Raw genomic sequence first — 272,906 nt, 5'->3', positions numbered from 1 at the left:
TAACATAACACAAGCCCAGTAGCAGGAAAGCTGGAACAAAGGAGCTGGCAAAAACAGACCCAGTGAAAGCAGCTTTTAGATCTTCAAGCTGTCACCCCTGGCAGCTACCATTTTCACTTTTCTGCTGTTCCCTACAGGTTCATGAGTGCAGCCAAAGCTTACAGCAATAGAAAACACATGAGAAACAAGCCAAAAAACCCATTAAAGAACTGCATGTAGTGAAGCTTTTCTTTCAGGAGAGAGAGTCTTCCTCTTATTTGCCTGGACTGTATTTTTTACCAGGTGACTGGTCAGGACCCAACTAGGTTTGTTTCTAAAGAACTACTACAGCGCAATGAACTTACTTTACTCTGACATTCAACCTCATCCTGTATATCAGGGAGATCACATACTCCTGCTGAAGGTAAAGCTAAAGACTACCACTAAACCAGCCTAAAGAGAGACTGATTTTTAGATAGGTAAGCTAAAATAAAATTAATTCTCAAAATAATTCTTAAGACCAACCCAGGAATTACTTGAGCTGTTTAGCTTTGATACAGTCAATAAGCACAAAAAAGTCTACCACAGCCGTACAGCATACGCTTAGAAAAGCTATCACGTTACCCAATTTCTGCTGCAAACTTGCAGGTCACCTGACACATCCTGTGTGATACACACATACACAAGATGCTGCTCTGCCAAATATCTAAATTTAAATAAGCAGTATAATGATAGAAGGTGGATCAAGTTACTTAGCAGGAAAGAATGTGTAAGTTACAAGATTGTTCGGATGCCTGACAGACAACAGATGCCTTTTTTTATACTTGCATACAAGCACTCTACAGTGGTATATCAAAGAACTTTAGTGATGGTAGTGACAGCATAGCCCAACAGGATCATCGCTTTTGTAAGGAAAGATCTTGCATTCATTATTTCACTCCTCAGTTTAGGCTAGTCAGGCTGATGCTTTTACACCTTTCAGACACAGCTCACATTCTGCTTGAATACTCTGCAACCCACAGAATTATCAGTACAAAGCTCTCATGATGATCTGTATGTTCTCTGAATATGCATAACATTAAGTCTCAATACCCTAACCAGTTATATACTTTGAGCATATGCAAGTACTCTCAAGTTTGGTTCCAAGTTTGGGACATAGTTCCCAGTGAAAGATTCAGCAGAGTACAGCTTTCTTGTAACATCAGTTCATCTTAAACTTTCCAACTGCTTTAAACAAAGTTTTTCCAAACTATGAGAGCAGAAATTCAGATATTAAGTAGGAATTTTATCCTTAAAAAACTGCATTTTTATCTATATTTGGCACTTCATTTTCTAGTAAGAGGTTTATTAAAGATGACATTTTTAAGAACTCCATCATATTTAACACATACCCTATTTTTAAAAGTGCTTGCCTGAGAAGATAAGGCTGTCACGTGGACAGTCGCAAACAATTAGTACATTCTCTTCATTCATTTCCTTTTGGGTAAAAAAAAGCCTCAGTTGGAGAACTCATTGAAGTATTTTGACCATTTATGGGCACTATCCACTTCTCAAACACAGATCAGAAGATAGTTCATTTTAGCAGATTTAAAGCGCAAGGGCTAAGACTGAAATGAGTGCTCCATGTACCATGTTTAAGAAAGTGACAATCTTTCAGTCAGTAGTTTTAGACAGAAGCTCTCAATATTTTCAGTTAAAAAGATGAATTAACATGTTAATTCACAATGAAATGAACACACCTTGAAAAGTCTGGTTTTTTTCCCTAGTCAGGATATTGAGTTTGACTCCTGCATGGCAGACCATGATAACTCCTATAGCGATTATCAGCCCAAATTTGATTGAAGACCATATGCATCTGTTTTCCATGGATGCCACCACTTTTATAATTATTTGCTACAATACCAACCTTCTTCTTCTATTGCTGAAAGACAAAATGGTAAGTGGTTACTAATTCAGTGCTCACTCCGGGACACGGGAAAAATTACCAGCTGTTCAGTCTAAGAGATCTAGCAGGTATCTATATATTTGGTCCAGAAAAAGTCAGGCACTGCAATAACTTCTAGACCACTTAAGAAGGCTAGAAGTTCCTCAGTGACATGAAACTAAGGAGTTAGGTCTTTTCCTATTTGATGTTTTCCCAGAAATGCTAGACTGCAGTATTAAGAAATTTCTGACTACAAACTTTCCTTAAATAAGGCTCTGCTTACAGAAAAGTGGACATCAGAAAGAAAAGCAGCAGCTGACAAATCCAACAGAGACACACAAAAACTTACTATTGAGTTCAAGACTTCTTTTCTCAAAAGGGCATTCACTACATACTGTTAAAGATAAATGCACACGATTTTTCAGACAGTGTGTGTGGAGTAGAGAAAAAATAAATGGATTGCAACCTAATAGCCTTCAATCAGCTTTTCCACCCCTGCCAAGTAATGCTCATTATGTTTCTCCTACTTTGGCAACACACACCTGTACAAGCTCCAGCTTGTTTGGTAATCTCGCAGTTCACAAGAGCAACTGTATTATCTTGTGACAGTATCAAATGCCTAAGCAACCAGTAGTACAATTAACTTCTTCCAGATAACAACCAGCAAACAACCCTAGCATAAACACAGGGGTAAAGGATTTCAAAGCCAGATGCTGAACTGATCCAGATGTTGAATTCCAACCGCTTTGAAAACAGGTGCCAGGCAGAAGAGGGAGATTCCACCTAATTAGACTTCCTCCAGCACAGAAGTCTTGAATCACCACTTTGCCTGGGAGAGAGAGGAATAACGAATAACATGCCTGAAGGCAGAGCTTCCACCACAGAGCACCAAGAGCTACTTTTGCTGGAAGTCACAATACTGTAATCTTGGCAATCAGTAACTGTTAAAACTACTGAGATTTCATCAGCTGCCTATGGTAGCTGTGAAAAGAATAAAATACAGTTAGATTGTTACGGTGTTCAAAAGCAAACACATACAGACACAGCTGAATGGGTAAGATTTCAGACTTAATAGCTGGCAGTAATTAAGTGCATGGCTGTTTTATTTTTTCACACAGAGGAAGTCCAAAAGAGCTAGAGAGTTACTGTTAATAATATTAAAAAAAAAAAAAAAAAAAGAAACAGGGATGGCTTCTGTGAGAAACAGCTGGAAGCTTTCCCCATGTCCAACAGAGTCAATGCCAGCCTGCTCCAAGCTGGACCCACCGCGGGCCAAGGCTGAGCCCATCAGTGACAGTGATAGCACCTCCCTGACAACGTGTTTGGGAAGAGGGGGAAAAACTACTGCCCAACCACAGCTGGGAGAGAGGAGTGAGAATATGTGAGAGAAACAGCTCTGCAGACACCAAGGTCAGTGAGGGAGGGGAGGAGGTGCTCCAGGAGCTGGAGCAGAGATTCCCCTGCAGCCCATGGTGCAGCCCATGGTGAGGCAGGCTGTGCCCCTGCAGGCCATGGAGGTCCATGGTGGTGCAGGTATTCACCTGCAGGCTGGGAGGACCTGACGCCAGAGCAGAGGGATGTCCAATGGAAGCTGTGACTCCATGGGAAGCCCACGCTATAGCAGGCTCCTGGTAGAACCTGTGGCCCTGTGGAGAGGCCCTCCTCTCACAATGGAGCAGGTTTGCTGGCAAGACCCCACACTGGACCCACGCTGGAGCAGCCTGATCCTGAAGGACTGCACCCCGTGTAAGGGACCCAGGCTGGAGCTGTTCATGAAGAACTGCGGCCCTGGGAAGGACTTACACTGAGGAAGTTTGAGGAGAACTGTCTCCCACAGGAGGGACCCCACACTGGAGCAGGGTAAGAGAACTGAGAAGTCCTCCCCCTGAGGAAGAACCAGAGGCAGAGACAGTGCATGTTGAACTGACTGCAACCCCCACTCCCCATCTCCCTGTGCTCCTGGAGGGGAGGAAGTAGAGAGATTGGGAATGAAGTTAAACCCAGGAGCAGGGAGGTGTTTTTAAGTTTAGGGTTTATTTCTCATTATCCTACGCTGGTTTGGTTGGTAATAAATTACATTATTATTTTCCCCAAATCAAGTGTGTTTTGCACATGATGGTAACTGGTGAGTGATCTCTCCCTGTCCTTATCTCAATCCATAAGCCTTTCATTATATTTTCTCTCCCCTGTCCAGCTGAGGAGGGGAGTGATGGAGCTACTTTGGTGGGCATCTGGAGTCCACCAGGGTCAACCGCCACACTAGTACTGTTAGCACATCTTACTTGGGTACCTATATGTTAATGTACATTCCCTGCACATAGACGAGAGTGGAAGCAGAGCCCCGATGTCTAGGGCTTGGCAAAAGTACATATGGCTATTAACAAGGCAATCTCTTGTCATGTGGGTGCTGTCTGGCCTGGAAACTAAACTCCCATTTCTGGACTGATAGGAGGAAGGATGGGAAGGGAAGAATGGTTTTGCCACTGACCCAACATTATTTAACTGACACATTTAAATAAGTTATGTTGAAGGATAATATAAACCCAATTCACTTCAGATCACCACAGGAGTTTCTTAAATCATTTCAGCTAAGATCTTACTTGTTATGGTTGGCTGCAATTAAAGCAAGGTATAACTTCAATTAAAGTTTCAGAAATAAGTATGCAAGTTTTTCTTTCATAAAAGATGTCAGTTTTCTCTGGACAGATGAACTTACAACTCATTTTATCCATCATTTCATCATTCTACAGCTGAAACTAGATTTTACTTAAAATAACTCAGCTTATGAAATACTTCTCTCTGCAACTGAAAGCCAGTCTGCTGACGAGAGTTAGCAGTGAACATGCAACTATTAATGGAAATTGGAAAACAAGCTCCCCTGAGGAGTGAACTTAATTCCTCTCATCCATCAACTCTCCCTTCCCTACGGGAACTTAGCCTATCTGGGAATTATCTACATTAGGAATTCATTCTTCGTCATGTCTGGATGTCCTGTTTTCACTGAAATCAAGGCTGAAACTCATTTTGCAAAGCCAGCAAGGCTTCCGGAACAGTTCCATACATTTCTATATAGTAGACACTGGTCTGCTTCAGGGAGGAACAATAGAAATCTCAACTTCAAGGGTTATCCCAAACATGACAGAAATATACAACACTAGTTAGATTTATTATTCTCTTGGGAGTTTTTAAACACTTGTCATAGTCCCAAGCGCTGTAGTTTCTGTTTGCTGATGACATCTCGGGGAGCTGAAGCTAGCATAAGATACAAGTTGGCTCATTTCTGTGATTTTGCTCTCAGAAAAAAAATACCTTGTATAAATTAGTAACTTAAAAATGGAATTATGATACAATGAAGCAGGTGTAACATTCTTAGTTTATCAAGAGAGTTTTATTAGAACTATAGAATTTCATAATATGAACAGTTAGCTAGAAGCAAAACCTGAAAAACACATAATTCATTGGAGAAGCCCAATTAAATTCATAGACCAAGAGGGAGTTTAGTTCACAGGGATTTACATTAATGGAAATTAGTAGAACTGAATATATTAATATCTCCATATTTTTAGTTAAACAGAAGCCAAGTGGACCAAAGTAATCTCTTTTTCTTCTTGGAATTCTGTTTGGGGTTTTTTTTAGGTGTAGGAGAGGACACTAAAAGAGGGTTACGATGCACTGGAGCAAACAGTGAGAAAAAGTAGCAGAAAAACATAAAACCAGACATGTTTGCTCCGAAATCCAGTACTTGGTATGTAAATTTCGAAGTGGCCCATGAGAGCAGCTTTGTGCAGTGTTGTAACCTGCCTAGTTGAGGCGGTTCTGCACAGACACCTGAATCTACATCCCTTCAAGAGATTTTTACATCCTGTTTGCCTTCATGGGAACACTGGGATTGAATAGGCCAAAACTGGATATTCATCTTAATATCATACTAAAAGCACTGTACTGCTGAAAAGTCTATGAGGTGATGTAAAAGCAGCTTCTACTGACCCTACTATATAAGACAGCTAACCTGTTTCATCTTGAGCAGAGTGAAGATTTTCATTTTTCTGGATTTGATCTATGATCTTAGTTTTTCCAATATGCTTCTTCTTCCCAAGAAGTACAAGAGTATGCTAAGGTGCTTATGCTTATCACAATCCTTGTTCAGCCTGTTTGATTGCTTCAAAGATGCATCACATATAATTACTAGTCTTGAACTTCAGCAATTTAGAATTGCTCACCAGGATGTAACATTTGAGAAGCTGTATTGTTTTCCATTACTAGCAGCTTCATGATGATGGTTAGCTTGTTTTATTTAGATGATGCCTGCTCTGAGGCTGATCATAGTGGACAAGGATTCTAAAGGACACAAGGTATAGTTGCTACAAGGAAATTGTAAGGCTTAATAGCATTATTTATATGGACGGTAAAACATGCTACCAAGCGAAGAGATGAAAGAGCAAACAACTCCAGCTGCTAAAAGCACACTCACACTTGCTGTTAACCCTAAAACTCCCAAGCATCTATCAAAACCACAGTGGACAAAACAGTGTGTTTCTTACCCCATAATTATATGCAGCAGGATTACAAAGCCCCAGATTTACAAGAACAATCACCCAAGTGATGACCAGAGAACAGATGAAACTCCTACCAGAAGCGGACCTCCCTAACAGAGTTGGTCCTTAAAAAGGTTCCTATTAAGGGTTCCTAGCTTGGGAAGGAAAAGATGACCTGGAAAATGAGATGCCGAAGAGCTTCCCCACTACCTCTCCCCAGCATTTTCCTCAAGAGATCACACCAAAAATGTTTACTCCCAATTACATATCATTATAGCTGCATACAATCGTGGACATGGTTATGTTTCCACAACACTTGGTTGGATGCTCACACCTGCAGAAGGTAAGAACATACTTCCACACACCATTTACAAAAATTGTCTAGTTTTTTCCAGTGCTTTCCCAGTCTTCATGAGTATATTTCCTCAAACACAGACTTAGAACTGTGGCTATGAGACTACCCAGCGGCTGCTGCTCATAAACTGGCTAAAATGGACTTCAGAGTTATTAGGTCCCTAGATAATTTAAAATATAAAACAGACTGAACAGGGGAGGGAGCTGCTCTTTATAATACAAGTCCCTTGATCACGTTAAAAACAAAGGTATATTTATGTAATTTCACCGCTTATCTGAACACCACCCTGTGCTATCTAACAAAACACACACTGCGCTTTCATGATCAAACACCCCGTGCTAAGACAACCTTACCTTTCCACCAGGATGTGAACACGTGTCCTGAGCCCTATTATAAGGGCCACAGGAACAGGCAATTCCAGTTTTTTGTACTCAGCTTGGATTTAATTGGCAGCTGCTTGGTAAAGCATCTGCACACCCACAAGTCTGAAAGGGTGCCAGCTGAGGAGCCAAGTGGTTTTAGACGGCTGCTGCTCACATAGCATACTAATACAAAATTAATCATAGCATATTAATTTGTATGAATATGCTTGCATAACATTCATACAAATTAGGTACTGTGTTTGAGTCTAGCATTTACTCTAATAGCCTAGATGACAATGGAGTTAAAAAAAACTTGATGATGGAAGAGACAGCCCAAGAAAAAATAAGGGATCCGATTGTTTGAGGTTTGTTTGTTAGTGCGGTTGGTTTTTTTTCCCCTTTTCTCAATGAAAACTACAGAATGAGGGCACACCATTCATATAGGAGGATGAAATGTTGTGAATGAAGCCGAGTTTCAGAAAAACAGGGTGGTTATGGGGAAAGCTTTATTTTTTGTCTCTTTCCATCCTACTTTCACCTCCAGTTGAGACAGGGGGGCGAGAGTGTGAGTGAGCGGCTGCATGGCTGTCTTGCTGCTGGCCAAATTTAACTTAGCATAAACGGTAAAAAAACACAAGACACTTATGATTTTCATTAATATCCATATGCTGCTAAATAAACTTTTTGTCCTTCAAACATAGCCTGTTTTTAACCTGGATTTCTCAGACTGTTATACAGCGTAGCATGGATGATCAACGCAGTAACAGTCACTGAGCTTAAAAGCCAATACAGGCCCTCCTGTGTGCTTTTGCTACTGGTGGCCAAGCAACAGACCCATGCAGGTGTAGACTTCAAACATTAATGCAGAAAATCAACACTTGCCAAGCACTAATGCTAGCTCAGTCTCAGTTCCAGGCCTCAAGTTGCACACCGCCGCTTTGTTTTTGTTTTAACTTCAGATTTTTGCATTCTAGCCTTTACATTTTTACATCAACAGCCATATTCAGTAGCTGAGCATCTTGGCTAAGAGCTTCCTATTTAGACAGCCAGAAACCATGCAGCAACCATGGACTTCTGGTCCAAATGAGGTCCTGAAGTCATCAAGGAAAGGGCCAAGAAACACCCACATGCAGAGCTGCAGTAAATAAACCTTGCAACATGCACAGTGGGCTTTAGAGTGCTTGGCAACAGTACGGAGGTGCGGTTAGGAGGCTACAGCGCTGATCCTCATTCCTGTTTTTCTTATTCTCAGGGTTTAGTGAGAGCCCTTTGCAAGTGCTTTTAATTTTAAAAGCAGAAGCTAGTAAATTATTCCTCATTTTATTCTGAAGAAAAAAAAAAAAAGAAGGAATTTGTTTACTACAGTGTTTGGTATATTTACAAGTGCAATTTCATTTCTTTGGCAGATCTCTCAAGTAAGTTTGCCAGTAGACGTTTAAGGTTACAATATTGAATTGTAATTGCTTGGGAGAAAAAGAAGAACTTGCTTTTTTGAGACACTCAAGAATGGGATGAAAAACTGAGATCTCAGCTCTTTCTGGCAGTAAATTCTCCCCTGCCCTAGCAGTGTTTCTCCATTATTGTAGGCGCAAGCTTTAATCTCTGTCCTTTTAAGGTGACATACAGAAGAGTCCAGAGAGACTGATCAAACATTTCTAGTCACTAGGTCTCTGAAGTGACCGAGGGTCTTTCTCTCAAATCCACCTGGAAGATCAATGCCTACTTAGGTTTGCCTGATCTGATACATGCAGTAAGATTTTTATAAAGTAATTGCAAAGACTATGCAGTATAAGAAAACCCACCTGTGTTAAAGCTTTGTCTGTATCAGAATGTTTAAACAACAGCAGTTTAGCTAGGAGGTAAAAAGGATTTCTTTTGTGGGTTGTTGTTTTTTTTTCCTGAGGGAAAAGGGGGTGGGTTTGTTTTCTGCTTTTGTTTGGTTACTTTTTCTCACCTAACCCATAGCAGCTGGAGTAGCCTATTTGCTCCTTGAAAGGATTACTTTTTTTTTTCCTCGGTCCTTCTGTCCTACACGTTTGACTAGGAAGTTAGAGAGGAAACGTCCTTCATTTTATTTGCTAGCAGTGGAGGGAAAGAGCAAACAGAAACAGATTTGCTCAAAAGCTGGACTCTCCTATTGGATTATGATTTAAACAAAACAAAAAATTGCTATAATGTGACAGTGCAAGTATTTTTGGAGGGGTTTTATAGTCTAAGTTTAAAAGCTTCCCTACTACCACCTGACTTGAAAAACAGAAAGCCAAGTCTTCATGAGACCTTTATTAAATCTTGCAGCCTATAATGGATAAGTTAAATCTGCACATTTTTCCCCCTCTCTTCCTCCAGAGAGAAGGGGAAACTTTTTTCCTGAAACCTGAAGCAAATAACAAAGTCCATCCCAAGAGGAAGATGACAGAAAGCTTTCCCTGCATTTCACCTGTGTCACTCATACATTCAGCTGCATGCTGACATTTCCTAAAGCAGCCAGGTTCTAGTGAACCTACAGAAGTTCACACAAGGTGAACCAGCAGCATCCACTCCATATCTCTGTCAGATTCCTTAAGTCGCTCACAGTAGCATCATTTTCCTACACATTCAAGGAATACAATATAGCTTGTAAGACGCCATCAGATTTCAGCAACAGGGAAAAGCCACCATCAAACACTTCGTTTTCTTTAAATACAGTACTGAGTCTTTATGCATCAAGCAACTGAAAACCCTGCAACTATGCAACGTGAAGGTGAACTTGGAGAGATAAGATCAGGTAAGATATACAGGTGCTTTACCGTGAATTCTGCCTGGAAACACTTACAAGCACTGGCAAGCACAGTCAGAGATTTGGTGAAAAATCGCATACAAATCATTTAAAGCTCCAATTTTCTGAAGTTAGACTCAGCTTATGTCCATGTTTACTTTTAGGCATCAAGCCCTGTTTCTCTGTGCTTCAAAACATGAGATTTCAGATACTTCATTCCCCAATAAAGTTGATTTATATTACACAGCACATAAGTAGCATGAAGAACACAACCTGATCTGTGGCAGCTGACAAACAACAGACAGGACATCAGCCCATTTATATATGCTATCACTATGGAACAGCCTCATAAATAAAGAACAGAATGGCATGAAAGCCTGCTCATCTCATCTTGCAAAAAGCCAAGTTAAATCCTTTCTCCAATGCTTTTGCAAAGCCAAAATAAATTCTCCACAGTTCCTGCCTAGTAACAGGTTCTTGAGGAACTTAAATTAATAAAAAAAAAAGCTGTCAGGAAGGAGGTTATTTGCCTAACTACGGTTCTTCAGTCCAACTCAACAGGGCTTGGAAGAGAGGCAGTTCTTCTCAAAAGATTGTTCTGAGGATTCAGAAACCAGGCAACACAGTATGCTGCATCTGCACAGCTTAACTTTTGCAGAAAGCATAGCCAACTTTATCATTCACAGTACTGTTTCTACTGCTTGCATTCTGGTAAACAAGTACTTGTACCAACAACCATGACTTGACACCTTTATTTTTCATACACCCTTAGGTTCCAATTAAACTCTAAGGCAGGGAGCAAGGCTGATTCCTGTTTACAAAGCATTCTCATTTATCATTTCACAGAATGAAACTACTAGGGATAATGGTACAGCGTAATAGAACATAATAATGTCCAATTTTTTTCCTTTTTCCATAAAATTAGTGCTGGGAAACAGAACTTGGACTGAAATTTCATATTGCCTTAGTTTTGATCCTAGATAAGACCTGTCAATCACAAAGGTGTTTGTCTCAGTTACTAACAGTAGTATCTCAAGTAATTATCTGAGAGACAACCAGGAATATACAAGCAGTTGTGTCCCATCCCTAGAGTCAAAAGGAACAGAAGGATAATACCAAGAAATTTCATCCTCAAGCACAAACAGAGAAAACATACATTCGGGAGCCTTCTTTTGCTAGAAGCTACCCAATGAGCAGCACTTCATCCCTCGCTTCAGGTATTTGATACTCTCAGGGGAAAATAGAGCTCCCCAGCTCCTAGACAGCAAAAGAAGAGAATGTTTGGAAGGAAACACCTACTTATTTTGAAAACAGAGATAAAAACCTTCTTGGGATCTCCATGGCTTATTTGTAGGTGTCCCATCTGCCTTTGTAAGGGATCATAGTGTGCTGGCAGGCTTCTCACAATGGTAGAGTTGCAAACCAGGCCACGGGACTGGAAGGAATAATCACAAGCTCCTGTGTGAAACACAAAGGACCAGACACCCCGTAAACCTCATTTCCTGGCTAAAAAAAAAAAAACATTTCTGAAATTGCATCATCAGCTCCTTCTTGACTACCTCATTCATGTAAGTGTCTCGGGTCCATGTCTTCCACCGAATCTGACCACTGTCTTGCCACCTTAAGAGTGACCTTTCTTGGGGAAGGGCAAGGGAGGAGTGGAGAAGTGAAAGTGAGCAAGTGGCTGTGTAAAGTAGAGGCACCCACACAGAGAACTGTCAAGCTAAAGGCAGCTGTTCTGCTTAGTTGGCCAATACACACATAAGTGTGTGTGCAGCAAACATCAGCTGCAGCTGGCATAGCACACTGTTCCTTGCCCAGCAACTAGCTGAGAACATAGGATAAGCTGGAAAATTAGAAGACTGTTTAGAAAATAAAACTTCGTAAGTTGCTTTCTATGAAAGAAATCTTCCTGCACATCTTATTTGTGTGTTTTCCCTTCCCTCTTATTTCTGCTTCATCTCACCAGACGATTTCAAATTAATTTTCCAGGAAATGCTGAAGGCCTAGCAGAATCTTTTGAGTTATCCAGCAGATTATACAGTACAACTTTCTTATCTGTTTTAAGCAGAAGGAAGTGGATCAAAACACGAAAGTCTGTAGCTCACGAAATGGCAGAAGTATTTGTTCTGCAGCAATCTGGACTCTTCCCATTACTGAATGAGAAGCTGTATTACCGTTTTAAATGAATACTAACACAGTGTTTGTCATTTCAGGCACAGCAAAGATCACTTTGCTTCACAAGTTGAATACCTCCTTCCTACTCCTTCATAGCCACACCCACATTGCAGTATTTAATTGGTTAGTCATAGTTCTCTAGGGCATTAAGCCAAATGATTCACACAAAGACTTCATTATCACCAATGCTATACCAAATCAGTGTGTTTAAGCTTGACCTGTTGATATCTACACTTTGCTGGATGTCATTCAACACCATTTGCTATTTAAGAATACCAAAATCATTGGACTTCGCAAAAGCAGCTATATCCCCAGCAGGACAACAGCAAGCCTCACACATCTCAGTTAGCTTGTCTCACAGTGCATTTTCGCAGCTTCAATGTAAAGACTTCACATTTGCCAAGTATGTCAGAGCTATCCCTCACCTCCTTCAACAGAGTATCTTCAAGGGTGTTATACTACCAAGCTGGAGTATCTGTTCTGTGTCTTCAAGGACTGAAATGATTAACTGGTTTAATACAGTGAGTGTTACATAACCCTCATGCACAGAAACAATTCTTAAAACGTTGGCAGAGACAGTAAAGATTTTGCTGTCCTGCAAGACAATGCAACAGCCACTCAAGCTACAATCAAGTTCAACATTAAAAAAATTAGAAAAGCTGACTTTCTGGTATACTTGCTTTCAACAACAAAGATGAACTCCAAATAGCACATAAGAATCTGTTACAGAATTACTGTGTTTGGCTAGTCAGGGATCTTCAACTCCTAGATAACTATGTAATAGTTAAATACTTTGTCTAGGTCCTATGCTGATCATTTTTGACAAAATGAGCTGAAGCAATTCATGCATACTGCATACACTATTTCTGTAACTGTCAATGAAAACACCACTCTCCCATGCTTTAGACAAGACTTTATTATGAGTAAACAAACTGGATTAATAATTAAGTGGGTGGTAAATAAAAGATGGAGAGGAATTTTATTCCTACACATAAATAAGGTACAGTTGCCATTTGATGTAGGAGATGGATCTTCAACCTGTAGTTGAATCTCTTCCTGTTCCATTCCCAGAGAGCTTTCAGTTTTTCCCCTCCTGAAATCAGCCTGATTGAAGAATCTGAATTCCCACAGCAAACAGCTGAAACACATTTAGATTGCAGAGTGCCCATCTCACTGACATATGGTCAGGCACTAGCACGCCAGACTCCAGACTTGATTCACTACACTTCACCAACTATCATGGCAGTTTGAACGTCTTTGTTAAGCCCATATGTAGTGTCTATGGGTGAATACACTCAAGACTGTGCAACAGCAACAGAGTGAGAAACCACTAACACAGAGCTCAATTTTTTTATTATCTCTCCATACACCAACCCAAGGGTTACTCTCCAAGTATCCCAAACTAGGCAGTAGTCCCTTTAAAGATGAGTAAATACAGCTTATCTTCTTCAACTGCCTTCTATTTTCTAGTTTATTTAAATACTGAACAAGAAGAACAAAACCTCAATATAGCTTCCACTCAAGTCATTCAAAAGATGATTTTTTAAAGAGCATCGCATCAGTACCAAGTTTACTGAACCCAGTCTGTTATTTCAAATGATATTATACAGATTAAATCTTGGTTTGACTTCATCTTGGTTATTTACTTACCATTCCCTTTCTAATTATTTCCCATCGGCTTTCTCTTGGCTGTCTTGTCTAAGTCAAAAATTAATTCCTACTTTTAAGAAACTTATTCCTCCTAATACAAATCCTTCCTATACTCTTCAGTTATACCATTAAAAAAACAGATTAAGCAACAGGGGTATTTCCTAATATCCAACTACTTAATTATGAGAACTTACTACATACTTCAATTAAATTTTGACCTTTATCCAGAATTTAACCACCTTCTCCAAGAAAGACAATAACTTGCATTAAGAAGAAAAAAAAAAAAAGAGAAAAGCCTTCACATCTTCCCTCTATATTGCACTATCATCCAAAATATTCTTCAACCTTGAAGTATGGTTAAATGACCAACTGCTATCTGAGCTGCTTATTGACTGACGGTATTACTTGTTATCATCCAAACATAAACATCTGTGAAGGCAGAATGTTTCCTATCACATATAGCATTACCCCAGAGATGCATATCAAAGGCTTCCACTTCAGTCCCCTGCCATTAAGTACACTCTAACAGAAAGAAGGTCACATATCTACATCACAGTAACAGCTTTCTGCCCTACCACCTCTACCACGCTGTCATGTGGTTATTAAGTGCTAATTTCCTTCTTAATGAATAAGCCTAAACGGAGGCATTAATTTCAAAGGGAGCAGTCTTCCGGATACCAGCTCCGCATCCTCTCCAATTAGACTTTATGGATAGCAGGATAAACTATAAGGAGGACTGAGCTGATTCGTGCCTAGCAAGCCTGGGATCCCTCAAGGAGTCCCACCACAAAGCTTCAGCAAGTCAGAACAGGATCAGCTCGTGCATTTACTGAACAATTTATCTTGCTTTGACAGTTCTGGGAGCTGCAGAAAGCCTTCCAGCCCTTCCCTTAGAACAGGGAGTCTCTAGTTTCCAAAAGTCCTTGCTCAAGTTTTAGACATTAATCAATGTTTTCTTGATGACACTTGCTCACAGAAACCAAGTAAATGTATTTTAAAATCAGAGATACAGACTTCCTTTTGTGTGGAAGATGGTCCTGCTAGTCCAAATGGTTAACTTTGGGCAGTATTTCTCTTTTCTTAATCAGTAAGGAGTCTACCAAAGGTTCTTTATGTCAGATCCTAATTAGCAGGCCAGCTTCATCAAAATTATGCCTTGAATTGCCAGTTTTCTATGAAAGCATATTAACTTTCAGGAAACAGCACAGCCTACTATACAAGTAATTAATTTGCAAGCTGGAGAAGAAAAATAGAAATCTGTCTACAAAGATGTCAGTTGTACAAGTAAATCCTCCTTTACCCTTCTACTATCCTCCGATTTTGCAGGAAGGGTCAACTTTTCAATTCAGTTAATAATGCTGCTGCTGCTATGCCTACAAAGAAGCCATTTTTGCACTCCAGAGTCAGTTTCTCCAATTTAGTAGCCCCCACTTGAGGAATACTTACAAAGAGTCTTAATTCTAATATATCAGCACTTCTCGGTTGGGTGGTTTGTGAGGTTTCTCTTCTTATTTTAGGCAAAGTGTATCAGATCTGAAAAAAGACACCAAACACTGAGACTCACAGATTCTGTGAAAGATAAGCCCTTGCCAATTGCACGTTAACACCTCTTTTAACTGATTCTGGCTGAATTACTGGAGTAAGGGAGGTTGTTTTCTTATAGAAACTTAGAGAAGAAAAAAAAAAAATTAATAAAACCCAACAACAAACCTGTATCTAGGTTCAAATTGTACAAAGGACTCAGGTTTAGTTAGCTTGTAGGAGAAATCATCTTTGGCAATTTGACTTCTGACAACAGAAAAATAGCGTGTGGGAGAAATGATGCAAATGAAGTCAGAAAGGGTCACCTATAATGATGACAATAAATAACCTGTGGGCAAGAACTGGTTTGCTGGAAGTGGAATGGCATTGAGAAGGCAATCTAAACACCTCTCATAAGGACGACCTGATGAATGCCATCACCTGGGCAACAAGAAACCAAGCTACACTGTATCAGTTGATTCTTTGCCTGTTAGTGCCATTATCACAGTATTTAATCAAGAGTAACACCACCTGTACCAAATTCATTTCCCACCGCCATTTTTTTTTCTCCTGCCCCCACCTATGAACTGAAAGTTATTATCCAAGAAATTACTATAGCTATGGAGAGAACTCTGCTGCAAAAGAGTAGGATAACAGTGAAGAACTAACGTTAGCTTTAAATATGAGGAATGCTTAGGGAGTTAACTCTTCTACAGATTTAGACCTTTCACATGACAGCAATGGATTAAATATTATGGCAGGTATCAAAAAACAATTTAGCAAGCCTGCAAAAATCAGCAAGAGATTTTGTTCTCAGTGACAGAAAGCAGAAGAGCAGAAGCTAGAATATTTGCAGTTCCTTGGGGAATGTTGCACAATCCGTGCTATTTGTTCCTTACCGAGAGCCCAGTCCAATGCTAAGAAGGCAGAAGCTGCTCTTTGCAACTCATAGAAGAGTTACTTAGGGTTGGAAAGGACCTTAAGATCATTCAGTTCCAACCCCCCTGCCATAAGCAGGGATGACATCTCACACTAAACCATTTCGCCCAACACTCTGTCCAACCTGGCCTTGAACATTGCCAGGCATGGAGCATTCACAACCTCCCGGGGCAACCCATTCCAGTGCCTCACCACCCTCACAGGAAAGAATTTCTTCCTTATATCCAATCTAAACTTCAACTGTTTTAACCCATTACGCCTTGTCCTGTCACTACAGTGCCTAATGAAGAGTCCCTCTCCAGCATCCTTATAGGCCCCCTTCAGATACTGGAAGGCTGCTATGAGGTGTCTACGCAGCCTTCTCTTCTCCAGGCTGAACAGCCCCAACTTGGACATGGACAGTGGGACTGAGTGCACCCTCAGCAAGTTTGCTGATGACACCAAGCTGTGTGGTTCGGTTGATACCCTGGAGGGAAGGAATGCCATCCAAAGGGACTTTGACACGCTTGTGAGGTGGGCTGATGCCAACCTCATGAAGTTTAACCATGCCAAGTGCAAGGTCCTACACCTGGGTCAGAGCAATCCCAGGCACAGCTACAGGTTGGGCAGAGAAGAGATTCAGAGCAGCCCTGCAGAGAAGAATGGACTTGGGGGTGTTGGTTGATGAGAAAATGAACATGAGCCAGCTTCAGTGTGCGCTCGCAGCCCAGAAAGCCAACCGTATCCTGGGCTGCATCAAAAGGAACGTGACCAGCAGGTCGAGGGAGGTGATCCTGCCCCTCTACTCTGCTCTCCTGAGACCTCACCTGGAGTATTGTGTGCAGTTCTGGTGTCCTCAACATAAAAAGGACATGGAACTGTGGGAACAAGTCCAGAGGAGGGCCACGAGGATGATCAGGGGACTGGAGCACCTCCTGTATGAAGACAGGCTGAAGAAGTTGGGGCTGTTCAGCCTGGAGAAGAGAAGTCTGTGTGGAGACCTCATAGCAGCCTTCCAGTATCTGAAGGGGGCCTATAGGGATGCTGGGGAGGGACTCTTCATTAGGGACTGTAGTGACAGGACAAGGGGTAATGGGTTAAAACTTAAACAGGGGAAGTTTAGATTGGATACAAGAAGGAAATTCTTTCATGTTAGGGTGGTGAGGCACTGAAATGGGCTGCCCAGGGAGGCTGTGAATGCTCCATGCCTGGCAGTGTTCAAGACCAGCTTGGATGAGGCCTTGGGTGATATGATTTAGCATAAGGTGTCCCTGCCCACGGCAGGGGGGTTGGAACTAGATGATCTTAAGGTCCCTTCCAACCGTAATGATTCTATGATTCTATGTCGTGTGGGACAGTGTCGAACACTTTGCACAAGTCCAGGTAGATGACATCAGCTGCTCTACCCCTGTCCATCGGTTCCGTAGCCCCATCATAGAAGGCCACCAAATTGGTCAGGCAGGATTTCCCCTTAGTGAAGCCATGCTGGCTGTCACCAAGCACCTTGTTGATTTTCATGTGCCTTAGCATGCCTTCCAGGAGAATCTGCTCCAAGATTTTGCCAGGCACAGAGGTGAGACTGACCGGTCTGTAATTCCCCGGGTCATCCATTTTCCCCTTCTTGAAAATGAGGGTTATATTTCCCTTTTCCAGTCATCAGGAACTTCACCTGACTGCCATGATCTTTCAAGTATGATGGACAGTGGCTTAGCAACTTCATTTGCCAACTCCTTCAGGACCTGCAGATGGATTACATCAAGTCCCATGGACTTGTGTATGTTCAGGTTCTTAAGATGATCTCGAACCAGATCCTCTCCTACAGTGGGCCTAAGGTCTTCACTCTCACAGTCCCTGCATCTGCCTTCCAGGACTTGGGTGGTGTGGTCAGAGCATTTGCCAGTGAAGACCGAGGCAAAGAAGTCATTCAGAACCTCAGCCTTCTCCAAATCCAACTGTATTACTAAACTCCTCCTTAAATGGACCAATAAAACAAACTAAAAATACACTCAGCCAACCATACCTCCCACAACAGAAAATCCCTTTATTTTAGTCACAAATGGCAACTATGACATATTTCAAAATATGTCATGTTTTTTTCCCAAACTGTAGCTCTGCTAGAATACCACCAGCATTGCTGCTTCTGATACACAGGCAGATGCTACCTGGCAGGAAATATGTAATTCCCTACCTAGACTTTGTTCTTGAAAATGCTAATGTGTCAAGGGAACAATCTTGCAGTATTATAAAATATTATTACTACATCAGTGATTCAGTCTGGCAGTCTCTCCAAAACCATCAATGTAAAGAGAAGAGGTCTTGTGCACCAAGCAGACATGTCAATAAAGGTATTTAACACTGTTGCTCCTATTACAAAATAAATACTAGCTGAATGCACCAGAACTAAGTGTTTTCAAATGGATGGAGACCAGGCAATTTTTTTCTTTTGGGGGAGCATTTATTCTCAGGCATAAAACTCAGGCTAACAACTTAGTCAAATACTAGCATTTAGAACTATAAAGTCGGAGCAATATGTCACCATCCAATGGATCCTTTTAAAATACTTTGAAATGACTCCAATAACCAAAGAGAAGCACGTGAACACTCTAGGGGAAGAGACATCATTTCTAGAATAAATTACTAAATTGATATACATGCATGAAACACTCAAGAGATCACATTATAAAGCTTATGCATATATTGGGTGAGAAGTTTTATTACGGATCAATTCTTAATAAATCTTTCTCTGATCCTGAGTCCTGCCTCTTTGAACCAAACGGCATTACTAAAGAGGCTCAAAATCTCAGCGGAAGGGAGACTTAAAAAATTTAAGTGTCTCAGCAATCAGTCAAAAGTCAGAGTGCATCTTTGAATCATAGAATGGGTTGGGAAGGGACCTCAAAGATAATTTAGTCCCAAACCCCCTAGTTTCAAAGCCTCATCCAGCCTGGCCTTGAACACTGCCAGGGATGGGGCAGCCACAACTTATCTGGGCAACCTGGGTCACTGTCTCACCACACTCACAGCGAAAAATTTCTTCCTAATGTCTAAAAACTATCTACTTAATATCTAGAATCTATTGTCTTCCAGTTTAAAGCCATTTCCCCTTGTCCTATCACTATATGCCCTTGTAAAAAGTCCCTCTCCAGATTTCCTGTAGGCACCTTGCAAGGTGTAACACTTCCAAGGCCGGATGGGGCTTTGAGCAACCTAGTCTAGTGGAAGCTGTCTTTGCCCATGATAGCAGGGCTGGACCCAGATGATCTTTAAGGTGCATTCCAACCCAAACCATTCTATAATTCTATGAGTACTACCCCGAGTAAAGCACAGCTACAGCAAAGTTACTGCAGAGCTGCCAGCAGTTGAGGATGCTTCCCTGTGTCTTCACTGCAAAGTAAACAAATCTGAACAAGAGCTGGAATGCACCTCATGCTCCAGCCTGCACCTCTAAGTCTCAGGGCTGGTCTGAAGGCTTTCCACAGCAGTGCTTCAGTGTAATGGATGAGAGCTTGGGTTTAGTGGAAATGTACACTCAAAGGAGGAGTTGAACCAATGTACTAGGTCTGAGGATTCCAGGCACCCACCCATACACAGCCAGCAAGACAGATGCCACCCAGTCGGTCTCCCCGCTGGAATACTGGGAAGACAAAGTATGCACAGGGGTGGAAATAAGGTAAGTGCACTTTCATATCTTTCTAGAGGTATGAAAGTCTTATTATCTTCCACTTTCATACAGCATCAAAACAACAATGTACTTAAGCCTAAAAGAACTTTGATGTGCTTACTCAAATGTAAAGAACTAGGTTACTTTAATTTGGAACAGGGGAGATACCATGCTGTACTTTTCCTCAGAAATATCTTAGTTTCACAAATTATCAATGTCACCCTTTAAAATCAGAAGGCTCTTCACCTGAAGTCTAATTAAAACTGTCTTAGGAAGTGATGTTGCTGTTTCTCAGCATGATTTGTGGTTAAAATGATGACGAGAGGGGTACAGGAGGGAAGAAAATAGTCTGTGCTTTATTCAATCTTATTAGGAAGAAACTAAAGGAAAATATCCTGTATGTTCTTTTCCCTTAAAACACACACGTGCTCCAAAGCAGAGGCTAGCACCACCAAACAGCCTGATCTGACTACACAGTACAAGTGTATCACCCAGGCTTGTACTGACAGTCATTCAATAGGGAAATTCAAATTCATACTTTCACAATTTACCAGTCAGATGTTCCCTACAAGTTACAGCCTCTGAGGCAGGGAGGAGAAAATGCATATCCTTTAAGGTTCACATTTTGCATGTGCACTGTAACTCAATACCACACAGAAGGCAGGAAGAAGGATGCACAGCAGCCGAAACTGCTGCTAGCATTCACCAACAAAAGTCCCCTTCCAGGTTCAAAGTGCTGCCAACATTTTGGGGTTTTGTTACACAACTGCAAGAACAGTTTCAGCTCCCACTGTGTGCAGATTTTCTCTGCTAGCAATTGTTAAAGACTGCTTTTCCCGCTGTGTTATGGAACAATAGGAATGATAAATGTACCCAAGAGCAATATTTGAGTCAAAGATTATTGATATCAAGTGCTGGCGTTTGGCATGAGATGAACTAAGTTCAGTTACGTTACAGACAACTCCCCTTTGCCAAAACCCTAACCTCACTTTTTCCAGAGGAAACAAAATCCTCAACGTAAGTAAAAACATTTTTAGGAAGGTTACCCACTTGAAACGATATGGCTAGTCCCACTTTTTGTTATGGGCAGTAAAATGCATAGAACTAAACCCAGACACATTTGATGTGATGTTTAGAAAAATTCAGTAGCATGAAGAGCTTAGCTTTACCCATAACTTGTCTCTTCTAGTACAGGGCAGTAACACCAACAGTCACTACCATGTTTCAGTCCACTTTCTTTTTCATCAAGGTTGTTTGTTTATTCAGCCATTATGAACTGAGTGAAAGTACGTTTTGCTTAGGTACACTTTGGTCACCATCAGCTCCCCCCTAGGAATCATTGTTCACGATCACAAAATTTGCTTATCTTAATATTTCAGCATATTCTCCTATTTGTACTGAACATCCTTCTTATCAAAAGGTACACATACCACTGGGTTCTTTGAAGGACTTCAAAGCTTCCCTTTTTGAAAGCAGCTACACAAGCACATACCCAGCCACAGCTCACCCTTGAGAGCAGCAGCCTCAGACACCTCTTTCATACAGCATGGAAAGCGTTTTGTGAACCCAGGCCTTGCACATCCAGCTCTAGACATGGATATTTCGGGTGGACAAGACACACCTCACAGGAGCGGTGACACCAGGATGTTGCAGCAGGAGACGACGTAGAATCAGAGCTCTGCTTTAGGAGGGTGCTCAGAAGCAAGGCGGGAGACGGAGGAAGTCAGGAAAGAACATTTTCCAACCTAAGTGAAACCGTTAAACTATGAAACTGTTTAATGCATTAATGATAAATGCAAGCAGTTGAGTAGTGGAATACTAAATACATGCAGCTTCTCAAAAGCGAGGTGCATAAGTTCAGAATGTGTTTCATCTCAGGTTTTATCACTTTTGATAAATGAAAGTGCAATTGGGGGCTGAAACCCTTCTGTTTTTACCACTCTGTAAAGTGTGTTAGAGTAGCCAGGTTAGATCCTAGAGCATTTATTTGTACAATAACTATGCACAATTTCAGTGCTCAAGTTTAAAAGGGAATATGTGGAAGTTTGGCACCCATTTCATATGCACATTGCTTAAGGCACTATGAACATTACAAGAGAAGAGACATAAAATTAAAAAAAATAAAAAGCCATCTCCTGCCTTCCTGGAGATACAATCCTTGCAATTCAACTGAAAAACACAATGAACTGACACAGGATTAAAAGGACGGAATAAGATTAATTTTTTTAGTAAAGTTTTGTAACATAGCTTCAAGACTCTAGAAATGAAGTAAGAAGAATGCAAAGATCATCCTTCAAACACATTGATGCAGATTCTGCCCCTCCAGGACTATTTAGTCTCTTTCTGCAATAACAATCCTTCTGTCCCCTTTATCTCCTCTAGCTTTGTTCTAGTGCAAGAACCTTATCATGAGTTTTACTGCTGGACCTCTTAAAACCTAAGCTTGTGGATGAAATACTTCTATTTACATTTCTTTAAATGAAATTGCTGGAAGAGTGGAAGGAGTCAAAGCAGCGTGGTCAACAAAACAAATACAGCTTAGGTTAAAGTACGCACTCCTTTGGGAACCGGTGGCTGTAATTGTGGTGTACCAGATTATGGATAGCAGAAGCATGCGTCCAGGAAGCTTGTATTTGTGCAGACATTATGTGCCCTCTTAACCACAGAAGCGGCATGGACCAGCTTTGCTGTTCAGGGCAGCCAAGTGGAGGAATAAGCAGCAGGGCAAAACATGCAATTCAGAACTGTAACAAAGCAAAGGAGAGAAAGATAAATGTAGGAAATAGTGCACGTTTTACCTGACTCTACTCTGATTCTACTCCCCCATTCCCATTACTATTCCATTTTCTTAATTTGTGCCTGTAGCTCAAAACCAAGTGCAGTTTGTATCAATATTTGTATGCTACGTTCTTAAATGACAGCTTGGTTTCAATACTTTACCTTGTTACTCCTGCAGAACACTGAGCCTCACCTCAATTTATTAAATTGAGCCTCACTTTACATCACAATCAGGTTCTACTATTATTAGAGAACAATGTAGTTCTAAAGAAGTGACGGTCTCAAAACAATATTTTGCTTTGCTGTAATTTCATGATCAGTGATGTACGCATTCCTTTTTGCATGCTATCAGAAACGCGCATCAGAGAACTAGGAGGCAAGTACCTGGCATAACTACAGCGCATGCCTATCTTTGCTACTGTTAGACAATTACCTTCTTTTCAAGTAACATACTAATATTTAAGAGGAAAATAAATATTTAATAGCAAAAAAAGCTCTGCTACATACTCGCTCAGCAACCATACAGAATAGAAGAACATCAGCACTGTCAGCAATCAAATGCCATAATAGTACCCAAGCATACGTTATGACTTCAAAGTCTGAGATTTCATTTTAGTCTGGCATAAAAGCTTTTTTGTTAGCAATATGAAACTGCAGTTCAAAATTTCACAGATCCTAGCAGAACAGATTAACATGCGTTTTTCATAATGACGCTTTTAATCACTGAGCAATTCAACAACCCTATTGTGGAAACATTTCCTGATACTATTAAGGAAATACTTCTGGCTCTGATATTCAGAGTCTAGGGTTTTTTCTCATTAGTTAAACACAAAGGGCGTGAAATCCAAGTGTCATATAAGCATTCAATCATGAATTAAGAGAAGCATTGGCAAACTCCTGATTTGACACAAAGAATAATCCAAGTAATTTACAGCACATAACATTTGTCATACACCTGCATAACAGGTTATAACTTAACAAATGGATACATAAATTTTCTTTAGGAATAGTCAATTCATGCTACTTAAAGATGTGTTCTGCTAAATATAAATGATAATTCAGAAAATTCTATTTTGTGTCAATGAAATGAACAATTTTTTAATGTCCTATTTTGTGCATAAACGGAAAGGAAATCAGACAGAAGAATGGACGCTGAGACTCCCACATTCATCAGAACAAGCAAGATGGTCGAGCATCACCCATTTATTCTCTGCAGGAACTCTTTCTTCTTTGAGAAGAAAACTGCCTCTTTCATTTATGTAGGTAAGTTGATGCAGTTACTGTTAGATGTGACCAGGCTGCAACATCTAGCTTCATGTGCAGCTCCTCCCACACACCCAGAAACATTTCTGTGACTAATTCAATCCTTTGCTTCTCATATGACCAGTCTGAGTGGCTACAACTGCCTTTGAATTCCTCTAGAGTAATGCAGAAGTCAGTCAAAAAGGTCTCCTCACACCTGCTTTCCTTTAAGAAAACCCAAACCTCCTCACCAGTTTACCTCTTCATATTGTTTAGCAGCTTTCTCTTGTTTACAGTGGATAAGTAGCTGGTCAAGTATGTTCACTGGTGCTCTTAAAGCCACCAAAATAAAGTCCCTTGAGAAAGATACTAAATGCTTTTCAGCCTGCCAATTTGCTTCCAATTTCAGTCTAAAGCCCTGCTTGCTCCTCCCATGCATACAAACTCACTCCCAAGCACCATGTTGGCTCTCATGACCCAGTTGGTTTGCTAAAACATGAAACATGAAGCCAAGTATTATCTGCTGCAGAGCACCTTTACAATAAGGGAAAACAGTGCAACTGCATCAAATCAGATCCTTTCTCTCCTTGTACCTCCAACACTTACCCTCAAGTGCTGCCCTCCTCACTCAATCACTCCCTACCCTCCCTTCAGCCAGCTCCCAGGACACAATATGATCACTTCAGCACAATCCCATCATTTCAGTCCTATGGCTGCCAACTCCAACCTCATGTCTGAAGCACTCTGAACCATGCAAAGTGCCTACCTATCCTCAGAGGTCTTGTGACTGCTCTACAAGAGACCCAGATAAAACCCCAAGCAGATGCCAGGCAGTGTGGACACAGCCAGTATCTTCTGAGGGAGCCAGCAGGGCAAGCTCAAACACAAGATTCCCATCTGTCGGGTGCTGGAGTCAAGAACCACTTCAACAGAGCAGATGCCTTTACCAGGATGTATATCAATTCAAACGGGAAGCTCTTCAAGGACAAGATCATGCCTTCATTTATGCTTGCACAGCTCCCACTGCAATGCAGCACTAACTCTAGCTGTTCAGTTGTGCAAGAGAGATTGCAACTGTTAATGCTGTCAGCTTCACAGTAATTAGATTAAATTCACCACTCAAAACTGTACTTCACACGAAACACTACAACATCCACCAAGGCACATGTCATTATCCTTCAAGAATATTAGAGTTAGTGATGCCTTCAGATGCTCCTTAGTATCAGTATGTTAACACCTAGTGTTTCAGCAGTCTTGCTCTCCAAGAATGCCAGGACTCCACCATAACACACTGAGTTTAATGGGAGTGGGTTCATAACAGACCAAGCCCCTCTCTTATCTGAAAACTGAAATGCTCTTTTGGTGAACATACACACCCTGTATCACTGACAGAAGTGTCATGTCAAAAAGGTAGTATTTTGTGAAACACAATGCACAGCCTGAATCTGAAACCCCAGCTACTATGAGTGAAGGTACAAGGCAGCTGCAATTTGGATACAAGAAGGTAGCAGCTGGATGCAGAACTGGGTACACTCTCTCTACTACAGTGGATTTTCCTAGCTTTAGCTTTTGTCTTCTGTGAGTAAAAGAATATCAAACCTAGCTTCCACCTCAGCCCAAAATATTTGGGGAATAAGGCCCAATGCCCAAAGCAATCCTCCTTTTCTTTATCTCTCCCATCTTCATAGACCTCTGAAGTACTAATTCCACAGCACTGAAGTCTCAGCTCTACCAGATACAGAAACTCATACTCTGCCCAAGCACCTAGTGACCTCCGTATTTAAGCAACTTGTAAATCTATGAAGATACATATGCTATAGTTTTTGCACTCCTCCAGCGCTTTCTCCTCACCTCCAGCCAAGATTTATCCAGTACAAAACCAACCAAAAATAAGGGATGTCCCAACAACACAGCTATTCTAGTTGCTTTCTTACTGAAGGATAAACTATTTTAGAATTGCTCTCCAAAGGGACCGTTACAGCAGACATTCCAAGTACAACTCACATGGCAAGCTGTTCTGAAGAGCCTAGCCTACCATCACTGTCCTAAACAGTTTTACTATCAAGGCAACACCGCAGAAGTCTCACAACAGCGTAAGTGCAAAAACAAAGGCAAACAGGGAAAAACAAGGAATAATAAACCTATGGCTAGAGCACAGATTTCGCATGGAGAAACAGGAGCTCCAACACAGCAGACACAAATCATCTCTGTGGCTTTAGGACAGGCACATTTTGTAGCTCCAGTCCCTCACTGGAGCAATAACAGTTTAGACAAATCCCAAGCACAAGTGCACTAACATTTGTGGATTTGTTCTACACAAGAGTTTTTGAGATGCACAAAACCCAAAAATGAGGAAAAAACCAACTGTTTGTATTAAAAAAAAAAACTACACAGATAAGGGGAAGGAGAGACATGCAACACTGACACATTATCAAAGAACTTTTGGGGGAGGAGCCGGGCAAGAGAAAGAAACAAGACATCATATAAGTCAGCTCTGGAGACATTCTAATAAACTATTAGAAAAACTTAAAGTAGGACAATTACATGATTACCTACTAAAACCAAGTAGTTATTTTGAGTCCTTTCATTACCTTTCACAGCTTTATAAAATCTGGTAAATTTCCTTAACTGGTCTTCTCACATTCTCAGAATATTATATGCCATTTATGTGCATTACTACACTTTGCTTAATTGGTCTTTTGAACTTCTAAGTGCTTCCAAACAATACGATATGAATTTACTTATACCTGAAGAAGTCTAAAAAATTTCCTCCTAGAGGTACTCCAAGTGTTCATTTGCTCAAAAAAATATCTTGCTGCTACTCCTACAGCCCCGTTTGACACATGTAGCTCATGTGCTACTAAACCTCATGAATAACTATGACCAAATCTCAATGCTTTCTAATAACCTGCCTATCAAGCTAGAACATCTCCTTTTAATTACCAGCAAAACAGTTGCTGTGATATACATTAATTTCTCTCTACTCTACAAAATCTAGCTCTTGTAAGCTTATATCGGTCCTTAAAGTTTTCTCAATGACAGTACACGATCTTGTATCAATAGGCTCTGGTCCCATTCTTTATTTCTTGACTTGGGACCCCTTTGCAATCTATGCAACAATAGGAGAGACACTATAGTATCCCAATTTAGGTATAACAGACCTGGAGAAACATTTAAGGCTAAGCTACTACACACTTGATCATTGTTTCACAGATACAGTGTATGTAAAACTCTAGCTTTGAAAAGATGATTAATATTTTTATTTGCTAGGTACCGGGTTTTTGGGCTAATTCTAACACTGCTAAGTAACAGATTGAGGGTGATCAAGGTCTTGCTATCTACAGCTTTGCGAAGGAAGACTTAAGAAAACTTAAAGCTGAAGATAAATAACTGGAAGTGGGAAGAAAGGAAATTTACACTGAAAAAATTATCTTTCTGGACTGATGTGACAAAAAGTCAGGTAAGAGAGATACCTCAGGTGTTACTTAGAATAATGTTTAACAAAAGTATCTTTTGTTCTATCCTGCTTTTCTAGAAAACTAACTTCAGATTTGGACACACAATTTAAAATACTGTGATTGCTGCATCGGTTTTGTGTTTCTTGAGGGGTGTACTTTTTTGCTGACAAAATCTAACAATGAACTTCTGCCTTCAATTGCACAATGTTTCCCTATAGCTGTAAGTTTTATTTGGAATTTCATCAGGGTTAACTGAGGGCAGAGTGCAGGTTGAATGCAGCTAATTCTGCTGATCTGTGAGGCAGAACAGGTCAAGGGGCCATCCCCTCTACACGGACAACTCAAATAGAAGCATGTGAATATGGCTGGTTAATGGCAAAACATACAAGGGCTTCGACCATGCTTGATGAACACAGTGGCTGATGAAGGTGTTAATTTTCTCAGCCACTGCCTCCCAAGGAAAAACCTATGCCAAAGTTTCCGTTATCTAATGAAAATGGTAATCAGCCTTTTCAAATATTCAGCAACTGTGAGCTGAAGCCCTGTCATGGTTTAAACCCAGTCAGCCATAAATCAGCCACACAGTCTCTTTCTCACTCCCCCCCTTTTCTTCCCCCTGCTCCCGGAGGGATGGGAAGGAGAATGGAAAGAATGTAACTCCCACAGGTTGAGATAAGAACAGTCCAGTAACTAAGGTATAACACAAATCACTGCTGCTACTACCAATAATAATAATGATAAGGAAAATAACAAGGGACGAGAGTATGATACCACCCACTGACTGAGCCCGACCAAGCAGTGAGTGCCCTTCTGGGTAACTCCCAGTTACATCCTGGGCATGATGTGCTGTGGTATGGAATACCTCTTTGGCTAGCTTGGGTCAGGTTTCCTGTCTCTGCTTCCTCCCGGCTTCCCCTCCTCCCTGGCAGAGCATGAGGCTCACAAAGTCTTTGGTCAGACTTGGTCCTTTGGGCAGTAACTAAAAACATCGGTGTTACCAGCGCTGTTCCCAGGCCGAAAGTCAAAACACAGCACTGCACCAGCTACTAAGAAGGAGAAAAAATGACTGCTATTGTTGAACCCAGGACAAGCCCTTAGTTAATTTAAACTACATTTTAATTATTTTGCTTTTGCACCCACTATCTGAGACCCTGTCTGGTATGATCTTTTCAACGTAGGGTGAGGTAAAGCACTGCTGTAGCTACAACACAACGAAAAGACTACAGGTCTGTTAAGATGATGTCCCAGCTCAGAAAAAATAAGCTTAGATTGAAGGTGCTTAACTATTTAGCATTTAAAAAATAAAAAAATCTAGGCATGAGACACATCCTACAGAAACACAAGAACAGGTGAAATAATGTAGTAAAATACAGCTAGCTATAAAACCACCCTCAAGGCTTATGGTTAAAGTTAGGGAATGTTAGCAGCTCCTGTGAAGAGAGGTCTCAATTTCCCTTAGTCCGTAGCTTTCTTTGTGGAGAGCCACAGCAAATCAGTCACTGGGTACCCAAACTCACATAGGAACAGCCCTTGAACTGCTTTTCCCTTCTGTAGCTGTTCCCGAGCTGTTTCTGGCAGTTCCTGGTGCCATTCACCCAGCTCTTTTGCAGCACATGCTGCTTCTCCCTACAGTTCAGTTTCCCCCTAAGAAACATCCAAGTTGGTTGGTTGTTTTTTTTTTTTAATAAAAGCACTATAAAAACTTAGTTTTCTCCTTTTTTCAAAGAAATATTTTCCTAGATTTCTTTTTCAAGGTAACTAGCACAATGCATGCTTCTGTAGCTTGCTCAGTTATGGCTATCAAGCCGCATTACAACACAACTAGCTAACAAAGCTGAGAGTTACTCTTTCAGCATTTTCTGATCTAATAGGAGAAAAGCTTTTCAAATCATGGAGACACAGTCAAAGGCACAGAAGGTGGAGAAGCTTTCAAACAGTCTTAATTTGCAATTCATAACACATGTAATAATCTTCAGATTCTTCAGCAAATATGCACATTATTTTTTGTTTTTTTTTCAACCACACTGCTTTAAAGCTTACTGTCAAAATTAATCCTGCCTGTAACTATGGCAAAATCTCTCCGATATACTAATTTTTCCAGGAAAGAACAGCACAATGCTATTGCTTAAAAGCATCATATGTCATCTTGTAGCTGCATTTCAGCTCTAACTTAAATTGCAACATAATTAAATATAGAAGCAGATGAGGTATAAATAACTTCAACTGAATCACTATAGCAGAAACATCTTCACCATTTCTCTCCATTTTATAGGATTTTGGTTTTAAAAATGTCAAGCTACCTTCCAATGTACCTAGCTGATCTGACATCTTCAGCCAGTTTGGGAATCTTTCTGACAGCCCTTGAACAAGTAAAATGAAAGTTAAGCAACTGAGAGAAATAGTCCAGAAACAAATCCAAAATATCTAGCAGAGGCTTTTGCTGAGATGCAAATATTTTATCTGTGCAATAAACATCGCTGTTAAACCACGTTTAGTTTCTGAAAAACCCTGGAGGAATCCCTCAATAACTGACATAGTTCACATTATTCCGAAGAAGAAGAAGCATACAGCTTGTGACAGCAGAAGATTTAAATATAGGTAAGGGTAGTAAGCTACACAGCACATGCTTTACATGGTTATCTCTTCTACCGATGGTGCTGGACAGGGAAAAAAGTCCCCAGAGCCTCTTTTAAGTACCTACTACCCTCATTTGTTTCTGCAAACTAGTTTTTGGTGTGTTATTTTACATATAAATAGTGAAGGAAAAGGTGGTCCTGGAAGTGCCTGAATTGTGTGCCCAGGTGGATGAAAAAAAAGTCACAAAAGCAATCAAAACTTTCTGGCATTTAAGGGAGGCTGCACATGAGTGGAAAAAGTCTTATTATTCTGAGCCAACACTAAAGCCTCTCTAATGTATGCTAAGGAGGAAGGTTACATTTTATCTCTTCCAAGAAACCTCAGGAGTGCAAATGACAATCTCCTACCCTCCTTTTGAGAGCTAGAAGCTTATTTGGACTGAGAGAGAACATGTAATAGCTAATCATAAAGCAGAGATGCTGACAGCTTGAGCAAACTCCAGAAATAAGCATACTCATGGCTCCTGTCCTGTGAGATGCTAGACACAGCCGAAGAAAGATTCAGCAGAATCAAGTTGTCTCGCACCATGGTTTCCTCAATTATATGTGATCTTTTTCTTCTAGTTACAAACCATGTGAAATCGCTGAACTTTGACACTTCAAAAATTACTGAAAGTTATTTGGCAATCTTATGATCATGCTTCCCAGTCCTCTTTAGAGAAAACCCTTGATTATCGCTTCACTGGTATTCTTACTGCTCATCATCTCCTTTCTGGTTTATGTGCAACCTGGTGTAGTGGAAGGTGTCCCTGCCCATGGCACGGGGGTTGGAACTAAATGATCTTTAAGGTCCCTTCCAACCCAAACCATTCTGTTATTCTATGTGCTTTTATGATATTTTGTAACAAATGTAAACTTGGATCAGAAAGCGAAATTCATGGGAACCAAAAAATGCAAATTAATATTCCAGAATTAATAACAACGTTGTTTCTCAGCCTATACAATGCTGCAGATGTTAAAGAATGTCCGTTAGTCAGTGTTTCCTTAGATTTTGGGTTCTTTTCTCCGTAATAATCAGGTGTCTCAATCCACCCCTAAAAATACACTGTGTTTTTTTTTCTTAGTCCAATTTTTGCCTATTTAATTAACTGTAAGAAAAATGGTTTTGACATTTTCAGTCCAAGCAGCAATGTCATATTTTTTTACATACTACTGGTAGAATACACTATTCTGCATATGTAATTTTATGTTTTTTTTTAATTCTAGACCTTTAGTTCTACAGTGACTTACCTATGTCCATACTGAATTTTACTAAAGCCAAGCTTTAGCTTTAAATAAATACTTGATTTAAATAAACATAAAATATGCTAGATAAACTGAAAAATAAAAAAACCCAACCAAAACCAAAAAGTGCACAGTTCATACTTAAAAGCACTGACTTCAAAACCAGAAGCAGCAGTGTTTTTTAACAAATAGATCCGAGGCAAATTTATGCTTCCTTTAATAAATATTTGCAATATTAACTTAATATTTTTGAGATTAATCAATACTTTTATCAGCATGAATTTACCTGTGCTTATGACTAAAAGTGCAGCAATAGAAAAGTGAAAGAATACATTTACCTTTTTTATTTAATAATGAAGATAAAAATTCAAAGAAGAAAAGGTCGCTGTAACAATACAGTTCTTAAAAAAAAAAAAATTATATTCCTGACTGCTCCATTGACCAATATTTGGCTAAAAACCCCAAGCTTTGATCTAATTTGGGAACTCTTAAAATTAGGAGTGATTATTAAATGCAGAGTGATTTTTACTTTATCAGCACAGGATGATGATTAACTTCTACATAGACGTTAATCTTTAATACATTAGAAATAGCTCTTGCACAACACAGTACATGTCCATGGTGCCTGGAGTTTACGTTCCACAAAGTATTTTGGTGTTTCTAATAAAGGCTTAAAGTACTGTATGCAATTAGGAACCCTAAAACAGAAGGTGGTAGGTACATGGTTGACCTCAAACCACTGTAAACTGAGAACATATGTAACTTCTTTTTTATATATCTATTGTAACACAGGAGTGATGGCCTAAGGAAATGCATGTCAGGAATTCTCATGTTGTGACTCAGTGCTCAGGGGACAAGACCAGTGCGTGGGGGACCAGCCTCAGCTCCAGCTAACCAGCAGATCCAGGATGCAGTTTGGATCTTTCCAGACTGGGAATCTGGGAGTGGCCAGCTGCCAAACATCTGCTTTCAAAGACAGGCAGAAGAAAAAATGTTCTGATGAGAAAGCAATTCCAATTTCTGAAGAAAAGGGATTTATTTTGGTATGGCTGGTTTCCAAAGACGTATCCTGACCCTGACAAACAGCTCTGACATGGCAGTGTTAACATTGCAAGGGGGGTTAGTTCCATGACACCCTTTGAGCAATGAGGTAGGTTTGGTCTTCAGACCGAGGAGAGTTCTGGGGTGCAGCACAGCTTTCCTCCTGCTCTGCAGTTATATGTCCAACCAAAAAAAAAAAAAAAAAAAAAAAAAAAATGGATGTAAGAAGTGATGAGAGCCTGGACCTTGTGTCATAGGTAAAGAGTAAAGCAGAACCACGAACTGAAAAACTTTCCTGGTCTCTCCCGCATTGGAAATATCAACTAAGAATCTATTTTTTCTGACATTAAAAAAAAAATCCCTATGGATTTCTCCTTGTAAAATCAAGTCTGTCACTCACCTTTGATTTGAAGACTAGAATACCCCAATTTGTGCAGCTTATTTGTGCAAAACAGAGCAATTTTGCTCAATCTACATTAAAGCTACATAAAACTTGTACTGAGCAACTAAAATAGACTGATATTCTGCTGGGAACATGAGGCAATCTCAAATGACGTGCTGGTAAATAACTGTTGAACACTCAACTGTTCCTATCACACAGTCTGTTGCAAAGGTTTGCAAACCTCATCAGGTCACTATCAGTCTTAAATAATCACTGTGAGAGAGTCTTGATGAATGAAATGTCTCCTCTCTTTATATACCACACCAGGAGCTTGTACGTATATATAGGAATCCAGGAATGAGACTCATGACAATTTTTGTTCCAAATCAGTGGCAAGATTCTTGCTGAAAGAGTGAAGATATGGTACTCTGGATCCTAGTTGGATGCAGGAAAATTTGCTGAGCCATCTTGACATAACAGGACATGCTCCATGGCACAATTTCATCCTGAGGGACTGTCCTCCATCAATTCTGTATTTTGCTGTGCTGGTTTGGGTTTTTTTTAATACAGTGCTCACTCTTTGCGGCACTGTGTCAAAAAGAGTCAGACTCCATGATGCTCTCTCTGTGACACAGTCACATGTCAGCTTATTTCTGAATTTAATATGTTTGCATCTAGGTAGGTTGGATATTTTAAACTCATTTTCAAGTGCAACTCAGCTGGTTACCTCTAAAGGTACATGATGAACTCCTCTTGAGAGAAAAGGCATGTTAACAACAGACATCAAATAAAATCAGCTGTTTCTGTAAAGCCTAATTCTAAAATAAAGTATAAATGGACAATATTGTGGACCATAAAGCGTTAATGTATTTTAACAGACTTCAATCTGTTAGGCGCATTTGCCTCAGCCCACAGTGCGCAAAGAATTTTGATCTTTGCATCTTAGCTCATACTTAAAAGTAAATCTGTGTATTTTAAATCTATTAAACAAGTTCATAATATTGAATGGATACAGGGCACCAAACTTGCTTCTGTCTCAAATTCAGCCTCTCCAAACTCATTGTTTCAAATTCAAAAATACCTGATAGCAATGAAAAATCATTAGTTTATCTACTCTATGTTGAGAATGAAAAGAGACCAAGCAGCCATTACCAATAAGCATAGTTGAAAACTTCAAAGGGAAACTGAAGTATGTACAGAAAGATTGCCCTGTCTTTACAGGTAATCCAGGTGTTAATGACCGCAAAGCTGAGAAAATCTGAAGACATGATAAAAAATTGTTTCAAAATATTCCACATCTGTCTCAAAGGAATATCAGAGAATTACAGATAAATGGAGATCTTTTCAGAGCTGCCAGACTTCTCCTCACAGAGAGTCATACCTGCCCTTAACATACGTTAACATGTTCTGCTGTATAAAGCAATTACTAAAAGTTAGGCTATAAAAAGCTGCCCTTTAAATTTAGTAAATGAGTAATCATTTTCCTCCTGAAACTCTATTTGATAAGCAGATGTATTTATTGGGAACCATCATCTCAAAACCGTTATCAGTTACTCTCAACTACACACAGACCAGTTTAACCATCCTGTCTGGAATGCAAGTGTTGCCAAGACCAGTTTTCACAGATGGCAATAAAAAGGGTAATGCACTCCTTACTACAGAGGCATAACTGAATTCATTTAAGCTGTGAAATTACTTGCAATGCTACTGGAAGGGCTTTCTCTTAAAAAAGAAATTACTTTCACTGAACTACATAGGGAATTCATTAACTCCAGCATTTCCTAGAATCTCTAATTTGCCAGTTTTGCTGGTTTGAAATATTATGTAAATAGATCAGATTTTCATCTACCTTTTCCATAACATCAGGGGAACATTGTCACGCCCCTGACTAGAGGTGCTTATTGCTAAGCCATGCAATTGCCTCTTAGGTCTACTCTGACCTGAAAAGCATCTCTCTAGAGCTATCTTGTTTCAGAAGTAGACTCAGCACTGGACCTCACATATACAGGTTTCACCAGCTCTCCCAGCCGCACACAATACATAACTCAAGTAGTATGTCTTTACTGTTTGCTCTTAAGGTACAAGGGATGACCACTGTGTCCACTGAGGTTCACTTCTTCATAACACTAATACTGCTGTGCCAAGAAAACGCTCTGTTCCTGTTCCCTGGCATCTGTTCAGAAATAAGGAGACAGCAGGCAAAAGATCAGCTAACTGCATCACCATCTTCTGTCCTTCCTGAAGATCATCTCAAACAGAAATCTCCATTTTTAGAGCCTCTCCTACCTGCAATGGCCAGGGTTCCTATCTAGTTCCTCTTACTGGTCTGCAAGTCCATCTGGAGGGAAACTACAGCGCTCTGGTGCTTAAAATGCATCAGAAAAAAAAAAAAGTTCTTGTTGAAAATATGAATGAAAACACTTCTGAAGAGGTCAATTTCAGCAGAAGTAGAACTGTGCTGCTTGAAGAAAGCTGAATGTTTGAGAAGTCGGGCATTAATTCTCACCCAGCAAAACCAGCTGCAGCTGTTACGTGAGGAAGGGCCAACGGTCTGGTGAGCTCAAAGGAAAATGCCCTCTCTCCACTGCATTTAAGAATAACTTGTGTTTTGTATTTTAGGAATACAAAAGGCATCTGTGGATTTCAGTATTAAAAAAAAAATAAACATCTTTTAAGTGAAGAAAAAAGAAAAAGCCAGTGTGGTAGATTTTTCTGCCTTTGTTTTCAAACACAGGGAGCAACCATACCGTATCTCATGCCATACCTAGCAACAGTCAACAGGGTGTGAGCATGTGCCTCTTTCCCACATCTAGGAAAATACACCTCATCTTTGCCTGGATTAGAGTGAACTGCCACTGTATTTCTCACTCAGAGAATCAGCATCAGAAAGCTGGGCACTGGTGAGATGCCAGAAAGGTAAACTATCCATCTTCTCATCTCTTCACCTCTTTCTGGAGGCCCACCTCACACTTGACATGTGTATTTTAGAATGAGCTGAAATTCTCACCCTATGTAACCTGTGTCCATGGGACAGACGTTCTCCTGTAGAGGACTCAAGCTTTCGATTGATTTTGATAAGCAGAATTTCAAATAGTGATTTGTCATTCTGCAATATAGATTTGTAAGCACCAGCCAGGGAAAGACATCCATTTACTAATGACTATTAGCACAAGTTTTGCATTAGAGATTAAATCTTTACCTAAAGTTCAAAGTAATAATAGGAACTAGTAGGGCTTTAATTTCTCCTAATCCCTTCAAAAATGTTTTCTTCAACTATAACAACGTCAAGTTAAATCCGAATGTGTTTTTAACATACATAATTGCTCATTTCCACATACCCATGCCTAAGACTAAATTAATTCATAACACATTCAACTTCATGCCTTCCCCATCCCCCACATTTCTGGTAAAATTCTCATCACTTCAGAGCTGGAAATGTCTTATGGAAAAAGACACCTCTCAACACCCCTAGCCCAGAAATCTGTATGGAAAAACTTGTTGACACATTTGACAATTCCAGTCATGCCCACTCCTCCATGGAAGAGCATCACCTTGGATTGTTTTCCCCCAATCAACAGCTATAGAATAAAAATGACATGTGTTTCCTGGAACAAAAGGCTGCTCATGTGAGCCAACAGTTAATGCCATAAGGCTCAGGTTTTAGATCACAATTCTGCCAGGCTTTTTGGACTGACATCTCCAAAATAGTTCAGTCACTGCTAAGAAACAAATACACTTCTCCTTGCATTTTGGCTCCTGTAAAAAACCAATATATATATATATATATATATATATATATATATATATATATAAATTTGCAATTCTTGTCTACAACAAATCTATCCAAATTATAAATTCCTGCAAAATACTGGTGAACATTCAGTAATAAATACGAGTGGTCATATCCACTGGATGCTAACTAGGCCCTGAAAGCACTTTTATCCAACATTCAGTAATTTATGCCTGTAAATACAGCTCATGGTAGATTTACAATATGCTAGAGTCCATAAATTCAGGAGTGGGAAGGAAAGACTGAGTTCAGATAACAAGCTAGGGAGGAGAAAGAAGGAAAGATGGGGACCAGAGAGGATTGACAGAAGGGAGATAACTGCAGAGGGAGCTAAAAGAGTAACAGGGACTGCTGCCAAACACATGATATAAAGAAGGAGGTAAAAGCAAACGAGAGATTGATGAGGACCTGTATCAACCCAGGGACTGCCAATACAAAGACTGCTAAAACACACAGATCAGAGAAAGACCCAAGAAGTGAAAGTCTGAGTGAAAACGAGCACAGCAGCAGCAGCCTGCAAATGGGGAGAGAGCTGCAGCTGCAAATAAATGGCATTAGGCAAAGAGGAGCTGAGAACAGAACGCAGAATTTAGTCCCCACTATAATTCTCACTGCAGCATCCAAAATGTTTCTCTCAATAAATGTGTGAGAAAACACCTTTTGTTTCTTTTTTTCATTAGCACTGGAGGATGAGTCTTCTATTGTCATCAGTTGTCCAATTAGCTCAAAAGGGAAAGAGATTTGCAGTGGATACAGTGATGTCCTTGACAATTTCTGAGGTTAAAGACTGATGCTTTTTTCTTCACAAGACCCCACTCGTTCACATCAAAGAAGGACACGGTCTGACAACAAACCAGAGCTGCGGTGGAAGCCAGTCTGCCTGCTCCATTTATAAGAATGATTGTCATACACACCTGAAGAACAGAAACCCAAAAAGGAGGATGACTTTGCTTTTTCCAACTCACCCCAAAGTCAGAGGGCCACATAAAACTGCTAAATCTACTACAAAAAGTATTTGGAAGAAAGATCTAATACCAGGTTCCTGAGTACCTCAGTTTGAGGCAAAACAAGTAACAGCTTCTTTTTAGAATACTTTGCAGTTATTTGAAGTTGATACTTCATAGTAAAGTGAAACATGCCTGCTGGAAAGGGATAGGTGACATCCTAAATACCTTCCTAATAAAGCACATTCCAAAACAGCTACCAAATAAATAAATGAACATTTGTAAACATCTGGGTAAAAATGAGGATTTACAAAAAGCTTTCAAGTGGAAACAAGACCCAACTCTGGTGCTCTTCAGATTAACCATAGAGCCAAGAGGAAAAATACCACCAAAAGGAAAAAAGACAAGAGATTACACAGCTAGTGGGAAGTATTGGCATCCAAGAAGGTATTCAGACAGTTATTTACTCTGTAAAGTTGCAGTGCTGCATCTGTAAGCAAACTGGCAACTAACCATGTTTGGTGTAAGAAATACCATGATTCAACAAGTGGAAGGAACATATTTGTCAGAGTCACTGGTTAATTACTCAGGAGCCTGATTATCATTCAGGACACTAGAAGCTTCCCTTTACTCCAAGCTGCCACTAATCATTCCTCCAGCAGACCTCATGGAGAACATGAATTGCTTCCTCTTTTTCCCCTAGCTTTAACCTTCACTGCCAATCATCTCAGCTCTGAAATTTTGTTATACGCAGTTGCAAGTCCTCTGAACTTCCCAGCTTCTTTCAGCCCAGGGAAAGAATGAAGGGCCTGCTAAAAACCAGTACCTGCTCACCCTCTGCCACCGTGCACAGGGGCAGGGGCTTGTGAATTATTTGTGATGCCCAGTTTTGAGTCTGCTTGCTTGAAAAAAGGCACCTGGGAGCTGGGAAACAAAGGCATTATTAAGGAATGTAGAAGCCCTCTTTGTCTTAAAATTAAATTCCAAACAGTACCTTATATATATGAAAATATTTGATTGATGGTTACCAGAATGTCTATCATCAGGAGTTAAAACATACTTTAAAAATTAATTACCAGCAACTAACCTGTCAAAATAATCTTCTAAAGGAGATGATGTTCCAAGACCCCAAACTGAATACACATTTTTGAAAGGATTAATTTTACATAGTTGCATAGAAAGCATACTCTGAGGCTCACGTTAAACACATTCAAACCTCATTATGTAGATAAAAAATAAGCATAGTGATCTACAATAGCAGCATTGTACTATATTAAGGTGCAGAAAAGTAACGGTCGGGAAACTTTCAAGGACAGATACTAAGTTTATCACTTGATACATGAACCATAACTGTATTAACAGTAAAAAAGAAAGTGTCCTCTGCTACTAATACTAGTACATTCATAAGGAAGACTAAATTAGAAATCGGTAATTATATCAATGTCATGAATATGTTTGCACATTTGAAAACTTCAGGTGCTAGAAAATGCTGCTGAACCAATTAAATGTTCCAGAGATTAAAGCGTGCTTATCTGGAGCATACCTTTTCTACCAGGCTCAAGTTTACTTTGCTCTTAACAGGCAACCTACCAGCTGTAGCACCAGCCATGCAATAACAAGCTTCCTTCAGCATCAATTTGTCTACACCAGCCACAAATGACTCACCTGTTCATGTCATGCTCCAGGAGTTACTTTGCTAAGCTTACAGCCTTCTACCGTACAGGGCAGTATCCATTCCCTCCATAGGAGGGGCCGGGTTTGAGGGGCGCTTTTGTTTGTTTAGGGCTTTTTATTACTCATACCTTCTTCCTGAAACATGATATGACTGCCTTGATCACCAAAGAAGTTAACTTTCACTTCTCACTGGCCATACACAGACATGACTGAAAAATAAGCCTGTGCCAGGTTGTGTTTTAAAAAAGGACATGAAGGTCAATGCAAAGGAACTTTGAGCAAGTAAAAACATTAGAAAGCTCTTAACATTACATGGTCATCACGCATGTTCATTCTGACATAAAATTTCCTGTTTAAGTTTTTATTCAGGAAACTGCTGTTATCATAACATATATATATATATATACACATATACATATATAAAAAGAAGAGATGGGAGCTAGCCTTGGTGGCATTTCTAAAATGTGAAGCTTGGAACTAGCAATATAAACAGGCATAAAGTGAAAATGTTTATAATTCTGATAGCTATATCTGAAAAGATCAGTTCCTGGCAACATGCAATCAGAAGAATGAATGGCTTTTTTTCTTTCAAGTTTTAATTTGGGGCCAGTGAGCTTGCAGGAAGCAGTAGCAGTAAGAGGATTATTAGGTTTTTTTCCTTAGGTCAAAGTCATCATTCATCATGATTAATGGTACTGTATGCAGTATAGATTACTCTTGCAAAAGAAAAGATCATAACCCTGGATTGGGACAACTTCAAGGAGCTGAGAAAAACAGAAGAGCAAGAGATATGACATGAGAAAATAATAAGCAGCAGACTTGTACACACATATGGTAAAAAGATTGGAAAAGTCTCCTGCATATTTGAAAACCAATGCATCTGTTGACAAGCAGTAAGAGACCTTTTAGTTATCCGTGTTCCTTACTGCTCTGTGTGAAGATTTCTGTAGCAGATTCCCCACTGCCTTCATGCGGCAGCTCCTAACCCTAACTTCATCATGGTCATTCACAGGCATCAACTAAAGAACACACCCCTTTGAGCAATGTGCTCCCCTGGATGAACTCTCCCAGTGCGTTCAACAAATGAAACCACAAAATCTACGTGCCAAAAAAAAGAAATTGTGAGGTTTCCCTTGGTCTCTGCAGGGCACCAGATGACAGCAGCAGCAGGTACTGAATTCTGAATTAGAAACTTGTCACATCCTTATCGACCTGCTCACCAACAGAGCTGAAAGGTATTTTGACATTTTAATATGAACAGTAATAGTAGAAACAGGAAACTTAAAGATTATTATTTTTATGACACGGTAATAGCTAAAGACTGCTGTATTTGATAGGATGACACCTGAAGCAGTATAAAAACCAAAACGTGCAACAGACCAGTAAAGCAGTACAATCTTCGAACAACTATAGGAAAGCACTGTGCAATCTGGGCCAAACAGCTTGTGTGACTTGGTTCCTATTGAAGAGCAGGGCTCTCTGGAGGGAGTCTGAAGTTGTTGATTGAATAGTCCCCTGAAACCGATCCAAAGCAATTAAGCTGGAATGAAAGCACGAAGCAGACCCTCCATAGTTTCATACAGGGCTCTTGTGGGTACATAAGAGCCACCCTTCCACGAGAAGTGATCCATTGCAATTTATGTATGCTGCTCCCTGTAAAATGGCAGGGAGCCCACGTGGCAGCAGCATGCCCAAGTGAATTAACTGACCTCTGTAACAGGACACCATGAAGACAAACTGACCCAGTACAGGGTTGAAAGCATTTTCTATACGTTACATAGGTAACAGACTTAAATACTTCAAAGCTGATGGAAAGAAGAGTATCACACAGAAATAAAGCCTGAGCTTCCTATAAAGTGATCCTAAATTTAAACCTTATATGCTACCTGTCATTACTTGAAATTAATAATCCCACTCAAAAATATGGTGTAGATGCTAGCGTGCTTCAAGTCATTACGCAAAAGTCTCACATACATGGCAGAGTCGAGCTATTCACCAGCATGCTTTTACCTTAGTAGTTGTTAACCATTATGTACATGGCTGCGTAGGCATGTACGAGCTGGGTGCTGTGTTCTACAAGGATGGAACAATCTGTGAGACTCCACAGAGTATTTTGAGTTTCCCACAGAGCTACAGCAAGAATTTTCAAATCTGCAAAGTGACGGTCAAAGCCAGTGGAACTCTGCAGCAGTTTTTCAGGTGGTGGGATACTATGCATAGAAAATCTAATAGTACAATTGCAAAGCATAACAGCAGGAACTAGATAGCTAAAACCACTCCAATATTATAAGGTGGGTTGGCAAACACTGAATTAGCACTGTCGTGTTTCATTCTGATACTTGTCTTCAACTTCAGGTTCAGCATAACAGAAAAGCTCCTGATATTCCAACTTATGTTATTCTTGAAGATTTATTACTTGATAGATAATAAGCACCAGAGTATACAGACACATCCCTGGCTTGCCTGAGGCTGACACCTTCAGAAGTAACAGAATTCAGTTGAAGCACTACTCACTACTATTAATTGTCTTCTCAAGGTTTGACCTTTCCGTGGTAGTCATGTGAAAACTCATGGAAGTGTATCAAATAGGGTGTCAAATTTGAAAGATTTAGACTGAGATAAGAAATCAAATGGCACTACAACTAAGCTTCTGTTCAGCTTATCGTTGATACCGTTAAAAAGGATTGCTGAAGTTTTAACCTCTAATTTTCACTAAACTCAGAAAGTTCCCTTTCAAATTCCTATACAACAACTAGAAAGCATATGATATTAAGTAAAACAGATGAAGTGCAGCACAGTGAGTGAACATACAGAAACAAAATACTTAGGTTATATAAAGAAACATCAAGCCCATTAACCTAGCAGAGTCTGGGCTGGTCTCCACATTTCTCACAGTCCCAACTGTGATGCTGTACATTTTAAGGACATATCCATATTGAGCAGAAGGGGAGACCACAATAAACCTCAACATTCTGATGTGCTCTATATGATTTTTATACATTGCCGCCTTCTGTGATGATTTTGCAGACAGAAGGTCACTATGGAGGAAACATTCATTTTGTAAACTTCAGCCACCCCACTAAACTGCAGATATTATTTTTAGTTCTCCCTAGCACTAAGCAGACAGGGAATCCAAGGCGCAGTGCCAGCATGTAAACCCACTCCTTCTGAGCTGGCTTTAATCCTGTTGCCTTGCTCCCACTCTGCTCCCATGTCTAGGTCAGCAAATTTCCTCAAGGCTAAATCTGAATACATGCACACATATGCTGTGGATAATCCGGGTACGTTTCTTCATGAATAATTCAGATAACAGTGTAATGTGCTGCTCCTACTGAAAGGCCCCTTGATTTTCTCTTTTGGCAAGGTTTGCCCAAAAAAGTGCTGCTGAAAAGTAGCCAACATCTTGCCTCTATATATAATGTAGTTGGTGTACAAAGAAAAGTGGATCCTCTCTACAAACTGTTCTGTACTGCTCAAGCTTGCAGTCTTGCTGCACAGAAAATCAGGGGACTCTCATTGAGTACAACCACAAAGTCAGGCCAGAATTTTCTACAGAAGGGATGCTTGTTTAAAATCTTTCTCCATAAAAAACACAGTGGTGTATACAAGCCTAAAGTAAATGTTATGGGAAGAGCAGTATTTTCCATATAAAGCTCTCCTAACAGATGCTACGGGATTTGCACATTAAAGCAACATTTCAGCATCTTAAATTATGGTTCTGTTTTGTTTTAACGTGTAGTTAAAATAGCTTGTTTGGCAATTTGTATCCTAAACGGCTTAGACTGACACAAAAGTACCATGACACTGATGGCAGTTTGGTGTTCAGTATGGCAGCAGGTTGCACACATGACCTCTTCTCTTTTTAATCTGCACATTAGCAGGAATTCGTTTTTTCACCGTAGACTCCCGAAGATGTAGTTTTGCACGCTGTGACAGAGCTGGGGCAGGCAGGAATCACAGAGCTCTGTGCGTGTACTGCAGCCTGCTGCGGACATCAACCTGAAGGTCATACACCAGCTTTTGGCACAGGGTTTAGCTGGAGTTTATGTGCTGCTTTGTTTCTGCCCTTCCAGCCAAGCAGTCCTAAAGAAAGCAACTGGTTCTCCTCTGGCAAATACGGCTCTGTTAAATATGTACTACTCCTATTTTTATTTAGAAATCCTAGTGGAACTTGAGATCAAGTTGTTAGGAATAAGCAAGCCAAAGCAAATACAAACTAACTATGAGAAGGCATATAAAAATACGTTTCAACGAGTTAGCATTGCACGTCCTAGTCCTTCACTGCTCTGTTACTGAATATTTACTCTAGTTCTGAAACACTCAAGAGCCCAGACCATTCCCAAAGTTCCTGGTACACTGGTCTTTTTCTCTCTATTATTTTCTTTTTTAATGAACATAACAGGAAACCCATATCGCCCTCAGAGAATGCATGAAATATATTTAGCATCAGCATTCTAAAAAAATAAATATTTATTAATGTTACTGGAAAAAAACAAAATTGTGAACAGTGTGGAAGGCAGTCATTGCTGTGCCCCAGAGGATAATATTCTGACTTTCCACAGCATGTTTTTTTTCAATGCATCATGGATCTCTGAACAGCACTGTGCAGATCTACACATTCTTGCCAAGAGTAAAGAAATAAAACATAACCCCAGTCATTTTAACAAAGAAAGTTGCTTGTTAAGGTTTATCAACATGCAAAAATGAATTTTACGACTGAAATACACCTCAAAGTTAGTTGTAATGGGAGGAAGAAAACCACAGAGCCAGGGATGGTTGAGTTAGGAAAAAGCCACATTTCTATGATACTGGGTTTATCTTATCTAATAGGTTCTACAAGTCTTGCATACAGGCTTTGAACAAGGATCTCTCTTGTGTTAGCATTTTAAATCAATTTAATCCTTCAGGAAAGTGCCACGTGTCCAATACTGTAGAATCCTACCCATCTTCACTGGTTCCAGAAATGCAGAACAAAAAAAAAACACCTTACCATTCTGCAATTCCAAATTTTCAGAAAAGATCATAAAAGCCTGTCTAACTCTGAAGAGATAAAACGATTAAGGACATTATGGATTCCATGACAAAGCAACCAAATTTAACTGAAGATGAAGACAACTCACTATTACAAGCAAGTTATAAATTGAGGAAACATGGTTTAGTAGATACAATTCCTCCTAAGCACTGAACAGAGTTTCTTAAGGGCAGTGCCTCAACCGAAATATTTTGCCTTTCTTACAAATAAACTAAACTGGAATACATCTAGGTAACTGCTTATTGGTTCATGACATCTTTCAGAGGCTCTGAACTGAAAAATTTTAAGATGCATTATACTACACATGAACTTACTATATGCCATATACTCCATCCAAACATTCTTCATGGCATGACAGACTCTGAAGAACATGCTGGAGGTTTTTGTTCAGTTGACTTAAGTAACTAAAACCACACGGAAAGACAGAAAAGCCACGTTTAAGCACTGTGGCTGAAGCCAACACTCAAAATTTCACCTTGGGATGGTGAAATGACACCTCAAGGCCCCGCTGCTGCCATGGTTTATCTTGCCCAGAGACTGCATGCTCAGGGAGCAGCAGAAATCCCAGCAGCATCATCCTCTCCAGAAGTGGACCAACTAAGGACCAACTAATTAACTTCTCATTGGAAGACCTAATTCCCTGCAGCAGGGATAGGGAGGACTAAGCAGGCAATTTCACTTAAGAGAGGGATGGATTTAATCAGGCTTCACTTCCAGCAGCAGGCCATAAGGCTGTTCATTTCAAGTGGTATGGCAGAGGCAGAGTGGAGAGGCAAGAGGCAATAGAATACAGCTTCAGACCGTGGCAGGTTTTGTGCTGGTGAAGCACAACTCTGCTCAGAATGAAGACTAGCTGAATTTTTCATGATACACACTTAACTTGTATAAAAATGCAGAAATTAAGACTCTAATATGAGCTACAATGAGCCCTTTGGGGTGAATGCACATGTTTCTGTTTACTTGAGTGAGGGAAATGTTGTATCCTTTTCCCTGCAGTCCTAAATATATTACTAGAACTAATCCTCTACAGCACAAACAGGCTTACCCCTGACCAGTGCTGAGAGGAAGATTGAATTACCACAGTGCTTTCAGATCTACAAGACTGCCAAGAACATTTATTTTCCCACCTCACTGATCTACCAGTTGTCACCTAATTAATACACCTGAGGGAGACAAAAAACAACCCTTCAAGCAAACAAACAAAGAACAAAACCAACAAACTATGTCAATGGATGAAAACATGCATATCCAAAATGGATGCACGTTCTCTGGTACACAAAACAGATCACAAAAACGGAGGTCACTTAGTTACCCTAAAGTAAGCACTTCCAGGCATTGTGCTTTCACCCTGCCCTCTGACATCCAGTATTGTCTTTTTACACTTTGAAGACCTCTTCAGGGCAAATACAGCTGTTCATGACATGATCATACCCTATCTTTCATTAGTAATGTCCTGCTTTATCTTGGAACCCATGGTTTTGCATGGCCTTAGTGTACCTATTTGTGTCAGAACGTTAAGGTGGTAAGATATTATATTACGTTCTGTACAGACCAGAATAGCACAAATCCTGTATATGAATTAAGTCATTTCACTTTTTGCTTTGAGTTTGCTTTCCAGCTGCCCTCAAACACCACATTTAATACAAGACTTACAGTGGGTCTGACTTTTTACCCAGCCATCTCCTTGAGCACTCCAGAGGTGCCTCAGACATACAGAATGTGAAGTTAGATGATGCCACAGTTCACGTATGGGATAAATGATAAAAGCCACATGGAAATAAACTCTTCTTTTTTTCTTGTCTCTGAACTTGAAATAGTATCTGAAACCACAAAGGAAACTAAACCAGGTGGCAGAGGACAGCTGGTGCCATGAGAGGACCATGCCAACACTGCTGAGAATTCTGCATGACCTACAGCCTGGACAGCAAACTCCATGACCGGTCTGCGAAATTCATTGAAGCATCTGGATTTTACCTTGGAGACTTCACCTTGGAGAAACTAAAGATGCTCAGGGAGTTCTAAGTAAATGGGGAAGATGGATGGAAGAGATGCAAGGAAGGCGAGCTGTGCACATCAAATGCTATACCAAACTCTAGCAAAAAGCAGAGACTGGTAGGAGTCAGCCACACTACTATTCTGCAGTGGCTACTTAGAAAATGAATCTTTTTTTTTAGCATTCATCTTAATAAACACTACCTTCAAGCATTTTGGTCCAACATTTTTACCATCTCTAATAATCAGACTCTCCCTGTTAACCAAGACATACATAAGCTAGCCAAAACTTTTGGAAGTCAGTTTTCTATCTAATTATTTTTAAAAAGAACTGCCTCTATATTTTAAAAACAGGACAAAACCACAGAAACACATAAGCAGAAGAGGAGCCCTGATTTGGTGTGCACAGATGCATACAAGCTCCTTTCTTTCAATAAAATAGTCTTATTATCTGGTCACTGTGTTACCTACAGCCACTCTCTGTGAGCTTATATCATTTCATATATTTATCATTCTATATTTTATTTTGCCTTTCTGCAAATACAGTCCTCTAGAAGAAGTCTCCTACACCCCAAATAATGGGGTGGTTTTCAGGAACTGCAAAAGGAAAAATGAATGAAGTCTTTCTACAAAAACAGCAGATAAGAGTATTTAAAACTATTCCTTTTCCTCTCCTAAACATTAACCAGGAACAAAGAGGCTCCATACCACCATCTACAAACACTTAACTTTAATATTTATACTATTTCTTCTGTTTGGGACACAAAAGAAAATTATTACGGACAAGATGTTCAAAACTGGAACTTAAGGATAGCTTTGCAAGCCTAAAACAAGATGCACTCTCATTTTCAGAAAGACGGGCTGAATCAATCACTAAGGAAAATGAAAATGAAACACAAAGCTCATTTTAGTTTCGTTTCCCAAACCTGTCAAAAATTGTTAAAGAGAAAAAGAGAATGCAAGACTTTTCATGTGAGGCCATATAGCCCATGCCCACGTAGGCTGGAGATAATGAGGCTGCTCACCAAACAATTCTGCATTCATTGCAAGCCTTTAGCATCCACTCTTTGTTTTGAGTCATTGTTTCTCAGTCCATGAATGGATTTGACCCACACAAACAAATTTTCTTTTGGTCTCTCCAAGACTTGTTTTCTTGATAAATCTGGGGCAACCTGTCTTTCTCAGGGAAAACAGTGTTACCCCTTCCTTTGCAACCAGTGTGAGCTCAAGTCTATCCAGCAACCAAACTGTGAAACATTCCCACTTCCTGCAGAATCCTTCAAAACCCAGAGCCCATCTTTTTTATCATATATGTTGTATCTATTAAAAATGCAGCTTATCAGACGACTCAACCTGTGCAATATTTTAGCACAAATTGAAACGATGCTGTACATATATTTACTCACGCCAAAACTTTGCTGCTATTTAACTCATGCTCCTGACACATAAAAATGAAAGCACAGAAGAAATACGAATGTAAAGTTCATAAATATTCCTCTTCAAATGTTTCTAACTTACATTCTTCAATAAGAAGCCTTACAGAACGAGGTATTATTACAGTATAAAAGCCTCCTTTGAATAGCCAAAATGAAACATTTTGTACCGACGCCTTTTTTCTCAGAATAAACTTATGGCCTTGCTTTACTGAAATACATTATTTAACAGACAGTTACCACACTCTTGGAATAGACAAACGTTTTTGACTTTCAGCCCCTGCAGCAATGACAGAGCAGGGATCTGGGTTACAAACAGGCTGCCTCCAGGGCTCTTGTCTCTGAGATTCTCTGCTCCTCTAACTCTTATCACAGCTTTACGTTGTCCGCAAAATACTCCTCTATTTGGTTGTGGTGGTCTAAACTTTCGGAAGGGGAAAGAGTTGACAAGGCATTTAGTTTTGCCATTAGATATAAGGAAGAAACTATTTACCGTGAGGGTGGTGAGACACTGGTACAGGTTGCCCAAAGAAGTTGTGGATTCACTGGGAGTATTCAAAGTCACGTTGGACAGGGCTTCAAGCAACCTGGTCTAGTGGAAGGTGTCCCTGCCTATGACAGGGGGCTGGAACTATATGATCTTTAAGGTCTCTTTCAACCCAAACCATTCTATGGTTCTATAATACGATTTTTGCTTTGCCTTGAAACAGCCTAGTCCTCTCAACACACGGCTGCAGCAGAATGCCACAGCTACAGATTATAAACACAAGAGCTAAACCCTACTCAGGTCTGAGCACAAAACCACTTCTCTTTCACAGCCAGTTGGGCTTCGTTTTGAAACCACCTAACAATACACTTGGATCATTGCTTATCGGGTTTCTAAAAGAAATGCAAAACGCAGCAAGTAAGTTCTTGCTTAACTAGAGAAGACTTCACTAATACAAATCAATTACAGTATAATTAGATTTTGGATGCCAGTTCAGAACAAAAAACAAAAATAAATCCACAAAACAGGTTTATTAATATTTCAATAAGAAAACTCACAATCTGAACTAGCATAATAATTAAACAAAAAGTGCAAAAAGAGAACAAACCATAACCCTCTCCCCCAGAGAGCAGGCAACCCAAGGCAATTGTCAAACAGCATTGATTTGTTTCACGCAATTAAAATCTGCTTACAGAATAAAAATCAGCATTTCATGGTAGAAAGGGCATTTCTTGGTGGCTGGGAGAAGGGTATGCCTGCTATGTTTATAAACTGTAACTTCTGGTTTAAATAAATAAATCTGTTCCTGGGGTTGTGAAGAAAATCTGCCAAAATAAGAAAACACAGTCATCTAATTTCTACAGACAGACTCCATGCATCCTACATGATTCTCCAGTGACAGCAATAAAAACTAACAAATCTCTGGCTGTTATTCAGAAGCTACTAGCCAGAACTAAACAGTAAACTACCCTTATCCACTTCAGCTGGCTGCTGCTATGAAAAGTTACAAGCAGCTGCAAACACAGTAATAACCGGGGAGCAGGGGGGAAAGTCAGAAACTTCTGTTCCTGTCCTCACCAGTCAGATGGCTCCAGATGTTTTTTCTCCTCTTGTAATTAAATGGCAAAAGAAAGAGACACCCCCCCCCCCCCAATAAAAGGAACTGAGCATCCACCCCCATACAGACAGCTGAGCTCTCTGAGACACCAAGCCGAAGTACTACTCCAGAACACAAGTCTAGCCACTGGCTCCTACTTTTCAGCTCTGCCTACAATTTGCAGGCTTTCAAATAAAGGTGTCTTGTACCCCCTCACATTCTCATTTTTTATTCAGTCACGACAAATAACTTTCAAAGATGTTATCTTCCCACCTGGCGTTAACAAAGCACATACTGCATGGGGTTTTACTGGTCATCTGCTAAAGAGATTTGCAGGGACTGTCAAAAAGTATTGTTTTTTTCTGCAAATAACAGCCCCTTTTGTGGTCACAGTGAATGCAAGTGTATTGCTGCTGGTGAACAAAGCAACGGGCCCAAAGCCAAAATTCTCATTCTCACCTACATTGTTTTTTGAACTACTGCACAAGCATTAATCTCTTGGAAGTCAATTATTACCCTTTCACTTTCATAGATTACATCCTCTATTAAAATCATGGCTAGCTGCCTTCCAACTTGACCAGAGGACATCTCACATACCCTTCCTTCATTCCAGAGTGACTCAGTGTGGCGCTGAGCTTAATATTGCCAAGAGGGGTAACACCATAACACCACAGCTTTGCAGTCATCTCTGGCTAGTCTGAAATCAGTATAACTTCTGGAATGGCTATCTGACCCTTCCCGTTCTTCACCACTCATTGCTGCCTTGTGCCTCCAACCTACCTGTCTTGATGTAACTGGTATTAGGGTTGCATAGCAAAGCGAACAAGGGAAGCAGATTGGGACTAATCCAGCAAAGGAGAGGGAAAAGCAAGTTTAACGCCAGTCAATTCCCTGATCCTGTTTGCTGTGTGGCTGCACAAACAGTTGTGCTGCCACGAGGACAAAGCTGAGAGGAAGGAACGAGCGAGAGGTCGAGGCTGGAAGAGAACAGGATCACTTCTCAGTAGTGGTGCCAACTGACATTGGCTGGAAATGGCTATGGCCTAAGATGGAAAATGAGGTTGTCTTAAAATAACAGCTGTGAAAAATACTTTCTATAATAATATGCACCACAAAGCTCACATAACCAATACAGAACAGAAGCACATATTTGAAGATCTTGAAAGTGTGTAACAACAGCAGCTATTTTATAATAAACAATGAAAAGATGCAGAAGACTGCCAGAGCTAGCAACCTGCAGCCCAATTTCAACCATTCAGGACTAGGCTTAAGCACAGATCAACAACTTCAGACCTGCACAGACCTAGCCAACAATTGATAACAAAACCCAGGAGAGGAATGAAAACATTCCACCTTCTTTTCTTTTTGATACCTTAAAACACCTGCCTGTTAGTCAGATATTTGTGAATCACATCTCTAGCTGTGCATCTACTACCCTTGTTGTAGTTTTCTTCCCTGGAAATCAAGTGTTGAGCAACCCTTGTGCAAGGGACTCACTCTTTATTAATGATAATGAGGTTAAAAAAAATCTTGACAGACAAAACTTAGACTATCTTGTCAGAACAAGATCAACGTTTATAACAGGGAACCTGTTCACACTGATCACTTTCATAATAAAGTTCTATCTACAGTATCGGCTTGGTTTAATTCCATGCACACAAGGACGTTTTCCTATACGAGGAAAGAAGGAATGACATGTGGATAAAAGGGTCAGCCACAAAAAGCCTCCCAAATGTAAACATATACAGAATTTTGCATATTCACAATAGGGACCCACTATCTTACAGCATGAGTTTGTCTCACAAACTCATGGTAACAGAGCAGACCTATCCCAGAAATAAATCTGATTCAGCAACTTCTGCCAACAGCAGGAGCTTTGGTTCACTTCAGTCCATATGGCCAAACTGAAAGGACATTCTGGCTCCTCCCTTGCCAGACACGATCCCCTCCATTTCATGCTCCTTCTGCATGCTCTTTCCTGGCAGAGCCCAATAGGGGTAGAAGCTGCCAACCAGTTAAGTGCCGTTACCTCCACTCAGGATACTGCCTACTCTATCTTTGATGATGGCTCAAGTCACAGCTATGTACACAATCTAAATCCTTCCTGTGTTATAATCTCTGGCAGTATGACGGCTCAAGTAAAAATTACTATACTGAGAACTTTTCAGTCACTTTCCTGATACTTCCTACCCTCTCCACTGAAGGAAAACAAACAACTGGAGTAGATCTAGTAAGTCAGCTAAGTTGTTTCAGCAAAATCCAGCACTTTTAACAAGATGCATTTTTCCTCCATACACGTCTGTGAAAACTGGGGAGAAGGTATCTTAACTTACTCAACCAAATGGCTGCTACTGAAAGGTCTTTTTCTTGCTGTCACCGTGCTAAATCAATGATCAAACCTGCTCTTCAAACTGCCATAGCTCACATACTCTATACTGGGAGGAGAAAGGAGTCTGCTGCACATCTGATGCATGAGCCAAAGCCGGTTAGGCAGTCGGGAAAATACAGTCTTAGGTCTTTTTTTCCAGTTGGCACTTTATCAACAATGTCTCCACCCAAACCTAGGATTGTTTGTAGCACTACTAAGTGGGCCTTAGCAGGACCAGGTGTCCTTAGCATGACCTATGAGCAGGACACGGACCACTGGCCAAACCCGGCGGATTCCACACCACCAGGATCTGCGTGAAAGCACAAGCCTCCTCACCACTCTATTTCTTCCCAACGCTTAACACCACCGTAAAGGCGGTTTACTATGAATTCTGCAGTCTGCTCACTGAGAAGACTGTGTGCTTGCTACCGAGCTGCTGCAAGATTTCAGACCTCCCCGCGGAACGACTAAAGAGCGGGACTTCGTCTCCCAGTGCACCCGTGTTTCGCAGGGTCTGGTGTCCTAGGCCTGGCAGGGGTGGGCCCAACACCCCAAGGCAACTTGGGACCGTGTGCCCCCTCCTCCTTGCTCCAGCCCCCCGGCTGCCGTCCGAGCAGCCTGGCCCAACACAGTGCAGGTGCAACCTCGGTACAGCCACTCCGAGAGAGCCTCGCGGGCAGAGCTGGGCTGCAGCTGCCCGCAAGCGCTGCGCTGCCCTGCCGAGTCCGAACACTCCGACCCCTCCGCGGCTGCAGGCGAAAGGCAAGAGAAGGAAAGCGGGGGAACCCCGGTCAGCGCCCCCTCCCCGTGCCCCCGCCGCCACTCGCCTGGTTGGGGTCGGTGGCTCTGAAGACGTGGCAGGTCATGGGCGAGTCGGGGTTGTCCGGCTGCGCCTTGATCAGGTAGGCGAAGTAGGTGAGGTCGTGGCTGTTGTGAATGAAGCGGACGATGTGCTGCGCCTTGTGCTCGAAGATGAAGACGGCTGGAGCGGGGCTGGGGGGGCAGCCGGTGCCAGCGGGGCGGCCAGGGCTGGCGGGTCCGGCGGGCACGCAGCGCAGCGTAGGGGAACCCAGCAGCAGCAGCACCTCGCGGGCCGGCACGCCGCTGCCTAGCGCCCCGCTGGCCTCCTGCCGCTGCCCGCGGCGGCGGATCTCCGCCATCAGCCAGGGCAGCATGGGCTGCGTGGTCCGCCTGTCCAGGCAGGACGAGCCCACGTACCACAGCCTGAAGCGCTTCTCCCCTGGCGGCACAGGCTGCGGATCTGGATCGGGCTCCTGCTCCAGCGGGTGGGAGAGCGGCTCGCCCTCCCCTCGTTTCTCCATGGTGGGTTCCCGGGCTGGAGGATGCGCTGCTCTGCGGCCGCTTTCCCCAGGCGCCAGGTGCAGCCGGCGGGGCCTGCGCTCGGCCGGGGCCGCCGCTAGAAGTGCATCCCGCCCGGCGCGTCCCGACCGACCCCAAGGGCGGGGAAGGGCGGACGAATCACCCCCCTCCTCCTCCTCCTCCTCCTCAACGCCCCGGGGAGGAGCGGGCAGGCTACGCCCCCAGCGGGCTCCGCGGCCCGGCTACCGCCAGCCGAGGGGTGGGATGGGACGGCACCGCTCCGGGCTCCAAAAATACAACGTGGCCTGCACTCCCCAGGCTGTTGCCGGTCCCGCCACTGCTGGCGGTTGGGGGGCTGGTCTCTCCTTGCGCCCCACGACGCTGACCGGAGGAGGAGGAGAAGGAAGGTCGCCGAGCGGCAGAGGGAAGGAGGTGGGGAAGCCACCGGAGCCGCCCCCCCGGCCCGTTTGTAACAGTTCCCCAGGGTTTTCTGAGTTGATTTTGATTTTGGTGAGGTGCCCGCCGCCTGGCTCTGATCCCGCCGCTACCTCTCCTCCCTTCGGCTTCTGCCCTGGGGGAGAACCAGCCGTGCCGCAGACGTGTGGAGGTACTGCTAGGGATGCAGTTGCAGCAGCGCCTTCCTGCCGAGTCACCGTCAAACCAGAGTTTAATTAAGCCTGATTTTTATTTTTTTTTTTCCGGTTTCTTTTTCCTGCTTCAGTTTTCAGTTGCGGTTTGTGGTGGGTTTTTTTCCTCGCTATCGCGATAACATTTCTTGACAACGAAAAATCCGCCACCTACTGTAGATGCTAGTAACTAGTTTCCTCTACCTGAGAATACTTTCTGGGCAAGGCTTTTCCCGTTCGTACAACATCCGTAATCCATTTTGCAGTTGTCCGGTTTGGTGACTGTCCTTGTGTTTACATCTGTAGCAACAGCGGTGGTAATTCCCACTAATATGCTGTTATGTCAACCCTGATTTATCCTGGCATAGGGAAAGAAGAAAAAGGTCTGCAGTTTGAGCTGAGGAGCTATGCGGTGTAACAGGGCTACTTGCTAGATTTGGGCAGGGAGGGATCATATAGCACAGCAGCTATCAACCTTCAGTAGTCTGAACTGACATAAAACCTGTCATCAATATTTTAATAGTGTTACAAACAACTGTCCTCATTTCCTGAGCAAAGTGTTTTGCTCTTCTTTTTCCCAGTTCAATCATCTGGTCTGTGCATTTTGGTTACCAGTTGTAATCTTCAGTTTTTGTGTTCTGACTTGGAAAAGCCTCAAACACACCTCCTCCCACAGCATTCTATGATGATCCATTCTTAGAATGGGACAGCTAACACAGGATGTCTCACGTCAGCTTTAATATCTGCTACAACTGTACAAGTCAAAGTCAGAATGCAATTGCTTTCCCAAGCTGTTTTCAGCCACTTTTAACATCTGAACTGCATTGTTGTACAGTAGATTTTACAACTGGGGTAGTCAAAATAATAAAGGCCAGTTTGTTGGTTTTTTTTTTTTAATTACAAATCTAAAAGTTTCTCATTCCTCAGTCTGCACAGTGAGTATTAACCCTTTAGCTGGGAACGCTACTCGACATTTTGGGCCCTGGCACTGTAGCACTGGCACCAGTTTAATGCTGCAATGGACTGCTCGGTTTATGCCAGTTCAGTTCTGCGAGCTGCCTCTCATTGAACTGACAGCACTCATACAGATGCTGCTGCTGGCATGAAGGAAGAGGGTGAAGAGGGCAGTGAGACTGCTCACTGCTTTTGGGAACGGTTGGTTAGATGATTCATCCAGAGCATGAAGCTTAAATGCAGTCACTTGAGCACAAAGACTGATGTAAACTACCAGGGAAGTGAACTGAACACTGGGCTTGCACTAAAGCAGCAGTAAAACCACCTCAGACATTCTGTTGTGATGATTTTAGACGGGCTGATCATGAAATGGCTCTAACGAAGCAGCCTAAGGGGGAGGCTGCAATATCCTGAATTGCTTCAGCTACTTACAAATGCCCTCTCAGAGGCTATTAGATCATTTTGTATTATGTTTTATACCACCTACCAAAACCAGGTTGCAGACAACTACCTACGTTTTTAGGTGCTATGGCAATACAAATAATAAATAATAACTATGAAATGTGAAAGCATTCATGTGAACACATTTTTTAAAATACCAAAAAAGAGGCTGAAACTCATAGAATCATAAAGTGGTTTGGGTTGGAAGGGACCTTAAAGATCATATAGTTTCAACCCCCCTGCCATGGGCAGGAACACCTTCCACTAGACTAGGTTACTCAAAGCCCCATTAATTCTTTTAAGCAACCACAAACCCACTGATGTTCTCACATTGTTCAAATGGAAGCCTTCACTTGAAGATGCTACAGAGCTCTGTTTTCAGCTGCTAAGGATGCACTTCAACATTTGAAAATTATTTTGGTGGGTAGAACTGCAAGGAACAAAGTGTGTTAAATGAATCTGAAATTCTTACGTTGTCACTCTTGTGCCACTTACATAAAGCTGTTCAGTTTCTCCATCAGTTGGGTGATTTGTTTAATATGGTATGAGATCTGGTTATTTTGACCTCATTACTCTTTATACAAATTTCTTGTAAGACAAACTTAATCCATATGAACTCTACCACTAATATTTTAACCACCTTCAAAATCAAATTCTCAGATGTTAATCCAAAGTTACTCTTCTTGCTTCAGCTTTTTATGCCTCTCTGAACCAATTCTGCACAGTAATCCTTCTTAGCTGTTATCTTTATCCACTTACTTCATCATTTCTTTCTTATCCTTTAATCTGCCTACCACCTTTTATCCGCCGATCTCATTAATACTGCTTCATTAGAAACTCAGTCCTTCAGTTAGAGAACTTTTCTTCTTGATTGGTCCCCTTTTCTCACTTCTTTTCAGTTGCAAGATTTCATGCATCTTTAAGTTAAAACTTCCTAATTTCTCTCATATTGAGCACAGTATTCTTTTGCCTGTGACCTCTGACATGCTCCTCATGCTATTTCTCCCCTAATGTTGAAAACGATAATGGTAACAAAAATATCACCCTCTTAATTCTTTGCACAGTCTAGTTAGGAATTAGCCTGAATTATATAATCCTAACAGCTCAGTTAATGGGAAGCAGAAACTTTGGGATAGAGAAGGAAGCAACTTTCCATAGTCCTTATCCAGAAAGCTTTGACAATACATGTCTGTTCTTGATGAAAGAGTGGTTTCTCTCCAGGTCATCCCAAATAGAAGTATAAACGCAGAACCAATGCAGAGACATGACAGACAAAGCCTCTGATGAGAGGACACAATTATTTAAAAACATTTTTTTTTTTTTTTTTAATTCTAAGCCAAGCTTCTTAAAATAAATTGTAAAATTCAAAATGAAAACTATATTGGAAGATCTGAAGTACATAAAGTACTCTGCTCAATAATTACCACAGCATGTGCAGCAAATACATGCTCAGCTGATCAAATAAAACCGACAGCATTCCCAGTCAGGCTTTTTTGAGTTGTTGATAACCTTCCATTGATTTCTGTTGACTAAACAGCCATTAGATGCAAAATCTAATTGAAATAAGGTATATTATTGAAGTGACCAAGTGATAATTAGTTAGCTAAATATAAGTAAATGCCTCTGAACATTTTGGATTCGATATGTTTGTCAGTGGAGTACTACATGTAAAGATATTTTTTTCCCTCCTGTTTATTAAAGGAAGTATGTTTTGTTCATTAAGAGAATGCCTTAATGATGTATACTGATAATATATGCTGCACCATAGCAGCCATTTCATGTATCATATCTGGATCATCAGTTCATATTCAGTGTTAAAGGATTTAAACCTGCAATCCACAGTTCTCAGTAATTTCTTAAGGAGCAGAGAGACCTCAGCAACTCACAAGATCAGACTTTTAATGGCTAGTAATTATCCACCCCCTTAAGCTTTCTAACCACAATTTTAATTGCAGAAAAAAAATATTAAGTTATTAGAGGAGCTGTAGACTTGACTTTATGCATAACTTTAATTACCTTGGACTAGAGCACTTTATTTCAGTAATATGCCCTGTAGCTGGAATTGCTTCTCTTCCTATTGCTTTTCTAAGAATGCTGTCACTCAACTCTGGGATTTCAAGGTCCACTACTGTATTTGCATTAAATTTAACTAGTAAATTTTTATTTTACTCTCAGATTGTCTTTAGAAAACATTTTATAAAGCTATCCAGTCTTATTTGAAGACTAACAAATTAACTTTTGGAAATATAACTGAAGTATTAGAAAGGAAGCTCAGTAGACCGGGCATATTATCAAGGTTTTAAAGTTTAGCTGCTAGAGAATCTCTGGTGCCTCCTCTATTAAGTATGTTAAAACATCGCTAGAAAGAATGAAAACCGTATCTTTTGCAGGATGTACAGAGGTCATTATAGTTTAAAATATAATTACAAAGGTTTGAGTAAGACATAAGCAGTCTTGTAGAGGCACACCAATAGCAGGAGACACTCACTGCAATTTGTCCACAATAAAAATGATGAAAAATTTGATGGGGGCTGGGTGGTTTGGGGCTTTTTTTCTTCCCAAATAGCACTAATCTTTTTTGATCATAATGACATTAGAATTTGTTCTGCCAAATAAGAACCACTCCAAAACGGATTTAGGTGAACTGGAGTAAGCAATCAAGAGAATAATCCCTAGCTAGAAATTTCATAAACATCTCTAGAATTTAAGGCAAACCACCACGTTTCACATCTCTGTTCAATGTACCATTATTCAATTTAATGTAGCACTGATTAAGATGCAAGAATTCAATGAATTTTCTGTTTCTCTTCAAAGCAGCACTTGATTGTGGAAAAATTCTTTTTTGCTCTTTTGACATTTAACAGTCATCCTTTCAAACTTTCTGGCACAGCAGACTTTTAATCCAGTAAAGAACAATGCTTTTTGTTTAAAAATAGGTTGTAATCTCCAGTCCTGTCAGTCCTGTTTTTTTAAGGTTTCTCCCCAAAAGAAGGACATCAGATCAGCTCACTAAAATCCCTATTGCTGAGGTAATAGAGTCTGGTGGCTGTTAGCAGCTCAGGCCAGTTGCAAAGCTAGTTATTCCAGAAGATAAAAGAACTTCTTCCTCAAGAATTTCCACATTCCCAATTAGTTCTCCTTTTATATAAAGGAGACATTTACTTCCCTACTATTCCTTGACTACTGCAGTAACATACCAAAAAAAAGAAGAGTACCGCACCTGCTGGAGCCTACTTCTCTCTCTGACAGTGCCCACTATCTCCACCTCATTGTGGGGTTTGGAAAGGATTCTGGTCCCCTCCAACCCTCTAGCAGTGGAAATCATGACAGAAGTTTTGGTCATTGCCAAAGCTATATGGAACATCTTTATATTATTCCACAAATATATTATTACAAAGGATGAACCACAGGCTAGAAAGGTTAGCAGACAGTGTAGTGGAGTGCAGAAATAACATGGAAGAGAAATGCCTTGGAAAGCAAGAGTACTTCAAAGTAACAAACTGTATCTGTTCAAGAGGAATAGGAAAATAGAATCATGGAATAGTTAGGGTTGGAAAGGACCTTAAGATCATCTAGTTCCAACCCCCTGCCATGGGCAGGGACACCTCCCACTAAAATACTATTAGACTTCAACAGTGTATCACTATTAAAATGGTATTGCAACTTCACCACTCAGTACTGTACCTCTGGTAGGAGAAGGTACAGCTTACCATGAACAACAGGGCACTTGTCCCAACACAATACCAGGAATGGTGCCAGTGTAGCTGCCAGAAAAAAAAGAAAAAGAACAGATGGGAACCACATAATCCTCTGTCTCATTGTCCTTGACTCTTTTCTAGGTAAACCGACATCTGTTGTCTTGACTCTGTTGACTACTGAGCATCTCGTCTTTCAACATTGCCATCTGTAAGAAGCATCATACAGCACACCCGTGTTTTGTGCACCACACTCCTATTCTTCTACTCATTTTAAATGTATACTTTGGTGTCCTTCTCAAACTCCATGTCTGCTTGCAGCATCCAGTACTTGCCAGTTCAGAAACATCACTGGGAAAGAAGCTTGTCTTGCTTTCATTTGGCCACTCTCTCAGATGAGTATTTTCTTTTAAAACAACTGTAAATGGCCTAAGACACAGCAGTGATGACATTCTTGGGGAACAGAATAATTCTTTGCAACTTCAGTTGCAGAACACAGGAATATTATTTTTCAGATTCAGAGGTACTTCACAGGAGAATTAAGCTACTGGGCCACTTTCAGTGGCAGAGAAGTGTATTCTTAAGTGTGACATAACCACTGAAAACTAGGCTGCAAAACAAAATATGGAAGAAGGATTTTAGAGTGGTTAAATTGCATTAGAATCTTGGCTAGAGAAATTCAAATACTTGTTCTATGAACAAGATACAGCTCTAGAAAAACCTACTTGAGAGATACATAAATGGGAAAAAAAATGTAAATCAAGGATAGGCCCCAACAGAACTGTAACATGATACTATTTAAACAGCAAGTCATAATGCAGAAATGTTAGTATAATTAAGTAACTATTTTAAGATACAGTGAATATACAGTGTATGATACATATTGTTATCATTAAAGTGCTGAATGTTAAGAAATCTTTATGCTCTTTTTAATAATTAACATAGAAGTTAGAATCATAGAATAGTTAGGGTTGGAAAGGATCTACAGATCATCAAGTTCCAAACCCCCTGCCATGGGCAGGGACACCTCACACTAAACCATGCCCCCCAAGGCTCTGTCCAACCTGGTCTTGACCACCACCAGGGATGGAGCATTCACAGCTTCCCTGGGCAACCCATTCCAGTGCCTCACCACCCTAACAGTAAAGAACTTCTTCCTTGTATCTAAACTAAACTTCCCCTGTTTAAGTTTTAACCCATTACCCCTTGTCCTGTCACTACAGTCTCTAATGAAGAGTCCCTCCTCAGCATCCTTACAGGCCCCCTTCAGATATTGGAAGGCTGCTATGAGGTCTCCACACAGACTTCTCCAGGCTGAACAGCCCCAACTTCCTCAGCCTGTCTTCATACAGGAGGTGCTCCAGTCCCCTGATCATCCTCGTGGCCCTCCTCTGGACTTGTTCCCACAGTTCCATGTCCTTTTTATGTTGAGGACACCAGAACTGCACACAATACTCCAGGTGAGGTCTCAAGAATGCAGAGTAGAGTGGCAGGATCACTTCCTTCGACCTGCTGGTCACGCTCCTTTTGATGCAGCCCAGGATACGGTTGGCTTTCTGGGCTGCGGGCACACACTGAAGCCGGCTCATGTTTTCTCATCGACCAACACACCCAAGTCCTTCTCCACAGGGCTGCTCTGAATCTCTTCTCTGCCCAACCTGTAGCTGTGCCTGGGATTGCTCTGACCCAGGTGTAGGACCTTGCACTTGGCATGGTTAAACTTCATCATGGCATGGTTAAACCTCCTGAAGTTGGCATCAGCCCACCTCACAAGCATGTCAAGGTCCCTCTGGATGGCATTCCTTCCCTCCAGGGTATCAACCAAACCACACAGCTTGGTGTCATCAGCAAACTTGCTGAGGGTGCACTCAATCCCAGTGTCCATGTCACCGACAAAGATGTTGAAGCTCAAGACCAGTCCCAACACCAATCCCGGAGGGACACCACTCGTTACTGATCTCCAGCTGGACATTGAGTCATTGACCACAACTCTTTGCGTGCGGCCATCCAGCCAGTTCTTTATCCACCGAGTGGTCCACCTATCCAACTGATGTCTCTCCAATTTAGAGACAAGAATGTCACATGGGACAGTGTCGAACACTGGTCCAGGTAGATGACATCAACTGCTCTACCCTGTCCATCAGTTCCGTAGCCCCATCACAGAAGGCCACCAAATTGGTCAGGCAGGATTTCCCCTTAGTGAAGCCATGCTGGCTGTCACCAAGCACTTTGTTGATTTTCATGTGCCTTAGCATGCCTTCCAGGAGAATCTGCTCCAAGATTTTGCCAGGCATGGAGGTGAGACTGACTGGTCTGTAATTCCCTGGGTCATCCATTTTCCCCTTCTTGAAAATGGGGGCTATATTTCCCTTTTTCCAGTTGTCAGGAACTTCACCTGACTGCCATGATTTTTCAAGTTACAGTTTTTCTCTACAATGTAAGAACATGTAAGTTATGGCTACATGAATGTGTACAGTTCCAGATACAAGCCACCTGGGGTAGAAAACTGAAAGTCCTTATTCTATTGTCAGACACTCTCAGAGGATCACCCTTTATGAAGCACTGCCACCTGGTGACTGAAGCTATCAGAAATTCCTCTCCAAATGCTATACAGCACAGGAATTTAATATATGAAATTAAAAAACTACTTTCTTTTTTAATATGTATACTAAAACTTACTGTCCCAAAACTCAGTATGTGAAGATGATCAGAGGGCTGGAGCACCTCCCCTATGAAGACAAGGCTGGGAGACTTGGGCTTGGTCAGCCTCGAGAAGAGAAGGCTGAGGGGAGACCACAGAGCAGCCTTCCAGTGCCTAAAGGGACTGGCAAGAAAGCTGGAGATGGACTTTTTGCAAGGGCCTGTAGTGATAGGACAAGGGGGAATGACTTGAAACCGAAAGAGGTAAACTTAGATTAGATATTAAGAAGTTCTTCCATGTGAGGGTGGTGAGGCACTGGCACAGGTTGCCCACATAAGTTGTGGATGCCCCATGCCTGGCAGTGTTCAAGGCCAAGCTGGATGGGGCTTTGAGCAACCTGGTTTAGCAGAAGGCATCATGCCCATGGCAGGCAGTTTTAACTAGATGATTTTTAAGGCCCCTTCCAATTCAAATCATTTTATGAGTTTATAATTCTGATTCTGAAACCAACACTGAAATTCCCAGTTCACAAATCTAACAGTATTTGTAACGTAAACACTAACAGAGTATGGCACCTACACATACCGAACAGAAATGGTTCTGAAGCTAGGGAAGCTAGACTGTTCATTAGCCCTAAGAGGAAAATGTAGTAGAACGAACCCAGAGGGAACATTAAAATTAGCCTTCACAGAGAATATCAGGAATCTAAGCTTCCTTACTTTCTCAATGACACAATCTTATAAGTAATTAAAAGACATATCCCAGTAATTTCAGTTCAAATGGCAGGTGCTTTAACACCTTCCCTCAGAAAAGCCTTGGAAACAAGAGTTTGAAAGTCTTTCAATGCATCCAGGGCTAGGTATGGGGACCATCCCTTTAACATGCACGCTTCCTCATGCGACTCAAATACAAAAGTGTAACTAAATGAGTACATATGGACAGTGCTGTATGGTAGAAGCAAAATGTAAAGGAAAAGTTTGGCTAAAATTGCCCAGTGACAAGCAAAAGCAGTCATTTATCAGGTGACCAAGCCTTAGGAAGCATGTAGCAGCATACCATACAAGCTGAAACCACGTTGAGGCATTTGTTATGTCATGTACTGACCTGCACAGATTCAACTTGCTAGTTGAGTGAATGCCCAGTAAGCCAGCAGCCCAACCGATGCTTTACTAAAAATCTGTCTCAGAAACAAGCACTACCATGATCGACCACAGGGATAGGCCATAGGCTGCTGAATTTGAAGTCCCTCCCCCTGTTGCAGAGGTTTTTCAGAGCCAGGGCAGTTTTTGCTGCAGGTAGATTAAAAGACATTCGTACTTTGTGCATTGTTTTAGCACCCCCAAGGGCTAAGCAGAAGAACCCTGCATGCCTCCGCAATGGAGTTACAATTACCTTCTCATTACACCTACAGTTAAGATTGAGTGCAAAGGCTTGAAAAGAGGGTTAAAAAAAAAAAAAAAAAAAAAAAAGGCTTGCAGGTTATATGCCTTTTAAATGTTGCTAAAGAAAGACAGTACAATTTTGTGGAAGCAGGAACAGAAACATACTTTTACACTGTGGCCATGACTAGGCCAAAGCACGCAGAAGCTAAATATGTAAAACACTAGCACCCAGACATGACTACAGCCATTTTTTGCACTCTTCCTCTGGACTTTTATCCATTTTTCTACAAATCAGCTTTCTGCAAGTGGGCCAGTATGTTTGAAATGAATGCAAATAAGGCAGAATAGAAAAGGTCATGTGATGAAGATGACAGACTGCTGCTATCAGGAGGTTCCTTCATTATTCCCTCCCCTGGGTTTGTTTACTGTACAAGACCCCCCTCCACCTTCATTCCTCTTGCTCTGTTCCAGGTAAATGTTGAAAAGAAGTATTTTTTACTTATCTCCTAAAGACAGTGAAGGAAAGAAAAGCACTTGTATGCAGTTTCCTGCAAAATGTCATGAATTTCTTCTGTCCTGTCTTTTCCTGGTTCAGTACATTTTGTCACCTGTAATTGATATAAACATTCCTTGCAGCCTGCAGTTATTCTTTGGTACCCTAGCACAAAGAAAGACTGCAAATGTCTGAACTTCATCCTAATTTAGTGAGGAAAGAAGTTTAGTTATAGTTCAGTCCTGAACTTTACCCATTATAGTATTTATGAGACAAACTTTCATGCAGTCAGCTTAGAACAAAATACAGACCATCTTCACCTTTGTTACCTGTATGTTTAATGAGCTTACAAAAATATTAATGTTATACAACTTCATATCAATCAACAAGTAGAGTTCGAAACACACAAGGACTCCTGATTCTCTCTGAAGACGCCTGGTTTCTGCACATACAGAAAAACAATTTAGCAGTTTGTTTGAACATGTTAATATGGCTACCCTGAACACTGTTAGGGTTTTAGTTTGGTTTTATTAATAAAGTACTTAATTCTTCCATTACTCAGTATGGCAATTTCAACTGATTGTGATCAGGACAAATCTCAGAAGTCTGAGTACATGTCCAACTTTTAATCACATCTCCTAGCTATCCATAAACGCCTCTGAAAATTCTCAGGCAGTAAACTGGTATAGCACACATGTCCAGGCATCTTCCAGCCACAGTTACAACATGCTGGAGTTCAGGGCCATTTCAAAAATATTCACTAATACATCTAGAACATTTGACTTGACAAAATATAAGATTCTTGAAAGGCTGCCAACTTTCTCCTCTTAGTGATGGATGAAGGTAAAATGGTAACTTGAAGTTTCCTCATTACCTTCTAGCATCTACTAAATTGCTGTAAGATACAATTAAATCTTCTCTTCCATCCAGTTCCTATGAAGGCACAAATAATTCCAGCTATATGAAGAACTTGAGTGCATTAGAACACATGCAAAGTATTTTTAAGGCTCCAGCTTTACTAAAAAAAAAAAAAAGTATTCTTTTTCTGGAACTCTTGCATTAATGTAAACCAATTAATTCACTAAGCCAAAGCATGACAATGCTTTCCAGTTCTAGCAGCCTTGCACTCTGACTTCTGCAAATTAACAATAAAAAATAAATCAGCTGCTCACACTACTTTTCCATATACCTAGAGGCTTCTTTTAGCACTGTGTTCAGTCCTGAGCCCTTGAAGACAGGAAAGGAAAAACGCAAATGGGAAGCCTGTTCCCCAAGACCATTTTGTGACATTCCACTGAGAGGATTCCAGAAAAGAGCAACCTGTTCTCTCCAGCCACAAAGCAAACACCTCAGACTTCAGCAGCACAAAGAAAGTATCATCCAAACCAACAGCCACAGCCTTCACTATCTCCTGTTAAAGCCAACACTTTCTCACTGATTTGGGCTTTCAAGCAACTCAAAGTACTGTTTTTATGCACCATGCATAATGCCCAGACAGTGGTGGTGCATCTGTTGAAAAGACTGCAGTAACGCAGCATGCAGTGTGGTGCCATTTATTTTCATGACACAAAGACATGCATAACCTGTGCCAATGGGTTTCAGCCAGCTTCTAGAAAAAGTTAATAATAAAAGACAAAGAAAAAAAAAAAAGAAAGAAAGAAAAAAGTCTTTAGAAAGGTACATGTTCTCATTTAAGGGAGCCTGAAATCCCTTGAGGATCCGTCCTTGCAAAACTGGTTCTCAGTTTCTACCACTCTGCAGCATAAATTTCAGTCTACTTATCAGTACGAATTGCCTCTCTTCATAGTTACCTGCTCTGCTCTACTACACCACACCACATCTCAAAATGTGAAAGAACTGTTTTTATGACATCCCACTATGTTTGCAATTTGTGTTTTGTATATGGGAAACAAGAGGAAAGAAAGGGGAAAAAAAAAAAAAAAAAAGGACTAGAACAACAATAACAAAAGAGCATTCAAACACATTGGATTTATCACTCCCCCTTTGGAAATGCCCCCGTTCTTCAGACTCAAAGTAAAAATGTTGTTGGTCAGGACATTCTCTGAGAACACCACAGCCCAATGGACTCCTGCCACACAACAGAAGAAGTCTTGCTGACTTTTAGCATGGTCCTTTCTCCAACATGCTTGGCTAACGCTCCAGCCTGAATTTTCATGTTTCCTCTTGACTTTTCCAGTTCAGAGCCTGAAGTGAGGCAACTATATCAATATTCTAACTTTATAATAAAGCAGACTGCTAATCAAAGCATCAAGCAGAGTGTCACAGATTAGAGCTGGATTAAATGCAAAGGCAAAAATATATTTAAATGCTTCTGAATTGAATTCACCTTTCTACCTTTATTTAAAATTAGCCTGTGAGCTTCATTTCAGAGAATAAATTTTGGGTCTCCAGAAAAGCTTACTGCATTAACTCAGTTTTTACAAGCACAGGTGATGGGAAATAAGTATTTGAAATAAATACGCTATTAAAGACAACTACTACAGTTATGAAAAAAAGACTGAAATCCAGATCTGCAAATACCTGCAACTATCTACTTGACATTGCTATTCTTCAACAGTAACTGTATGCTTGTTACATGTAACTTCATATACTCCTTATACTTAATATTACTGTTGAGTCAAAGCGCACCTCAATTTTATAGACAAGTGTTAACACTGCATTTACACTTCTCTCAGCATCTTCCCAGTCAACATTTTCTGGTGTCTTTCTGCATTCCAGAGTTCAATGTGTAGTTTCTTATTGTTGGATATTAGAAAGTCTACAGTGACGTTTCTCCATACACATCCTGATCTTTTGTCTACCAGAATGAACAAAGCTGAACACATTTTCACAAATACTGCAGAGTTGCTTCAAGTATTCAAAAGTGAAGAAATCTTCACAGCAATGCAAGGATGATGCTGAAAAATACCTGCTGAAGAGACAAGGATACATACCTTGCTGAACAATGGCACTTTATTCCCTGTGCAAAACGGAAAGTTTGCCTGATCTAAGTCTGTCCAAAATTTCAGTGCAAATAGAAGTTCTCTTCAAACTGTTTCAAGAACAGCTGCCATTTCCTTGAACTGTCTGAGGAAGTTCTAAAAAGCAAGAAGTAAGATAAATTTCAGTTGCTTGAAGAAAAGCACAAACTGTAGTTAAGACTAGCATGTTAGACAAAAATCACAATCCACATTTCTCACATTCCCTCTTTCCTCCAGTTAGAATTTGCAGCTTGAACTGGAAGTTTCTGCTTTACTTTTTGTGGGCTGGTTGGTGTTTTGATACATTTACTATTAAATCTACACAGGTGATGCCTCATTTGCATTGATTTGCCTATTAATAGGAAAATCGGCTAAGAAAAACAAAGTAGCTTGCTCACCACAAAAAAAAAAAAACAACAAACCCAGAAAACCCAAAATAAACAACCAAACAAAACTGCACAAAAAAACAAGATGACCACCACCAAAAAACCTTTTCTTACAAATATTCCCTGCTGAAATAATCCAGGATTATCAAGTATAGAGTCCATTTCTTACAGCAGTTGAGCACCAAATTACTGAGTATTTTTCAACCAGAATTAGTATTTCACAACACCTAAGGATTCAGAATATCCTTCTCAAATTTCTGCCAGTCCAACTCCAAGGATTTGTTTGTAAACTTGTGCAAGATTCTAAGTTTTGTATTTGCCCTTTAAACAGGAATGACAAGTGCCATAATTATGCAAAAATCAAAGTTAGATAAGTTAATAGATGAAGGCATAGCAGTTAAAAGCCAGTGGTGACAAAGCAGACTGATCTCCATTCCTCATCATTAGCAAGTGTTAGACTTAACCCAAGTTTTAGATTGTGAGGTTGGGGAACAGTCCCCTAGATTTAAAATGTTCTATCCATTTTTCATAAGGTAGAGCGACAGCTGACAAGAAAGATCCAAGTGTCTATGTCTTCAGTTGTTAGCTTATTCATAAAAGAACAGATTAATTACTGCTAAATTAATATTTCTGAATAAGCGACATAAAACTAAATGCTATGAAATAAGTATTGAGCTTTAGTGTTTCAGATGGTTTAATGCTTCATCTTTGTAAGACAGTATTAGTAAATTATCAACACCACCATACACATGAAGATATATAGCTGCTCTTTCACAAGAACGTGACTGATTCAAACAACACTGATTACAGACCTTGAACTGGGGGATAGTCATTTCAAAAGTTTTGTCTGTTAGTTGTCCTGAAGGGTCTGCCACTGTTAGCGTCACTGTAACATAAGGATACTTCAGAGACCTGCATGTGTCAGAGCTCATTGCAACTCCCAGTTTCCATTTAATATCTACAAACTATAAAAAAAAAAAATAAATGTAAAGAAAGATCTAACCTACCACTGCTATTCTGTCAGATGGATTTTTTCCAGACAATATAGAACATCTAGAGCTTAAATACAAATGGGAAACATACACATTCAGATATTACTGCAAATACAAAAAACATCCTTTTAATACTGACAAAAAAAGCAGTAAGTTCCTTCACTAAATCTATTTTCCTTATTCAAGTACTGTCAGTAGTCAAGTACATTCTAAATTCTAGTAAGAGGACCTTGAGCCATAGAGTTCACCTGGCTTGTATACCATGCATGTTTTTCTAGGTTTTTTTTCTTTGTTTTTTTTTGTCTGTTTGTTTTGTGGGGTTTTTTTCCTCTGTGTGGTTTGGTTTTTGTGGGGTTTTTTTTTTTTTAGATGTTTCTAAATCAAGTGGCAACATGAGCAAAACCTCAGATAGTACACAAAAAATTTTATAACAGCACTAGTGGAGAAAAAAATTAAGGCATTTTGTAAGTTAATTTTAGATAAATCAAAGTACATTATAAAAACATTTAAGGCAGGTAAGTTACCATTTTTAACCTTTTATGATAGGCAGAACTTGTATAAAGTGAAGGGACCCTTCAGAAAAGCTTACTACTAAAATTCAGACAAAATATTTTTTTCCCTAATTCTGTACTCTTAACTGTTAGAAAAAAAGATTTTAAAGTGTAAATACACTCCAGTTTTTTCAAAAAGGGGGAAAAAAAGGAATGCTGTAATTTGATAGAAAGTTACCTTTAAAAAAAAATTAAACTTACTTAAGGAGACAAAGAATAAAACAATCAAATGCCGATGTTATCAACTCAAAAGAACAATTAAAATTAAAACAGATTTACACAAGCAGCCAAAACAACAGACTGCCATACTGACTGCCACTCACCTTCCCCAGTAGTACTATGAAAGCTAATTTTTAAAGAGGTATAAAAAGTAACTTTATTGTACAAGCAACAGTGTTAGAAAACTGGTCAGCATAGCCAACCTTTATTTTATAATAACCTCATTTATCTGGGTAGGCATTTAGCAACATATATGAACATAAATGTATACATGTGTATATATGTATGTATGAATGAAAGCTTTTAGCAGTCAAGATACTACCATGTCCTTGACAATACAATACACACAACAAAGCATTGACATATCTGTAAAGTTAATAGCTCAGCTGCACTGTGTCATTTAGTTACCTGCCCCACCGTGGCCATATTTCCTGCATCTTCTGACACACTAATGGATTTGCCATGCTCATTCCACACATGACGAATAACCTGAAGCGCATGTTTTGGCAGTGCACTGACTGCATTGCCCAAGGTGGTGACGAGTTCTTCTGCAGAGAGACTGTTTCTGGCTGCTGTGCTATAGGTATATCCAAAGAACACCACATCAATTTCACTCTCCACAAATTTAATAAAACATCTCACTTCATGCCAAATAGTCAATTTATTCCTGCCTTATGTGTCTATACATTTTACAATTATTAGATACCCCATCATATTTTTTTCCCCAGAATACTTTACTATTCTTACAGATACACATGCAAAAAAACATGAACTTAACATGCAGAAACCAAGCTTTGGAGGGCTTGCACAATATGCAACATTAAAACAAAAATGATCACAACCTCAAAGTGCTGCTGCAACTGAGAAAGGGAATGATTAGTGAAAACTGTGCACACAGAGCAGTTAAAAAATGTTATTACTTTAGAAACAAGGCACTTTCTAATTAAACATTTAGGAGAGGTAATTTAAGCATCAAAGGCAAGTAAGAACTTCTAGGTAATGGTATAATTGGTACTAATGGAAATCAAATGACACAATAAACCCTCAACTGAAAAGGTAGCACATCTAGAGGAAAACTGCCACTCAACTACCTCTACAGAAACAGGTTAAAAAAACATAAAAATCCCAGCCAAGATTTGATCACGCAGATCCACTCCTCAAGAGGGATTAATAAAAGAGGAAAAGAGTTGGTCCTTCAAGTAGCATGGTCTAACATAATTTAAGGCTTTATATTTTATAGAAGGAAAAAAGTAGTATGTTGGATTTCTACTGGTATGGTTTCTTCAGTTATATTAACCTTACAAAGGCCTAGCTGACTTAGCTTACTCTTGTTTTGCCAGTAGTTCTAAAGCTTGCAAACGGGATCATAGAACAATTTTCTCTCTTTAACTTCTTTTTTTTTTTAAAAAGTGAGACAATATATTAAGTAACTACATATTTTTAAGAATATAAGCTAAGGCCAGAAGTTCTTTCTTTGTGTACTGAGAATTACAAATGTTTGCCCTTTTCCCAAATCAGTTCTTTTATACCCATATTTGATGTCACTTCTTAATGCCACTATTAAGTTGGGGTGGAGGGGGAAAAAAAGAAAAAAAGAAAAGACATGAGGCAAAGTCAATTATTTTGTGCTTACCTAAACAGAAGTGAAACAATGTTAGCTATTTTTGCCAGGTCACCAACACCAACGTCAGTCCCAGATGTTTGAATTCTCTGGAAACAGAATGTTCAAACAATTACAATTAATAGTAAATTATACCTTAAGAGTTAATTATACCTTAATAAAAACCTCTTGTATATCCACACACACAAAAAAAAAAAAAGACTTGGGGAATCTATCCTTTACAGCATATACAGCTAATATAATTGCTTGTAAGTGCTAGTATCCAAACTTACCTGACACAGTTCGGCTGTATTTACACCAGGGATCTTATGGTTCAGATGTTGAACTATTTGTTCACACTGCAAAGAAAGTTTGAAAACATTCTTAAATCATATTTTAATATACAAGACAAAGATAGCTTGAATACTTGGAGACTACAAAATAAAAATAAAACTGGTTAATGCAAAGATCACAACAGAAGGTTGCTTTAAATGTGAACTCAAGAAAAAAAGTCGTTGAAATGACTGATATTAAAACTGTATCAGAAGTAAGAAAAGCAAATAAATTCAGTCAAGAATTCCAGTTACTGCCTCACTAACTATTCCTACTTAACACATCATTTGCATAGTAATTGAACAGGCATCCTGTACACCACAGTAAACAAGCTGAATGTTCTCTAAACAAACTAGCTTGATGTCTCATTTAGATGAAAGACAAAAATACATTTTTAAAAGTCTTTCATGATAAAAACATAAATGTAAAGCAATCCCATTGCTTTTAGCAGGACCGGTCCATTTCCTGAGTCACATAAATCTGAGCTAACACATACATAAGAACCCCTTTGTAACAGTCAAAAAAAACAGAAGAGGTTAAACAAAAGGTTTCTTTCCACATCCAATTTATTGCCCTACTTACCAGCTCTGCAAAAAAGTCTTGAGGTATTAAACTAATCTTATCTGCTGCACCACCACCATCTAAAAAACACAAGCAACAGCGATCAGAAACAAAAAGTGTTACAGCAATGAATCTAACCCCTCCCTGAAGAATTCCCGAGTCACGATGCATGCATTTACTTTTACAGCAAAGCTTTCTTTAAGGGAGTTTGTCATGAATTACGTTAACACAACCTGCTCAGCATCCCAAGTCAAGTCCAAGAAGAGAGACTCCTTAAGACTTCAGTCCTATGCAGTCGCACGGTTTGACAGCTCCGCCTAATTCCTCCGACCCCGTTGAGCAATACCTGCACCAACCCCATCAGTTTGCCCTCCGACACCCGCAGTGCAAGACCGCTGCTCTCCCTAAGGATACGCTGGTACGTCTACGCCACCTCCCGGCCGCCAGGCCCCGAGGCGGCCGGCGAGCAACCCAGGAAAGCCCTCCCCCGTCACTCAGAAGCTTTCGCCAGGACCTATTAGGAACGGGTGGCCCATGGCCCTGAGCGAGGCGGCTCCGCAGCTAAGCTTTCAAGAATAAAGGCTAGCAGTCCGGAACGCCGGAACGCCCGCACACCCGCACACACGACGGGCCGCATTACCCTCCCCTCACACACCGCTTCAGCACCCCCGCCCACACACCAGGGCCCCCCTCACCCAGCGCTTCCAACGCCCGCACCACAGAGGAAACGGCAGCCATGACACCGCTCATTCACCAAAACCCAACCTCCGCCACACAACGCTGAGCACCCTGATTGGCTCCGGACACACCAGAGGTAGAGCCAGAGGCTTCGCCCTTATTGGCTGACGAGTAGGGAGCGTGCGCTTTCCTCCTCATATGCACCACCTCAGCGCTGGGTGGGTGTGAGTGCTGTCAGGTGGGGTGGCGTGGGTTTTGTCCTTCTCAACATTAACAAGTAAAACCAACGCTGACTTGTAAGAGATTACTGGGCCTGCAGCTGTGGGTTGTAAAACACTATCCGCGGGTGGTGACCCTGAGGGCCTCCCCTCAGGCAAGCTGTGCTCTATCGGTGCTTGGGAAGTGGTGCTAGTGGGAGAGTCCTCCGTGGGAGGCTTCTGGAAATGGAGGTTCAAATCACATCTGGTTTGTGCAACAAGTTATTTGCTGGGTTTCTGTTAACTGGTGCCAGGGTTTTCTTGGTGCCTGCTGTAGTCTTCTGTACATAGGCCACGTGCTGCTGTGCTGTGTGCACACTGCATGCTTGGTATATTGAACTTGTATGAATACATACAGGAACTGTACTTGGTACGGGTACATTATGGAACCAGCCTGTACACCTGCAAATAAACTCTGTGGTTCGTGGGTGATTTGTGTAGATCTTCACTTTTTTTATGGGAAAATAGTTTTTGCTTTGTTTTGTTTTGTTTTTTTTTTTTTGTTTGGTTGGGGTTTTTTTGTTTGGGTTTTTTTTTTTTAGTAAAACCACAGCTAGAACCATGTTCAATAAGCTTTCTATACAGAACTTGGTTAAATTTAGTTTGGGGTGTTGCTACAGCCCTAAACCAGCGCTGATCCTTTCCTGTTTCACTTTCAAAAAAAAAGAGCAAATATTCTTATATTCTTAGATTTCTGTATTAATCAGTTTTACATTTGTTCTTTTTTCGGGTGTTTTTTTTTTTTTTTCTTGTTTTCTGTTTTTTTTTTAAATGTTATAATCTCAGCACCTCCCATATGAAGAAAGGCTGAGAAAGTTGGGGCTGTTCAGCCTGGAGAAGAGAAGGCTGCGTGGAGACCTCATAGCAGCCTTCCAGTATCTGAAGGGGCCTACAGGGATGCTGGGGAGGGACTCTTCATTAGGGACAAGGGGTAATGGGTTCATACTTAAACAGGGGAAGCTTAGATTGGATATAAGGAAAAAGTTCTTTACTGAGAGGGTGGTGAGGTGCTGGAATGGGTTGCCCAAGGAAGTGGTAAATGTCCCATCCCTGGCAGTGCTCAGGGCCAGGTTGGACAGAGCCTTGGGGAACATGGTCTAGTGTGAGGTGTCCCTGCCCATGGCAGGGGGGTTGGAACTAGATGATCTTAAGGTCCTTTCCAACCCAAACCATTCTATGATGCTATGAGCTATTTTAAAACTGTGACTGAGAAGTAAAACAACTTTCCATGCAGTAGTGCTGGCTCATTCAAAATTGCGTATTTTCAATAAATGTTAATGAAAGAATTGTGAATGTGTTTCAAGAGAAAGGTAATATTATGCAACATGGTTCATGTTTATGAGCTTTATACATTTATGGCCTGTCTGATCTTGGCCTCTCCCTCTTAAAGTATCTAATTAAAGGTGCAAATGTTTTTGACTAGCATGTATTTTTATGACCTCATGGTTGTCAAAACACTAGCTAAGTACGTACTGGTAAGATCTGTCTCTGATAATAAAAACTTAAACTCTTTGTTCTTGGGTAACTATTACATATGTTGTTATCTAGAGAACTTTACATGTTATTTTGTATTACAGTTTCATCAAGTCTCCTAGAAGTGCCTTCAGCGCTATGACTAATATTTGTTATGTTACTTTTCATTCTTTCTCCAGGAAGTGAATTTGAATATCTTGGTGGTTTGGTAATTACAGAATTGTTTGCTCAAATTTGGAATTATTTTGGAATTATTTTCCTCAGCATGCAAACATGCTTTTAGTTCTTTTAATTTGGAACAGGAGGTGGCGAAGCACAGAATTTTGTCATGTCTGCCCACTCACAGAGGTAAATTGTGTATCTTTAGAAGATTCTGCCTTCTCTGTGTGTGCTCTGTGACAGGAGAAGGTAGATGCATACTGTGGTGGTGTTATGACAGTATAGGCTCATCTTTTAGCTAGTCAAGTACTGAAAACTTAAATTGAGGAGACACTTGGTATAGAAACTAGAAAACAAACCTCATGAGCTACAGGTGGACTGAATTGCTGAAGAGATACACACCAGTATTGTTGGTATGTCAATACTGAAGCTTCAGGCACAGGCATGTGACATGATCAGAGTCCTGCTAGGTGATACAAAGGGTAAAATACAGAGGGAATTTACTCCATTTCATAAACTCAGCAGTTACGGAATGGAGTGTAATTTGCATTGATACTCTGAAGAACTGCGCAGAGTTCTTCAAAAAGTTCTTCAGGCAGTGAGGAGAAAGTGTGTCTTGGTTAGCTGGGTTTTTCTGGTGCCTGGCCCTCAACTGTATGGTACCCTGACTCCCCGCCCTTCTGGCTGCCTGGCACCTTGGTGAACCCTTTTCTAAGTACCTAGAAACACTATTTCATAGAATCATAGAATGGTTAGAGTTGGAAGGGTCCTTAAAGGTCATTTAATATAAACCCCCTGCCATGGGCAGGCACACCTCCCACTAGACCAGTTTGCTCAAAGCCCCATCCAACCTGGCCTTGAACACTGCCAGGGATGGAATATTTACCACTTCTCTAGGCAACCTGTGCCAGTGCTTCACCACCCTCATAGCTAAGAACTTCTGTACCTAATCTAAATCTACCCTCTTCCGGTTGGTGGTAGGTTCCTTCATGTTCAGGTGTTCTGCATTAACTTGGAAGAAGGCATAACACAAAATCTACAATGTGTATATACATGTGTATTGCATTGTATGTGATACATATTACACATGGCTTGATCTTAGCCAGAAGGCCAAGAAATTGTATGTATATGCTCCTGAGGTGGGAAAACACAGAATCATAGTATCAGCTAGGTTGGAAAAGACCTTTACGATCATCAAGTCCAACCATTACCCAAGGACTGCCAAGACCACCACTAAACCATGTCACTGAGGACCTCATCTACATGTTTTTTGAACACTTCCAAGAACAGTGATTCCACCACTTCTCTGGGCAGCCTGTTCCAATGCCTGAGCACCCTGTCTGTGAAGAAAGTTTTCCTAATTTCCATTCTAAACCTCCCCTGGTGGCAGCATGAGGCCCTCACCTCTTGTCCTATCACTTGTTACTTGGGAGAAGAGACTGACCCCACCCCACTAGAACCTCCTTTCAGGTAGCTGTGGAGGGGTCCCTCTGAGCCTTCTCCAGACTAAACACCCCTAGTTCCCTCAGCCGTTCCTCATCATACTTGTGCTCCAGACCCTTCACCAGCTTTGCTACCCTTTGCAGCACCTTAATGTCTCTCTTGCAGTGAGGAGCCCAGAACTGAATATAGTATTCGAGGTGTGGCATCACCAGTGCCGAGTACCTGAGGGGATTTACCGCTTTAGAAGAGAAATGTTTTTTGTTTTTTTTTTTTATTATGAGATTCAACACGTTTCAGTAATTTTTTGGTAGATCACACAAGGACCTCACCACCCGTGTCCTCGGCTGCTACACACACTCAAGTTTCCTCAGGCACCGTGGAGGCAGCTCACTGCCTCAGCTCTGGCCTGTCCCGTTCCCACGGGTATATCTTCCCGACACCGCCCGGGAACGTCTGTGATCCCGGTGCGCCGCTGAGGCCCGCTCCACATGTGCCCTGTGGGCCTGCCTCCCCTCCAGCCCCTATCCCCGCCGCAAATCCCTCGGCCGACAGCAGCGGCACTTGTGTTGGAGTGGCGGGGCGGTACGGTACGGTACGGCTCCCCCCCGTGGCTGTTCCGCGCCACGCAGACCCCGACGGTTGGGAGCAAGCGCATGGCGGGGCGGCCGAGGCACCACCCCGTGCCCCGTTGGGAGAGCCCATTGCTGGGGGGAGCCGGGAGGAGTGAGAAGGGAGAGTGGGGAATCTTCCCGTTGTCGTTGCCTGGGACGGCGTTCGTCGCAGTGTGCGCCACCGCCAATCGCAGCTCCAGACTGGGGGGGACTTGTGCGTTCTGGCGCTGGAGGGTGGGTTTCTTCTCTCTCCTATCCCCCCCTTTCCCGGCTTCGCGGTGGTGCGCTCACGGGTCAGGCCTGAGGCGTGGTGGCGTGAAGCGCTGTCAGAGCTGTGTTGCGAGGTTCAGCCTTGTGCCGGTACCGGGAGCTGCCACACCGCCATCGCCGCCGCCATGGAGCCTCATCGCTGGCTGCCCCTCGAGGCTAATCCCGACGTGAGTGCCCGGCTAGGGGGTGGTGAGGAGCTGCCGGGTGCGCGGGAGGGCGGGTTGCCTGCCTGTCTGCCTGCGTGCCGGCGGGAGGGAACGAGGATGGCGGAGGGGAGAGAGCTTGGGGCCGCTCCGCGCTCAGGATCGTGGGGTGCGTGGTGGCTGGTGGGGGCAAGGAATGGGGAAAGTCTTAGCCAGCGGATGTCTTAACTCTCTTCTGTTTTCTGCTTGCTTTTCAGGTCACGAATCAGGTAAGCAGCTTTTATTTGAGGTAATCTTTAGTGTCTCCGCAGCTTTAGGCCCATCTCCTTTCGTTTTCATGTATTAAAGGCTCTTGCTTCTCCAACGAGAGTAACCCCTTCCTAGCGTGCTGGTATCTGCTATCAGTCTTCTAGTATTGGACCTCTGAATCCTCCAACTGCATAGTGTCATGTAACGATACTATATGAAAGAGAAAAACAGTAAAGAGAATAGATGTGGTCTGACTATTAATGTAATCTCTGATGTGTTTCAAAGTGGGTTTCAATTCATTAATGAATTATTAAAACGTTATTATATATTTATATATAGTGTATGCCAGCTCTGGACCTGTATGTGATGGCTTTGTACACTTGTATGGATCTACTTACATCACTGTACCATCACATCACAAGCAATCTTGAGGGTTTTTCTTTTTTTTTTTGCCTAACAATAAAAAATAATGTAATTTTACTACATTTGTGCTTTGCCACCTCTTTACAACAATATCCACATGATTTGTTGTTACTGTTTTTTTTTAGCATAGTAGAATCCACACTAGAGAAAGGAAGCTTGTTCTAGTCCACAAGGTAGTGTAAGTACTGGATAAACTCTAGCTGAAAGGAAATCACACATCAACCCTGCCTCATGTTCTCAGTGGTAATCTTGAGTATCTTTAACAAGCATTAGAGGTCAGATGTTGGTCCCTGCAGGCCTGTTGAAAATGCTAAGAATGATGTTTAAGCCAAAAGACTCCAAAGCTTCCAGCAGTAAGATGACATTCTTAAAGTTATATTTTTGAAATATTTTGGAAATTAGGTATTTCTTTGTGTGCAGAATGTAACTTTTTTAATTGTTGTTGCTGTAATATACCAGTTGGGTCTGCAGTATGGTGAAGGGCCTTTTTGATGCTGGGTCATTTTGAACTTGGCTTTGTAGTTTCCTAGGACAAATAATATTATAGTTCTTGCAGTATTGCTGCTGTGGAGCAATCTGAGAAGTTTTTAATCCTGGTCCTGAATTAAAATTGACAGCCTTTACTGGGAGCTTTCCTAGAATGGGTGCTATGATTTCCTTAGGGTTTAGTTCTGTTTTTTTTTTTTTTTTTTTTTAATTCAGAGGCTAAATTCCAGTTTAGAAGAATAAAAATGTGAATAAACACTAGTAGAATTTCAAATTTTCCGACTTCTTATCACCTTCCAGATGTTGAGATGAGTTGATCATGGTACTAATGAAGTCCTGTCAGCTGCAAAGTAAAATTGAGGTGGAAAAACTAGTGACTTTTTTTAAATCTGAGTTATCTTGTATCCATACATATTTATATTGTATGGAGAAAATCCTAGAATAATATTAAATGAACAATTCTGTGGTCAGAAATCTCTCTCTTTTGCCCACTGGCTTTGCACTGATAATGGATGATATATGTCAGTTACGGTTGATCATGGATTATAGGAACTTTTACTCCACAAGGATTTTTTTGTTAATATTTCTGTACAGAAAAGGCCACTTTAGACCAGTTGGACTTCCTCCTGCACTGTATTTTGCCAGTCTTAACAGGCAGTGGTTGTTGTCATTATTTAGATTGAGAGATGTATGTTTAAAAAGATGGGAGGGAGTGGTCAGTGTTGAATATGAATACACCTTGCATTATTTAGTCATTGTTTTTTTAATCTCATCAGTACAGTGGTAAACTGTGTAACAACAGGGCTGTTAGTCACTAGTTATTCATATCCTGGTTAAAACAACACTAATAGTAATTAAGATTCAGATGAAGTTGCAAAAGGGTTTTTAAAAAATCTTGTAGAATTAATTGCAAGGACAGACTTTTTTGTGGTGCTCTGTGCTGTGCTCTGTAAAATATGTAGAGTTCTTAAGGAGGAAAAAAACCCCAAACAATGTTGTGCCCCTAATATTTGCAATATATGTGTCTAGTAGTAGTTTAATACATGTATCTCTTTACACAGACATCTTGCTATGTTGGGTTTTTCCTATTCTTTAATTGTATTTTATTTGTCTAACTTGAGTATAGGGGCATACTACTTCTGTTAAATGCTAATGTTATTGGTAAGTGAGGTAGTGAACTCCTAAACCCCAAAAAATTCCATGCACCTATAAGATGGGTGGATTTTAAATATTAGATTCAAATGAGAGCTGTCATTGTGATTTAAAAAATTCTTAGCCTATTTTTTTTCTAATAATTTTATTCCATTATTTAATAGTAAGTAGAAAGTAAATGTACTAAATGCACGGTCTTTTGCTTTTCCTGTGTTCTTACCATACTGTGTACCCTCTAGTTTTGAAATGTATGTTGTAAATTTGAGACTCTTTCAACCTTTGTGGTAGAAATTCAGGTGATCCTGGAGAAGAACTGGTATTTTTCAGTTATACGATATGTGAATTTTTTACAAAATACCTTGAAAGTTTTTCTCTGTCTGAAAGTATTTATGTTCTAATACAGGTCTAGGAATTTCTAAATCCTAAGTGCATATTGGACCTTTCTTTATATGTATGTGTTAGAATTATTTAAAGGTTCAGAAACTAGCTGCTGAGGATAAACAGGAATGTTCTTTCTTAGCATGAAAGATTTCCAGTGGCACTGACTCACTCTGAATCCTGCAGCCAGGTGTCTGTAGTGATGTTTTTTAAGAGAGAAGTCAGCGTAGCTAAATGTGCTAATAGAGTGCTAATTTATCACAATACTTTCCTTTTTTTCTTCCCTTCACTTTCACAGTCTTACAGAATGAATTGTTAGTCCACTCCTGATACAGAAAGATTTGATGATTCATCATTTAAAAAGCTCTACTTTGTGTACAGTGAGGACAGAGAATGGTTTCTTCACTTTGACCTGGGTGGGGTTACATGACCAGTGCTACTCTTCTTCCTCAATCTCTTATGAGACTTTCCTTGCTCAGGGGAGAGAGAGGAAACAAGAAAATGGGTTTTGCCTGTCCCCTGGTGGTGTTTGGCTGTTTATCTTGTTCTCAGTTTCTTCTACCATGAAAAAAAGAAGTCAGATTGCATACAAATTTTTGGAGTCGAAAAATCAGACATAAACTGCTTGTTCTTCATCATGATGTCGCTTCAGTCTAGCTTGCAACCCACAACTGATTCCCTAGCAAGCACAGATAAACAAAAAGGTGGTATTGGTGAATATCTTCCTTGTTCTTCCACCTTTCTTCATTCTTTCTCGCCTTTCTTCATGTCATGCTTTCCAGGAAATATCCTTAGTTCATAGCTCAGGTACAGTTTAACTCATGCCTTCGTAATATCCAGATAAAGGTAATTGACTGCTTTGGATTATGAAGCGTAAACACTGGCTTCAGGTAGTTCAGAGTTGAAGCATTGGGAGTAGGCTGTGGCTTGGGTTTCTGTTGCGAATACGGCTTACTTGTTGGTTCTTAGTTACCTCCCAGCATTCTCAGGCATGTGATCCTACTATTTTTATTTGTTTGTTTCAAGCCATTAAGGTACTGAGAGTCAGCTACAGAAAGAAATTAATTTTATTCCATGGATGCCGCTGCCAGCTGTGACTTTAAAGTCACAGGAGCAGTAAAGATCACAAAACATAGAACAAATGGCAGAAACCAGATATGAATACAGTCAGTCTTTGCCCAGTTGGGAACACATTTTTTAATGCTGTCAGGCAGATACAGAGATTAATTATCCCAAGGAAACAAACTTTACTCTTCCTAAATAGTCTTTCCATTTTATGAACTCTGTAACACTATCACACAACTTTCCCAAAAAGAAAACCCTACTGATCAGAGTCATTGAAAAGGTAGTTCCCATAATTCCTGAAATCCTTTGGGTTGTAGCACTTCTAAATGAGCTACGGTATTGAAGTGAAAGGATGTTGAATATGAAGAAATGGAGATGGCCTTCTGAAAATGCTCATAAGCTTGCTTATTTTTTTTTTTTAGTTGGGGGTGGGGGAGTGAAGCTTAACTGTTCTGTTGTAAGGAGAGTGAAAATAGCAGAGATAGTGTGTATGCTTGGAAAACAGCCCGTTGTTATGAGTGTAGCCTCAGAAAGTGGAAGACCAAGACTCTGTCTCTTTCTGTAAAGAGAGTACACCAGGAAGCCTTCCACAGAGCCAGCAAAGGGAAGTGTTGAGACTATGGCACAGCATAGCAAAGAAGCACAAGGACAAATATGATGGGATTTTAGACATCCCTTAAGAGATCACTTGTTGAATGGCTTCTTCTAGTTTAAAATATCTCAGTCTATCTAGACCTCTTACTGAGTTTATGGAGGTAGATCTGTTGCAAAGAGAAAACTAATTTATTTTTGTGTTTAGAGCATTATTTATATGAATAGTTGAATGATTGACCTACATCCATCTTTGTATGGATCCTCAGTGATTGAAAGATAAGAGAATCATGTGTTTAATTACTCTGCTTGAGCTTGCCACTTCTGTCCTTTTATTATGCTCTTTTTTTTTTGCTCAGTTTCTTATTTCTGTTTCAATGGCATAAAATAGAAAGTGTAACAAGGAAACACTGTCTCAAAGGCTGCTTAAGTGAATAGGGTACTACTGTTTGGAAAACAAGTGTTAGTGGTTCATGTGATAGGTTATGTTGTTGCACTGAAGATGCTGTTCGCTGCTTGTGTTTTCCTTTAGCTTAAAGGACCAGCAAAATTGGTAGAATCCAGTTGGTTTAGTATACTGTAGAAATAATCTGCATGACAGAATGTTCCGGAGAATAGATTGATCTGGCTCATACCTATTATGAATGATTGTTTTAAGTCATAGAAACAGGTCTGTAAATGTTTTCCACAGCATAATGTGGTGTCCTGTTTTGAACCAGTGGCTCAGTAGCTGCGTGTCAGAACTCTTGTTTGGAGCATTCACAAGCATCATGCTCATTTGGAGCATTCTAAAGCTCTCTCTCACTGGGGCAATTTTTGAGTAAGCCTGGCTCAGATGATTCAATATACATGTGCCATGGCATACTAAGTATTAAGTTTTGAAACTGCTTGATGGATACGTTAAAGTATATACCTTTCATTGTGACGATAAGGAGCACTAACTGTAAGTTAGTGTTGCTCTTGTAGACATCATGAAGAAACTAATACAATTGGAAGGATAAGAGTTTTGTGAATGTAAGGTTTCTCACATTTTTTTTTAATGAAGTTGAAAGTCTTTTGTCCTTCATTGCAAATTAAAGAAAATTGTGATGCTAAATATGCTGCATTCCTTGAACTTTATTATGAGGTCCTGAAGTACAGTGCTTGAAAATATTAAAGAATTTGTAATAAATCTTGAATTTCCAAAGTAAGTTTATTATAATGAGCATCTTTTGTTTGAGCAAGACCATATTGCAGCCGCTTTTAAGTGAGGAGGAGTTGGTATAAGAAGAATAGTGCACCTTATGTAATTTACAGCCATATTACTTGCTTCTGGTATGCTTTTTGATCTGCTGTATAGAACAAAGTTTTCTACAGCTACTGCTTCTTATCACATAAGTAATTTTGAGTTAATGGTATGAAAAATGCCTTCTCTAAAATATATTGAAAGACTAATCTCTTAATTTTAAATCTGTGAATGCAGTAATGAAAGAATTAAGAAATATTTCTGTATAATGCCCAAACAGTAAAGGAATTTAACTTCTGAAACAAGCAGGTTTTTGTAATATACCTCTAGAAATGATGTATTGTGCAGTTATATTTGTAATATAGATTAGTTTAATAAGAAGTGGATACTTAAAAGCATGAATACAACCATCTATTTGTGGATTTGTATACATTTGTATAAATGTTTTTCTGTTGTTTTTTTTCTTGGTGATAATTTCATTAGACATATTTTATGCAGTGTTTTACTACTTTCTAGTGAAAAAATGAGCTTCAGTTTAACAAAATGCCAGAAAATCTTATGCTTTAATGGAACACAAAATTTTGATCTTCTTAATCGGCTTATTTAGATGTAGTCTCTCTGGTTTTTAAACCCATAGGCGTATTTTGTTTTTGCAGAAGAGAGTCTTAACTGTGGTTTTGCTGTGATACAGTGATGCTCTAATCCACTGAGCCCAAGTACAATAAAATGTAGATTCTGTTGGTGTCTTGGTTTGCATTTAGAAGAGGATTGCAACACTTGGTTCTTCCCACAGAAGCTCTTTGACTTTTGCATCTGAGTGTCTGGAACTGTTTGTGCATTTTGCCAGTTTTATGTTTACATGGTCCCAACTGGTATACAAGTACCACAGTAAAATGTGGGAAACTTGACTATAATGCTTTAGTATTTAGACTGTGGCATTCTTGAAATACTTGTGTATGCCATCCAACTTTAATTGCAGTTAGATTTCAAAGGCCATTTTGTTTCAGTGTTTGTCCTCAATTTTTTACATGCAAGTGACAAGGAGGAAAAGATCATTGCTACTTTAGACAATATTTAAATTGTGCATGTAACTTCTACTTACAAACTACTTCAGAAGTTTTCTGTTAAAATAAAGCACATCTTACTTCTTCTTACCCTACTCACCCTTTCCACATCTCCCTCAACCCTGTAAATCATATATTCCTTCTGGCTGTGTAACAGTTGGCAGAAGTACTGTTTTGAACTGCTGAAGTCAAGTCCCCTGGGTCAAGATGTTGCTAGGCTGCCTGTGTGTTTCTATCCTACTTTTGAGGCTCATTTAAAAATAAGTAATTAGGCATGATTTTTTTTTTTAATTAAATAAATTTAATGAACCCTAAAGGTAGGTAGTATGTATCAGAATAGAATCATATTTTAATGATAACCACTCTCGGCTTTTTTCAGTGCCTAACAGTAGGTTAAAGTAGTCATACTGAACTTGAAAACAGTATGGGTTTTCATAGGTAGCATGCCTAAATGTGCTTATTGTAATGTTTTTCCTGTTAACTATCATTTAGACATACAGATTTGCAGTTTGCAGAGATTTAGAATAGACTCAGGTAGGCTGAAAGAGACCTCCGGAATTCTGTAGTCCAGCCATCTTCTGTTGGAAACAGGTTGCTCAGAAACTTGGCCAGTCCTGAATTCCTGAAAGGATGAAACTCCACAGCCTTCTGGGCAACTTGTGGTAGTGTTTAACCATGATCATTATTTTTTAAATTTATTTTTGAACACTTTCTTTATCAGGTTCCAATTTCCTATGTTCCAACCTCTGTCCATTGTTTCTCATTGTTCTATTGTTGTACTGTGTATTGCTGAGATGAGTTTGTTGCTATCTTCTCTGCACTCTTCCTTAACTAGCTGAAAAGAGTAATAATCAGGTTAGAAGGAAGGGCCTTCTGGAATACTGGGGAGGGGGAAGGAGAAGTTCATGACCAGTGCAGAGAAGGGGTGTGTGTGTAAGGTAATTTCAAAAAGTGACTTTGTGTGGGAAGAAAAAACACCAACAAAAACCTGGTGAAAAAAACTGAAGTATTTTTCAGAAAGGTATTTTCATAAAAGACACCAGAAAGTATTGCAGCAATCAGTAAAAACCAAGTTCTGAAAAAGTTAATAAGCTAGATACAGATGTGTGGTGGTGTTTGCTGCTACTGTTCTTCCTGTGGCCTTGTAAGACTCCTGTGATGTAGCCAAGCGTATTTTATTTTTTTTTTTTTTGTTAAGGTAAGTGTTCAAAGTCATAAATTGAGAAAAGGCAGCAATGTGATGAGCAGCAGCTGAAAAGCTAACACTTGTTCAGATCCAGAGAAATACAAAGTGACTATTTTATGTTAACTGAGTATGTAGTATTAGTAAGCTAAGAGAAAGTAAACAGCTGAAAGCAAGTGAGCCGTCAAATACGGTATAAAGTACCCTAACTGCTCTGTCCAGCAGGTATATGTAGAACAAAATCAGTGGGTAATTGTAAATAACTGGAATGCCAAGCAGCAGAGGTCCCTCTCTGTGAATGACAGTATTTGAGAAGCATACAGAACTGCCTGCTGTCCTAAAACAGGAATGCTTTTGTCAGTGGGGAAGGGGTTGCTTCACCTCATGGTGCATAACTGGCTCCTTTTTGTACTGGCATCTTTCTCTGCCCTAGAAAAGAGCTAGAAAAAGACTGAGGGAGGAAAAAAAGGAGGTTTAATTTAGTTATTACAAAGATATTTGTGTAACTTGCAAAAATTAAAGGTGTTGCTTGTGACATCTCTTTTTCTGACCTTCTTGTATCTCATCTAATATGGATTTTTGTCCCCTTAAATGACTTTCCCTGGTTCCTAACAACTTGTTTTTATTCCCACAAAATTTCTTCTCCCTGACCTTGCTAAATACAGCCTTGCCTTGCTTTTATCCATGCAGAACACAGTTGGAAAAGATTACTTATCTTGCTGTGTCATTGATTGAGCTCTTTTTTTAATTGCGTGCCTCCACATTAAAAATAAATTCCAGATATTTGTTTCAAGGGTTGTTCCCATCCTGCCATCTATATTCATCTGCTGTCAGTCTCTTTTACACAGAGGCATATGCTGCCAGCTTCTATCATCTACTTACTAAATTTTCTGAAGGATGCATCTCATTTTTTCCCTAGGCCTGAATTAACCCCTTGTGATACACAGAGATTTCTTCTTTGCCTGTTTTGGTTTTGTTTTGTTGGTGTTTTTGTTTTTTGTTGTTTTTTTTGTTGTTGTTGTTGTTTTTAAATGATGATTCCATAATTATAATTAAAAAGTGCTAACAAACTACTAAGCCTACTATTGTTAGGCTTCCTGTGTATTAGGATCACTGTTAGTCAAACTAAGTCTGTGCTCTTGCTGTTCCATCACTTCTAGTCATCACTCTCATATACCAAAATCGATAATTTCTTAGATTGTGAAATTTCTAGAGGTATGGTACTGTGAGAAATGAAAGGCACCCTATATCTGTTGTTATGTTGAATATCTAATTGAGAAGTTTGAGTAGCTGTTCTTGGGTTTAGGGAGCATTTTGTTATATTGAGGTTTGTGGGTTTTATTTGTTTATTTTGCTTGGTTGGTTGGGTTTTTTTTCCCTAGTGGTGTGGAACAGGTCAGGAAAGCCAAAAACACTTATCTGTCTGGTAGCTGAATGTGATCCTTGTAGCATTTTCTCTTCTCGTTATGGGGTCTTTTTCTAGGTGCTTTTATTTTGTTGGGGTTTTGTGCCCTTATTTCATGTAATCTTGCAAAATAATGTTGTGTTTTTTTTTTTTTTAGTTGCCATACTTTTCCCTCAGTTTAGAATAACAGCAATAAAAATGATTGAAAGATTAGTAATTGGCTTCATAAGAAAAAGTACTGGAAGTGTAATTTATATTTTAATTCACCCATACATGTATTCCCTCCCCCTTCAGATATTTTTTTGTTTCTCACAATGTAGTAATCCACAACCTAGAGAGTTAGTTAAAAATATACTGTCTTCTCTGTCATCAGCTAGTAAATACTTAAGAGTATTAAAAGTTTCCCTTTTTCCTCATTTTCATTAAAAGATAATAATTTGGCCTTTTTCACAATCTTGACAATACTTAAAGGTGGTACAGAACCAAAAGAGCTTGGGGTATTGCATAATGAATCTTCGGAATGTATTTTCTTACTGTACTTCAAAACTGTTACCTTTGTTTTTAAACTAGTCAAAAAGGGGAGGTTAAAATTTAAATCGCTTTTACTTGCTCTTAGTTTTGATTTCATGTCTTGCAGTATAAAACGGAAAGGGAATAATGGGTTGTGTAATCTTTGTGTCATGTCTGTCCCATCCTCTGTCCCCCATCCCCAACAGCAGCTGCAAATTGCAGCTACGTTCTTCTAATAAACTTAAGCGTATGTATATTTTCTGTGGTTTTGCCCCTTGTAGAAGATATTCCTAAGTGTTACTAGCAAAAATCTTCTTTACTCTCTATAAAATACCTTTTTCCATGCATTTGGCTTCTATATAAACTCTCCTTTATATTTCTAAATAGAGTCATCCCCTTGCCTATGTCTCTTGAAAGACAACCACCTTGCCTTTTGCCCAGAACAAGTTAAAACTGGTATTTGAAGGGATCTCATGTTAGACCAAGACGCTTGTGTTTTTTTGCATGTTCGCCATGTTGTGTGTTAATAAAGTATTCCTATTGGATATTTCTGACAGGTATATCTATGTAGGTATGAATCTACCCAAACACGGCGTAACTGTTACTGAATTCTTGTGTGGATGTGTAAACCTGCTCTCTAGCTGGATTATGGAAAGAAGAGAGAGTCATCTATGCCTTTCATTTAGGCTTTTCTTACATAATTCTTAAGCATCTTTATTGCAAATGTATCAATAAATAGATTTCCTCAAATAGCATTTGGCAGGAAGTATGATGAAGCTTTTAAAGTAATCTTTCACCTGTAAGAAATATAATGGGCAAATTTCTCTGGTCTTCTACAGCATCATTATTGGGAACTGCAGAGTTAAGTTTTGTTAAGAGCTGGCTAAAGAAGTGCATTAGGAGTTCATTGGCTTTCCACTAGAGAGACTAGAAGAATATACTTGCTGCATGATTTTTTTCAGACATTTAAATTTGTAGCTGTTTATCAACAGACTTTCTTTATTTTAAACTTGAGAGCCCCAGGTGACTAAGATTTTCTTATAGATTTCCTGTGTTCTTCCCAACAGAAATACAGAAAGTTGTGGGAGCACTGTGTATTGTCCAAAAAGTTAATGTTTCACATCTTTAAGTTTTACCAGTAGAAGTAGTGTTTCAAAATAGGATTTGTGTATGCCACAGTGGACAATTAGCATTTTCTCACAATTATGAGTAGTCAGTGTGTGTATAGTAGCAGTAGTTTGTAAATTCAGTTAGGTGGCTCTTGACTCTGATAACACAAACATTTCAAATTATTTTAGATCACATATTGGTGTACCACAAAACAGTTGAAGAATTAATAAATCTTCTTGGAGTAAAAGAAGAATATCTAACTAAAAACTGAGCACCCAATTCTAGGCTAAGGTTGTCAAAGCTTATTATGTACTATGGTTTTTTGGGGGGGGGGGGGGGTTTGGTTGTTTTGTTGTTTTTGTTTTTTTTTCCCCCTTAAGTGGCTTAATGTTAGGTAAAACTGTAGAATCACAGAATGGTTTGGGTTGGAAAGGACCTTAAGATCATCTAGTTCCACTTCCCCTGCCGTGGGCAGGAATGCCTTACCCTAGACCAAAGGTCAACCAAGGCTCTGTCCAGCCCAGCTTTGAGTGCTGCAAGGGATGGAGCATTTACCACTTTTTTGCACAACCTGTTCCAGTGCGTCACCACCCTCACAATAAAGAAATTCTTCCTTATATCAAACCTGAACTTCCCCTGCTTAAGCTAAAACCCATTACCCCTTGTTCTGTTGCTACAATCCCTGATGAAGAGTCCCTCTCAGGTATCTTTGTAGGCATAGCTATAGTATAGGAAACATAATCGGACAGCTTTTGTCTTAGACGCCATTCAGAAGTTCTAACAAGGCAAATGACAATTACTTGAAGATTCGAGATCATTGTATGGTACTTAACCTTTGTCTACTTCAAAATGTGTTGCTCTATCACAGTTTGAAAGGATTGTTGTTTTTTTTTTTCTTTTTTGAAAGAACATCTTAAAAGGTGCACCTACTAAAATACATATCTTGTGTCTCTCTGCTCAAAAGGCCAGAGAAGATCATAATTTTTTTGAGTTGCTGAAAACTAGCATTTATAAATAAACCATGGGGATTTTGTGTGGCTTTTTTGCACTACAGTTTATTCACTTGTGTTTATTAAAATTTGAACCTTGTTTATTCTCCTTAAATTTTTGAAAGTATGGGTTGTTGCAGTGTATTATATATTATAAATACTCTGTTATGCTTCTAAAAAGATAAGTATATGAGGCTACTCATTTAATATTATCCTATTTTTTTCTTTTGCAGTTTCTCAAACAGTTAGGTATACATCCTGACTGGCAATTTGTAGATGTTTATGGTATGGAACCAGAACTGCTTAGTATGGTGCCAAGACCTGTCTGTGCAGTGCTACTTCTCTTTCCAATAACAGAAAAGGTAAATGTTTGTTTACTAATCAGCTAATCACTTCTGTTGTAAATGAAATGGACATGAACAGTTCAAATCTTATACTTTTGGTATCATAATAGAATCAAGATGAGACTCAAACTTTATTCAAGAGACTTCTTAATTAAAAACAACAAAATGCTTCCTTTAGAACCTTCTTTTGATAATCTTGCATGTATGTTTCCAATTTCTTTTCAAGTTGGAGTGGGAAAAGCTGATATAGAAGCACAGAGAAATGTGTTTCAGGTTTCTGTTACAGTCAGTTGAAGACTATTTTTTGCTAAATATGCACTGTGAAATGGCTCAGTTTGGCTACTTATAGCAGAAAGCTACAATAGCATAGGCAAAATAAGAGGGAGGATGTAACTAGCTATATCAAATGCAACTGTGTTTTGAGGTTTTGTACTGTTGCACTGACCAAACGTCAATTCACTTTCAGTTCAGTCATCATTACCAATATGGCTTTTGCTTCTTGGGCACATGGGGCATATTTCTAAGATGAAAGAGAATTCTCCCCTCCCTTCCTCCTCTATGTTAAATTTTGAAATACTTGATTTAGGTAGATCAAGTCTGTTTATTTTGTCTTCTCGTATGCTTCTGCAAAGAGAAGACATCCATCTTGCGTATCTTCTTCAAGTATTACATAGGTTGAAATACATGATTTATATTGAAATTCCAGTTTATAAAACTCTTAACATGATTGTAATAAGGTCTTCCAAAGAAGTGAAACTGCTCAAACTTCTTCCTTTGAATATATATCTCAGAAAGACTTTATGGCTTATAAGGACAAAGCAGTTAGCCATTAAAGCTTAACTTCTGTAACAGACCCCATTTAAATAGGGAGAAGAGTGACTCTTGCTCTTTACGTCCTGTGAGGTTTTGCATTCTCAGTTTCTCCAAAACAGCAGGCAGTCCCTTTCAGGCTTGATTTCAGCCACCTTGATAGTTTTAAATTTAAGCAAACTCTTAACTGTCCTCACCTGTGCTCAGGAAATTTAATTTCTGTCACCTTTAAGGTGGTGGTTTGTGTGCTGTGGTTTCTGTCTGGCTTCTTGAGGTACAGGTCTGAGGTCCTTCTGTGGCTGTCATTTTTCTCTTGCTTTGCTGCCTTGCAAACTTCCTTTCTTGGATCATACCATGGGATCATCATCCCACTGGAAAGAGCAACCATCCTCTTGTTCCAGAGGGTGTATCTGATTTCATCAAGAGGCGTATGTCAAAGAGAAACAGAAAACCAACATATGCTCTGTTGTGTTAGTCAGTCAAATTTGACCACCAGCCAAATTTTTGAGGTTTTCTCCAGCAAGAGAATCTAGCAGAGACATAAAGGACATGTGTCTCTATCAACTGTGCAGCCTGAGTGTGTGAAGGCCAGATCTTTAATGTGAAGTCCCAGTGTTCTGAAGCTTTTGTTGTTCAGTATGAACTCCACAAGACACTATCTAGGGCATTATTTTATTTATGGAGTATTTTTTCCCTCCTCAGTCTCTCTTTCAATATAACCAGTATATTCTGCTCTTATTTAATTATTATTTGTTTTTCTTGGCTGTATCTACTTTTATAAAAGTGTGTCTCAATTAATTTTGTTGCCCTTATGAATACTTTTCTATCATGTCTTTGTTGGTCTGTCTAGAAGTTCATTTTTTTCCATGATTCTTATAAATCAATTTGCTTAAACTTGCATTTAGGGCAAAATACTCTTCTTAGCATACGGATGGTCTTAGGGTTACTGTGTAGTTTAAAGGTCAATGACTTTCATAGTCTATATTGTAGGTGAATGCTGTGAGTGTTGAGCATTTTGGGCGTTGTCCAATATATGCATGTATGATGGGATAGTTTGGGTTAGGAGGGACCTCTTGAGGTGATCTGCTCCAATCCTTGCTCAAAAATGTATTTTCAGTATTCTCAACATTTACATATTTATTTTTTGCCGTGGGGTTTATTTTTGTTGGTAGGGAGTAAATGGCAGCTATATTGTGTATATTGTTTACAGTCTCTAAACTTTGGTTTAATTTCATAGACATCAGAATTTTTTTTCTCAGTTAAGGCTGTTTAATTTGTAGTTAAGTGCTGTCAAATTAAAATGCTTTGTAAGTGCTCTTACTATTCCTTAGACCTTTCAGGCCAGCTGCAAGCATGGAATCATGACACTGGAAAAATTTCTTGCTTCTCTTTGTCACTGATGGTACACAAAGTCTGAGAAAAAAATTCTCATGGGTTTTCAGGGGGAGTTCCTTGATAACAATTCGAATTCATGGTTAGCTTTTGTCATGCTTCTGTAAAAAGCATATCTGCTTCAATATTTTTATTGTCTCCAGAAGTACCTAGTAAAAGGTAAAGGAGGAAGAAAGAACAACCCTGGCTGGAATATTTGCAGTTTTCTTTTTTCTTTTTTTTTTTTTTTTCCTCCTGTTTGAGATGAAAGTCTTTTAAATAATAACAAAAAACGAGCAAGCAAAAAAAACCAAAACTGCCCCTCTCCCAAGAACCACAAATCAACAGAACCATAATCAACAAAAAACCCCACAAAACCAACACACTGTTGTACAGTAGAACAGATTTAAGTCAATTATGATCTTTACAAAACAAGTACTTTATATTGTTCAAAGTAAATTCTTTTACTAAGAACAGAAACATTCACTTTATGAATGTGGCTTTCAAGGGGCCTGTTTTGGGGCCTTGAGCTTTACATAAATTTTATTTTATATTCCTGGAAAAAATGAAATGTAAAAATGGAATTTGTAAGAGTGCTTCATGCTGATTAAACACCTGAAGTATTATGGTTTGCTAGTACTTTGAGACCTCTGTCCTTAAAAGCTTTTTGTTGGATTGAAGAGAGGCAGTGACAAGTGCTCAGATCAAAGAAATAGTTTGAACTTTTTTGAAATCATGCTAGAGAACAAGTGTTAAAAATGATATTTCAAGTGTGACTTGGTTTTGGCTAGTGACAAGGCACTGGTTTGAGAAACAGTATAGAGCTGTTCAGTTGAGTAAGTTTACATAAACTTGTTAGACCACATGTTAAGTGTTTCAAGTTACAGGTTGAGTTTTGGTTTTATTAGTTAGCTGGTGCTTTGTTTAATTTATTTTTGCTTGAATAATGTAGCCAGTATCTATTTGCACTATTTGTGAAATGTCTGTAACTCTCCTTCTAGTATGAAACCTTCAGAACAGAAGAAGAAGAGAGAATAAAAGCTAAGGGCCAAGATGTCAAATCATCAGTGTATTTCATGAAGCAGACCATTAACAACGCTTGTGGAACAATTGGGCTAATTCATGCTATTGCAAACAACAGAGATAAAATGAATTTTGGTAAGTTTGAGTTGGGGATTGTTAGTTGGTTGGGATTTTTTTTCTCGGCTGGCTTTTCCCTTTTTTTTCTGTTACCTGTGGGGGGGCATGGAAGGAAGGATACATTTTGTACTGTTTTATCTGAATATAACCATTCAAAAAGGACAATCTCTGTTTAAGGAGCATTTCTCCCTATAATTATAAAACCAGTATTTCATGCTAATCCACAAACTAAAGCACTCAAAAAATTGCAAACTGCAGCTGGTAGCAATTCCTCATGCAGTCAGCCTTCAGGGTCTTAAAGATACAATGTAATTCTGTCTTGTCTTCTTTTGTTGGATATAAGCATTCTGTAAACTTTGAATGAAGTTGGAGTTAAAGCATGACTCATAATTATGTCCTTCTCTTTTTTTTTTTAAGAAACCAATTCTTCACTGAAAAAGTTCCTAGAAGATTCATTATCTATGACTCCTGAAGAGAGGGCCAAATATCTAGAAACTTACGAAGTTAGTATCATGTGTTTTTACTTTTATTTAAAATGGTGTAAGAACTACTTGCATTAGCAGATACTGTCCTTAGGACTTGATCCAGTGAAGCACTCTAACAATTCGTTTTTACATGTGAGCTTCTGATCAGTTGCTACAAAGCAAGCCCTGCTTTGGTAGTTTATAGTGTTCCTGCCTGCCCGTAGCTCAGTCAGCAGAATGGATTTTGTCAATGTTCCTCATCTATATTAATTCATTGGCTTAGTTTAAAATTACTTTGAAATGGATGAGAAATGTATGCATAACCTTTTGGAGGTTCAGGATGCAGTTTAATGGTCAGTTTAAGCTGATACGGAGCTGAAAGGACGGTCCTTCTGCTGCCTCCCTTCGTTTGTACCTTCTAGTCATTTCCCTTTGGCTATAGCTATTTGGGGCACACAAAGAGCTGATGTGGCTGAAATACAATCTCTTTCCCCCACCACCCTAGTTAGATGATCTAGCTGGTAGTGTGGTTAGCCAGATCATTAGTGCTGTTTGAAAGGATGTGGCAGAAATATCTGGTCAGTAGTGGAAGGGGAGAATGCTGGTGTTGCTGCTGATGGTAATGATGATCCTCTCTCAAAATGAAAATCTTAATGATTTTCTAGTCTGAGTTCCATTTAAGCTTACTGTGAAGCGCTCAGGAATATGGATGTTACCATGTGGTTGAGTGAAGTAATAACAAAAAACAGAAACAACAGAGGTTTGGTGACATCTTCTGTAGAAATGTTGGGACACAAGATGTCTAATCAAAGCATCTGCCTCAAGTATTTTGTTTGCTCAAGAAGTAATACATACCAAAACCACTTGCCTATAATAATTTCTGTGTGTAAAAGTGCCATTACAAACTGTATTTGATTTGAATAGACTGTAATGAAAATGAAATATTAGTCTTCTGAGATCCTTGGAAGTCGAGTTTCTTTGTTTATTAAATTATTATTTATTATAAGAACTGAAAAAAAATAGTTACATCTATGGTATTTGATCAAATGAAGGGTGTACGGTGATTCTTAAACCACTGAAAGTTTCTCATTTAAAGTCTGATTGAAATATATTTTAATTTTAGGCTATTCGTGTCACTCATGAATCCAGTGCCCATGAAGGTCAGACTGAGGTATTCATTTTTTAAAGAAATCTTTGTTAATAACCACTTTAAGTTCAATATAATTGAAATGAAAATAATCTTGTATTAAAGGTTTACACTGAAATGGAGCTCATTGCTTAGTTTGCAGTATTGTGTCATTAGTCAAAAAGGAGGGCACAAAATCAAATGGCATAGTTGGGGGAGAAACCAAACTTTAAGCTTGCTTATATGTTTTGTTTGGTTTTTTTGGTTTGGGGTTTGTGTGTTTTGGGATATTTCTTAAGATTTTACCTAACATGGATGAGCTTTTCAGCCTTCATTTCAAACAGCCAGTAATATTATTTTTAATGAAAGCTGAGGTTTTGGTATGGCAAATCTGTAGGTAGGACTAAGATCCATAGTAACCATACAAGGGGAACAAATGTTTTCTGAGGGTCTGAAAAGTTTTTCTTAAGGAAAAGAGATAGTACAATACTTGGTGTGCCACTGTGTGTGTGCTGTTTGTATACAAATACTAATTCAGATAAATTCTCGCTAATACATATCTTTATAAGCTTTTATCCTCCAACAGACTGGGGGATAAAAACCCCCAAGCCCCACAACACAACAAAAAAAAAAATCCCAGAAACAATGAAAAAAATGTAGAATAAATATAAACTTTACAGTCAGTATTGTTCTGCTTCAGTCATGCTAAGGCAGGTTTCCATCTTTCTGGTTCAGATTTCAGTATTTGTTCCAAAAAAAGAAAACTTACTAGATTTTGTTTGCAGTGCTTTGTTTGACAAAGAGAGGAGCCCTCCTCTGTTTGCCTGAGACTCCAGTGGCTCATCTGCTTTCTTTTTTTTTTTTTTTGTGGAGTACAGTAAGTGAGATTTTCTTTTTTCATGTGTCTTGTGCAGCGTTTTCTAAACAATGCAGGAAAAAGCAAAGCAATCCTTTCTGTTCAGTCTTGCCGCACCATCATGAAATGAAAAATTGTTTTAACCATTTCTGTTACAAATACTCCACTTTGTGTGTGATGTTTTCTTTAAAAAAAAAACACCACTCTTTTTAACTCTTTCTCCAAATTAATCAAAGGTTCTTCATTTCAAGAAGAAACTTCAGAAGAAATTCTTACTTCTCTTCCTTTTCTAAGGGAGAGACTCAAGAAGAAAATCTGGTCTGTTTTCTCTATAAATGAGTCCTTTTCTAGCTATTCTTAGCAAGCTCATTAAGAGGGAGGCAATGGAGATTATTCCCACAAGTTGCTGAAGACTGAATCTCTTCCTGAGATCTTTGTGAACAGGAAAAGCTTCTTTAGTTATTTTGATGTACTGTGACATTCATCCATGGAATGGTTTGTGTATGGGTTCCTTTGGCAGAAATTATGGAATGACTGGGAAGAGAAATGCAAGGACTTTGTAGTTCTTTAGAGTCTTCATAAAGATTCAGGAAGCATCTAAGTGGTGAAGGGACAGTTAACTTCTTGAACTTCCACAAATTAATTTGTTTCCTGATCAAGATAACCACAATGCAAAAGACTAATAATTGTGTGGAAAGGTGAAGACTTTTTTTTTTTTTCATGATAAAAATTTACAAGATTGTTTTAGCAACCATGTCTAAACACAAATATTGAGTAGGTAGTTTTCCTGCCAGGCATTTATTATTCCATTTTGCATAGTTGAATCTGAAAGTAATTCAATATGGATATTCCTTAGACTGGTAAAATAACTTTTTCCTGTCTTTCTGTTTCCAAATTTCAAATAGTACAACCACTGAATACATGTCCTAGGAATAGTTCTGAGCGATGAAAACAAGGAGGGAAGAAACAAACAAGTTATCTCACTGGAATATCTAATTGCATGAAGATTCCGTCCTACCACACTGTGGTTAAATTGACATCGAGGCCTCCCCTTTCATCTGTATAGGAGGAATTGCTTTACTTTAGAGTTCTTCTTAAGCAAAACAATCTGAAATGTGAATATGCTGGGAAGTGTATTTGACTCCTAGTCTTGTTCTTTCTAATGGTGCACTTTAAATGTTGCTGTACACTTCGTCATGTAGTGGTAGAGGGATTGATGAACAGCATGCCCTTGAAGATGCTGAGGTCAGCACATGCAGGTCATGCAAAGATGTTAACTTGTCCTGCAGGGTAAGTTGATAATTTCTAGTACTTTTGGTGCGAGAGATAAGAGAATCCCATTCCTCCTGCATACTCATTACTGCTAGGGTTACTTTCCTGAGAATTCTGATTTCCTGTCAGACCTGGAAAAGAAAGTGTTTGACCTTCTATGACTCTATTGGGTTTTTGTCCTCTCCCTTCATCTGTGACTCCTCTCCCCCCAGAGCAGCAGGGCATTTTGCATAGAAATCTTTCCTTTTCTGTTTTTTTTTTTATGTAGTTGCTTAATGATAGTAAGTGCTGTATCTATGTGAGCAAAAAGTCCTCTTACAGAATTAAAGATTAAGAAAATGTTCAGCCTACTCTTTTAGGATGATTAACTTGGCTTGTGGGCTTCCTAAGGATAGCCTGCTGTGTGGATAGTTCTGTCCCTTGGGTAGGTATTGCATAGTCCTGTCCACTCGAAATCTTCTGAAAATGTTGCTTAAGCTCAACTGTTAGAGTAACTTCCAAAAGCGGAATGTATGGCAGTCAGCTTTGCTGATTTGGCTAAGAAACTTTAACTGCTTTCAAGAATTTATTTTTTCTTTCCAACATGCAAAACACGCCATCAGACCACCAAGGTAAAAGTAAAATCTTGTGGAATTTTGGGATGTAGAAGGTTTAGAAATAGCAAAGAATGCAGAGAGTTCTGATACCTTTTTTTCTTCTTGGCTGTCATTTCTCAGATATCTGAGGGTTCAGCCTTCAGTGCTTCTAAGTAAAGCCCTTATTGGTTGATTGTTCCTGGCAGTTTCGCTAAGTCGTCTCTTTTTTTTTTTTTTTTTAATCATCTCAGGGATACTTGATTTGTGTAATATGGTAGTGGATTTTCTGCTTTTGTTCTGTTCCATGTGTGTGAGTATTTCAAACCTCAAAATAAAGCAGGTTTATCTAGAAATAAAAGGTTAGAGGTAATACAGTAAAGCAATGCTATCTTTCTGGTATCTCTGTATTTCATCTTTTTGTCTTGTCTGGTTTGTAGGATTTGTTTCTATTTTAGGATAATCTGTAATAAGTTTTTTAATTATGTTTTGAAAAAGAGTTATATTTAAAAATATTTAACAGGGTATTTATGTAACTTTAATATTTGTGGACTGCTAGATTCTACATTTCAGTTAGTGATTGCTGGAAGAGAAGAGCTACAGTGATCAGTTTGCTTCTGGGATTTATCGTTAATATACAGTCTATTTAGATGGAGCATTAAGATGAATTGCTAAGAAAAGGGGTTAAAGCAGAGAGCTGTAGAGTGTCCTGCCTTGATGGGTGCTTTAACAGCCTTCCTAAATTTTATAGCTGCAATTAACTTACCTAGTTTCAAAAAGCAAAACAGCTCACACCCCACAAAAAAATCCCAACCCAAATCCCCTTTTATGGGCCATCTACAGACTGGATTTAACTGAGTATTTTGGGGAGATTTTTTTTGTAGTAAATTATGTGAGGTTTTTAATGAAGTTTACTGAATTTTTATTAAATTACTTAAATATTTTCTTAAAAATAGAGAAAGTTTGGGTTTTTTTTCACCCAAAGAGACTGAATTTTAGGAACAGTTAAGCAGTTTTAATTTTGCTAATTCATTTCAGGTTTGCAAATTAAAAGGATTATAAATTTGGGCTTCTGCTACAGGCAGATTTTGGGCCAGGTTTGTTTAAGTTTATATGTTAAGATTTACAGATTCTGTGGCTCCGTTTAAAATTAGTTTCATATCAAGCGATAAGATCTGGGAATAATTCCACTGAAGTGTGGTGTTAGTTTCAAGGGTGGGTTGATGCTGGTCCTATGCTTGATTATCATAATGAGGGCAATTAATCTAAGACTCTTGTAGCAGTCTTTCTGTTAAATTTCATGCTGCTAAAGCGTACGCTTTCTCAAGTGACAGGTATTTCATATCCAAAGTTGCCAAAAAAAGGGTCTAGATCTTTACAATAAAGCTTTGTGGATCCAGCTTGCTCTCCTTACCGTGTGATAGCTCATGAAAGGCAGCTATTGCTAAGACTAGAATAGTTGTCAGCTCCTCAAGGCCCTCTTTATTTCGTAGCACTGTTTCATGTAGGTTCATGTTTTTGGTGTTTGTTTGTTTTTTTTTGTTTTTTGTTTTTAATTTTTACTTTATTTTATTTCTATCTTAGGTTGCTTTCTATCAGAACAATCATAGTAACTGTTCTCAAGTAACAGATCAAAAAATCTGAGGGTTGAGTTTTCTGAAAACAGGAAAAATATCATTACATGAGAGACTTTTAGGCCTAGAGTTTTTTGCAAAGCAGGTAGCCCTTTTGAATTTGAAGTTGTGGAAGAAACTTATTTTGCATCCTGCCTACCAATTTTCATTAATTATAAAAAGTTACTGTATTTCTTGAAAGAGTTGGAAAGGAAGAAAATGCAAAGGCACAGTTGTTATAGAAATAAAGCAGAAATTGGTAGAAATTGTTTAACTCAGTTAAGCACTGATATGCTTTGATATCTTGAGGGAAGTTATTCCAGTTAGAAAATATTATCTGTACTGATTCTTGAAATAAATGACCTTTTTAGTATGTGACTATAATAATGTGAGTAGCAAGAGTTTTGCTCTGCTCTTGTATTACTGACATCTGTATTCACTGCTTTGCAACTATGCTTTATTATAGCTCAATTCTACAGTAAGGAAAATGGAGAGCTATACCGTATTAGTCTTTAAAAAAGTACTTTATTGGCCTTTAGTCAAGGAATTAGATCTAGAGAATAACCTGTATTCAATTTCTGCATTTCTAATGGCTTTGACATGCGTAAGTCTTGCTCAAGTACAATCCTGGTAATAGTATCTGAAGTTTTAGCCAGGTGTATGTGTGTGTCTGTGGTTGTTGAAATCATTCTGAATTGTCACACTATCTACACCACTATCTACACACTATCTACACTGCTTCTGTCTTCCATCAGCTTCCCAAACAGCTTCCTGAAACTGTTCATCTTGTATGCTTGTAGGAGCTATTGGTGGCGCAGAACTGTTAGGAGCACACTCCTGCAAAGAGAGGGGAAGGCTTAGCAGACTATAGTTAGATCAGCTTTTGCTTCTGTGCACAGCAAATACTCAAAATAGTTGTGGTGCTAAGTAATTGGCAGGCTGTTTGTACAACATCAAGATACTGCTAACTGCTGACAAATGGCTTTCTGTATCACTTTTTGTTATAAAGTTCAAATGATAGAGTGAACTTTTTATTATATCTTGTGGTACTTGCGGCATATGGAACCGCTTTTGTGTTAGTGGTTAAAATTTTTTTGGACGGGAGTTTTAGCATGGTTTATGCATTACTGCTTAGCAGAATATGATTTATGGTCTTTGGGAAGTTGATTTCTTTTAAATGTTACAACACAGCTCAAAATAATGTTTCAATCAAGCAAATAAATATAAATGAAATGGCCACTTGAAATACCTGTGTTAAATGTTGGTTAGAGGAATAATAAGAGTTTGATTGTGTTCATGGCCTAAATTTGCAGGAGAAAATTAGGAGTTCTCAAATTCCTGGTTTTCCTTTCTTGTCCTTAGAGGCTATTGAGACTGTGCAACTAAAGGAAGTTTAACCTACAGTATTTCAGTTACTGGTTACTATGGAAGAGAGAACTGCAATATAAAGTAAATCGACTATTTCAGGGAGCACAGAGAATACTGCCTTGGGTTCTGTAACTCCTGTTTGTTTTTTTTTTGTTTATTTGGTTTGGGTTGTTTGGGATCTTTTTTTAATACACTTCATACGTCTATTTACCAACTGACAGCTTTGACTACTAGAACTAAATGTTGAGCTAAATGAGGCTCAGAACTGAGCAGACTGAGGTGCTGCATCTGAGCTGCCACTTAAATTGAAATAACATTCTTGCACCTCATTAGACCTCTGTCAAAAATATTCATGGTGGAAAAATTAGCCTTTGAAAATCAAAATTGGTGTTTGACAGTATAAAAGTCACAAGAAAGAACTGGTCTCAGATGTTCACAAAAACGTGAAGTACTTGTGCGCATCAGTATGTTTACTTAGATAAACTTTTTGTTCACAAGTATTATCAGGAATATTATTAACATGGATTGAACTTGGCAGCCACTAAAAAAGCTACCACAGCTTGATTCCTTCCTTAACTCAAACCATAACTGCAAACTCTAGTCTGTAAACTTGTTTAGTGTGTCTTGAGAACTGTAATCTTCCTTGGAATGCACCAAGTTAGACTTTGATCACAGTAACAGTCGTTAACATTGGCAAGAACTTAGAGTCAGTGCACTCTGTTCTCAACTGCTATAAAACTTGAACTTTCAAAGATCTCTGCTTCCCTGGGGCATTACAATTTATTGTTAGAGAAGAAGCATAAAGGAGCTTCCTTTTCACTCCTGCCAAGAACATATGGTGGGATTTTTTTTTTTTTCTAAAACATCCCATATTCATCAGTGTTTCTTCTGAATAACCCATAGTCTTGTAAAGAAACATTTGCATCTCGGAAGAATATCAAATCAGTTATATAACTGTTTCTGATTTTTGTTTAGCTTAGCATTACAGAACAAGAATGTAATCTGTCCTCTAAAGGCAATGAAGTTGCCTAAAAATGTTAGCTTTAGCTTTTTCTCTTTTACAGCCTACACATTAGAAGTATAAAAATGGACTTACTAGAATTATGTGAAGCGTTTTGGAAATGATACTAGATTAGTTTTTAACTCATTGCATTACTATGTTATTTAACGCATCAGGGTTTGATACATGCATCAATCTGATTTATAAGCAGTTTTACTGAGCAAATAACTAATAAGGTATTAATACAGTGTTTCTCTGAATTGTTATTCTGGGTCTTATGCTTTACTGTAAAATCTGTATGAAGTAACTCTGATTCCTAGGATGCAATGTAACTATAGAGGATATTCGCACCCATAAAGCAGCCCATGAATTTAAATAACAAGTATATAAGAAATAAAAAGTGAAAGGAACAAAACGTTTCTGCAGTTTTGCATCCAACATCTCTACCAACCAACTGCCATAAGTTTTGGGTTTGGTTTGTGGGGTTTTGGTTGTTTGTTTTTTTTTTTTGGTTGTTTTTTTTTTGTTGTTGTTTTTTTAGGTGTTTTTTGTTTTTGTTGTTTTGCATCTCTCCAGTCTGTAACACCTCTAGTGCTGTGTTTGCACTATTTGTGTAAGAGACTGCAGGCAGCAGGCTGTAACCATCTGTTTGCTGACAGGAATTTTAGCAGGCTGAGTGTGACAGGCGATGGTTGACTTCACACTCAACCCCCTTTCCTCAGGCAGAAGAGAATCTGATTTGGCTCTCTGTTTTATTCTTTAACCAACCACTAATTTGGGAGAATAAAAATTATAAGAACTTAGAATCCTTAGGACTGCCCCAACATTTTAGCACTATGGCTGGAGGTAGACAGTGGGCTAAAACTACTTGGAGCATTGATGTTCCATCAACAGACTTTGCTCAAGGAAGCATTCTAAAAATATACACTCAGAGTGATTTTGAGTTGGAAAGGACCTTAACATCATCTAGTTCCAACCCACTTGCCATGGACAGGGACGCCTCCCACTAAATTGGATATGCAACAGTGCTGTTCATTTATTCAAGGAAAACAAACCTTGCAGAGGGAAAACTGTTTAGAAAAAATCCAGTTAATTTAGGTTTTGGAGAGCTCCCTAACCTTTGGAACTTTTTTTTTTTTTTTTTTGTAATTTCACTAATCTTTGATCACAGAAGTCACCATTGTGATAATCTAGCTTGACTTTTGCCTAACATAGCCCATAGAACTGAAGTTTAGGTCTTCATAGAGAGAGAAGTTATCACGAATTTTGATAAGATTTCTTTTTTCCCCTTTTTTTTTTTTTTGGGTACTCTGATCTCACCATTTTTCTCATCCTAAGCTCTGTCTTTACCCATTATGTCTAGCAAAGTAATAATCTTGGGATACTGTCTGTTCTTAATCATGGTTTAAACTGACATGGAGAATACTGTAAAGCTTTTCTTTTTACCAGCTGCTGAAACACTGATCAGACTTAATGGTGCAGCAGTTGAATGGCTAGCAGATGTAGCCCAGTTCAGTTTAAAAACTGTAGTCTCTGTTTCAATACATATTAATGCTGATAATTGTATTGTTGACAAAAGTTGCTGTGTGAGGAGTGGAGTTTATGAACCTTAACTTCCTAAGAATGTGCATGTTGTGCAGACTTTTGTTGCATGTAAGGAAGTTCTGGGTAGGAACAAGGCTTTTCTTGCAGTTGAAATGTCTCATTGGTGTGAATTCTGGGGTGTTGGAGATGAGCTCCTGAAGCATCTTCAGCCTCTGTGGAATACTTCCTTTATCTGGCTGCTTATCTTTGTAGAAGAGCTTGAAGGAACTTAGTGTGTCTCAAGATTTCACCACCACCACCACCACCAAAACAGGCTTCAAATGCTGTTAAAAGATTAAAACACTTGTGAAGGAAGGAGGGAATTTTCTCAGACCATTTGATGCGTAGATTTAAGTTGCCTGTGAAAAAAACTGCTAAGGGTAATGACTTCTAAGGAAGAAAAACACTGTTACACTTCGAACTGTAATACAGACCCTTTAAAACACTATTGAATTCAATAATGAGCAATTACTTCAGCACAACAAAAAAAGCCTCAAAAGGTGGCGGGGAAAAATGATACATATCAAGTACATTCTCTCTGATTATAATCTTAATAACTTACTGCTTATTTGTCTGGAAAAGTTGCACTTTTTATTGTCACTTCAATCCTCCCCCATCTCTGCTACAGGGCTTACTGTATGGGAAGTGTATAATGAGGCCACAAACACTTTGTTGGGAGGAGTTACTGCACACTCACGGATGACTCAACTGACCAGCTGCAGAATATGTGGCAGGGCCTCTAGTCCCAGTACTGGGCATATGAAACAAAGTCATACCTAAAAGTATTGTATCTCCTTCCTGTTTCCCAAGTTTCCAGTGGTGTTGGTGTACAGTTAAAGCTCATTTGATCTCTGTCCCATTCCAACTGGCATTTCTTTCTACACAGTGACACAAGCTCAAAATGGAGAAAAGAAGAAAGCAGCAGTCCCAGCATAGTTTGTCAGCTGATAGACAGGGAAGCTTCCTTCGAAGAAAGAACATGGGCTTGAACTTTCCATTGAAAAAAGTTCTGAACTTGAGCTTCCAGATAGATGAATTTTTGTAACCACTAGCAAGTTAATCTAATGAATATTTCATCTTTGGAAAAAATGGCCATGCAGTACCAGACACCGCTTTGTCCTGTCAGGTGTTCAATGCATTAGACGTGGACTAAGGTACTTCGCTGTATTGGGTTCCCCAGACAAGATAAGCAGACAGATCACTGTTTTTAGAACCTGACAGGTTTTGGCATGAGCCAAATCATGAGCTACTCGGCACAATCAAACTTCTGCACTTTTAGATATGCTGAAAAGTACAGCTCTTGGTGCCTATCAAACTTTATAGGTGTTTCTTTTATATCTTAGACTTAAATGGCTCTAGGCCTTAATAATAGCTACATATAGGATTGAGTTTTAGATTGGGGCAGATAATAATTGCTTGAACATATTTTTGGACCTACTCCATGAATCTTTTAGCTTGTTTATAAAGTATTTTTTGCATTACAAACCATAAACGTAATGTGCTTGCTGGTTTATAGGACAATAATACTTGACTCTATTTCAGGGATTTTGTTTTACCACTTCAGATACTTGACCTGCTGCAATTTTCCGCACAGAAATAAGTTCCTCTGATCTTTTCTTCTTGTGAAGTTAGTCCATTTCTCTCTTCTCTGCAGTTTCTAGTTGTTAATAAGTCTTGCTTAAATAATTCTCAAGTCTCTCATGATTTGTCTTCCACATTTTTAACTAAATGTGAAATGTATGACTGTATCCTTTATTTGGAGATGTGTATTCAACATTAATTTCATATTAATATTGGCATGTAATTATGTTTTTTATTTAATATTCAGTTAAAAACTTCAATTGACACAGCTTAATTCATACTTATTATTAAAGCAATGCATGGAATTTTATGGCTATTGATTGCAACCTTGTTAATTAGACATTATCAAGTATTAACTCTGCTTTTCCAGAATTCCTATATACAGTCTGTTTAAATTTCACTCATACAAATATGTATGAGTGAGCAAAAGTGTATTTTCAGTGTGGAGGAAATTTATATTTGTCTTGAATTCACTAGGGGACTTACTAATACAGGAAATAAAAAATAAAGAATTTAATAAATTGAATTTAAAATGGGGACAAATACTGACCTAGAAATACTAAAATATTAGTTGCCTGAAACTGCATTTTAGATTATAAATTCAGTTTTGAGAACTTAAAGTATTTCTGGTCTCATTACATTCACACAGGAGGTGTTTTTAATATATTCTCATTATTTTAGCAATATTAGCCAGAAAACAAGTAAGTGCAATCATTAAGAATGGTAAAAGAATTGTGATAAAAATGGTAACAAAGGTAAAAAAGGCTTTACGAAAATATCTTCCAATATTCTGGTCATCCCTGTACCATCAAAGAAATATTAAATTTGATAATATTCAAAGTCTTATTAATGGCTTTGTAATAATTACATCAGGAAGGTTTTTAAAGACCAGAAGTATACAGTTTAACGGCTTCCAGTCAATGGAATGCATCAAAGCCAGAGTAAATTCCTAATCTCAACAAGTTTTTTAGTTTCAGTATTATAACTATTTCTAAGTAAACAGCTACTATATTGCAGATTCCAGGAAGACCAACAATCTGGTCTGTTCTGACAGCAGCAGCTTACAAAATCGTAAAATATAACGTAGTCTGTCCTGCCTTTTATCGTGAACTGTCTAGTTTGCAAAGCTCTTAAATTTCTGCCCCACAGCAAGTTCTGATTTTAAGCAGCAGTGTTTTACCAGTCATCTTTTGGAATTTTCTTAGGCAAGTTGAGAATAAATTGGTTTTAAAGCCATCTGATACATTATCTGAATGTAAAATGTCTCATTTTAAATTGGTTCTTCAAGTGCAGAATTCGAAAAAAAAAATAAAAATCAGTAGTACAGAAACTGTAATAGCCATTAAACTCTTGAAGCATCTCTGACTCATAGACGTATTGTCATTGCTAAATTCCTCTTTCTTTTATATAGTTACATTTTGGGGTTGGAGGTTTTCTGATTTCGGCCTTTTTTTATGTGGAGCTGCTGAGATTTAGGGATGGATCAGAATGCTTGAAAGTCGGAAGCTAATTGGAAAAATAACAACTGTGGCAAACCTGTGGAAAACTCTATCCTCTGGACAGGTTATGAGACTTGGTAACTTTCCGTGCTTGTTTCTGACCTCTACAGTTTCTACTGTATTTGATGCTTGCTATTCATGAAGAATTTCCATCCCTGTCTTTGTCTTTAAGGTCAACAATATGGGAGCAGAAAGAACCAGTTTCCTACTGGGGGGGGGGGGGGGGGGGGGGAATGAATGAGAAAGAAGATAAATAATACAATGAAAGTAAATGCTTTTGACTGGTACTTATGCATTGATTAAAGATTGAAAATACTTTTTTTCAGAGAAGCTATCTAATGCTCAATTTTTGCAGTCTACTAGAATCATTCCATTGAATGCATAATGTGGGGCATACCTTAAGGAACTGCAATTTCTGTTCTGCTTGCGTAACTTTAATGGATTCACAAGCAGCTGGCAGATCTTAGTAAGTATGTTTGCTAGTGCAGTTCTGCAGGGGTTACTTTGAAGAACTATACTGTTGAACAGCTTATATCAGTGACATGGAGGAAAACATAAAAAATGTACTCCCAAACCTACAGGCAGTGTAAAATGAGCAAGAGATAGTAAAGCACAAGACATGAACACAGGACAGCCTGGGTTCTGAGACCAGATAAAAGCAGTGTAATTAGCACAAAAGATAAAGTTTAGTTCATGACACAAGGTGAGGGCTTCTCTGAAAAACTAAAGATTACATTGGGGGGTTTTATATGTGCGGACAGAGGAAATGAATGGTGGATGATAAGCTGAAGAAGAGCCCCTGGTTTGCCATCATGGCCAGATGAACTAATGTAATCCGTTGATCCATGTTCATATCATCATTAATCAGGACTAAAAAGGTTGCCTTTTCATTTAGCACTGATGTATTTAGTAAACTGTATGAATATGTTATTTACTGTCTCTGTAGCTATAGACAGGATTGATTTGAATTTTGGTTTATTTCAGTAGTAAAAAAAAAAAAAAAAAGTTTGAACGTTTGTTTTTTGTTCTGTGAGTACGTTCTGATCCAAACAAAACATCAACTTGATTGGTCCTGTGGCCTGTGTGGGACAGAAGATCAAAACTAAATCATCACAATGGTCCTTTCTGGTCTTAATATATTTACTGTAACTTTGTCAGCTGCAGCTGAGAGTCATTTTTAATACTTCTGTGGTCTTTCTTCTAATAGTAACAATTTGAATGGTTTAACATAGTCCTACTGCTTCCACGGATACTAAAGGGATCCTGAGTGTTAATGGCAATACTGCCACTGGCCTGCTATTTTAGAAGAATAGGTGAAAAACTTAGGAAGTTGCATACCTCACCACGGTAAGCTTCCCTTTTCCTTTGCTTTCCTTTTATGTTAGACATGGAACAGTAAAGAAAATCTGGGTTCTGTTACAGTAGTTGCTCGGTTCATTTTAAATCCCAGAGTAGCGCCACATGATTTTACTAAATTATCAAAGAACTGTTGCTCATGGTTTTTGTAGCTGTAGACAAAACTGATCACACGCTATTCTCAACTATTCCTTCCATGAGATGATACTTAAATCCCCTCCCTCCACACTTTCCAACAGTCTGTCTCTTGAATGAGTCAATTAATTCATGTTCATATTATAAAGTTCACTGGGTGTGAATAACCTCTAGCTTATCTGGTGATAAACTTCAGATTTGGACCATGTCTTTGGTTATTTTCATTGTTCTTTTATCTTCTCATTCAAACTCCACACATTCTTGATTATTATCTATGTGATTTAATCCGTTAAAGGACAGTATAATAAGCAGTGGATACCTTTGCAGTTGCCTTTTTAGATATGTTACTTCAAGTTTAAGTGGGCTAAGTATGTTCTTTTTTAATGTTTATGTAGTCGTCATCGTCCTCGCTGTCTTCACCACCATCCTCATCGCAGCCTCAGGTTAGCCACAGCAGAACGAAGGCTTCACCATTGTGTCACTCTGCATCCCTCTCCTGGGCCAAACGTAATCATGTAGGTCCTGCAAAGGCTACCAGTCCGTCAATCCGTCTTCGTCGTTGGCGGCCCTTGATACGCCTTCCATCTGTTGGGCTTCATTCTGTTGTAAGTGTAGTCCATCTTCAGTCTTTTCTTACTCTGACACGACTGGCCTTCAGCCATGTAACTTCAATCTTCAAGGCATCATTTTTTGTTGGGGTCTTTTCTCAACCATTCTTAGGCTTTCTTTCTTCCTTTTTCTTTTTTTCTTTATTTTTTTTTCCTTTCCCCCATGTCAGACAGCAAAAGTACGTCACTCCATGCTTTGCTGTCCAGGTATTTTTTTATTCAGTACATGTGCCAAATCATTTTCAAAGCACAGATGAAATTTGCCTTTCATGAAGTGGCTTTTTTAATTTTTGCCATGGGCTCTACATCCAGCCTCTTCTTTTCACCTCATCTTCATGATCTTTCATTTGGATGTGCTAAACCAAGGAGCTTCTAATTCTTTGTCACATGATATTATTTCTTCTGTGTTTGAGACCTGGTTCATGTTCTCATATCCTAAACCTAGTCTCCTTTTCTTTCATTCTAAGTCTTGCTTAATGGTCCCTATATATTTCAGTAAAGATGAAATGTTTCATGTAAGTCCACAGGGCTAGCTTATTTTGTCACTTGGCGTCTGTTCCTTTATCCAGTTTGTAGGCATACATTCTAGTTGAAGATGAAGACGTCCTAATAAGAAAAGCTTGTCATCAAATAGCATACTTAGACTTTTTTCCTTCTTCACTCACAGGGCACAAAGGTATCTTGAAAACATAGAAAAACATTATATGCACACAACAGCCAATATTTCTAAACTGTCCTATGACCACCATCAGAAACACTAAACTGAAAGAGTGGTTTAGTGTGAACTTCATCCTGCTTTTAAGGAGTGATCTCACTTCTAGTACACTCACAAAAAAAAAAATAAATCTTGATACATAGAAGTGGATAGTCTTAAATAAAGTTGGGACAGTGTTTTTCTTTTTATCATTCTTTGGCAATGACGATATTTTACTTGTGTTACTACAAATTCTTATTTGAGTTATGTGGATTTTTTACTGAGGTGAAATAACTATTCTGACTGTGGTCCAACTATTTTCCTTTTTCATACAGAGCTGTCTTTCCAGGTGTGGAAATCTTTCTTAATGTTTTACTGCTATTAAAAATTAGTCCAAATGCTTCCATTCCTTTATAGCTTTTATATTTTTATCCTTATAAGTATCTTAATATGAGACCTTTCCCGGACTCCTTTCTCTTTATGTGAATAATAATTGCTATTATTAAATATCTAGCTCTCTTGTAATCTTTAGAACTAAGGAATGTTCTAGATGTTACCATTTGGAGCTATTTAAATACACTGAGGAGGCATGGAGTTTAGCACTGAGTTAAGTTCTCCTGAACTCATGCTTCCTACCCCTCATTTAGTATTTATGCCATTAACATTGGCAAACTCTGGCATTTTACAGTGGGGTTGTTTTTGTTTAGCAGAACTTGGAAAATTCTCTGTCACTTCTGTAATTTGACGCTGTGATCTTGTTTGAATTTGACCTATATAAGTTTGTTGTTAACAAAAGACTTACTGAGGAGGACTTAAGCTTGCATGTGCCTGCCTAGAACAAAAACATTAATTGACCACGAGTTTACTTCAGTGCTAAATAGATCATGACTTATCCAAGGACGGCCATTACAGCATAATCTGCTGTGAGTATACCAGAAAGCCACTGTTAGTAAGTTGAGGGTTTTATTCAGAAAATTTCTAAAATAACTCCTTGTCCATTAGCAGCAAGCATTTGCTTTGAAAATGTTCAAAAAATTAATTAAAAAATAAGTGGCCTTAGGTACAACTCTTACCTGGCAAAACTGAACCTTACTGCTAAAAATAGTTTTAAATATTACTTGTTAACTCCCCTGAGATCTTTAGTTTCTCCATCTGACAGATGAGATTATAATTCAAAGTCCTATATGCAAAGACTTATCACTTAGTCTGATACAATATAGTCTGATATTTATTGCTAACTAAAATGTTGGGGTTTTTTGTTGTTCACTTTTGTATAACATACCTTTCCAAGAACATTCAAGAACACACAAGCTATATGTAAATTAGTTTAATATGCAGAAAATCACACAGTATTTTTGGCATTAAAGCTCTCTCAGTTGGCTTGCTAATAAACGCTACCTTGTCTTTCAAGTTTTGTCCTGTCAATGCCTGTCAACAAGTATTATTAGTATACCACTGATCGTTCTGTGTACAAAAGATGTGCAAAGAGGCTGAAATAGTCTCGGCATTGTATGAAAATGTTCTAGTATCGCTTTTATTAAGAAATCTATGCACTTAAATTTAAAGGAGGTGGAGAAACATCCTGTATATTTTGTTTAAAATACAGTTGAATTTTCTTGCAATTCTAAATACATTTCTACTGCTTAAACATTGAGAAATAGAAAATAAATTGTTTCAAAACTAAAAGCAAAAGTTTTAGTTATGGGAGACAGTATTTATGCTCCTTAAGTAAACGTACTGTGCCCACTTGAAAACTTCCTTTGACCTTTGTTGGGGAGTTGAGTTTGTCTGGACACTAGATGCCCACCAAGCTGCTCTGTCACTCCTCTCCTCAGCAGGACAGTAAAGAGACTATAAGATGGAAAAAAAACTTGGGAGTCAAGATAAAGGTAGTTTAATACAGCAAAAGCAAAGGTCACATGTGGAAGCAAAGGAAAACAAAAGATTTATTCTTCACTTCCCATCAGCAGCTAATGTCCAGCCATTTCCTGGAAAGTAGGGCTTCAGTACACTTTGTGATTGTATTATGATAAAGACTGCCCCCTTCCTCCCCCTGCCTTCTGTTCGCTTTTATTGCTGAGCAGATATCATACACTATGGAATATCCCTTTGGTCAGTTTGGGTAAGCTGTCCTGCCTGTGTCTTTCCACCCCTCCCAAGATCTTTCCCAAGCCCAGGCTGCTGGGTGAGATGGGGGAATGTTGTAGATACAGCTTGATGCTGTGTGAGTACTGCTAAGTAGTAGTCAACAGTGGTGTGTTATCAACACCTTTCTTGCTACCCATTCAAAGCACAGAGAGAGCTCTTGTGGGGAAAAGCATCTTCATCTCAGCCAGACCCCATACAACTTTTTTATATAATGGGGAAGAAGAGAAAACAAAAAAACCCCAACAACAAAACAAACTGATAAATTGCAGTACAGTAGATGTAGCAAAATTTTAAACTACAGATAACAATGTGCTTGATTACTAATGTTGAATTTTCCTCAGTCCTTGTAATGATCTCTTATTCTTCCAGCTCTTCTCCTCTTTTAGTGTCTCTGCTTGCCTTTGGATCATTTTGCAGGCTTTTATATGTCAAGCTATTCTCCCAATTCTTTTTCCTTTCCTGTGCTTCTCAAATTGGAAAACATGCTCTTTGTTTTCTCCCATTTACTTTCTCTCAGACTAAAGTTCCCACTCTTTAAAAAACAAAACGGGAGTACCTATTTAGAGCAGCATACTCCTAAATAATCCCTTCTTGCTTATGGATCTAGATGGAGAGTTGTGTTTTTATAAACATTCTGTATGCTGATACTCTGGTCATCGATAGAGCACATCTCTAAATTTCAGTTTCTTGCTTGACATCCTCTCACTCAAAATCAGATGCTACTATCCTGCATCTTGGAATTGTAATTCATATGACACTCACATATTTCTAGCTGTAGCTGGGGACACAGAGTTAGTATAACTTGAGACAGCTTGTCTACAATGACAGCACAATAGAAAAATACATAAGGCAATGTTTAGCAGAGGATCTTCTTGTCCGTTCTTGGGTCTGTACTCAAGACAGTCCCTCAGCATCTTTCCTATAGAAATTCTTTTTCATTATTCTGGACAAAGGATACCTTGGACTACATTAAGCTATGTTCAAGTGTGAAACGCTCTGCAGTATAGAACAGAGATGTTGCTGTTCTCTGAGAATGAGCCAGAAATCATCTTGCTGAAACCTGTGTTCATCATTCCAGTGGTCTTTGTTTTAATAGAAGTGTTTTAACCAGGATTCAAATGCTTTTACAGGCCTCCACAGTACATTTGTCCAAGCATGTTCTATGGTTCACAATGGAAATTAGAGATGCTTAATCTACCCAATAGCAGTTGCATAACTTTTTCCCCTTTGAAATTTACTAAATCTAAACCTAACATTCTGTTGTATAAACTTCATTTTTTGAATACGTTTTCCTTTGACTTCTTGCAACTCCTTGTGAGTGGAATTGTATAGTTAATCCCCTAAGTGGTTTTTTGGTTTTTTAGATTTCAGTTACTTTTCTCATGATCTTTCAGTTGGATGCATCTGAAACTTTTTATTCCTCAGGGTTCTGCAAAATTGTCTTTTCCCTATTGGTCATTACCGCTCTTCTTCCAGAACCCAACAGACTCTTGATGCCAATTTCTTGACTTAACATAGGTGGTGCTTTCTCCCTTCCAAGTCACTACGTGTAATGCAAAGCATTCTACTAAACTGGTTCTTGCTTCACTCCTTTCTCTCAAGAGCAAGTGTAAGGAAACAGTAAAAATACAAGATTTAGTTGCAAGAAGTAATCTGAAATCTGTCATATAACATTGAACCTGGTTTTATAATCCCATCTTCCAAAAACAAATTTCAAGCAGGATGCAGTGAGGACTTATTCAGTGTGTCCAAGAGAATAAGACAGTTCTTCTTTTCCAATTCTGTTTGTTTTGGAGAAAAGAAACCAGTAGCAAATCAGATTTGATGAACAGTTCTGTTCAAAGTTAGCAACATTTGAAAACCAAAAGATTTGAAATGGATGAAAATTTAATAGACTTTTAGATTGGGATAATGGTCTAAGTGCGTTAGCAAGATAAACTGTGTAGGTAATGGAATGTACTTTATTAGACCAGCTGATACGATTGAGCAAACAGTGGTATAGGAGGGTACCACTAAGTTTCTGCAGCTCAGTGCAACAACAGGAAAGAGTAGTGTTGTAGTTTGTGATGAGAGAGCAGCTTGCAGTGGTGAAGGGTAAAATTAAGGCATTTCTTAGTACAACAAGAGGAAGTAGGAAGGGTTATTTGTATAGTAAAAACTTTGGGAAGTGCCATTTTAAAAATTACTGATTGGAAATCTGGTAGTGAAGAATAAAGGAAGCAATGTAGAGGTGCTTTTGTGATAGCATGAACTAATGGGTATTGACCTGAGATAAGTCAACTGAAATTTACTTCTCACAGCAGTAAACAGTTATTTAATTTGAACGTCCAGATTGGTAGAGAAGGCAGTCAAATCCTGTGAAAAACTGGGGCTTGGTAATTTAGATGCTTTTATTGTGGTATCCAAAATTAGTGGACACAATAACCTTGGCTGTTAGTTTTGTATGTGAGACTGGGAATATGCTATATTATTACCATTGAGCATTATCTTAATACCTTGATACCACAAATTACAGCTGAGATGTTCTCAGAACCATCACGTGAGCAGTAAACTTTTTGCATTTTTCCTCTTCAAATCAGTTTCAAGTGTACTGATCATTATTACTTTTTTTTTTCTACTAACCCTACTATTAAAATTTGTTTCTTATGCTAAGGTTGAAAGGATAACATAAATGTATGTAAGCTCCCAAAGATATCTGGTATTTGTCCTCATTCTGTCTTTTCTGGATGGGAAAGAAATAGAAATTTTCTTCACTGTGTGCCCCAGCTCTTCAGAATACTAGAAAATGAGTCTTGAATCCCATAGCTTAGTTCCAAATCCTGATTAGACAATTATTTAGACTCCTGTCTTTCTCTTCCCTTGTTTGGATGTGCGGTCATTTAAATATGCTATTTCCTTTTGCACATTGTGTGATCTTCTAAAAGAAAAAAAAAATCTAAAGAACAGGTCATTCCAACACCTGACTGATGTTCATGTAACTGTGGCCTTTGACAAGAAGGACAATCAAGAGAAAATACTCTGTAATTGTTCTGAAAATACTACCTAGTGATGAACATGCAAGCAGACTTCTTAAAGCTAATTTTAAGCATGCACACAGACTGTTTATTAGGAGCTGAAAACTTAGCCAAAGGTGTAGCTTTTCAAGGAGGCCACAAAAGACATCTCTCCAAAGCTGCCATTCCCACTTTCTAGACTTTGAAATTTAAAGTCTTCTGTTTCAGGTGTTAGAATTTCTAGAGCTTCCCAGTGAAGTAGGAATTGGCCTGACTAGGCTTCTTTTCATGTGTGTGTTTGTGTGTGCATGTGCGTCCACACATGTGCAATGGATGTCCTTTTTTTGATTGTTTTTCCCCTAAGGAGTGGTGTGGGGATTTTGAATCAGATTCATCACAGGGAAAAAGTTTTTATTTGTAATACTATTTTTAACATTTTTATAACAAAATTTTAGGTCATCTTGACTATTCAGACCCTATTGTTTCTCTGTTCTTATGGTTATGCAAATAATTGTCAAAAATTATTGAAATCCAAATTGTCAAGCAACATAATAGATCTGCTTTGTACATTGTATGAAAAGAAGTCACAAGGAAAAGAGACTGTCTGCATTACACCATGTGGTAGAAGCTTTAAAAGTGGCATGGCACTTTTGTTCTCTGAGGTTGGGGAATTAAAAACGTAAAACCACATTTCTCGCGGGTTGTGGCAATGGCACCATGAGAGCACGTTATTTAGATTAGGCATAAACAAAAGCTCAGCAGGATTCTATAGGAGTCTGTCTCCAAGTAAATTCTATGAAAAGTTAATCATGCTTTTTTTGATGGCTTCCCTATCCATCTTCTAGCTGTATGTAGGCTTGACATTCCAAGCATGCCAAGTATTCCTCCCTATAGAAAAGGTGTTTATTAGAAACTGGCAAAGAACACAATCCAGTCTTCAGAAATGTTCCAAAGGGCAACTGTATTTTATTATAAATATGATCAAAACCAAATCCTGAACGCAGAATTATAGAATCATAGAATGGTTAGGGTTGGAAAGGGCCTTAAGATTATCTAATTCCATCCCCCCTGCCATGGGCAGGAATGCCTCACCCTAGACCATGTTGTCCAAAGCTTTCTGACCTGGCCTTGAACTCTGCCAGGGATGGAGCATTTACCCCATCTTGAAATCTTCTGAAACAGTGGTATTTTGAGCTCTTCTAGTTAATGACAGTTTGAGCCCAGGTAGCATATGTTCAAAGCTTTTAGATGCTAAGCCATTTCCTTCCTAAAGTGAGACTAACTAGCAGTGGTCTGTCCCCTAACCCTGAAATTCCTTGAGCCCAGTTGTTATGTTTAATTGATAAGTGACCAGCCATGAGGTCATATTTACAAAGGGAATTAGGTGGCAATGTGGGATGTGGCAAGGACTCTCAGTTATGCTTGACTGCACACTTCTGTAGCACCACACTTTAGATGCCTTGTAAAAACTTGGTTGATTGATGGGAATAACAACAAGGTACCACTGATTGTCAGCTACTTTCATGTGATTTTCAGGAAGTTATGGAAAACTTTGGTCCTTGGAAGTTTACAGCTAGGGTAGGCAAACTCTTGAGGCTGCTTGATCTACTTGTTTGTTTTCTAAGCCCTGGTTCTATTTGGCCTTCTGCAATACAAAATTCTCAAAGGCAATTCACTTATGCCATAAGGCAAAGACTCCTTGGAGTTTTGGTGGAAAGGTCCTCTTATTCTGTTGATAGCTGCCTTCTCCACGGAGGCCAGAATGCACTTTCTCTGCTCTGGACCCTCTGAAACAAAGATAAACCAGGGTATTTACACTTGTCACGCTTTAACTGGTCATGGAGATGTATCTCAAATGAGGGTGATGGGAGGTTTTGTGGATTTTTTTGTTTCATTCTTCTTTCTCATTTTTGAGCTTGCTACATAGAATTTCAGTAAGATCGTGGCTTACTGTAATGCTCTGTTCTTTGGCGTTCTTGGTGTATTGAAGGGCTTATGGTGACTTTTTGTCTTTTGCTATATTGTGTTCTGGTTGTTTGCTATGTATCTTCAGTTTAGACCATCTTTTAAAGTCTTTTCTCATGACCATATGAACAAAGGAATCTTTTAATCCGGTCTTGAAAGCATGATATGACTGTAAGGTTCTACAACTCATTTTAATCTGTTTCTGGCAAATTCTTAGGTTTTGGGGTGCTTCAGGAAATTCACATAAGGCTAACAGTAATTACAAGATGGAAGAAAATTGCATGAAATATATTGTCACAGGAGTCAGATTCTTGATGATTTAAGAAAAACTGAGGTGCTTTTCCCATTCCCTCAAACATTATCTTCTTAAATTGTGGTTTGAGGCTCAGCTGCAGACTGGAAAGATTGATGAGGAAATAAACCATCAATTTCTGTTGAACACAGCAGTGGTGATGTGTTTCTTCTGAAGAAGCTTTTGCTTGCTGTAATTAGCAACACAATACTGGGCTGGATAGCTCTTTATCAAGTGTAACCATTCTTTGTCATGTCACTGCACTTGTGTCTGTTCTTGGTATGATGGCTGTAATGCCACTTTGAAATTTCAGTCTAGGAATCTCTAGTTATTTTCCTTCCTGTGCACCTAATATTAGCAAACTTCTTCTTTTGACTACCTGTGAAGAGGGAACAGTAACTGTACTGTATGTGGCTTACCACATGAGGAATAGTTTGACCAAGTAAATATTTTGGGGTTTAAAATACTACTGGTTCATAGTTCAGCCCTGCATCACTTTGTTATGGGAGATGATTTAATGAAGGAGATGCTATTTATATGAAAATCTATTTTTAATATTAATGTATTTGAGTTGATAATACTTCTAATTCAGTAATGAAAAATAAAGCTTTTATGTAGAGCTATAATTGGAAATACTTGCAGATACTTTAGCTGTGCATTGCAGAAAGCTTCTTTATATTCCAAAATGTTCTGCAGTGTGACTTCTGCCATTCTGTGTAGATCCAGAATGTGCTTCTCACTTGTTGTTTGTCTTGCCCAGGTGTTTTGCATATTGTGAAGATCACATTAATCTTATTATGATAACAGTTTTAGTGAAAGCAATTTATTTTTATTTTGTTTTGTCTTGCAGGCACCAAGTATAGATGAAAAAGTAGATCTTCATTTTATTGCATTAGTTAATGTAGGTGGTCATCTCTATGAATTGGGTAAGAACACTTTTTATCTGCTTTCTCCATTTGTTTGAAACAAATACAAGTAGTAATGTTAACTAGCAATGTTTGAGAGAGATTGCTTGATCTAAGGTAGAGCTTTGGTTCTTTTCAGGCACATCATAGGGTCTGGGCTGGGAGGGGAGGTTCTGTCAAACTGTTGCAGCCTTCCTCCCATTGCTTTTTCAGATTCTCCTTCTCTCAACTCCCTGTTATTAAGATAAAATGGTACAGAATACTAGACTGCCTCTGAGTTTCCTTTATGATTTACAAGGACAAAGAAAGAATTGACAAACACTCAAAAGTTTCAAAGAGGAAAATCTTATTATATTTCTGTCCCCAGATTGCTTGTGGCATTAATAAATGAATTGTATGCCACTTCAGAAGCATTACCTATATAATTAAATAGCATGATGCTGTTTAAACTAAAAGGATGTAGTCATAGAATCATAGAATGGTTAAGATTGCAAAGGACATTAAGATCATCAAGTTCCAACCCCCCTGCCAACCCCCTCACACTAGACCGTGTTGCTCAAGGCTCCGTCCAACCTGGCCTTGAGCACTGCGAGGGATGGAGCATTTACCACTTCTTTGGGCAACCTGTGCCAGTGCCTTATCACCCTGGTGTCCTTAACATAAAAAGGACATGGAACTGTTAGAACAAGTCCAGAGGAGGGCCCTGAGGATGATCAGGGGTCTGGAGCACGTCCCGTATGAAGACAGGCTGAGAAAGTTGGGGCTGTTCAGCCTGGAGAAGAGAAGGCTGTGTGGAGACCTCATAGCAGCCTTCCAGTATCTGAAGGGGGCCTATAGGGATGCTGGAGAGGGACTCTTCATTAGGGACTAATTAATTATATAATAAATAATATTAATTATATGGTACTCCAAGTGGAGTCTCACGAGCAGAGTACTAGTCAGGATACTAGCAGATACAAATAACTCTGCAATTCATTTGTTGATTTTTCTTCAACCTTTTTGTGGTTACTAGACAAGTTAACTGTAAAACAGTAGTCTCTGTTTTCTGAATTCCAGCTATTTTTTACCCCTCTTGAGATTGTGTAGCACCAAGTTCTGTCCAGATATTCTCTAATGACTCCAATCTTAAACATGTTGCTGGGCAACTAGGTTTTGCTGCAGGCTCTTCAAAAACTATCAAGTAGATCAGGATTTGAAAACTGCAAGTCACTGGTCTTTCCTAATGCAATTTTTCAGTGTTTTCTGCTGAGAACATTTTCATCTTTTGAAAATCAGAATTAATTAAGCAATGCCCTTATCAGGTGACAGCTATTCATAACCTGGGGTATAAGCTGTATGTAAGAAGTGTTTATGTTAGTATTAAGGTGATCTAAAGAGTACTATCAGTGGTAAATCATGAACAACAGGCACACATTTCTGTAGTTTTATGAGGCTGGCTGTCAGCAAATTAGATCAAATAAGGAGGAAACTACTGTAGGAAGCGATATAAATATTTTATTACTCTGAATTTCAAGGTGTGATGGATGGCTCAGTCTTCTTTTAGTGTGTGCTTCTATTATGAGTCTTTGATTTCCACATTACTCTTCTATTGTGTGTTAATTTACTTAAAAAGCACAGTACAAACTATGAGTATCATGTTTAACTATTTTCCAGACAAATGATAAAACCCACTTTTTTTTCCTCTTATTAAATTAAAAGAAAAAAAAAAGAATCATTTAACTCCTCTGTAATGTAGTGGCATGACAATACTATAATTTCCTTTTGTTCTTAAAATAACTTCTGTATGTACCAGCAGAAGAAAGCAAAAAATACTTGAAAGTAGGAAAATGAGGGAAGGCTTTTAAATTGATTCAGCAGCTTCAGTCACTGTGGCCAACATGTGGGCTTTGGCAGGCCGAAAATGCTAAGAAAGCACATGGATGCAAAACGCTTATGTGTTTGCCATAGAAAACAAGTTATTTATAGTCACTTAAAATTAAAATGCTGTTCTGCCAAGATACATTTTTAAAAAAAAAAAAAAAAGAAAACTTGTAATAGCAAAGGGGCATTCAGTTCTGTTTTCCTGGCATGTTCTGAGGGCTTTGCATGGTTGTAGCTTCAATCATGGCTGTTACAATAATGAACAGCCTCTTGTTCATGTAAATCCAAAAGTCTTCCAACATGGATCTATTCTTAGTTATGAAAAAAGTAATTTGGAAGTGCTGTCAACTTCGGTGGAATCTTTGGGCAGGGAAGAGTCTTTAGAGAGGAGGACAGAGCCAGAAGGGAATTTGGTCTAGCAAATACTTAGGGTATCCTGACAGATGTTCACAAAATGTTAGCTCTTCACAAGTAACCTGAAACATTTCTGTGAATTTTTAAAATGCTGAGAAAAACATTGTTACATTGCAAATGGCAGAAAATATAAATCATTATGGTAACCGTTTTTAAATTATGTGAAAGTCCTTAATACCTAAAGTTGAGTTTGTTTGCTTATTTCTTTTAAATGAGAGTAATATTTCAGTTATGCCAGACTTGTCAAATTGATGGGTCTGGTATTCTGTTCTGTCATGGAGTGCCTGATCACAGCTGTCAGAGATCACAGATGTACAGCTGTCTGTCTGGGTATATCCATTAAGTGTAGCTGAAATGGTTCTTCTTTACTTGAAAGCAAAGTGCTAGGCCACCACTAAAACAATTGCAACTTACAGCCTTAGAGTTTTCAAATGAAATATTAAAAAGTTGGTTTGATTGGATTGTGTTTTTCTAATGTAGCAGACTGATGATACATAATAACACATGTTGAGGCAGTCAGAGGTGGAGGGAGAGATCAGGGAACAGCTAGCGGCATGTGCGATTCTCTTATGAAAAATGAGGTAGCATTTTTATAAGTGAAGAACAAAAAATCTGTCCAAATAGTTTTAACTGGAAGAATTCAGCTTTTCTAATTTTATAAATGTGTTGTTCAGTCTTGCTTTGTCTTTCAACAGATGGGCGCAAGCCATTTCCAATAAACCATGGGGAAACTAGCGACGATTCTTTTTTAGAGGTAGGAATAGAAAACCTTGAATGCTGTAATGCAGAATTCTTGTTAATTTCCACAAAAATTATTTTTAAAAATTATAAAAATATTTGTATGGCGTGGTTGTACATTATGGTTGAATGAGGAATACAGAGAGTGGGATGGTGAGACAAAATTAGGTTTACTCAGTTTTAAACCAGTTATTTCAGAACGCTGATGTTGTAACTGTGGATGACAGAGTATCATAACATGATAAGAAGAAATGTCAGAAGAGTTGACTATGACAGAAGACCAGACTGACTTTCCTTCTGTGCTGAGACTTTCATATACCCCGATCCTTTCAAACTGTATGTGAGATGAAGTCAGCAGAATGAGAATTTTGGATAATTTTTCATTCTCTTTAGTTATAGTTCAGTAGGTGCCATGCTAGACAGAAGTTAATTTCCTTTGTGACACTTTCTAACAATCATTCTTCTCCAGTTTCATGACTTCTTTTGGGTGATTCTTTGAGTCCGGAGTTACTGAGTTGAGAAGTTAATTGGAAAGGAATATACTGAATTGGGAGGATGAACTGTCATCCCCACAGAATGATGCAAAGTTTAAGCTGAGAGAAGGCAGTGCATAGATCTGACTTCTATGGTATCCAGACCGGATTAGCTTTACAAAAGGAAGAAACCAGAGAAACTAAAAACCAACTAAGCAAAACTTTTTATAGTTTAGTAGCATAGACCAATGTCTGTAAAGCTTGCATACAGTTTGTGCTTTTTGGGGTAGGGGGAGAAGCTGAATAAAGCCTTCCTTTTTACATATGTGGCTTTTTTCTGTTTCACTGATAACATGTGTTCTCCAGATTGCACCCTAAAGCTAGATGAAGGAATTACTTACAATCTTTCAGTTACCCCCCACAGCTTAGATTCATCTTGAGACAAAGGGAACGTTTCTGAATACAGCAGTACTAGTAAAGGCAAACTTCTGAGATGCATTTAGAAAGGCAGACAAGCAACACATCTGTGACACAAATATTCAGCCACAAAAAGTCATTGTTGCTAAGGTTCTGCATAAAATGTTTGCTCTTATGTTGCCCATGTGAGCGCTGTAAATAATCTTGAATAATAGTAACACGTCAGAAGTGCAGTTTATGTATATTTGCTACACTGTTTAGTAATCCTTTATGGAAAAGCCCATTTTGAGCATAGATTGTATGAAGCATATCTTTATAATTTAGTTGGGGGGGGGGGGGGTTGATAAGTATGATTTATAGTGGTTTTTGTTTTGTTTTTTTCTGTTTTTTACTTTTTTCCTAGGATGCAATAGAAGTTTGCAAGAAATTCATGGAACGTGACCCAGAAGAATTAAGATTTAATGCAATTGCACTGTCTGCAGCTTAAAAGCCTTTCCCAGTGGGGCTAATGCAATGCATTGTAACAATAAAACCGTTGCCATATGTTAATAGTACAAATTTTGATACTTCCCTAACATGTTGATTAATTGTTGCATACATGGAATAAACTTTGCATTTGTCCTTGCTATTTCTTGCTGCTTGTTCCTAAAGCAACTTTGGGTATTTATATACACGCATGCATTTTGTGCAAGACTTCTGTGTGGTGGATTTTCCCCCCTTCCACCCTCTTAAAAGTTTTGGGAATTACCGTCTGTTATATTTTATCATAGTAATGATGAGCTAGTTCAGAGCAGGATTATCTTTTGTATCATTCACAGATAACATTCTGAGTGGAGTATGTGGTATGTTAATGGGTAAAAACTTGAAATGCGAGGTTATCTCCATCTTCTAATTATAATGATGAAAGAATATTATAAATAACTTTTACAGGTTACTCAAAGGCATTTTTTCACTGCATTATTTATAAATAAATATGTGGAGGAAAAAAGGCAGAAAAAGGACTGTTTCTTCTTACTGTTGGTGAGCACTGACATAATTTTAAACTTACCTTAATCTGCATTTTGAATAAAACTTCATTTTGTTTCTCAAGTCTGATCATGTTAATAAACTGTCAAAAAGCTTTAGTTAAACCAGTGTTTGCTGTTTATATATATGGAAACTCAACATGGATCTTTTGCCCCAGAAAAGCCACACTAGTAATTAATGCTAATTCAAATGGTAGGATTGTGGAGGGCATACCCAGGTAAATACAGCAATATATTTACCTTACTTAATTGAAATAAATAAATGATAGAAAAATAATGATTGTTCTAGTTAAGTTTGGTGTAACAAGAACAGAAACAAGGTATAGATTTTAAGATAGCCATGATGGTCATATACCTTTTTTTCCCTTTAGGAATGTCTATAGTAAGTTTGTCAGGTGGCATTACTGAATGCTATGTGATACTCTTCCCCTGTGCCATCCCTCACACCCCACCTACTGGATCTTAAGGTACTGTTGACCAATTTCTACACTTGAATTAATAACAACTTGGTTCGGGTTTGGTTTTGGCTAAGCAATCTTATGCTATAGGATTCTTGTCAAGGTTGGTTTTGGCTAATGTGCATGTTTTTTACATTTAAAAAAAAAGAGAATTAAATCCTGATTTGTTGCTTTGAAATTAAATAATCCAGGTTTGCTTCCACTCAAGACTGCTGCCAAAGGAAACTGAACTCTCCGTGTCCCAGAGGGTGCTTTCATTCTCTACCAATTGTCATTGCAGGAAAAATGAATGGGGTTATGCCAGAACAATCTGGCAGAGTTTTCCTTCTTTATAGAAAGAGGCCTGGGAGTCTGTCTTATCACTTAAGAACATCTTTTGTACTCTAAAGAAAAAGTCGGAGTGTCTGTCTAAAGCATGTCACCTGGAGAGTCCACTAACAACAAGAGTCTGTTTCCTATACGTGAATTGGTTGGAAAATTGAGGGGGAAGAACACCACTAACAAGCTTCTTATTTTTGAGCACTTTTTCACCCCAATAAAATACAATATCTTTAAGATGTGCTTTATATTGCAATGCTCATTAGTAAAGCCCTGAATCTTGTTTCTAAATAAAAATCAAAGGCTTTAGTAACCAAAGCAGATGCATTGCTTTACTGCTAATATCAGAAAAATCAAATAAAAGTTGTCATAATTTAATTGGGATATTGCATATTTTATACTAAAGGTGACTCGGAAGACTACATTTAAAGTAAGCTATAGTTAATATAGATAAGGTGCTTTTAGGGGAGAGAGGTGGGTAAGGAAAGGGAGGAAGAAGAAATGCAGTTTTAAACTATTAAACTAGCTACAAGAGTTGTCTGCTTCAGCGAAATATTCAAACCGTGTATGCTCTTCAATGCTCAGGAGATTTTGGTGGGTTTAGGTAATAAAGGGAGGGACTCTTGTGCAATTATTTATTGCCAAATCACCTTAGAACTAGACTTTTAATTGAGTGTGAGGACTGATTAAATGATTGATGACAAAGGAAATCAGGGTTAGAATAGTCAGCTTGGGGTAGGATTTTTTCATGGTCACAATGCAAAAATACATTTTGAATCTTAAGTAAAAACTTACAAATAAGAATTCTTAGCAATTTTGGCAATATGATAGTTTTGCTCAGTGGTTTTTACATAGTCTTCAAATCAGTTGTCCTGCAGGGTAAGGTTTCCTTTTTTTTTTACCTTCAGTGTTAATTTCCAGTTTATTAACATGTAAGATGGTACTTTTTAATGAACATTGCTTTTGGAAAAGTTCTCAAAAGTTTGAGATGACAAAGGAAGAGAAACACACCAGCTTTTATGCTGCACGTTCCCTCACTAGATTGAGATTTTGAAAGACTGCATTGCAGAAATACTACCTTGCCAAACACATATGGTGCAATGCTTCCAGTGTTTGCAAGGCCATGCTTTGGCACAGGCATTGGTGACCATCTTGAGGAGCACAGGAAATAAAGGGATCTACAAGATGCTGGAAAACCTTTGGCATTGACAGAACCCATGTAACTTTGTATAAGGAGTGAGATGTAATCCAACAAGGTCCTGAACAGGGGCTCAAAACCACGTGGGGCTTTTGGCTCCGCAATGCCCATTCCGACGTTGCCCGATCTGTACAGTCTGTGCTTATTAGCTCAAGCTCTGTGGGAAAACAACACGGTAATTTCAAACTTGTGCAGCAGCCCTGCCAGAGCCTCACCACCTTTGTGTGGAGCGTGGTTTGGCTGCAGGCATGCAGCACCAGTGGCTGCCAGGAAATCCCCTTCAGCTCCTGCAGTCCAGGCTGGCTATACACATCTCATGGAAATGGTGCATTTAGGAGTGAAGAAATGATGCATGCTCAGTGCTTATATTAATTGTAGTTGAGTGGAGCTGGTGTGCTATTAAGCACTGATGATTGTTCAAGCTCTTTTAAGTATATTGGTGTAAGTTTCCCATGTTATTACATGCATTTCGTTGAGAAACTGTAAGAATTTAATAAGCAGTGCAGTGCCCTTTCAGTCATGGCTGCATGATTCAGCTAAGGAAAGAAAAGGGTTTTCTGTCACTGAAATGTAAGTTTTAGAAAATAAACATACCTAACAGCCTACATTTAGAAAATAAATATGGTCGTAAACCTTCCTTGGTAGAAAATGTTATTGTATCCAGTATTTGTAGAACTCTCTATGAAAAGAATATGATGTCACCTGGAGAGTCCACTAGCAACAAGAGTTTGTTGCCTGACTGGTCCCTAGGAGCACACAAATTCAAAGGTTTTATTTTTGCCAAGTAAAACAATCTTGTTTGCTACTTTTGACACCAACAGTTAGCAGTCATACCTGCTGTATGTAGGCTTTTTCTGATCTAGGAGTCTGGTGACTTACCTTGCTAGTGCAAAGGAATATTGAGCTGTTTTGGTTGGTAGCCTTACATAGGTAAGTTATCTGTGACAGTTGATTTAAAATTCACTTTGAGGAAGGAATTTGCATGTTGGAACTTTTTTTTATTTTGTTAATAACTTTGACTTGAAAGCTGCTGTGGTCCATGTAGCTTGCTAAAATGAGGACTTGATCGAATTACTTGACAAAAATTATTTGATCTAAAATGTTACACGCTTGATACATAGGAAAAGTGATTGGCCATTAAGCAGAAAAAATAAAAGTGTCCCTGCCCATAGCAGGGTATTTGGAACTAGATGATCTTTATAGGTCCCTTCCAACCCAAACCATTCTATGAAAACAACCAGAAATAAGTGAGAACTTGGAAGCTGTTTTCTTTTTAAACGTGGCCACTTTTGAAACTTGTTTCATGGAGTTCTGTTCTCAAATCTAAAATTTGATGGTATTCATAATTTCTCCTATGTAGGGGCAAGCACTGTATTTTTATATGAACTGAAAGGCAGTCCTTAAAAGTCTGTGAAATGCTGCAGTAGTTCTCAGAAAACTGTTCAGTAATGATGGCTAACATAAACTGATGTCAGCCAGCAGCACATACATGCTTTATTTAGACTGGAGCTTTAGCCTTTGCAGGCATGAATATTAAATAATGAGACGAGAGGGTTATTTTCTGATGTTCAGGCCTCCCACTTGAGAAAAATGCAGATTCTTCATTTGTGTTTGGTCTCGTGGCTGATCTGGCTTGGAACAGGAAAAAGGAGCAGGGAAAAAAATCCAAATTATAGCTTTGATGATTGTTTCATTCATCATGGACTCTAATAGCATAGATGTCTCATCTCATACCACTGTGAGGAGCTAACTGCATCATTTCTGTGCATTTGTAACTTCAGTAAATGTCAGCATCTCCTGTGAAACTCATTGCAGCCACAGTCACTGAAATAAGTTGCTCCCAGTCAGTTTTCCTTCCTGTGTGTACCACCAGTAACACTTAATTTCCATGTACTGCAGAAACTGATGGCAAATAGCTTCTTGGTACGTTAAACTGATCTCCTAAAATCTTCTTACCTGTTCTAAGAAGGTTGCTTACAGAGCAGAAATAAGATGTGCTCTCAAGCAAACATCTCAGGAGAAGCTAATTTTGTGCAGTACAAGTATTATCTTTTCTCAGTAGTCCTTAAAAATTACATACGTTCTGCTGTGGAACCCATGCAAAAGATGTGTGCAGCAACCCAGTTTTGCTTACAGAAAAGAAGTGGAAAGAAGAGTATTATCAAGAGTTCAAGTAGGAAAAAAGCATCTTAAATAAAATGTTAAAATGGAATCAGGTGCTTAAAAAAAGAACCAAAACCAAACTGGTGCTATGCATTCCATATTATTCCAGAAAATGGCTCTTTTTCCTGATGTTTCATTAATTTTTCTGCTTAGCATGAGTCTGCTCCAGTATGGGAAGAAAGGCTTTTGCTGTGCCTAGTCAGCACACCTGCTCCCTCCAGCTCGTGCCTACCTCAGGCGTAGCATGATGCCAGCTTGCCCAATGTTTGTGGTTACCAGAGGGCTCAGAGCCCAGCAGAGCATCCACCCAGGCTCAGGAGTCGGGCATGGCCTTACCAAGACAGAGCTTTAGCTCTGAGCCCAGCACAGGATGGCGTGAGGAGTGGTCACAGAGAAGCCACTGCAGTGTATGGGGGGCAGGGACACGAGTGGAATAAAGGAACGGGCACTAGTGGGGGCACTGTGAGGAAAACCAGAGTTGACGCAAGCAGTGCTGAGGGCAGGGGGGCAGGATGGAAGCTGAACAGTGGGCTCCAGCCCTGCCCCAGGCATCCCAGCTTTGGTCGTTCTGTGTGACAAGAGCTCAAAACGAAGCGTGGGTCCTTCACGTCTCCAGAAGCACCGGGAAAGGCTCCTAATTTCGTCCCCCAACGCTGCAGAAGAGCGCGGAGCCGCGTCCCCCCTCACGGATCCCGGCCGCAAGGGCAGACCCGCCGGTGAGGAGGTAGCCGGGCGTTCGCTGCCCAGGTGGCGGGAGGTGCCGCCCTGCAGGGTAGGCCCGGCCGGGCGGCAGGTGTCGGGGCCCGGGTTGGAGGTAGCCGGCCCTGAAAGGTGCGATTGTCCCCAGCTATTCCTGGTATGCGTCGGGGCGGGAGCCGCTAGGGGCGGCCTCCACAGGGCGGGAGGGCGAGGGGCGCCGCGGCCCGGCGGGGCAGAGGAGCCGCCGCCGCCGCGGGGGGCGTGGGGCGGTGCAGCTCCTCCCGGGCGTCCGGCTGCCCCTGGCTCCCTCGGATTCCTGCGGTGGCTGAGCGGCGGCGAGGTCCCGGGAGGGGGAGCTCCGCGGGGAGGAGGCGGAGGGGAAGGAGGAGGAGGAGACGGCGCGGGGAGCGTTAAAAGGAGGCAGCTGAATGACAGCGGCTACTCCCCGCGCCCCCGCCCCGCTAAGCACCGGCCACTTCATCACTGACCCCCTTTTCACTGCGCTTCCGTGCCCCGCTCGCTGCCCGCCATGGAGGGGAGAGAAGACGCGGAGTGCGACTGCCGGGCGGCGTTCGCCGAGGCTCGGCGATGGGTAGAGGTGAGGCGTCTGTCGGTCGCGTCGGGAGGCATCCCCTGCCCGCGGGTAGCCCCAGTTCCCCCATACTGAGGTCTGGGGTCCCGTCGTGCCCCTGGCATGGGCGGGTTCGGGGGCTGGGACAGGGGCACGCAGACACGGGGCTGCCCCCGTCGTCGGACAGGAGCTGCGGGGACTCGGCTCCCAAAGTTCGCTCCTTTGTCGGCGGCTGCTGCTGGGTGCTATTTTTAGAAGGTATCGTGGAGATCTCTCCCTGCAGTATCGCCGAGGCCCCCCTCCCCAAAATCCAAATTAAAGGCCAGTGTGGCAGCCTTCCTGTCATTAAGGCTTATGATTTCTTGCTATCTTATAAATTACTTCTCCAGCGCTTGCTCTGAGATAGTCTGAATTAAAGTCTGAATCGTCTTCTTCCCGTCTCGAAAGAGTTCGGGCAGAGAGTAACCTGAAATTACAGTCATTTGCTCCTCTCCTGTTTTTAAGCATGTCTGACTGCACATAGCCCTTGATGTAAACATCTATGTTTCTGTGTCGTTACGTAGTCACACAGGTGCGGTACGAGCTAATGCATGGGGAAAGAGGTTGCTCCTGGATATATCTGTGAGCCTATGTGTGAGCATGGCCAGGGCAGTGTGTGGCTGGCTGGGTGAGAAATGCCAGTGGCCTCGAAGGCGTTCTGTGGAGCGTTGGAAGTATTGGGCAGCCTCATTTAGCGTCTTTGCTCTTAAAATGCGCTTTAGCCTGCTGGGTTTTATGAATTTTGACACATGAAGCTTATTTCTTTGCACCCATTCACTTGAGATGAAACTTCTCTTGTCAGAAATGCTATCCCAGTAACTTTGAAAGCAGTGAATATTAAGAGAAGGGTGTTCGCTACTTTTTACCCCCTATCTTTGTAAGCTTGTCAATACCCAAGTCTAGGCTTGTTTCCTCTGTAAAACAATGACATCTAGTGCTTAAAATCCATTGAGAATTCTGAACCGAGAGCACTGTAGGCAAGGGTTATCACAAGTGACTTCCACAAGTGCCAGTTTTTGCAAGTGCTATCCGTGATTGTGGGTAATTAAAGCAGTCCTGGCTTCCCCAAGTGTCAATTTTGTAAGAGTAGCTGTGAGTTTAGGTAATTCAAGCATTCCCCTCTTGTGTATGCATTTGTTGTATTGCTTTCTTTAAACTGACAAAGACTACTTTAAATAGTTTCATTAAGGTGTTGTAATGTCATCTTTGAAAATCCTATTTTAAGGGTTTGGGGATTTGTTTTAGTTATTTTTCATTTGATGCTGTCTGTTTGTACCATTCCTACAAAAGGTTTCCTGTTTGCCTCACAGTAGCACATGGGAGCCCTAGCAATGCGATGTAAGTGTAATGTGTGCCCTATATGCATAGGGGGAAAAAAATACACACTCAGCTTCCCCCCTTCCCCATCTAATTTTTGTGGCTATTCTTTTTCTGACACATGCAAGCTGCTCTCATTTTAAAGTAACTTTTAAACTTACCCCTTGCAGAAATGTTTTACTGTAAATGAAACAACTTTAAAACCTGAAGGTATTGATAAACAGGATGTTAAGAATGCCGTAATGCTGAAGGAAATGTAAATATTTATTTCCTCATGAAATGAGGTTTGTGTTTCAGAGAGCCCACTGTGTTTCTGTACTCTTCAAATCCAGATGGTTGGTCTTGGCTTTTTAATCCACTTTTGTTGTTTGAGAAGAGTAAAGATGCTTTTGGAGTAATGAGACATCTCCCAAGGTTTTGTGAGTCTTGGTGAAACACAGTGGTGTATACATGATTGATGTGAATCCTAATGATTAAGCAATTAGTTTTGAAAAGGATGTAGACTTCCAAATATTTATGAACTTGAAGTTCTTATGTTTTAGTAAGGTTTTGTGTGTCAGTTTCCCCCTAACATTAGAGGAAGATGAAAGCATACAAACACTAGCTACTATGTATTTAAAAGAACAAGCAAAAATCTCCATATAAACTGTTACTAGTTCCCTTTGCTAATGCAGTCTGTTAGCGTCTTTCTGTATTTCAGTACAGAGATTTTGGGGCTCTGAGATTAGAAATCAGGTCTTCTGAGGCTTTTTCAAACCTTGAGGCTGAGGGCCTTTTGTAATGGGAATGAGCGGCTGTATTTGTCAGATCTTGGGGGGGAGCCCACCCCAAAACATCAAACATTTTCACCTCATTTGTTGTTAAAGCTTTTGTGGAGAGAAAATTGTGTCCTGGTCAGGTCTCTCTTCCACTTGTTCCCAGCTGGAGTCTGCACGTTGTATGACTACCACTGGCTGGTGGGAGCTCAGTCATTTGATCCTAGTGCTTATGCTGCAAAAAAGAAAAAAAAACGACCAACCAAAAGAAACCCAAAACAAAAACCAAACTTGATTAAGAGTAACAATAAAAAATTGCATCTGATCTCTGGTGCTAGTTACTGAAAGACTTTGTTCTTTAATTTACATTCATATTGAGGTGCAGTTTATGATAATGCAGGCAAGGCAGGTCTGTAGTCTTCACAGTGCAAAAAACTCTTCAAGTGTGGTCCCCAACTTCTTGTATTTTCTGTGAACTGGGAGGGGAGATCATATTGCTTGTCCCGATATGGGTTACTCCAGCTGGTTGGTCACCCTGGGACAACTGGCTATTGAGGACATTTACTTCTTTTGGGGGAAAAGGTAGTTATTTTCTGTGAAATTCAAGCTCTTCTCATGTGTCCCTTACCCAGAACACAGCACTCGTTAGTGGTGTTGGGTTCTTGCATCTGGGACTTTTGGAGTCTCCCGAGCTCTGCCTGTAACAACTGGTGTTGGTCAAATTCATGTGCAGCTCAGGCTTAGCACCTCAGATGGGCAGATGTGGCCTGCTGAGACTGGAATAAAACTCTGAAACACCATAACTTGGAAACAGTTTCTCTAAGGTAGAGCTGTGTTTGCCAAAGCTAGAAATAGCTGGGTTAAAATTGTTTTACTGTGTTCTGTTCCATATTATAACTTAAGCAAGCCAAAAGCTGTTCCTCCAAACCAAAGCATTCTTCCCCCAGCTATTAAATATCCCAGACTGCCGAGTCTGTTTTCCTGCTTCAAGATGTGGGAGGGCAGTCTGCCTCTTCCTCTCTTCAGTCCACCACAAAGTTCATCCTTGTGGATGAAGGGGAGACATGGTTCCTCTGCCCCCAAACACCCTTCATAGTTTTAGGGGTGATGCCCCTCTAAGAGTTCAAGAGGCAAGAAGAGTGAGTGCTTTTTTCCTTGTAAGATGTTTTGGCTTTTGATTCCTGTTCTGTGTCTTAAATGAACCCTAATCTTCAGGTAAATGTCTATGGCTTGAAATTGTTTGCTAAAGGAACTTGAAACCTGACCCACAAAGTCTGTAAATCTTTAGAGTGCCCCGAGGCAAATAATGCTTGAATTACTTATTCCCGCCTCCCCTCCAAGCAGTAGTCAAAGGTACAGATCCTGTCTGAGGGGAGGGTGGGCTGTGAGCGTGTGCCTGAATGAATTTTTGGAATGAGCAGCAGAGCTGTAGGAAAACACATGGAGCAACCTTGACAAATTCACTGAAGTGAGAAGAAGTAGGTGTTTGACCAAGTAACTCTTAATACTGCAAGCTATTACGAGGCCTCTTGGGATCTGAATTTTCTTCCCCTTATAACTGATCTAGAGTTGTTAAAGTCAGATGTTCTGAGAGTGACTCATTTAATCTGATACTGTCACTGTGAGTGTTGGTTTAAGAGTCACAAGCAGGACCCTGTAGTCATGGGGCTGTTCCTCACACAGGGATGCTGCAGCAAAGTCTGTTCTGTTTTTTCTCGTGTGAACACTACCCAGTGTTGATGGAGAGGGGTGTTTCACCATTAGGATTTCTGTAGCAAGATAAGGTTTTTTATCATTTTCAGTAGGCAACAATAGAGAGAGAGCCCAGCGTGTCTGGACAGTAACTAAAGATAGCTCTCCTGCTTTTATTTACCATGACCATGAAATAGGTAGTGAAATATCCCAATTTATCTGAATGCTGTTGTGTGTGCTAACAACTTCATTCATTACTGCATTACAGAGTGCTTTTCAGAGCCCAAAGCTACCTTCCTTTGTGATTTAAAAGTATCCATTACATTTTGGATGTTGGAAAGTTTTTTGTTTTTTTTTTTTTTCCAGGAAGGAACAGATGTCTGTGTATAGACACTGCTCCCCTTCACCCCGCTCCATCACCGGCTCAGAACATTAAAAAAGCAGATTTGCAGAGTGGCTTGGTAGAAAGAGTCAGCTTGAGGATAACACTTGAGAGCCACGACTACTTACCAAAATCTTTTGGTTTGGACCCACAGTATAGCAATCATATCCAGTGAATGGTCTCTGACATGTGGTCACCAAATGTTTCTATTTGTTGAAACTGTTCAAAGTCTGCATTTCTACTGTATATTTTTATGGCTTCTGCAGATGCAGCAAGAAGTCTAGCAGTGATGTTTTCCCTGTATTTGCATAGACAACTTACCTCAGTGACTTTGTTTTGTTTTTTCCCCAAGCATGAATCTAATGCATACAGTCTGGTGTGGCAGATGGGAGGAATAACTGTAGAGATAGAAAACTCATCTTGCTGTTTAAGTCTTCTTCTCACAGGACCCTTTATTTCAGTTGAACTAATCATTATGAATTTTTTTTCTCAGTTCTGGGTAAGGAATTCTGGGATAGTGCTCAGAGAGCCAATCAATGTCCTGGATGGTGTCAGAATGAAAAATGTGTGAATGAAAAGGCAAAAATCTATATATCGTGTTGCCTAAACCATGTCTAATACTGAGTAATTCTGTCAAGTCATAAAACCTGGGTGGGCTGGTTTCTGGAGAACTTCTTACAGCACAGCTGCCAAAGTCCTGGCTTGTGTCTACATAAGGGATTATTTAACCCTTCTTTAGGTGGATGCATCAATATTTCATTATTATATGTAGATTCTTGGCAGCAAGCTCTTGCATAGAGTAAATCCAAGTATGCCCAATTAATATATAAATATGAATTGGTACATAAATAATACATGCTGTTCAGTAAATACTGGGGGAATGCAAATCCTAGAAACAATGTTCTCTACTGCCTGCAGACTATGAAAGGGCTCTGGCAAAATGTCATATAACAGGGCTAGCAATAATGTTTTAGAAGGAGAAGGTGACAGTAATATTGTTTCATCTGGCTGAACATTATTCTGTTACCTTGTCTCCTTCCTTCTGGACCTCAGGAAAGGTATCCATGGTGTATTTGGTGATGTGTTTGGGGGAAAAATTGGACCAATTCTTGCTTGGGAGCAAAATCCATTTCCTGGTTTCTGTAATATGGGTTTCTCTATTATCAAGCAAAGTTTGTATCTGGATTTCTTAGACATCCTCAAAGTCTATCTTCACACAGTCCTGTGCAATGGGCATGCATAGCTTTGAGCTGAGTTCACAGTGCAGCTTCCTTTGTGGATGGTTTCTCTTTGTAGTTTTGAGTGTTGTTTTAAAATTTCATATGAAAGCAGCATCTGCAGGCACTTTAAGAGGAAGAATTAACTTCTTGACTATAGAAACAGGTATTTCTTCTATAATGGGGAAATGCATTGCAGCTTAAGGGAACCTACAAACGATTCTGACTGGACATTTGTTTTCTTCTGTTCTGTATTCTGTGGTTGCCAGCTACAGTTAGTCGTGGTGTTACTTTTGTTCTTTTCCTCCTGGCTTTCTGTTTCTTTGAACTGTGTCCTGGTCCTTTCTCCAGTTTTGTGAAGTAATGCATTTTCTTTTTGTGCACAATGTTTGGAGAGGAGGTGGGGTGATAATTTCTACATTTAGCATGCTCTCCCTCTACTATGGACTCCCTTTTAGCACCTTTCTTTGTCAAATACCTTTTTGGGGGTCCAAATTTTGAAGTTTTCAGTGAGCGCTTGGCTGTATTACATTAAATGGTGACCTTGCTGAGCTTTGGAAAACACTTGGGTTTTACTGTGTTATAAGAACCAAATACATTCCAGCTGTTTCATGTACTTACCACTCCTCCTCTTTAAAGTTCTTTTATCCACTCCTTGAGGTGTTTGTTGATTTTTTTTTAATTTTTTTAAGAAGTTTCCTTTTTCTTTTTTAAAGGAAAACAAAACAACCAAGACTTTTTTCTGCTTAACAGGACTAACATAACTCTTAACTATCTTTTGTTTTTAAATGGGATTTCCATGTTCAGTAACTTAATGAAAACCAGCACATGCTCTCAGACACAGTGTACTAGAAATGCTTCTGCTGGTCTAAGGTGTACTTGACGTGCCTAACATGTTATCCAGATTATTTTAGGAGAAGTGTTTTGGTTTTGCTGGTTTTCATATTTGAATACTGTCAATCCAAGTGAAAATCTAACTCTAAAGGAATATATCGAATAAGCTACTTTAAAATGGGCTCTTTGGTTCTTCATGCTGTGAGCTTCTGCAAGCAGCTGTAAATTTAGCAGTTAAGAATAGTGCTAAATTTTTATTCTTTTCCAATGAAAAGAAAGATGTATGGATCTGACTCACAGTGTGTTAGCTTCCAGTTTGGTATTTAGCTGTAAAACTTTCATTTGTGTTACACTGAATGGAGAAACTTAATTTCAGTGGTGTTTTGCATTTGTGGCACAGAACATCTGGGATTAGAAGGACTGCTTTGGGTTTTCTGCCAGTGCTGGGCGTGTTAGTACTTTTCTTTTTTTTTGTACCAGCTCATGCGAAAGTCCAAACTTTTGTTTCTGGACATGATTCAGCTTTCAGTCATTACTATTGGAAAATAAACCTCAATACTAACCTTGGGAAATAGTTAACTGCTATGTTGATAATGATTTTGACTATTTTAGCCATGTAACACAGCTTTAAAGGAATATCTGGGTTGGGATCAATTCAGCTAGTGAAAACTGTTCGTTGGGCCAAGCTGTCCTCCTAGGGTAGGTTCCAAAACAACATGATTTTTGTTAGTGCTGGGATGTTATCATAGAAGGATGTCATTGAAACTCCCATGCCTGGCATGTTCTTCTGACTCCTTTTCTGGTGGCAGCATCGTTTGTCTGACCCTCCTGTGATTTGGCTTAGGTAGTTCATCCAATGATGGAAACAGCCTCTTTTGTGTTATTTGGTACTTGATTGGCTCCTGGGAAGCAAGATGAGCATCAGCATTCATGCCAAGGAAGAGGTGTTGGCAGAGTTGGCTGTTGGGTTGCAGCTGAGCTAGTGGGATGGAGAGGCAGATACCTGACTTTAGACAAGCCATCTCTTTCCCTGGAGGCTTCTCAAGTCACCTGATCCTCCTCATTGCCTCTCTCTCTTCTTTACATGACTCCGAGCCATTTGATAGATGCCTGGGGTCGAGGTATAAACTAGACATCTGAATTAGAGAGGCTGGCTTCCAGCCATAAATAACTTATTCAGGATGAATTTCATAAGGCTTTTAAAGACAGTTGAAGCTGTTTTTAAATAGAAACTCTGCCAGGAGTCTCTGGGCCAAAACATTTGAAAGTATGTGATATGCTTATACTCTGACTTCTGCTATGGCGGAAGCAACCTTGGGTCTCACTGGAGTTTTGTTGGTTGAGAGATGGTCATTCAGAGCTGTTGGGCCATCTGGCCTAGCAGTTCTGTTGTGATCATCACCTGCCTTTCAAGGGGAAGATCTAATCCCAGATCTGATCTCCAGTGTTATTTGCAGATTCTTCCCTGGAAGTATTTTACTGTCCCTGCTATTTGTTACATTTCCTTCAGGAAAGAATTTGAAAACTGTAGCTTGTGGAGCTTGATCTGAGACTTTCTATGTGGTCAAATGACCATGTCAGCTAGTAAATCACAATGTGATAAAGAACAGAAGCAAACGAAGCCAGAGGTCAAAGTGGTTGTGGAGAAGAGAAAGAAAAATTAAGATCCGGGTTTGACACTGCAGGGGTGGAGGGCTCTGTAGCAGCAGTTGTTACACTACCTTGAAATGCTTCCTTGGGTACGATTTCAGGTTAGTTGAAGCTGGGAACAAAGCTATGCATTACTGCATTTCCAATCTAGGGAAAAAACCTTCCTTGTTTTGCCATAATGTACTTGTCTAAAAGGTGCCACTGTCAAAGCGTACCTTTTTGACGAACCTGAAGATGTAACCCAAAGCCAGACTTTGACTGCAAGTTCTTCTTGCAAACAGAAGGGGCTGTAACCAAGTGACATTGACTGTCTTGGCTAGCTACAAAGGTTGTTTCATTTTTATTCTTTTTAAATGTTGGGTGAGCATTCTTATTGTGAGTACTCAGCATTCATGGACTGGTTTGGGTTGGAAGGGATCTTAAATCATCTGGTTCCAACCCCACTGCCATGGGCTGGGACATCTTCCACTAGACCAGGCTGCTCAAAGCCCCATCCAGCCTGGCCTTAAACATTGCCAGGGATGGAGCAGCCACAGCTTCTCTGGGCAACCTGTGCAGTGTCTCACCACCCTCACAGCGAAGAATTTTTTTCCTAATATCAAACCTAAATTGACCAGTTTAATAACATTTCCCCTTGTCCTGTCACTGCATGCCCCTGTCAAAAACCCCTTTTCAGGTTTCTTGTTGGCCCTTTTAGGCCAACAAGTAGGAAGCTGCTCTACTGTCTCCTGGAGCCTTCTTTTCTCCAGGCTGAATAAGCCCAGCTCTCCCAGCCTGTCTCCGTAGCAGAGGTGCTCCAGCCATTGGACTCAATTGAGCAGGTCCACATCCCTTGTGTGTTGGGGCGGTTTGCATCAATTTGCTCTTATTTGGGTTGAATGAAAATGGGCTGAGGATGAAGGCATGAGCTCCAGGTGCAGATAGATATCTTTCACAGACATTTGCCTGACACTGTGGAAGGGAAAAAAACCCTGATGTAATAAACATTGACTTGATGATTATTCCAGAGGATATTGCCTCACAACTATGGGTGTTACATGTCGACGAAGGTTTTCAAAGGCAAATCCTCATTAAGATGCACAGACTGGGTTCCTCACTAATGACGTAGCTTGCATGCTTCTGATAAAATCCAAAAGCCCTCTCTGATGCTGTAGTAGGTCTTGCCGACACTGGCTGTAATCTCATTTGAGAGCAGTGTTAAAGACTCTGGGAAGTTCCGTGTATCAAAGTGTCAATGGATGCAGTGGGGAGCCATGTACTGTGGAGAAATGACAGAGGGGCTTGGAAAGGGAAGGGGAGAAATGTGCACCCAGGGGTATTTGTAAATAACTACTTTTTCCTTCTTTCTGGAGCAAATTTCTTACCTTGTAAATATTTGAATTACAAAATTTTGTAGAACGAGCTGGCTTTTTAAATCTGGGGGTTTTGCATTTTGGTCATTTGAAAGTTGGGGGAATACAGTCTTACTGTTCTAAATTTCTGAATATGCTATTACAAGTTTTAATTTTTTCACTTATATATTTTTTAAAATCAGCATCTTATCTGCTTTACCTGCCATGGGCCATGGAAGCCTACTGTTAGACCTGGCTGAAAAATGTGTGTACTGGGGATTATTTATATATACATATATTTTTAATGTGGCAACTAAAATCTTGTGTCATTCCATTTTCCGGTGAAATTTTTGCTCTTTCCTTGTGAAAACTGTCTCCCCTTGAAAATTACAGTAAAAGGTGAATGTGCTTTTCATAAAAGTGTTTGGATATACTCTAGTTAAGAAGAACAATACCATTAAATTATGTGTGGTTCTCAACATAATGGTTAATTTTGTCAATACAAAATACTTAACATGCATGTTTTGGCAACAAGATGGGGCCTTTGCATGCGGGCAAAGCTCTTGCAAGAACCATATCTAGTGGTAACAAAGCATAAGGTTGGAGCAGTGTTTTCCAGCATCTCAGCAGACATGGTTGGGAGGCTGGCAGCAATTCAGTTTCCTGTCTGGTGCATACATCTGTTAGATGCGATTGAGCCATGCAGATTTCCAGTGGTGACTCATCTGATTGTTTTCACTTTCCCCTGTGATCAGTGGAGGAGGTAGGATAGAGGAAGGAGTCTCTCAGGCAGTAGAAGACATCTCCACTGTCACGCTACCTTTCGGATACAAGGGAGTGAAATATGGAAAGAATATTGGTGTGTCTCTGCTGTTTTTAAAGGTATGCCAGCCTTCCTCACCTCAGTCTTACTGTTCTTGTTTCCTTAGAGAGTTATCCCTGTAGCTAAGCCATGTCTTGCCTTTATTCTTGTGCTCTTGTACAGTCTGGGAATGGGTGCACCTGGTGCAGGCTCTGTTTAATAGACATTGCTCCTGGGGGTGGGAGGGGGAGATGGAGAAGAGATCTGGATCCTTCTCATCCCAACCTCAGCACACGCTTCTCCACTCAAGTAAAGAAGAATACATGTCTTTGTTTCTTCTTGAGGTAGCAGATATATGTTCCCCTTTGGGCAGGGGCACTGTTCTGTAGACTTCTAGCAGAGGTAAATGTTTCATGCATCAGATTTACTGTTTTTTTTTTTTGTTATCATCTACCAATGCATAAATTGTTGCTTAGATTGTACATAGTGGTTTTAATTTTTGGCAGAGATGCAGGCTAAGACCTTTAAGTGCTTTGACTGTGTCAGCCTACCTGATGTAGGCTGGGAATTAGAAGCAGTGTGGCTGTTGACACAGAAATCCATGTGAGTCAGTTTAAGTCTGGCAGGAATAGCCACAGTGTTGTGCAAAATAAATATCCTTTGAGATTAGGATGCTATGTGTTTATTGCAGCTAGACACAGCTCATCGTTTTCTTCCTCTAAAGAGCCTGAATAGCGCTCAGCTTTTTATTTTGTGGGAGAAGATTTAAAGTATGAAACTTGCTTCTATGCAACTTCTTTTGTCTGTTGGGAACATTGCTTCCCAGAGTACTACTAATAGAACATAGGTTCTTCAAGTATTGTAAATACATAATAGCTGTTCATCTTTGTAAAGGTTGGTAGTCTTTATAGAATACATCAGCATTACCATGAGAAGTGTCTCTTGAAGATGCTTCTCTTGGGAAAGCTGCTTCAAATCCTCTTGTGCCTAGATGAAGGTATGTGAATTTCCTATGCCCCTTTTTTCTTGTATTAGGTGTGTAATACCATGATATAAGAGCTAAAGTATCTGTGTAAATGTTAGCATTACATATCCCCTCCCCTCTACTTTTAAATTAATTTTAATCCTGTTATCTGAAAGGGAAATCCATGTTGTGTTTGGGACCAGTCTGATGGGGCAGCATGGTGCACTGAGGATCTTAGCATACAGAAAGGAACTCTGGGGATCGAGTGTTATTGTAACGTCAGCAATCAGGTACCAAGTATTGCTGCACATGACACATGTGGTGGTGTCACGTTCCTCAACTTAGTGAGGGAAGCTTTGGCCATCCTCTCGAGTTCCACGAGTAGCTCCCTTTTACTGGTTCAGTTTAAATTATGGTGTCTTTTTTTTTTTTTTTTAAGCATGCATTTTTATGGCCGTGATGGTTTTCTGCTGAGAAAAATCTGGCTTTAAAACCAGATTTTCAATCTTGAATTCTAACCTGCACATTTTTGGGAGTGCTCAGGAGTAGGCATGAGTCTTTAGTGTGAATGAGAAGTTTGATTGTTTCCTGGATATAACTGCCAGGACACTTTCTACTTTACACTGAATTTGAGCAGGGTCTACTGCAGCAACTCACTGGCCATTAAAATATCACCTCTGCTGCTGGTATTTCATTCATACATAGAATTAAACTTGCATGATTTTGAACATAGTGCACTTACGACATAATGTACTTCTTTCTATTTAACTTTTTGGCATAATTAGCCACAGCACGCCATGAAAACAGAGTTTTGGTGAAACACTACAATGAAGTGCAGTCTTTAATGACCCCTGGAACATCATATAAGCACTGTTAAATCACAGCTGTCAGGCTGGAGTTGCAAAAAGGATCTCAGAGGCAGTGGCTGTTTTCAGGGAAAGAGATCTCCAGCAGTCAGAAAATTAGAATAACCCTGTTTTAGACTTCGAGTCCCTTGCTTCTATTTATATGTAGTGTCAGTGGGGGCTTGTTAATGATGCCTGTTGCAGATACCACTTGTACAGGCTTAAGTGATGAGGAAACTGCTGCACGAAGCAAACAAGCAGCTCATACTCCTTCTGCACAGACTCATTACTCTAGCCAAGTTACTCACATACATGCAGTCTGGAAATACTAGAGGTCTTTGATCTTTAAAACTTAATGTTTGAAAATGTAAATGATGCACTTCTTTGATCTGCTTCTTAAATGGTAATTGTGAAAATTACATTAGGCAGCTTTCCATTTAAAGGTTTGTATTTTTCATTTCACACTACGTTAATTTTAAGCCATGTGTCCTTGCTGTTTTTTCATCATTGAATTCTGGTGAGGGGGAGATCCTTATGTTTATACATGGCCTAATTATCAGCAGTGTGTCTATTTAGCTATTAGGTCTTAACATGCAATTCCTTTAACGCTGACACCAGGCATTGTCAGTTTTGCCTGTCTGCCCGTATATTCATGGTGAGTGTAATAGGAATCATTAAGGCTGAGCAGTAGGAAACAGAGTTGGAGCTTTGTGTGCCCAGGGTGAGAGGCTCTGAGTTCTTCACTTCAGGTGTCAGGAAGTGCTTGGGCACATGCCTCACTGGGATCTGGTGATGTGTGCTCCCAAGCATCTGCTGATAGCAAAGCAGCAGAAACTTTGTATCTGGGTCCTCCTTTTGTGCTACTGGACTACTTGCTGTTGCCTTTCCAAATTACTGTCATCTTTTAATCAAAAAAAACTACTGGGTAATTTAGGGCTCCTAAAATGTCGATGAAGCTCATGCAAAATTCAGTCTTTTCCTTACATCACCTTTTCAGTATGTAGTGGATTTGGCTATCTTGTTTACCATAAATGATGATAAAGACTTCTCTGCCTTTGTCTTGTTTCCTTATTAAAGGGGCCTTTGAAGTCTGAGGGCCGCACCAAACTGCTAACTGGTAACTCACAAGGTTATTCAAAATCTTATCCGTGTGTAATATGTTCTTTCAAGCTCCTGTTGGTTTAATGCCAAGTAAGAATCAGCTGCTAAAGTGAAAAGAGGTTGTTAATTGCCCCCTTAGTAAAATAACTTTGTATACTTTTCAATTATTAACATTTGTTTAACTACACAGAAATTAAGCTTGAGGAGGAGAAGGTTCAAGGTAGTTAGTGCTGTATGTCTGCCACAACATCTTTAAGATGCACTCATGGCTGGGGGAGGTTTTCTGTGGGTTTTTTGTTTTGTTTTGAGGTTTTTTTAGGAGCAGGTAAAGATTCTTAGTTCCAGATCAAAAACCAGTCTATGAAGTGGGATTTTCTGTTTTGAATATCATCATGCAGACCTTCTGCTGCAGCTCAAGCTACAGTTCCAAAATTTGTCTTGCTTCCTATCTCCTGTGGATTTCCTTTAGTGATGTTTGTATTAAGTTCAGCATCATGCTGAATTACCATATTGCTGCTTTTTGCTAATTTCCATTTGTATGTGTGCTGGTGGATTTGAGCATTCATCTCCAGTAATTTGCATAGGATGCTGAACAGGCTGATTGCCTTAGTGACACCCATCAGAGTTTGGAAATTGCGCAGCTGAGGCAAACAGGAACATCTCAACTCAGAGCTGCTTCAGCAGCCTGCATGTGTATTTGAACTTTTTTTCTTTAAGCATGAGAAAGAGAGAAGATATTTCCACCCAGGGATAAAAACAGTTGCCAGGGAAAAGGAACTTGAAATATGTTCTCCAAAGTTATGGAAATGATTTAGCTTGGATTTCAGTGCTTTGGTGTGATACCTTCCTTTTTAAAATTTCTTTTAGGTGGATATGGACTTATAAGACTTCCAGATAACTGTTAAAAATGAAAATGGGTTCCCAATTACTTTTTTTAAGTTAGGATTCAGAGGCTTAAATTTTATTGTCTTCAGTGTGGAGGAGTCTAGATCACTCTTTCTCAAAAATTCTCTTCCCCAGTATGTTTCTTTGGCTTCTGCATCCTTTTGAATGTATCTGTTAGAACTATAAAAAAAAAAAAGTAGTCATACATGTGAATTAAAATTATCTAATTTAAATGTTTGGACTGGGGAAGAAGAGGTTCACAAGAGCCCTCTGTCCTCTCCTGGTGTGAGGACAGACCCCCACCAGAGAGAAGCTGGCCAGGAGCGGGACAATGTGGCAGGACCATTCACCACCACCTGTGAATCTTCAGCCCCTCTTGTTAGTCAGGTCTCAGTTGTGTCAGTGTGATCGCTGCTTGTTTTTTTTTCCCTTGAAGGCTCATATGAAGGTCCTATGCCTCAGAGTCACGGCTGATTAAACAGTAAAGTACCATATTAAAGCTGTTACTTAAAAATATCACGTGAGGCTGAACTCTTGTTGTTTTGTGTTTGTTTTTTACTGTTTCTTCATAGTGATTAAACTCAATTAAAGTCAAGTCAGAGCAAGTCACTAATTAAAGTATGGAATTTTTGAAGTCCAGATTTTTTTCTCAGACTTGAAGAACTTGAAACAAGTGTAGTCTGTAGGAACCTAAGAGCAGATAACTTGTATTTCCTGGTGAATAATGTTGTGAGCTTTAAACCTCTCTCACTGCTCCTTTAAGAGTAGCCCAGATCTAAGTAAAATAAAAGACCTTAAACTTCAGACCAAAGCTCTGACTTTGAATTAATTGCTGGGGATGAAAAGAGAAGTGATAGGTGTGTTCTGTTTCTTGGATTTAAAAACGAAACAAATACAAGGTACTGTCTGCAGCTCCATTCAGAGCAGTTTGCTGTCGGGAGAGCTTCTTTCCTAGAGCCTTTTCATAATCCTTCTGGAACTCCCCACTTATCCCCATATAATTTCACTTTTAGCCTCCTTTGGGGAGTCTTATAACCTCTTGAAAGTTTAAGGCTTTTCCAGAGATCAGAGCTGCCCCTGCTGTTATGGAGCATGCCAGCCAAGGACTTGCTATTTCCCATAAAACTCAACAGGAATCTGGTACTGCAAACCTCTTCCCTCTTCAAGGTGTGAGGCTGCTGTTAAATACAGGAATCACTTGTAAAAAGAAAAATAGATATTTAAATGGCATTATGCTTAATTATATTCTTCTTTGCTTACCCTTCTATTGATACTATCTCAAGCTAAACTTGCTCCTCAGGGCCTTTGTTGCCAGCAGAAATGTAGGCAACTAGTTTGAAACCCTGAGAAACTGAAAAGGCCAAGCTTTAGGCTTAAAACAAAAAAAGTTGTTCTTCTCTTCCTGTAGGTGTATATAAGGCTTCTTTATCAATTTTATGACAAATGGTATATGTTGTGTTTTGGCATTAGATCTTGAAGTTGTGTTTAAGTTAAATGCTAGTAGTAGTATAAAATGGGCTTAGACATGCCTTTCTCTGTTTTGGTGTTCTAGAGCTAATCATTTACAAATAGCTGAGCTAAGGGACACAAATTAATGACATTCCAGTATCTTAAAATAGCCCTCGCTGTCATACTGAAAAAATGTGTATTCAGCCTTCAGATGTTACGAATTTCACAAATGTTTCATTTATATGAAAAAATAGGATCAAGACACAGAAAGGAGTTGAGTTCTGTGTCAGTTCTTTTCTGTTAATCTGAACATCTGAATTTCTGTTAATCTGTGTGTATCTGAGTAGCACAGAAGTCTTTACAATGTTTAAAAATTACTTCAATGTGAAGGGCTACAAAAAATTTGCTGCTGTAGTATTTTTCACATGTAGTTTGTAGGGATTTTTTTTTTTTTGTCATCAGAAATGCCAGTATCACAGGTTTGCTCACAAAACCTTCATTAAACAGCAAAATATTTACCACTTAATCCAGTTTCTCTTTGTGAAAAGTTTTCAGATTTGATTAAAATAACAATGTCTTCCATTGCAGTGTAACTTTCCAAGGAATCAGAAGGTATTTTGCAGGAATTCTCAGCCTGGCATTACAGTGTTTATAAGGGAAATCTTTCATTCCAGAATGAGCTGGTTTTGAAAAATGCTAAGTATTTTTTTCAGAACTGTTCTATTGTACCTATTTTTTGTTTTGGTAAAGTGTTTTGGGTAGTTATGTCCTTCATGTAGACAAGAATATTAACAAACTTTAATTTTAGTTTGCTTCTTCAAGGCCATTGAATGAAAGATGGGCCATTCACTTTATTAATCCCAAATCTGTCCTTGGATCTGTACTGATAAAGTTAATGCAAAGACTCAGTCACTTTTCATAGGCGTATCTTTTGACAGACTCACATATCTGTTTGAATTTGGCACATATTAAAAGTGTACGTGGCCTTGACTACTTCAGATCTTGTCCAAACAAAACCTCTGATCTACCAGCTTTTGGCTTTAATATTTGGGATTTTTTTGAGGTTCCTGTCCCCACTGCCATTACCATGAAATATTTGGTCACTGGGCCTTGGGGCTGTCTCAGCTTGCTGGCTTTCCGTGAATTCCCCCAAATTCAGTGGTAGCATTGCACAGGGCTGCTGGAAGCAGCAGAGGAACTGTGAAATTACCCAGACTCGTGCCTTCTCCAGTGCTGGGTATTGGTGAAGGCAGAAGACCAAGGTGTGGCGAAAGTCATGTCCTCACTGCGGACCTGAGGCAGGTTGTGCAAGGGCTGTGCTGGACACTCTGTCAGAGCATGCTGGAGGGGATAGGGCAGACAACAGCACTAGCCATTTTCATCTTTCCAGTCCCCTATTTTCAAATGCAAACACAAACAGCGTATCTCTCGGGGCTTTCCATTTTTGTCCTGTGTTTCTTCTAGTCTTACTCTAGCAGCAAGGCTGTGTGTGGGTTTGCATCTTTTTCCTTGAGGTGGCAAAAACTTTTTTATTTGTTTTTCTTTTTAATGTGTGTTTCTAAAATTATGCCTTGAGCAGGTGAATTCATGTAGCACCTGTGACCAAAGCTGTGTAATGAAGTCCAGACCTGCTTGTACTTTGAACATGCCCTTCCAAAAAATGTTTGTTATTTTTCTTCTGTGGTTTCTGGAGGTTCTTCAAAGAAAACACTGCAATAGCTGTAGCTGTTCTTTCCACTGGTACCTGCCCCATTCCCATGTAACTGTCGTTGGAGGTGCCCAGGAGGACCCTGTTGTCCTTCAGTGCTTGTAGGTCAGTCACTTCTATTACAGCACAACAATCCTCCCTCAAGGAAAGGGAGATGAGGTTTTGTTGTTGTTTGACACAGTCACGTAATCTGTGTGGAAATGCAGAAAGTGCTAATGATGCATAGGTCCTCAGCACTGCCATCTTGCACTCTGCCATCTCTCTGTGCTCATCTCCAGTGGTTTTAAGGCAGCAGGCCACTAGAGGAGCACAGCTGGATCACCAGGAGCCTCACTAAGCATTGTAATGCTAATAACCATGCACATAAAGACTAGTCAGTTCCTTCCTCCCCATCTGCAGCAAATGATTAGAAGAAACAGGCTGTACAGAGGAATTTATTTTTGGAACAGAATTCATTAGAGAGCATAAATCAGATGCAACCAGTACCTTAGCTTTTAAATTCTAATCAATCGTAGTTCCCTACGCAACTTTTACTGTAGCATTAGAGTTTGGGTTATATGTGATAATGTAAGTGCCACTTAAATTGTGTCTCTTCAGAGTTAACAATTATCCTGAGTAATTATAGTTACTTGAGGGGGTAGTACTTGTGTCTGTCCTGCTACCATGAGTACACAGTTCTTCTTTTTTGTCCTTTTAACTATGTCAGGTCATAGCAGGCATTATAGGTTTGAATTTCTGACTTGATGCTTGGAGCATACATCCTAAAATAAACTGATTTATGCGTAGGCATTTTTTGTGTCTAGATTATTATGTTTTTTGAGCAGTTGCTGTGAAGCACCTCATTTCCAAAACAACACCAAAACTCCCCTCCCGAAACTTACTTTGTTCTGTCTTATGCCCTAAATCCTGCAGATGCATACATGCTTAACTAAGAATTTTCTCTTGGTTTGGTATTCAGATGATGAGACATGAATGAGTAATATGCCCTTTCATGTGGAATTTGCATATATGGCTCAAAGGAGCTTAGAGGTCATGTAGTTCATGACTGTTCTCTTGTAAAACTGGATATTCTTATACCTAGACCATTCCTGGCATTTTTATTCTTTTAACCTCTTAAAAACAGGCAAACTGGTCAATGATACATAACTTTCATTTCATGGTTAGTTTTTCTTCCCTGATACCCAACAATCCTTTTTTTTTTTTTTTTTTCAGCAAGTTAAACCAACTAATAACTTTTTCATAGCAAAACTCTAAAGTTTTCCCTCTCAATCTCACCTGTTCTCTATAATAAGTAGTCCTCATGCTCTTAAGTTGCTTCTCTGTCTTGTCTTGAAGTGCAATACATGCAATAGCACTTACCAAACTGAGTAGGACAGCTACTGCAGCAATGTAACCTGGTAAATAACCACTTAAGATGGTGGCATTGCATAAAAGGGTGTGGGGATGACTGACTACAAACTGAGGTCAAGTCTGTTGTAAATAAAAAAGTTAATATTGTTTTGAGATGTACAGGGATATCCTATTTTTGTGTTCAGTTGCCCTGTTTTAAGAATAATATTTTAAAACTATGCTGGATTTTTTTCTTTATGAACTTTGAACCAGTGCTCTGATTTAGGACTAGAATAGTGAATTCTCATCTACCCCCATAATGCTCATGCAGCATCTCATCTTGGGTTCATAAATAATCTGGTTGTAGTCTGTCACCTAATTCCGTAAAGAACACGCTAGAGTGTCCTGGAATTTGAAATAACTTTTCTTGGGTCCAGTTTAGTACCTTGTTGTGTTAGTAATCTGATGTTGTGTCTTAGAAACCTGCTTTTTACATGTGTGGTCTTCCTACTGTCATGTAACGGTCTTATAACTCCTTGACTAGACTGTATTTTCACAGTCTGTGTGTCTTTAAATAAAATAGCAAGTCTTTTTGCCAATTGCATAACTTAAGTCCATCAATAGCCCACTTACTGTTTTGCTTCTTGTGGATCAGACCAGTTAATTTGCCAAAGGAGGGAAGGAAAAAAACACAACCAAACAATATTTATATGTGACTTTTCAAACAGAAGTGTTATCTCCCTTCCAAGCAGCTATGGCTTGTGGTGGTGAGGAATCAGCAATATTTAATCCCCTTCAAAAAATCAAGTTGTGGAAAACAGTCATAATGTCCTTCTAACTCCTACTCTCCTTTCTTATTGTGTCGTCGCATCCCTGAAGAGTATCTTTACTTTTACTGTTTCACTCAACGAGACCTTTGCAGCGCTTTGAGTTGAAGATAATTGCTAGTGGCTCAGAGCATGCTCTAGCACACAGAACAACTTTAATTAAGCAAATTCTTCCAGGCTTTGCCACCTTAAGTACTTTTTTTCTGCTCTCAGTGGTTGTTTTCCAAGTCCCAGGCTTCTCTGGGGAATCTGACAGCTGTCTAACCAAACATCAGAGGAGTCATGTCATTAACTATTTATTCCCCTTCATCATACCTGATCTATCCTCTTTTTTCTTCTAGCATGGCCAGAGAATGTCTTCTACATTTTACTTTTAGTTACTTTTCACTTTAACTTGCCTGATTCTCTGTATTATGCTAGTTGTGTCAATTTTGTTCACTTACTTTTTTTTCCAATTGCTTTCTCAGAGTTCCTGTCTAATCATATTCCTGTTTGGTTTAGGCTATTCAGTTTCTCATCATATTTTTGAAAGAATACAAAGTTAAGCTAACTGTAGCACTCCAGTGATTTGATTGAACACCTGCCAGATTCAATAATAGCCTTTAAAACAATGGAGTTTTGAGCCCACTTGGAAGGTATCGCAGGGTAGTCTTGATACACAGCAGACTGAGGCTTCCTCTTTCCATCATGCAAAACTGTTGTCTTTAACGATAAAAATTCTGAGTGGGAAACTGAGGCGCCCTGACATGACTTATTTGAAGTAGTTCTGTATTTTAAAGTATCGACTGCAATGTTAAAACCTACAGGACAGTCATGGTAGTCTGTATAACCCATGGCTTGACATCCTTGCTGACAGCTGAGATACTCATTACTGCAGTTGCAGTAACATTTTGGGGCACCCTTTGTGGTGTTTGCAGTGGAAGGCAAAAGAAACATGAGGATGGTTATTAGAATGGTGTGTGTAAGCTGGCAGGTTGTCCCCTGAACATCTGTGTGATGCAGTAAGGTGCTGTGCTGAGTTTTAGTGACTGGTTGTTCTGTAGTTATAGTGAGGGTTCTTTAAGATTCAGTAGTTTATTCATATTAGGCTGCATTTCCTGCTTTTACTCCAGTAGGAGTGTTATGGCAAACTTCAATATGTTTGTTACAGCAGAAGCAAAACAAAACCAACCTATTTTCACCTTCATGCATATAATTGTTATGTGCAGACAATAAAAAAAAAAACAAACCCAAAACTATATTTCTGGGGAAGAACACAGTTATTGGTGAAAACAGACTTGTAATGAAGAAAATATTGCCAAATAACTGAGCAACACTATTTCCTGCCTGTAGCCCTAAAACAGATAGGTCCTTGGCATAAAGCTGAACTTGCAGGTTTGAGATTAGGGTGTTTCTTCTTAGTTAAACATGAGAATAAAAAGAACATTTGGTGCTATAACACTTATTGGGAACTCTGCTGCTGTCCTATTCCTTCCAAAAGTGTTATCCAACTTGGAGATGCAGTCTTAAATTCATACTATAGATAAATATTTGATCAAATACTTTATTATCTCCCAAGCAATGGGAAATCAGACAGTCTGGCACAAATAATGCAAGCTGTAGGTGCAGTTTCATTTCGAAGTATATCAGGCATCATGATGGGAAAGGAAGAGCAAATGTTCTTTGAGCATTTGTGATAAGTACAGTAAAGGCCCATGCCTTACTTCTCAAGTTCCAGGAGGGAAAGAGAAGTTTGGAAGTAGAGCATCATGATGGAAACCTCCTTGTGTCTTCTCTTGTCCTCTAGGTGCACTTGTCACTTAAAATGTGGTGTTCTGCTGCTTTCAAAATCTTGACAACCGATACAGTCATAATAATTCAAATTTACACTTTATGAATGCCAATTTCAGGATACCAAGAGTGTGATTACTAACTAGTACTGTCAAAATTCATTATGGAGTTCTGGACTCGTACATAATTGAGAGCTTGCTAATCTATTATAGAATATTTTTGTAGTGAAAATGCAACTTCAGCTGGAAAGAACACAAACAAAAAACCTCAGAGTGGTGCCTAAAACTAGTTGTTCGAATAGTTTCAGGTTAGTTATAGTCTGTACATTGGTGTGCTTGGTGGTTCTGCTGGTATCTGTCATAAAAAGCCTAAACCAATACGGTTTTAGAAAGAATGATGCTGGGACAGTTTGGTGTCATACAAAGAGTCCAGATGATAAAAGAACAGGGTATGTGTGTTTATGTAGTAGTAAAAAATGCAGCTTATAATAAATAAGAGGAACATGAAGGGAAAAGAAAATCTTGTGCACTTCTTGTGCTTTATGATGTAAAATAAGTGATTTTTTTTTTTCCCATCATTTCTTTACCTTGTATAATTTCAGATATAGAAAATTCATATTGAGCTGAAGGCAGGATCTTAAAGGAAAAAAAGAATTGTCAAAATAAATTCCACTTTGTAACAGCAGAGGTCAGAATGTATCAGGAGATATGGGAGAAGGAGATTGCAGTGGCACCCAGATTCTGTGTGAATTCTCACCCTCTATCGAAGTGGGCTGTCAGGCTGAGGCACCACTCTTGGGGAACATTGGCTTCCATAAAATATGGGAGTTTTTAATAGCATATTCATGGTTACATGCCTTAGTTAAAAGGGCATTGTATGGATGTAATGCTTTAGAATGAAAACAAGTTAGACTTGTGTCCAGCTTTTTCTGGATACACTTTTCCCTATCTTGCTGTATATTACAAACAAAAAAATCTGTGAGCAAGCAAATGGTAAAAAAAAAAAAAAAAAAGAGAAAAATCATAGTATATGGGGCAGGAGAAAGTGGTGGGTGATATTTTTTTTCTCTTTTTCTAACAATTTCTGATGCAAGAGAACTCTGAAAGCATGTGTTGCTCTCCCTGTCTGTGTGGTTTTTACCAGTTAATAATAGAGAAGCCTAAAACTCCTCTAAATATGAAAGCACTGGTATCCTCTCTCCCCACCTTGCGAACGTGCTGACTTATCTGGTGCAGATCACTGTCAGACTGAGGATGCTGGGTGAGATGGACAATCAGTTTAACTCATTGGCTAATTCCTTTGTTAGTCTGTAAACATTGTGCAAGTGATGTTGGAATGCTTCAAGCTGAAGTTACATCCAGCTTTTTGTTCTAGAAGAAAATACTTAAGAGGATGTGTATCCAATAAAATGCATAATTTTGTGATGCCCCCAAACAAAATTAAATCTTGCATCTTAAATAACATCAATGATCCAAAGTACCATTCCTTTCTTTCTGGAATTTCAAATATAAAAAAAAAACAAACCCAAAGACATCATTCTGCTTTGATAAAGCAGTGACCTAATGTTGAAAGCACTTCCCAATTTTGTTTTTGTTATGGTAGGAAAAATGTCTTCAGCTGCAAATAAAATGGTAAGAATTTTCATGTGGAGGTGATAATCATGTACCAGATCAAGCAGCAGAAATTGGCATAACCTCATGCAATATGTATGGAGGAAAATGTTTAAACTGGGGGCAGTCTATGCTTTGTCTCAGTTGCTAGGCAAAATTTCAGACATTCTTGAAGCCTTCATGCCCTGGAAGGCTGTTGGTCATAGAAAACATTGTGGCTCAAACCTGAAATGCTTGAGGCATCTTGCCTACAGTAGAAGAAAATCTCAGTCTTCCAAGACACAGATATTTTGCTTATGAAAAACTGTATGGATTAGTGATAATATCTCTCCATTTCATGCATTGTTATTTTTAAAGACAAAAGAAAGCTAAGCTAGAGACAAAAATTGCCCAAGGTACAAGCATCTGTTTATAATCCAAAAAGTGCATCTTTTCTGTCTTTGCAAGGTAGAAGCATAATCATATTGAATGAATGGAACATAATAATCTTCCCAGGCTGTTTTTATACCTCGGGGCAGAACATTTTGTGGTGCAGTTTGTGTGCTTGCATATCAGTGCTTTTTTTGTGTGCATTTTGCAGGGCTTTTTTAATCACTCTGGCTGTATCATTATGGGAGATTATGTGAAAATATGTGAACCAGCCCTCTATGGGCTGGAACCACTCTGTTTTTTCTACGTAGGACTTAAGATCAGTGTTTCCTTTTTGAGAAAGGTTCTATCAGCCACATGCAGATAAATTCTTTAATATACCATTTTCCTTTATTTTCCCAGAGAAAAAGAAATTCTTTTTTTCAGCAACATGGAAAAAATTGAGGTATTGAAGATTCACATTTTACATGCTAAATGGGTTGAATATGGAAACGATGAGGTAAATTTCTGCCTCTCCCTTGCAGGGTATGAAATTGGTTACAAGGAGTCATGAACGTTTCTGCAAGGATGTCATAATAAATATAAGCAAATTATAATTGTCTTCTGTAATAAGGGGGGAGATTGGCTGCTCTTGACTAGTAATTAAATCCTACCTCTGGGCAGTGTACACAACAATCTTGTTTAGCTGCTGACAGTCAATCTTGTCTTGGGCTCTTAACACACCCAGTTGAGGAAGCAAGAACTCTGTCAAACCAGTCTGGTTCCTTGGATAATTAAATAAAGCTGCATTTTGCAGAGGAGCAATAAAATGGCTGGAGGAAGTGTCATGCTAGAGGTGGCTGAGTTGGGTTATGTCAACATGAAGCCTGGATCAGAAGTGGAGCGGCAAGTGATGGTGTTGAAGAGCAAGGAGAAAGCATTGGAAGAGTCTGGAAGAGCAGCGGTTGTCACTTGTGGCTTCCCTTCTGGACTACAATCTCTCCTCTATGTTCTTCATCTTAATTCTTTAATTGAATTGTGGCAGTCATCCTTGCACAGGGCCACCTATGACTTTGAGAACTGCTAATGCTGCTTCTATCTTTGGTTTTGCAAACCAAGAAGAATAATCCCATGGAGAGTAGGAGTTTGCTAGTGGTATATTTGGCTTAACAAATACTCAAATTACTAGACCAATGAGTTCAGATAAGAAAGCCAAATACCAGGGCGTAAGGAAGAACCTTTTTATGTCATCTTTAAGTAGGGTGAAATTCTAATTTTAAGGTGGATGGTAGCCTGATCCCTGATTTGTGCTAGCACTGACATTTTATTTTTGTAAAGGCAAATATATCTTAAATAGTGAAGGACTTGGATCTTCTGGGAAAATGATATATATGGCCATGAATAATGGGTGAGTAGTGTAGCCTGCAGTTTAGGATGAAACCATGTCTGCTGTGAGATGATGGAAGGGTCTTGGATGAGGTATAGCTGGAATAGGATACCCTGAAAAGTGAAAAGCCTTGTGATCACACACAAGAACATGTTCATTTTTTGGAGTTCTCAAAGCATAAAGACACGGTAACTTGCTATGTGTTCATCAAATATTCCTTTATCTTAGATTCCTTTAAAAGGACAGCATTCATATTTTATAACTCCTCAGAAACCTAATCAGAGGCAAAGAATTGGTTAGCAAAGCTTACTAAGCCTGAGCTTCCTCATTCCCTTGCCCAGACTGATATTCACCTCTTCTAGATGTGCTTCTGTCATCTTTTCAAATGCACGCGATCCTTTTGCAGCTCCCTTGGACTTCAATTTCCTCTGTAGCCATCCTTCCTCTTCCGACTGCAATTATTTAATTTATTTGCCAGAGGCAATTTCTTTCATCTACTGTCAAGGAGGGGGACTGCATATAAGCACAGAGCCTCTGGTCATATGTCGTACCCAGTGTATCTCATTAGATGGTGCTGTGAAGCACTGACAATGTCCTGTGCTGTCCAGCACTATAATGTAGGAGCTCATTACCTGAATGCAATGTATGGCTATGAGCCTTAGGAAATTAAGCCTTCAGAAGTCTCACTTCCAGCTTAGTAACTTGGTGCATGCATAGTACATTTCAAATATCCCAATATAATTATTTTTATGTGTTTATATTCCTTTAAATTTAGGATTTAAAAAAAATAAAAAAAAGACCCAGAAACAAAGCCAAAACACAAAAAACAAACCACAACCCCCCCAAAATACCAATTTTCTTGACTTTACAGTTCTGTGTAGCTTCTCCTTCTGTTTACTCACTATCACCTCTTGAAAATGAAATGTTATTTAAAAAGCCCCCAACTATTGAACACAATAGCATTCAAGTGCTTTACACTCTTGCTTTTATTTTGATTGACCAGGTCATATCAGTGGAGCTCTCTTAAGCTAATCCTTCCCTCTGAATTATTCTAACTCCAGGAAAGGAAGAATATTTCTGCAGCTGAAATCAACATTTATTTCAGTTAATTCTGCCTGATGGTTTATTTCTACATAACTGTTGCTAGATATTATTGAAATTTCTAAATGTTGTTTAAGCACTACAGTTAATGCCAAATGCCATAGTGGTGGTGTAACTGTTTTTTCTGGACTCTGTACATGATGTTAATTGCCTTTATGGTGTCTTTTGACCCTGTTAAGTGTTCGTTTTCACACAATTTCTTTGCTCTCTGTCCATCTGTTGCCTTGTTAATGAGCAAAGTAAACCTGGTGAAATGGGTTGGAAATCTGTGGGTGTAGAACGAGATATAAAAGTTAGGGGATGTGAGGACAGGAGAGAGGATGCAGTGAGAAGACTGTTGGTTATCCAAACCTTTATGTGTGCACACATGAGTGTATGCATGAGGAAAGGGGGGTTGGTAAAGGTTTTCAGCTGAAGCTGACTCAAACCATGTCTCAGTACGTATGCTGCTCAAAGTACTGCTTCCAGTAATGGTTGAAAAGTTTGAGAAGATTGACAAATCTCCAGTAACAATAAGAAATTACTTCCACACATGAATAACCTCACTAAATATGCAAAAGCAATTGTAATTGAAGCAGTTCCTTTTTGTGTGCATATTCTTTTATCTGATGCCTTTTTCATTCTCCTACTGAATGTAGTTCCAGGACCTTGTGGTTAGATTCCTGGCTCCCTCATGGCACCAGCACTGCCTTTTGGAGAATCTTGGATATTTAAAATAAATGTAAAATCAAAGTGTTAAATACACCCAGGATCAAAGCAGTCACTTTGTAAGAGATTGCTGTAATCTAGGGCAGAAGTGTGCTCTGGTTTTGGCCATTTCATTTCATATCTCTGCATTTCTCTGCCACTTACATAAATAATCCCAACAGGGACCCACGTGCAAACAGCAGCAGAGTTTAAGCGTATTTTTCTTCATCGGTGTAAGCAGAGATTATGTTTTCCTTAAGGTCCTTCCTCTAAAAATAAATACTAGTGAACTGACAGTCTGTATTGAAACTTGCAACATTATACTCTCTGACCTGAAATGACAGTAGTAGTAAAACTGAGCTATAAACTTAGGAAATACAAACACGAGAAGGCTTTTTATAGTTTGCATTTATCTTTTGTTCTAAATGAACAAGAACAAACTATTTAAATATTCAATTACAGTGAAGTGGAGACATTACTTAAAATACTAAATATAATAGATTAAAATGTTAGACAAATGTGATTTTTAGTACCTCTACAGCAAAAATGGCCAAGTTTGTATTTGCTTTAATCCTATCTTTACATTTGCCCTAGAAAAATGTGATTTTAGTATCACTAACACTTTATCTGTTAATATTTCAAGCAATGCCTCCATTTTAAGTGAAGCTTGAAAAAAAAAAACACCTGTGTTTTAGCTAGTTCCCCTGAACTGAAAGTCCTGCAGTTGTCATAAACTTTGTATTCCTCATGTAGCAAAAGCAATGGTATAAACAGATTTTGCATGGAGGTTTTCAGGGTGAGATTGTGGTAGCTGTCTGAACTTGAAGTTCTTTGTGAAGGCACATGGCCATCCATCCCATTGGGCACATACTGCCTGTCGTGGTGCTGCATCACTGGATCTTTGGGTGTACTAAGCCTTTCAAGAATCTGCACTAAGTCCAAATGTTATTTTCTTGTCTCCAGTGTGCTGTTGTGCCCTTCTCTGGTGACTGGAACACCTGGCTCAATTGCTGTGGTCAATTTTGTGGTGGGAGAGAGGTAGTGGGATGTATAGAGGAGTTATATGAGGATGAGGGTTTTAATTTTTTTCAGTGGGCTTGTTCAGCTTGGAGAAGAGAAGGTTCCAGGGAGACCTTAGAGCAGCCTTCCAGTTCCTGAAGGTGCCTACAAGAAATCTGTAGAGGGACTTTTTACCAGGGCATGTAGTGATAGAATAAGGGGGAATGGCTTTAAACTGAAAGAGGGGAGATTTAGATTAGATATTAGGAAGAAATTCTTTACTATGAGGGGGGGGGTGAGACACTGGAACAGGTTGTCCAGAGAAGTTGTGGCTGCCACATCCCTGGAAGTGTTCAAGGCCAGGCTGGATGGGGCTTTGAGCCGTCTGGTCTAGTGTGAGGTGTCCCTGCCCATGGCAGGGGGGTTGCAGCTAGATAATCTTTAATGTCCCTTCCAACCCAAACCATCCTATGAATGTTCTATGAATTTTTAGCACTATAATAAAGCACAAAATAGCGTGGGTGGTTGCAGGACACTTCCTAAAAGTAGGCCCTTCACATGAGCATGAGAAAGAGAGTGGGGAAAGAAGGCTCTGGTGCCATTTCTGGGTAGCAGGAAGACCATGGTTTTCTCCTGTGACTGCATTGTTCAGCCAGCCCTATAAAACCTTCCATCTGTGGTGTTTAGGTCTCCTCCCAAGATTGTGGGGTTTTTTTTGTGTTTGTTTTTTTTTGTGTTTTTGGTTGGTTGGTTGGTTTTTTTGGGTGTGAGGGTGATGTTGTTTTTTGTTGGGTTTTTTGTTTGTTTGTTTTTTGTTTGTTTGTTTGTTTTTTGTTTTGGTTTGTTTTTTTTCCTTTTAAGCTGTGTTGTAGCTGAGACTTTTCTAGTCTTTTTATTTCAACATCCCAAGGGAGATGTTGAACATACTGTTTTTTCTGCCCAGAGCAAGCTTTTTGTATGCCTCAGGTGGACACTATGTAGGTGTCCAGCTGAGACATAGCTATGCAGGGATTAGTTTATCCTTTGATCACTTTTCCACAGCTCGGAAAGGCGTTAACATTAGTCAGGTAGCAACCAATGAGTGTTAAAGAGGTAGATATTAGAGGTTTCAGAAAAGAGACGAAGAAATTCTGTATGGAGTGACTGACTTTCACAGTGGGCAATTTCAAAATTTGGCTAGCGTGAGAGCTCGTATGTTATGAAACATGATCATTAAAAGATATCTGAGAACTGAAACTGGTGTCTCTGCTCACCACTTCTTTTATCTCAGTCAATTGCTTTTTTAGAGACTGTTCTTTCATGATTCTTGTTCCCAGAGTTTTTTGCCTATTTATGGAATTCAGTTGTTGCTTTCTGGCTGTATCAGGGGTGAACTGAATGTTTGGGGTTTTCTCATGACTACTTTATCTTTCTCTTTAATTAGGAACGTTTATGGGCAAGAGGCTTAATACCACCCTTCTTTTATGACCAGCCACTGAGCTAGTATGGAGCTCAGCTGGAAAATTTTAAAATAATATTATTATTCTATTGTCTTGGGAAGGTGCATAAATATCTACTTTTATTTAACTGAAGTTAATTGCAAATGCACTTGAGAAAGTAAATGCATGGCCAAAGTTAGGTTAAACATTAAAGCATGCATGACTCAAGATGGCAGCTGTTGAAGCTGTGTGCACTTAAACTGTTTATGGAATTAAGAGTTTTTAATAAATTGGAATAGTTCCTGAATAAACTTATATATAAAACCTATATTTATATATAACAACAATAATTGTCAATGATTCCTAGCCGTTCAAAATTTGCTTTGCTTTTGCAAGTTTTATGTCCTACTGAAACATTTAGCTTCATCTAGTTTATGCTGCCTATCTCTGCATATACAGTAGGGCTTTTTTGTCACACAAAATAATGTATATTGTTTTTCTTAGTTTGATACCTGTGAATACAGTCAGCAGTATAATCAACAGTAACGTTATTCATCTGGCTGTATTGTGGGATGGCCTTGTTTGTGTAGGAGGAAAAAAGCTTGACTGAATTGATTGATCCCAAAAGTGTATCCTTGCTCTTTCTGCAGTATTGTCCCCCTAAGTCAGGGATTCTCTTAGATATTGGAAGAAAAACTTCAGTCTTTCAGACTGTGTCCCTATATGCAATTTGACAGAAGAGCTGAAACAAACAGGGCATAAATAGCTGATGTATAGAGATCTGTTTCTAGCACCTACCACACCAGTAATCATGTCCTTTCTTGTTTGTCCTTTATTCAGTGTTTTCTTCATCTTTTGTAAGAATGTAGTTGTATGTTAATTCTGGAGTTTTGGCATGTCTGCCCAGAAGGCATACCACAGTAAGACCCCATCATTATGTTGATGACAGAAAATAGCAGTCAGGCTTTTTCAATAATCAACTATTTCCTTTCATAAATGTCTGTTCTGGTTTGTTATGAAAGGCAGTTTTGGCTGAAGAATGAAAAATTTCCACATTCTCTGAAATGAAATGATGTCCAGGGATTTGGGGTAGGGGGTTAAACGGGAGAGTATAGCTTTGCATTGAGCAATAGAGTGGGAGTTATTCCAACTGAAAAACACTATTGTTATGGATATAAAGGGCAACATTCACAGCAGAAGTGATCAATGGCAGAAACATCCATCTCCTTCAGCCCTCTTACTTTAGCTGTGCACACAGCTAATAAGCAGAATTCTTGGTAGATACTTTTCTTATTTCCAGCCACCCCAGCTCTTTTCCTCAGTAGAGTTGTGACCGTCTTGGATTTTAGTGATGAGGTGCGAGGGCTTGAAATTGGGAGCTTCCTTCTGTAGAAATCTGGGCGTTGCTTTTGACTCCTGTGAAGCTGTTTGGCTGGGGCATGTCATAAGCTGGTTGCTGGACAGCTGACCGGGAAAGCCTTTGTAGGTACCAGCTTCTCGATCACGTGTTGACCTCTCAGGAGTTTGTTGGACCATGAATTAAATTGTGATCAGAAGGGAAGATAGCAAGATTGTGATCTTGGCTGCTTCAAACCTGGTGTCCCTCCTGCTACCAGATGTGAAATGCCAGGAATGTTCTCCCTGGGTGGAAGATGGGAATGCCCACACTTTTTTTTTTGTTTTTTTTTTTTGTCCTGGGGCTCAAAATTCAGGGATACCGATCCTGCTTGCCTCAGAAATGAGTCACTCTTTTCTACTGCTTGACCTTGAGAAATCGAGTGATCGCTGTGGTTGCTGCAACATCAGAGGCTTTCGACCCAACTGGCTGATTTTGCCATTTGTGTATTCAAATTGAGTGCAGCAACCCTCTGAATATGGTTCCTACCAACTGCCCTTTTGGGAGGCATTTGGATCAATTGATGTGACTAGAGCAAATTGTGACAATGTTAGGGGGGTTTGGTTTGGTTTTTGTTTTGTTTGTTGTTTGTTTGTTTTTGTTGTTTTTTTTTTTTTAAGAAGAAACTCGGAGAGAAAGAACTAGTAGGGAGGAGAAAACTGGATGGGAAGTCTGCAAAGGGCACAAGCTCCTCACTTTAAAACTTAAATGGCAGCATTTTTGACAGCTACTGCATATGCCATTCAAGAAGCTCGTATCCTACATGGCATTTAAACAGGAGTACAAATAGCCATGAAACAGGGAGGCAGGACTTTGGGTAGTGTGTCTGAAATGTCCCACAAAGCAGCTACTCATTGTCACAGTGCAGAAGAACCACCAGTTTCTGCAGCAGCTCAGGAGAGATGAAAAATCCCTTCTGCTTTGGTATTTGGTCTTCTGTTGTGACAGACTCTAAATGATAAAATCTCTCAAGCTGAGGTAGAGTATGTACTGACAGTTGTATATAAAATGCAGTGGACTCTAAATACCTTATGAAAATGAATCTGCTTCCAGGCCTTACCAACTGTACAGATACCAGAGCATTGGGATTTTTTTGAACACTTTCACGTTTGCAGTGTCTGTAGCCAATATATCTCCTGGTGCGTCTTACAGTAACAGTACTGTTGGGGAGTGATATATTGGGTGAGGGCAGTTAAAGCCAAACAAGTGCTAGGAATGGAGATATATAATGCTGGAATTGTGTAAAGATGGAGCCATTTGCAATGTAGTCTGATTCAGATTTTGGGTAATTGGTGCAAAAAAGGAAGGCCATTAGCAATGTAGCAGTTCAGACATTAGTGTGTACATGAGGAGATCTGCTGAGGCAGGCACTGTGACACAAACTGGCAGGCATAGTCAAAATTCTGTAGTGGGAATGGTACTGTAGTGTTAGTTTCTTATCGTTGTCCCAGTTCCTTACAGCACCTGAGAAGCCCTCTGCAGCATGGTAAACTTGGCTTTTCAAGCTGTAGGCTGAGCTGGGGACCTGAAGTTCATGAATCAGTGTAGTATCCTTGAGGTTGCTGTCTAATTGCTTGCCCTGTGTGATCCTTGCATGAGCCTGCATTAAGCCTGTTGATGTCATGTGTGGTTTCTTGAATATTCCAGCCCAAACCTATGGCCTTACATCAGGAAGCTGCAGCCTTTACGCTGGTACAGCTGGTCTTTGTCTCAAATTTGTGTGTGGGGTTCTTGCATGGTTTGAGATCATGTAGCCTATGTGGAGCTGTGGCAGAGGAGCTCTGAATGAGATGGAGAGAGCAGTGCTGGCCAGCATGAACTGTAGAGCCAGCTGGATGGCAAGTACCTGGCTCCTCTGCAGCAAGACATTGTTCGGGTCACAGGCTGGTCATGATGCAGTGTTGCCTCCTTGTTTCTGAGCAGCTAATGCTTTTGTGGTGGAGAATAAGTTAACCAGTGTGCCTGTATACACGGTGTGAGTCTTGCATTGGATGGGGAGAGTCTAGTTTAGGTATTTTTACCACAGCAAAATAAAACTGAGAGACCTGCCAGTCCCTTGCAGTTTGAGTTGCATGTTCTGGTATTTATAGGAAACCCACTTGAAGAACCTACTGTCCTGTGGTAGTGTTGCTTTTCTGCTGAAGCCATTCAAACCCATGTGGACCATGGAAGTAACTTGATGTAAACTCCCTTAGTATTTTTTATTAACACTGAAAAATCTTTCAGCTGTGACTAGCTTTTAAGGCAAAGAAGGCCTATTATGATTAGTTGTATTTGGCCTCTAGTAGGACAAGTCAAAGAAATGTACTCAGTGTTAATTTTGGTACTGAGGCATATAATCAGTGTATTCTTCTGCACCATGTGCTTTTAGTTCAGTCCTTTATTTTGATGTCATGCCATCTTCAGAGTGGTTGACCTTTGGTTATTTCTTTTTGATTTGCCTCTTTCTACAGGAATCGCAGCAAACCTGAAATTAAACTAGCCCTCTGTAAGCATTTTTTTTAAATGTCTAAATTTAAGTGAAGACTGGATTTGAATATTGTTTGAAGTAAATTGCTTGGACCTCGCAATTGCAAGTTACCAAAGTATTAGGGGACGCTGTCTTACAAAAATAAAATCAAACTGGTTTATAGCAGCAATTTGTGATATAGCCTTTAATTATGTCATAGCTCTCTATCAAAAAACAAGCAAAATACTTTCAGCTGAATGAAGGAGAGGAAAGAGGCATAGTTTGAAATGAGATGTTGTTCATACATAAATAAAACCTGATTTTTCAAGCTAATTCCTTTATTATTTGGCACATAGCCTAAGTGGTTTGAAAAATTGTCCAAAATCAAGTATGCCTTTTACATAAGAGTACCACACCCAGTATAACCAGTTTCAATGAATAAACAGTGACTCACAAATAGTAGACATTGTTTGAAGATGTAATATCTCTGGTTGGGATTTACTTTGTCTTAGTCAGGTTCTTAAAAGTCAGGGAACTCTCAGCCAGTCTATGGCTTCCCATTTTGATGGTTTTTTTTTGATACCTAGATCTTATGCAGGCTGTAATAGTTACAGCTGAGCTTGATGCCTCACAGTGAGTATGAGCTGGATGAAAGTGCATGCTGAAAGAAGTCCTCCCTCTCTGTACAAAAGGAGGTTTTAAAATTGAGTGCTTACTTTTATGACCTCAAGAAATTCAAGGTGTTGTGCAACTTGAGAAGTGTTTCAGTTTCAAGCAACCAGTGTTAAATTGTTCCTTGAGAATACTTCTTAACTACTTAATTATTAGTTATCCTTTAAAAGTCAATATTAATGAAACCTAACTTGGCAGTACCGATGCTTTTATTTTAGTGTCAACAAACCACATAGTCACCAAAATCTGTGGGTCACAAGATTGGTTTTCCAGCTCCATCCTTTATATCAAATCAGTGGCTGCACAAATAACTTAGTCCAAATGCTTCCAGTGTGATGTCCTCTAATTTTATTTTAAGAGGTCTGCAAATGTAATAGTAGCATTTACAACCTTGTAGTCCAGTTGGGTTCTCTTGTGGTTCAAGGATGGCTTGTAGTTACTTGAGGTCATGTGCTGAAAGACTTTGTAGCAGTCAAAAAGGTTCCACACAGGCACATGCTTCTTGACTTCTTGAGAATAATTTCTGAGGAGTGACCTCCTTAGCTACATGCTGCAGTTCTAGGCTTTTTTTGGGGGGGAGGATGGGCCCAACTCTGTAGGTACAGGAAACATCTTGCTATCTGTTGAATGCATGACTTACAAGTAAACTGTCTATATAAACCTAAATGCTTGGACTGTGTAGTCCTGCAGGTATCAGCACCAACTCCAGAATGAGAATGACTTTTCGACTCTCAGAATTGATTGGGGTTTGAAATGTTGCCATAAAACTAGACCCCAGTCCTACAGCTTCTATTACAGTACAATTCTGCTGTATGACATGCAGACTTCAAGCTTTTAGCTTGTAGAATGAAGGGTTTAATTTATAACCCATATCCCCTATTACCTAGGAAACACAAATATTTATGTTAAAACTTTCAGAGCTGTTATGTTACATTGACTAGTTTCCTCAAAATTACTATCACTGAATATATGAATTTAAAAGCAAAAGGCCATATTTTGAAATGAGGGTAATTTTCAGATGCTGTATTTTTAAGTGATTCTTGAAAATCATATTGCTGAGATGCAACATCTACTCTTCTGTTAGAGTGTTGTTACAGGAATATTGTATAAAACACAGTTCTCCCAGGGGGATCAGTATCAGCCTTTGTTGTTGTTTAACAGTGATTTGTTTTCTTTTCTCTCCCTGAATTTTGATTTATTTTTTTTCTCACCTTGAGTTGGTGTACTATCCTTTTTTTCTCTGTTTGTTAAATCCTAGAAAAAAAAAAAAGCCCAAACCTTAAACCCAACAGAAGATTTTTGTAACATCTAATTTTGTCCTCAATAGGGAGATGGCAGTTACAGCTTTTGAATTAAAAGATAACCTACCTTAAAACTATGAAGTTACAGTATTTCTACTGTTAGTATACATGCCTTTTGCAATTTGAAAAGAATAACAAGATGGTAATGTAATAGCTCCTTAAAGAGCTACATCCTCTCCTTTTGCTCTTTTACCAGGCACAGCTCATTTGTTTCGCTACTAATTTCTTTAATTACTGTGGTAATCAGTAGCTTTGGTCTGGATGCATGCAGGTTCCACAGCACCTTAAATTGTGTGCCTGTAGTCCTGGGCAGTGTCAGGGATGGTTAAGATCCCCAAAGAGAGGTTTGTAATTAGTTGGTGACTGAACCCAATGACCTCTAAGTTTGAATAAATGCTCTTCCTAGTGTTTGGTTTCTATGCCCAACTGGGATAAACCCCTCTTTTGGACTGTTTTAGGAATATTGGCCCTTTTTCTAACTTGTCTGTGGGTTACTAATCTGGGTGTTTAGAATAAAACTGCCAAATTTGGTCCCTTCAAGAGACATGGGTAATGTAGTAGGAAGAATCCAAGTGAGTTTAGACGTGTGCGGGGTGCTGTGTTGGTGGTCTCGTTTGAGATGGAGTTAATGCCATGAGCAAAATTTTTTTTCTTGTTGGAGAACGACTTTGCTGAATACATGTAGGCAATGCTTTTGACATTGGGTACCATGTCTTTTATAAGACATTATTCTTGTTCACTGCTTTTCACTTTGAATAGTCCCATTAGCGTAGTCCTAGCGCTTGCCAAGTAATGGGAATTGGTGTGCACGTGGTAATACAGACTTGCCCGAGTGGTTTCTTAGTCACATTGCCTTAGGTGCAAGTGGCAGGAATAAAACCCAAACCAAGCCAAACCAAAAAAAAAACCCAAACAACCCTATTAAAATACTTTTGTGCTGGATATGCGTATACGTGCTGTAACATGAAGTAGGAGATAAAAGACTCTTCTCTCTTTTTCACTTATGCTTCAAATTTATTTTATGTTTTTCAGTTTGGCTTCTATTGCTTTAGGAAATGACAAGTATTCCCACAGCATGTAGCTGAAGATTGATTTACACAGGGGGAAACTACTTGAAGATGTTTGATCTGACTTTTTTTGAGGCATAAAGAACTATGTTTTGAATACTTTTTTCTTTTGAAATTAGTATGAGAAAATAACAGTATGAACTAAGTGTTGAATTGAAAAGTTTTGTTGGTTTGTTTTTTGGGGTTTTTTTTGTTTGTTTTCAGTACTTAGATTCTCTGGCTACTCCTGATCTTGTGTGCATGTCCAATTAACTCTCAATTCTTATTTTTATAGACAGTTACTGGGAAAAGCTTTGGAACCAAAGACTTTCGAGCAGCTCTGGAAAATGGAGTCCTGCTGTGCGAGTGAGTATTGACTTACCTATATAAAAATCCTTCAGGCTAACATGAGTTGTCAGCTTTCAATCCTGGCCTCAGACGAAGTACCCAAAGTATTTTGTAATAAGTAATTTATTTTTTCTTTTAATACCTGTTGTTTACCCTGGGAAGGAAGAACAGCTTTCACATGTTCTCTTTCTAGATACACATGTTCCATGTGTTGTCCCACACACTCCTTTATGTGTTACTGTGAGGATTGTGCTGATCCCCTGTCCAGTTGATTGGTTTTATTGGTCATAATTCTCATTGTATCACTGGGCTTTATGATCGTCTTGTGCAAGGTGATGTGGCTATGCCTGGGATCAAAGCACTCACCTCTACATACCCACTGGTGTTGTTTTGGTTTAGGTTTTTCTCCTCAATCTCCACTCCCTTGAAATAAAAAATTGTAAACACTTGTGTTCTGGATCTAAAATTCTGAAAACTACCTATTCCTACCAGAGGTCTTTTTACACTTAAAGAAATTCTTTTTTTTCTTTACATTTCTGATTTGAACCTTACAAAACTGTAAGTTTAAGATAACAATCAGGCATATGTTTGTTACTTAATAATATTGCTCTTATGGTTCCATCCAAGTATCTCAATAATGTAGAATGTATTAAATGTCATTTGGCATACTTTATAAAAGCATACTTCAAAACCAATGCAAAAAACAAACCGAACACTCTAGGATGATAAAAGTAAAGGGACTGGGTCTCAGCATAACATAGAAAATGTCACGTGTGTGAACATGCAGTCCAGGTTTCAGTACTTTCTGGACGGACTTACCCATTGCTTTCAGCAGCAAACTCTGACTTCATCTGTTTTTTGAGTGCTTTCTCTGAAATGCTTCCTTGAGCTTATATGTTATAGGCTTGGCAGTAATGGGACTTGTCTGGTTTCGTTGCTAGATTGAGTCAGAGGTGTAGTATGTCCACTTGCCAGGTCTCTTCCATATATTTGTAACTGGTTTTGTACTTACTGGAACTGGTTTCCAGGACTGAAAGTGGTGCTAATCCCTTAGTATTTTAAGGAATGGCAGTTGTAAATGTCATTTAGAACACTAGTGTGAGAGAAATCTTGTTAGAGAACTACCTGGGTCATTTAAAAAAATCTCAAATCTCAGAGCAGCTCTTAAAAAATTCAGACTTTTTTTACTATTAAAATAACCGAAGCAAATGCAAAAGGGCAACATTGGTGCATTTTCCCTACTGTGAATATAATTGTGTTTTCCTGTCCTTGACTTTTTTTTTCCTTTGGGCCCTTTGTCCACCTAGTCTGTCTTGCTAGTTGCCTTTCCTAGTTACTCAAGTCCCTATATCACAATGATAATTTTGGATGATGTTGCAGAAATGGATGCTGTATTTCCGTTACTTGTGTAATGAAATGTTAACTAGACTGGATGTGGTAATAAAAATAACTTATACTTTTAATAAAAATGTATTTCTTCAGGTATGTATTTAGTGGGACGTGTGTATTGTATTCAGCTATAATTTTTAAACAGAGTCTTTAAGAACTGGCAACGGACTGATACATTCTAATCCCCTGATAACTTCATTGTTGACACTTATTTGGCAAAGGAATAAAAGCCTCCATCTGCCAAATGCAAATCAGTTAAATTTATCTGTAATTAATAGCCATATGCAAGAAAAACATCCTGTAATTCCTTCAGCTGAGCAGCTTGCCTTAGGAGACACACAACTTTCTTTAAAGAAATGGTGCCTCATTATGTTGCACTAAATCATATAGCTGTCCTCCTGTGTCATAATTTTAAATTTGATGTACCTGAAGTACAAGGAGAAGTGATTTTCATAGAAATTCTGGGGAAACAGAAAAGAACAAGATGGGAAAGATTTTCAGATGTCCAATTTTCACCAAAGGCAATAGAGTACAACATCATTGCGGCAACTAGACATGACATTGTCCATTTTTCCTTGGTTCACCTGTGATATGACTAATTTAGTGTCCATGGCTATATTATCTCTGGAGGTGGTGTATTTTATTTAAACAGCAAATATGCATTTTGAAGATTAAAAAAAGGGGGGGGACACACCCTCCCACATAATTTTTTGTTTTAATTTCACCTGAACAGATCACTCTTTTTTTAAATAAATTATTAAATATATTGTGCTTACTAAATAACTCAGTCAATGAAGTTGAAAAATCTCAGGACCTGTAGCCATTATTCTTCTTTTGCAGATATTTCTATCCTCCATTCCAGTGTATCTAGGTAAACTCTGTTCTTTGTGTTTACTTTCCAAATACATTTGCTGCTTGAGCAAAAAATGTTTTTTTCCCATGTAAAGTTACACACGTTAGGTCCTGGGTCTGCATTGATGTGGGCAGATCACAAAACCTTTCTGAACCTTTGTGGGCTAAAGGATCTAGCCAGACGAGCAACAACAAGAAGAGTGAGCAAGTCTAAAATCCTTAAAGGTATGCAGGAAGACAAAGTCTCCAGGGTGTCCTGAGGTCCCTGTTCTCTGCTGATGCTCTGGTCTAACATGTAATTTGAGGAACCACAGTATTTCCCTACCTGCATGACTGAAAACCTGGGTATAAAGGTGCAACAAATCCTATGCCTCATCCTCATCTCAGGACAAGGTGTGCATTTGGACTTCTGTATTCAAAAGTGAGTCTGTCCTCTCTTCTCAGATTAGGTATGGAGATTATATAAAGTAAGAATGATATGAGGCACAACCTTTTCTGGCTGAGACCGAAAATGATTTGCATGTGTAAATTGTATATGCCCAAAATGATTGTTGCACACAGACTGGGCTTGATAGCATTATGAAAACTGAATTGATTTCTTATATGTACATGAATATCAGTGCTTTCACACTGAGCTCTGAAAATTAGTATTCTGATACATTTTTGACATCACCTGCATCAGAACTTTTATGTGAAGTAAATGTTTAAATGGGAACTATGAGTCTGATTAGCATCACCACCCATGCAGTAGAAACACAGATCCATTTCTGCCTACACCTACCCAGGCATTTTCTTTTCTGTTTCACTTTGCCACTCTGGGGTTTTTGTGTGTATGTGGCATATCCCATTTTTGCTTCTGCAGTCTGCCGTTCCTTGTCACTTTTTGGAAAACTGATTTTAAAAAAGAAAAACAACAAACACAAACCCATAACTAGGGGGTATTAATAGGTTCAGATTTATTTGGTTCAAATCATGTAACTTACGACTATATGCAAAGTATTTCTTAATAAGCATTTTATGCTCATGCTCAAATAAAGTTGATTTATGTGACAGAAAATCATATGACTTCTTTTTTTAGTTTGATTAACAAGATCAAACCTGGCATTGTTAAGAAGATCAATCGCCTGTCAACTCCAATAGCTGGCTTGGTAAGTAATGGCATCAAATATAATATCTGGGGTATGGCACCATCATTTTAATGAGCGCTCTCTTGCTTATTGTTCTTATATGGTCTTGTTACAAAAGCCTACTAAGTTTTCAAAGTTTTAGCTTCATTTCCATTTTTGTTTAAAACTGTATCATTAATATGTTGTCTTAGACTGCAGATTCTGTGATTTGGGTCTGTAACTTTAATTACCTTGTTGCTGCGTGAAGCTGCATCATCCCCAGATGTATGAAGCACTGATGGCTCCGGTGCACAAGCCTATCTAGCGTTACTTGTCTCTCTTTAAAGACCACCCTCTTGTTTATGTTCATAAGCCACTTCAGGTGTCTCTTTATTAGGAAATGGTCAGATTAGGAAATGTTCTGTGTAACTGAAGTATTTTTAGAATGTGCTTCTCCCCACCCACAGCAAAGCTTAGGTTGCATTAAAATAACTCTGATGATGCAACAATCTCACTTCAGGCTTCATTTGAGGGAATTGCCAGTGTTTTGGCTATAAACCACATTGATGGGGGAGAGGGAGGAGATACATATAACCATTTTCACAGGAAATTTAGATTTCCAGTGTGCTGTTTGGCAAACTTGCTGGCTAGAGGCTGTAGGAGAAATTTTGTAACCATTTAGCATCAGAAACCTTTTTGTGCAAAAATAATGCAACGAATTTTTGTATTTCTCCCCCCACCACATCCGAAAGCCTTTTTGTCTATTCATGTCACTAGGATATCTAGGCCATTTAGTCTTTTCCTGAGAACTACTGGTCCCATCTTAAAAGACCCAAGGTGAACAGGGACATACATGATTTCTGTAACAAACGGAGGATCTCGCTTTATGGTAAACATGCAGTCTTAACATTAGGGAAAGTTACCTAATGTCTTAATATGAGTAGAATGCAAAGCATTGCTGGATACTTTTATTGTTGGTTCAATCCATTAGAACATAAAAACCCGTCTGTTTTTGCTGGTCAACTTCTCATTAGAGAATAAGTGTAATCAACTAAGCTGGAGGTTGGGTTAACTTGCCATATATCATTGCACAAGCTGAGAATGTGTATTTCCACATCAAATGAATGTAGAAAGTGTTAGTTTCTTTTGTCCCAGAAAAGCTGAGGGTATTAGGCTTGTGAATAATGAGTGCTGCACATTCTTTTCCTGTGAGGTATTGTAGAAATAATTCAAATGAAACCAAAATCATTCTGGGAGGACAGCACAGTTTATTCTATAAGCAGTTTGGTTGCCTAAGTGGCTTCTGAAGTAGCCATTTGATCCAATCCAGAAAGCCCTAGGCTAGATTTCATTTCTGTGGTGACATAAGTGTTGTCTTGAATCATAACTGCAAGAACTCTGTGGTTTAATGCCTTTTTTTGGTTGTTTCCACATGCAGAAGTTTGGAGTATTCATTAGGTGTGTCGTTTATATCTTACTTGTAGTGTATTACTGTTCCTTCAAGTTGTTTCTCGTCTGCACAAGTCTTCAAAAATAAAGGGGAAGAGAGGTGAATTATTCTCATAAACCAAGATCATCCAGTAATATTGTTGTTAAAATACCACTTGAATATGGTAATTGAGAATGCTGATGTTTTGTGTTAACCTGTGAAAAAGGTTTCTGATAAGTACTTCAGATTCAGAAGATCATGATTATGAGGGCCATAATGGGAGGGTTTCAGAGGATGGTGTTTACAATGGCAGTATTGTGAGGGAAAATGCATTTTCCCAGACTTGAGAGGAACAGGCTCAGCTACCCCAGATTTGAAGAGCCCAGCTTTCATCCTGGCACGTAAAACTCAAACTAAAAATGATCGGGTTTTGCATTTATAGAAAAGCAAGCATTGATACCTGACAAGCTTGGGATACTGCAGCTGATGAACCAAAGGATTTTGAGATGGAAAGATCTTGAGAAGGACTTATCTGGGAGGCTTGCTTGCCGTGTTATGGAAATATTTTCATTGCTTGTAAGTTGCTTCTCCCACGGATCTGTTTCTAGAGTGTTTTGTGTGGCTTCATGTGTATACTTTTGTGGCTCTCGCTTCTGCTGATTTCAGTGTCTTTCAGTATTGCAGTAATTATTGCTCATCACCAAGCCTTTATAAGATTTAGAAATAACTGTTGGTAGGGGGGATTCTTTTTCTTTTCTTCCCCTCCCCCCCTACCCCCAAGGATGAACAGATGCTGCAATTTGAATTTGGGTCTTGCAAATCCTGTAATCAGAACATCATGATTTTGCTTAAAGTTCTTGGGGCGTGGTGGAAATAAAATGATTGTTTACCAGAAGTAAACCCAAAGAAAACCTGGTTCTCAATAAATACGGACTCTTCAGCTTGAGTCCCAGCGTATGAGATGGTTAGACAATTTGGATATAATCACATGAGGGGGAGGACTTCGTGGTCTGACAACATCTTTTCCAACAAGGCTCTGCTGAGCATTCGTGGAGGTGCATCTCTGGCTGCAGTGCAGTTTTTTTCCCCAGAAACCTCGTGTTTCCAGCTCAGTTGGCTGAACACAAAAAATCATAAACTGTGATGGAAGTTATAAGACATCACAAGACAGTGGGAAGATGAATGAGTTTTGTATACTACATGCAAGCTCACCATATCTGTCAGAATAATATATTGCTTATTTCTCAGGAGGAGTAACTTTATGTTCTGTAGCAAGGCAAACTTTTAGTTATAGTAAGTTTCCAGCTGAGCCCAGGTGGTGAAGCAAATTTGGAGTTAGAATCAGTATCTCCTTTGGAGAGTGGTAGCTGATGGGAGTCTTGCCTTGCAGCGTACCAATTTGGTCTTCTAAGGCCATCTATCTTTCCTTGCATCTCCGGTAAGGTGAAAGTGCAGTGCTTTGCTCTGTGGCTGGGAAACATTACATCAGAGGCCTGAGGGGTGAGGTCAAACCACAGGACAGAGTAGAAAGCCATTGGGTTTTTCGAATTGTAAGTTAAATACCATTAGTGATAATTATTTTTTTTAAGTCGGTCCTTGATTTCAAACAAGCAGAGATGTTGCTAACTCTGTCTCTATGTGAGTGCTGGATGAATATTAGCACCAAATGTCATATACATCAAGTTCTTCAGCTTTGCCAGAGAGGGATTTTTTTTGTGTGAACTTTTGGTTCCCTTTCACACAAGAGAATAAAACTGCACATTTCTAGGCAGTCCCAGGTTTGAACATAGGCATCTGAAATACAGTAGAATGGGATGTTGTTTTGTTTTGTTCTAGTGGGGAATTAAGGTTTCTTTAGGATAAAGGAACAGTTTTCCAGGCAGGATTTTTCAAACACTTTATTTTTCTGGTTCACCAAGGCTCAACATGCCCTTCTGAAAAGTGCTATTCAAGCATCTTTCCCTCTCTTTAATGCAATCTAATGTAACATCGCTACATTCTATAATTTACTTATTTAATGTATCAGAATGTATTAGTTCCACTTACATCGAGACAGTGAAGGAGAGCTACTTTGTTACAGAGGTCATTGGTGTGTGCCTCCTAAATGGGGAAAGTAGGGAATAATAAAGGTAAGAAGGGAGACATGGAAGAAAGCTATACTAAAATGAAAAGGGAGATAAAGACAGGGCTGGGTAAGATTAAAAATGTTGCCATTAAAAATATTTTTCTAAGCCTTTGTGCCTAACACTTTGCAAACTGTGGAACCGCCCTGGTACTTCCTTACCTCTTGTCATCAAGTGAAGCTGGCAGAAGTTTCCTTTTCTGTGGGAAAGTTTTCTTGACAGGGTTGTTTGTTTTTTTTGTTGTTTTTTTTTTTTTTTGATGCAGGAGAATTTTGACATTTTGACTTTCTTATAGGACACTTATAAAACAATTTTTCAGGTAAAATCCACACTTGCAAAGTGAAGATTTTATGTTTTATTTAGGACTTAACTTCAAAGTTCCTTTTCTAGGTTGCTTGGAATCAAATTAGATGTGTTTTCCACTTAAATTTTAAAACATGACAATATTAATATGAGAGGTTTTGTTTTAATTAAAAAAAAAGAATTATTTTCAAAGTATATTTAATTGTGAAGTTCATTTCTTCATGCTGAAAATCCTGACTATATATTTTCTCCTGCTGTTCACCTCCTTCTGCTTAGTGTAGCCATGATATTGGTTCATGCTTTGTTTTCTTCCATTTTGTATTTTTTAAATTATTTGAATTTTTAAGTATTAATCTTCTGCTCTGTGAATTTGACTAGTGTAGGCTACATTAGTAATATTAACAGTAGCTCTTGGAAAAAGAAAGTATCTCCTTTCTATCCCTCATGAAAAATGAGGAAGCACAAATACACAAATACATGGACTAATTTACATAAAAGCTACAGTTGCTTGCTTTGCTGTGAAACACCAGAAGACAAAGGCTCAAACCTGGATGGAATTGTTAATAGTGCAGCAACTAACAGTGTGCAGAAATGCTGATTAAAAAATAGCCTCATAAATGCTGGTCAAGAGCTGACTAGTGGGCCGATAACCATTTGACATATTCTGTTTGCTAGTCTGATGTTCTCTTTTTGTAGCAATGAGGGAGTAATACTAAATGATGTAAACCTTCTGAAGGTTTTGAAGAGTACCAGAACACATGAAAGATGGGAACAGACTTTTTAGCAGGGTCTGTTGCGATAGGGCAAGAGGTGATGATTTTACACTAAAAGAGGGGAGATTCAGGATGGATGTAATGGGGACTATGTTTTTTTTACGTAATGGATTTTAGTGAAATTTTGTTAGTGCAATAAAAAATGCAATTGGAAATTAGCACGTGACTTTCTGTTGTAAAATTCAGAAGTTTCAGTTGATGTTACTTCATATTTCTAAGCAGATTTTCCTTCAAATTTGGGAACACAATGGGCACGCAAACTGTGGAATGAAAATCCTGATTAAAAAAAAAAAAAAAAACAGAAAAACCCCAAACAATGTTATGACTTTTTTTGGTCTTTGCAAAGTTATGGAGCATTTCAGAAACTTGATCATTATGGCTAAAATATTAAGAAAAGTCTTGCCTTTTATATAAAAAGTTTTAAAAATGTTACGTCTTGGAGTACTTTGCAAAGAGTGCTTTGACATGGTTTCAGCTCTACAGTTGAAAATAACAGAGCATGGGTAGAGGGAGTTTTAGTGGCTTTTCCAAGGTCAGTCGGTAAGTTGGAGTATGGTAGGGGTTGACTCTCTGTCCAGTGCACTCACAAACTATACCGCAAAAAAAAAAAAAAAAATCAGACTTTTCTGGTTTTTTTTATGAGGACCTAAAGCTATAAATGAGCAAATGTCAGGAGCAATGCAAGTCCTGATAGGAATGTATGTGGAACTATAAATCACTTCTAATACCCTTTCTGCTGTCTTATGGGAAAGAGGAATGTGGCTCATATGGAAATACCCCTATTAGACAATTAAGAAAAGAGGATTGTGTGCTAGAAAGGAAGTATGGTTATTAATAGTTAGAGATGACATTGTTCTGTAGTCTTTCAGTGCCTGATAGTGGGAGTATGTAATCTCAGCAGTGATTTACTGATGTTTTGTGGCCTTCTGCTTGACAACATATGGTACATTTCAGCCTTAGCTCTCAATTTCCTTTAATTGTTTTCTGTTGCTGCCTAACCACTTTGAAATGTAGGGTGTGGGGAAAGAGGAGGTTGATGCAAACTCTTTGTGACATTTTTAGTAGCTGCTCAGGACTTCAATCAGGCAGAATGAAACCCAGACACTGGATTGAACTTGACAGGTTTTGGGTGGGAGATGATGAAATTAAATGTATGGAGGAGACACAAGTGGGAAGAAATTATGTCGGTACAGACCCCAAGAAATGAAGGTTCAGCTGCTTGCCCTGGTCTCTTGTCAGGGGACAGTCAGTGCTGTGCCTGTTGGTTCATCTCTGTAAATCAAAAGTAGTATTTTGGGGAGGCTTTAAATGAGAGAATTTCTTCCAGACTGGTGCTTCCAGCATGTTACTGGGATGAGATGTCAAAATGTTAATTAATTAATTTAAAAAGGCTTATAAACTAACTGTAAAGCAATAGGATGGGCAGCGAGAACTTTCTAAAGTGGAAATTTTTCATCTCTCCTCTTGCTATGAAGCAAAGCTATGAGAAAGTATGACCTTTTTTGCCTCAACTTGCCAGCACTTAACAAAATACGTAAATATGGTTGCCAAACAAACTGCAAAAAGTTTCCATTTCTCAACTCAATCAGCTGTTGTCTGTATGCTATTTTTATTTCCTTAAATAACTGATGACTCTTTCTGTGTTTGTAAAGAAACATTCCTTCTTAACTGGGAAAGAAATGCCAACCACGTAGAACAGGTACACACCTTAAATCATACTTGTGACATTTATAATCTCTTTGCTCCTGCCTTTGCCAAGGAAGTGCAGTTTTGAGATTTCTTGCGGCAGTTGGTCTTTATCTGTGTTAAATCTTCCTGAGCTGGACGCTACAGTGACTGGTTTGTCAGATATTCATTGGTGTGTGGTGCTTAAATTTTGTGGCAATTTCCAAAGAAAGTAGATGTTAATTGCAGCAGTGATAACTTTTTCTGTGCTTTGAGTGCTGGAGCTGTACAGCTGTGTTACTGGCTCTTCTGTTTGGTATCAAATCCTTATACAACATCTTTTAACAGCCGTCTGAGCACCTCCACGCCTGCATGCCTGTGTTGAATCACCCTCCTCCAGTGATGTGTGTAAAAAAGCAATTAAATACAATGCCAATACCAAATGCGGGGCGCTGAGCTGCTGCTTTCTCCGGGGCATGAGGACAGGGAGCAACATGAGTTAGCCTGGAACTAATGCAGGAGCTCAGATGGGCATCAAGGCAGACCATCTCTGAACCTGTTCATTGATCTGGGTGTGCTGGCAGAGTTTCCCTTCAGCACAGGATAAGCCTGTATTAGGGCAGCAGAGATTAAATACAGCAGAAGGACCAGAGCAAAGATTAAATACAATAGTATTAGGCTACTCTGCTTGAGATGCAAAACATTTCTGGCTCTTGAAGGAAGCATAGTTAGAAGAAACATACCAATTCTCTTTTAGGAAGACTGAAATACTAAATCATAGTCTAAAAATCAGGGACTATGTGACTTGAGGATCTGAGGCAACTTGCTCTGTTTCAAGCCCTGTATGTGGAGGGACTGAATTTCATCTGTATCAAATTGTTGACCTGTGTGTGCAAAACAGAAAAACTTGTATATATAGGGGCAGGAGGAGGGGGTGGAAGGTGCCAAAACTTTGTGTTTCAAGAACAAGAGTTCTTTACTTCTTTCATTACTCATTAGGCTTCAGGGGAGTTTCACCTTTAAGTGGATTACTGTCATTCCAGTTCTGTGTAGTGGGGTGACTTGGCACTAGAGTATTTAACATGGTTTGCTTGTAAAGTCTGTTTTGTATAAACTATTTGAGGTGAAAAGCAGATCACTTGATTTTTTTTTTTTTTTTTTCTTGACTTTGACTAGAATCCAACTAACTGGTGGGAAAGTTAAGGCTTGTCTGAACACAGAAATAGCCTGGGATGGTTATTCCATATTGGCTTTCCAAGCCTGTATGTTCTTTGCAGTAAGAATGCCTGCAAGGAGTGACCTAAAGTAGCTTTGTCCGGCCCAAAATGGGATGAAGCTGTGAAGGACAGAGAGCTCTCCTGACCTGCAAGGCTTGTCAGCCCAGGGTGCCCATGTGCTGTACTTTTGCTCTTGTCTTTTCCAGCTGGCCTTATTTGGTAGCACCAACATCCCAGAAACACACCTGTGGTTTACAACCTGATACTCACTCTTAACAGTAAAAGCCTTATTTGGTACATATTGTTGCTGTAATATACATGGCTATAATGTCATAGCAAAGGTTATGCTATAGCTGGGTAAAAGACAGAGGCCTGAGAGGAATTTCAAGTCGTTGAGGACAGTTGGTCCCTTGCTCTGTTGAACACCTTGAAAGCTGTCAACTTGGAAGTCTTGTTTCAAAAATACCCCGTTAATTCCTGTTGTGTGTTTCCCTTAATCCCATCACTCCTGTTGGAAGGAAACTGTTGAGCTCAGTGCTGCAAGAGGTTGCAGGCAATGAGATGAGCTGAGCAGAGAGGTCTTCTGCTGGCCACTACATATGGTGGTGGGCAGTGCCAGGAGCTGAGGAACAAACGCTGGGGAAGATCCTTCAGTACACACACTGGCCTTACAGAGGTCTGTAACTGGCTGTTGTCATTGCAGGTAGAATTGGGGTTTGGGGGGTGGATGGCCCTTTTTGTTCAAAACCAGAATAGTTCTTATCTAATGCTGCTTCAGAACGTGTTTTCCATAATGGCTGAACTCTGACACTCATGAATTGCAGTGGTGAAGGGGAATATTCCTCCTTCTGGCTGATTTAAAGTTTCAATACTGGAAGCACTAAGATAATGAGAACGTTTATGCAAAAAGTTTCATTCCTGCATTCTGGCAGGAGGAGCACCTGCTTTTTGAGAGGAAATCTGGAAGTGCATCGTTAAAACAGTTGGTGTCTGTAATCATGTGTAGAGCTGGGGCAGGAAATCCCTGTGTCAAGGATCACAGTAATTTATTATTTCACCTAATGTGGAAAAACAGCGAAGGGCACACAGAGGGGAGTGGCAATGCAATTAGCACCGTTTCTGATCTTTGGCCAACATGGTGCTCTGTGCACTCTGTTATAGGTGGGATAACTTACTGAAGCCTGGAGGTCAGTCTTAAGTCAAATTATCCCTGCAGGGTGATTGCTTTAATTATTATTTTTAGTTTGGGGCCCAAAAAGAGAGGGAAGAAAAGAGTGGTTTAGCTTTTCCACCTACTCCTTGCTCTCCTTTCAGTTCAAGGTCCAATGCATTAGAAGCCTTTGGAGAACTGTAGGAGCAGGGACATCACAGTCTACAGATGGCATGAGTAGGTGATGGGCACTAAGCATCCCAGTGTGCAAGGCCAAGGTGGTAACTGTGAGTTCCTGGCTTCCAGGCCTGTGGTCACACCACAAGGCTGGCTCAGCCCCATACTTTGCTCTTGCCCTCACCCCTTCTGCCCCCACCTACACCCACAGCCAGTGCTAATAACCGAAACATACCTCCGAGGAAGAGCAAGTTACCCAACTTGTTCAACGAGCTCCTGCTTTAGGTTTCTTCCCTTACCCCACCTCCAAATATAAACAACGCTTAGCTGCACAGTGATGCCACTGCAAAAGGCAGCGCTGAGGTATGCATTTAACCAATTTGAGCCAGCCTTAGTGGTCAGTATAGTGATGCATCTATCCTACTTTTTTAAAAAATACCTCTTTTTATAATGGAAATAGGCCCTTATTTAGGTGCTAATAAAGATTTGTCATGAATGCCGAACTGAAGGAGACACAGTGTAAACTCTCAAGAGGACTCCAAATGTCTCCATAAATGTAGCACTAAGAAAAATGCCTCTTAAATGTGATCTATTCAGATGATTTTCAGAATTCTATAGCTGAAAAAATGCATCATTTTCTCTTCCTAAAATGTCAGAAATGCATTATTGTGTTTTGGGTTTTTTTTGCTGGTTTGTTGTTGTTGTTGTTTGTTTTGTGGTTTTTTTTGGGTTTGTTTGGTTGGTTTTGGGTTGGTTTTTGTTTTTTTTTTTGTTGTTGTTTGTTTTTTTGTTTTCTTTTTGGTTTTTTTTTGTTTTCTTTTTTTCCTCTGGGAGCCTGGAAAATGAAAACATCTTCTGGCACAAAGTCACGGTCTGGGTGATGCTGTAATACTTCCATGTGAATATGCCTCATGGCCCTGTGAGCATAGGGTGTAATTATGAAATTCAGTTCCTGTTCTTCCCCTTGATACTTTGAAAATGAAAAAAAAACCCACCAAAACCAACCCCCTAAAAATCTCACCCCCACCAAAGAAAACCAAACCCAAGTCAAAAAAACGGACAACAAACCCAAACTAACCAAACAAGCCCCAAGAAAACCCTAGCCAGATCCAAAACAAAACAGAGCTTTGTATTGCAGTAAAAGTAAGGTTTTGAACTGAAACAGTGGGTGTTTGCATAGAAGTAGGAGACACCTGGGGGACTGTCTTCATCTGTTGGCTGATGCAGCCAGGAAAAACAGAAAAACACCATGTTAATTAAATTGTTTTTCTCCCAGGTGCCAAGTGAGTTGAAAGATGTGCCATAACTTGTATGCCTACGAGATCTATCTGTGTTTCAGTGCATATGTGAGGCTTCAGAGAAACAGTTAACCAGGGAGAAGACAGGCTTACCACACAGCATGACTGCACCTTAAAGAAAGAAATGTATTTACATGCTTGTTTAAATTAATATTCCTGCCCCACCCAGATAATAATGATAATAAGGGATTTATTTTTTAATTAAATTGCGTCTCAAATATAGAAGCTGAATTTACTGTGATCTTGCGTTGCACGTAAGTAGTCAAAATAAGATGGTATTTACACATACTTACATGGAGACCTCTCTTAATTGCCTTTCACTTTATGCTCTTTCACTTTAGAGATTTCTGAGATTTTTTTTTTTTGTATTTTACACACTTTATGTCTTCTTAGGTTAGTGGGTGGTTGGTTTTTTCATACTTAATGCCAACTCTTTCTCCATCTTTTTTGTATCTCTACTTTTGTATTTTCCCTCACTTCCCTGTTGCTCATGCAGGTTTTTTTCCTGGTTTAGAAGTTCTTGCTCTATTTTCTGTTTTTTATGGGCATTGAGGTGTATTTCCCACCACTGCCGCCACCTCACCAGCAATGTATATTTGTCTTCCTTGTCATAGTGCTGTTCACCTTTGTCTCAAGTTCTTGCCATGGTGGCATATATTAGGAGTTGATTCCAGCTGCAAACATGGCACTAATGCCAGTGGCAATACCTCAAATTTTATTTCATTTTTTTAAATTACTTTTAAAGGAAGATATCTGTACTCTCACGTTTTTCCCACAGTGACTGGCTTCTTTCTTCTTTGCAGTCTGGAGGATAGTAATGGGAATGAGGAGCCCTGTTGTGGCATCCCTGCTGGAGGTGCAGAGCTCTGGTGCAGCCCCCCTGCTCCTTGTCTGGGAGCAGGAGCAGCACTTAGGCCTGGCAAGGAAGGACAGGGAAGACTCAGCTTTTTGCTCTCATCATGTCCATAAGGCTGTGTTCATGAAGAGTGAGAAGGCACTCTTTCTGCTTTGCTACAATATGGGAGAGGAGGGAATGGACCACAGTCTCACTTTCAGTATGGGCATGTTATCTTGGCTCCTGCTCAACACTGGTTAGAGGGATGCTTTAGCAACAGGCAGAGGGAATGGTTTGTGGCTGGTGATGCACCATGGGGACCAGAAAGGCAGGTGCATGCCTGAAAACATGTGGTATCATGTCATTCCCTGGATCAGTGGTATTTAAATGCCTGCTCGTGGATGACCTGCTTCCCACTGCCGGCTCTGTCTCTCTTGTATTACGACTTCGCAGAGTTTTTGGGTGCGGTTTACTTTGAAGTTTGAGACAAAAATGAAATGCTGAAAGGTAATAGCTATACCTACTCAGCATTTTGTGCTGTGCATTTAATGTAAGTCTACTGCGTGTGGGAAACTCAAGTTGTGCTGGGAGCATCTGAAATGCTCTGCCGTTTCATCATGCACACCATCTGGGGAAAAAGAAATGGGCCCCCTCCACCCCCCAGCCTCCCTACCCTGTCTCACCAAACACTTAGAAGTAGTAATAACATACCAGAAATAAATTGCTACTGAATTTTGTGGTTAAGACTTAAGACTTTACTTTTGTTGTGATTTAAACTCTAATTCTATGATGCTAATTCCAACTTCAGGTGCTTATGGAAATGCACTACTGGAGCTCTGTATTAAAAGCATGGAGTTAATTTTTGTCCATATAGTGCCTGTCAGTTCAGGAGATTTCTTTTTTTTAATGGTCTTAAACCTCATGTTTTCTATATAAACGTATTTGATCTGCCTGACCATGGAGCCTTGCCTTTGGACTGGGCATCTCTTCTCTCCCTTTCTGGTTTTGCTTCCCTTGTGCTGGTAGATGGCAGCAGTATTGCCTCTCATGCCCCATTTTATGGGTATAACGGAACCAAGTTCTCCAGTTCTCATTTTATAGGTCCCTTGTCTTCTCTCATCGTCATGCTCCTCTCTCTGCAACTACTAATTTGAATCTTGCTTGAACTTAAATGGCCTGCCCTCATTTACAGACATCTGGAAGACCTCAGTGGTAGAAGGCAGTTGTGGACATGAGTCTTTTTTTTTTTTTTTTTTACCTCAAGCATGCCGCTTCAGTGACTTGCAGTCACGAGGAGGTAGATCTGTTGTGTTGCGCTTCTCCAGACTTATGAGTTCTGAATGCTTAAGAATATTTTTGTGGAGTATGATGAGATTGATTGGAGTATATGCTTTGAAGCTCAAGTTGTAACTTCAATTAGTCTTATTTAAAGTACAGTTATATTGGTAAAAGGAATAGCATAATGGGTTCTATATTTGAATGCATTAATCACTGAACAATGTTCCTGTTCACATCTCTAATGTTAAATCTAATTGCAAGGTTGATAGCTTGTCTTTTTTTCCCCTGCTTATTTCTGTGGTGCTATTTAAAATTAATTTTAAGGTTCATTATTCTGGTAGAGTTTAAAACTGCTATTAGCTATTTTGAGACTTGTGGCTTCAGTGATTTACAATGATTAGGGAAGAATAACTTGGCGAGGACAGTATTTACAAGTGCCGATTTGTTGAAATGATACCTTTTTGTGTCAATTTGCTAACCTGAGTAATAACTTTTTGGGTGCCATCTCATGGTCTCTGGGTGTCAGTTCCAGGCCCTGACCGGATGAGAACTGGCATTGGGGCAGTCCCACCTGAGATGGTAGGTGTGATCAAACTGCTGGCTTGGGAGCTGGGGGAGGCACATTTTGAGCCATGTTTTATCCTGCACACAAAGGCTGTGAATAGCTGTGTTCTGCCTCCCATGTTGTCTTTCCCTGGCCTTTGGGAAGTTTCTGGTCTCTGACCAGTTTCTGAAGGTTTTGGCTCATGTGTTCTCAGAAGCTGTAAGTGTTATTTATCAAGAGATTGATGTTTGATAGGTTTAATTGCTGCGCCACCTTCAAAATTAATTCTCTTGTGTGCCAACAGTTCAGTGGTTGTGCAGCCAAGCAGCCACTGATGAGCAACTCCTTTGTTTTCCTACTGCTTGGGGTGTAGGCAGCATCCATTCCTCTAAACCTCTAACTCTTCTTCCTTGTTTACCTGCACAATGTGCACATTTTCTGCAGTTCAGTTGATGTAACTCATCGCTTTGGGTGTTGACTGTGAGTTTGGGTGGTTGGTGAGAACAATTAGGGCATGTTGCCTTGATCAGTGTCAGTGTTCATTGCCTTGCAACTACTTTTTCCTTCTGCTCTGCAGAAGTTTCTTGGATTTCCCGGACCCCTGTACACTGACCTGAGAGGCGCCTGTCGCTGTTTACCAAGCAGCTCCCCTTCTTGCATGGGACTGTAGTCTGTGGCCACTTCCATACAGAAGAAGCGATGTCTTTTCAAGTCTTTGGGGTTTTGGTACTAATCATAGAATCGTAGGATGCCTTGGATTGGAAGGGACCTTAGATATCATCTGGTTCCCACCCCGCTGTCAGAGTCAGGGACACCTTCCACTAGACCAGGTTGCTCAAAACCCAGTCCAACCTGGTCTTGAATACTGCCAGGGTTGGGGCAACCACAGCTTCTCTGGGCAACCTGTGCCAGTCGCTCACCAGCTCTCAAATATTAATTGAATAAAACTGCCACATATAATCAGATTTCCCTATGCTGTATGGAAAGGAAAAGTAAATGTCCCTCCTGAGTTTACACCCCCCATCATCAATCTCCTTGGGCCACTTGTGCAGGCAGCCCCCTGGGCACTTGCAGAGGCTAATGCACAGGCAGAGGTGAGGTTGCCTGTCCTCCATCCTTCCAAGCCACTTTGTCTCATTTGCCACCACATCATGTTCCCCCTTGTTGTCATGTCATCCCCCTGAAGCAGAACAGCTCCCACCATGGCATGTCGCACATCAGGCTTTGAGGCAGAACCTTCCCAGTGTGAGACACTTGGGATCTTTTGGCTGTGTTAACACAGAGCCTGCAGCCTGCACAGGGAATACCTTGTTCAAACGTTTTCCTTGAATGAAGCCATGTTTACAGACTGATAAGAAATACTAGAATCCTGGGGACCCTCAAAACAGAAGGTTGTGGGTATTCTTGGGTTTCTTTTACTTTTTAAAGCCTGTATTAGAAGCAGTGGTTGTTTTCTTTATGTTTTTTGTTTTTAAAGAAATTTTAAATGATGGTATAATTGTTACAGGCAGTGATTATGTGTCAAAAAGAAAAAAAAAAGTTTAAGGTGTGTTAAATTGCTGAAGTAGAGCTTATCCATACTGTGGAACTCTGTTACCAGTACCTTGATTTAGGAACCCTGCAAATGACAGGGCTGTGGGTAGCTTCTGAATTAAGTAACTTTGTGTACCTTTTCCTGTGGCTTACAGCTGAAGGGAGCAAGTGCGCAAGAGGGCACATTCTTTTGTTGTTGATAGCATTCCGCCTTAACGAGAAGGAATTTCTTGCCTAATGCCTATTGTTTATGGAGTGGAAAGAGATCACAAGTTGTATAATCTTTCTCTATCGTTTGATTTATTTATTTTTAACCTTGCTCTTGCAGCTGGGTTGATCTGCAGCAGGTGCAATGAGTGGTGCTGTAACACGTTAATACCCTGCACCTATACTCTGTAATATTGGTGTGAGTTGGGGGGGGGGGCATAAAGAGGGGAGGAACACAAAGGAGAGGAAAAACCCCTGATGTAAGGAAGCAGCAGCACCGAATACAGTTTGGTTTCTGTCTCTTTGGAGCTTTGCTCAGCAACCAAACCCAGACTCCAGGTGCAGTATTCCCTCAGCGGTCTGTGAGCATAGAAGCAGTGCGTCCCTCCTCTTCTTCCTCCCCTGCCAAGAGTTTCTGGGTGGTGAATGTCAGTAGCTGGAGTTATTTTTAAAGGCAAGAGGTGAGGCTTGTCGTGCAAAGCGAGGAAGAGGGCGTTTGTTTGCTGAACAGAGCTGACATCAAAGTGGAGATTGCTGCCTACTGGCTCACTGCTGCCTTATGCCAGGTAATCTTTAACATACCCCTCAGTCACTGAGATCTCAACCCAGCCTGCCTATGTGCATGAGGAACGACCTGTGTTTATGATCCCAAAGATTGTTTTTTCAGTATTATTTACGTGAACTGGACTTTGACATTCAGAGGCTGTCGCTAATCATCTTGCAAAACCTGCTTAGTGCTTTTAACTAAGCAACTGCTTTCTACTTCTCTTTGCAGGATAATATAAATGTTTTTCTGAAAGCGTGTGAAAATATTGGACTGAAAGAAGCTCAGCTTTTTCATCCAGGAGATCTTCAGGATTTGTCCAATCGAGTTACAGTCAAGTGAGTTTTGTGGTTTGTTTTCTCCCTCCCCTTCTCCCTCCAAGATGTTTCACGGTCTTTTTTTTATTGATTTATTTATTTTTAATGTTTGCCTATGGAAAATTCTTTTAATCTGGTACAAGCAGTTCTGAATACTGTGGAGAGGGTTTAAGCCTTGTTGAGACTGGTAGATACGATTTGCACAAATTTAATTTTAAAACATGAGTATTATACCTTACAAGCAAAATAATTAATGAATATTTACAGGATTTAATATATGAGAGAGAAACTGTTCAGGTTATTTTAAACTTGGAGCAAAATTAACTGTTAAATGGTATCGCAAGCATCGCTTCCCTTTATGCTTTGAGATTACTGATGTAAAATCTGAAAGGCTGAGGTGGTACTTCTGATACTTATCTGAATGGCTCCGAGGCTGAGGTACAGTGTTCCTCAAGGACCGCGGGTCTCACCACTCCAACTATTAATCAGGTGTTTGTTACTGAATGTCACATCTCCTGTCAATGGGGGTGTAGAAATCAAGTACTGAATTGCACAAAGGGAAATTGTCATGTTTACAGAGAAAAGAGTTTTCCGGTGAAATAGCAGTGGTTTGGTTCAGAAATATAATTGATGGATTCTCAAATCTCAGGACTGCTGTGTCTCCTATTAGGAGTCTTAGTAGTTTCTGAGAGATTAAGGTGCATTTTTACTGTATAGACACTTAACAGGTGTTTTAAGATAAATGTGTCATGGAAAAATATTGTCCTGGGGCATCTTGCTTTGTTACAGTGTTAGCTGTTTTTATTGTGTTAGTACAAAGGGTGGATTTATTGTCTCAAAAAAAAAAAAGAGAAGCTTCAGTGATTTTTGCTGAAAACCTATCAGGTTAAATGTTAAGAATTGATTCCTATCTTACATTGCTGGTTTTATAAAAGAAGAATAGGCAGTAATCCTTCTGTAAATACAAGGGAAAAAAAATACTGTGAAATGACACAGTTGCTTTAATTGGAAAGAAATCTCTATGTAGGTGGATCTGGCAGTAGCATGTTGACATACTCTCTGCCTGGTTTCAGAATGAAAGTTCATACCGTTTTGAGGTCTGATACTTGAGATGGCAATGCATTTTCCAATCTTTGACTCATACCCGAAACGTATTTAGGGACTTGGCACCTTTCCAGGATGCTGGTATTCTTGCTGCTGGTTCCTACATCATGCCAAAAGCTGGAGGGTTGGTAGCTTCTAGCATGCTTCAATTATCCACAAAACCCTCACTACAGTTATTTTTGTGGAGGTTTGCTTTCAAGAGTATCACCAGGAAGGGTTAGAGGCAGTCAGGAGCTGGGCTTCAGCAATGTCAGTAGTGACAAGCTGAAACCCTGGGGAGGTCGAGTTAGCAAACTGTTGTGCAAGGTATGTTGTCCAACTTGTCCCTACTTTAACAGCAGCTTCCAAGTGAGGTCAGCCATGAAATTAATCCAGTGGGTCTGTAACCAGGTTTTGTTGGTGATGTGTTTTGTTTAGTTTTGTTTTATCCTTTCAGCTCTGCTGGTTCCCCTCCCAGCTCTGGGAACAGAGAGTAAGGCTGGAATTTGAAGTTGCCATAAGGCAGTGGGGGTTTTACATCATAGGTACTTGGCAACAGGTTAGTTGGTGATTTTCAGAAAAGTAGGTTTAACCATTGAGCTCTTCTTACTGAGAGCAATGAAAGGGGTCTGGGTTAGAGCTGGGAAGCTGCCAGCTGCTGGTGGTATAGCCATGCTCTTTTAATGCATTTCAGTATAAGTTTGATTTTTCCAAACTGTTATATGCCAGTCCCACAGTGTGTGTAAAATACTTAAAATAATTCAAAACTTCTGTATCTGAGCGTGCTGTAAAGTGGTAACCTAAACTATACCAGCACATTTTGATGTGTTTAGGAGTTTGGAGGGGGATGGGAAGTTTTAGTCCAACAAATGAAGGAAATAAGTTATACGAAGAGAGCTCTCCCCATTGAAAAGTTTATTATGAGTCATTTGATTACCCAGAGGGCAATCTAGTCTTCAGAGGGTTTCCAGAGAGAGTCATATGTGTGTCAGGACAGAAATGCTATCTGATCAGGAGCTTTATCTGATGTTTTGTTGTTGTTTTTTTTTTTGTTATTTAATAGAAATAAATAACTTCATATATTTGAGCTGAATTACCAATTTCGTCAAAACTTGTAGGATGCCAGACCTCAGAAAAGGGATACTATTTCATGTCTTGCTTTCATATTATCCTCTGTTAACCTTAGTTTCAGCATTAGAAGTAAATAATTTCTTTTCCCAAAGAGGGGAAACCTTTTTTATATGCTGATTTTTATAAAAGATTACATTTTATTTTTGGCTAACATTCCTAAGCAAATCCATTTTGCTGCTGTCACCCGAGGCTAATTGCCCACATCTTAAACCATCTGCGATAGGTTGTGCAGGATAACATTTACGTGTGCCTGAAGTGGTGTGTATTTTGACACCTCAGCAGTATTGCTGTGTTCTGCAGTTGCACCACCATTAGAGCATGCTTATCTACCCAAAATAGGTTAACTAAACTGTTGCTGAAACAGTCAGCTTTTCAGGCTGAGAACAGCATGCTGGTGGGATACACATATGTACTGCCAGGCATAAGAAGATACCTGATTTGCCTTGCATGTGAAAAGGAGATAAGAGGAAGGTACTATTAAAAGGGTGGGTCTGCTTATGTAGCTAAAGGCAGTCATGAGAGTTGTCATTTTATGTCAGAGCAAAACCAATTTCTGATGCTGGCTGGGAGGTTGCATCTCCATCCCTGCCATGCTGGGCCTTCTGTAGACTTCTCTAATTGTTCTGATGCCTCTGGTGCTGGAAAGGTCCTGGAGGAGGATCGCCTGCCCACTGAGGATGATGTGCTCTGTGGAGAGGTGTTCCCTCTGTTCTTCCTGCCTCTGCTGCCTGGCAGTTACGTGTGGTACCTCCTTCTCCTTACCTTGTGGGAAATCATATGCCCTAAGGCTGTTGGCATCTTGTGCTGTGGTCCTGTCCACCTGGGCAGGCTCCCTTCCCAGAAGGAAAAGTAAGTTCTCCTTGTACCTTTAACTGTACCTTTGCTGATAAGTGCTCGGTCTTTCTATCTCATCAACACCACCACAATGCCTTTCAGAGATACTGAACTTTGTATTTGTGTGTTGGGTGATGTTCTTTTGTCACCTGAGTTAAGGTGAAGACTCTCTGTTCCTCATGGCTTGCCAGAAGCTGTGCTAAGAAAATAATCTTCCTATCTGGTAAGGAGGTTACAACTTTCACTTGTATTTTGTTTTCTATTGCAAGTGAGATGATGCATAGGGATAATGAGAAAGTCCTCTGTAATTACAACTAGTATCTGGGACAGGAGAGGCAAGAATCCTCTTAAATATCCAGACTCTCAGTTCCAAGTGATTATGTGATTATCCTTTTTGCAAAGAAAAAGCTCCTTAAATTTTCATTGTTTAGAAGGTTGTGTGAAGAGGGCTGGTTAAAATTACTGGTTGCTCTTCAAAGCCTTGCAAACTTTATGCTTTGCCAGATCAGCAATGAGATTAGTAGTCAGGTAATGTGGAAAAAATATACTGGCATGGATGGTTTCTTTTCTGCCAATGAAAACGGGAGTGTGCAGTAATGCCTGAGATTTATAGTTCAGTCTTTCTGTAAATCTGCAGAAGTTATTGCTCAATGGTATAGTACAGCAATGTGTCATGTGTTCCAATAAAGATTATCCAGATGGATTTATTCCTCGCATACCATGTTTGGCAGTCATGTGCACATCATACTGTTTTGTGGCTAGTTATTTGTGTATATGCCTATGCATTTTTCTTCCATTCTTTCAGTATATTTTATTTTATTTTATTTTTATTTAGCCTAGGATTTTATTATTTTTAATTGGAGGAGGTGTTATTTTAAAACCCAGCAGCTTGAGAGGGTTTTTTAAATTTACACCAATGAGAGATTCACTTCATTTGGTTATTTTTTAGTCCTGTCAAAGTAAGAATTCAATATGAGCTCAGTGACTCTCAGTTGTCAGTTACTATTTAAAAATGCAAGTACTTCCCTACCCATCTCTTTAGAGGTGACACACCCAGCTGTTCCCAGCTGTGGAATGGTTCTTTGTAAAATCGACTTGTGGAGTTGAAAGGGCGAGTTTGCTTAGGCAGATGCCAAACTTCAGTTCTGGTGGAATTTGTTATCCCAATCATCAGTTTTAAAGGAGGCAGCCTGAAGAGTCAGACTGAGAGTGTGTCTTGTCTTTCAAGCAAATTAGTTCTTCTGTCTGAAAAAAAAAAAAAATCTGGAAAATGAAGTATCCACTCCACAAGTCTCATTAATACTACTAATAAATCCAACAAACTTTTTTAAAGCCACCACAAGCCCTTGAGCCCTAATGTTGAAGTTTGGTTTACAGTAGCAATTTTATTTCTCAATAAAATAGCAGCTTAAAATATTTGGCTCCTGTTAATATTTTTACTACAGGGTTATATATAGAATGAGGCTCAAACTATCTCCCAAGGTAGCCAGAAGTATCTCTGTGCCTTGCAAAACTTGGGATTTGGATAAGGCCTTCAACTTCTTGCTGCTTTGTACTTTTCCAAATATTTGTTATCAATCCTGTTCACTAAATGAAGTGTAAATTGTATAAAGCGAACAGAAAACCCTGTCATACAAGTCTTGCTGAAGTTGAAATTAAGTGCATACATGAGATGAAGTAACTGAGCTCTGACCTATGGCCCTGGCATTTCTAACTTTTGAATAGTTTAAGCTTACCAATTTGATGTTTCTTTAGCACAATTATGTTTCATTATTTCCTAAAGAAAAAAGCAACTTTTGAAAAATTTGAATGCCATGCTTTGTGTTGCATAAAGCTCTATGTAACTAAAGCCAACTAGAGACAAGTAACAACTGTTATCTGTCATGTTCATCCTTGTGTTCATGCATTTCAGCTGATTTGGTTTTTATTTTTGTGGGGTTTTTTCTTTTTCTTTTTTTTTTTTGAGACAGGGTGTCTATTTCACTTCAGAGAATACTTTCTGAATTATAAAATACTGCAAAGAAGTTTAAAGATCAGATGCTTTTAAGATAAACCCTGAGAAAATGAAATAGTTGCTGTGGGATGCGGCTGTAAGAACATATTCTGCATCTCTTCATCCATCTGGAGTAGGATGCATTTAATGGTATTTTCTTCTGATTAAACAAGAATGACCAATTGTACCCATTATACCAACATTAACAATTTTAAGCATATATGCAAAATCACTACCAGCCATACTGCAACTCTTGTCCCTTACTGCACAACTCTCTTCATTTTAGGGGCTGTCAAAAGGGAAACCTTCTAGGACTGACTAATTAAGTGAAACACAAAGCATCGTCTAGTACCCACCTTCTTAATCCCATAATTCAGGTTACAATAGCTTCGGTGCCAATTTACAGTGACAGAGGTGCCTTACTTGTCTTTTTGGGTGCAACCACTAAATGTGCAGATATAATAGGGTTCCTGAAAATAGCAGTGAATCAGTAGCAGAGAGTGGTTGAATGCAGGTGTAGCTTCTTCCAGTGCTACATTCAATCCATTAGTAGATTCCTGTTTTGCATGTGGAAAGTAACTGCATGCTATTTAGTAAATCTTAGGCTCTAATTAGAAAAGGGGGTTGTTTTGTTGTTGGTTTTGGTTTTTGTTCTGTTTTGTTTAATAAGTTGATGTTTCTCGTTACTTTAATGTTCTTCCTGTCTAGTCTTGGGGAATCTGCCAAATTTCCTGATTCCTGTTATTTCCTACTCAGGATACTTTCTTCTGCAGGGTTAACAAAGGCGAAGTGAAATTTCTGTTCTACGGGATGAATACTACAACTGTTGGATAGAAGAGATGATCTTTTGAGTGGGTGGTTGTTTTCAGTGCTCTTAAAGCTCTCCAAAAATAAACATTTCTAATTGTGAAAGCAGTAATACATGTCAGTCTTTGGAAGAATTTTTTTAGGGTTGCTCTGCCAGTGACACTCAACTCTTTTAGCTGACAAGTGACTTAGCTGGAAGCTTGAGGTATAATTATGAGCAACTCTCTTGGGACTTGTATCCCATTTTGTCCTTCAGGAAGAACTGCCATATTTTGCTCAAGGGAGACAGGGTCAAATACCCTGAAAATGGATACTTACAGGAGAGAGAGATAACACAAGCCAGTTTGTGGACAGGTAGCTCAGAGCTGGTGTTAGCTGTTGATAATACTGAATTCATACTTGGGCCACCTTCTATATTTAATACATTTGCAGAGTTATGCTTTGAGCAATTAGCCTAGTGGAAGGTATCCATTTATGATATTTATGATCTTTAAGATCACTTACAACCCAAACCATTCTATGATCTTTCTTCTGTTTCTGTTTTTTTTTTTTTGCTTAAGAGTTTCATGTTTACAATAAGAGTGCATGATGGAGCTGAACCTGAATTTGCTGTGCTTTTTCCAAGAAAAATACATTTTTAATAAGTTGAAGAACCTACTTCTAATTTGGCTTTAAAAAAAAACCAAACAAACCAAAACCCAAAACGCCCAACACGGAGCCACCCTTTCCTGCCTTTTTTTTTTCTGTAGAACAGAAAGTTGTGTACTGGATAGAAGCCAAGTGCTTCAGGACAAGAAATACAGTAGTATTTAGCCCAAAACTTATACCTGTCTAAGGTCTCCAGCCTATACCTATGTGACTGAAGAGTCAATCACCACAAAGGCTTGAGCATAAAGGTTAAGAAACTATCTTTGAATTCAAGTTGAGATGAAAGAAATAAGACTGTTTGGTGGGTCTTGAGAACTGAAATGCAAGCCACTTAACCAAAATTTAATTAGAACAATGAATGCTGCTTCCACTTATATCCAGGGAAATAACATTTCTTACACATGTGGTTGTAATAGGCTTTTATTGTGGTAACTGAGTTTCCTGGTGACACTTTCCTTGAAATGGAAAATTGCAGCACCCTCACTTTAGAATGACTTTAGAAATGTTCCTATGACTACATAAGTGTGGAAATTCTCTCTTTTGTTTTTTGTTTTTTCCTTTCCCTTTTTTTCCCCTATGGACATATTCATAGAAATGGGTAATACTTACCAGGCATAGCCATATTCTAACCATTAAAAATGCTCTATTTATTCTGTTTATGATATAACTAATTTAAGGATAATTCATTTCGCATGTTTTACTTGTTAATACTGATGACAATTATGCAGAGGTAAAGAAAATGAAAATAGAGCATGTTTTTTCAGACTTGTGGAACTTGTGCTTAGTGTAAAATATTCATGCTCATGTCCTTAATTTGGATAAGCTTTAAATCATTCCAGTAAAACCATTGTAAGCAATAAATTATGTTCCAGACTTTGGACGATACCTGCTAGAAACTTACTTCCAACTCTTCAGTGTAAAGTCTATAAAGTGTTGGGTGTGGTGCTGTTTAATCCTTCTACTTTCTGAAGTTTGTGATCATTACAAGAAATGTTGGGATTGTTATTTATTTTTTTTCTATTGAGTGATTTAAGTTACATTTCCTTTATGGGGTTATTCCTTTGCTGGTGTTTGATTTACCATTTATTCATTTTGTGAAGATGTTTCTGCTTTAAGAATAAAAAACTTCTGGAATTGTATACTAGTACCTGCAAGTGTACATGAGTAGTCTGAAGTAATTTGGAAAAAAAACTCATGTAGTGTCTGTTAGTTGCACTGAGAGCAATTCAGGCATCTCCAGTGTCACAGATCCATAGCTTTATGTTAGAATTCAAGCAGTTAAGGTGCAAAACTGAATTATTTGCTGAAAGAGGTTACAGCAGCTTTCTGCTGAAAGGTTTGTTTGGTTTGTTCAAAGTCCTCATTTTTGATCCTACTACATTTTCAAACTATCGCTGGAATAACATTATTACTAAAAGCCTTTACAATATTTTATTTTAGTGTTCTTTTCCTTTGTGCTAAGAGAAGTGTCTCTAACCTTCTAGGAGTCCCATGGGAATCCAGCTAAATCTTAGGCACCTGCATGCGTTTTAAGCATGCACAGCAATCCCCTAGCATCCCAGCATTAGATGCAGTTTATAAAGCAGTGCAGTAGAAAAGGGAAGGCAATTTGCATGACTAACAGCAAGTTACAAAAGAAAAACTGCATTTTTTTTTTTTTTAGTAACTTTCTATTTTCTTCTATACAAAAAAAAAAGGGGGTGGTAACTGAGGTTGGAAGTTGAAGAAAGAAGAATAAAAGAATAAGGTTGTATTACGTTAATATCAATTGTACAGAAACATGTATGCAAGTTCACTGTTGTATTATTTTTCACTCCACTTAACATGTAAATTGTTGAAGTTCAGTAAGCTTTTCTGTGGGCAGACAACTCAATAGGAAGAGCTCCTATATTTAAATACTGGGGAAAGCTGACTTCTTGAAGTTTTCCATGGATACAGGACTTTGTCATTTAACTGTGCTCTGTAAATAGAGAAGTTAAAGCTGGACAGTGGAACCTACTTCATCTGAAACTGTAGTTTTGGCCATTTCTATTCCTGAGCTTTGATTGTTACATTGCTTTCAGAGCTTTCAATTCTAATTGCTACTACTGCTTAATCAGAATGCTCATAGTATCCTTCAAAATGGCATTAACTAGTTTCTTACTGTGGATACTGCAGAATGTAATTGATAATGCATTAACAAATTCAAATGTCTTTATAAAGTGCATATCCATGTCAAGAGGGTTGCAGGGTCTTTTTCATCTTGTTACTGAAACCAGTTAAATGAAACAATGTCTTGCCGTCAAAGACAAGAAATGGTGGGGTAGGGAGAATGAAGCCTGCTAGATAGCTGCCAAGCTTAACCCCACAAAAAAGACTTGCTCTTTTCATGTGTCTTTTAAATGATGGAGATCTGTTGTCTTTAAGAAGCAAAAGGGAAAAAAACACCAAAAACCAAACCAAACCAAAACAAACAAAAAAAAACAAACAGAAGAAAACCTAAGCTGAGAACTCCTCCCTAGGCTGAAGAAGCTGGATGATCAAGCTTAGGATCTCTTAGCCCTGACCATCCCCATGACCTCTACCAGTTTATGAGCATCTTTCCTGTACTGGGGGATACCAAACTGGAGACGGCAGCATCATGGACATGGCGTAATGAGCACTGGGGAAAGAGGGCATGATCAGGTCCATCAGCCTTCTGGCCATACTCTATTTTGTACAGCCCTGGGTGCTGTTGACCTGTTGCTGGGGTTGCTGCTGACTCATGTTCAGCCCAGTTGGACCTCCAAGTCCAGCTCCCCACCCTGCTCTGCCATTGCAGAAGTTAAGTCCATCCAGGGGTTGGGATAGGATTAGGACTTTGTCTCGTTGAATGTCATGAGGTTCCTGTAGAGCCAGTACTCTGGCAGCCCTGCCCTCTGCCTTATCGACTGCACCCTTGCTGTGCTCCCGTCTGTGTCGGGGGGGAGAGTGGTATCAGAAACTGACTCAGAAAGAAAAATTCTGGAGGTTTCTGCAGTCAGTTGCTGGGACTGGAGTGAGAAGGCTGACTAATGTGGATGATATTTCCTCTTTTCTTTCCCTTATGGAAAAAACATCCTGCAAATGTACACATGTACACACCTTTGAACCCAGTACATACAGATATACATCAACTGACGTGGATTCCAGTGCGTTATATGATAAAATATTTAACTGGGGCGGGGAAAGGGAGGTCATGTTCAAAATACTTCTGCTTTTGCAAAGGCTATTAAATTACAGCCATTTGTGCCCTGTGAATAAATGCTGAAATATGCTTGTCAGGTTGATGGTGCAGTAATACATTCTTTTTAACTCTGACCTGATATTTGTGAGATGCTCTCAGCTGTGGTGGTTTTCTGGGGTGAGTGATATTATTTGGCAAAGCGCTAGCTAAAGACGCCTGAGTTAACAGAAGGCACAGTATATTTATATTTGGTTTGACTTGGAGTCATGGTGTATTTTCATCACAGATCTGTGCAGCTAGGGAATTACTGTACAACTCCACAAACTAATCCTAATCTGTCCAAATTTATCAGTGTTAATTACTCTAGTAAAAAGCTTGTAATAGTAGCTTGTAGGTTAATTTTTCAGGAAGTGTTCTTTTTTTATGTATAAAATCAGGAAACCTTGGATTACTTAAGTAAGAACAGGAAAATCAGAACAACTTTAATTTTGTGCATAAAATTCTGAGGTCTGGAACACCTAATGCTGCTCAGACCTGAGGTAATGGGGCTAGGAGTTTTCTGAGAGATTTGTGAAGGCACCTATTTGGCGTCAGTGCCAGTACAAAGAAAAAAGAAAACAACCAACAACAACAGCAAAACAAACAAATCCCCCCAAATAGCCACCCAGAAACAAATCCCAAGCATTGTTAAGAAGTGTTAGGAAATGGAAAAACAATGGTACATCATTGTGCTGCTATGGTTAATCTGGAATTGGGTGGTGGTATAAATACTTTCTGAAGTTTTGGACTTTGATCACTTTTCCTTTCTTCACTCTCTCACTTCTCCTCCCCAGATTCCCCCAAAATTAAATCTGTGGAACTGGAATATCTTTATCTTCATGGCACTTCTCTGACCAAAGGCAGGAATAGCTTCTGTTGCACATTTAGTTAAATATGCTAGGAGTCATAAGCGTTGAGAGAGATGATGGATGAAGAGGAGAGATGAACAAAGCAGTAAGCTTAAAGCAAGTAAACAGTACCCGCGCTCCCCAGCAGGTGTCATGGATGAAGTGGGTCAACTAGTTACTGTGTCCCATGTTCCATGAGTGATCAATGAACCAAATGAAGGGGCAGTTGGCTTCCTTGTCAACAGATGCTGTAGGTGATAAAAGTTTACTTGAGTCTAAGGAGAAGTTCACAGAAGGGAGATCTCTTAAGAATTACTTAATATGGGAAAACCACATCTAGCTTGGGAAGTCCCTGAGGGAGAATCATCTATTGCCTGCTCTAATTTTACCTTTCCTTAGGCAGCCACTTGGGTTTGCACGGGAGGATGGGATCCTGGGCTAGATAGAGTTCTGATCTTGCCCCTTTTGGCTGCTCTTCTGTGTGGTTTTGAAAAGGTCATATCCAGTGAAAGCTGCTTTTAAATATGACAACCTCCTCTAAGAAGCAAAAAAAAAAAGGAACAAGTCAAATGTAAATTTTATAGAAGCAATTCATTTGATTTGCTAAATCAATCAATCTATCATTGTTAAGCTTTAGCAGGTGTGGAACATTGTATGCAGAGGTATCTGAAAAGATGAATAAAATAGTGGTAAGTTTCTTAATATAGACCAGTATCTGACTACTATTATGAGTGACCAGGTTTTGCAATAACAAGTACAATATTATCATGAATTTTTAGAAATTTAACATTTTATTTAACATTATTCAAAGCCTTTTGAAATTTTAGGAGAAGCTTCATAAGAATAAATAAAAGTGGCTGGAATTCTCTTGAAATTATTTGTCACATCTATTTGAATATACTATATTCAGCATCATTACTTAAAATCTACATTCTAAAAAGATCAGTTAATTTAAGAGGTTTTGTTACTGTTTGTGGCATGGGTGATGTAACTGCAAGATCACACATCAGATGGTTACGCAGAAGGCGCACCCACTCAGATTGAATAAGTGCAGAATAAGATGCATCAGTAATGATACTCCTCTGCTGTGCTTGTCCTGCAAAATGCTCTTTCTCTTGTGCAGAACATGTTATTCTTTGAAATCTGAGCTTGCCTCTTGTACTGAACGTTGAGTGCAGTTGAGAAATCATACAAAATTCACTTAGGACTGATACACTAGTATTTGCCATTTCATTGTGATGTTTTCATTCCTTCAAGAGGAAAAAAAATATCTTGGAAAAGGATACTTTCCTTTTATAAACAACATTTTCTTTCTGAAGCATTTTTCTCTTTGAGCTGCGACCAAGTTCCTTAGTTTAATTCAGTCTTCTCAAATACTGCCTGTGAATGCATCCAGCTGTTTAATAACCAATACAAAAATCTCCAGTAATCCAGGTGGTATGGTCAGTTTAGGGTGGTGATTGTCACCAAAATGATGTGATTGCATTTGTTGATTACTACTTCTATTTTATGTTTGGTATTCTTTTATTGAGCAGATAAGATTTCAAATCTATAAATCCAGGGACAGAGGGCATCCAACAGTGTGAATCTGTGTGTCTGAGCCTGGGTACCACCTGAGCAATGAGTGTGCAGTGGGTGTTCTCAGCTGTGCACCATGCCGCCAGCACAGGAGGACACATCAGCCCATCACTTGGCTTGCCAGCACTGCTTTGGAAGACTGTGCAGGTTCAGACTTAAAATAAACTAAGGCAGCTATCAGATGTCTACCAAAGTTGCTTGATAAACTTCCTTTCTTTAATGGACAGCATGAGTTTTTATCAGGAGGAAAACCAGAGTGAAGCACTGGTGCTTATTGGTTTTCTCAGAAAGTGTATTTACACAATAGGACTCTGCAGTGAAGCAGCAGAGAAGGAGAGAAGCTGGGTAAGGTGCGCCCTCAGTAAATTTGCAGAAGACACCAAGTTGAGTGGGAGTATTTATCTGCTGGAGGTTATGACGGTTCTGCAGAGGGATCTGGACAGGCTGGATTGATGGGCCGAGGCCAATTTTATGAGGTTTTATGAGGTCCTGCACTTGGGCCACAACAACCCCTTGTAATGCTACAGGCTTGGGAAAGAGTGTCTGGAAAGCTGCTCTAGAAAAAGGACCTGGGGTTGCTGATTGATGGCTGCTGAACGTAAGCCAGATTGTGCCCAGGCAGCCAAGACGGCCAACAGCATCCTGGCCTGTATCAGAAATAGCATAGCCAGCAGGGCCAGGGCAGTGATCATTCCCCTGTACTCTGCACTGGTGAGGCTGCACCTCGAATCCTGTGTTCAGTTCTGGGCTCCTCACTACAAGAGAGACATTGAGGTGCTGGAGTGGGTCCAGAAAAGGTCAGCAAAGCTGGTGAAGGGTCTGGAGAATAGGTCTGATGAGGAATTGCTGAGGAAACTGGGGGTGTTTAGTCTGGAGAAGGCTCAGGGGGGACCTTATTGCACTCTACAGCTACCTGAAAGGAGGTTGTAGTGAGGTGGGGGTCAGTCTTTTCTCCCATGTAATAGGACAAGAAGAAATGACCTCATGTAGTGCCAGGGGAGGTTTAGATTGACAGTTAGGAGAAACTTCTTCCCTGAAAGCGTTGTCAGGCATTGGAACAGGCTGCTCCAAGGGATAGGTGGAGTGACCATCCCTGGAGTTATCTTAAAAGATGTGTAGTTGTGGTGCTTAGGGGCATGGTTTAGTGGTGGACTTGGTGGTACAGTTGGACTCTAGGATCTTCAATGTCTTTTCCAACTTAAATGATTCTGTTACTCTATGAAAGTTTCTTTCTTGGCTTAATTCTGTTTCAGGATAGGTGGGGAAACAGTGAATGCTGGAAATTTCTTCTTGTCTCTTGTTGCCCAGGAATGTGTTTTTGTGGCTTCCATCATGTAAAAATGATGTATTGCTGTCTGATCAGTCAGAGAGAGAAAGGCAGGCTCACTTTTATCTCCTGGAGAAGGAATCTTTTTGATGGACATGTACCAAAGACACGCATACCGTTCTTACAGAAAGAGCTTTTGTTTGCGGAACTTTTGTCAGGAATGCAAATATGTTCAAACTCCTAGAAACTGTTTGGTCAAGCTTAATTGCATGTAGGTTTTGGCGTGCAGCACTTAGTGGAACATGTTCTTGTTGTTTGTGCATCTGTAGTCACAGGAAAGACTAGGCTCCTTATAAGCGGAAATAAGAAGCAGTGAAAACAGTGGAAGAAAACTACTAAACAGTGTTTTTTTTCTCCCCATGAGAATACTCCAACTAAATACTTCAGGTTATTTCAGCTCTTGGCAATGTGACTTCTTTGTTAATACTATATTATATTTAATGCTTGATTATGAAAACTCCCTTCAGTTTCAAAGCAAGTGTAGTAAGATTACTTTTTACCTGTATAATATTCTAGAATCTGCTTTTACTTTAAATGAAGAGGGGTAGCATCTTTTCAGTTTCTAGTTCCTTGGCTGTAGGTTGTCTGTGTGCCACCACTGTTGGCATTCAGAATAACCTTCAGATAACTCTCCAGCTAATTTCAGATACATGGTGAAGATGCTTTCTTGCTGTTTTCATTCTCCATTGCTCAGATGTCTCTGCCAGGCAACTCACAAAACAAACAGCACTGAGTTAGCCTCCGAGAGTGCACACTTCGAAGCAGAGGGCAAGTGACCATTATAAGAGGTTAGTATTTAATGATATTACAAGAGGTGGCTGTAGAGGTTTCCATGCATTTGCTCATTAAAAGTGTGTAATGCCCTGATCCTTGCATACAAAAATAGAGGGCAATCATTACAAAAAAAAATTACCTTGTACTTTCCTTGGTGGTGGAAGATGTAGCAGAAATGAGTTTATAGCTAGGATTTGAAAGAGCGTGTCTCTTTAAGTGCTGGTCAACACATTAAGATACACGGGCAGATACACGAGTATAAAACAAACTGGGTATAGATGGTCAACTTAAAAGCCTTGTAGGAGAGGGCAGAAAAATAATTTGGCTCATTAAACAAAGCAAGTTGCAGTCCATTGCTCTATGCAAGCCAAAATTAGCAAAAATAAAAGCCTTTTCGAAGAAAGCAGAATTTCAAAACAGTTTTTATTTTTGTAAGTTGCTCTGGAATCATGAGTGTGTTAGTGAACATATTTTTGAAGGGAACTTGTATGTCCCTCAGAATGAGTGTATTTGAGATTTTACACATTGTAAATCAGCACAGCATGAATTTAAATGTGCACTTATGTATTTTAAAAGGCCTGTTTACTTCAAATCCAAGCTGTTGGTTTCTATCTGAACAGCATTCATCAATGCTAAAATTTCAATGTCACTGCTTAAAAAGAGAAGTGATTTGGGAGTGCTTTTAATACGAGTTTTTTGGCTTGGCAAAGAATGATAACTCTGCGCTTTTAATTTATTATTCTTTTCTTTTTGAAGTGTTGCCTGATTTTTGTTGTTCATATGTCTATTCACCTGTGTGCCTATTCTGTGTCTGTTTAGGGGTTTTCCTTGAAGGGCTTAAGTAATAACTATGTTACTTTTAAGAATAATTGTAGTTCAAATAATTACATACTTGACATTCTGTCCAAAGTTCATGCAACGGTTCTGGATTTTCTTCCCTAGGAAAAGCTTCCACAGATTCTTTCTTACCTGAAAAAAAATTGGGGTGCATACTTCTGCAGGTACTCAACATGTTGTTTTCCAAGTGAAGAGCTTTTAATGTGGTGTAGCAAAAGACTTCACATGCATTTTCGTTCTCTTTAAGCAATAAATGTCTGACTACTGCAGTGGTTCTGAATCAGTGTCTTCCAATAAATTAGCATCAAACAGATGGCTAGTTTGTTATATCACAAGCTGGTTTTGATAGCACTGATTTATGTTAGTAAAGATGAGGCTTGCTTGAGGATAACTTGCACAGAAGTATAGGCTATTTTCAAGTATCTTAGAAAACTTGTACACTGTATTACTCTGTCGTAAATGTATTTCCTTGATGATGAAGACTTGTATGTTTTTGTACCTTCACTTGCTAAAAGAATAAATCTATAACAGAGACCTTTATTAAATTAATTTTTAATATGTATACTCTAGCAGGTCAATTGTACCACTAACTGCACCTATACTGAAATGTAGATAGGATAAGAGCACTCCAGTGTATTTTTTTCATGTCCTTCTCCCCCTATCTAATGCTATGCAGCAAGAAAGTGAAAGCATATTGCAAAAACCTTTGAATATTATGATAATGTGGTCAATAGTTTGCCATCTGGCAACCAAACATCATGATAATGCTCAAGGTATGCTATTTGTGAGTCAAGGGGTAAAGGTATTTCTATTGCATTCTTTTCTCCTGTACTTTATGATGGTTGCCTTCCTGTCAAAGAGAGCTGAGTTTTGCTGCAGTTTAACAACCTATTCCTAAGCCATCTACAGAGACTGATTTATCCTATCCATTGGAGGATGCTACTGGTTATGCCTCCACTGTATTGGGTTAATTTCTTCTTGTAGTTCTACTAACCTGGAGGTGAAAAGGAGGGGGGGGAGAACTTGGAAATTACTCTGAGTCTCACTGTTGCAATGTGCATGTTGGTGATGATACGTCTGAGATGGCTTCCTGTATGATTTTTTCCCAGTTATAATTTGTCTCAGGTAGTGCTAAACTAGAATTAATTGTAATCAAGAAGGGAAACATGCAACTAGCTTTTATCACACTGCCTTTGCATTTCTCATCCTGTCTAGATTATCAGTCTCAACTGGGAGATGATAAGGTCTTAGCTTTTAACTGAGTTGTAAAAAAGTGACTACAGTGACAACGCTGCTGTTCTTGGGATTTCTGAATCAAATAGTGCTAAAAACTTGAGATCAAAATGTCAGCTTCCATAGATAGACACTTCCAAGGTAGCAGGTCTGGATTTAGCAGTTGCTAATGTAACATGCATCCTGTCCCCTATGCAGCTGAGCCTTGTAGAAAACTGGTGCCATTCACATACTTTGCTGTTTGACCATTAGTTTGCTTTAATATTTGCAATGATTAAATGTAATAATAATTGCCAGTCACTGGGTTTTCAAGAGACCATCAGTCTTCAGTAGCTATGGATTCCCAGGTGAGAGTCTCAAAGTTTCTGTTCACCACTTCCAGAGCCCAAGGGTTACATCTGTATTATCCTGGCGCTGTGGTTTGATTGACATCTGGGAAGGATAGCTTACAACCACCATGTGTGTTTTAAGGAGTCTTTTTTGCCAGTGCTTCATCTGGCTAGACAGCTGGTGAAATTCTGCAGATGGCTCACTGTAGTTTCTAAGAGTTGGTGCACATAGTATCTTCTTTCTCATGAGAAGGAAAGTTCCTAATTTAGCATTTACTCATGCACTCATTAAAGATTTTTGGGAATACTGCCATGGCCTCACTTGGAGCAGAATTGGATCATTTTGTTCCATTCCCTCCTTACCACCAGACTTAGTTGTAATAGCTTGTTGGAGCATTTTGGTGGTGTCTTAATTGGTGTATTAAGCTATTTTTTTCCCACAGTCATCAGTTTTATGTTACGAATTACATACTTCATGAGTACCGGTGGAAGAGAGGTGTGAGATCATCTATAGTTCCCTGGCTAGGATTGTTTTCCCATATCATTAATTTTGTTCAAGTTTTTATTCTCAGATTCCTCTAACTTTACAACAGAAACCCCTGAGTAATAGCACGTTTGGTTTCAGTAGGTTGGGATGCTGTAAATGTAAAGTCTCCAACTTCAGAGGTATATGGTCAGAGTAGCTTATTCTTTCTCCCCTTCTCTCTCCACTCCAGCCCTTTTGCCTCCCACATAGGTTTTCTAACATTCTGGCAAAGGAAGTAGCTGGACTTTTACCCATTCTCTCACTTTGCAATAAAGAAGCATTCATTTTTCCAACATTAAAAGCTTGGACAGAAAACCTGGTCTAAAAAGCTTGATGTTTTGAGCAAATGTTTAAAAATACCCTCTGACTTGGCTGCTATAAGTAGTCTTAAAGCACTCTTGCCTAGCGGGGTGAAGAAATTATCTTTCCCAAAATAAAGTAAAAAAAAAAAAGCTAATACTTATCCAATAGTATCCCCAAAATAAGGTAATAAAGAAAGTTAATACTTATCCAGTAGTATTGATAGCAGCTAATTGAATTTAGTAATTTCAGATGTTACAGAAATCAGTCCGAAGCCCTAAGGAACCTGGGTAAGAATAGTTCCATCTTTAAGGAGCTCCCTTACACATGGATGTTGCAGGAGCTGAGAATGAGAGGTAAAAGTTGTGGCAAATATGGAAAATAATACCTGCTTCTTTTACATCTTGTCTGTTTCCCAAGACAAAAGGTTACATTTTTTGCTAAGAGTAATACACTTTGTGATTTTGCTAGATTTCTGTATCTTGTTTTTATTTTAAATTGTGCTGCTGTTTCACAGCATATCTTCTGGGATAGCTGGTTCAAGGGAATACATTCCCTTTCAGTATTCTTATAAGGATGAATTGATTAGCATCTGACGTAGCATTCATTGAAGTGCTGTTTCCTGGCTCTAAATATGTCTTCACAACCGAAGGGCAGATCAAGAAAGCATAGGAAATAATAAAGTTTGGTTTTATCTGTGTACTTTATTTTTTTGGGCATATATGCATCAACCTAAGTTAATAGAGAACTGACTTCAGCAGAGAAAAGTCAGATTCAGTCTGTTTCATACATTTGTGCTCTGTGTGATGAGTGATGGTGTTGTGCTCTGTGTTGCTAGGGTAACCCAAAGAAACAGAGAAAATACGGCAAAATTTCAAAAAGGAAGCATTCTGATTTCTTCGGTGCTTCTTACTTGCTTGTGAAATATTTTGCCAAAATATTATTGAGAAAACCCAGTAGTCCTTTAAAGGTTTTATTCCAGATGTAGAGACTAAACTAAATGATGCAGTCATACAGTAGTGATTTATTTCTACTTAAGGCCAAATGCCAATATCACTGTAACTTGCTTCCAAAATCTTTATCATGGAATAAACTGTACTTGCCTTGTGCCTCCATTTTGTCATCTTTGCTCTTTCGATCTCTCTAAATAAATCTAAATTCTTTCCAAAATCCTAGCTCTGTGTTGCTTTCCCAAAAGCTGTGCTTTTAGTAATCCCTCCTCTAAACTGCTAAAACATTTATTCTTTGATAATATGACAGAAGTTGAGAATGAGAAGAGGGGCTGGGGTAGACAGCGCCACAGTTCTCTGTCCCTCCTGTACAGTAGTTTAGCCAGCACTAAGCTGGTATTGCTCTAGGGGAAAAAATGAGCCATCAGAAATCTGTGACTCCCAGTTGTTGCATATCCCATGTACCCCCAAAATGCAGGGTTCCTGTCTCAGGAGGATATATCCATCCTTGTGTATACCTGGCATTTATGGGTCTTAGCTCCCCTGAAGAGGTGGTGAGTGAGTGGACTGAAGTGTGGATTCCTTCCCACTCACAGCGTATGGATAGGGCATCTGTAGTTTCTGCTATTTATTCTGAGTCACCTCTGCACTGAGTTGTTTTCTGCATATTCTTACGACAGCAACCAAGCAGATACATTTTTGGACTGGTGAAACTCTGTGTTGGCACAGGTGTGAACATAGTGATACCCAGTATAAGTTACAGTCAGTCACCTTTCTTTATCAGAAGATATGTTCATTGCCAAATATTGATATGAATTACACAGTATAGACTTGATGTTTTTTTAATCTGTTCTTTTGCATACACCAAGAAACTAAATAAAACTCACTATTGAGTGTTATAAGCTGTGGTAAACTGTGGTTTTGCTTATACACAAGGCACTTGTACATCACCACCTGTTTGCTTGGCACAAAAATAACACAGGATTACATTTACCAAATCTTTCCCCAGGCACAGACCAAGGGAGGAGATTGAATGCAGGAGGTATTGCTGGTTTTATTGTTGGTTTTGGTTTTCTTCCTGTCTGATTTTAGAAGCTATAAAAATGTCTCTGTCTCTGTGAGCAAGCAAAGTGGTATGACCTGCCAAATCCTAGCTCTTCCTGAGGCACCACCTCTTAATGCTTTATCCAAATTGAACAATTGTATTAATCATGGGGGTCGAGGACAAGAGAGTGCACACAGGCAGTTGCTATGGAGTAGTTGGTAGATGGAAAATTTTTACCCTGACTTACATTGCAGTAACTTGTTTATCCGTACCCAGACATGGTTCATAGAGGTGTCTGAATGATGCTTAAAGGGAATAAATGAGTCAGTATCAAGGGCTATTCTACCAAATTACCTCTGCTACCTGCCTGTAGGAAGAGTGGGAGTAAAAAGGACAATAATTTGGGGAACATTTGATTTAATAATGGCAAAGAGCTGTCAGGCAATAGAAAGTGAATTTCAGTGCTGTCTTGAAAAAATGCTGTGAGTTGCCATGGTTGCTGCAGCTTAGCTAAAGCAAATAGATACTTTATACAGAATAGTTTTTGCAAAGTGCTGTTCTGCTAGTTGACAGCTGCACCTTCCTGTGCTTTTATATATGTTTCTAAATATTTACAGGATTGCACTTAATTGCATATTTTGATACTTATTTTTCCAAGTGACTCCCCAGATATACCAACTATTCCTTTTGGAAAGAATGTTATCATGACTGTGTGTTCTCCATATGGGTGTCTCTTTAAATTGATCTATAAAATATACACAGTATGGTCTAGTTTGGGGTGGAGGGAAATGAGGGTAAAGTATATTCAAAACTAAATGCAAACGAAGTTAACATAGATGATGATCCTGGTGATCAACAGGACGAGCTCAAGTCTGTTATTCTTGGGAGGGGGGAGTGTAACATCTGAAAATTTTGAGAAGCTACAAGGAAGGAAAAAAGTAGAAGTGATAACACTTAAGTGTAGCCATGGTGCAAGGGTCAACTGAATTATGTACAGGTAAAAAACGTGGGGGGGAGGGGGGTGCACCAGGGAGATAAAAGAAGGAGAGATTCAGCAAAGTAAAATGCTCCGAGGTCTAAAGACTTGTCAGCAACTTCTTTGGAAGTTAGAAAAATCTATAGGGTGTGTAAATGGTGATATCTGTCAATGTGTTTAAATTGCTGTCTATTTTGAAGTGGGGTTTTCATTTTGTTTCCTTGAGAGGCAATTAATTTCACCCCTGAAATTCAGATGTTCTCCTGAATGAGAACAAACTGATTCCTTTGAGAACTCTTAACACTTTGTATGACTTGACTGGCACAAAGCTTTAGGATATAGAATTCTTACTATTTATTTTTGCATAGGTACTAGTCTAGACCTGGAATTTAAAGCAGCAGACTGGAGAAAAAAAAAGAAATCTATATTTGCCCTGGAAAAAACAACAAACCAACCAACACAATAGAGGAAATACCCAGTTTAATTACCTGTAATTAGTGAAGCTGCTGACTTTTAGGGCTTTTTAGGAATGGAGAAAGAAAACAACACTAGAAGGGACCAGTTAACAAGGCTACTCTATTTATAATAAATACTTTAATATAGTGTAATATTTGAGCAGGAAGCTGCAGGATCCTATCAGTTTCCTCCAGCTCTGCAAGTTGCTGCAGAAGCAATGCTCCGTCTCTCTTCCCTTGCCCACCCCTGAGATAAGAGCCAAGGAGTGTTCAGGTTATCACCCAGGCTACTCCCCAGGTTTGCTCTTCTGGGTTGGTTTTGTGGGGTTTTATTTTTTATTTGACAGGTGTGTCTTCTGCCCTACACTGTCCTGAATATTTGTTTTCTCTTTAGGAGAACCTGCAGATTAGACTGGGATATTAGGAAGCTGACAGAGATGGACCACCCAGGGAGGGGTCAGAAAAGAGTGTGAGGAAATGGATAATGTGTTTCATGACTTGCTGGGGCTGATACACATTTCTAGAAGCGCTTGTTTTTGTTTTGATAAGGGATTTAAGAATAGTGTGGAAGCCTAATAGGTGAGATCAGCAAGGAAGCTCAATGCTCAAGAGGCATTATAAGAGGACAGGCTCTGAAGTGATGGATGGGGACTCTTCCCCACGGAGGGTGTTGGCCAGCTGTGTTCCTTCTCTGCCTTTTTGCTCTTGGGCATCTCTTCTCCATCCCCCAGCTCTTCATAAGAAGGTGAGGGTGTGGGGTGGGGACAGGCTGCTTGGTCGTTAGGGCCCACAGACCTTTTTGCTGTTAAGCCAGGGTTTTCTTGTTGGGGCATGGAGAAATGCTGTCTGCTGTCGTCTTGTATATAAATGTCATTGGGTCCATGTGCTTTTCATAATCAAATAGAATAGTGAGTTTCCAAACGCTGTTCTTGAACACTGTGGCCATAACCTGACCGTTTTATTTCCCATAATCTCAGCAGTGAGCTGTAGCTAGTGGGGTTGAGTATCAGTTTGCTAAGAATACAAGTGCTGGAGGAATGTCCTCATGTTTCTGTACCCATGCAGCAGCCCCATCTTCCACTGGAGCTTTTCTGTTCTCAGCAGCAGGTGGGAATTCAGTGAAATCCGATAACAGCAATATTAATAGCAGCTGAGTAGGTGGCCAAAGAGGTTGAAATTTAGCTCAAGCCTGCTGCTAGTTGAACAGCCAGCATTCGTCTCCCGCGCAGCATACCTCGGTGGGGGTGGAGAATCCTTCAAACCCTCTGACGTCCTCTTTAGAAGTGTAAGTGAAGCTGGTCAGAGTTGGGCTAGAGGACCTGGAGCTCAGTGAGGAGCTCAGGAGCAGGCTTGTTCTGCAGCCTGCTCATTCTCGCCAGCTCCCAGGCTGGAGAGTGGCTCTTCCAAGCCCTTCAAAGGGCAGAAGTGCTGCCTTCATGCATGCAAGTGCAAAGGGAGAGCATGCATGCTTCTTTTTAAGCAGGAGTCTGTTCAGGTCCCGTGTTCGTGAGATCTGTAACAGAGGAAGGGATGGAAAACAGATAGCTTTGGCAGCTGTTGGGATTTCTGGAGTATTCATCACCAAGGGAAGGGTTTGGCACTGGGCAGGGTGCATTTGTCACTGGCACATTCCTTTCTATCAGCGGGAGTGTCTCAGTCCATTCTTTCTCCCCATAAATGGGTTTAGATTTGTTTTATCTCTTGGCTATGACTACACAGCCTTTTCTTAGCTGATAACCCTCATTTGGGGGATAAGGATGCTCTGATGTAGTGGGTTTTTTTGGTGGCGTGTTTTTTTGTTTAGATTTTTTTTATTATATATTAATATTTATATTTTAAATGTGTTTGGATATGAGAAATAGACCCTCAGAAAGCCATGTTTTCTGAATGGGGTGCTATAAAATCATCTTCCAGAGTTTTGCTCAGGCTTCTGGTATCTTGGATTTGGTCTTGAGCATTATGTTGATGTTCTCCCTGGAAAATAACCAAATGAAGTGTCAAAGTAGATTTGACATCATGAGTTGCTAGTTGCTGGGATTTAGTATGTATTAGGATGCAGGGGGAACCAAACTGTATGATGTGTTAAAGAAACAAAATCCAAACTACTGAGTTTGTTTGTTACAAGTTTTGAAATAAGTTGAACTTAAAGGTAGCGACTTGAAAGGTATTGTGCTTTTGTAAAGGGGCACTGGAGAGGTGTCTAGAGGTGTCTGTGTGTCAGTATTGCCAGTGGGTTTATTAAAATAATCCTAGCAAGCTTTCCTTACTCCTCGGAGCTAAGGATCAGCAGATGAATGAATGGGAAGCACAGCTCACCTCTGGCTGGGGTTCCATCACACAGGGACTCCTCGACCAAGCCTCCTGCCTGCTCCTCTGCAGCAGTGTGTTGTCTCTGCTCTGGTGCTCATGTAGTCTCTTGTACAAGTGTGCTCTAAAACATACAAGCAAATTAATTTGGGGTTTGGAAAAATCCAAACAAAGAAATAGGCACAGCCCTCTGGTCTTTATGGGCAATGTGGAACCACAGTGTAATTAGGAGTTATGTTGGCATAACCACGGGGGCAGCAAAGTGGAGTGACTGGAAGGAAAAGGGAGACCAGGAAATCCTCAAGCTAGAGCTGCTGCCAGAGCCTTTGTAATGGCCTTGGTGACTAATTCTGCTATTTAACCTTGAGCAAACAGTGGAGCTGAGAACAAATTCCTTGAGCTGTGGCTCAGCCTGCTGATCTGCCATGTCACTTTGCTTTCTTCTGTTGAAGTGGTCCTTGTTAGAGAAACATCCGTTGGTCCGTGCTGGTTGGCCATAAGTCATGTCTGTGAATATGTGTTGTGTCCAAAGGCAGAGGAAGTATTTGTCTCTAAGCATATCACCTACTAACAAGTGAGAGCTATTTCTGTCCCATTTGTCTTTTTTCTGTTTCTGAAGGATTAATGTAGATTATATGATTTATACAGAAGGTATTATTCCTCCACAGGTGGTTATTTCACATCTTTTTGCATGAGTGTTCAACTTGGATTTGTGTAGTTGTGCTTCACAGCTACTATAATATCCCCCACATGTTGTTATCTCATGGCCTTTAGACTTTCATGCTGCATTTCATAGATACCTTCCGGGGTGGCTAATCTTGAAGTTGTACATAAACTGTTATTGTGAAACTACTGCCAACAATTAAGGCTCATGCAATGTGAGTTAAAGTTGTACTTTTAAAATTTTGAGACCTCTGTGTTAGCTGGGATTCGGCACTGGGGTTAGGTTAGGTAAAGTGGAAGAATGGCATTGCTTTTCTTCCAAGCTTAAGAATGAATATTAAAATGCTGAGACTGGCAGGAGAAAATGAAGGATTTATAATCAAATTGTTTCGGCAAGATCTTAACCACTGTCCTTATCAGCTTCCTTTGCTTAGTTCAGATATTTCTAGTGAAGTGGCATTGTTAGTGAAAGGTGATATAAAAACCTCTGGGAAGACAGAGAAGGTAATGTTTGAAATGACACAAAGTGATTTAATAAGTGGCGTTGCATTGTCATTTGGAGAGGAACCCATTTCTTTCAGCTGATTGTTTTAAGATGCAGCCTTGGCTGTGCCCTGCTGAGCAAAGCAGCAACCTGCTTATAATTTTCAGCATAATGGCATTCATCTATTCAAGCCAGAAATTAGATTACACAGAATAATATTTTCATAAAGTCTGCACCAGCTGAGCTCTCTGATGGTTTTGGATAAAAATATCAAAAAAAGCAGACTTCTTTCACAGTTGCCCAATGTAGGATTTGTGTTTATTTGCATTGATGAAGATAGTTAAGCCAGTGGGTTACCCCTTCAGTTACTATAATAGGTGTTGTAGGCAAATGTCTCTACAGCCAGTGCTGTGTTAGCACTTCAGTGCTAGGGGCATATTCAAAATAAGGTTATAATTGTCCAGGAGTGTTTAAAAACTACATTGCTGAAGTTCTGGGATGCCATTTCCCAACTGACTTCTTCAGATACAGTGTGAGAAACTGAGTGTTTCAGCCCTGTGTATTTAAAGCCAGACTTGTGAAGGGGAGCGGAGGTGAGAGCAGGGGCTTGCTGTTGGGTAGCAACAGGTTGTCAGTGAAGGCAGGATCACACCTCCTCTCACAGCAGCAAAGAACTTGCTATGTTTGAGGTTGGTGACTCTGTTTTGTCCCTTGCTATGATCTACGGTTGTTCAGAGCTGTATGTAAGACCCCAGTTGAATTCTTTGCATAGTTCTGCACAGTATTTACATTTTTATAACTTTATAAAGGGGAACTTCTAAAATTATATACCTGTTGTTTTACACAGATTCTAGGTCAGTATGTTCATCCAGAATCCTCCTTCTTTTCCTTGGTTAAGTGCTGTTGTAAAATTAATATATGCATAAAAAAATGAGGAACTGATTGTTCTAAGTTAGCAGGATGTTCTTGTTTTGTTCTGCTTGGACTACACTATCATTACAGGTTGCTTAAAAGGTTTAGAGACCAATAGGTGTAGCTCAGAGAAGGATGCAAGTGAAGAAACTTTGTTCACAGAGTAAGCATTTTGTCTGTTTGTTTCTGTTAGCTGAGCAAACATGTGAATGGAGCACTGTCTGTCATTCAAGTGTGTGAAGTATCTCTGCCTGCATTTTGGGTCTCAACTGTGCTCACTGATTTACCTGACTGAAGTTTTGCACTGTTTATAGTCCAAGTGCACAGGGTAAATGGTTGACCTAAATGATCTCAGGGAACTCATAGAAAGCAGAAGCGCCCATAATGTTCAGTGACGTAGCTTTGCTCTACGTGAAGGTCAGAAACCTCTTGGATACAGGCTCCAGCTGATTAAAGGTGGAGTTTTTCACTCCTAGAACTGTTGAAGTTTGGAAGCAAGCTTAATGGTATCTTTCGCAAGGGCCTCTGCTTTTATAATTGCAAATAACAGCAGAAATTGTGCTAGTAGAAGGCTTTTAAACCTTGAATCTAAAGAATGTAAACCTTTTAAAATGCTCTCTGTTGGGTTTGGGAAGTGTAATGTTGATACACACCAGCACAAGAATAATCTTCCATCCTTTGCTTAGGAAACCAACATGTCTCTAGGCATCACTTGGTGTGACCTGCAGCATGGGCATGGATGAAGAAATCCTTGTACTGAAGAAAAGGAAGAGGAAATTTTTTTCTTCCAAAATAGTCTCAAGTGAAGAAGGAGCAACAATGTTTTTCAGAAATGTTTATTATGAATATTAATATTATGATTATTTAATTAGAACAAAATTGTAGATATTACACATTAAAAGAGAAGTTCCTTCCTATCCATGAGAAAGATGTTACTGAGTACAAAGGCAGCAGCATCTCTGGTGTGTGATATTAAAGGAAGTTGCATTGAAGACTTGCAGGTCAGATCCAGCTCAGGACTTTTTGTTCCTGGCAGCCTGATGCCTTTATGGTGTCTAGGCAGGCAAGGAAGTTATAGCTGCACTGAGTGGGAGTGGGTGCTTTCAAACTAGGAGGAAAGAGGAGCAGGGACAGTCTGTGTCCGTGCGTCCCTGCTGGTTGTCATGTTGCATCAATTACTGTATTTCTGTAAAGAGTGCCACCCTGTGCTGACTGGCCACTGTCATCATTTTGTTAAATCGTAACTATCCCCTAAATGGCTTATTCTACCTTTCCCCTGCAAGCTTTCACTAGCTTATTTCCTAAACAGGCAGAAACAGGAGAGATGTGCCAATATATCACTGGTCTGACCTGTTGCAGGTCTGCGTCGGTCTTCCTGACACAGTTAGTTCTCCACTTTTTTGTTTGAATCCCTTCACCGTGCTGCAGATGAAGCTTGCTGCTGAACCAGCCCCAAACCAACAGTGTCTGGGGCAGGTGAAAAGTTGTTTTGGTATATTTAAGCCATTTGCCCTGCCATAACTGCTGGCAGTGTAAGCCAGTGTAAGTGTTGTTCAGCTTCTGTCTGCAGTCGAGCCCTGAATATTTACACATGGGGACTGAGTCTGTGGTACCCCACCTTTGGGAGGCTCCCAACCAAAAAGGTTATTTTTAATATGAACAGTACGAGAACATGACCACTGTGAGTGTGTTGGTGTGCTTCTGAGGTGTGCCACAAATTGTCTATGTGTATAAAAAGAAGTTTACTGATGTTGGTGGTAGTATACTAAATTTTCTTTTTGACAAACACACATTTTGCGTTAAAAGCAAATGAAACTCCTCCTTCCAGCAGTACAACCTCTCTTTCTAGATGTCCCAGTTTCAGTTGCTCATATTTTTTTGTCTGAAAAATTCTCTCTAGGCTGAAACATCCTCCGTGTCTGAGGCAAATATTTTAGAAAATATAATCCAATCAGGGAAAAACTAACAATTGCGTCTGCTTTCATATGGAACTGAAGATCTTCCTGGCCAATACAGCCTGTATTTCCCAAAGTCATTAGCTTGTTTCCACTTATTTTTTTGTTGGTAACTAAAAACTTCAGCTAATTAAAAAAGCCTAGAGCCTTTTCAAGTACCTCTCAAGTCAGAAACTACGATAGATCAGCTAGTTTCTGGGTTAACATGTAACAACTGAAATAGTACAGAGTTTATAGCTAGGAATTCAAAGCAAAATAATTTTCTTTTGGAATAACCATAGTTGCATATTTTATAATGGCCTCTTACTTGGCTTGAAAACTTTTAAATCTTGAATAATAGTTAAATTTCAAGTCAAATATTTAAAAAAGTTTTTGTTTTGTTTTGTTTTTCTTGCTTCCTGCCCTGCTTCAGACCGGAGGAGACCAACAGAAGAGTGAAAAATGTAAGATATGTACCTCAGTGCTTTCTGAAGCAAGTTCATGCTGACTGTGACTAAATATTTTTAAAACACTTCTTTTTATTGCACTATCATGTTAACCTTCAGCTGTTCATTTATCTGATACAATTTACTGCTATCTTAGGATTGTCTTTATGCTGTTTACTTTCCCAAATAAATGTAATAATTAGAAACAAGACCTATACCTGCTTGCTTGAGATGCAGGAGATGCATCATAACACTCTTTAATTGGTTTTGATGGAGATCTAAGCTAATACTGTAACCAAGATTTTACAACTCACTGTGCAAAAAATCTTTTAACAGCATGTTGAGATTCTTTTATACTGGCATATGGTACAAGAGGGAAGTAATTAAGCTTATATTTGTTTTTTTTTGTTTATTTGGTTTTAGGTTTTGATTACATTATACTGGCTTGGGAGAAAAGCTCAAAGTAACCCTCATTATAATGGTCCATACCTCAATCTTAAAGCATTTGAGAAGTTACTAGGGCAAGCGTTGACTAAGGTAAGGAATTGAAAATAAATAAATAAATAGCACGAATTTTAAAGTTTGGTATGCATTACAGCATCCACTCTCAACAATTTCTTGGGAGTTTAGTTTTAGTCTTAGTTTTGACAACATAGCCCTTTGATTTGGCTTGCTCTCAAAGTCCATGTGAAAAGAAGAACTTTAGCTTGCACTGCTTCTTCTGCTGTCCATATAATCCCACGATTCAGAATCCACATGATCTGATTGATGTACTAGGTTGTGAAGAAGCCACTCTTGCTTCCCTTTGGCTAAGATAAGAGAAATCTAAGACCTTGTGCTGAATCTTCTATTCAAGCTGTTGTTTTTAGGGCTTTGAAAGAGTCATTGTTAAAGTTTGTGCACTCAAAATGCATTTTTAAAATTTTAAGTGAAAACTCAATAATAGCATTTGCATCTTAAATTCTTGTAAAAGACCTTTCAAAACTTACTCTTACAGGCACTTGAAGAGTCTAGCCACCTGAACAGAAGTGGCAGGGATAGTGGGTACGGTGATATTTGGTACGTTGACCGGGGAGAGCCCTTTCCATCTTCAGCTAGCCATAAAAGAGACGATTCCTTCGATAGCTTGGACTCTCTTGGTTCAAGATCTTCCACAAGCTTTTCATCAGATATAACCTTGAAAGGTGGCAGTGAAGGTATGTTTTCCTCTCTTAAAACTTTTGCTGATGTATGTATTTAAAATGTGGGAGAAGACAGTGTATGTACCTAGTATTTCAGGCACTTAAATTGGCTTGAAAGGCAACTTTAGTTTTGCAACTGCTGCAGTTGCGTCCTGCTTCAGCAAATATTGACCTTTAACAGTTGTTAGAAACAAAACAATGATTGCATAACTTCTCCTAGGAAGGGTTGCTGGGACTGTTGCTCTCACTGCCATGTTAGTGTGTGTGAACGTGCAGGATATTTACCCGCAGTTCAGGAAGGGAACTTGTAGTATAGTGTGAAGTTATAAAAATAGTGAGCTTTTGGATTTATTACATGTGAATGACACAAAATCATTGGTCTGAAGCCACACAGAAGAATTCTGATCTGAGGAAAGCATGTTAGACATGCTGTATGTGTGAAGTACCTGGGCTTCTACTGGGCGTTATTCTGGTGAGATGAGCATGTTGCCATGCTATTTGGTGGTAGCTTGTCTTTGTTAGTAAATTTGAGTATCAAGTATGTTTAATTAAACTTTTGTGCTGCTTTATGTCTAGAGGTTAGCACTTTGTTTCCTGCAGGGAGCAGTGATAGTGAAAGAATGGAACAAATGTAGCAGGGGCTACATTCAGCTTAATGGACCTTATCACAGCTTTGCCACAAACCTCTAGAAATACCTCTCCTATTGTCCTGTCAGTAAATTTACAGTCAAGACATCCTAAATGTGGAGTTAAATAGATTTTAGGTTTTAGTCAATGTTCTAGCCAGAAACTGGTGTCTAGAGAATAATGTTTGTGCCTTCCCTTTTTACTCCTTTCTTCTAAGGTTGTGACAGTGACACAGACTCAGAACTGCCTTTCAAAATGCATGACTCCCATAAAGATGACAGGTCTTACCGTAGGATTTCTGTGATTGAACCGAAGCCTACCACTGATTTCAATCGCTTCTTACCCAACAAAAACAAGCAGACGGCCTATGTGCCAGCACCTTTAAGGAAGAAGAGGACGGAGAAGAATGAGGACAACAGGAGGAGCTGGGCAAGTCCTGTCTTCACTGACTCGGATGGAACATTTTCAAGGTACTGGTGTGCTGTCTTAGTAAAGCAGACTTTAAGATTTTTAAAATAAGTGATTTATTTATTAGATAAAGAAAAGCTAGTGTTGCTGAAATACAAAGTAAAGTGTTAAGAGTTTTCATGTTTTAACGGGAGATGTTTTGGTGTGGTGGTATGGTTGGTGTTTTGTTCGTTTGGTTTGGTTTGTGGTGTTTTTTTTCTTACTGAAGTAGTTTTCTGACATTTAAGTAATGTTTTGAGGCTGATCAGAATCTAGATAGAGGGGATTTTAATGCTTTTAAATGCAAGTTCATGAGAGGTAGTTTTGGTTTCTCATTAAAGTCTTCCAAAATACACTGATGAACTTCAGTTGTCCGGCTTCTTGGTACATAGAGATGAGATTAGTGGGCAGTTTTGGGTTTCATCATTGCCTTCGTGACTTCACTGTCTTCATTCTGTTCCTGTTTTGATCAACCTCAGTGGACATGAAAGGAATCCTGTAGTCTCCTGCCAAAGTAGCAGAGCAGAGTGTGGGCTCACAGATCCAGCTTCCCTCCAGATGATCTATGAGTATGACAGTGGCTCTGATTCAGAAGATGAAAGAAGGCTGCCCGACCTGGTTATGGATGACTTAGCAAATCGTAGATTTCTAGTCAAAAAGAGCCCTGTAAGCTCTGCTACACCTGGACATCATTTCATGTTGCGCAATGACTCTCCTAAATCTTGCTCGCAAGAAAGTTATCCAGCTGGTCCACTAGCTGCAATGCTTGAACCACTGAGGTCAGAGATACTAATCCAAGATCCAGTAACTGTTGCATTATCTAAATTGCAGTCCATAATAACTCCATAAAGTTAGCCTTCTAATTGGCATTTTAACAGAGCTGATAATTTGTTATGGCTTTTCTGTCAAATTTCATATTTTTGTCAGAGGCAATAGGATGCTGATGTAACCATTTTTTTTTATTTTTTTTTAATATATCTTACTGTTTCTGGTGCTGCAGTGGAACTGAAAACTAATTTGCTTCATTCATGAGGTTGAACTCCTGGGCCAAAAAGCATGTCTCTTTGCATTCTTTATGTCAAGTTGCTCCTGAAATATCTTAACTGATTGGGTATTTTGCGCAGTAACCAGAGGAGGCAGAGGCAGTTGGCTACTAAAGAGGAAAACAAACCAAGAGCTAACATTCCTTCAGAATTATCTGGGTATTTTGATGAGGACGAGGATGAAGAAATAGGCATCCCAAACATCGAGAAAGATGATCTCTATTTTCGCAAGCTAAGTTCTTCAGCAGCAAACACAGTTGTTGCTTTTGACAAATTTCTTCCTAAGTTTTGGACTCCAGAAGAGGAATTGCTATGGAAAAAAATCAGAAAGTCCTCTTTCAAACCCTGGTATAAAGAGATTCAAGGGTTCAGGTGCGTTTTCATGCATGCCCCTGTTTCTCTCCTGTGTGCAAAACCTATAAATAAAGTGTAGCTGTATGACTTGATTTTTATTTTTAATTTTTATTGCCGGTGTAGCAGCAGGATTTGTTTTCTCCTTTACTTTTCTTCCTTCTTTTCTTTTTTTGAGAATAATTGAAACATTATTTTCATTACTGTTGCACAGTTGCCACTGTGCATTTTACTCATGAGTACACTTTATGTTTATTTTTCTTTCCCTCTGCTCATTCTTTGTGCTGGTACACAGTAGAAAGAAATCAGATTCTGAGGAGGATTTTGCTTACAAACAAAGCTCTGCCATTGTTGCTAGTCACCCAAGACCAAGTTTTGACTGGAACAGCAGTTGCAGAAGAGATCAGAACTATAAGCCAACTGCTGACTATGTGGGAAGCTCATTGTCACAGATTGCAGAAGGAAAAATCTTGGAAGCTCCTGATCAGCCCAGGTTGATATTGCTGCATGAACTGCACTCTTGCTGCATCAAAAAGAAATGGCTGGATATGCAACAGCTGAATGCAATTAAACCACGTCCTGTGATGTTGTGCTTTTGGGGTTATTACTTTTTTTTTTTAATGTATCCATAAGTTGCTGGTCTTCTTGAAGATGTAAATGCAAAAGTGTAACATGCTGCATAGGGTTACTGGCTTTGTGTGTGAGCATGTAAGCGTGCTGTGTCTGAGCAGGTTAGTATGCCATGATACCTTTACGTTGGTTGACATGTGCTGTGCTACAGTTAGTGGTGGTGAATGCCAAGTGGTTTAGATGTACTGCTTGGGATGCTGCAAATCTAAACCGAATGTATATCAGGTACATTGTGATCTGCTTTTCTCTTGCTACTTAATGATATTTTCACTTCCCTCCTTTTGTTTTATATGCTTCAGTCAGTTTTCATTACTTCAGGCTCTGCAAAAATACTCTGACTACTTGTCTTCTGAAACGAAGACCAAAATAGATCCTACTTCTGGCCCTAGGCTCATAAAATGTAGAAAGAATATTTCCTTTATACCAGGAAGCAATCAAGGAGATGGGGAAAACAGGTATCTGTATCCAGATTTGGAAAACGATGACTTTTTCATCCGGAAAACTGGGGCATTCCATGTGAATCAAGTTGTTCTCCAAGACCCCCGATATTTAAAAAACTTCTCTGAGCAGGAGCCTCCCATAGAGGGTGAGATAATTCTGCAACCCAGAGAGGGCCAACCTGTGATTCCAGATTTGGAGAAGGATGACATGATTCTCCGTAAAATCCTGTCTCAGAGGAAAGAGGTGCCTTTATCAGGTGCTCCAGACAAGTATCACCCAGCACTCTTTCCTGATCCATGGAGTCTTCCGGAGGAGATACGGTCCAAATTCCTGTGTTTACTTGAAAAAGACGCTACACCAGAGGAAAGGAAGAGCAATGGCAGAGTGCTGTCACCATCTTCCCGCCATAAGAAGGATGATATGATGACCCGCAAGTTAGAATCTTGGAAGGTGGGAAGCAACGCCCAGCCAGTAAATTTCATCCCTGGTCCGTGCAGTGAAGAAGACTGGAAGAAGTGGGAAGCAATCAGGGAGGCCAGCAAAGTTAGACACAAGAAACGGCAGATGGTGGAGAGGTCAGGTTGTCTCCTGCACGGATTATGCTTGAATGCAGCTGAACCCTTTCCGTTCAGAAAAGCATCGTCTTGTGCTGAGCCATTCATAGAGTGCCGGTCTGCTATTTGTTCGTGGTGTCCTGGACAAGCTTGTTATTTGCTTTGAATAGAAGCTCCTGACTGCAATACCATATTTTCAACAAAAAATTAACACCGTTTCCTAGTTGTAGGCTGCTATTTTAGAGAAAATATGTTAGTGTTCCTTCAGGCTTAAAGTTCTGCATAAGTTTCTTTCCATGGTTGAACATGAATAGTGATTATTCAAAAGACTGTGGAGGCTAGAAATATTTTCCTTTTTCTCCCCCATATAACTGATAAAAACACTTCTGAAAGACATGAATGCTTTGACAACAAATTCTGGAAATGGGCATTCTGATATTCTTGCTTGCACCTAAATTGAAAATGCTTGTAAACTGTTTTGCCACAGTTCTGAGATAATTAGATGAGATGAAAAAAAATATCAGTAGTGTTTTGCCCACTCTAAGTCAAGGTGCATGCAAATTGTGTGTCCATGTAATATTAAATTCCACTGTTACGTATTTTGTTCTTCAAGTGTTTCTCCCCTGCTCTCATACAGTCCTGAACAATACTTTCCCCTAATCCTTTCCTGATATACACAAAATTTCTCTGACTGAATACTGGTTTTAACTACTTCCTAGCTCTCTTTTGAATTTTGTACTTACTTGGGGGAGAGTGGGATTTTGCCTATTTGCTTAGCTCTGAAAATACGGCATTGCAAGTTGCAGTTCTTCCAGCTGTGCATCATTACTTTGTGACTAAGACACTTTCATGTTCCAGTTGATATTTAATGTTGCTGTGTTTTGTTTTTAAGCTTAATACTGTTAACAAAGTGTGAGCTTCATAGAGGAATATTTCTGAAGTGCTTGAAAATATACTGCTTTTTAAGAATTCATTCAATAGAATAAAATACTCACATTCAAGACTACTGAAAATCTGCTTGAATCACACCGGATTAATTTGGTTTTCCATTTAATATGCTAAACTTCTAAATAGGACCTTTTATTCTCATCTATTCCAAGTATTAGTTTCATTTAGTATCGGAAATGGTCGAAGTAACAAGAAAAAAGCCCCTGTAAGCCTTGCTGGGACTCAAGTTAGTTCTAATTTTCATTTTGCTGCTCAGCAGCCCTGGAGTAAGTGGTGCAGAATTAATACAAGGCTCTATCAGTGCAGGATTGCTAAATCGGAACAGTTGAGAACTTGTAGGCAACCTTGTTCTGTCAGTTTTCTGTCTGACTTAAACATCATGCAAGTCCCAATCTGTCATTTGACTAGTTTCAGATCGCTGATGTGCTGTTCCATGCTGACTGGTCCCCAGGCTTTCAGTTTCCCCTTCACTAAGTGAGAGTGCTGGTGTGCTTGTGGTGTTAATGTTATGAATATCAAGATACTGAATCTTTTCTTTTTTGGTTTCTGATTTCTCAGACTTTTTCAAAAGCTTTCTGATGAGCAAGGGTAAGTTTTCTACAAGCTTGAAAGATCATAATGCTATGTTTGCCTCTAGATTTTCGTGCATGCACAGTAGCTAAAAACTCATGCTGGAAAAAACTTGTGCATGCTGCTTTGTTGTTCTGTGCTAGGCAATTTATGTGACAAATGTAAGAGACTAAAAGCTATGTCAGAAGCTCTCTGGCATCTAGGGTATCAAAGTTTGGATTATCAGGCACTTTGAAAATCAGCTCTAGTATTTTATTTCTGCTGAAGTACTTACAATCATAGAATCATAAAATAGGGTTGGAAAGGACCTTAAGATCATCTAGTTTCAACCCCCCTGCCATGGGCAGGGACACCTTACGCTAAATCATATCACCCAAGGCCTCATCCAACCTGGTCTTGAACACTGCCAGGGATGGAGCATTCACAATCTCCCTGGGCAACCTATTCCAGTGCCTCACCACCCTCACAGGAAAGAATTTCCTCCTTATATCCAATCTAAACTTCCCCTGTTTAAGTTTTAACCCGTTACCCCTTGTCCTATCACTACAGTCCCTAATGAAGAGTCCCTCCTCAGCATCCTTATAGGCCCCCTTCAAATACTGGAAGGCTGCTATGAGGTCTCCATGCAGCCTTCTCTTCTCCAGGCTGAACAGCCCCAACTTTCTCAGCCTGTCTTCATTCAGGAGGTGCTCCAGTCACCTGATCATCCTTATGGTTCTCCTCTGGATTTATTTCAACTGTTCCATGTCCTTTTTATGTTGAGGACACCAGAACTGTACATAATACAATGAGGTCTCACAAGAGCAGAGTAGAGGGGCAGGATCACCTCCTACTTGGTGTTCTCTGTTTATATCAGGCTTTAGAACATTCAGAAATGTAAAGGAAGATTAGTAAATATTTTATTTCAAAGGCTGTACAGGTATAATCTGAAAATAATTAATGACATGGTATTTATCATGTTGTTGCTGAATGTTCTTTGGTTATTTTATATACTTAAGGTTATTGAATCCTCAGTGGTAAACTTACTGGTTAGTGCCATGTGAACTTAGACTTTGTGACGTACTGTGTCTCAAAGGGAATATTTTTCCACTTACTGTGTCATGGCATGTTAAGTATTTGGTTCTGCATGTTTTATTTATTTATTTTTTTTAGTGTACATTTATTTATCTACTTATTTAATTTTACCCTGAGGCAAAACCTGGTAAATGACTAAACACTTCTAGAAGAAGCAAGAAACATTTTGGAAGAAGTTAGGTGTTAGGGGAAGGAGACACAGAAGGCTCAAGTCACTAGTTAGATTTTTGAAGTTAAAGCTAGAATTGAAACTAACATCCTGTTCCTTGGTATGAAAGGGCATATTGTATTTAGGACTAGATTGTCCTATTTTGTTACAGGCAGAGGTAGAAACTCAAGAGAAAGAAAAGGAAACCCTAGACATGTAATGTAAGTTTTCTTGAACTCCTGGGGAACAATTTTGATACTTATGTACTGTTCAGTTACCCAAAACTGTTTCTAGATGTGATACAACTTAAGAAATAAAATAAATAAATAAAAAAAAGAACTGTACAAGAAAAGAGTTTCTGCAATAGTGACCAGGAGATCTGTCTTAAATTTGGCATTCTTCCCATTCAAAAAATAAACAAGCAAACAGGTATAATGAGTTAATGCTCTGTCCTCTGTTTCTAGAGGCTGAAGTCCAAAGTCTTATGTTACCAGTGAAAGTGAGCAGGGCCCCTTGGGAGGAGGTGAGAGTATGATTTGTTAGTTCAGAGCTCTCTTGGAATGAAATAGTTTAGAGGAAGGCCCTGTACTGAATCAGTTTTGGTTTTAAGCTGATTTTCTGTTGTATCACAAACGTGATACACTTTGAAGCCCTCTTAAATCTTGGTTACACCCCTTCATAATTCAGTTTTTGTTTGGATAAATGAGAAAAAAGAAAAAAGTAATCCCTGTAAGCCTAGCTTCCTTTTAGATTGCAGCACTGAACCTTATGATGAAACACCTGCATTTTGCTTGGTGTCTCGGAGGCTTGTGGTTGAGCAGGAGTCTTGTCCTATGCCTAAATTAAAAGTCCTTCTGTTTATCATTGCAGTTGAAAGGCAAAAGTAGCATTTGAAAGGCTGGGGGGGAAGGCATGAAAGGTGAGCTTTGAGGAATTTTGATTAAGAGGAGCTAGTGAGTAGGAGTTCATGGGCAGAAACTTGTAGCCATGTTGAAGGAATTAGTGAGAAGATGGTGGTGTTAGCCATCCTGGCTTGGATGGAAAGCATGATGGACGCTTGGGGATGAGTAACATAGGCTAGTGACATGCATAAACTGAGTATTTAGCAATTAATTACTTTTTTCTTTTTAGAAACATGCTTTAATGACTGATTTTATGGTTAACCTAAGGAAGGAATGGGAGGTGACGCAAGAGCTGTTACTGGAGAAAGCAGTGAAAGGACAGTGATTTGGACTCTGGGAGCAGGGATGCCTCTTATATCAAAGAAAAGAGTAAGGTCAATAAAGAGAGAAAAATTTTAAACAAAGGAATCAGTTAGGTACAAAAAGCTCGATGTGAATGATCAGCGTGGAGCTGCTACAGAGCTGCTTATTCCCTTAACCTTATTTTATTTGCTCAAATATGAAACTAGTGACTCAAGTTCTGGCCCTAGAGCACGTCCCAGCCTTGCTCATTCAGTTGCCTATGTTTCCTGCTCTGTTCGAAATAACACTCAAGAGCTCAGTTGTACTAATATCAACCCCTCTCTTTCTCGAAGGTTTCACTGCGTAAATGATGGCTAAAATGTGATAAAGCCCAGTATGCTTTTTCTTTCTAGGAGCAAATCTTTGAATGATGTTAGTGCAGAGGAGCTGCAGTCATTGCGCAAAATCCGTTACGAAGAGCTACAAAGGATCAAAGAACAGTTGCAAGAACAAGATCTAAAATGGCAAGAAGTAAGACCTCCTTTTTACCCCTTTTCATGTGTCCTGCTGAAAGGCTGGGTGCTGCCTACCTTCAGTGTCTCTAGAAAACAGGCTTTGACATGTGTGCAGCAATTTATGGGGCTGTCTTCTGAAACAATCTGTCTTATGTAACTGCTAGGGATGTCTGTTTAATGCAGAATTGAACATATTTTAAATATCATCATAAGTATCTGATTAATGCTTCAGGTTAAGACTTGTATGCATTCTAATAAAGCCTTTAGGCTTGATTTCTCTGGACATAAAAGTTAGGGCTTCATGTGTTATCTGAAATATGTGAATACTTTTTTTATAAAATGATTTGAATGTCTGAACATTTGATCCTCTGGGAGAAGGAAGGGAAATAATTTCCCTGTGCAAATTTGTAAGGCTTCTATCCCTTAATAATTCTGTCTTAAATCCAGCTTGTATCCTGATGTGGTAGCTTTGCACAGCATCATAATGGTTTCCAAAGACTTTTTTGTTAAAATCTCTGCTTGACAACAAGAAGCTGGAATTAAGACCAGAACACCAAGGAAAAATCATAGAGTAGTTAGGGTTGGAAAGGACCTTAAGATCATCTAGTTCCAACCCGCCTGCCATGGGCAGGGACACCTCACACACTAAACCGTGTCACCCAAGGCTCTGTCCAGCCTTGCCTTGAACGCTGCCAGGGATGGAACATTCACAACTTCTCTGGGCAACCCATTCCAGTGCCTCACCACACAGAAGTTCGCTGTTGTTTGTTTAAAGCACCTCAGCCATCTTGTCTCTAATATTCAGTACTACTTTTAACTCAGCTCTGGTATTTCATGTAGAATATTGCTAGTTCACATTGTGGTTTTACAGAAATGAAGAAAGTATAGAAGTGTATGTTTTCAATTTAGAATTTAAAGTGTGTTTGTTCTCAAGCTAATGTATCAGTTTAACACAGTAGTGATTTGGGGGCGGGGAGGCAGGGGAACTCATCCCAAACTCCAGATCTTAAAACAAGGAAATATAGATGGTATTTGCATTTGTTTTCCACTATGTGTTGCTGAGTGAAATATTCTAGAATAAAATAGAAAGTGTTGGGTTCTAATGTGGGGAGAGGGCAAAACATGTACTTTTCCAGTTGCAGTACAGTAATTACAATTATTAACTTTAACAGGCAGTGAGCAAGTCTGTAACCCTAGGTGAAATACAAGAGCCCCTTTATCATTTAGTAGGGGAAGGTACATGAAAATATTGCTGCAATGCAGGCATGCAAATAAAATCAGGCCAGTAGGTAGTGTGATGTAGGTTTAAGAGGTGTTGAGAAAATCTGGTTGTATATGTTCATATTATTCTTACAGGATTTAGCAAAATGGAAGAATCGTAGAAAGAGCTTCACTTCTGAATTGCAAAAAAAGAAGGAAGAAAGAGAAGAAATAGAAAGGAGAGCCTCTGAGGTGTCTGAGAGGAGTACAAAGTCACTGAAAGAAATACAGCAGGAGAGGTAATGACCCCAATGGAAGTATTATGTTGAAGAACTTAATTCTGAGAATTTCTATTCCCTTGAATTCTTGAGCAGCTTTTACTGGCAAGTTGCAATTGATTCTGCAGACATCTCAACAATTTTAGTTGCAAAACATAATGTAGAAATCTAGGCAATCGAAGGACAGAATATGGTCCGCTAATGCATTGTTTTTACAGAAAATTACACAGTTTTGATGTATAAATAGTGTTTTATTCTATTATCCCTAGATAAATGTATTGAGAAGTTAGTATTTGCACCCACTTTGAGGAGATTAAAAACATAGCACTGAACTGCCTTTTTTATTCCTGGATCAACTTAACTATTTCTCTTTCCTCTATCACTGCATTTGCTATTCTTTTAACCACTGTGGATAAATACAGCCAGAATTTTAATGTATATCACAGAGCTGTAAATTTTTGCTTGATTTCCCTTCTGTCCCCGGTTGCTCCTCTGGGTGTTTACAGAACAAGATTCTCTCCAAAGAGTCAGAAGTGTAAACTGAGTAGCACAGTATCTCTTCTACTGGTAACAGTCTTTCAAATGTATGTAAGACTGAGATGAAGGGAATATGGACACAGCATGTATTCATAAAATAAATTTAAGAATAGTTTGCATTTTTTTTTTGGGGGGGGGGGGCGGGTGTTAATTATTTGTGAGTACAGAAATTAGTCTCTTGAATAAAATATGGATGCTAGTTGTATTGAATGCCCAAAATCATCAGAATCTTAAAAACATTTGAGTAAATATTCTCTGTGGTGGTTGTCCTTTTATGACAAAAGGAATGAATAGCATAAAAAAAAACCAAACAACTGAACTTCAGGACACCATCTTCTTTGTTATCTGAAGTTCAGTAATTAGCGTTTTCATAGAGCAAACACACCGGCAGAGCTATACAATTCAGGTAGTGTTATGGGACTACCTTCTTCTCATTTTTCCTCAATAAAATCTTGGTTTTTGAGGATATGTAACTTGAATAGCTACATCATTTTCTTGGTAAAGAGATTTCTGTCATGGTGGCAACTTGATAATGTGATGGTAGTATGCCTGAGTGTTATCAGAGTGTTGAAATGGGGAGGAAGGGAAAAAAGGTAGATTTAAAAATATATTAAAATACTATGAATTAAATGATGCCATTCATTTTTACCTATTGGAGACGTGTCTCTTGGTTTGTGCTTTGCTTTGAACATTCAGTAGTTGAAAGACTTAGGGGGCTGCCTGTTTGTCAAGTCCCTTTTGGTATTTTAATGTGCTCTGTCCCCATAGGGAGGACAGAGATCTAGATTCCTACAGGCAGCGAAAACACGAACACAGATGGACGTATTCACCGAATGATGATGTATTTAGTGAAGAAAAAGCACCTTCCACACAGTCACCAGCAAAAGACTATCTTTTGGAAGAAGATACCACCAACAGTTCTAAGGACAACAAAAGCACAAATGCCACACAACAGCACAAGGAGAACCTCCTGGAGAGCTCGGCCACTCGTGAAGCTCCTACTCCACCAAAGAGCCTGGCAGAGGAGCACAGCTCAGGTCTTTTGTTTACCCGCTACTCAGCGAATGCTCAAACTGGGTCAGCTCAGGTTTCAGCTTCTCTCCCGAGAAGTTACCAGAAAACCGATACCTCTAGGTTAACATCTGTGGTTACACCAAGACCTTTTGGTGTCCACTCAAGAGGAATCTCGTCACTTCCACGGTCATTCACGGTAAAATTCTGCTTCATTCCTGCAGTTTGGAGTCTTGGGTAGCTGGGGGAAGAGTAGAGTTTTAACATTTTATTTATTTATTTATTTTTAAATCATCTGCTGCTTGATGAAGTCTGTGTTAATAGAGCAGGCAATTCTGTTGTGGCTTTAGATGTTTACTTGTGTTTCTGTACTTTAAAGGCACTCCTAGAATAGTGTGCCGGCCAAGCCGGAGCAGGAACTCACTCTCCATGTGAGGACACTTCTCAGGGGGAGTCAGGCCCCCCTATAACACTGCCCTGACAAAGTGTCCCCATTCTCCTCTCCGTCCCTCTGGGAGTAGGGGGAGGGAAAGAAGGGGGGGAGTGAGTGAACGAGTTACCTGTCTGGGCTTAAACCACGACAGGCTGATAAATACATTTGGTAGAATAATAATTTTATTACTTTTAGTAAGTCTCCTTCATGTTGCTTATCAAAAGCCTGTCTTTGTCAGATGTAATTGTCTGAAACTAAGTTAACGTAATTAAGTGCTAAAGACAAATTATTCAGGTGATTTAAGTTTCTCTTGCTCTGCTGATTTCTGGTGAAACTGAAATTTTATGCTGCCTTAAAATTTACCTGCTCAGGAAAGCACTGAAACACAGAAATTGATATCCACCCTCTCCACTCACCCTGATTAACTGTGTTGATTTTCATAACTTTCTCCTAAATCCCCATTTGTCTCAATTTTTAAAAATGGTAAGAATGCAAATAATTCTAAGAAGGTGATATTAACATTTTTGTCTTAAAAAGTCTAGACTATTCTGCAAGCAGTTCAAGAGAAAAAATACGTTTTTCTTTAAAGTAGGTAATTAATAATGGGTACAGTCACCATAATTTGCCTGAAAGGGAGTTTTTTGACAAATATATATAGATTGATGAAAGACTAAGGTTAGTTTTTTATTTTTAAGCATATATTTACTAAACTGTTATTTTTGTCCTAGATGGATGATACCCAGAAATACAATGGAGAAGTAGAAAAATCTAAGAGAACTCAAACTTTGTTCACTAGCAGTTCGTTTTCAGAACCAGATTCTGCATACCCTCTCTCCGCTGGTGCATTCAAACACAGAGGTGAGGAGGAGGAGGAGGAAAAGGAAGGTGTTCAAGCAACACCATCTCCTAGTTCAGCATTACCTGTAAAATCCCAAGACCAAGATGCTGGAAGCAGTATTCTTAAACCAGACTATTGCTATCCTCCTGATTCTCTTTCACTTGCATCTTCTGCAGAAAATGTGAGTCTGCCAGAGCCTGAGGATTCAAAATCTCAGGTAAGTGTGGAAATAATGTGATTACATAGTGTAACTGAATGCTACAGTAGAGTGAAAGAAAAAATAAATAAAATTACAGCTAATGCAAGTATTTTTTGGTAGTGAGAAAGCAGCTCTGAGATCTACTACTTCATTTGATTTAGTTCAGGGGAAATAGAATATTTGGAAAGCAAATAATTGGTTCTCTTGCAGCATTTTTTTACCTGCCCTTTATATGTCCTGTGCTTAATTTTATTTCTCATTCTAATTCAAAATAGTTACTCTAAACACTGTGATGCTTACAAAGTTTTTCTTATTCTCAAAAATAGCACATTGTATGCACGAGCAGGTATGTCAGATGAATGATCTGAGCTGCTGTAGCATTCATTTGCACTTTTAAACTGGTGGTGGAAAATAACTATCAGCTTTGTAAAGGCCAGCCTTAAACGTTACTATCATGCTATCCTTTTTTTCCACTGTGGCCTGAGATCCCATCCTTTTCTTTTTGTTATTTTGTTATTCACTTGAATCCGATTAATGTTCACATTAATAAATTTTAAAGCAAATCACCATCTCTTTGTGTATGTGCTGATCCAGGAGTTGGGTCTTTCAGCATTTTTTTTTTAAATATATATCTTCCAGTGCTGCTGCTTCCACTTGATTGCATGTTTCACATGTGAAAAAAATGGAGCAATAGCTTTAATTGTTGATGCCTTTCTGTAATATGTAATGAGGTGGTTCAAACTCCTTGACAGATTCGAGATGAATTCTTTGCATTCCTAATGCTGCTGTAAAAGTTAATTGTGCCAGTTGCTTGGGTGAGAATGCTAAGACCTTAAATGCTGATTTATGAAATCACTTCTCATACCAGCTTTTTATAAATTCAGGCACTGAACCATTCTTCTTCCTAATCACTTGTGGAAAAGGAACACGTTTCAGTTTAATACTCCTGATACCCTTGGGCAGTGCAATGAAATTGTCATAATTTTTTCCAGCTCTGATTGTTTTATAAGGAAGGATATCATGATCTTTTTTTGTCTGTGTTATTACAAAAGCAGGCAGAGAAATTGCTGTTCTATGTGAAAACATAGGTTAAATATGCGTTCTTTGTATCACTTTAAGGGAGCCAAATGAGAACAACATGTACTAGGTCCACTTCTTTGTTTTTTTTTTTATTTTCATTAGTCACAAGATTATAAACCTTTCTGCACGTGAGTTATGTATTTTGGTTTTGTTTTAAAATAAAAAAAAAAAAATTTAAAAAAAAGCTTGTGTTGTGCTTCAAACAAGCCATAACTTAAGGAATACAAGCTCCATTTGGCATGTTTGTAAATCGTTGTCAGAGTTGAGGGATTGATATAGTTCAAAGTCATCAGGGCAATAACACCAGGTTTGTGGAGTTTTGAAGGCAACCTGTTCAAATGATGAAGTTCAGTGCACAAATTTGTATTACTTCTCTCACAAGAGGTAGGTTTAAAGAAACCCACCAGGTTGGGATGTTGGAAATAAAAACAACAGCAACAGTAATTTCCAGGAGCACACTCAAATTCAGAAGCTTCAAATACGCACCAGCCCTGTGTAAAAACCTAACCTGTCTATTAGTAGATTCACATTTGTGACTAATGTACTGTTACCCCCCTAAGGACTTGGGTTGTATGGGAGCTTTTGCAAGCTAATAGCTGTGTTTTGAAGAAAGGACTTATTTTCTACCCTGGGCTGTAATAGAGAGTTCTGTGCCAGGAGCATTCCTGTAACACAAGGCGAAACCTCAGGATGTTGCCTTGTAATGTTGTTGTCTTCCACACCCAGCACTGCTGAAGCGTACTTTGCCTAGCTACATTTTGCAGTGCTTCCTGTAGCTGCCTGCTGCATCTTACTTTAATTTAAATCAGGAAGGCTGGTTCACTAGGCAGCTAAAATGCAGTTGTGTATTTAATGCATGCACATAAGTATGTGGAGTCTCCTCTATGCATAGTTGGAATATACGTATTTTAATGGTGTTTGACAGAAAAAAGTCTACAGTTTTTTTCCCCCTTTTATAACAATGTCAGCTCCATGATAATGAAGTGATTTTATACCTTTAATGAAGGTATTCTAATTGTTCTTAAAGGAGTTTGCATTAAAATGTTTGTGTTCATAATATAGTGTGGAATTAAAAACAAGCGTTCCAAAATGTTTTCCCAAACAAATATTTCTGTAGTTTAAAATGGTAATGTGAAGTTTTGATCCTGATTTTAAAAGCATCTTGAAAGTCCACTAGAATTAAAGATCTGGATTCTAGCTAATTCTGGGATTAGTTTTATTATCTGAGGCCTCCATTATGAAATCCGTAGCAAAATAGTAGTGTTTTACACAAAATTAAAAAGATGAATGTTCACCTAAGTAAATCTAGTTGCAGCATTGAACCTGAAAGAAACTGATAATGCTCATTGTAGGATGCACAAAAAATAAAGATGAATTTCTGTTATCTGACTTTTTCATATCTGACTTATGAGCTCTCACAGTACATTCCACAGATTTACAAGACTGTCTATCCATAAAGACCCATTTAGTGGTTTAATGTCCTCAAACTCCTTACATTTTGTACCATTATGTTGCAAAACATTTAAAATAAGAGAAATGCACAGCTAAATATATGTGTAGAGAAAATATGAATGTAAACTGAAAATATAGCCGTTTGAATAAAAAACAAATGAGTTAGTTAACTGACATCAACACTCCTTCCTTTGTCTATGATGGTAATAATAGATGATTAAAGTGCACATTATGACCAGCCTCACCTATTTAGAGGATAAACTTTCCCTCATTTAGATTCCTGTGATACCAGATACTGTAGTGTCATGTTTTATTTTTCAGGAGCAGTACAGTGAAATGAGAATCAGTATAAACCAGAGACCTGGCCACAGTCGCAGCTTTGGGTTTACTACAAATTTGAGTTCTTCAGGGGTCTTCGTACAGACAGTTGAAGAAGGTAAATATGTATTAACTGCACAAATTTTTGTTCTTGTGTTTAGTTTTCAGAGCCTTCTAAATTAAGGCATTTGCTGTCAACAATGCTGCAAATATTTTTAAATATTGGGTGAAGAACTGAAAAAGCAATATTTAGTTTATTCATGTATTTCTGTGAATCCTCATCTCTTGAAATGGGTGGAATGCACAGATATCTAAAAGGCATTTTCCTAGTCAAGGACATTTCTATAACCACTGAAAAGGTATAAATATGGTCACTCAAATATTCACCAAGACCCTTACAGTACAGTAGTAAGGGGCACCTACAGACTTCTAACATCCAGATTGTTCCTTTCATAGAATCATAGAATGGTTAGGGTTGGAAAAGATCTTAAGATCATCTAGTTCCAACCCCCCTGCCATGGGCAGAGACGCCTCACACTAAACCATGCCACCCAAGGCTCTGTCCATCCTGGCCTTGAACACTGCCAGGGATGGAGCATTTACCACTTATTTGGGCAGCCCTCACAGTAAAGAACTTCTTCCTTATATCTAATTTGAACTTCCCCCATTTAAGTTTAAACCCATTACCCTTTGTCCTATCTCTGCAGTCCCTAATGAAGAGTCCCTCCCCAGCATCCTTATAGGCCCCCTTCAGATACTGAAAGGCTGCTATGAGGTCTCCATGCAGCCTTCTCTTCTCCAGGCTGAACAGCCCCAGCTTTCTCAGCCTGCCTTCATATGGGAAGTGCTCCAGTCCATTTATCATCTCTGTGGCCCTCCTGTGGACGTCCTTCAACAGCTCCATGTCCTCCTTGAGGACACCAGAACTGCAGTCAGTACTCCAAGTGGGGTCTCATAAGAGCAGAGTAGTGCTGGTCATGCTTCTTTTGATTAGGTCCAGTATACTATACATTATATTTCAGTGAAGTTCAAAAGATTCACTTCATATGGTTTGTAAACACATGCAGAGCAAACTTAGGGGTTAGAATTTTTATTTCAGTTTTCCCTTTCTTAGTCATGTTAAATTTTGGAGACAATTAATAATTTTAAGCAGTTTCAACTTCTAAATTCATTTCTGGTGCAGATTTTTTTTTTCCAGATGTGTTGATACTGAGGAAAAGCAAACATTTTTGTCTTGAAACATACATAAAGTTTATTTCTAAGGTTTAGTAGTCTTTTGCAGAAAACAAGCTCAAGTTTTCCTAATTAAAAACCAAAATACAACAAAACACACAAATACCCAAGCAAATCACATATAATGCTTGTTTTCTAACAGTGATCTTTCCTGTTGCCAGTAATACTTCAAGAATATTGAATTGTGCCCTTTCTTCCAGCTAACACAAGATCATCCTGAGAAGGAAGAAATAACTGGAAACCTCTCATTTAGTTAGCCCTTCATTATGCTTTCCAGAAAGGAAAAAATACCATTTAACAGCACTTCCTGAGCAGCCTTGATTTCCCCTTTTCCCCCATTTCAAAGACAGCTTATAGACCTCTCCACTATAACTGGATACTTCTCATAATTAGATTATAACCTCTTACATACACTTTGCATGAAGAGTAACTTTCCATTTGCTTTTCCTGTTGCTAGGCTTCTGGTTTAATTTTGTTACTTCGAGGCAGAGAACTGTCTCTTTGCACTGCCTGAGGGTAGTGAGTGTTCCTGCTGGTCATTCACAAAGGTCCATGTGGGCTCCATCCCCTATTCCGAAGGCAAGGAGAAGATGAAGGCCTTGTGGCTGTTATTTTGGTCATGCTTCATTACAGTTCTCACAAGGAAGGGTATGAAGCATAGATTGAATGGAGAATGGCCTGTCTCTTGGTATTCTCATTTATAGCTTGTGTTTAATACTTTTTTTCATCAACTGGCTCAAGTTGTATCTCTATTCATAAGCTGCAGCTTCCTTTAAAGGATGGCCCATTGAAAGATCTGTCAGCTATGTGCTTATGAATGTTTCATTTCATATTTTTAAGGATAAGTTATAGGATAATTCAGATGGGAAGGGGCCTTGGGAGACCACCTAGAGCAAACCCTGGCTCAAAAGTGTCAAAACTGAATTTGGACCGAGTTGCCTAGGGCCTTACCCAAGGGTTTGAGACCCTTGAAGGATGGAAACTGCATTGTTGGATGGAAACTGTCTGCATTGCATAATTATTCTCTTGGAGAAAATTTTCTATGCATATCCAGTCAGACCGACCTTTGTTTATAACCACTGTGCAGTGTTCTCCTCCCATAAATTTCAATAGTGAAGGCTTTCCCTTCTCAGTGACCTCCTGGTAGATAATGGGGGGGACTGCTGTAGGTCCTTCTGCAGCCTCTCTTTTCTGGGCTGAACAAGCCTATACCCCTCAGCTTCTCCTCACAGGGCAAGTGCTCCAGACTTGACCATCCCAACAGCCTTCCAGTTTATTGATGTCCCTCTTACAGTGAGGAGCCAAAACTAGACACAGTATTGTCAAAGTGGCATAACAAATGCTGACTGAATGCCCAGTTCTCCACCCTCTCCATTTTGGCGTGGTTTGCAAGCTTGGCAAGGGTGTGTTTTATCACCTACTGTTATTGGTGAACAGAGGAGAGGTAGAGAGGACAGGTCCCAGGATACATCCTGGGAGCTTCACTTGTAACCAGCCTCCAGGCCAAGTATAAACCCTTAACTGCTCCCCATAGAGCCTGACAGCCCAGCAAGGTCTTCACCCATCTGGTTGTTCTGCCCTGTAGACAATACCATCCCAACTTTGATGCCAGGATACTGTGGAAGATCACATCAACCACCTCATTAAAGACAAGGTGGATGGTATCCACCATTCTCCCTTCATTCACAGATCTAGTTGTTTCATCATTGAAGACAATTGGGTTGTTCAAGCATGATTTAGGCTTGGCAACTCTACACCAGCTCTTCCCAGTAACCTCTCTTGTGAGCCCAGTAATAGCTTCCAGGAAGACTTTCTCTGTTTGCTTCGACATACTTGTCATCCTAACTAGCTATATGATTTTCTTCAGGCAATAACCTACATTTATCTTTTTACTACTATGACTGTATTCTACATATGCTCTTCCTTCAAAAAAATATTAAGGAAACTACTTGGCAAGCAAATTAATGTCTTATAAGTGTTCTCAAAAAGCTTAATAAGAGTTAAGCTTGTAACACGTTACAGTGAGACCCATTTGCTACATACAAAAGAAGGCTGTTCTCTTTTTTTGTTTTACAGGTATTTTCAACCTAATGCTAAAAATTAGGTAATAATTAATCTAGACATTGTTCTGACAACTTCCCCAGTGCTGTATAATCTTTATTGTTTTAGTCCTTTCCCTTCTACCCACCCTATTTACAGTCATTTTTTGAGGTTGTGTTGATGTAGGAGTGCACATGTCTGCAATCAGACACTTGCAGGCATGCAGTACAAAGTAAATTTGGCCCACTTCCTTCAAGTTTTAATTTTTTTGTATGACTGAACTAGTATTTATCTCTTGTAATAACAAGTCAGGATAGGTTAGCGATAACTAAATATGTATGGAAAATGAGTGAGTATTTGGTTGGTTTTCACTGGGGAGTAGTAAGAAAGAAAAACCTTTCACCTTTATCTTCAGGGAAACATATAAAAAATAACAGTATTTGTTTTATGTAATATAAACTGAATCCTCTACAGCAGTATAAAGAAATTATCAGTCTCCTGTACTCTTAGACGAGGTGGACAGGGAAAGACAACTAGCAACAAACATGTTTTGGCACCTGAATTGCCAGCTTTGTATAGCCTCTGTAGGCTTCTCTGGAAATGAATTGGAACAGAAGCCCAATATAGGCACCCTGGTTGGCACTCTTGAGAAGCCCTTTTATTCATAGACTGCAGAGGGAATAGAGGAAGGGCAGCTGGCAAAGTCACATGCCAAAAATTGAGCTGTTTAAGTTGTTCTGGTTGTGCTGGGTCTACACATGTAATCTAGAGACTGCTGCTATTCATTCAAATCTGTATGGTTGGGATGTGGTCTGGATACGTCTTTGTGGTGATGCTATAGGAGAAACCATGTAATCTTAAATTCCCTTCCTTTCCTAAAACTGAGCTGAAATATGCTGTTCTCACCTGTGAGCTAGTTTTCATTCCTGTCAGATTACTGAGTAAAGTGAGCACAGTCTTCTTTTGGCTCCTAGAGCTCACTCTGTCACACCACAAAGCAGGGAAATTAGCAGTTCTGATGTCTCCCCTTGAGCCTGAAGCATTCTCTGTACTATGTGCAGTCTACATGTGGTCAAACTATTAAAGATCTTAGATTTTTATATTGGACACAATTCCAAATGTTATATGATGATTTTGAAAACAGTAGCTTCAGTGGCAGCATCAGTAGTATGCTTAATAGTACCTTCCACTGATAGATTAGAAAACCCATTAATTCTTCAACATCTTCTTGGCTCTAAGGAGATTCATATTCTTTCCAGTTTAACTATCACCCATGTTTTCATCCTCCAAATGAAATCCTATCTTTTCTTTTATAATATTGTTTAAAAGTAATTCCTATGTTTTGAAAATTTTACTGGTAACTGCTAGTGAGGTTTTAGCCTGTACTTTAAGAGGAATAGAACATGGAACTGTGCTCTTTGAACACAATAGTTAGAGTTCACTAGAAAAACAATACTAATGGATCACTGTTTGGTGCAGTATTAGGAAGCACAGTTTTTCTTCATTCCTTAAATTCCTTGGGTGCTAAGAATATTAAAAGCTATCTGAATCCTTAGTAGATATCCAGACTTATAGCAGCATTTTACTAGTGAGTCAGGAAGCATATGATGTCTAAGTTCTTCCATCACGCTTGTCCACATCTGTTTCTGATAATGTAATATGGCATTGTTCTTAGTGTATTTAAAAAGGATATCTGGATTTCACTACTGACTCTGGAAAATGCTTCCACTGTGTAATTCAAATTTGTTTTACTTTATTAACGTGAGGATTTATTGTGCAATCTTCAAATTAATTTCACTTGGCTTTTTTCCATTTTCTATTCTGCTAAGGGGGTAATTGTTAATGGAAGAACTATTCAGATGTATTTCATAAAATCTTACTTGGGGAAGTTCAAGTTTCTCAGCTCATCCATTTTCTGAATTAAATAGGAAAAAAAAGTTTATTAACTGGTCCTGTATGTTCTCTGTCCTTAGGCTAGTGAGATCGCCTGGCAGTGTGTAGTAGATAAAGAAGAGTATAAAGTGCAGCCTATCTTGCAAAATATCAGTAGAATTCAAAGTTCAATCTGCCATAAAATTCACTCCTAATAGTCAAAATAAGTAGAATCCAGAGAAGTCCAGGGCAGCACACAGCAATGTTGTGAGTCCAATTACCAGAAAATTCAGAACTAGCAAACTGTTTCAGCAAAACAACAAAGCAGCATGCTCTTGTCAATAAAGCCCTGAAAATGTAAATAAGAACATGAGAAAACCAGCTTTTACTGGGGTTAAGGAGGAGGTTGGGGTTAAGTTTTACTGGTTTTGTTTTTTGGGGGGGGGGTTGTTTGTTTTGGTTTGTTTGTTTGTTTGTAGGTTTTTTGGGGGGGTTAGGGTTTTTTGTTTTGTTTTTTGTTTGTTTGTTTTGTTATCGTGGGTTGATTGTTTGTTTTGACAAATAAGAGGATTACCCAAACATTGGCTGAATTTCAGCTAATCATTGGCTACAGACACTAGCACTGCCTCTCTAATTCACTGCTGGCCAGAGGCTGCTTATTAAGTGGGCTAACCAGAGTGTGAACATTTACAAGTCCAAAAGACTGATGTTCTTCTTTCAGAAGTTTCAGGTTGAAACACTATTTTGATACCAAGTTTACTGATCTTATCAGTAGGAGATTTTTCTAGTGTAGATTTTTTTCTAGTGCAGTAGATTTTTCAAAGACTTTCTGAATATCCAGCAATAAGCATTTATTTGAACTATTTCTCTACCCACCCAACCTCCAGTCACAACTGTGTTAAAAAAACAGATGTGAATGGAGACCTGATTTTTTTTTCTTTTATTTTCTGTAGCTAGCCCTGCATCAGTTTGTCAGCTGCATGTAGATGATGAAATTATTGCTATCAATGGCATAAAGGTTTCATGTATGGACTATAGACAGTGGGAAGAAGCCATCAACAGAGCACTAGAAACTGGAAACCTTCTCATGGATGTCAGACGATATGGAAAGAATGGTGAGTTGTTTCATCGGGTGGATACAGTGTGCTCTTTAAGGCAAATAAGCTCTCTGTGCTGTACCTGACAGCTGAGAGTCCTTATTAGCCTTACAGTAGTAATACGTATCTAAGCTAAGTAGTTTGCTAGCATGTCTGTTGCATTTTAACACCACTTGGCTTTTTTTTTTAACTACTCGTGCATTAGAAATATCTTGACAAGCAAGTCTACAAAGCACTGAACTACTGACCTCTCTTGTGCTCTGACCTGTTTGAGAGGATGCACAGGTAAAAAAGTGTGCAACCACCATACAAGGGGGAATATAACATTTTCTTTCCTGACACATTACAAAAATGAAGAGGAAGTCTGGTCTCTAGAGGATAGTAATTTTTAGAGCCTTTCTCCCTCAGTCAGCAGCTCCCTTTTTGCAGGGAAAGAGGATCTTGTGTTCATTTCTTCAGGGAGTGTTTCAGGTAGTGGATGAGGTTGTGGTTGATGTATTGTGCTATGATTTTGGCCATTGACCCAAATATTGTGATGCTGTAATCTCTCCAGGATTGTGCTACCTGTTCTGGCTAGTGAGGGTTTCCATCCTGGCTAAAGGCCTTGTAGCATCCTTAGACTTGCCATGAGTTTAATCAGGATACCCTTTCAAAGTCCCAAAATAGTTTTTCTAGAGTTGAAAGTGCAATCAGTGGTTTCTTTCAAAGTATAAATACAGAACATTCTTTTAGGGGGAAGCTAGGTAGAATAACCTACCAGCAAGTGGGGAGAAAAATAGTGGTGTGAAGAAAAGACAAGAAACAATATACTTCTACAGGCCCTAGCATAAATGAAGAGTGAGATTTGTGGAGAAGAACTCACTGAAGAAACCTTAGGTAGCGGGAGGGAAGAATTTACGGAATCTGAGATAAGATTATAATTTGCCTTTGCCTCATCAGTTTTGGTAGTTTAGTTTAGCTTCCTGACGAGCACAGGCATGAAAATGACACTTCCCTGGATAGAGTATGAGTTGTACTTGTATGAATTGTACCTTGAGTGAGTAAAGCTGGAAGAATTTTCTCAATCCTTACTAATGCTAATGAGATAGTTTCCAATGAATACTAATTGCTGTGTAATGTTGAGCTGCTGTTGTGCTTGTTAGCAAAATGTGGTAAACTTTTACCTGGCTTATGACTAACACTTGCATTTTTGGGGAAGGCGGTCTGCTCATAAAAGCCCTTTTTCCTGTCTTCACAAATTCCACCTGATTTGTGTCTCTTCCTCTTCTGTTATGTGTGTGTTCTCTGTGTGTTATTTTAATGTATTTTCACTAACTCTTGTTCTGTTCTTTGACATTACTGTCTACATTAATTTCTTGATCATCCACATACCAAAAAGACTGGGGCAAAGACCTGCCTTCCCTGCCACATGTAAGGCATAAAATCCTCAATCTCACCAGTATGGCTACCAACATTATAGGTGCATCTGAAAATAAATGGATTGATGCAACTTCTGGAGAGCACGTCTCAAATGTTTCCACCATATCAACAAAAAGAGATTTATCCAGCAGCCTTCAAAGTTCTGTGAGTATGTTTTTGAAGGGTCGTGGGATTTGCAGTTAGGAATAAAGTAAAATGTAATGCCTTGATAGGGAGAGGTTGGAGAAAAGACCTTGGGAATCTTAGTTTTACTTGTATTGTTTAAGGAACATATAGGATACTGCAAATATGGAGGTGTAGCTATGTACATCTTAAGGTAAATAAGATGTTTTAAAGACTTGCTACTGCCCATTCATGAGTGGATACTAAGTGATAAATGTTAAAATATGTGCAGACTGGGTTTTAACTAAAATGTATACAGTGCTTGTTCTTTAGAAAAGACTTTCATCTCCATTATTAGCATAAATGAAAGTTGCAGCCCCCGATTACTTGCAAATAGCACCCTGCCTGCTATGAAATAGAAAGATCTCAGCTTCTGGCATTTTCTTACAAACTAATGTTTTTTGTTTCAGCCAGCTGGTTATTGATCCCCTCATATGCCTGCAGTAATTTTACCATATAATACATTTAGGAAGTTTTAGATAGTTTTGTATCTTTCCTGTGGAAAGTGTTCTGAAGTGTTTCATGATAGAGAGTTCCTGTCAGAGGAGATGTGTAACTGGATAAACTTCTACAAATCTAATGAACCTAAGCTCTTTTTTATTACTATGTTTTTCAGGATACAGAAACAAAATTGATAAATGGGATGCAAGGAGATCTTGGCTCTAATGAACAAAGAGGTAAACCACCGTTGCTTTTCATCTGCTAATTGGATGGGTTTGCAACAAGCACAGACACAAAACCTGTAGTCATCAAAAGCTTTGTACAGTGGGTGAGGCAAGACCTTAAAGAACTGAAAGCTAGACAGGTATTAGAGAATCTCATTGCATTCAAACTGGATGTAGTTTGCTTCCATGATGTGTTAGGCAGTTGGAAAACTTGGAAAACTGACAACAAAGGAGTGACAACTTCTCTCCCTTCCCCCCCCCCCCCCCCCCCCACTTGTGCATTAGTGGTTTTAAATTTAGTGTGTGACAAGGGTGAAAGAGAAGAAGGCACAGAATTTGTTATGATTAGTACTGCATTGTGTGGATAACGAGTCAGTATGAGTATTGATTCATTTCACTGCGCAGAGTCTAAAGAGTATTCAACTTCTTGTTTTTCTTTTTCCCCCCTATTTCAATTGTGAGGTTTTGGGGCTAGTGGTTATTTTGCTATGATAATTTTACTTTTATTCCTGGAGAATAATATTGATGATTCTAGTATGAATAACAATTACTTATGATGCTATGAACAGTTACAGCCTTACTTGATGACAGTGAGAGAAACCAGGTACATATACTTTCTAGTAGAACAATAATCCTTAAATGGATACTTTGCATTTCATTTTACCTTGAATGAGCATGGCAGTTTATAAAAGAATTCCCCCAAGAAATCATTTGCCCCCTGGAGATGCCTTTCTGATGCCCTTAAATGGCGATTTGTCTCTTAAATGCAGTTTGGCATCTCAATGGAGGAGGCTTAAATTAGACAGAGAGAATCTGAGTCCAAGTTTGTCACTTGTGCTGTTCTTACAGTTGGACATTGTTAGTGATAAAATGAAATACTAATCAGTATATGGTATAACCTACTAAAAACTGTATTTGTTATTATGAAAGGTGAGGTTTCCTTTGTGTTTCAGGGGCTTCTTATTTTTCTGAAGTTTTTTGTGAAGATGTTGCTGTTGATTGGAGGTCTAACAAAAGTTTCTGATCCAGTGGTGATAGTAATTAAAAATAATAAAAATGACAACCTCATTGACTTATTTATATTATTTGTATCTTTCAAATAGCATCTGAACCTATTTCTTTGAAAAACTTAAAAAGGCGGTCACAATTTTTTGAACAAGGTAAACCAAAGAGCTAACATTTCCTGTACTTCCACGAAATTATTCCTGCTGCACACTCTTGCTAACAAGGCTGGTGCTGGGTACTGTACCTCTTCAGCATTGTTTGTTGCAGTTACAACAAAGCAACATAATTAATTTCCTTTCTTTTCCCAGGGTCATCAGGTTATTCTTACAATTCATGGGTCTACCTTTGTGGTAATGGGTCTTTCTGTGTTCTCTTACATCTATAGCTGTTTAATTTTTTTCTGTGTTATTCATACATATTTTTTTTTTTCACTGGGTAGGAGTAAGAAAGAGAGCACTCTTTGTTCAGGTTTGCTACTACCTACAAAACAAGAATAACATTTGCTATTCCAGCAGAGGCTTAGCACATATCTCAGAGCTGTTGATAAAATACTTAACTCTGGATTTGAGTTTATCTTGAGTTGCAGCTCTGTGCTTTCATCTAAATTGCTGGAAAAAGACAGCTGCTGGCTTTCCACTGTGTGATGTCACAAGATCCCAAGAAAAGCAACATACATTTTGAACTGCATATGCTAGCTTTTAAAGGCAAAAAAATAAGGCACTCGATTTTGGTTTTGTAGGTTGCTTTTTGGTGTTTTGCATGTCACAACTCACTTCCACTAATGTTGTATGTCTAATGCTGTCTTCAGACTATGTATGCCTTGCTGTTTTGCTGTATCCTGAAAGAGCAAAATTCTGGCCCACTGGAAATTCAGTGTGAATTTTGCCAGTGATTTTAGTGGGACCAGGACTTTGCTTTCAGTGGTGATGGCTTCTGTTTTTTCCAGAAGTGATATGTGAAGTGCCACAGCATATATCTGTGTTTGTGGTTCTGTTTGCTTTGAAATACTTCTGCTACATTGTATCTGCAATATGGTGGTATTTTGATGTTGGTTTTTTTCTTTTTGATTGGTTTCTTTTTGTTGTTTATTTTTTTGTTTGTTTTTTTTCTTAAGGCTGGCTAGAAAGTATGAAATTTTTATTTTCATAAATTTCATAGCAATATTTGACATATTTCTCTTGTGCTTGAGGAGGAAGAGAAGGGTGAATTTCTGCAGTGTGCACTTAGCACAGTTTTGTTCATTTTAAACTTTTGACATTTTAGTTTCACAATGGTATAAAATACTGTTTTTTCTAAAGAAAGCCTGTACAGGCCAGCATAAGCTTACAGGGGTGAGAGAAGTAGAGAGCGAAGATAGCATCGCCTAATACAATTGCAGGAGATAAAGTCTGTTTGTCCATCACAATATTAGTGATGATGCTTAGGAAATGATTGTAATTAAATCTGTGTTTTTTCACATTTTCTTAACTTTAATGTATTAGTATAATATACATCTCTAATAATCATCTTGGTACAAGCTAAGACCACATATGATATCCTCAAATAGTGTAAAGTTTGTGGTGAATGGTGACAAGCTTACCAGATTCAAATGTGGTTTTGGGAGTAGGGAAGAGGACAGTTGGAAAAGGAAAATGCATGGGTTTGTGGTAGAGAAGTGGCCTGTGGATGTTCATAACTCTTGATTCATGTCAAGGGCAATAGGTGAGTAGCTGCTTTACCTTGAAGCAGTGTTATGGGTATCACTCATGCTAAACAGTTTGGTTTCACAGTAATAATAGGAGAGGTGTAGCAAAGAACCTCTGTGTAGCCACAGTGGGAGATGTACTGCTTATTCAAGCAATTGCTGATGGCACTTGTAAGCATGTAAAGCTTTTAAGCACTTGTGCAAGTTAGTTGAAAGTCCCTAGTGAATTCTGACCTCAAGTGAGTTCAGTAGAGCAAAATGCAAGCATGGCTTACTAAGGAAGCAAAAATTAGTCTGAAGCTCAGACTTTCCCCATTTACACAAGTCTTGCAGTAGTGAGTATGTATGGTTCTAATGATTTTTGTTTTTTGCCTTCCAAATCTCGCAGGAGGCCCAGAACCTGCAATGCCTGATGTAAGTACTATTTACAAATTACTAATAAGTACTGTAAGCCTGGTCTTTCAGGAAGCCCACTGCTTTCTATTGCTTTTTATACTACTTAAAACTGTGATCAAATCTGGAGTATTGTCTATGATCTCGTAATGTGTAACGGAATGGTTGCTTAATGGTTGCTAATTTAGGTCCATGTCACAATAAAGCTGTAGTGTTTGTAATAGCTTTTATTTCTCACTTTAAAAAATATGTTTTAAAATGTAGAGCGTTTGTTACATGGAAGAAGATTAATGCTGTTTAATTTCTGTGCTGTATTAGCTTCCAGTCCCATCCATTAGTGCTCCTAGTCGTCGGGTTTGGGATCAAGAGGAAGAACGAAAACGACAGGAAAAATGGCAAAAGGAGCAGGACCGTTTACTGCAGGTATAATTAATCCTTATGATCATAGGCTGGCAATCCTTTGCGTGCAGGAACTGTTAAGGAAGTAGAATAACACATGACTTTTACATTTCTTCTTACCAATGGCCCAAGAGAACTTTCAGATGCATTTGTTGAGCTGCACGATTACACGCACTAGCAATTATTCAGCAAAAAGAGGACAATGCATTAATGAACTTCGTGAAGTCAAACCCAGACTTTGTGTTCACTAGAGCTAGAAGTGCTTAATCATTACAAGGGTGGTATGCTCTTACTGGTAGCAAAATGTAAAGGATAAGCAAAGACCTAAGGGGTAGTAGTCTTCACTTTTCAATATGAGTTTTATTGTTTCCCCTCAAGAAAATTGTCTCTAGAATGAGTTTTACCTTCAATTAGCAATACTGCCTTATATTCAGAGATGAAGAGAAGGCAGCTAATGCCATGATTAGATGCCTGCTAGCATCCTGAGGTTTAGCAATTGGCTGATTAGTTGGAATCAGCCTGGTTCCTAGGGCCTCTCAGAGTCAGGAAGCTGAACCTGCTAACCCAAAATCACCTTGATAAGCGATTGCTGGAGATGGAGGAAGTGTTGTAGAGGACAGGACAATGTTTGTCATCTTAGGATAGCAAAAACCACAGCAAAGACCTTACCTCAGTAAAGCATAAGCCCATTCAACCACATTCACCAAGGCACAACTCTGCAAATTAAGTTTGTTATTTGAAGTCCCACCGAGAGACATCAGTGGGCATCATGTACTCTGCACAAGCCCTCTTTAAATTTGGTACATGCAGCAGAAAACTGGGATGTGAAAGTGCAGTGTAGCAACTCTTGCTTTTTGCATGCTTTATCTTTGGCATTCCTTTTAGCATATAAACTCTGCACGGCAAGAAGTGTGCCTTCCAAAACATATCTGTTGTCTCTTATGGTTTGGGTTGATGGCTTTAAAGAATGTAAACCTTGGCTCCCCTTTCTTGAGAGCAGTCTCAGCTCTTTGCATTCACTCTGCATTCTCCCTTTTTAGTCCTGAAGTAGTAAATTTGACCAGAGTAATAACATTCTTTCTCTTCCCCATGACCCATGCAATCATTTTTTAAGTATCAGAGAAAATGAAGTCTTTGTTTTCTTATTTCTAATATCTTGGAAGGAATACTTTTGACATCATTAAATATTTTGCCTTTTCCAAGATCTAAGTGGTGATTGACAAAACCACCAAAACATTTATTGTGTACCTTAAGTAATGCTTTAAGACATTACATTGATTTCATACCAGATCCAATCATAGGACAAATTTGGACATCCAGAAGTTGTTTTTTGTTTAGATAATATTCCAAAAGACCAAGAGTTCTTGCTCAAACCAAATTACTGTCTCATATTTCACCTAGTGATCACTTTATACTGTATTAATGTGCATGATTCCAAGTGAAATATAATCACTCCATCTTTCAAGAAATACCTTAGCTGATTTTTGTTTAAATGGGAACTAAGCTGTGACAGGAAATAAGACAAACCTGAGGTCAGTTGTTATGAGATATAGCATGTAAAAAGCCTGGATTCTCTGCAATCAGTTTCAGAACTCCTTTGGATTATATTTGAGCCAGGATTTCATTGGCTTTGTAGAGCTCAAGCATATTTTCACCACACTAGTCTGTTAAAAGCTATATTAAATGCCGGTAGTACATTTCAATGCAAATAAAGAATACCATGTTTCTTATCTGCATGTTTAACTTCAATCTAACCTAACAGGAGAAATACAAACAGGAACAAGAAAAACTGAGAGAAGAATGGCTACGAGCTAAGCAAGAAGCAGAAAAAGAGAGCTCAAAGTATTTTGATGAGGTAGGCTATGAATATGGCTTCACCCTTGTAAAATAAATTGTTGTCTGTGAATTCATAGAAAGAGGTTGGTAAAATTGGGAAGTAAAGAGTAAATGGGATGTTTTGAGACCTGCTGAATTTGACTTCTTTATGATTGTTTAGGTAACTAACACCAGAAATATGTTAGCAAAAAGTTACAGCATGTGTTAATTATTGTGACCAGAATGAAATGGCCACCTTTGCTGTATATTTACCTCCTGATGTTATTTGTTGGAATTCTGCTTCAATACTTCTTTATGAGGTGTGTTTGTAGATGCCTGGCTTGTTACTGGCAACCAGTTCATCCTATCTCCGATAAATTTACATATCAAATCAACTTCAGATTTGCCATCATGTGTTTCAAAACACTGAATGCATGTAGTCACTGTAGATGCTGACTTTTGTGGCCCTTTCTTATGTGAAGATGAGCAGGTTTTCTCTGAGTGTGGGAGGTATCTGAGATACCTCCTCTTTATTGCTATGCAAGTGCTGCTTCAGGCACCCTAGCTAGATCAGTTGCGTTTATACAGTCATGAATAAGTAGACTGTAATTTAAGGCTTAGGATTTCAATAAGAAAGCTCTTTAAGCTGTTAGAGGACTTTGTTGTGCAAGAATGTAAACCATTTTAGTATTTTTTTCTATCATTAGAGGTTTTCATGGACCTGTAAACAGTATTTGTCCCCTGCAACTAAACCACCTTTTGAGCACTGAAAGACATTTTCTCTTCTTTGAGAGAAGAGTCAGAGTGGTAGGTCTGAGGATTTTACATTCAAATGGTAGGAGAATGGAGGAGAAATGTGAAATTCATTGGTTTGATATACACTTGCAGCGTGTATCTTTCTGTGTGCAGTTAGGTAGGTCTCAGGTTTCTAAGTCAAAACAGTAGGGAGAAATTCTGGATATCATGGAAGTTTTGTTTTCCATGGGTATTTAAGTGGAAATGGGATAGCTTGAAATGTGATACTTTAGAAAGGAGAATATTTCACATAGCAGTGGCCATGCTGCCCATGGTGCTTGCTAAGGCTGCTGTGTGGAATGGAAGCTCTTGCATTAGGAGAATGTGCTAGCAGGCACTCAAAACATGAAACCAAAGTATGCCCTTTGGGTCTTGCAATGCAAGTGTTTGGGATGCTTTTTTCACAGTCATCCCTCAAAGAATAAATGAACTTTTCTGAGTGAGCAACCTGTTTAAATAACAGCTCCCTTCCCTAAAAACATTAGGGTGGTTTTTGTGTTGTGTTTTTTTCCTCTGCTACAGGAGCAGTCTGTTCTAACCTTAAACACGTCTGTCCCTGCTCGAGCTCCATCTGTGTCCAGCTGGAGAGCAAGCCCTGAAGCAAATACTCCTGAGGAGCCAGAAGGAGATGGAGGAAGCAAGGTAGCAGCATGCCTATTGGGTGAGGAAGATGGAAGGAGGAGGCATCAGGAGGAACGGAGGATCCAGGAAGAAGCAGCCCTGCGTTTTGAGCAAGAAAGGGAACTCGAAGAGCTGGAGCTTGAGAGACAACGTAAAGAGAGAGAACAGCAATATGCTGAGGAGCATAGGCAGCAGTCAGAGATGGAGGAGCAGAGACGTCAGGCTGAAAGGCAGGAGATGTCAGTGGATGTGCCTCAGTACCAAAGGTGTGCACTTCTAATGGGACATGCTCTATTCCTTCTGCATTAAAAATTCAAATAGATTTCTAATGGGAGTGTGTATGTCCTGAATATATAGGGGTATTCATGTAAGATGTGTAATGTAATCAGCCGGTGCAAAATACCACAGGATAGCCTTTCTTTCTAAAGGTGGAAGGATCAGGCAGAAGACACAGTCTTTCCCCATGAATCAAGTGCTCTATTAACCCACTTCTGCTTATTTTTTAAATAGGAAGCATAAATAAAGTAATTGCAGCCAAGTGAAAGATGACCTGAAGCACTTACTGTTACGATTTTTCTAAAAACCCTGCATAAGTCTTTTAAATTGGGAGCCAGCAGCTAAACATACAGGGCTTTCAGAAGAAATACCAAGTTAACTCTTTTCCATAAAATGCATGTCTGATTTTTTCCAGACTTCTCTCTCATTTTACTTTGGCAGTGCAACAATAAAGACTAATTGCACTGCTGGGTTAAATTGTCAATAAGGGATATCATGGTATATGAGTGAACTGATGCTTGCTTAGATATTGTAGCTTCTTAGAAATACCAACTGCGGATTTATTTATTCTAGAACATTGAAAAGATTCTTTCATTACCTTCTTCAGCAGCTTGGTTTTAAAAAAAAAATCCAGAACACTAGAATTAAAAAAAAAAACAAATCACAAAAAAATTAAAAAACCCCAAAACAACAACCCCCCAACTATTAGTTTACATGTTCATGTCCTTGCCTAGAAGTTTTCAGACTATTGCAGGCATCATGGGAGATTAATTTGTCTGAAACAGATTAAACCAGTAAATTTTCCTTATTTCTTGTGCATTTAGCTTACTGCCTTGTGTATTACTAGCTTTGCTGTTTATCGTGAGGATTTTCCCCTGTTCTCATATAAGTAATAAGAGATGACTGAAGATAACTTATGGTATCAAGTTAAGTCTTCGGAGAAGAAAATATGATTATAAAATTGAATATACTTACAGGGAAGATTGAGACCTAGAGTTACTTTAGCTCATTGTAAATGACTGCTGCTTGGGATCCCTGCTGAGCAAAGCAGAGGCACAGTTGTTACAATAGCTAAAGAAGTTCTTCTTGGCAGCTGTGCCAGCATATCTGTACAATTTTGGCTTGCCCCAATTGCAAGATAATAGGACTTTGTGCAGTAACTTACTAAGCTGCTGTAATATCTGCATATCTAAATCCTTGATACATACCTTAGTCCCAGTGGATTTTGCTGCTTCTGAGCTTGTTGCCAAAGGATGCGTTTTGCTAAGCAAGGATGGCTTTGCTTTATAGTAAAGGAGCAAGGTCAGTGAAGCTGGGATTTAAAATATCTGATGTTAAATGTCTGCTTTATGATTATATCTGAAGATACTACTTGAGATTCAAAATGTTACATAAATATCTGTGAAGGCATGATACTTGCTGCAAAGAGCACTAAGGTTGGGAACAGGCAGATGGAAGAGCTTTGTCTGTGGAAGTTGGTGTTTCTCTAGGGGTTACAAACTGCACTTATATACAAATACACATGTAACTCTTAGAGAAATGCTGGGTTTGGACAAAGCTCACCTCCTGGCTTTGAAACAGGTGAGACAATCATTGTAGACTGATACTAGTCATTTTTACAGGGTCTGTAAAAGTCTTTTTTTTTTTTTTGCCTATATTTTCATGTTACTAACACATCCAAATTTTCTCTACATATGCTTACTATTTGCTCAATTTCTAGAAAATGGTTTTTGTTTAATACACATTTTCTTCTATCTATTTTGGTTCTAGACATTACGAGCGCTATGAAGTATCTAAAACAATAGAGGATCGAGCTGGCCATCCTGTCATTGACAGGTAATAAGAAATTGAATCAATAGGCAGCTTGAAGTATCTTCAGCAATAAACATTAACCTTTTTGGCACGCTCATGTTTGGATTCCTTGTCACTTACAAAAATGTAGTTTCAGGCAATTTTTCTGACAACTTTTTTTTTTTTCCCCTGCCTTCTTTTGTTGTGCTTCTGACAAAATAGAAGCTCCCTAGAGCTTTAAATGCATAGAGTTTTGTTTTCCTTTTTTCCTTTAAAGATCTGTTTCAAATGTTTTTAATAAGAGATATTTATATCTATGCATGTCTTTATATGAATGTAATGTATGCTTTTTCTTTCTACAGGCATTATGAGCGTTATGAAGTTTCTAAAACCATTGAGGAGCAACCTGGACAGTCTTTTGCCGACAGGTAGGTGTGATATTGTATCTCAATGTAACTGTAATATCACTGTTTCTGTGTCAGAAAGCTTTGAAACTTCCAGTAAACTTTAACCATGGCAGCTAAGTGTGTTCCTTATATTGCTGCTGTGTTTTGCAGTTTTTATGACATGCTTTCCTACTGAGAAAATAAGCAGCCAAACTTCTGGCAAATTATATGTTGTGCTGTAAACAACAGTTAGTCAGTAGGATTTTACTGGGAGAAGCAGAACTGTAAGGAAGTAAATATGTGGGTGGTACTAGACTTATATGGCTGGAAAACTATTTCAGATAATATGGTGGTTGTGTCGTAATGTGCTATACAAACTAAGGTGCAGCCATCCCAATCAGGATTACACAAGTTAAGAGAGAGTAAACAGGGAGGGAAGCGAGAGGCAGCAGCAGCATATTTATCAGGAAGATAGTAGATATACCTCTTGTTAAGTTACATTCTATTATCTTAGCTTATTTTCTGTTTTGTTTTGCTTGGGATTTTTTTTTTGTTTGGGATTTTATCATTGTTTGAGGGGGTGGTTGTTCTGTTTTTATTTCAATAGACCGTATTAGCCACTGCAGATGTGGGCACTTTGAATAGACAGCTTTTTCTTGTCCCTTTTAATCACTGGGCTATGGCTAAAAAATGCTGAAGTCACCTAAATCCATAACATTTATATCAAGCCTTTGTCTTAGAGGGCATCCCACAGTAGTTCTGAAAGGTCACCTCTGCTGTGTATTTCATCAGTTCCTATAGCTTGACTGAGCATATTATTTTTTTATATTAAGAGGAACACCAAAACTTAAAGGGTACAACCAACAGATCTGTTACTAGAGGAAGATCTAAATCCAGATTTAGATCTAAATTTAGTGCAGGAAATCCAGAAGGTTCCTGCACTAAATATTACATTTTGGGTGTATGCGTGAGGTGGGCATTTGGGTGGTGTACTGACCCGCTCTTTGGAGCTCATGTTTGCTACAAGCATCAGTGAAATCGTTGCTTTTTCTCAAACAGATAATAAAATAGGTCTGCAATATAGGGCAGAGAGTCAACTCAGGGGATCAAGAAATGTGACACAGTTTATACGTCCTTTACCTGTAGACAAAGGACAATACCCCCTCCAAACACAGTTGTGCAGGCACTGCTGTACCTGTAAACACATGAATGTAGTAGCTTTGGGTTGTGACCCAGGAAAGGATTTCTGATCCTTTCTGAGGTATTTTAAAACTGGCTGTGTTACTTGAGGCTGATCATACAGCACAGAGGTGTTGCTGAAGCTCCTGCTCTGTACTGGCAGCAAACCAGCTCTTTGACATTTGTCTTCCTGTATATTGAATGACATTTACTGGCTAAAACGCGTTAAAAAATTATGCTGCTGGGTGTAGTCAGTGAATAATAGATTTCCTGAGAACAATCTGCATGCGTTTGAGAAGGTGTTTTGCTTAGAGTCCAGTAACGGTGCTTTAATTTTTTTTTTATGACATTCAATCAATTATAAAACTGCTTTGAAAGATACCATATCTTTGACTGCCTGAATGTAGTCTTCAGAAATTTTCCACAAGGAAGGACCTATTTTTTTTTTACCACAATGACTAGTCCCTTTTACCTGAAACACTGGTAACTTTCAGTACATGCTTTTGGTGGTTGCCTACAGGCATCTAAGTATTAACATATTTTTCCCCCTTAATATCCTGTTGGTCTTAGTTTGGGTATTTTTACCTCTTGTTCTAAGTACAGCATAAATTGCTGATGGGAGGGATCGTGAAAAAGGTGCTATATATCTGTGCTCTGCAATAAGATCGTTGTCCATGATAAGGTCTCCTAGTTGAGAGAGAAGCATGAATGTTTTCTATATCCTTAGGAATAAGTCCAAGTCAACTTCAGAACTGAATGAATTTGACACAGTCAGAAATGGTAAGTACTGCTCAATTTCTGTTATTTTTTAAAATGCATTTTTTGTCAAAAGCTGTATTGCACATAATAATGGTAAGAAAATTAATTGTCAAAGTGTTTTATGACAGCTGCCTTGTAATTCAAATTCATACCATGGCACAATTTGATGAACTTTCAACAGCAAGAGGAAATTCATACAGTCAACATATAATGACAAATATAATTAACTGCTCCCTTGAAGACCATAGCAGTGATTACAAACAGATCTTGGATGCCTATATTTTAGGTGACTGATATTTATATGAGGTTAAACCAGTCGTGTAGGTATATTGTTGCAGATGTATGTGGTTTTGATATGGTGACTCTGTCAATAAAAAAAGCTATGCATACCAAGATGCTTATGTATATGATACAACTGTTTGCTCTTTTAACTTTGGTTAGCGTAGGAGTAGCACAGCTTGCAGTCAGCTCTCGATACTGTCACAGTGGTTTGTTTCTTGGACTCCAGTTCCTTGCTGTCTTTCTTAAGTTGACTTCAGTTACCTTAACATGTTTTTAGAGGAACATGTGCAAAGCAAACCAACCTGATTTATAAATATATTGCAGTAGAAAATGCCTGAAAGCTAGTCCTTTGTCTAAAATACAGTCTAATACAGTAGTCACAAGTAATCATAGAAAAGTAAACAGTGTATTAGACGATGTGTTGCAGATGGACAGCATTGCTTTCTCACACATTAAAGCTTGGTCATTAAAACTAAGGAGCAAGTAGACTTCCACAATATTTTATAACGGTAATCTGTAGCAATAAACACAGGAACAAATAGAGCAGTTTTTAAAGGGATTGAGATTTCAATTGAATGATGCATTGCTGAGTAATTTTCTTAATTAGTCTTACTGTAAATAATAGTTTCTGCATCTAGGAAATAAAGAAAAAACTGTTGCCTTCTAACACGTCAACGCATGTTGGAGAAGGATGGCTTGTTTGTTTCCCCTTCCAAAATTTCAAAGGTCATCTCTACCATAAATCTTGTTTCAACTGACTTGTTAACACAGCATCCAAATAATCGAGAAACTCTCTGTAAGGTTTCCTTCTCTCCACCCCTTTACATATATATTTATATAAGGCAAGATAAAGCAATGTGTATAGTGCCTTGAATAAGGAAGGAATGCTTGAAAACTTATAGGAAAAAAAGAACATGAATTCTTAAAGGGAAAAAAAGCATCCCACAATTCAACTATATATTTTATAAATGCTTTAGTTCATATTGGAGAAAAAGTCCAAATTGTGGCACTGAAAGAGATCATGCATTTTTAAAAATGAGTGTGTGTATATATATGTACATACAAATGTATATGCATATACACTTGAAGTGAAGGAAAATACCTACTTGTATTTAAGTTAAACATTATGTAAATGACCCATTAATGCAACATGAATAAAAGAATTTTAGTAATAATGATGTGTTGCCATGTTTCATACTGGTCACCCAGCTGTAAAAGGGAAATGGAGAAACTTGTGAGTGTGGTGATTGACTGCTTTTGGAGTTCTAACCAGAGTACTGAATGTGTGATAACTGCTTTTGTGCCTTAAGGTGTCTAGCTGCAACTTGTGCCTGCTGTCCACACAGGTACACAGAGCAAGTATTCGGAGAGGTCCTGGAACATGGGTGAGTCACAGAAGAAGTCTCAGAAGGAGCACAACCTGTCTGCAGCAGAGCTGGAGAGACAACAAATCCTCCAGGAAATGAGAAAGAAAACATCTCTACACACCGACAGCAGCTGGATTAGGCAGCGCAGTTCCAGTATACATAAGGAGCCCATTAGTCTGTACAGCAGTAGCATGAGGAGGTAGGAGTTGCATTAGAAAATAAGACTCTTATAAAATATTTTTGTTTGGTTATTCTAAACTTCAGCTTGTATTACAGAGCACAGAAAAAAATCAGGTGTGTGAAATGCTGTAAAATAAACTGCACAGCAACACAGGTAGAAGAAAGCAGCTGTATTGCAGCTGGGATTAAATGTGGGTTTTTGCAAGTGATATGGTTTAGTGGTAGACTTGGCAGTCCTGGGGTAATGGTTGTACTTAACAATTTTAAGGGCCTTTTCCAACAGAGTTGAATCTGTGATTCTGTAAGCAAGGAATGCAGATGTGACCTCTAAATAACTCAGCTGCTTATTTCTTGGTTGCTGTACCAGCAATGGAAATCAATAGTATGCCTTGTCATTGACAGATGTGCTTAAGAATTTCAGCATGACAATTTCTTGTGGAAATTATTATTATGGCTAAGGAGTATCCTCTTTTTCGTTGTTGTTGTTTGGGTTTATTTTACATACAAATATGTCAGTCTGGAGTTTGTTTCTTGCTTTAAGTAATGTATGAATGTTGGATTTGTCACTTAGAAAACAGCAGTTATCAGTCAGTAGAGTGTTTGGCAATTGGGCCAACACCTTGTACCTAGACGATGCTATCCAGCCTGGGTGGATTGTTATGTTCGATCTGGTATCCCTTGGAGAAAACAAAAACAAACCTGTTATCTGAGGTCCGTTGCTATACAACGGATTTTGATACAGTTCACCCTGGTAAGGCTGCAGTGAAGCATGTTTAGCTTTTATTAAGTGGTTAAGTGCCACCTCACTTTCACCTCTCCTGTTTTTTTTCCCATGAGACTAGGGCTGTACACAAAGGGTAACTTGCTTCTCAAGCATTCTAAGTCAGTATGTGAACAATATTCCTTGGTGATCAGACAAGCATATTCATGCTAGAAAATCTTAAAAATGCTAGGATAATGATTAAAAAAAAAATAATCAGAATATAGCTCTTCTGCTCCAGCTGTACTGCCATTTACATCTGTATGTGTACCTCTGTTATAGAGGGGAATCTTTGGATAATCTTGATTCTTCAAGAACAAGCTCATGGAGGCACCACTCATGGCTGAACCAGTCTGTCTCCTCTTCATCTCTATCCTCTAACCAAGATTTCGGTCGCCCGGTGTCCACTTCAAACCGAGCCTACATGTGCACTCCTTCTTCCAGCAAAGCACCTCCAGTGGCCACCTCTCAGAGAGCCCCCTCTGTGTCCCAGGCAGCCCCCCAGGCTCAGTCTCCTCTCTCTGCTTCCCAACCAGGTTCCCAAACACGCAGCAGGTGAGTGGGTGCCCTTCTGCTGGGAAGGTATAAATGTTGGGCTGCAATAGTGAGCAGACTTGGTGTATATGATGACCTACAGCAGTGATCTTGCCCATAACATTGATTAACAAGTCTGAAAATTACCTGAGTTTTCTGGCCGGGCAGGATGGTGAAATATGGGCTGGTATTACCTCCCTGCTCCAGTCATTCAGAAAATTTCCCAGGTTTGTCATCACTGTTTGGCATTGGTTAAAAAAAATAAAGGAATTGAATAATAAATCTGCAGCCTCCAAGCTGTATGTTGGTTACCAAAATGATTGTCTACTCCAGATGGCATTTCTGACATTTTATTTTCTTAGGTTTGTTCTAACAAAAGATTCCTGAAACCCATGTTTTTTTATGGCCCTCATCTTGGTCTCTCCTCCTCCCTTTCTGGCATGTGGTCAATATCATCTCAAGGAGCACTCAGGAATGCTCATAACCCGTGACCCCAGAGAATTAGAGAGTAGGATGTTGTTTTTAATCTAGGAGGAGAAAGCAAGAATTGCAACATATTTTGAAACAAAAATGGAATTCAATTCCATTCCCACCATTGTGGTAGGGTAAATAACTGTTGGTTTATGTACTTGAAACATTTTAAAAATACCTTGAGATAAGACTGTGGAGACTCATCCCCACACAATTATGTGTATTACATGTAACAGCGGTCAGAACACTGATTTACTAGCTCTTACATTCTCAGGCAGTTTGTGATAAATTGACTTTTTTTTTTTGTCTTTTTAAAGCTAGGCTCCTACATGCTTTATAATTGTAAGAAAACTACCTTCTTAACCATGTTTACTTATCTTGTTCTTACTTCTATTTGGTAATTTCTCAGTAGATCTTTGGAATCTGACCTCTGTATGGCTTATGTTCAAAGAGTTAACATAATAGTATATGTATGGGACTAGCCTTCTGTTATCTAACAAGGTGCAGATGGTGGGACTTGGCAGGGGTGCTTGCAAAAACGTAGCCTTCAGGATAATTCCCCACAAATAATAAATAAGGCAGGAGCACAAAACTTGTGTTCTTGCTTTCCAAACTTAAGGATATGCTTCTTATGTTTATTTGTAGAAGGTATTGTAAGAAGGTATTGTATACAGGGAATATTCCCAAGAATGTGACAGAATTTCTTTGTTCATTCCTATGTAATTTTAATCTAAATTATGACACTTCAGCTTTCCTTAGCTTTCAGGCCTGCTGTAAATAATATTAATTTTCATTAAGTCCACTTTTTTTTACCAGTGTGTGTTTATTTTTGATCTCAGAAAGTTTTTGATAACTTTTCTTTATCTTTTAAAACTTTTCAAGCTGTTTTTAAGGATTTTCATTCTATATTTAGGTCAGTCAGTGGGAAGAAAATCTGTTCATACTGTAATAACGTTCTGGGCAAAGGAGCAGCCATGATCATTGAGTCTCTTGGTCTTTGTTATCATTTACATTGCTTTAAGGTGAGAGCTGGGAGTCACATCGTGAAGAACAGGATCTAATCAGGAGCGCGCATGGCTACTCGGTGTTACGCTCACAGGGGCTCTACTAATCACTTGCTTTGCCTTCTACTCTTGGCAGCATCGTGCATGCATATTTCCATGAGGCAGTCCTATCCACAGGCATTTAGCACTCAACTCTAGAAGTATTTCTTAAATGCCAGAGCTAACAAGTAGGACTTTGACAAGTAAAAGGGGCGTGTTGACAGTGGGATCGGTCTTTCTTTTTTGAATAGGCAGCAAAAAATCAGAAGTGGCTGAAGCAGTTCTCCTGGAGAAACCAGGTCCTTATTAATAAATGAAAATAAATAAATAAATTCTTAGCCTACACCAACCCTGGCAATTGAATCATTTAAGGAGACCCATTGTTTCTAAGGTAATCCTAGCAAACGGTGTTCCCATGGTCAAGGGCATGTTGGCAGCATTAACCTGGCAGGAAAAAACTCGGCACCAAACCAGAAGCAGTGTTTAGTGCTACTCAACACTCATCAGAATCTGCGGCCCTGAGAGAGTTACATTATTTTTAGTCAGCTTGGGATATACACAGCGCTGAAAGAATAAATGCCTGACTGCAGAAGATGTTAAAATACTTCTAGTTCCCTTGCCTTAGCACCAGATGAGGAATTAGTCCCTGATTTGGAGGTGCTGTGGGACCCTTACTTCTTTCCATGGCTTTAAGAAAGAGACTTCTATGTCTGGTTCAGAACACTTCAATAAACTAACTGTCCTTCTTTAGTCAGCTGAGTGTGTTGCTTCATAAATTCAGTGAGGAGTGTGTTATGTTTTGGGTTACATTCCTTCCAGAGGTGGTTTGTGTTCACAGCAAATACATATTCAGCCACCATAGTTAAACAGTTGAATGTTACCATGAAATCTATCCAAGCCCCTTATTTATCTGTTTACTCAAGAAGAATGAAATCAGCCCCTTCCCTCTAAATAAGAACTTGTTTCCAAGATGCAAACCCAGGAAATTGGGCATGCCTGAGTATTTGCTGCTTTGAGTGCCAAAGGGCTGAGGGCACTAGCAATGGAGAATGCCACATGGAAATCTGCAAGTAGCACACCCAGGTGTTCTGTGCCAAAATTGCTGTTGCCATCTAGAGAAAAAAATCTTTTTTCGTGTCAAGCCAGTTTTAGTTTTCAGAGAAACTCAAGTTCAAATTAGATTTAATGCACTAATCTCTAAAAAATTGTCTGTTGTTTGTTTGCTTAGTTGGTGTATCTCTGCTATTTGTTGTCCAGTTGTCACCTTAAAATATATTCTCAGGGTTGGCTGCATTTTAACCTACTAATTGTTATACATTTGCTTCTAGTGATTGTGGGTTTATGATTCAAGCTGCTTTGAGCTTAATCCAAGCTGCTTTTGAACGGCATTTTTGTTTCTTGATATTTTGTAAGGAATTGCTAATTATTCATCTGTCATGTAGTGTGTTGCCTGTGGATGTGACCTCGGGGGATCCCGCTCTGGAGCTGAAGTTAGGATCCGAAATGACAAACTCTTCTGCAATGACTGCTATATCAGATTTAAAAGTAAGGCAATCAAACCGCAGTGTGCATGGTCGTAACTGTTCTCTGTGCTGTTACAACCCCAAGCATTCGCGCAGCCGAGCCGCTCAATAGCTTTCATGTTTAGCTTTAAGTAGGTATGTTAATTGAATACGGTTCAGCAAGGTTTGATTGCCAGTTTCTGTCTTTTGTAGGGTAGTCATTCCTAACTTGTAAGTTGTTGGTAGCTGATTTTACCACCTTGTTATTGAGCAGCTCCACCCAGACAGCCTAGTCATCCTGCTTTCCTCCTAGATCTGATAAAGTGGTGTCAGGGAGTTGTCAGTTGTGGAGCAGGCTTGTCTTGATAAGTCTTCTTGAAAAATTGTGTATATTTTTTAAAAAGTAATCTGAATATGTATTTAACTGAGTCCTGTTGCATACCTGGAAAGCTATTAGTTTATCCTGTGCAGGTGGCACAAATGCTGGTTTCTTTTCACGATGCTATTATTATTGGAATTATAGGTCTGTGATTGGTTATTTATTTAGGTTCAAGTTCAGGAGGAATTGGTTTACTTACAGATCTTAATTAAAAGGTGCAGTATAAATTTTTTCCTTTATTATGGTTTGCAGAATTCTGATTTATTGGAGCATGATGTGAAGGCTTTGAATAATGGTGCTGAGGGTTTATTTCTGCTGTCAAAGATGATGGTAGGCAACCTCCTGATTTTGACAAGTCTCAGGAGTTTTATATGACTGTTTATGTAGCAAATACAGAATTCTCTAGAATTATGAAATTCAGCAAAGGAAAAGCATTTCTGAATTACTTCCTGAGAAATAATGTCTGTGTTTCTTCATGAGCCCGGCACATTTTTCTCATGGTGGACCAGAAGGCAGTGAAGGGAACAGGATACTCCTGCTATAGCACTTGAGCAGGACTTGGGCACCTGCTGGCTGAGAAGCTAAACTTGAGAAAACGGAGAAGCTCTGCATCTGATGCTGTTGCTGTTTTCAGGCTCTTTGGTTTCCAGGAAGAGGAAAAGCTGCCTGTGTCACAGAAGTGATTCTGTGGTTCACAAGCTAAAATCAGAAAACTCCACACCTCTCCTTGACACTAACTTTGCATTGACATAGGTTAATGTTAGGTGCAGGGATGCCACTGTGCTCAAGGAAAGGAGGAAGAGAATCACTCCCATCTGGGAGTGATCCAGAGCACTGGGTCATATCTCACTGAGATAATGTTCAGAGAATTTATCTCCTTGGTGATGACAAGACTGCACCAAAGTGACCATGTTCCTATTTGAAGCACCCAAACGTGTGGGAGACTCAGTCTGGAGCCTGCTCATGTTATTTTATCCTTTTCTTTTCCTTTGAGGGCCAAAGTACTGGAAGAGTTGGAAAAGTACTGAGGGGAAAACAAAAAAGAAAAAAGTATCTTTTTTTTATTATTCTCTGCCAAAGCAACATTCAGAAATTTGGTGATGGCAGTAACCAAAAGTTTTATCATTAATAAATTGTTATTTAGTTTCTCTTTGACATTACAGCCCATAAAATCACAGCAGTATGTTTCAGAAGCAGAGCTGATCTGTGAGGAAACAGTTCTATTCCCTTCCCTTCAGACTGCATCTACTCAGGCCAGTGAGCACCTGAAAACATAGTCATATGAGATATAAGCAAATCGGGAATTGTGAGAACCTGTAGGTACAGAATAAAGTATTTAAATTAGTGATTAGCTATTTGAATAATACAAAAACCAGCTATGTTATTACTGCAATGAAAATATATTGGCAGCATAGCACTGGTCTGTGATGCAGATTACTTTGCAATTGGCATTTGACAATCAGCCTAGCTTAATTATCTGTTAGTTTGGAATGTGAACATATTAGCTAAAAGTTTTGAAAAACTTTAGGATTGATATTTTTCACAGTGTAATTTTATGGTGTGATATTTTTGCACATTTTTATGTTAATTTTGTGGTTTAAATTTGGAACATTGTAGCGAAACACCAGTTTATTGGCAGATGCCCACAAATACCTGCAGAGAGGATAAAAAAGTTCTTTTAAAAATATTGTTACAGTTATGTAGCAAATTTTAATTCTTGCAGGGTTAATTTAGAAAAACTGTCACCCTGTATCTATGCTAATGCTAAAAATAATTCTTAAAAACTTGGTAAGGTGCATGTTCTGTGGAATATTACTTGGCCTGAAATACTTGCAGTGCTATAATTGGATTAAATTTAAATTTGTATTGTTCATTAAATTTGGATTGCTAGATTTGGAATGTATACCTTACTTTGTGTTACTGTTTTCAGTAGATACTGGAAGTACCATTATCTGACTGTTTCTAACCTGGACATTTTAATTCTTGTCATTAAGATTCTTCAGCAGTGAGACTTTAATTACAATTTCTGCTGTCTCTCTCAAACAGCTGGACAACCAACCTCCATGTGAAGCAAATGAAGATATGAAACCACTGTTGCAGATAAAAGAAGAGGTGATTGCTGCTGATGTAGATCTATAAATATATACATTGTGTGTATGTGTGTGTTTTCTAAGAGTAGCACTTGCTTGTCTAGTCTCCATAGCAATGCATTGTATTCTCTATATAACTATTTTTATTTATAAGGAAGTAATTGCAGTAAGGAAATATCTGGGAAAACGCTTTCACTTTTTCAGCTTCAAATACTGAGAGCACAAGAGAAAATAAATATATTTTCATTAATAACTGCAAAATATTTTTGAGGCTTATAATCAACTAGTTGGCTTTCCAATGGTATATGAAGAGGGTATTTTGTTTCTGAGCTCTTGAAATGAGCATTAGAGAAATAGCTTAATATAAATATATATTTGCAATTGCTGTCTTTATTTTTGACATATACTGAAAGTGAATTCTCTAGGTTAATATGAAGCTGCATTTAAATGACACAAATGTGTTTGCTTTCCATATGCTGGTTTCTAAAATTACGTGCTTTTTTGGAACTTAAACACAAAGAATAATCTGTTTGCTCAGTGGTGTTGGCATAATATTCTGTGGAATCCATTTAAAGGGAAGAGTTCTCTTTTCCCAGTTGAAAAATGTAACTATCACTTTTCCATCCACAAACAGAGTGGAGAATGGTTGTTGAATTACAGTATATTTGTAAATAAAATTTCTGATGTTGCATTTATGAGATTTTTTTTGTTCTTTCTATTTAGCTAAATGTGTCTAAGGTGATTTGCTGAAATACAAAATTGTTTGAATTTCATCTTAAGACAATATTTTTTATGAGAGGATTAGAATGGCCACCTAAATATGTGCAAGAACATGTGCTTTCCTCTCTTTCCTATACCGTTGACATCAAACTCTGTTTATAGTTCTCCTGTCAAGCTCCTCATGCTTTTTCCCTTTAGCATTTAATACAAGTGTTGAGAAAATTCTTTGTCCTGTATGCTCACCCCTGAAGCACAACTCTTGGAAGAGTTGATTATAAGTTGATTTCTGCTGTGTCTAGAAATGAGGTGCTGAAAATATTTTGGGTTGGGCCTGCTCCTTCTGCAAATGCAGCTGGAATATGTGCTATGTGTTTTTCAGCAATGGCTCCCAAATTGCTTTGGTCAGTGGCTTCCCCAAATCCTTTCATGCCCAGTTATATACCCTTCCTTGGAAGCGGCAAAGAAAACATGGGATGTAGATGAGAGAAATTTGTGGGAGAATTTTGTGGATGAAACAGGAATAGGACAGTGTAGGAGGGGGAGGAGATGTAGGGAGCGTGGTGGCACTCTGTGTTTCAGCTGGTACATGGCACCAAGAGGAGCCATGATGAGGGTGCCAAAGGACCTTAAAGTGCTCTTTCCTCTCAGGAGATCTCGGGACATATAGGAGCGCTAGCAGACTGTGGGTAGAGGTTGTGATTGTGACAGCTGGGAGCAGCAAGGGAAGATCATGCTGTTACTTCATGTAGTGAGGAAACTTCGCCTGTGTGGGCCTCCTGTAACTTGTGCTTGTAACTCTGCGGATCCTGTTTCGCTTTGATTTATTGATCTTTCCGCTGAACATATGGGTTCTGCTTTGCACCAAGGAACTCCCTGCTAATAAATGCTGAATTACGAAGTACCAAACCTTCCCCCCCACACCCCATTTTTGTTTAAAAAAAAAAAAAGTCTAAAATGCCTCATCAATCCAAAGTTGACAAGCTCCTTCTTCAGCCACTGGCTGTGACTTGATCACTTGCTGTTTTGTGACTTGGCCTTGGCTTTTGGTATTCATAGAATCATAGAATAGTATGGGTTAGGAGGGGCCATCAAAGCTCATCGAATTCAACCCTGAATTCAGTTCAAAGCTCATCTAGTCCAACCCTCAGTTCACTTAAAGCGTCTCCTGAAAAGTTTCCGGTATTGTGGTAAGTAATGACATGGTACATCTCAGGTGAGAACTCTGTGATATGAAGACCTCAAATACAGACTATGGAGGGATATTCACACTACCTGCTCACACAGTTCTCTGGGAGGCTGGCTTCCTCTCTGCTGCTTGTGGAACAAGATTGCCCCAAATAAATTATGGGTACCCACAAATCCCCATCACCAGCCCTGAAACAGACACAAAATTTGTTTGTCACACGTTAAAGTTTCTCAGCCTCCAAGGCATCAATGGATTTATCCTAGCCAATGCATGATTCCCCCTGTCCTGCGGTTGTATTATGCAGCAAAGCTGAGGGAAAACGCAGGAATGGCCATGTTGTTGCATTTTGAGCCCAGTCATGTTGCCCTGTCCCTGGGAATCATTTGGGTGCAGAAATCACTTTAGGGTGAAGAATGGAGGGAGAAAAGAAAACTCGGCAACCTGCACTTTGCAATGCTGCTAGAGCTGTCTGACTGGAGTCCTGCAGCCTGGAATGACATGCTCTGAACCAGGCTGGCTTTTCCTAAATGGTGTCAGGTGTTTCCATGCAGGCTCCAATTTCATTTTCCCATAAAATGCCTCTGGAAAAACTAGATTATTTCATTAGCTTGTACCATATTGCTTGCCTGTGAGCAAGCAGTGAGTAGAATTTCACATTTAATGGTCTCAAAGAGCCGAAACTGAAACTCTTGCAGAGCTGAAGCTGAGTTTCTCCCTCACGTTAAAAGCCTGGTTTAACAAGGCTCCTTTAAACCGCGCATTTGCTGATTCAAGTTGGCAAATGTGAGCAATAAAATCTCCTTCCTCCTCTCCATCCCCTGGATAGGAGTAGGCAAAGAAACCCACTTTACAAATGTGATATATGTGTATTTTGATTGTTGCTGAACTATTTGTTATCAGCAAAACCGATAATCTGCTTGCAACACAAGATGGCAGTGTGTAAGTGCAGCTTGTGCAATAAAAAGCCTTTTTCATGATTGTATACAAAAAAGGGTCACGTTTGCTAAATTATACTGAAGTTACAAAGTAATGAGAGCTGTAGAGAGAACTTTCTCTTAATCTTGGGCCTTTCCCCCCATCTGGCGTGGTGGAGGCGTGATGTCTAACTGAATCTGAGCAATCTCATTGGATTTTGTTTGCTGTTTTATTAATCAACTGCTATTTAAAACAGTATTAAGCAGGAGTAGAGATGAAGAGAACATTTACCATACAGAAAAAATAACCTGGATGATTTCTAGTAGAGGGTTTTGCTGTATTTTGTTGGTTTCTTTTTTAAGATGCTGTTCAAGGAAGAATCAATTACCCTCTCTCAGTTCATCACCTTCGAGCACTCTGTTTTAAGCTTAAAACCCTTAAATGCAGGTGTCTACAAGTGAGCTAGGCCTCTGCATTGCTATTAAAACCTGAATGAATTTAGAGCTGTGCTCTGTCCTGTATTATGGTGTGTCTGGTGCTACTTGGGATGTTGTCAGCTGTCCAGGGCATCTGGACAGGAGATGGGGGGTTGTGGTGCAAATGTGGGAGATACTCATGCAGCTGCCAGCACATGTCTCATGGGAGGCTTTAGAGCTTCTGAATGGGAAGCAGAGATTTATGAGCCAGTACAGAATCAAGCTCAACTGCCTACAGACAGTGGAACAAAGATGTGATTTCATGGGCCAGTGAGTAGGTGTCTGCTGTCAGGTGAGGTATTTGTCCAAGCTTTACTGACCCTCGCTTGCACATAGGCACTTGTGTTTTTATACGCCTATGTTTAATTATCTTAATGCTGAATGAATTCTTCCCAAAATATCTGAAAAAGCTTTGATTCAGCTAAATCCTTCATCTATCCTATCTTGAGGCTTGTAGGCTGCCAGCTAATTGCTTCCAATACATGTTTGTATATAACTTTGGAACTGAGTGGTCTATGGATAGTGGCTGTGACATGGGCAGTGTTTATAAATAAAGTGGCACTTCAAAAATAGAAAATGTTTTCTTCCAGTATGAATTCACTGTGGGTTTTCTCTAAGAGGTAAAAATTGAAAGGATTGAGCATCTCGAAGTGAAACTCGAGGGATTGCACATGCTCTTAATTCTGTTAAGATTTCTTTAAGAAACTTTTTACAGAAGATTTATCAGAAACTTCAAGCTCAATTACCCATGCACTCTTCTCTTCAGGCAAGCTGCAGCACTGCAGGCAATGCTGGTTAGTGTCAAGATTTATGTTGGAGCCCAGTGTCTGAATTCGGAGCTCATGCTGATGCCAGAAATGGGCAGAGCCAGTCTCATTATTTTCGGGAGAGTACCTCACAGATGAACCCTGTGGAAGGTCCAAGTGATTAAGTTCAAAACTTCCCTTAGGTAACAGCTGTTGTAACATGGACCACCTTGTCGCTTTACAGAGGATAAAAGGGTTTAAAGTGTGACAACTTGAGCTTGTGAAAACTAGTGCGCTTGCAGCAGTGTTTTAAATTCCAACCAGTCATTTATAATGGATTAGCAAAACCTATGCTGTGGCTGTAATGGAAGGCTATTAGCAGCAGGCATAATTGCATGACAGAGCAGCTTCCTGCTGGAAGCTCTTCAACATTTTCATTTCAGCTTCATGCTTCCTGGGAGCTGGGGGCACCAACACAAAACAACACAGGTGGATGATGTAGAGCACTTGCTCACAAAAGGAAAATTCTAGGATGAGCAGTGGGGTATCAGTTTATTAAAGCTTGAGGAATTCTTTTAATTGGTTCAACCTACTGGAAACAAACTTGACAATTAAAGAGCTGCTTTAAGCAGCGAACACTCAAAAGACGTGTGTCGTGCGATGGGAATTAATAGCTTCTATGGGCTTGCCTTAACAGTCAACATTGTACAAAGAATCAAAGCACTTAACAAAACAAAAAAAGTACATGAAAGGGTGTGTGTACACACAGATTCTCTTTATTAGCTGTAATAGAAGAAAGAAAGAAAAAGCTAGGGCTGCTGGACAGTTCAATAAACACAATGTAGTAAGAACAGGCTTGTGGTCAGCACAGCGTGTGCCATCTTAAATGGCCTTTTACAAGTACCTGTGGTCTAGCAAGTGTTTCTGATTCCCTGAAGGGGAATTTTCTTTTTCCCCAGACAGTCAACCAGATGGGCTATTTATTGGTGTGTCAATTGCACATGGCCCTTCCAGGATGGAAATTCAGAGATTTCAGGGTCAGATCAGGCTACTGCAATCATTTGACCTGCCCATATCCCTACGAAGATCAGAACCTCTCACCCAATAATTCCTGTATTGAGCACGGAACTTTGGTGTGAACAACAGTGTTCTGTGTTGGAAAGGAGCCCTGTGCGGATCTGAAGTATGCAAATGATGGAGAATCAACCACCTGTCAACATAAATTTTTCCAGTGATTAATTAACACTCTTTAAAATGTTAATTTTATTTTTAGCTATTTTAATGAGCTTTCTGGCTTATTAGAATTTTATTTTCATTCATTTAACTTGATTAACTTCATTTTTTTCTTTTTTCTCCCTTACATTGTACATGTGACTTTGATGCAGTCCCTGTTTTCTTTTAAGTTTTCTTTCTTATACCTGTACATAAGGCTTATTTCTTATATCAATCAAAAAATGCAAGATTACTCCACTGGGAGGACCCTGAGACTCTCTTGGGAACATATCTAGAATGAAGGGGAAATAATATTTAAGAGCATTAAAAAAAATCTGAAGCTCTATAAGAATTTATTTGCATAATGCATAGGTTCAAATAAAAGCTTATGTCCACAAGGGAATTTTGCTGCATAAAATTTTCTGTCATAATTAGTGAGGCATTGAATTGCTTTTGTGGGAGTGACCAGGCCTGAATTCCTGTGTGGTTCTGCTAATTTTCCTGTGCTGGGGAAGCACCTGTAAGAGATTCCCATACTGACACGTCTCAGTTGACAATGATACAAAGGCGCATTCCATTTTTATTTCTCAGCATGAAGTGTCAGCTTCAAAGTACAATTAGTTCCTGCTATGTTTGACAGGTATTCATTGGGGGGGGGAAGGTGTCCGACTTGCAGTCTTTCATCAATCTCTGCTTCTGCAAAAGTAACAGTTGCTGTCTTTTGATGCCCATGTAAACACGGCTCCTGCAGAGAAACATTAGCTCTATTTGCATGTGTGTCATGCTCCATGTCACAAGCTATGCCAGTCAGCATGTTTTATGCAAAATTCATGTTTCAAATGAACATGCATTTGTATCAGCAATTTGAATCCTTACAAGTACTTCTGGACCTCAGCAAGTAAAAAAGTTGACAAACTGCTTCTTTGCCCTTTGGTAGTCAGGTAACTGAATAGGTTTGGCTTTTGACTGGTGGATTCAGTGTTCCTTGGAGTTTTCTGATGCCTATGATAGTTCATGGCATGTCTAACACCTGCAAACCTTGCAATTTCGTGTTTCCATCAGTACTGTGTCAACTCATCAATAGAAGAAAGGCAATTCTGGACTGAAGGTCATCTCTGTTAATGTACACAGGTATTTAGGCTGTCCAGAACATTCTGTGTTATACCTGCCACCTTGATTTTGCCATCACCTGATCTTTTTCGTTTCTTCTGCTGCTTTTAGTGATGTAGTCCTAAATGGACAACAAAAAATAAGCATATAAACACCAGTTTGGTGTTGGAGAGATGGGTAGATGCTAAACAAGAGGGGATATAAAGGCTACACAGTCTGTTTACCCTTATTACACTAATGCTTTCTTCAATTATGGCCTATAGCACTTTGAAGATATGCAGTGTTATAGCGTATTCTTGGTATCATACACACTTAATATTCTCTTAAATCCTGTTTCTCTGCAATGTCTTGGACTCAAAGCCAAGAAACCTGCGTATTCAGGAACACTGTTTACTTAATCTTTTAATCCTAATCGCTTTGCCAGATCACGAATGGTTCATAAGACTAATTGTGTACAAAGTACTAACTGAAGGTGCTAATTTCATTAAGCTTGTCAAACCAGCATCCCTTCACCTAGCAGTAGAGAAGATTTGAATTATTTCCTGCAGTGTCTCAAGGCTATGACCTTGGAACCATGTGCATGCATAAAAGTATCAATAGACAAGGGCAAAAATGTTACTGGGTGAGTCTCCCAAGAAGCAGATATTTACACTGACTGATTTTCATAGTCAAAGTATTATTTTTTTTCTCTCGTAAGTCATGCTTCACTGTTATTTTTCCATGATGACAACAACGGTTATACTGTTCAGCAAATATATTTATCTTCTGATCAGGCTTCATGATGAGGCAGCGAAACAGTTGCACTTATAATGCTTTTCTCATGGATGTAGATCAACTACAGCTCTCTGATTCCCACAGAGCCTGATTGGTTTTAAGCAGAGTACTCAACAAAAGTGAGCCTGGGAGTTGTCTGCATGCCTCTTGCCTCCCATGATGGAACATGTTGCTGTTTGCAACAATACTGCTGTTCTCTAGCCTGGGAAAAAGATTTCCCCATTCAACCCATGGGTACATTCTGCTGTTCAGTAAACTTCAGTGGCCTGCATGAAACAAGAGCCTGCACCACTGGAGATTTACTGCATTACTGGCCAGGCAGAACAGGAATGTGACTTGGATCAGTAAGGCACATTAGTAAGGCTGGGAAGTGATAACCTTGCCTGAGCTAAATACAAAAGGCTACACTGCTGGAGAGTGTTAGAAAAACTGGCTCGGTTGTTGTGAGCAGAACTGCACTGGTTTGCCTCAGCTGGGGATATACGCATGGTGCAGATGAAATTACAACTACCTTGTTATTCTCATCTCTACTTTAAGTTTTGGTATAGGTGCCGTAGAGGTTTTACATAGGCATACGAGTATCACTTGGGGAGAGAGGAGTTGGGAGCTTAAGACAGTACATGAAGATTCAAGAGTGATGGAATCAATATGCTGTGATTTTGTGAAGATGCCGAGTGCTCACCTGTTTTGTTGGATTATAAATCTCTTGTGATGTTCTTGAAGCCTGTGATTCAAACTGCCTAATTAAATGGTAATTTTTATAGACCAGATGATCTTTTTTCTCCTTAAAGCAAGAAAACAGAGCAAAACAGTGCAAGAAAAAGTTAACTTCTGTTGGTATTTCTTCAGCTCATGAAGTGTGAGGAGCCTTTGCTAGGTGATTGCTTCACCAAAAGATACGCCAAGGTTGAATTTTTTCTTAAATTATAATTGTAAACAAATCTCCCATAATCTGCTGGTCCTGGGCTCTTGAGTTATGGGTTTGTGGTCTCCCACTACTTTTAAAAGGCATCTGTGGGCAGTATTTTCTACTTTTTCTTGTGAGATGTTTATGCCATGGATCCATGATCATTATTTTCCACGAGGGCTTAAGTTTAAAATTTTCTAGACATATTTGTAGCACCCATCAGCTGCTAATGAGCTTCAGTATTCAACTAACCAACCTGTGAAGAGAATGCTTAGAAGCATGATAAATGTTTCTGCTCAATCTTAGATCTAAGTTTGGCCGAGATCTGAACTTTTTCCTCTTTGGCACTCTGTTTCTCTGTGTGGAGAGCACTCACTGTGGGGATGGGGAGGTTGAACTGCAATATATAATTTCCAGCAGTGGTAGAAGGTTTTAAGTCTCAAATATCTTGCCAGACAAGTCCCTCTCTACTGCCTTGAGTCAGATGAGGAGTCATGTTTGTTTCTTTCCTGTGCCCAGATATTAAACCTCAAATCCCTGAGACCTGATTGAACACTTAGAAGCCATAATGGGTAGAAATGGCTTTCATCTATCAGCTTTTAAATACAAGACCGAGCAGACGCGTGCTGGGAAGCTCTTCCATCCTGCTTTCACTGGCATTGGACTATGGACTCTCTTCTTTCTGCCAGTACAGGATTTGCCCTGTGGCTTGCATTGGGTAGAATTTAATCAATTTACGTAGTCACTTTTCTGGGCAGAACAGTGTTTTCTGTGCGTTTTCTTCACTGGTGGTTCTGGTCAAGAGGGTTGGATGCACTCTGACAGCATGGCTGCTGGTTTTATCTTCTCTGTGCTCATATTCCAGCATTAAAGTCAGATTGTTGCATTCCTGACAGATGAAACAGGAGGAAACATGATGTTCAGTCTCTATCAACCTCTGCCTGTAATGTCAGTAATTAACTGCAATGTTTTGCTTGCCAAGCAGCAAGCAAGGTTCTTGCAGTCACGCTGGAGAGCGCAATGTGGCACTGTCCTCACTCTCCTACTGCACTGTCAGGTTGGTTCAGTATCTGCTGACGGTAGTGTTGCTGGCAGAAGGAGTGATGTCTCTTTGACAGCTAGCCCATGCATGACTTGATGCTTAAATTATTATTTCTTTCCTTCAGACCTACTTCAGCAGCACTTTATAGATTCAGCTGGGGGTTGGGTTCCTTTTCTGCAGTCAGTACTCTGAAGGGAACTCTTTTCCATTGACCTTGTAATTAAGACAAGTTGTAAGTTTTATAAATTACCTGTTTTAAATGTAAAATGTTTAGGGAATTTCCTGATTTCCATCAGCTGTACATGTCTCTGCCACCATGCAATGGAAGTTGCTCATTTTCAGCAGAAGCCACCTCTGCTCCCAGGGACTCCCAGGGAGCAGTACATTTTGACCCTTTGCCTAAATCAGTTATTGGAGGAACAGTATAAATTTAAAGTAAAGGAAGTACAAACATGAGCTGTTTATCAGGGGAGATAATTCATTTCCTGTATTCCATCCCCAGGAAAAGCAGAAATACGTATGAAGCTGTATGAAGAGTTGCCTTCTGTTTTCAGGTGGTACTGTGATGAGTGTGTTGGTTTAGGTGAGGCTGTGATGAGTTTGATGGTATATGCTGACTGCAGGAATTTGAATGAAGGAAGATCACAGCAGGAAAAGGCTGGACCCAGAACAGAGGAAGGCACCTTTCAACTTCACTGGCTGCAGTCATTAAAAACTATTTTCCTTATCATACCTTGAGCTGTGCCTTTGATCATTAAAGAACAAAATTGGAACATAAAGGGTAATGACATGATGCAAAACAATATTTTGCCCTTTTCTGACAGTTGCATTTTAATTCCTCTTTCCAAGAGGTTATAACCAGTATGGTGAGAACCTCACTCATCTAGGGAGGAGGACTGTGTGAGGAAATACAGCTTGCATAACAGGGTGGGCAACTGGATGTGAAACTATTTACATCAACAGAAGGTATCATGGATTAGATTTATTGGGTTTTTTTTTAGGCTGTGATAAACCCCTCCTTTTGTGTGTCAATCAAAGATACTTTTTCTACAAGCCTTTCTCTGAAGAATTTAGCTGGGGCTGACTCAGGTGTGGTTCATCCACTGGCAGTGATCAGCAGTGAAAGAGGTGAATTTTGGAGATTTTTATCTGAAAAGTACTGAGCGGTTATTTCATGTTTCATGAAAACAGTGTTGGCTTTATACTATCTGTAATTGACACTTTCCTGTCTAGATGGTTATTTTCTCTGAGGTTTCATATCCAATCTCTTTGTAGGCTTGACTTTGCTTCCCTTGTGCCATTTGAGGCAATGCCTCTGGCTTTGCAGACCCGTACATGATTAAAGAGTTAGATATGCCTTTTAATTAATTTTTAATTAAAATGCAGGAAGTGGAGAAGAGAAAAGGAGACGATACTAAAAAAGCTGAAATCTTTGTTCTGCTTTGAGTTGGCTTCAGCTGTTCTTTGGTCCCCAGGAAAGTGTTAGAATGAATCCTCCTTGGGGCTATCACAAGTCAAATGAAACATGTGATTGGTAAAAGCCAGTATGGGTTCACCAGGGCAAATCAAGCATGAAGGCCTGACCACCCTCTGTGGTAAAGTAACCTACTCAGTTGATATGGAGTGTCTACCCAGATTCCTCCAAAGCTTTTGATACGGTTTCCCACAGCCTCCTCTTAGAGAAGTTGATGCGTTATGGCCTTGACAATTTGTCTGTGGAGTGAGTGGTGATGAATAGCTCCTTTTCAATCAGGAGACCTGTCACAAGTGGAGTCCCCCAGGGATCAATATTGGGCCAAACGCTGTTTAATATCTTCATAAATGATCAGGATGATGAGATCAAGTGTACCCTGACCAAGTTTGCCAATGATGCCAAACTGAGTAGGGGAGTGGATGCTTTGGAGGGGAGAGCCACTCTGCAGGATGACCTGGGCAGGCTGGAAGAGTGGGCTGACAAGAACCTTGTGAAGTTCAGCAAGAGCAAGTGTAGTGTCTTGTTCCTGGTAAATCATATTCCAAGAGTGCAGCAGAGCCTGGGGTTTACCCGGCTGGGGAGAAGCTCTGTGGAAAGGAGCCTAGAGACTTGGTGGACAACGTGCTCAGTATGAGTGAACAGTGTGCAGCTGGGGCAAAGAATGACAACAGGATGCTGGGTTGCATCAACAAGGGCATCACCAGCAGGGATAAGGAAGTCATTATCCCACTCTACTCAGTGCTGGTCAGGGTGCACCTAAAACACTGCATTCAGTCTTGGTCCTCACTATACCAAAAAAGATGTAGACAGGCTGGAGAATGTCCAGAGAGTGTCCAAAGAGATGATCCAAGGACTGGGAAGCCTGCTGTATGAGGAAAGGCTGAGAGAACTGGGTTCATGCTTGAGGAAAGAAGGCTCAGGGAAAACCTTATCACCATGTTCCAGTATTTAAAGGGTAGCTGCAAGAAGATGGGGAGTCCCTTTTTACAAGGAACTACCTGGAAAAGATGAGGGGTAATGGGTACAAGTTACTCCTGGGGAGATTCAGGTTGGACACTTCAGGAAATTATTTTTACGATTAGAGCAATCAGCCATTGGCAAAATCTTCCCAGAGAAGTGGTGGACTCCCCAATATTGGCTACTTTTAAGATTCAGCTGGAAGGGTGTTGGGCCATCTTGTCTAGACCACGCTTTTGCCAAGCAATGTTGGACCAGATGATCCTTGAGGTCCCTTTCAATCTGGTATTCAATGATTCCATGACTCATTTAAGAAAAGGTCATGGTTTTTTCCATAAATGCCATTTAAATATATTTAGCGAATGAGTTTAAAGATTTTTATTTAAAATGACACTATGCTTAATTGCCTTTTTATGCTGAGAAACTTTATTGGAGTTAATGAACTGATTTCATAGCTCAGTATAATATTCAATTAGGTGAACATACCAGTTTCTATTTTATTTGTTACCAATCTGATTTGTTAAGATTGAGTTTTGTTTTGTTTTTAGATTGAATTCAGATAATCATCAATTTTATTTCCTTTGCATACACTTAGAACCATAATAAACGGAAGAGAAGCAGACTAAGTCTTCTAAATTATATTCAAAATGCAAGCTGTTATAGATCTTAAGTGGTTGTTATAATACAAGCACATACCATATAAGGCAGACTCTTGCATTAGTTTCTTTTAATCATTCAAAATGCTGCATGCGTGGTCCCATTGCTTCTAGATTTGTTTGGCCTAACAAAGGGTTGAAAGAGAACATGATGGTTCATGTATAAATGTGTTCAGGAGATGGAAGGAGGTAAAAAAAAGACAAGTTCTTTTCAAGTTAACAGGAAATGCTGGCATGAGCTCAAAGTTGTACACTGGTCATAAATTTAGACTGGAAATTAGCTTCTGATCATTTGAAGAATGAGGTTAGAGCTAGTCTTCCAAACAGGGCAGTAGAGACAAGATGGGCTTTCAAAGATATATGGAGGAGTGTGTATGGCAGAAAACAGAGCAGTTCCTGAGCAGAGAAAAAAATAATCTTTCAGCCCAAATCCCTTTGTGTCTGATATGTTTGCATCTTGCAGAGAGGACGAAAGAAATGTTGATTTGAACATGTATTTTGCCTTAATATGATTTTCTGTGGGGTAAGGGGTCAGGGAATAGCTAGGACCAGAATTAATTTCTGAACTCCCTTGGTGATTTCTGAAGCATGGTATTTTGGCTACAGTGATTGGCATGAGGACGGTGTGTTGGTCCTTCTAGTGGTGTTTGGTTTCGTAGGTCCCAGGCCTATGTGCTTTGATCATTCTCAGGACTGACTGGATTGTCACTCTTTGGAGTGGGACAGAGCCCTTTTCAGGCAGGACTGCTAGGGTTTTGCTAACATGTGGGACATGTTAGGATAAAAAGGGAGCTTTACAAGGCAAATACCCTGTTGCTGTCAGGATTAAGGACAGCGGCAATGATCTTGAACTTTCCTGATCTCTTTCTATAGCATGTTATAAAAATTCAGCTTCTGTCTGAATTTGGATGTTAGTTACCTATGCATTAGGTCTTTTTCACTCTGTATAACTACAGGTGGGTGCTTATCATATTCTTATCTAGTTGGGACCAACATCATGCATTCAGTTTTCTCACAGCTCACCCTCCCTGCTACAGTTTGCTGGCCTTTATGTAACACAGATGTGTCCTGTGCTGATCTGAGTTTCCGAAGAACATTCACTCATTATTCCTCTTCATTACCTGAGGTCACAGGAACACCCCTCCAAAATATGTATTGAATATATTCTCAGATTCAATATATTCTGTTTTCCAGGTCATTAAAGATCTTGCCCCAAAATAGTCTGAAAAGAATATTGAGGCATACATTATTAATTAGCCCCTTATTAAAGTTCTTCCAGTATTTCAGTTCATAACACAGAAAGCCAATATAAATCAGTTTTTCAGATGTGATTGTAAGATGCAGTACTTACTTAGAGTTTTATTAAAGAGTGATACCTTATGAAGCCTATATTCCCTCTATCTGCCTTCTAATAGTCACTTCTATCTCTGTGTACATCAGGAAATATTTTCTTCCCAAGATGTAGTCAAGTGGTAAATTACATAGGAGCTTTAAGTTAGTAAACTCTGTATATGTGCGCAAATATACCCTTTTATCTTTTTCCTGCGCTATGTTAGTGAAATGCCTGGACCAAATACTCAGCTTCCTTCTTGACACCTTTGAAAGTGAAGAGCATTGACTGTATCTCAATTTTAGGGAATTAACCCAGTAATTCAAATGTACTTATTTGCTACATTAGCGTTAATTGACAACGAACATATATTAAAAATATTTGTTCTTTGATTTTATTACTTGCTTTTCAAATTAGGCAGCAAAAATAATTCAGAGCTTGCTTTGTCTGCGAGATTCAATCTCAAATATTATTTCTTGGAAACAATTTCAGGGACTGATTAAATACTGTTTCCTAAAAAAAGCCACCCTTGTTTCATGCACATCATGGAGAAGTCAGAGCTCTGTATTAAAAACAAAAGAAAGTTTTTCTATTCTCTATTGTCCCACATTAAAGGACAGTGGCTACTTGTAAAAATAAGACTACTTTCATTTTCTTCATATGTAGTAAGACCATCTATTGTAGAAACTGATGAATGTGTATTTGTCAGAAAGGATCTGATCTTTCATTAGTTTCAATACAGAGTAACTTCGGAAGGACATGCTCGATGATTTTCCAAGAGCTCTCAACTTTAGCAGCTTGAGGTAAAACAGGAAATCAATCCAAATTAGTCAATTCCTTTGGAAGTTAGAAAAAAGCCTGGAAAAAGTGAGAATTTCTCCCTACAGTAGCTAATCTTTTAAAAAAACTTTTGCTCTTCTTACTTCCAAGCATGAAGCAAGCTATGAATTGAAAGAAAAATTAACAATTTTCATTTTTCAGCTATTAATCACAGAGCATGTTGGCTACTTGAAATGGTTTTTCCTTTCATTTTTAAAAAGTTGGTAAGTACTAAGTGTACTAATAGACAGTGATTTTTATTAGTTATCATGGGCACACATTCTGTAGAATTTTCTTCCAGAAATACTTTTAAATTTGTGTCCTGGTTTCAGCTAGGGTAGATTTAATTTTCTTCCCAGTACCTGGTACAGCACCAGGTTGTGGATTTAGTATGATAATAATGTTGATAACACACTGATGTTTTGGTTGTTGCTGATAGGGCTTGCTCTAAGTCAAGGACTTTCAGTCTCTCATGCTCTGCCAGTGAGCAGGGGCACAAGAGGCCAGGAGGGAGCAGAAACATGACACTTGACCCAAACTAGCCAAAGGGGTATTCCATACCATAGAACATCATGTTCAGTATATGAATGGGGGGAAGTTGGCTGGGGAGGCCCTGATCGTTGCTCAGGGAAGGGCTTGGCTTTGGTCAGTGGGTGGTAAGCAATTGTACTGTGCATCACTTGGACTTGTTGGGTTTATTCCTCTCTCCACAAGTTTTACCTTTCTCTGATTCTCCTCCCCATCCCAGTAGGGGAGGAGGGGAAGTGAGCAAGCGGCTAAGGGGTACTGTTGCCAGCTGGGGTTAAATCACAACAATTTGCCATGACCTAAATGATATGTTAAGTAGTTTCCTATGTCTTAATGCAGTAAATAAATAGTGCTGTGTTTTATGCTATTTTAAGAATAGCATGTTAAGTCATTCATGAACTTTGGTCTAATTTTGCAAGTGGACTTGGTAGAGGCTTAATTCATTAAGAATGTATATAAATGCTATTATTAATATTATTTTAATTCATCAAAAAAAAAGTTCTTGGCAATTTAAAGTCATTGTGTGGTAAGGGTTCTCCATTGTTAGTCTTTTTCTTAGCACTGTCTAGCACATGGTACTGGGAATCTCCCTCAAGGTAAAGACAATAAAAACAAATCTACTGGCTAATGGGACACTTCTGTTTATTTGGCTGGTTAACTTTCAGGCAAAGTAAACATCTGTGCTGCCCAAATTTATCACTTAGCATCTCACTAAGTACTGTGGAGGGATTACACCTGTGGAAAGAACAGTTCACTCTTTAAAATGTGTAACTGCTCTGCAGATAACATTAGGGATTAGTACCATCAGATGTTACCAGGCTTTCTTTTATTCTGCAGCTATTCATAGGAAAAGATGACAACTGCGCTCAGGTATGGACTCCCACTGTTAATGTCTACGAGCTATGTAGAGTGCCTTTCTCAAAATATTCATTGCTTAAGTGACCCAATGCTATTCTTCATAGAGTAGTAGAGGCTAAACCCACTTGACAGTCTTTCTGGAGAAGAAATGCCTCACTCCAGTGAAATATTTAGTGAGTAATGAAAGAATACTATAAAGATGCTCTAGACTAAATACCTAGCTTGGCCTCTCTACTGGTGGAAATCTTCTGCTACCTATTTGGAAAGTGGGTTACGGATGTTGAGCATAGATTCATGCAGGTTGTGCTGAACAGAGACTTAGAAAATTGGAGTCATGATGTCTTCATGGGTGTAAGGGGGAAACTCTCAGAGGGACTGGAATGGAGAAATCTACGATGTCTTAATTGCCAAAAAAGAAGACAACATCTATTGTTCATTGCCATCTGTCTTTTCTCAACTAATCTATTCACAACTGCATGTTTGCAGGGTTTATCTGCCTGTTGTAGTGACCCTGATGCCTCTTTGCTGTGCAAATCCAGACATTCCTGGATACAACTGGCACTGCCAACATCCCCTTGCATGGTTAACCATGAAAAAAAACACAAAGTTCTGCCAGCACACGGCCACTTAATCCAGCCAACCTATGTCACATCCACTTAACGCTGCCCATTTCTTTTCATGTAAAGATGAGTTCCAACAATAACTTGAAGGAAGCATATCCTCTTATGGCTGATATGCTCCCAAACAGTTGACTGCTTACTCTTGAAAGCAACTGTCTCTGCTTGCAAAGCCATTACCTCATTAGTAAGTAAAGCTCACCATATCTTTGCTGATCACTTCCTTGAAATGATTTTGTGGGTTGTTGTGCTGTCTAATTCCAGAGTTTGATAGTTCATTTGTTTTATTCCTCTACTTAAATGTTTCATTAAATGCTCATTGTCAGAAAGACCTCTGTAGATCTCACAAGTAACAAAATAATAATCATCCAACAAATAAATTTTTTGACATGCGATAATACATCACAATGCATCATTGTCTGATGGGAAGAGAGAGGAAAATGTGTTCATAATTGAGAAAATTCCTTGTTGCCAATTTTGCTTTGGAAAAGTCTGTTTTAATTTTACCTCAAATGTGACACAAGCAAATCACTGCATGACATGTTCATATAAGGAGTGCAGATAAAGAGATGGTGAAACTTAATTCAGGGTATTCAAAAACTAGGAGAAGAGCTTCTCTCTTTTCCTGTTCCAGGCAAAAAGAGAGGGAAAGGAAAAACCAAAACCAAAGGATTGTTTATATGGATTAAAATTGCTGCTTGTGCTGAAACTGTGTGCAATTTTATGTAAAAAATCAGGCTCCTCATGGCGTTTGCTTAAGGACTCTAACTCGCATGGTAAAAAGCATCTACCTCATGCTGCTTCTTCTTCCATTTGCACCCTATTTGGTCGTCTCCCTGCTGCCAGCTCTTTTGTTTAGGTGTTAAGGAGTGCAACATAGAAAGGTCCTGTTGGGGGTTATTGAGCAAAGGTGTGCACGTGCCTGAAAAGAGGAAGGACAGCATAAAGCCAGACCCAAGTCCAAAGAGACAGTCCCACAAAAGCCTAGAGAGTGTTCTTATGGGTGAAGAAAGAGGGCTGGAGCTGCAAGTAAACATCACATTCAGAAACCTGAAATGGAGGGAAATAACTTTAATAGAAAATTACAAATTATTTAAACCAAATTTCCAAAGGGCTTTCAGTGAAACTTCAAGCAGAAATATTTTAGGTCTACATCAATGGGCAAAAATGGAGAGAGACAAATCCCAAAAGAGTGTGTAGACTCAGAGGTGCGGTATGAGGGAACCCACAGCGTGCTAATAACCCCTGAGTTTTTTTCATCCAGCACAAGCACTCTGGCCACAGAGCCACTAAATATTCATGGAGGATGCTGGGTCTTGCAATTTTTTTAGAGGTCAAGACACTATTTTCCCTTAGAAAGGAACAACTGCTGAGAAAACAAACTTTCCCATGGTCAGGAACTGCTTTCTGATGATCCAGGCTGTGGCTTATTGAAGTCTGACTCCTTATGTGTTCAGGGAAACTGCTTTTTCTGATCTTATTTGCTAATAAGCAGCAAAGCAGTAAAGAAATACCAGATGTTAACATTGACTTCTCCCAACTGGCTCTGAATCCACTTTAAATTTTATCTGCCTGCCTTCAATGGGAAAACAATGGTTTTCTTTCTGATTTTTTAACTCTCTTTTCGAATCCAGAGGCAGGTCTGGTTGGTCTCTGCTCCTTGCTGTTCCCTATGGAAAAATCCAGAAACTTCTAGACGAAATATAAAGGTGTATCTTTTCTATGTAATGTCAGCAGACAAACCCCAGGAAACCGCATTTATGTTGTGGCTGTTTATTTTAACATGGCCGTTACTCTTCCTCTGTGACATCAGTGCACCATCAAACATAATTTTTGCTTCTAAATATTTTGCTCGCTAAATATTTTCACCTGAAGAAGTACGCCACTTTCAATTCACACATCTTCCAGGGTGAGTGAAGTAGAAGATGTTCCCCATTGTCTTGGGAAATTCTTTTGAATCCTATTTTTTTCTGCTTTCCTATGAGTAAAATGCTTCTGTGACTGTCTTTGTCAGGTTTTTGTGGGCTAACATCTGCTTAACCTGGCAAAGATGTGGAAATCTCAAAATAACTATATTCCTGGGGGTTCTGTGAAAATGCTAAGTGAATAGAAAAGGCCCTAATCAGTGCCCACATTGATGCTTTTGATAAATAAGAGATGGTTCCAGGCTCGGCTGCTACATTCCTTGGCTAACATGTGTCAGCTGGGTGGCTCTCAGCCATCCCAGGCTCTTCATGGAGATATCACAGGGGTTGTGAGGAGGCAGAGGTGTGGTAGCGGAGACGTTTTGCAGACAGAGGCCACAAATCCATAGGCAGCCAGCGGTTCGACCCTTCTGCTGCTCATGGAAGCAGCTATCGTTGAACAGAAATGGAAATAGCTTTGCCGTGTACTGAAAAGTCTTGTCACGATTGTTTATGCTTTGCTGCTCACTTCAGTTCAACACCACCACTCCTCCCCCCCCCAATATTTTTTCCCTGCCTTTCACCAGAGTTCATGTTTAAATCTGGGAACATTGTTTCCGCATTCTTCACCTTAAACAGTCTTGAAGTGAGATGAGATAAGGTGGAAAGCAAATGAAATCCGTTTCAAATAGTGTCTGGAAAGTATCAGTGACTAGCTGGCTAATGTCACAGCACGGCTGAAGTCAGACAGAAAGGATAGAAAGGATGTTTAATTGTAGATGTGAATATTTATTTAAATAGGTGTTCAAGACAGTGTTCCAAATTTTAACATGACCTTAACCTTTGATAAAAGTACCTGTATATATATCCTACATATATAAACGTGCGTGCTAACAAAGTAGGTGCATGACCCAGTGTAACTCAGGAGGGTCCAAAAGCAGAAAAAGTGGAAAACACATGATTTTTTTACCCCCAGATTCAAACCCCAGCACTCCAACTCAGGGCTTGATGAAGTTGGTCCATAGTAGTGGCAGCTGTTGTCTGACTACAGAAGATGTTCTCAAGTGAGCGGGTCTCAAACTGTCTGGGGCTCCATGTTGCAAACCCAACACTTTAAACAATACCTATGTAGCAGTCAGATGTTTGTAGAAATGAAATAAAATGAAGGTCATAATGAAGAGCTCCACTGAGCAGCTACCGACCTTCCCATGTAGGCACCCAGAGACTGTGCCAATGAAGGTAGGAGCCAAATATTAAACATTTTTAGATGCATCAGTTCTGCACAGAAACTAGTTTGCACTTAAGTACTATATTAATGGTTTCAGTTGATTTAACTCTAATTTATTGCAATTTCTTTGTGTCTTCTGCCTCTGCCACTGCTGGATCTATCCTTTTTCTGGGATTAGCTCATTGGTTTTGCTCACATTTTTCTTACAAGCATAGAATTTGATTTCTCCTTTGTTATTCTGGAGATGCTGTGCATATCATACCCACCTTAAGCCATTTCAGCTAAGATTAAAAAGTAACTCTACAGCAAGCTATGTTGGAGTGAGGATGAGGACAATGATCTTATAATGGCAATCATTCAAAGCCCCACAAGAATACACAAGGCTTTCTTGCAGGGACATGAGATAGCACTGAAATATCAAAGCTGGGTTTAGCGTTTTGAATATTTCTACTATCTTTCTTATTCCTGAGGAATGAAACTGAAAGTTCAGCAGCCATCAAACCTGAACTTTGTGTACATGCTAAGAAATCCTGTCACCAGAAAAACCAATGGGCATCTTGCCATTTACCTTTGAAGAAAATATGGAAGTACCCTGCTAACATGGCCTTTATGTACCATGTATTTCCTAGAAGGCTTTGTGCTTTCTGATCTTTCACGGGGCAA

The 272,906-nt window shown here is 39.3% G+C and overlaps 3 protein-coding genes across 5 annotated transcripts; 2 read left to right on the top strand and 1 right to left on the bottom strand.

The window, feature by feature from the left end:
- Window positions 1–63,282: 63,282 nt before the first annotated feature.
- COMMD6 (COMM domain containing 6) lies at window positions 63,283–71,394 on the bottom strand. Its single transcript, XM_061445264.1, has 7 exons — window positions 71,286–71,394; window positions 70,612–70,670; window positions 69,990–70,055; window positions 69,730–69,806; window positions 68,505–68,673; window positions 67,147–67,299; window positions 63,283–66,065 (listed from the first exon to the last, which is right to left on the bottom strand). Exons 1-7 carry the CDS (start codon window positions 71,338–71,340, stop codon window positions 66,015–66,017), a joined length of 630 nt encoding a protein of 209 aa, XP_061301248.1. The 5' UTR covers window positions 71,341–71,394; the 3' UTR covers window positions 63,283–66,014.
- A 16,293-nt stretch (window positions 71,395–87,687) lies between these two features.
- Window positions 87,688–120,182, top strand: UCHL3 (ubiquitin C-terminal hydrolase L3). The gene is made up of 7 exons (XM_061445263.1): window positions 87,688–87,816; window positions 90,981–91,137; window positions 91,537–91,622; window positions 92,707–92,754; window positions 115,096–115,171; window positions 118,120–118,178; window positions 119,456–120,182. Exons 1-7 carry the CDS (start codon window positions 87,742–87,744, stop codon window positions 119,537–119,539), a joined length of 585 nt encoding a protein of 194 aa, XP_061301247.1. The 5' UTR covers window positions 87,688–87,741; the 3' UTR covers window positions 119,540–120,182.
- Window positions 120,183–125,361: 5,179 nt separating this feature from the next.
- LMO7 (LIM domain 7) lies at window positions 125,362–253,478 on the top strand. 3 transcript variants are annotated; one of them, XM_061445259.1, is made up of 35 exons: window positions 125,362–125,511; window positions 161,091–161,161; window positions 164,463–164,532; window positions 179,798–179,904; window positions 207,514–207,544; window positions 207,950–208,063; window positions 208,524–208,722; window positions 209,552–209,804; window positions 210,261–210,560; window positions 210,906–211,196; window positions 211,471–211,668; window positions 212,105–212,821; window positions 214,307–214,336; window positions 217,138–217,255; window positions 218,596–218,738; window positions 220,023–220,464; window positions 221,427–221,753; window positions 224,589–224,703; window positions 230,684–230,845; window positions 232,287–232,390; window positions 233,025–233,085; window positions 234,177–234,233; window positions 234,387–234,428; window positions 236,151–236,176; window positions 236,474–236,578; window positions 238,317–238,409; window positions 239,687–240,051; window positions 241,832–241,897; window positions 242,215–242,280; window positions 244,145–244,197; window positions 245,805–246,024; window positions 247,048–247,320; window positions 248,684–248,792; window positions 250,256–250,358; window positions 252,741–253,478. In XM_061445259.1, exons 1-35 carry the CDS (start codon window positions 125,443–125,445, stop codon window positions 252,761–252,763), a joined length of 5,523 nt encoding a protein of 1,840 aa, XP_061301243.1. In that variant the 5' UTR covers window positions 125,362–125,442; the 3' UTR covers window positions 252,764–253,478. The 3 variants fall into 3 exon arrangements, with proteins under 3 accessions (XP_061301243.1, XP_061301244.1, XP_061301245.1); XM_061445260.1 differs by lacking the exons at window positions 210,261–210,560; window positions 234,387–234,428 and having other exon boundaries at window positions 125,363–125,511; window positions 232,206–232,390; XM_061445261.1 differs by lacking the exons at window positions 210,261–210,560; window positions 210,906–211,196; window positions 211,471–211,668; window positions 212,105–212,821; window positions 234,387–234,428 and having other exon boundaries at window positions 125,365–125,511; window positions 232,206–232,390.
- The last annotated feature ends 19,428 nt before the right edge of the window (window positions 253,479–272,906 follow it).

This window comes from Pezoporus flaviventris, unplaced genomic scaffold (genome assembly GCF_033815535.1).
Source record: "Pezoporus flaviventris isolate CSIRO_AGI_PZ_B2104156 unplaced genomic scaffold, CSIRO_AGI_Pfla_v1 ptg000003l, whole genome shotgun sequence".
NCBI lineage: Eukaryota > Metazoa > Chordata > Aves > Psittaciformes > Psittacidae > Pezoporus > Pezoporus flaviventris.
Note: the sequence above shows the minus strand (reverse complement) of the source record. Positions and strands in the feature narration are given on the sequence as shown.

Excerpts from the sequence above, each read along its gene's own strand:
- COMMD6 (XM_061445264.1), bottom strand. The coding sequence starts at position 71,340 with ATGAGCGGTGTCATGGCTGCCGTTTCCTCTGTGGTGCGGGCGTTGGAA. Across the intron at positions 68,674-69,729 it reads ATTGTTTCACTTCTGTTTAG|CACAGCAGCCAGAAACAGTC; the intron begins GTAAGCACAAAA and ends ATATACCTATAG. Across the intron at positions 66,066-67,146 it reads TGACTATCCCCCAGTTCAAG|AACTTCCTCAGACAGTTCAA; the intron begins GTCTGTAATCAG and ends CTTGCTTTTTAG.
- UCHL3 (XM_061445263.1), top strand. The coding sequence starts at position 87,742 with ATGGAACCAGAACTGCTTAGTATGGTGCCAAGACCTGTCTGTGCAGTG. Across the intron at positions 91,138-91,536 it reads CAGAGATAAAATGAATTTTG|AAACCAATTCTTCACTGAAA; the intron begins GTAAGTTTGAGT and ends TTTTTTTTTAAG. Across the intron at positions 92,755-115,095 it reads CCCATGAAGGTCAGACTGAG|GCACCAAGTATAGATGAAAA; the intron begins GTATTCATTTTT and ends TTTGTCTTGCAG.
- LMO7 (XM_061445259.1), top strand. The coding sequence starts at position 125,443 with ATGGAGGGGAGAGAAGACGCGGAGTGCGACTGCCGGGCGGCGTTCGCC. Across the intron at positions 224,704-230,683 it reads CGTACAGACAGTTGAAGAAG|CTAGCCCTGCATCAGTTTGT; the intron begins GTAAATATGTAT and ends TATTTTCTGTAG. Across the intron at positions 244,198-245,804 it reads ATTTGACACAGTCAGAAATG|GTACACAGAGCAAGTATTCG; the intron begins GTAAGTACTGCT and ends CTGTCCACACAG.